The sequence below is a fragment of the Elephas maximus genome, chromosome 3 (assembly GCF_024166365.1).
Source record: "Elephas maximus indicus isolate mEleMax1 chromosome 3, mEleMax1 primary haplotype, whole genome shotgun sequence".
NCBI lineage: Eukaryota > Metazoa > Chordata > Mammalia > Proboscidea > Elephantidae > Elephas > Elephas maximus.
In genome coordinates, this window is record NC_064821.1 from 71,794,579 (window position 1) to 72,082,936 (window position 288,358).

Sequence of the window (288,358 nt, forward strand, 5' to 3'; positions counted from 1 at the left end):
ACAACACTGCCTCAAAGAGCATTGGCTCACTCCAAGCTCATGGTGGTTCTGGGTGCTTATTATCCCCATTGCACTAATGAGGACACTGGCTCAGAGAGGTGACACCACTTGCCCAGGAACACACAGCTAGGACTTGAGGCCCATGAGCTGTTTGACTTCAGAGCCTGCCATACCACTCCCCTAGGATGGAAGCAGGGAGGCCAATAGTACTCCTCTCTTAAAGATAAAAACACTGAGACCCAGGGAGATTAAATGACTCGACCAAGGTCACACAGGGATTGATGGAAAGGGCTAGCACTAGCTCACATGCCTGAAGTCCTCCACGCCCTCTTCCCTGCCTCCCACCTTCACCGCCAACAGCAAGCCTGCTGCTCAGAGTCCTTAATACCAGACACAGAGCCAACTGGCTCAGCCACAGGGGGAACTCAGCATCAGAGGGCCTCGCTCACTTGGGGCTCCCTTTTCCTAGCTGTGCATGCCTGGGCTTGAGCTTCCTCAAAATGGGAACGGCAGCTGACACTAGGGGAATGTTTGCAATAATCCAGGGCTCTTCTATGCACTGTTCCATGTAACATTTCATTTTATCCTCATCACAATCCAAGGAGGAAGCTATTAAAGGAGTCTATGATGTATAAGATTCTGTTATACTACAGGATCCTATGAATCCCATAGGGTCCATTCTGAAAGATTGCATGATCCTAAAAAGATTCCATTATCCTGGAATTCTCAGGGGCTGGAAGGTGCCATCGGTCTATGAACCATAGGATTAATGGATTTAATGAATTGGTGATTTATTGAGCCTTGAGAGCAAGAGGCAGTATCTCAGCCCTTAGCCAGTCTTGAAGGCCACCAGTGTCCGCCCCCTGTTCGTGCCCCTCCCTCAACTATGACATCAGGGCCAGCGAGGCAGAACAACCTGTCTCTATGACATGGCCTTGAGTCCAAGGCCAGCAGGACTGTGGAGGCCGCTGGAGTGTTTGGTGGGTGACTCGGCAGACAAAGGGCTCCATGGAGCCGCCTCTGCTGCCCTGGCCTGGCCTCACACACAATGGAAGGGCCTTTGGAAGCTACACTCAGCCTACCCCCACCATCAGCCAGAGACACCCAGAAACGCAGCTGAGTTCAGTCTCAGACCAGCCCCTTCCCTGCTCAGAGCTCCAGAAAGGGGGAGGAAGAAGAGGGAGCAGAGGCAGGGAGTCTCTTGATTCTTTCTTAACCATCCTTCAGCCTGAGGTCTCTACCTTTGCTCATGCTGTTACCCCTGGCTGGCATTGCCCCCTCCCTCTATGAATCCTTCAAGGGCCATCTCCAGTCCCACCTCCTCTAGTCTCAAGCATGGCCTTCAAAGCTGCTCCCAGCTCTTGTGCCATCTTTTCTGTCTGGCTTCATTTCCTGCCTCAAATCCATGCACTAAGCTTGGCCAGATGAAGTGGGGATCTGCCTTCCAGCCACACACCTGGGCAGCCCTTCTGAGGCTGGAGCCCCTGCTTTGATCCCAAGAGACAGACACTGAGGGCCCCCTCCCTCATCTCACTCTCTCACTGTATACACACGTACACACACAACAGAGTATGCACGTGTGTGCACGCGTGTACCCCGAGCTGCCACGGGGAATCCCGTGGGATTGCAGCATTACAGTGGGCACTAGTACCATGGACAGGGGCAGGCTCTGGGTGCTACTAAAACCCACCCATCTTCAGGCATGTCCTGGGGCATGCATGCATTTCATACAGCAGGCAATTCTTGAACACCTGCTGCATGCCTAGGCCCTGTTGGTGTTACAGGAAATGTCGGAGGAGAAGACATTGATTGCCACTGCCCCCAAGGAACTTACAGTCTGATTGGAGAGCTGATCAGTTGGCCACCAACCACTTAGCACCATTGAATTCACCTGTGTGAAGGTTAAGGTTGTGTGTCTACTTGGCTAGGCCATGATTCTCGGTGGTTTGGCAGTTGTATGATTTGGCGATCACTTCCATGAGATTTAATATAATGTGATCACCTCCATGATGGGATCTGCTGTGAGTAGCCAATCAGCTGAAAGGAAGTTTCACTGGGCTTGCAGCCTGCATCAAATATAATTGGACATTCTGGCAAGGCTCCTGGGCTTTCACTCACACGGGATCCTGCAGCTGGTTCCTATTTATTTGACCTCTAGTTCTTGGGACTTGAGCTGGTAGCTTACCTGTGGTCTTGGGATTCGACGATCTCTGCAGCCTGAGAACAAGAGCCCTGCTCTCTGATCTGCCAATCTTGGGTTCACCAGCCCGTGTGGTTATGTGGACCAGGAGAAGCTTCTGTCCTGACCCACAGACTTGGGACATTCCAGCCTCTACAACCGCATGAGCCATTTCCTTGACATAAATCTCTCTCTCTCTCTCTCTATTTACATTTTACTTCTCTAGAGAATCCAGCCTAGGACAACCTGCCTCCCTGCAGCTGCCATCTTTACAAACCACAAATCTGACCATCTGACCATATCACCCCCTAAAACGTTCCATGACATGCCCCCACCCCACTGCTTATAAGGTAAATTCCAAACTGCTTACATGATATTCAGGGCCCTCACCAACCCAGCCCCAGCCACTCTCCCTCCCCCACAAGCCCTCATGAGCCCAGCACTCCAGCCCTGCTTGGGTTCTATCCTTCCCCAAACATGCTTTTCTCACACTGATCCCTCATCCAGGGAGTACCGTCCCCTCTTGTTTCCATGGAGACTTCCTACATAGCCTGCAAAATCAAAGCTTTCCTCCTCCAGGAAGCCCCAAAGTTCCCTCCTCTATACTCCGAGAGTGCTTTGTACATGCCTCTGTATCACTTTGTACCACTGAAATCTGAATTACCATTCTGTCTGTATTACCACCCCCCTCAGCCCCCATGCCCCTGCCCCGTGTCAATCAGAATTTAGCTAAATTTGGCTGGACTGGTTACCAGGCTTTCTAAGAAGTACAGCTGATTAGCCACAATGTCAATAATACCGGTATTTGACAACCTCAGGCTTACTTGGAAGTCTAAAAATAAAGTCAAAGCTGCGCTTTTTATGTCATGTTTTCACTCTAGAAATCTGTCCGCCTTGTCTCTGAGATGAGAGAGCATTATTGCACAGCCCATCTGCCCAGTAATTGTTAGAACATGACTAAATAAAACACAGTCTGTAACAGAGCTAACTCAAACACATGGCACAGTCCCGTTCCTCCAATGTCATCCTGCACTGTCAGGTATCTGATTCCACATTGTAGTCATTGTCTGTGGCTGCTGTAACCAAATGCCATGAACTGGGTGCCTTACAACAGACATTTATCCACTCTGGAGGCCAGCAGTCCAAAATCAAGGTGTCGGCAGAGCCATGATCTCTCTGAAGGCTCTAGAGGAGACATCCTCCTTGCCTCTTCCAGCTCCTGGTGGTCCCAGGTGGTCCTTGGCTTGTAGACGCATCTCTCCAATCTCTGCCACCATTTTCACATGGCCGTCTTCCCTCTGCATCTGTGTGTCTGTCTGTGTCTCTTGTCTTCTTTGTATAAGGACACCACTCACTGAATTGGGGTCCAGCCTGCTCCAGTATGACCTCCTATTAACTAATGACATCTGCAAAGATTCTGTTTCCAAGTAAGGTCACATTCACAAGTACTGGGGGTTAGGACTTGAACGTATCTTTTGGGGGGACACAGTTCAACCCATAACACATGTCTATCTTCCCCACCCGAGGCTGTGTGTTCTATGGGGGCCAGGATGACGTGTCTTTTATTTCCATATCCTGGTACCTAGCACAGTGCCTGGCATGCAGTAGACACTCATCCATGTCAGGTGAATGACTATCAAACCAGAATGAAGCACATGGGCCCCAGGTCAGATTGCCTGGGTTCAAATCTTCATTCAGCCATGTGCCAGCCGTGTAATTTTATACACATTTTTAACTTCTTAAAGAGGTCTCAGCTTTCTCTATAGAATGGACAGTACCTACCTCATGGGGTTATTGAAAGGTGGACAGTTCAAACCCACCCCAGCGGCTCTGTAGGAGAATGTCCTGGTTATCTGCTTCTGTAAAAATTACAGCCTAGAAAACCCTATAGGGCACTACTCACAGCAACGTGGAATTGCGATGAGTTGGAATCGACTCAACGGCACCCAACATGTTTGTTATTATCTCTCGTTTCTAGTTGTTAGTCATGAAGTCGGCCCCCAACTCACAGCAACCTCATGCACAACAGAACGAAATGCTGCCCGGTCCCATGCCATCCCCGTGATCAGTTGTGCATGGGACCATTGTGATTCATAGAGTTTTCATTGGCTGATTTGCAGAAGTAGATCACCAGGCCTTTCTCCCTAGTCTATCTTAATCTGGAAGCTCCATTTAAACCTGTTCAACATCACAGTGCCAGGCAAACCTCCACTGACAGATGGGTGGTGGCTGTGCTTAAGGAGCATTGGCTGGGAATCGAACCTGGGTCTCCCACATGGAAGGCAAGAATTCTACCACAAATCACCACTGCTCTCCTATCTCTACCAAAAACCAAAACCAAAGCCATTGCCATCCACTCAATTCCTATCTCTAGTAAAAGGCAAAAACACCCCTGGAGGAGGCCAGTAGCTGAAGCCATCTGTCATTACACATTCCCAAGAGTGGGTTTTAGTGAAAGGGGAGGGAATGGGACCCATGAAAGTGCTGACCATCTGGAAGTGGACGACATGATGCCAGAGAAAACATGACACTGTGGAGTCCATGACAGGAGCAGGGCAGAGGAGTGGTAAGAGCTCTGGACTTGAGTCATATGACACAGACCTAGACTTACTGGTGGTAGGATCTCAGGGGAGTCCCCATCCCCCTCTGGAAATCTTTTTTTTTTCTTTTTAATGTTTAATTATGAAGTATTTAAAACACATACCTAGAGTAGATAGAATAGTGTAATGAACCCCCTATGTGCCCATTATTCAGCTTCTACAATCATCAACTCAGCTCCCATCTTAGTTTCCCTGTTCTCCTACTGTGCTTCCTTAAGTTATCTTGAAGCCAATTCCAGACACCCTGTCATTCATCTGCAAATATTCCAGTGTGTGTCTCTAAACCACGAGGAGTCATTTTGTTGTTGTTGTTTGCTTGTTTAATATAATCATAGAGCAAGAACATTGACATTGATTCCTTAATAGTGAGTACTCATTCAATGTTCAAATTTCTAGTTGTCTTATAACCGGTATATTTTTTCGTTTTTTTGAATCAGGATGCAAGTCAGGTTCCCACATAGTGATTAGTTAACATGTCTTTTAAGTTTCTTTTAATTTATAAATTCCTTCTCCATCTCTCTTTCTCTTTTTCTTCCTTAAATTTTCTTTATAGAAGAAAATAGACTGTGTCCCATCGAGTGTCCCACAACGTTGGTTTTGCTTGTAGGGGCGATGTCTTTACCTGTAAAATGTTAGGTGTCGTCGAGTTGATTTTCATCTCACAGCAACCCCATGTGAAGGGTTTCTAGGCTGGAATCTTCGCAGAGCAAATTGCCAAGTCTTTCTGTCTTACAGCCACAGTGTCACGTGTTAAGATTATCTTTTGAGCTTTTCAATATTCTGTTGCTTCTGTTTTTCTGATGATATAATTGAGGTCCAGAGACGCTTAGTAGCCTGCCCACGCTCACACAGCTAGCTAACGGGAAGGGAGGAGACAGCTGGCAAAGAGAACTCTAACTTCAGGCAGAGACCCATCTGCAAATCTCTCTGCGCTTTCACCAGCCCTCTGGCCCCTCTGAGCCTCACTTTCTTCGTTTGCACAAATACGCCGGGAGACCCAACAGCCCATGAGCCTAAATGTAATCATGTGAGAAGAGCCTGCCTGGCACCTGGCACAGTCAGGACCTCGCCCTCACCCCTTCTGCTGTCTGTTCTCTATCCCTAATTCCTTCCCTGAGTGGAGAGAAGGCTTGCAGCTCTGGGCCCTGAGTCTGCCCCAAGCCCACCCTCAGGCCAGCAGAGACAGGGTAGGCGGCCCTCGGAAGCTGAGCATGCCCCGTTCTCGGGGCGGCCCAGGCAGGCGGTGTGACCTCTTGGGCTGTGGAAGACAATCAGCTATTCTGGCTCCTTGCCTCTTGTCTGGTTCTGTCACTCATCCCTTGGGCCCAGAGGGAAAGGCTCCAACTCTGGCAGTGCCCAGCCCACCCTACCCGTGTATGATTTCTGGGTGCCAGCCTTGGCTCTGACAAGCCCAGGTTATAGTGCACACCACGGCTGACACTGATATTTTGGTTTCTACCTAGGCTCACTGTCATTCATACATTCAGCAAGCAGCAGGCTGGCCCTGCAAATAATAACAGTAATAATACTAATGACAGCAGCAGCAGCAATAACCATAGCACACACCAGCCAGGAAAATTTCTGAGCACATTGCGTAAGAGGCACAGACTGTTACTGGCCCTATTTTACAGGTGAGGAAACTGACTACCGAGAGGTTGAGTAACTCACCCAAGGTCACACAGCCAGCCGGTGATAGAGCGGGATTTGAATAAGGGTTTGCCTGGTAAAAGGCTGACACTGAGAGGGTTGTAAGTCCAGCTACTGGCAGCCAAGGAGTGAGCCCAAAGGCTTTGAACACCGATGTGCCAAGCTTCATGCTAGTTGCTTTCAATGTATTATCGCATTTAGCCCTCACGACAGCCTCCAAAAATCAGCCTTATCGTCACCATTTTGCATGTGAGGAAATTGAGGCTCAGAGAGGTAGAACAATGTGCCTAAGCAAACACAGCTTCACCCACTTGAGTCCAAGACCACGCTGTTTCTACTCTTCCAAGCTGAGAATAAAGTATGAACGGACGTCACTAGCATTCAAGAGAGAAGGTGATGGGGCGGGGGGAGGCCTGCAGGAGGGAGACAACAGGCTATAGGAACTCAGAGGGGGGGATTTACCTCCTGAAAGCTTCCTGGAGGACAGGCCACATGAGCTGGGCCTTGAATGGTGATAAACCAACCCCTCACACCACAGGAGGCTTCTAACTCATCCAGGGCTTTGTTAGAACCTCACAGTGGCAGGTCTGGTTCCTTTACCCCATTTTATAGCTATGCGGACTGAGGCTCCCAAAGGACAAGTGGTGAGGTCCCAGACCTCAGAGCTCTGTCCCTACACTGCCTGGCAGTGAAGGGAGTGCCCAGGGTTGGTGGGACTGGCATGCAGCAGCTGAGGAGGAAAGGCCCTTCCCCGACAGTGTCATTACAGTCATACCTGACAGTGTGTCATTACAGTCATACGAGACACTGTGATGGTGCGTCTCCCCAGAAGACTGTGAGCACCCCAGGAGCAGGCATGTGTCTGCCTGGTTACCCCTCTGCTCCCAGTTCCAAGCACAGAGTCTGGCATACAGTGGGCACCCATAAACTTTATTGGAAGGAGGGTGGGATGGGTAAGAGAGAGAAAGGGAGAGAAAGAGGGAAGGATAAGTAGGTGGGATGGGATCCTATACCAAACCCAGAGGCCTTAGGCTCTAAGCCATCCCAGGACCATCAGGGCCCTCTGTGAGCAACACATTTTAAGATGAAGAAATTCCTAGAAGAAATATTTGCAGGACATGGAGAGGTTTCCCTTGGAGGAGGCAAGTTTTTGACCCTGACGCCACGTATCTAGAGGGCTGCCCTGTGGCCTTGAGAGAAGAATGAGGAACAGAGAAGGGAAACACTGGAGAGACAGAAAGGAAGGACTTCTCAACAGGCAGAGTGACCCACTGAGCCTCAGGCTGCCCAAGCTCCCTGTCACAAGAGGTGTGCAAGCGGGGTTGGGAAATTGCCCATCGGAGATCTGAAGAAGGGAGTTCGTCCCCGGGGTGGGGGGCCCAGGGCTAACTCTAAGGCCTCTCAACTCCTTGACCTTTAATCCTGGGAATGATTCTACCCAATGGCTCTTTTCTGTCCCAGTGCCACCACTGAAGACCCTGTGAGCTGAGACTGACTGCACCAGGCACTGTGCTGAGTGTTCTTCCCCCACTTATTCCTCACCGCACTCCATTTAGGGGGAAGTGTCAGCCCATTTAGGAGCATTGGTTGTGCAGTGGTTAAGCGCTCATCTGATAGCTGAAAGATTGGTGGTTCGAACCCACCAGTTGCTCCTTGGGAGAAAGATGTGGCGGTCTGCTTCCATAAAGATTAAACCCAAAAACCAAAACCAGTGCCGTCGAGTCAATTCCGACTCATAGCGTCCCTATAGGATAGAATAGAACTGCCCCATAGAGTTTCCATGGAGCACCTGGTAGATTCAAGCTGCCAACCCTTTGGTTAGCAGCTGTAGCACTTAACCACTATGCCACCAGAGTTTCCCCATAGAGATTACAACCTTGAAAACCCTATGGGGCAGTTCTACTCTGTCCTGCAGGGTTGCTATAAGTCGGAATCGACTTGACAACATTGGGTTTGGTTTTTCGGTTAGCCCGTTTCACAGATGAGGAGACAGGCTCAGAGAGGCCAAGTGGCTTATCCAGAGTAGAGCTAGGAAATGTCACCATTTGGGCTTAAAACCAGGCCTGTCAGACCCCAAAGCCATCCTGCCTCAGCTGGTCTTACTCTGATATCCTGTGGTCCCAAGATTCTCTATTTGTGGCCTGAAACCAGAGTTCTTCCCCTGGGGGCAAACCACAGCCTGGCCCCAACCAACCACAGTCCCCACCCAGCCTCACCACAGTCAGCTTTTTTTTCCCACTCTCAACCACCAGCAGCTTTTACCATAATGGCTCCCATGAGGGGCTGCTGGTCAATTTTCCCTGCTTAGTTCTTAAATGCTTTTAAAGGGGAAGGTGGCTGAGGCCCAGGTGGGGCTGTGGGTGCCCCTCCTCAAATGGCCCACACGTTGACTCACATTCTGGCCACAGTACATCATTTCAGCTTAATTTTATTTCCTCTTATAAATGGGCACAGCACAGGAAGTGTTAAAAAAAAAAAAAAAATTCCTTCACAAGGCAGGGACAGGTGAGTGGCCGCGCTGGGGTGGTGCCTTGGTCTTTTCCACTGTCTTTCCTTCTCTTTTCCTTATTTAAAGTTTTGGCCATGAACTTGGGATAGGTATGGTTAATAAACAGGTTATGGGGGAAACCAAGGTCAGGGAAGGCCCAGGGAAGGGAAGGACAAACTCCCACCCACCCCGGACCAGGTTCTCAAGGGCTCTGTACAGAAGGGACACGCCAGGGGGAGGGACACTCTCCAGAGGGGCTCTCCGGAGCCTCGCTGTCTACGAAAAGTATTTACATGCATTCACCACGCTGGGGCCGGTGCACCAAGGAGCCAGGCGGGCACCCAGGGGTGCTGTGGCCATCAGCCCTCAGAGGGCAGCTCTGGGCTCAGTCTCGGTGTCTCTGTAAATCTGTACACAGTTTGTGGACTCCTATTTACAGGCAGGAGGCCTGGGAGGCAAGTCCAGGGCTGCGGCTGGCAGGACTGGAAATCCAGCTGAGCCCCGGGGAGACAGCCACTCCTGCCCCAGAAGTCTGCTCCCTGTGCCCGAGAGCCCCCGCCTGGAGGCCTGGACAGTCGGGCTTGTCAGCCCCAGAGGGTCTGGTCGGAGCACCCAAGCCCCTGCCCACAGGCTGCCCCACCCAGCCCTTGTTGCCACCAGATGCCCCCAGTGCTCAAGGGGACCAGCCTTTCAGGACTCCAGAGACCTCACACCTCCAGCACCCAGTCCTCTGGGCTCTAGAAGTCACAGCCAAGGGATGGGGTAATCAACCCACCCTCTGCCCCAGTCCTAGAATGGTCGACTCCGTGCCCTCTAGGCTGCAGCCTGCCTAGTACTCTCAGGCCGTCAAGTCCCCGAGAGGCTCTCAAGCCACAGCTCCCTCTCACTCTGAATCCTTCACGTTCCCAGGAAATGCCAGGGCCCCACAGGCACCTTCCCTGCGGCACCAGGGTCTGGGATTTACTTGGGCAGACCCTGCCCACCTCACACCATGGGCCAGCGAGTGAGGGCCCTGCACTCACTCACTGCACCTTGGAGAGCGCAGCTCGTCCTCTTGACTCTTGGATGCCTTCCTCAAATTGGGCTGGCCAGAGTGGATTTGGGCTGGTCAGACTACACTAAACTTCACAGGGAAAAAGCCTGGACATTTGTTTTGGGCCCAGGGCTCCGTGAACAAGGCCCTCAGCCTATTTTCTTGAATGCTAAGGACACAGAGAAGAGAGGCCAGTGCCAGGAAGCAAAGCCTCAAACCCTACATTGGAACCCAGCCCTCAGAATGGGAGGCGGTAGGCCCACTGGGGCCTTGCTACACTGACCAGGTCCCTCCACACCCACTTGGGCCAGCCTAAAGTGACCCCAGGTCATCTCTCCTGTGCTGGACTCCGCCCCCACCAGGGGCTCCCGGCTCTGTGCTGGGTGCTCCCAGTCCCAGCCTCCTCTGGGCTTCTTCTGCTGGGTGTCTAGGTCCTCCTTCCTCCATGCTCTCCGGTTTCTCAGCCTCGGCCTGCCTAGGCCTTCTCACCAGAGCTGCTGCCCCCCAGACAGCAGCCCACCCAGGAAGCAGGGCAGAGGGAGGCTGGGACTTGGGGTCTCCTCCACTTCCCATCCCCCAGCCCTCCTGCTCCAGGGGTGACAGACGCCAAGTCACCTCCTACAGATGTCCTGGGCCCCAGGATGCCTTCCCCCATGCCCCTCCTCAAAGGCTGGCTTCCTCACAAGCCTCCAGGCCCTGCCAAGAGGAACTTCAGGTCTTCAAGAGGGAGCCCAGGCTGGGAGTAGGACCCTGGAGAAGGCAGGCTGGGGGAGACCTCCCTGGAGCCTTGCCCTCCCTGCCTCAGGCACCTCCCACCCTCACCCTGCAGAAATCTGCTGCCAGGGAGTCCTGAAAAGGAAACAGAAATAAAACTTGGGATCCTGTCTGGGGTCTGGTTGGGAGTGGGGGTGGGTGTGAGCACCAGCCAATCACAACTCATACCACATGCCTCTGGCTCCAAGTGCCCCGCCGAGCACACACTCCCCAAATGAGGATGTGACCCCACATTTAACAGCACAGAAGGGGAAGCAGGCTGGGGGCTAAGACACCCCTACCAACACCTGCTCAGATGTCTCAAACCTCTGTCCTTGGGGCCTGGGGCAGCTCATCTGGGACAGGCTGCTTCTAGCTGTGGGCCCATCCTGTTGTAGCCAGAATGGCTGGGTTGTATGGCCCAATGGGTGGGCGCATGTCCATGAAGAGGGCAGAGGTTGGCCTGGCGAGGCCAAGGGCGGAGGATGCAGAGAGGCTGGGCGGCAGGGCCGGCCCGCACAGGCACTTTGGAGACTTGGTGTTCTGGGAGGGAGGGTAGGCCCCTAGCTCAGAGCAGGAGGGAGGCAGGGAGACCAGAAACCAGACCACATGCCCCCCCCTCCCCCCAGCCCAAGGCCTTTGGTCCTAGGAGGCCCAGGCACCCTCCACAGCCTGGGGCTGAGTCCAAGAGCCAAGCTTATCCTGCCTCAGCCTGGGAGAAGCCCCAGGGCTCCCAACAAGTTGGGGGTTGGCCCCAAATGTCCCCGCTTTGAGGGCTATAGTGGGGAGGGATGCAGGAAGGGGTGAGGCCAGGCCCAGTCCGGTGTGCAATGCCCTGAGGAGGCTTCTGGCAACTCCCCCTCCTCCCACAGCAGGCTTTATACACCAGGAAGGGCAAGTGCCATCATCTTCCTCCAGTGTGAGTGGGTTGTGGAGGGTAAAAGCATGCATCCATGTGGGATTGTGTCCAACACAGGCAGGGGTGATGCCAAGGTGGTTGGTATGGGTGCTGTGGTGTGGGACTGAGCATGACAGGGCAACGTGGGGTGACCCAATATGGGCTGATTTTCCCGCCCTGATTCCACCCTCCTTGGGAGCCTGAAAGCCAGAGACAAGGTGTACGGAGCCACAGTGTGTGTGTTTGAGACGGAGAGGGACGGAGAGGGACAGAGAGGGACTGGGCAGCCACACCGTCACTCTGACTGGTGACTTGCATTGTCATAATTGTTTGGGACTGCGTAAGGGATGCATGAGAGTCTTTGGGATAATGTGTGTGTGAGAGAGAGAGAGAGGGAGGGAGAGAGAAGGAGTGGCTGAGTGCTCAGGATTGTGGTTTTGTCATTGGGTGCTTTCGTCGGGTCGTGGTCGTGAGACAGTACGTGTCTGTGGGAAATGACTGTACAGAGCCCTCTAGCAAGAGGGATGTCTGGGCAGCCCCACCTTACCAGTGGCTGCCCGGGCACCCTTAGAAAGCCATATCTTCAGGGGAAGACTCAGAAGGAGGTGAGCCTGTGGATGCATGTGTATAGGGGGGATCCCATGGCCCCAGCAAGGCCAAGATAGATCAGCCTGGGGACAAGGGGCACCCTCTCACCCAGGCGGTGAGGTGCACGGGGACAGAAGCAAGGGGCTGCCAAGTCCAGGTGATTTCAGAGGCTGAGTTTGCCAAACACTTGTTCCAGAAACCAGCCTGAAAGAGCTCTGCTCCAACAAGGAGCCGCAGCCAGTCCCCGTGGGGGCCAGCTAGGGCACAGGCCTATCTCAAGCCCCACCCCTTCTTCCACCAGCCAATCAGGAACTTCCTTCCTCCTGTCCGGCTGACGAGAGGTCCTGGGCCCAGGGCTGGTAGGGGACAGGAGATGAGCTTGTGAGGGCACAGTCTGGAGCAGATGGCAGTGCCCTCCCCCCACCCCCGACCCTTTGGGGCAGATCTATGTGAGGCTGGTAACCTGGGCAGGCCTCGGGAAGAGGGCAGACAAGAGCTGGGGCCAGGTCCCCTCCTGGGCCCGGTCCCAGGCCTGGCCTGGAGGGGCCAGATGGGGACAGGACAGAGGGCGGGGCTGAGACTGCGGGCAGGCACTGCAGCTCAGGCTCCGCTAGGCGTAGAACTCTTCCTGCTTGTCAGGCTTCTGGTACGTGACGCTCGCCTGCTTGGGCTCCTCCAGGGTATAGCTGCCCTCGTCCTTCTTCTTCATGCGGTAGATGAGCAGCGTGACCAAGAAGGCGGCGAAGAGGGCGCCCACGACCCCGCCCACAATCACGGCTGCAGAGGGAGAGGGCAGAGGTCAAGGCCCAGAGGCAGGTGGGACAGGGTAGATAGAGCCTGGGGAGTGGTGAGGGGCCCTGGGGACGCGGTAAGGCTGGTGGAGGGCTGGGAGCCCCATACCCAAGTAAGTCTTGGAGTGAAGATGGGACAATACTAACAGTGCCAGCACTGGCTCCCACTGACACGCCCTCACTGTGTGCCTGGCTCCCTTCTAGACACCTGACACACCTTGAATCCTCCCAACAGCCCTAGGAGGTTGCTGTGCTCTCCACCCAATGTAAGATCCCCTCAATCTGTAAGACGCACCATTATTTTATATACCGCTAGCAGAAGAAAAAATGCTGCGAATTCATTTTTTTGGTGCTGCCAAGTAGATTTTGACTCATTTTAACCCTATATGACAGAGTAGAACTGCCCCATAGGGTTTTCTTGGCTGTAATCTCTACATAAGCAGATCACCAGGTCTTCCTCCTGCGGAGCTGCTAGGTGGGTTCAAACATCCAGCCTTTTGGTGAGCAGTCAAATGCTTAACCACTGCTCCACCAGGGCTCCTTTCATTAAATGATGACGCATCCCAATTACAGAAGAGTTTATATATGAACAGGCATGCACCTTAGAACTAAGTGCAAAATGATTGTGCCCATTCTACAGATGCGGAAAAGGACACCTAGACAGGCGAAGTACCTTGCCCGAGGTCACACTGTTCATCAGTGGGGAGCCAGGATTTGGACCAAGAGTTTGGAGTTTAGGAGATGTGGCCAGGGGCTGAGGGCAAGTCGAGCCACAGGATGGGGTCAGAGATTAGAATCCAAGGGGTGAGATCCAAGGGGAGTCAACTAGCATGGCACAGGGAAGCAGGGGCTAGAGGGCACTGAAGAAAGTGATGGAGGTAGAGATGAAGTCAAGGTCAGACCCCAGGTTAGGGGAAGGTCACGGGAGAAGCAGCGGTCAGGTCTGGGGACCGAATCCCCAGCTTTCCCTTCCTGTCTGGCTACTAGGAAACTCATGCCCTGACCTCCCTCCTGGGTTCCTAGAAGATAAACTGAGGCCCAACTAGCTGCCTCTCTCTGGGCTCCTCTTTAGTCCAAACCCCAAGCCTCACCTACGAGCACCTCCTTCCTCTCCAGGATGCTCTTCTGAGGCAGCTGTGCAGCCGAGCTGCCTGAGTCGATGGCATTGTCCAGGAGGCCGGGGCCTGGGCGGGCACCTTTGGGCAGCACCCCAGGTGGAGGTGAGGGCTTGGCTGCTGGCCCTCCCACAGCCACCACCTCATTGGCTGTGTCTGGCTGCATGGTCTCTTCCTCCGGCAGCTCAAAGTCCCCGCTGGGCCCCCCGCTCACAGGTACCTCTGGCTCATCCCGGATCGTGGTCAGGAAGGACTCTGGAGTGGGGGTCTGCAGGGAAGGTGGCATGAGCCCAGAAGCTAGGCCCCAGTATCCCCTGCCACAGGCAGCCCCTTCCCACCCCCGCCCCCAACACACACACACAGACACACAAGCCTGTGACTTCCACGCTGCCCCCTTATTATGTGCCAGGCACTGTACTAAGTACTTTCAATGCATTTTACCCTCATAACATCCCTATGAAGGAGGTATTATTACTCCCAATTGACAGAGCAGGACATAGGCTCAGAGAGGTTAAGTGACTTGCTCAAGGTCACACAGCCAGTAAATGGTAGAAGCAGAACTATGACCCAGTTGTATCCAACTCTGGGGTCTGAGTTTGTAACCTACATGTAATGCTTTGCTGCCTTTGTTCTCACCCTGGCCACATCCTGTCCCCATCCCATCCCCGTCACTTCCTCCTCTAGTTGCCTTAGTAACAATCCTTGGGGAACTCCTGTCGAGGAACTGTCTGAGGACAGCTGGGTGCAGCTGCTATGCGCTTGGATCTGGTCCCTGGTCCGTGTGCCGAGGGTAGAGGTGATTCCTTTAGCCTGGAGGTCAGTCCAATAGCACTACTCGCACAGTATGATGCCCTTTGGGACAGGTGTCCAGGGAACCAGGCCAGTGATCACGACTCCTGATGGCTCCCTCCCCGTGGAGTAAGGGCCAGAGCTGGGAATCATGAGACCAAAACAGGGGCAGTGGGAACCATTGGGGCTGGGTGTGGCCACTTCCCAGGTGGGCGTGGAGAGGGTGAGCCTGGTGTCTGGACAGTGCTCAGTGGCTAGACCAGCAGCCTGGACTCTGGGCCGGCCTACTCGGGCTCTGTGCCCTGTCATTGTTTCCCGTTCCTGCTTGGTTAAGTCTCTGTGAAAACACCAGGCTGCCCCAGCTGCTCAGAGGAGCCATGGGATGGGGTTCACGTCCTGCTGGGGTCCGAGAGTTAAGGGACTGGCTGAGGAGCTGGAGGAGTTTGACACTAACCCTGAGAGCAGCTCCACGGCCTGAGCCCCTCCCTCGGTGAGACCAGCTGCAAGGGCTTTCGTGCCGCCATCAATCTTCACCACCTCCTCCTTGCACAGCACACCCAGCAGGATCAGACTCAGTTTCCCATTTCCTTGATACTCACCCATCCCTGGCTTTCCTAACCATCTTCATCCTCTTCTCTTCGGTCCCTAACTCATATATAAACCTGCCAACACACACACACACACACACTCGCATACACACTCCCCAGCCCTAGATGGAGCTCTGAGCCGACTGCTATGGAGTCACAACTGGCCGCGAAACCTTGGGAACATGGCCTCACCATCCTGCGCCCCAACTGCCTCACCTGTAAAATGAGTCCTATGTTTAGCACTGAGCCGAGCACACAAGGCATGCCACAAAGGTGAGCTCAAATCCTTCTTCCCGTATAGCCCTGCTGTCTAACCACCCTCAGACTAATGATGGTGACGATAATAGCAACAACTGCTAAGACTTTTAGCTTAGGATCACCAGGCAGCATTCTGAGCACTTTGGATATACCCACAAATTTAATTCTTACACTATGATTTACGTTGTGTTACTTTCTCCTCTTCACAGATAAGGAAACAGAGGTCTAGAAAGCATCTGTGAGTTGCTGGAGTTCACATGGTTAAAAAGTGGCAGTGGGAGAATTCCAATCCAGGCTGCCTGGCTCCTGAGTTTACTCTTAACCAGGACACACAGGCCCACCCTGTCGCCACCACCAACACACATGCACGCATCCAATTCCTCCCCCCTCCCCCCCATTCTTGCCCCAAAATCCTAAAACTCAACCACCCCACCCCCAGCATTCTGTCTCCTTAGCCCCCGTCCAGGTCTCTTTTCCATCCCCACCCTCATCCTCTGGCCACATCCCCCTCTTGCCCTCCCCACTCCAGTCTGGCTCCTCTCCAGACCCTCCTGGTCCTCACCCTGCTAGCTCCACCCTTCCTCCCCAGGCCCTGACCCATCCTCCTCTGCTCTCACCCCTGTCCTCTCCCAACACCCTCACCTGAGCTACCTCCGTGGGTTCAGGGGCAATGGTCCCCAGGGGCAGGGTACTCCTCTCGAGGACATCAGGTTCCTGGGTGGTCATCGGCCTGGGAAGGGCTCTTGGCCTGGAGGTAGCTGTACTGACCAGCCTGGGTGTTGGGGCCTCTGTGTCCAAGACAGCTACAGTAGTGGGAGGCGAGGGTGCCGCTGGGGTGGTGGCCTGGGCTGTGGCTGCTGTGGTCAGTGGAAGTGGCAGAAGCTTCCGTATGCCAGTGGTCCTTATGACAGTAGTGGTGGCCGTGGAAGGAGGTGCTGCGGGGGTGCTGGGGGCAGCAGTAGCCACTGTGGCGGGCACGGTGGCTACAGTGGTGGCCCCTGTGGTCGTGGCAGCAGTGGTAGCCGTGGTAGTAGCAATGGTGGTGGCTCTCTGGCTGGGCTCTCCCGGGACCTCTGTCACCACCAGGGTGCTGGTGGCCGTCTCTGGTGTGGGGCGCTCAGAGGGGAGTTCTTCAAACGGGGTGCCCATAGGCTGGATGTCAGTGGTAGGCAGCACAGCGGGGGTTGTGGACAACGCCAGGGCCACGTCTGGGCTGAACCGCATGGCTGTCTCAATGCCCGACTCCTGCTCAAAGTCTGAGGGGGTGGGGAAGAGGGAGAGAGCTGGGGAGCTGGGGGATTGTGAGGGGCACGAGGATCCCATGTAAGCAATGGCCATCGATGTTGGGGGCTCCCAATCCCGTCTCTTTGCCCAAATTCCCCCAGAGCAAGATGAGAGAAAGGAGGAAGGCACAGCTTGGCCAAAGGTTACCATTTGGCTAATGGATGTTCCCCAACTCCTCTCTGCCTAGTCAAAAGTTCCTCCAGGGGCCCCCTCTTCCAGGAAGTCTTCCATGACTATCCCAGCCCATTCAGCCTGGAGCTTCTATTAAGTCAGTCCAGCCTGCAGCGCCTGAGGCCTACTGGGTGCAAAGCTCGCTGAGGGCTGAAGGGGGCAGGGGAGCAGAACTCTGCGAAAAGAGTCAGAACCAGGTACACCCCTACCACAAACACAAGATAGTGGGTTCACTAAAGGCTACCCCAGAGGCACAGGCAGAGGGCAGTGGGAGGACAAGTGAGGGAAGGAGCCCTTCCTACAAAGGAGTGTCTGAGCAATCTGACTCAAAGCCAGGAGTGGTGAAGGGGCTTGAGAGGAAAGGAGGGAGACCGAGGGAGATCACAGCCAACTCCTGGGGCCCTGAACCTGGCAGAGGAGAGGTGAGGGAGGAGCCAGGGGCCACCTCCTCAGACACCATCCTAGTCCCTCAATGGGCCTGATCTCAGCCCTCTCCTTTTTTTGCTACCATTTTTAGAGCTCTTTTTTTTATGCCAGATGCTCATCTTATCTCAAACCCTCACAGGGGCTGAGACTTTGATACTTATCTTCAGTTACAGATAAGCATACAGAGACTCAAAGAGGGCAAGTGGCTTGTTAAAGGGCACAGAGCTGTTAAGTAACATGGCTGGGATTCGAACTCCTGCCTCTCTCTGCCTGCTCTAGGCCCGGCCCTTGGCTACAACTGATTGGACCAGAAGAGGGCACCTGACCCAGTCAAATTGCCTCTGCTGAGGATTTGCCATTACTACTGAAAACCAAACCAACCCGCCGCCCTCCAGTTGACTCTGACTTACAGAGATCCTGTAGGACAGAGTAGAATTGCCCTATAAGGTTTGCAAAGCGGAAATCTTCAGGAAGCAGACTGTCACATCCTTCTCCCGCAGAAAAACCCACTGTGCCACCAGGGCTCCCGAGAAGTGCTAAACTTCCCCGGGTAGTTGAGTAGTAATTTGAAAACTGGGTTGCAGAGGTGTGGCTCTGTGTCGCTACCGAGACCAGAGGGCAAAGACAGCAGGGCTGCAGAGAGGCCAGGAGGCCATGCAGAGCGGGGGGTCCTCCAGGCCCTGGTTCTGGTACTTAGGAGGATCATCCATCCTTCTTGCTTTTGGGGTCCGTGAAGACCCCTGCCTGCCCTCCCTATGATAAAGCTTCCCAACACTGCGTAAGTGAGCTGAGTGGGTTTCTGTTCCTTGCAAGCAAAACTGTGGGTGGGGCGCTAGGTGCAGGCTGCTCACTGCCCCCAGACAGGAAAAGAAGGAGCGTACTTACAGCCCGAGCCTGACCCCGAGTAGAGGTCATCCAGTTCGTCATCGGGGAAGGAGTCGTCGTCCCCGGAGCCCTCAAGGTCCACGGGCCTCTCGAAGTTCTCACTGCGCCAGCGCTGGGCCTGGGGAGGAAAGAGAGACCGGCGGGCTCAGCACCTGAGGGCGGACCCGCAGCCTGGACCTGCCCAGAGGGGCGGAGACACATGGGCTGAGGGCCTCCACATGGGTAGCAGAGAGCTGGGGGCCAGCCTGATACCCCTCCCCACCCACTGGAGGGTGGCGGCCCCCATTGCCCTCTTGACGGCCACCACTGGAGACCCTTGGTTATTCACCCACCCCTGACTGGAACCACTGAGTGACAGAACAGTGTTCAGGGCTCAGATTCTGGGGGCAGAATGCCTGGATTTGAAGCCATCACATAAATATGTGACCTGCAGCAAATTACTTCATGTCTCCCTGCCTCTGTTTACTCACTAATATTAGCTGTGAGCTAATAGGTTTGTGAACATTCAGCGTGCTAGCACAGGTGCAGCCCTGGCTCACATAGGTGCTTGGTCCAGGCTGCCAGTTGCTCTTTGTGGTCAGTGTCACCACTCCACTCACAAAGCGTATTTCACAGATGAGATTCCATGGATGGGAGTCCTCAAGACAAGTGGGGGAGAGATGAAGGTCATCAGTCCCATTTGACAGATAAGAGAACTGAGGCCCAGCTGCACAAGGTCACCAGAGAGCACATGGTATCCATGAGACCCAGACTGTTCAGTACCCACCATCCCCCACCTCAAAATCCTAATTAGCACCATCAGATGGACATGGGTGTTGGGGAAATTTGGGTACCCTTGGGTGAGGGGGGAGGGAAGAAGGGGTACAGGCTGAGTCCTCCCTAAAACAAGAAGTCAGCTCCCTCCCCGGCCCACTCCCAAAACATTTCAACACCCCAGAGTCAGCTCACGGCCTGACTGCTACTTCCATGCCTGCCAGGAGGGTCTTTAGGGGATCAGCAGAGGTGACAGGGGCTTCTCCCAGGGTCCAGCTCTCCAGCCCCAAGGGGGAAAAAAATGTTACTGTCCGGTCTATTCTGATTCATAGTGACCCTACCTACAGGACAGAGTAGAACTGCCCCATAGGATTTCCAAGGAGCAGCTGGTGGATTTGAACTACCAAACTTTTGGTCAGCATCCAAGCTCTTAACCACCATGCAACCAGGGCTCCCAGGCCCAAGTCCTCCCAAAGTTAGAACCTGCGAAGGCTGGGAGCTGGGACTCTTGCATCCCCACTCCAACCCCATCCCTACCTCAACCCTAGGGTTGGAGCCAGTCCCCCATGACCTCAAAGGCACAACTGCTAACCCCCGAAGAGGGGCAGGCTTGGCCCTGCTGCTGGCCCTTCCCCTGCCACATCTTTACCCTGGTTCCAGACTGAGCCCAGCCAGGTCCCTGCCCCCTGAACTTAATTCCTGATGCTTGGATAGGAAGGACATGGCATTTGGATCTTAAATAATTCAAATAAAGAGAGAAAGGCATCTCAGGCAGTGGGAACAGAATTAGCAAAGGCTCCGAGGCAGGGAAGTGTAGCCTGTGCCTGTGGAGCTGGCCCTCCCCAACCCTTTGCACACTCAATTCCAGCCACCTAGGTCCCTTCCCTTCTGGAATATGCCTGGTCTTTCCTGCCTCCTTCACTCATGCTGTTCCCTCTGCCTAGAACACCCTTCCTGCCCATCCCCTACCCCCCAACTTTTTTGCCAGCTAACTCTGGCTCCCACATCACTTCTTGTGAGAAGCTCTCCTACTCTGGCCTTTCAGAGCATCCTGGGCTTCTGAACCCACACATTTTATCACTACTTGTGAGATGTGGCTTGTTGTGAGTATTTTTGTTCCATGGCTGTGCCCACCCCCACTAAACTATACACTCAGTGATGGCAAGGACAGCTGGAGACCAGCAAGGTGCCTGGCATATACATAGTAGGCATTCAAGAACTACTTGTTAAGGGATGACTGTTGGGGTAGGAAGATGTGAATGGTTCACGGGGCAGGGTGGGGCAGGGGTGGCTGGAGTGGAGGTTGGGGAAGTCAGCTGGGCCCGATCACAAAACACTTGGTCTGGGAACTCGGTCATTTTTAACGCCGGCTGCACAGCAGAATTTCATGAAAGCTGATCTCAGTGAGTCAGTAGGTCTGAGGGTAGAGCCTAGGCATCTGCACTGTGTGGCTTCTCAGAGAGGAGTCTGAGCTGCCAACAGCAGGGAGCCACAGAAGGTGTGTGAGCAGGAGAGGGACTGGACTGGCGCTCTATTCTGTGTTCCAACCAACACGCACTCGCCACTGTCGGCCCCCTTCTAGAGTTTGTACAGAGCCGGAGACAGGTCACTGCAGAATTTCCGTCTTGGCTTCCGGCCCCCAGCCTGGACCACCTGCTCCAAAGCCCTACACCATTCAGCCAGGGCAGGAGGCCAGGGCAGGAGGCCAGGAGATATCCCACCCCCACCCCCACCCCCCCCACACACAGTCTCCAAGTAATGAATTAATCAGTATTTACTTGCTACCAGTGAGTCATGGAGTGGAACAATTAGCGTAATTGCTCCTGTGACTAATTGCTGGGTCTTCCTCCTTTTTAGACATTCCAGGAGCTCCAGGCAGCTATCGTCCAACTTTCTCCAGCTCCCATGTCTGTCCTCATTGTCTAGAACAAATCCCCAGGACCCAGAGCTGGGGGACCAGATGGCTCCCCGCACTACCAGCCTCCACAACCTGGGCTAGCTAGCCACACTAGAGTCCCTTGGAGACTCTGTGCTTCTGTCCCTCTAGTTCTTAGACAAGCAGCCTGAAGCCCGAGACCTGCAGCTCCTGCTCAGGGCCACAGCAGGGTGGGACAGTGCAGGGAACAGGGCTCAGGCTCCTCTCCTAGGTGGGGCTGTCTTCACAGCCCTGTCATCCTTCCAGGCAGAGCAGGGCAGGGGAGTAGCTCAGAGGCTGTTAGCTCAGAGGAAGTGTTCTAGGAGATCTGTGATCCCTGAGAGCCCCCCAAACAGGGGTAAATGTGGGGGCCAAATTAGGGAGTCCTTGTGATTCCTCAGTGACCAACAGCCACACACCACCTGCACAAATCCAAAGATACCCAAACCATTGAAATGACACATCCAGAGACACAGGGAGAACATACCCACCTGACACACACTCCCCTAAAGACAGCCACAGAGAAACACAGTGTGTCAGCATGCCCCTTGTTGCAAACAGGCACATGCATGGGGGCTGAAGAGCTGGGAGGGGGGGCACATACTGTGCAGCTCTGAGGCTCAGAGACAAGCGTGGAGCCTCCCGTGAATCCATCAGCCTTCACTCAGGTAGCTCTCACCTAGATACTATTCAACCCTAGCTCAGTAGCCATCGACATGACAACCGTTACCATGACGACCATCTCCTCCATGCTAAGGACCAGGAGCTCCAGCTCCCCACAGAGATGGGGGGGAAGCAGGAGAGGGAAAGATCATGGAGGAAGAGACAGACAGGACAATGACAACAGGGAGGGGGGAGGCGGAGACAGGGGACAGAGGCAGAGGACAGGGAGGAGCCAGGGGGTAGAGGGACAGAGCGGGGAGACAGGAGGGGAGAGGTGAAGAAGGGACTCTGTGAGAGAGAGAGAGAGAGAGAGAAGGCGTGAGTGGGAGGCAGAGGGAGAGAATTCTCTCACATCTTAATTTAGCCTCTCACTGATCAGACAAAGCTGGGGAAGGGGCCACCTCAGTAATTTTCCAAACCTGCATCCAAGGCAACATTCTTTCCGAATAATAAACATTCCCAGACAGGAGGAAGGGGGCTGGCCAGTAACCAATCACCCCTGAGCTGGCCCTGGGAAGCTCGGTGGGGACTTAATGCTGGGGGGCACCTGGGACCTGCTGAGCCCCAGGGTGCCATCTCACCAAGCCCCTCAAGCTCTGCCTCTCCTTGGGCCTGCTGGGAGTCCCGGGCTGGTGGGGCCCCTGCAGGACCATTACAGAGGTGCTGGCAGCTGTAGCTCCCAGGGGGGCGGAGAGGAGAGGGGAGAGAAATGGAGGTGTGAAACAGAGCCTGGGAGGCGGCAGTGAAGGCTCAGAAGTCACAAAGTGCCTGCACAGGAAGGTGACAAACAGCCTTTGACCCCCAAATGACCTCTTCAATTTGCATAATTCCATGCATAATTTGCATAATTATCCATGCAATCCTCTTAAAGGAGAACTGAATCCAAATGCCCCAGAACTCTGACAGCCCCTTCCTGGCCCTCCCTGTGCCCCCCTCCAGGTCAGCTCACACCCTCATATGTCTGAGACTCACATACACACCGCAAGTAATAGACAATATAGCCCAATATCCTCATGTACACACAATACAACCCAGCACACACACACAGCCACACCCTACAAAAACACACACCTACCCTCACCCCTGCACATGTACACGCCCAGCATAGACACACACACACATACAATTAAAAGCAACACTTACCAACCACAACATGCACACTCACTAAGCTTACACACAACATGACCCAGCATACACCATCACTCACCTACTTACCACACCCCAGCCACATACACGCACCTAGGGTCCTCAGGGCCACATAGCTGCACCCCTCCTGTCGCCTAACACACCCCACACAAACCTCAGGAAAACTCACAATCACATGCTTAACACACATACGTCACCCGAGGCACACACAGGCCCACCCCCGTCCGAGTATGTTCCCTAAATCACAGGTCACTTGTATATACTGCCCGCCTACAGGCACACTCTCTGACTCGGCCACAAACTCTCAAGTTGGATACAACCCTTTCTCAGCTCGAATCCCCACACCCTCCACCGACAGACGGACAGACAGACAGCAAGGCACAGGTGAGTGTCCCCAGTGCGGAAGCACCTGAACTTCTGCTTCCTGCCACTGCAATCTCAGGGGGCAGACGCCCAATTCAGAGTTCCCCCAAGCAGCCGGTGAGGTCTGAGTCCGGTGCCCCAGCGGGACTGCTGAGGGCCCTCAGAGGGTTCTTGAGACCAGCTGCTGAGGGCCCGCCCGGGGAGGCTCTGGAAGGACTTCGCTGTCACTGCTTCCTTTCATCCCCACAACCCCCAGGGTTCTCATGATTCCCATTTCACAGGTGCGGACTCCACAGCTGCGGTTTAAGGCAGAATCGGGACGAGAGCACGGGTCCTCGGGCTCACAGGCCCTGACCCTGACCACTGCAGGACCACTCCCGGATCTGCTCCTCACCTAGGGTCCCCACCCCCGCCCCTCACCCCCTGCACAACCTCAATTTGGAAATACCCACAGCCACACACACACCCAATGTCGTGCACAACACCCGCACACTCAGCACATTGCAAACACACCGCGTGCTCCCAAATGCCCACTCACATTCCTCCACGTGCTCCCGCCTACATGGCCCTAAACAGACCCCCCTACTGTGCCACACATACATCCCGCTCTCAGATGCCCACCACCAGGTCCTAACACCTGCTTCCCCAGCTCCCTCCATGCACACACACCATGCACACACACATGCACACACATGGACCACCCTCTGACACTTTCCCTCCCAGATACATACAAGTGCACACACAATACCTGGTACCCTTCCCAGTGGACTGATACCACACTGCCATTTTTCCTCACTGTCCCCCTCACCACCACGCCGATCTGAGCAGACCCACAGCCTCACCGCACAGTAGCACCTCAAGCTCCCAGCCCAGATGGGACCAGAACCAGCAGTATCCAGAGGGGCCTCCTCACTCGCCACCCACCCCCACCCCACCCCCTCCATAAAGATTTAGAGCAAGCAGGCATTGCCTCCCAGGCTGCCCCCTTCCTTCCCTAGCCCCCCTCCCTGAATCAGCTAGGTGCCAGGGGAGTCTCCTCAGACAGCCCTTCCATCACTATTCTCATCACTCACTCTGAGATTCGTGGGGCGGGGGCGGGGGTGGATTTCAGGGAGAAAACCAGGGCACCTGCCTCCTGCCCTCAGCCTACTTCTGAGTCCACTGGAGAAGTCTGGGGTCTCTCATGCACAGCCCCCACCCACCTACCCCTCCCCATCATGAGCCTTCCCAAGTAAACAGGATAGCACAAAGGTTCAGCCAGACTCAGTCTGCTCCTGCTCCGTCGACTGGTACCCACAGGATGCTAGGCAAGCCACTCAGTCTCTCACACCTGTTTTCTCATCTGTAAAATGGGGCTAATAATAGTATGCAGCTCAGAGTTGCTGTGAGAATGACATCAGATCATGCGGGTGACGAGAAGGGCACAGGACCCAATGCCGAGTGGGAGCTGAATAAAGAAATGTACCCGTGGTTACTGTTAGTTACATATTCACTTTTCTGTTGTTCTGAGGACTTGGTCTCATTTAAGCCTCAACATCCTCATGAGGGAAGTGGCCAGAGAGATTAAGTAGGACCACCAAGGCCACACAGCAAGACAGAGTGCAGAGAGATTGGATGAGGGGGAGAAAGGGCAAGTTACAGAAAGAGACAGACACACAAATTAGGTCAGATGGCAGGGGGCCAGGAGACCAGCGAGGGCTGGCCCCCGAGCCCAGCACCCCTGCACGGTGCTAACCATGCTGCAAAAGCTAAGAATAAAATCAAGTGTAATTAGTCCTGCCCGAGCTTCCTTCCCCTAATTAGCCAGGCTCTGGCTCTACTCTCCTGGTGCCCAGAGGTGAGGTAAGCAGGGCTTAGGAGCCCAGGTTTAGATTCAGACAGTTTTGAGTTCAAATTCCAGCTCTACTATTTACTTGCTGGGTGACTTTGGGCAAGGTACTCCTAATCTCTCTTCTGGTTTTGGTGAAGTGGAGACAATAATGACACATATTTCATGGAGCTGTTGTAAGAATCAAGTGAGGTAATGCCGCGAAAGTACTCGTGCTGCCAGCACCGAGTTGGTGCTCAGTAATCATTGGCTGTATCATCCTGGCTCATGTTTCTCACCCCAGGCCTCACCTCTAAGGCTAAACTAGACCGGGGAGACGACTGAGCTCAGCTCCCTCTCTTACCAATGTGAAAACTGCAGCCTGGAGAGGGGAGAGACTGGCATTATCCCACCAAGGAGCACTCAGAGAGGCGAACTGAGTGTTCCAAAGACACACAGTGACTTGATGACCAGCTCCAAGAAGTGGAGTTAGGGAAGGAGAGGTCTCAGCAGAGCCCTCTGTGTCCTTGCAGGCTCCAGCCCCGCCAGCGCCATCCCTAAAAGGCCCTCCGTCCTGTGAGAACTCAGTGCCCCTCACGCTCACCAGCTCCACCCCGGAGACCCGGAGCGGCACTGCAGGAATGTGGGCCAGGGCCAGATCTGGGCAGCAGGACAGAGAGAAGGCTGCACAACACAAAGCCTGGCCTGAAGGGGACACCTGCCCCCCCATCCACAGCTGCCTGGCTGGGAGCCCAGCCCCCCAACACACACTGTGGAGGAGGTGAGGGGTATGCAGGCTGCACCTGCACAGAAAGGGCCACAGAGCAAAGTCCCAGAAAGGAGAGGGACCCTGGGGAGGAGTAGGGCAAGGATGGGCAGGGAAGGCCCTAGCTGTACTGGACAAATCCCCACCCTGTTGTTGTTGTTGTTGTTGTTGTCAATTCCAACTCATGGAGACCCCATGTGTGCAGAGCAGAGCTGCTCCATAGGGTTTTCAAGGCTGTGTGACCTTTTGGATGGAAACCCTGGTGATGTAGTGGTTAAGTGCTACAGCTACTAACCAAAGGGTCGGCAGTTGGAATCCGCCAGGAGCTCCTTGGAAACTCTATGGGGCAGTTCTACTCTGTCCAATAGGGTTGCTATGAGTCAGAACCGACTCGACGGCAGTGGGTTTGGTTTTTTTTTTTTGTTTTGACCTTTTGGCAGCAGATCACCAGGCCTGTCTTCCAAGGCACCTCTGGATGGGTTCTAATTGCCAACCTTTCAGGTAGTAGTTGAGAGCTTAACCATCTGCGCCACTGAGCAACTCTTATCCCCCCCAAAATTAGCAAGCCCAGACACATACTTGTCCCTAACACCCCCTCCCACTTGTTCATACTCAATACACTCACATACGCAAGCCCTCCCACAACCCTTATCTCCCCACCCCCACCTTCCCCAAGGGCAGCTCAGAGGACTGGACCCCCATATGGGCCCAGCCCAGCCCAGCCAACTGCTCTACAATGGACATCCTCACACCTGAGCCCTCCCCACCCCATGCCCCTATTTCCACCATCAGCTCCAGCCATGCCACTCCACTGCCACTCCCACTACCCACCCTGTGCTTCTCTACCCTCCCCAGAATCCCCTTCACCCACTGTCCCCACCTGCCCCCATCCATAGGCTCCCCGGGGCCCAGTGGAAAAGCAGGCAGCATCCCCAGCTCAGGAGACTACAGCCTTGGAGACCAGGGATGAGTCTCCTCCGTCACCCTTGTCTGCATTCCCATCTTTCCATTTGTAGAACCAAAGTTGAAAGAAAAGTCAGGGCAGGATGATCTAAGGGCCTCTCTGACTCGGACCCTCAGGCATTCCAAGAATCCAGCCCTGGGATGAAAGAGAGCCAAAACCAAAAAAAAAAAAAATCCAAACTCACTGCCTTCCAGTCGATTCCGACTCACACTGACTGTATAGGACAAAGCAGAACTGCCCCATAGAGTTTCCAAGGAGTGCCTGGTGGATTCGAACCGTAGACCTTTTGGTTAGCAGCCATAGCTCTTAACCACTACGCCAGCAGGGTTTCCCAGTGAGATTCAGGACAGTGTAATTTACAACAGGGTACTAGTGGAAATAACCTACATACCCAACAACAGGGGACGAGTTAAATACATTAGAGCACGATCACAACGTGGAATATCACGCAGCTACTGACAACTGTGCGTACACCAAGCCACGCTATCTAATAGGGTCATTACAAGGCATCGAGGCATCCTGGAAGGCTTTTGAGGATGTGAACGCATCCTTAAGGATGTGGGAAAGGTAAATGCTGTCATCAGGAGGCAGCACAGTGTGGGCCGTAGATAGGACCTTACACAAAGTTCTGCCTCTCAGTACCTGCGTGCCCTGGGGCCAAGTGCTTAACTCTCTCAGCCTGGTTTTCCTGGTAAAACAAAGTTAACAACTTGTACCTCATGGGCTTCACTGGAGGCATCTCAGCAAGCCCACACATTAACGAAATGCTCAATAAATGTTGGCTATTAATACTATTATCATCGTTATGTTTAAAAAATAGGTCACGAAATAGATGTAGAGCTTGATCCCGTTTTAATGAACTTACTTCCAAAGTGAATTTCTAAGCACTGAATTATACTAAGGGCTCCCAGGGGCTCTCTCTGGGTGGTGGGATTGTGGGCAGCTTTGATTTTTCTCAGGGCCCTTCTGTATTTTCCAAATTTTCTATGTCAAACTCAGAGCACTTTCATTATTAGGTGTTAAAAGGTCCTTTCAGAGCCCCTGTCTCTGCCGTTCTCTGGTCTGTGAGACTCCCTGGCCTCTTGGTTCAGCCGAGACCCCCATGGGGACTGTTCATGAGGACAGTTATGAGGAAGCAGAAGGGCGAGTAGAAAGAACACAAGTCCAAAAGCCGCTGAGGGAGCTGGCAGGCCTGCAGCCAGTGCCGACGTAACCACGTCTCACCGCAGACGGGCTGGCTTGACAGGGCCCGGTTCCCTCCCCAGGCATTGGCCGTCTGGCAGCCACGCTGGCTGGCAGTGCCCAGACGCTCCGCCTACCCGCCTTCTCCCACCAGCTCAGTCCCCGCCTGTCCCAGTTGGGGTGTAGGCTGGCTGCCCTGCCACTGCCCACCCTGCCTCCTGTGCCTGGGCGAGGAAGACATCCCCCTCCACCCAGCCACTTCATCAACCCCAGCCACTTGCTCACTCCCGTCACCCTCACATGGCCCATTTATTCCTGTCCCCAAGTGCAGGACCACCCGCTGAGATCCTGTTTCCAGACCCAGCAGCCTCCACGCTTTTGCCCACATTAACTTTATGGCTCCGGAGCAGCAGGACTCTCTTGGGCCTTGCACATGCTGCTTCCTGGAACACCCTTCCCCACCACCCCTGCCTGGCCTGCACCTACTGGACCTGCGAGATGCAGTTTTGAGAATCCACACCATCGCATTTATTAAGCACCTGCTGTGTGCCAGGCACTATTCTAGGCACTCAGGGTCCTGCAATTGGCAAGAGAGGCATGTCCTCATGAAGCTCAGTCACCTCAAACAATGCCTCCACAGTGAAGCCCTCCTGGATATCACACCCATGCCAACTACTTCCCTGGATCAAGTTAGGAAGTCCCTTCTAGGGGACTCTGTACCTCCACTGTGTTGTCATTTACCAGAAGAGAGTGAGGGGCCACCAACCACATTCCCCCCACTCTACCAGGTGCCCCCCATCAGATATCATTTAATCCTCTTGGCCATCCTGGGAAGCAAATATTACTGTATCTGTTTACAGACGAAGAGGCTGAGGTTGCTAAGCTGCCCACGGGGCCACAGCAGGATTTGAACCTGGCCTCGGTGACTCCAAATCCAGTGCTCGGTCCACAGTGGCAACGTTTCTCATGAGCCCCTGAGAGTGTATGCGGGAATCGCAGTGTGAGACAGATACCACACTCATTCCACTGGGCATCTTTCCGGAGGAGGCCTGGGGCCATTCTGTCTCCCACCATGAACAACAGTGCAGCTTACAGAGGACCTCTCTGGCCACCAATCCACCAGACTCTTTATATGCACATTATCTAGTTTCGGAAAAGGGCTATTGTCCTCATTGAATGGATGGGCAAACTGAAGTTCAGAGAGGTGAACAGCTGGCCCAAAGTCACAGAGCAGTGGAGTCAGGATCTGAACCCAGGTCCGGCTGACCCCCAAGGACCATGCTCTTTGTACTGTAGCACATGCCTACTCCCACCCTTCACCAATTTCGCCCTCCAGGAGGCTTCTCAAGGGGAGGCAAGTGTCAGAGTTCACACACACACACACACACACACACACACACCACAATACCATGCACTGAGACAGACAGACTGGATAGCTGAATGTCTGGGAATGAATAGAAATAGAGGAGAGATCGTACTTGGATCACAGGTGGCTGGCCCAGGTAAGCAGCCCCACCGGGGCCACCCCAGTGACTCACCATCAGGCAACCCTGGGGCCCAGGAATCTCCATGGAGCAGCCTAGCGTGGAGGAGTCAGGGGCTCCAGTATTGGCTTCCCCCTTCCACACTGAGGGCCCGGTCAAGTTCCTTCACCTCTCTGGGCCTGTCTGCCCTCCAATGGAAGGAGCTAATGAGTTCCAGCATATTGAGATACCAGCTATAAGAGCCCTAGCAGTTAGCAGGTGCTGGCACATGACACTGTCACTATCAGGGCTCAATTCAAATGCCACCTCCTCAGAGAGGACCTCTCTGGCCACCAATCCACCCAAATGACCTCCCCACCTCATCACTGTCACCACCAGGGTTACTCTTCAGAGCTCAGCACGACCTGAAATTAGCATGTTGATTTACTTGTTTTCTTATTTCACGTCTGCCTTCCCCTCCAATAGCAGCTCCTGAGGGCAGTGACTGAGATGGCCATGGTCACGCCTATATCCCCAGGCCCCAGGACACGTCTGGAACACAGTCCAACTCCATCAGTTTTTGTTCAAAGGATGGTGTGAATGGAATCACCCCCTACAGGCCCACATCACTGACCTCTCCCGCCCTCCAGTAACCGCATGATCTTGGGCCAGGTCCTGCCCTCTCTGGGCTTCTGTCTCCCCATCTGTAAAACCAGGGGGTTGAACAAGGCTTCTGTCCAGTCCCACCAGAACCCATCCAGGAGCACCCCAAGTGCGCTGGGCGGAGGGAAGAGAATCTGAGATTCATTCCAGCATGTTTTGTCATAAAATGCCTATGTAAATCATATGCAAAAACATGCAGATCAGCAGGCTTCCAGTGATGCCTACAATCCTGGCCACTTGACAGCCAGGCCTGGGCTAGACGGAAAGTAGTGTTTACTGAGCACCCACTAAGCGCCAAGTCCCTAACTGATGGTCCTTCATCTCATCCTCTCAGGAGCCAAATGAAATGGGCCTCGTTACCCCTAGAGGCTCAGAAAGGCCAGGAGAATTGCCAGAGTCACAGAGTACTTGGTCTAAGAGTCAGGATGGAGTTGAGGGCGGCAAGGCAGGTGGGGATTTCGGAGGTGGGAGAGGGGCTGAGAGAGTGGATAAAGGCCCAATGTGGTGTGTCCAGTTCTCAAACCCACAGAATCCCAGGGAGGGCAGCCCAAAGGGCAGAGGTATCTTCTGCCTAACCTTCAAGGCTACCTGAAGCCAGGCAAGGGGGCTCCAAGGACCTCACCAGCCCTGGGCTTTTGCTGGGCTGACCACCCCCCAGCTCTCCTATAGACCCTGCCAGAGTTGGCCTGAGCCAGGCCGAGCCCTTCCAGCTATTCTGGGAGACCACAGCTCTGCAACCTCCCCAACACCCTCCCCAGACAGACACCAAGCAAACACCAACAGCATACAACACTCACACACCCAGAATGCCCCCATCTGTGCGTGTGTGTGTGCACGAGCACCCAGGCCTAGCCTCCTGAGGAGTCAGCCTGTGGTTTTCCTCACCCTCCTGTTTGCTGGACTATTTATAACCAGCAACAACTCACGCACCATGGAGATGTAACTCTCCCCCCGCCAGCCCACAGCCAACCCACTGGCTTCTGAGTCCGGCTTCAAGAGACAGAAGGAGCCAGACTCAGATGCGCTCATCACCATCTCCCAGATGGGAAATTGAGGCACAGAGCAAGATGTCAGCCAAAAAGACTGGGGGAAGGGCTGGCAGAGCCCCCAGGGGCCCACTTAGGGTGACACTTGCTCCCGAAGGCTGCCGCTAGCCCAAGGTTAGAATTGCTGACTCACCCTCTGAGTCCTGGGAGGCTGGCTGGGACTTTGCAACAAGCAAAGACTCTGATGCTAGAATGCTTCAGTCCAAACCCCAACACTGGCCCTCAGTAGCCGTGTGACCCTAAGTAACCAAGTCAACCTCTCTAAGCCTGTTTCCTCTCCTACAAAATGGCTATAACAGTACCAATCTCAAACACTGGGAGGATTAAATGAGACTCCCAGCCCAGAGCCTGGCTACTTTTCAGCTGGACAGCCCTGCGGCAAGCTGTCTAACCTGAGCCTCAGTTCCCCCATCTGCAAATGGGACAATACCACCCAAAGAGTCATGAGAACCAAAGCACGCAGGAGGTGGTCAGCACTCATAGATTCCCTTCCTCTCTTCCTCTGTTCTCAGTGGGCCCCATTATTTCTGATACCCTCTAGCTTTTCTCTTTGAGAATCTTCATCTCCTGTCACTGAGCACCTACTACATGCCAGGCTCCACCGGTGGGCCATAGATGTTATGTCACTGAACCTCCTGAACAGCTCCTCAAGGTACAAATTCTCTTCCCAGTTTGGCAGTGAGCACTCTGCCTTGTACGATGTTGTTGTTCTATAATTACCCGAAGAATGAATGGGTGCAAGAATGAATGTGATTTAAAAAAAAAAAAAAAGACAGATAATAACGAGTGTTGGTGAGAATGTGGAGAGATTGGGGCCCTCATGCACTGCTGGTGGCAATGTAAAATGGTCCAGCTGCTTTGGAGAAAACAGTCTGGCAGTTCCTCAAAAGGTTAAACAGAGTTACCGTGTGACCTAGCAATTCTGCTCCTAGGCATACACCCAAGAGACAAGAAAACATACATCCACACAAAAACTTGTACACAAATGTTCAGAGCAGCATTTTTTATAACAGCCCAAAGTGGAAACAATCCAAGTGTCCATCGACTGATGAATGGATGAACAAAATGTGGTATGTTCATACAACAGAACGACGTAATAAGGAATGAAGTAGGATACGTGCTGTGACATGGATGAATCTGGAAAACACTAAGCTAAATGAAAAAAAGCCAGTCCAAAAGACCACACATTCTACGATTCCATTTATATAAAATATCCAGAATAGACAAATTCATAGAAAAATCAGATTAGTAGTCGCTAGGGCTGTAGAGGAGCCCTGGTGGCCCAGTGGTTAAAAGCTTGGCTACTAACCAAAAGGTTTGGCAGTTCAAATCCACCAGCCACTCATTGGAAAGCCCATGGGGGAGTTCTATTGTGTCCTATAGGGTTGCTGTGAGTCAGAATTGACTCAACAGCCATGGGTTTGGTTCTTTTATTTTTTTTAAGGCTGCAGAGAGACTGTAAATGGAGACAGGGTTTCTTTTGGGGGTGATAAAAGTGTTCTAAAATTGATTGTAGTGATGGTTGCACAACTCTGAATCTACTAGAAACAACTGAATTATATACTTTAAGCGGGCGAATTGAATATATGTTAATTATATCTCAATAACGCTGCTGTTTTATAAAATGAATGAATGTGAGACTGAGGCTTAGAGAGGGTGAGCAACTTGCCAAAGTCACACAGCAGAGGCTGGACTTGAACTCAGGCCTTCCAGAGAAGCCCAATGTTCTTTCTCTTGACAGCACCCTTGTCCCATCCCAGCTCACTTCCTTTCCTATCCTGAGTGTCCTCAGCCAAGCTCCAGTCCCCACCTTTGGATGGGCAAACATTTACTCTGCTTACAAGCCAGGAGGGGTCCAGCCCAGCAACTGCCTCCTCCAGGCTTGTCAAAGACCACTTTGTCAGGTGGGACCACTGGAAGATGGGAATGGCTCAGCTCAGAGTGACCCCAAGGGAGGGAGGCAATTGCAGACTCAGGCTGGCTGTGGTCTCCCTCCATACCCGTTTCCCAAGCTCCAGCCCTCAGTGGTTCTGGGATGCCCATACCGCAGCCCTCTGTGTGGCTGCCCCTGGCTGCCCTCAGGGAGGGCCATGAGGCTGTGTCCCTGCCAGGGGAGGGGGCAGGACCGTGTCAGGACCCCAGCAGTGAATACATCTGAATTTGAATGCGGCTCTGCCTGTTCCCTGCCTTCTGTGGCTGTCTAAGGCAGCATGGACGGTGGAGCTCTGCACTGTCTCTGGGCTCGCGCCTCACCCCCTCTGCCACCTCCACTTGTTTCTGGGCACCAGCTTCCACCTGGCCCAGCTGGCAGCCGCCAAGCCCCCAGGTGGCTCCTACTCCTTGTTCTCTTCCAAAAGCCTTTCTGTCCTGAGGGCCGGGCCGAGGTGCAGCCTGCCTGCCAGGCCTTGGTCTGGCAGGTGCTCAGTGCCCCTCCACCGCCTAAGACTCCCCCCCACACACGCTCCTACAGGGCTGACTCAGGTATGACAACACAGCAGGGCCAAGGAGGTGACCTCACAGAGTCTTATAGCTCAGGCTGCGGGGGTAGGGGCTGGGGAAGGGACTGCAAAATATGCCAAGCAGGGGGTAGCCAAGAGCCCAACAAAGACCCCCATCCCTTGGCCCTGGCTATGAGGTGGAGGGAACCAGAGAAAACCTCGCTGCCCCGTCCCTCTCACCTGACATCCCCCACCGGCCTCCTGCAGGTCCTGCTATGCCCCTCTTGTCCTCTCCAGCCTATCCTCATACGCCTTCTAGGGCCTCAGCCTACGCATCACCTCCACCAGAAAGCCCTCCCTGATCTTCCTCAGGCAAGGCCAGTAGCCCAGCCCTGGGTTCCTGCCATCAGAGCCCAAATCATACCAGCTGAGCCCCCTGCCCTACAGGCTGCTCCACCAGGACAGGGTTGGCCCAGAGACCCAGGTGCCTACCAGCCCCAGGTGCGTACCAGCCCCAGCATTGAGCCAGAGGAGACCCCCAGGGAGGTCTGGATGAATGAGTCCCACATGGTCCAGCCCTGGAGTAGACAGTGTCTGCAGGGGGGAAACCTGTGCTGGAAAAAAAGGGGCTCAGAGGTTAGACACCAGATAAGAGGCTATTACGTGAACCCACTATTGTTCTTGAAACTCCAGTGCAAGAATGGAGCTAGAGCACTGTTTAGCACCACTGTGGTGATGGAGGGCCTCTCATTACTCCTCTCCCTACCACTATCATGACTAGTCACCAGCTCGTTTGGGTACTGCAGTAGCCCTAATCCTCACAACCACCCTGCAGTGCAATGGTTACCAGGCCAGCTTTATAGGAGAGGACACAGGATTAGAGGACACAGGTACAGTGCCCTGCCCGAGGCCACCCAGCTGAGAAGTGGAAGTCACAGTCAGAGCCCAAGAAGGCCTGCTACCCAGACCACCCTCTTTCCACCATGTATCACTGCTGCCCCTTATAGAGCCATCCATCCATCCAAACACACGAGGGAGGGGGAGAGAGAGGCAAGGAGGGGTTTGTATCATTTACTGAGATAGAGTGGGCTCCACACTCTTCCCCCCACCCAGTCCACCCCGGCCACTCCTGGTGACCTAACAGCAGGAGCACTACTGACATTGTGCAGGATAACTTCCCACTCTGTGGGATTGTTCTGGGTACTGCAGGCATTTAGCAGCCCTGATCCCTGCCTGGTAAATGCCAAGAACACCTCGTTATTCTGATGACCAAAGATGGCACACACATTTCTAAATTTTCCTGGGGTTGACTCTCCTTCAATGCCCAGCTCAGGCCTCATCCCTTCCTAGAAGCTTCCGCAACCAGTGACTTCTTTTCTCCATGCTCAAGGCCCCAAATTCAGTGCTTCCTGTTTGAACCTCATTTTCCCACTTAGTCCAGAAATGCTCTAGCCACAAACATGGCTCCCTGGGGTGCCTCATGCTGATGATTCTGACTCAGGGGTTCACATCAGGCAGGTGGTTATAAAGGGACCCATCTCCCTTGGCCTGTCACTTTCCTCCGGGACTCACAGCCACAGTTCTCCCTCCTCCCGTCCCCGCTACCTCTGCCCCAGCAAGGTTGCAACCAGCATTTGGTAAATTACATATAACAGTCTCTGAAGGAGCCCGAATTTGGGGGCAGGAGCACATCCCTGGAGGTCAGGCAGAATACAAAGCTCTGAGTCCCTCAGCCCTGCCCTGGCCTTAATCACCTCTAAGGAGGCCAGATGACTGGCTGCCCTTATGGCCTGGGCTCCCCAGACCCTGGAATTATAAGCTAGGATTAAGGACGGCCACGTTTCCTGGCAGCTCAGCATCCCAGCAATGTGCATGCACACACCCGTGCATAGACAAGCACATTTGGGTGTTTCTGGGCTTACTGTCAGCATGTCTAGGTGTCTCTGTGTGTGCATACCTGGGGGTCTTAGGTAGGCTTAGACGCCTGTGTGGGCCCGGGTGTGTTCATGTGTGAATACCCAGGGCTGTCTCTCTGTGTGTCGTAAGGATGCACATGGCATGAGTGTGTGTGTGCATGTCCTCAGTGTGCCTGGATATACCTGTTGGTCTGCGGCCCTGGTTCTATGCACAGGACAAATATGTGCTTCTCTGTGTACATAAGCAGGTCTGAGTGTGCACATTTCTATGTGTGTGCCTGGTCCTCTGGAGGCAGAGTATTTCCCTCAGTTTCAGGCCCTCCCAATTTCCTCAATCATTCTCCCAGGAGCTGCTAGTACCCTGGCCATCCACAACGTTGGGGTTGGCCCCCTAGAGCTGAGAAAGGGGGAAGGCAGCAGTTTGGGGGGCCCTGATTCCGCCCCACTCTGGACTCATACTTGAGTCACCAAAAGAGCTGGAGATGGAGCAGGCCACAAGCAGCCTTCCCCACCCAGACACCCAGGCTCCCCCCACCCCAGTGCACCAGCACAGATACACAGCAATACTCCCGTCACACAAGGGTGCACACACACTAGCCCAGCCCCTTGCCCAAGCCAATGTCCTCAACAGAAACGTGGCCTCGGCCCCGTGGAAAGAGGAGGACCCTGGACTCGACCACAGCCTGCACACCATCCCGTGAACACAGGGCTGAAGGCCCTTCTCCTCAGTCTGACTTTGTCCCCCATAAGCCTCCCAGCTCCCCCACCTCCCAGGAGAGCAGGGTGCCAACAGGCTAGGGCTCCGCTCCGGAGGCTACACAGCAGCCCCTGCCCTGGGGGAGCTGCTCTACCCTCAGCACTGTGTGACCCTAAATGCCAAGCCTCATCTCTGGCCTCAGTCTCCTCATCTGACCCACAAGGTGGGAGGCTGCTTTCCTGAGGCTCTTCGCCCTCAAACTCCACTGCTGGAGGGGCAGGTGGAATGGTGGACTCCAGTGCCAGGAGGGCAAGAAGCCGAAGCAGAGCCCCTCTCGCCCTGACCCTAACAACCACTCCCTGTGGCCTTGGCCTTGATCCCAGGAGAATCCTCAGGTCCCAGCCCCACTGAGACACAGCCGGGGAAATGAGAGATTCCAACCAGCTAGGGAAGAGGTGAGATGGAAGCCTCCGGGGAGTTGAGGCAGGAGGAGAGAGAGAGAGAAGGTAGGGGCAGGGAGGAAAGGAGAGGAGCTTCACACAAAGAGGATGCAGAGGTGGGCAGGTGGACAGGAGGGCAGATGGGGAGGGGATGGGGGCGTGGAGAGAGATCTCTTGGTAACCAAGCCTGAGCCTCCGAATGCCCACAGTTGTCCACCCTCCAGAAAGATAGAGTCCAAAATGATCCAGGACAGCTCTCCCCACCCTGAACCTCCTCTGCTGGGGCTGGAAGGCTACATCTGGCAAGCCCACCACTTCCTGATGCCAGGGTCCCCTTCCCTTCCCTCTCTCAAGCTTGGGGGTGACATGAGCAGCCCCCTCCCTCTTCCAAACTTGGAGGTCACATGAAGGGGGGTGGTACCAAAGGGACACGGTGTGACAACCTAGGAGAACTAGAAGTGAAACAGCCTGAGGATGTACAAAAAGGCAATGTAGCAATGTCAGAATTTGGGGAAATGAAACAAAGTAAAGTGTTAGGGTTGAATAGGGAGATGATGTAATGGGGGAGTTCTTGCTGTAACAATGTATCCAAGTGAGGACTCTAAGGAGGTGACAATGTAATCCTGTGGGAAGCTAGATATTATGAAGCAATGTAACAGAATTGGGGCTTGGCAAGAATCCTGACACAGAAGACTAGGAAGGAGTAGTACCTGGGAATCCAGAAGAGGGAGGCAGGAGAGAACGGGCTAAGGAGGACTCACTGTGTTTGGGAGGCTGGGAGGAAGAGTTGGTAAAGGATTCCCAGAGAAGGGGACATACATGCTAGCTTTTGGAGGATGAATAGGAGTTCAGTAGCAAAGAAGGGAATAGTCCATGCAGAGGGAACAGCACGCGGCTAACATGAAGGGTAGAGAGGCAATGGTATGTTCCACACCCAGGGAACTGCTAAGAGTCTTGGGTGGTAGAAGTGTGGGGTATACAGGAATGAGGCTGGAGAAGTGCATTGAATGCCATGATCAAAACTGCTCTGGCATAGAACTTTGGGCATGAGGGCAGTTGGAGTGATCAGGAAAGGCTTCCTGGAAGAGGGGATAGGATCTGGGCCGACAGGTGCGGCAGACCACAGACAGGTAAAGAGAAGAAACACGTATAGAGAATGGGGCCCCGCTCAGGAGTCAGGAGACACAGCTCCTATTCCCAGCTCAGCCACTGACCTACTTGTTACTTTGGGCCAGTCACTGGTACCCCTCTGAGCCTCAATTTTACATCTGTAAAATGAGAAGGCTGAACTAAATGATCTCAGAAGATCCTCACTCTGACTAGAGATCACTCCTCTGGCCTTCAGGACAATGAACAAGTTGGACAAGTGTTTCAAAGGGCCCTTCCAACTAGAATCATCTCCAGTCTTTGAACCTTTCCCCAGTCTGGCTGGCATCTGCCCATGGCCCAACATGGACAGGAAACAGTGCAGCAAAGGGCAGGACCATGTGGAAGCCAAGAGTCCCCATGCCTGGGCCAGGGCCTCCCCCAGTGCAGCCACAGAGGTTCAGTTACCTAGCAAGGACTAATTGGCCTTAAATTCATCATCTCAGAAGCAACCCCACTTTACAGTTTGCAATGCATGAGGCAGCAGGGAGCAATGCTTGTGTACTGAGTGGGACCCTGGGGCCAGACTGTTTGGGTTCTGTTATGGATAGAATTGTGTACCCCCCCCCCAAAACGTGTTATAAACCCTAAGCTCTGGTGGCACAGTGGTTAAGGGCTCAGCTGCTAACGGAAAGGTCCACAGTTCAAGCCCACCAGCCACTCCAAGGGAGAAAGATGTGGCGGTCTGATTCTGTAAGGATTATAGCCTTGGAAAGCATATGGGCAGTTCTGCTCTGTCCTATAGGGTCCCTATGGGTCAGAATCGACTTGATGGCAAGAGGTTTGGTGTTTTTATTTTTTTTCAATACCTGTGGTTATGATCACATTTGGAAATGGGCTTTCTTGGTTATGTTAATGAGACAGACTAGTGTGGGGTGTGTTGTAAATCAATCTCTTTTGAGATATAAAAGAGATTAAACAAGAAATCCAGGGAACAGAGATGGGGGAAGATAGACGCCACATCACACGAAGATAGCCAAGGAACCAAGAAACAAGGACCTTCCCCCCAGAGCTGACAGGGACAGGAAAGCCTTGCCCTAGAGCCAGCACCCAGAGTTCAGACTTGTAGCCTCCTAAACTGTGAGAAAATAAACTTCCATTTGTTAAAGCCACCCACTTGCGGTATTTCTGTTATAGCAGCACTCAATAACTAAGACAGGTTCAAATCCCAACAATGCCATGCACTAGTTCTGTGACCTTGGACAAGTTACCTAGTTGCTGTACCTCAACTGCCTCTTTTGTAAAATGGAGGCAATAATGGTACCTCCCTCATAAGGTTGTTGTAAGGAATAAATCAGTTTTTATATATAAGACTCTTTTGGGAGAGCGTCTCGCACATGGTAGGCACTCAACAGGCATAATTCAATATTCACATTCTCTGCACCCACGCTCTTGTTGGCATCACACACCAGTCCCTCGAGCAGCAGGGCTGCACCCATTTTACAGACCAGCATCCTCAACCTGCAGAACAGAACCCAAGGACTTTGGTTTAGACTCAAAGCCCACCTTGTGAGCCACTGGCCCTGTCCAGCAGGGTCTTCGTGTGGAAGCCTGTGAGGTTCAACTGTTCAAGCCCAGAAGAACTCAAGGCACAGTGCCAGGCACTAAGGAGGTGCCCAGTGATTGTCCACTGAATGCATGGGTTAACACGCTCTCATCGGAAACAGCAGCTCCGACAGCAGTGAGGCTCCCACTCTCCACGTACTGCCTTCCTCCAGACTGGGAACTGCTGTTCCCTAATAGACTGTGACCTTTCCCACTCTTGGGCCTTTGTCCACCCTGGTCCCTCTGCCATCTCTCCCTATCTATGTGCTGCCATCCTTCAAGGCCTGGTACAAAGGACACCTCCTCCATGGAGGTCTCCCTGATTCTCCAGAGTCAAAACCAACCGCTCATCCCCCGACTCACTCCTGCCCCAGCTGGGTGTGGACATCTGGATATGTGGCTGACTCCCTCACATAACTGGGAGCTCCCTGAGGTCAGGGACCAAGCTGAGCCCAGGCCAGACAGACACAAGCCAGCACAGACCAGACACAGAGAGGGCATCAGTAAACCTGGACCAAGATGACTGGCAAGTGGGCAGCAGACAGGGTACAAGGACTCAGATGCTGGCCTCCCCACTCAGCGCTCCTCCTATGCCTAGGAAATCAGAATCACTGCCCAGCCCCCATAATCAGGATTTGCCTGCTTATGTCCCAAGGGCTGGGGAGAGGGGTGGTGCTCAGCATGGTGGTGAGGAAAGGGGCACCTGCCACCCTGGCTCAAAGAGGAACTGCAGACAGGCCATGTGAAGTCAGCAGGCTTCCCATCCTTCCCCCCAGCCCAGCAGACCTGCTCTCTCTCCCGGCTGGGTCACCCTAGGTCAGGCCCTGACTCTCTGGCCTCAGGTCTTTCTGATGGCTCATCAAATGTGAAGACTGGAAGGGCCCCTGGCCACCCAGTCTAGTTTCCCTATTTTACGGGTGTGTAAATGAAGCCCCTGAGAGGATAAAGCTGGCCATGGTCACTCAAGAAGCCAGCGGCAGACTCACCTCTGAAATAAAACAACCTTGACGGAAGTATAATAATTAAAATAAAAGTAACCATCCAGCAGCAGCTTCCTTTTAACCAGCTACCCAAAACTGTGTAAGACACCATCCCTGACCCTCCTCCTCACAAGAGCCTGGCAAGTAGGAATTACTGGCCCCATTTTACAAAAGAGAAGGCTAAGGCTGATGAAGGAGTCACTTGTGCAGGTTCACTCTGCTGCCACTGGCAAAGCTGGGATTCGAACCTGTGTCAAAGTGGTGAGGGAAAGAGGAAGGGCAGAGGCATAGTCCCTGTTTCTTTCTAATGTCTCCCCCTGAAACTTCACATAGGTATAACACTCTCCCCAAACACACCCCACCCAAGCAAGGCACGGCCAGGCCAGATGAGACTCAGGGGACACACACGTAATCTACACACACACCAATAGCTCCCAGCACAGGGCTCTGCATACAGCAGGTGCTCAGTAAACGCTTGGTGAATAAAGAAACTAATCCCTCAGTCAAAAGACAGGCCCCAGGCTCACACACAGCACCGTGCTCTCCTCGCCTGCCTAGATGCCCCTAAACAACACAGCAACTGGATGAGCCCAGATCCAGGCTCAGCCTCTGGGTTTGAATCCCAGCTACTTACTGTCCCAGCCTGGGCATGTCGCTCAACCTCCCAGGGCCTAGGTGTCCCCACCTGCAAAATGCAGATACCACCACCAACCTCACAGGGTCACGGGGGGAATGAACTGAGACAAAGGCTGAAAAGCACTTAGAACTGTGTGTGGTGTGTACACTGAAGCAGTGGCCATGATCACTGTCACCATCGCCATCATCATCACCTGTGCCTGTCTGCCTCCTCCCCCCGGGGAGCATCTGGAAGGCAGGAACCAGGTAGGATTTAATGGTAGAGCCCCCGCCCCCGACTGCAGCCTGGTTCCAAGGAGGGGGCAGTGAGCGTATGGTGGGTGGGTGAAGGGTAGAGCTGACATAGGCACCTACACCCGGCCACGGGCCCTGGAGAGGGCAACAACGTGTGGGTTCCGCCAGACACCCCGGAAGTAAATATACCCTTCCTCTGCTCCGAGTACAACAGACTCACCCCAGCCTCTGGGAGTCCTGTCTGCCCAGCCCCTACAAGCCCAGATGCCCTCTCCCAAGCCCCAGCCCAGGGAGGGGGACATGCCTAATGAGCCAACAGTGCCCCCCTCCCCCTCCATGCCCGCAATAGAATTGGCAATCAGTTTGCTGCAATTAGATTTCCCAGATTCCGCTGGTGATTGATTCTAAATTACCCTCATTAAAGTCTGGGCCTGTGAGCTGGGGGGGGGGGGGAGGCTAGGGGAAGGGGAGGGGGAGGGGGGAGGGGTGGGCTGGCAGGATTGATGGGAGTCGTGGCTGGCAGTGCAGGGGGTGCAAGAAGCTCTAGGGAAGCCTCGACAGAGGCTGACCCCAGAGTGAGGCGACAGCTGGACTGGCAGGCCAGAAGCTCCTGGCCTATCCCAGAATGGGGATGGAGGCCCTGATCAGTGTTTTCCCCACCCCCATCCCATTCTGGGGGTCCAGACATTGGACTCACCCCTGCCCCCAACTGAGGAAACTGGTCCTGGATAGGGTGTGATGACAATGTCAGCAACCGGACAGAATTCCGGAGGAGTTTTCTTTGGTTAGGGGAGGGAGCAACTGAAAATTTGGCTCCACTAATTCCTGGCTGTGTGAGCTTTATCAGGTGACTTAACCTCTCTGAGCCTTCTTCTGAATGAGGGGAATGCCACCACCTCCAAGAGTGGTCAGAAGGCTCAATGCAATCACTGAAGGCTGGAGAGGGAGCCCCCTCCTTGGGCAGGGCCAGGACACCTCTAGGCTTCAGGGTCCCCATAAGGTGGTAGCAGCCGTGAGGCTGGTCATATCTTTAGGGCTCTCTCACCTCTGAGGTTCAGTGCTGCAACCTGTAAACAACAGTCACCTACTCCAGGTCTGAGCCTGTGCAATGGAGGGAACACAGCTTGGGAGCTCCCTGCAGGGAGGGAATGTGAAGAACTCCACATCACCACATCCTGGGCACCATGCTGCAAACAGCAAGGTCTCTCTGAGGTTCCAGGACCAGGAGGGCCTGAAGAGCAGTTGAGTTCAATCCACTGCCTCCAGACTCAACTGCAGGCTCCCTGATGGCTCCAAAAAAACAACCAAACCCATTGCCTTCGAGTCCATTCTGACTTAAAGCAACCCTGTAGGACAGAGTAGAATTGCCCCAGAGAGTTCTGATGGCTCCAGGGAATGAAATTCCCTGTGAGCTCCTCTAGTCTGGCCTAAATCCTGCCTGCTCCCATTGGCAGTCCTGGCCCATGTCCTTCCTCTTACAGAAGCCCCCACACCCAGGGATCTGCTTTGGGTCATCCACGGTCCTTCAAATGTGGTTCGCACACTCCACCAGGTCTGAAGGAAAACCCTACCCCTAATCCCCCTTCCCCCCCCAAAAAAAGCAATTTCTCAGTGAGGACAAGAGAGGGACAGAGAAAGAGCTAACCCCAGCACCTTACCAGGCATTTTATTACTTCTTATCATCAATCCTCCAACAACCCTGAGGCAGAGGTATTCTTAGCCCCATTTCAAAGAGGAGAAGATTGAGGCTCAAAAGAGGGTAAGTGAACTTGCCAAGGTCACACACAAGAAATGGCAGAGCCAGGATTATAATCCTGCTTTGGAGGATTCCAGGGCCCCTGCTCCTTCTGCCACCGAGCTGAATCCTCAGGCTTGGAGACCCCAAAACAGGCAGAGCACCCAGGCCTAGGTGGGCCCAGTAGTGGGGAGGAGGCAGGCAAGGCCAGCTGGGGTAGCAGGAGTTGTGGAACCCTCTGCACCTGGTAAAACAGGCCAGCGCAGGTGCTCCTTGCCCTCCACCCTCAGTGGCCAGGTAGGGAAGGGGCCAGGTCATTTGTCAAGGACCACCCTCACTCCACCCGACTGCTGGGCTCTCAGCCATTGCTGCTCCGACTCCCCCTGTAATCACAGCTTCCTGTTTGGCACTGAGACTGGGCCTGGTCAGTGGGGGAGGGGAGCGGCCGCCCCTCTAGCCTGGCCTACTCTGGAGGCAGAGGGCCGGAAGTGAAGGCTACCCAGCCTCATGGAATCTTGGGAGGCTGGGAACCATGGAAAGGAGGGGGTCAGTCAGTCAACAAATATTTACCGGGCGCTGGCCTGGTGTTCCCAGGATGTGGGAGGATGTTATGGGGACAGAGGCCTGGGGGGTCAGAGGGGCAAGCCAGGTGGTCCGGAGCCAGCCCAGACCCTGCTCCCTGCTGGGGCAGGGGGTGGGGAGCAAAGGGCAGCTCCAGGCTCTGGCCACCCTCCCCCTCCCCACCACCAACACAAAATCACAGGCTCCAAGCAGCTGGGCTGGAGCCTAGAGCCACAACCCCTCTATCCCACTCAGACGTGGTGGTGGCAGAGCCCTGAGATCCAGACCGCAGGCCCGCCCCACACGGCCCCCTGGCGCCTCCCAGCCCACGGGCACACGCCTTGGGCCCTTCCAGGACCCTGCCAGCCTCAACGTGCCCCAATCCCCTACACAGGAGAAGAACCGGATTCCCCAGCCTGGGATCCAAAGCTCACAGTCCTGGCCTCCTTCCTTCACTAATTCATTCACTCATTCATTTGAGCCATTCAATTCTGCACCAGGCACCAAGTTGGCCCTGGAGGTTCAGTGAAGAGCAAGCAGCCACAGACCTGCCCCAAGGAGCTCATGGCCTGTCAGGAAAGCATTCTGGCTCCATTCTGGACTGCTGTGTAACCTCCAGCAAGTCACGTCACCTCTCAGAGCTTTAATCGCTGTTGGACCAGGGAGCTTTGGGTACAATGGGATGGGTGATTGGGACATAGACTTGGGCTTCACACAATGACTTTCTAAGGGCCAGCAGGAGTTAAAGGCAGGCCTGGTTGCCTCTACAGAGAGTGAGCCCCCATCACTGGGGACATCCGGCATCCACCCAGGGGGATGGTAGCTTCTCAGACCTCACTTATTTTAGAGTCCTAAGGTTCCAAAAGTTTCTTCTCTGCTGTGTTCTCACCACATGACATAGACACAGTCCTACTCTCACATACACACACACACACTCACATACACACACACAAATTCACACAACACACATTCACACACACTCACACGTGTATATGCACACATTCTTACACATATACATACACACTAATGCACAACACACATTCACACTCACACATGTATACACACGTACACTCACGCATGTACACTCACACACACGCTCTTATACACATGCACATACACACATTCTCACACATGTGCACGCTCTCACATACACACACACAAAGACTCGCGCACATACACACTCACGTACACACACATACACACACTCTCTCATACACACACATTCTCTTGTTGACAGCCCCTCAGTGTACAAAGCTCTCCCCACATCCATCCCTGATGGCTCTCAGAGCAGCCCATTTCACAGATGAGAGAAGTCCTGTGAGGAAGTAAAGCTGTGAGGGTTCCAAGCAAGCCCTTTCCCCCATCTGAAACACACGACAGTGCCACGCAAACTGCTTTTTTCTTCAGCAGAGCCCACCCCCCATCAACTCCCAACACAACAAAACACGAAGAAAAGGGCACTGTGCTGTTCCCCAGACTGCAAGAGGGACCGGTTTGAATCCCGGCTCTGCCATGAGGATGTCACCCTATCATGGTACTGCAAGTCAAGTATTTGTCCCCAGTTGACAGGTGAGAAAGCTGAGGGTCAGGGCAGGCTACAGATTGCTCAAAGTCATATAACTTAGCTCAAAACTCAGGTGAAACTCCCCCTCCCTCCAGGAATCCCTCCCTACCCCTCTCCAGGCTCCCTCCTGGGGAGGCCCCATCTCCTGAGAGCCTATGTGTGGCAGGCTGTGCTCATTCTACCCAAGGAGCTCATTTCCTCACCTCAGCATCCCTGGAAGTGGATCCTTTTACTGCCCTCACTTTACAGACGAAGAAGTCGAGACACAGAGAGGCATCCCTTACCAGCAGTCATACAGCAGGTGCCTTGCCCCAGAATCTAGGGCTAACAGGCAGTAGACACCTGATGTGTCCTTGTGTCTGTCCCCCAACTGCTGGAAGGGGAGATGGTTCATTCAGAGCCTAGCCCAGAACAGCTCAGGGGTCCCCAGCTTATTTTGCCAATCTCACCCTGGCAACCCAAGGCCCACAGTTGACCAGTGTGGCCTGGGGGGGAGAGGGATGGGGGTTCCTAAATACTTGATGTGGCAGGAGGGGGGGGCCTATAACTTGCAGCCTGACTCCACCAGACCCTAGAAGTGGGGCTTCGAAAGAACTCCCTGACTGAAAAATAATGTAGTCATAGAGCTTTCATATGGAGAGGAAGTCAAGGCGATACAAAGAAGTAAAAGTTTGGTTTAAACTTAGAAAACCCGGGGTAAATATTAAGATAACCACAAAGGAAACTAACAATCCTACACATCAAAATAAAAAACAAAGACTCAGCAAATACAAAAGCAACAGCAATGAAAAAGAGGAAAAGACAATATATAAAGAAAAACCAGTCAGCACAGAAAATTCAGCGGGAAAAAGAAACTGTCAACAACACACACACAAAAAGACATCAAATGACAGCACTAAACTCACACCTAGCCGTAATTACGCCGAATGTAAATGGACTAAATGCACCAATAAAGAGACAGTGGCAGAATGGATTTAAAAAAACCACGATCCATCTATATGCTGCCTATGAGAGACACACCTTAGACTTAAAGGCATAAACTAAAACTCAAAGGATGGAAAAAATATATCAAGCAAACAGCAATTTAAAAAAAGAGCAGCAGTGGCAATATTAATTTCTGACAAAATAGACTTAAAGTAAAATCCACCACAAAGGATAAGGAAGGACACTATATAAATCCAAAAAACACAAAATAATAAACGTTGGAGAGTTTGTAGAAAGACTAGAACACTTCTACACTGCTGGTGGGAATGTAAAATGGTACAACCACTTTGGAAATTGATTTGGCGCTTCCTTAAAAAGCTAGAAATAGAACTACCATACGATCCAGCAACCCTACTCCTTGGAATATATCCTAGAGAAATAAGAGCCTTTACATGAACAGATATATGCACACCCATGTTCACTGCAGCACTGTTTACAATAGCAAAAAGATGAAACAACCAAGGTGCCCATCAACGGATGAATGGGTAAATAAATTATGGTATATTCACACAATGGAATACTACGCATCGATAAAGAACAGTGAGGAATCTGTGAAACATTTCATAACATGGAGGATACCTGGAAGGCATTATGCTGAGTAAAATTAGTCAGTTGCAAAAGGACAAATATCAGATGATACCACTATTATAAGAACTCAAGAAAAGGTTAAACACAGGAGAAAACATTCTTTGACGGTTACGAAGGTAGGGAGGGAGGGAGAGAGGTATTCACTAACTGGATAGTAGACAAGAATTACATTAGGTGAAAGGAAAGACAACACACAATACAGAGAAAGTCACCACAACCAGACTAAACCAAAAGCTAAGAAGTTTCCTGAACACAACCAAACACTTCAAGGGGCAGAGTAGCAGGGGCGGGAGTCTGCGGACCATGGTTTCAGGGGACATCTAGGTCAACTGGCATAACAAAGTATATTAAGAAAACTTTCTGCATCCCACTTTGGTGAGCGGCATCTTGGGTCTTAAAAGCTAGCAAGCTGCCATCTAAGATGCATCAATTGGTCCCAACCCACTTGGCGCAAAGAAGAACCCCAAAGACACAAAGAAAACATGAGCCCAAGAGACAGAAAGAGCCACATAAACAAGAGACTCCATCAGCCTGAGACCGGAAGAACTAAATGGTGCCCAGCTACCACCAATGACCGCCCTGACAGAGAACACAATGGAGAATCCCTGGTGGAGCAGGAGAAAAGTGGGATGCAGACCTCAAATTCTAGTAAAAAGACCAGACTTAATGGTCTGACTGAGACTGGAGTGACCCCAGAGGCCCCTGGACTCTCTGTTAGCCCAAAACTAAAACCGTTCTTGAAGCCAACTCTTCAAAGATTAGATTGGACTATAAGACATAAAATGATACTGATGAGGAATGTGCAGCATAGCTCTAGTAGACGCATGAGACTACATGGGCAGCTCCTGTCTGGAGGTGAAATGAGAAGGCAGAGGGGGACAGGAGCTGGTGAACGGACACATGAAATACGGGATGGAGAGGAGTGTGCTGTCACATTGTAGGGACAGCAACTAGGGTCACGTAGCAATGTGTAAGTTTTTGTATAAGAAATTGACGTGAATTGTAAACTTTCACTTAAAGCACAATTAAAAAAAAAGAATTCCCTGATTGAAAAAAAAAAAGCACCCCCCACAGTCCCCCCCACCCTAGCCATCTTCCCATCCACAGAACCACAACCTTGTGAAAGAACAAGAAATCAACATTTGTTGAGCACTAACTATGTTAGGCACTGTGCTAAGCCCTTTTCATGTTAACTCTTTCATTCTCATATCTCCCCCCCATTCTACAGAGGTGGAAATTAAGGCACAGAGAAGTCAAGTAATTTTCACAAGGTCACACAGCCATCCCTGGGAGTGTTCAAGCAAGACGAAATCTAATGTTCCTTCCAGCCCTGGGCTTCTAAAAGAACATGTTCAAGAACTAAAATTTCCAGGATCCCCACATTCCAAGCCTTTCTGGGTGGTGACTTCAGTACATGAACTCGGGTGGCCCTGAAGACAGAGGCTCCTCAGTCTTGATCATCTGCTTGCTCAGGAAGGGGACTCCCAAAGGAGATGCCAGATACAGACACCCACCCAACTCATCTGTATCATAAATGAGACCTGCTACCCCTACTGAAGCTACCAGGAGCTCCCCTCCCTCCCATACACACCTTCTCAGGCTGGCAGATCCAGTGATCATTTTGTCCCTTCCACGCCCGGAGCCAGCCACTGTTCATCCTAGTAATGTCCTTAGAGAACCGCATCACAGTGGCCACTCCTGGAGCCACCCTGGTCGGGGCTCTTCTGGTCTAACCTCAGTCCCTCCTGCTGTAGGCATCACCCTCTTCCTCTGGCATGGCACTCCTGGCAACTGGGTACCACCCATCCACCCTTTGCATCCCTGGCCAGATGAGGCTCAAGAGCAGTGATGCCCCTTCTTGAACGCCTGACTCCTGAGAAAGTGCAAGCCCCCGACCCCCCACCTGGAGCCCAAGCTCTTCCTCTCCCCCAAGCCAAGCCCACCATCTTGGTCTCTCAGCCCAGACCCTGGAAACCTGCTTTACCTGACACCCCAGTCTTAGGCCTGAGCCACACCCACCTCCACCCCATCCTCAGATGCAGGAGCACCCTGCCCTACTGAGGTCCTACTGTGCACCAGGCCCTTTCACCTCACATGCTCCCATTTCATTCCTTCCAATTTGGGAAGCAAATTAACCTTGTTTATGGGTAGAGAACAGTTACTCCACAAGGAAAGTGATTTGCGCAAGGACACACAGCCCAGAAGCCCCACCTGGCCTCCAAGTCTAGCGCACTTTGTCCTGAGTCCCTTTTCCATTCATCTATACACCAAACATTTATTGAGCTCCTTTTGTGATGAGTACACACATCTTCTCATTGAGGAGCGTGTTATCAGTCCTATTTTGCAGAGGAGAAAACAGAGGGTCAGAGAGATGAGACCACTTGTCCAAGGTCACACCACGAGCAAGCTGTGGTGGCAGGATTTGAACCAGGGACTGTGTGATTTTCAAGTCTTTGATTTCAAGAATGGTCTTCCAGAAATGTAGCTGAGAAAGTGACCTCAGCTGCTGAGATGGGCTGGGGCTCTGTCCTTTCTGGGGGTCTCTTTCCCTCACTCCGCCTGGGACAGAGCTGGGGATGAGGTATCTTGGCCACCAAGCGCCTTACTAGCTCCCCTTCCCACTAGCTCACAGCCCCTAGATGGGGAGGACTGACAGGTAGACTCTCAGCCCAAGAAGCTTATCCTCCCATTTTACAGACCCACAGACTGAGGCACAAAGAGAGACAGACCTTCCAGAGGCAACAGGGGCACCCATGGATTACCTGAGAGGCCTGGGCCCTTTTCATCCTGAGGAATGGAAGACAGGCTTAGCTCCTGGAATCAACGAAGGAGGTTGCACCTAGAAAGCCCCAGCCTACCCCAGACCAGGAGCTAGACATGTGCATGGGGGAGCTCACTTAGGACTTTACCCAGTAAAGTGGGGAAGTGGCCCTTTCTCCCTCTATTGTTCTCCTGCTTCCCCTGATGGAGCTGGGACCCAGCTCAGTGCGACCGCTGCTGTGGTCACTCAAAGGGGTCACCTCACACATACCTCCACCTGCACACACTCAGTCCCCCTCAAGTGTATACGGTCCATGCACAGGGTCACCCATGCACCTGTGCACCCGTGCACACACACAGACACACTCCCCTGGGTCCAAGCACACGCCCACTGCAGGGCTCTCTCCAACACCCACACCCCTTGCATGTACACACAGCCACGGCCAACAGCTGCCCAGCCTGTCCTCTAGGACACACCATGCACAACGGGTCACCCTCACCCAACCACACACCCATCACCAGCACTCACACACAGAGGGCAGGTGGCAGCCACCCATCCCTGGTGGCCACATGCTCACCCTCCATCGTCAAACGTACACACCCTACAGGTCCCCCACAGGTCCCGTGCCCTTCACTGAGGTGGACACACACATACACTGGGTCACACTCACTCACCCCCTCAGGTCACCTTCACACAAGTCACCCTCCCCCTTTTCCCCTCTCCGGGCCTCCACTGCCCCCACCGTCGTAGGGGGGACCGCCAAGGGACCAAATACACGCCCTCCCCCAGTAGGGGAATGAACCCGATTCCCTAAAAGTGGCCGCGGTCTGGGCACACCCACGAGGCAAAAAAGACCCTCACTCCGAGACCCAAGACACACCCAGCCCAGGCCCGGGCTCGGTGCCCCCCAGCCCGCCGTCGGGCCCTCCCCGCGCCTCTTGGACCCGGGCAGCGGACCCTGCTCCGCCTCTGGAGAGGAGGGTTCGTGGAGCCACTGGGGGGGTGGGGTGCTGATGACTCGCGCTCTGGTTCCCGCCCGAGCTTCCTTCTGACGGGGTCCCCAAAGGAAGGGTAGATGACCCCCAAAAGACGACCAGCGGAGGGGTGGCCTTCCCCCGCGAATGCCAGAAAGGGGGCGCCCACCGGGGCAGGGAGTGCAGAAGGGGAGCCCGGGGGAGGGGCGCGGATGGCCGTCGTGAGGGGCGGGGGTCCCAGGGCTGGAGCGGGGTGCGGGGGGGGGGGGGGTGGGCGCCCCGCGCGGAGAGGTGCAGGGCGCGGGCGCAGGGCTTTGGCCGGGGGTCGGGCGCCGTCACTTACCCCCGCGGCGCGCCCCGCCAGCAGCAGTAGCAGCAGCGGCGGCAGGAGCAGCCCGCGGGCCCCGGGCCCGGTGGCGGTCCCGGCCCCGGCGCCGGCCCCGTTCGTGGCCCCTGCGCGGTGCGGCGGCCCCGGCTTCATGGCGGCGCGGGCGGGCTGCGGGCGGCGGCGGCGGCGGGCGCCTTTGTTCCCAAGCGCGGCGCGCGGAGGCTGCTCGGCGCGGGGCCGGCACTGGACCGACGCGGCTCTCGGCTCGGGCTCCGGCTCGGCGGCCCGGCTCCGCCTCGCAGCCTCCGCGCCCCCAGCAGCCGCGCCCGCAGGAAGCGTGCGCCGCCGCCGGGCCGCCCCCAGCGCGGGCGGGGCGGGAGGAGGGGCCGGGGCGGGGCGGCCGGAGCGCCCCCGCCGCTGCCGCCCCCTCCCCGGCCTGGCCGCCGCCCCCCGCAGGGGCCCGCGCACCGCCCACCCCGGGGCCCCGGGCGCGCACCGAGTGTTCCCTGCGCTCTGGCGCCCGGGCCCACGCCGGCCCTGCCGCAGTGTGGGCAGCCGGACCCCGGGGCCAGGCTGCAGGGTGAGCCCCCCGCCACCCCGGGCTGGCGACAGGGACTAGGAGCCTGCCTCGCTGAACCGTGGTCAGAGGATGAGGGATCTCAGGCTGTCGCGAGGATTAGAAGGGAAGGATCCCGCGTGGAAATGCCCTGGGACAGACCTTGCTCATAGAGGGTCTGAGGAAACAGGTCGCATTTGTGTTCTCATTAGTAGCCTCCCCTTTTAGGGTCGAGTCAAAAGTCTCTTCCAGGACTTGCCATTACCACTGCCACCACCCCACCCCAGACCAGTCTATAGGGTGGACTGGGAGGTCACCCAAGACTACAGCCTTTGATGTCCCCTGGCACAGATGGACTGTGTGACCTCAGACCAGACCTGGCCCTCTCTGTGCCTCAGTCTTCCAGCTGCACCATGGGGCTATTGACTTCTGGGCCCTGTCACTGTATATATGTAGAGGAAAACCCCAAGGGGGACCTGGAGCCACCTGTTCCCCCACCGACCATGTGGCCCCAGGCAAGTGGTCCCATGGCATAAGCTTGGTCAGACTCCGTTTCATTGATTGCCTCAGCATCCATGTTAGTTCAGTCAACTGAGAGGCCTAGCGAATGGCATTTGAGTGTTTCCTACTAGGCACCCCCAACACCTCCTAACCCACTCTGAGGGTAATCTAGATAGCCACCTGTGGGTGGCCAGGCCATAGGATGGGCCTTCACTTTGCCTCAACCAAAACACGAGTGTACTATGCTGATAAGACCCCTACACAGACGACCCCACTGCCACCCAGCTTTTGACTATTCCCACCCCCCTCCTTTAAATGACCCACAAAAACTGTGTGTATTTCAGCCTCAGGCCCTGATAAAGGCTATGCCCCAGAGCTGCCATCTCTCTCTCTCTCTACCCGTGTACTCCCTGTGTGGTCCTTGGGCACGCTGTGTTCCTCCAGGACCTGCGAGTATAATAAAGTTCTTTCCAATTCTGTTCGTGGTTGGTTGTAAAAGCCTGACTTACCAGAAGTGATTCAAGTCAGTCCTTCAACACAGGCTGTTGCAGAGGCAAGATCACCCCCCTAGCTGGGGAGGTTTGGGAAGCTCACTTTGCTTCATTTCCACTAGCCGACCAGGCTAACAGGCATCTGTAGTATGGTGCCCAAGCAACTAGCCCCACTCAATAAACCAAACCCATCGCGGTCGAGTTGATTCTGACTCACAGCAACCCTATAGAACTGTCCCATAGATTTTCCAAGGAGCGGCTGGTAGATTCTCCAACTGCTGACCTTTTGGTTTGCAGCTGTAGCTCTTAACCATTGTACTACCAGGGCTCCTAGCCCTAAGCTCAGAGCAAATAGATAAGTTAGCCTAGGTAGGAGGTGGGCACCTCCTTGCGCCTGCTAAGGTGGGGAAGGTGGCAGGTCAGCACAGTGGCATACTCCTCCTAGTTCTCTGAGACAGACCTCCCCTGGTACCCTTCCCATGTAGGGTGGTGGGAGAGGTGTGTCTCTGAATGGCCTGGCCTCTTTTTGACCCTGTGTGGTCTTTTTGACCCTGTGTGGCCATTTATGCACTTTTTTCCATGACCTTTTCCCCATCTGACTTGCTGGCACTTCACTGACTTACTAGTGTCTCCTCCCACCAGCATGGGAGCTGGGTGTGGGTCTGCCTTAGTCACTACTATGTCCCCGACATTAGAACAAGGCCTGGCACGTAGTAGGTGCTCAAAAGAAATCTGTTGAATGAATGAATGTGTCTCCCATTCACCTAAGCTCACTCCCACACAGGTACTTTTGGGAGGTGAGGAGGGGATAAACATTTATTATGCCCTGACCACATGCCAGGTGTGGTGCCAAGCACTGTACATGAGTTGTCTCATTTCACCTTCTTAACAAACCCATGAGGTCCAAAACCAAAAAACTCATGGTCATGGCATAGATTCCAACTCATAGTGATCCTATAGGACAGAGTAGAACTGCCCCGCAGGGTTTCCAAGGCTGTAAGTCTTTACAGAAGCCAACTGCCACAGCTTTCTCCCATGGGAGTAGCTGGTGGGTTTGAGCCACCGACCTTTTGGTTAGCAGCCAAACACTTCAACCGCTACGCCACCAGGGCTCCTTCTCCTTTGAGGTAGGCACTGTCGATACGTACCTCATAGAAGGGGAAACTGAGGCCTGGAGAGGGGAGGGCATCTGCTAATGGTGACAGGCTGGAAGTCTCTGCCATCAACCACCTTCCTCTCTGGCCCTATGTGCAGTCGTCCAGAGCAGGGCCTGCCATCAGGAAATAAGAATTGAAGTGAAACTGGGACAATTCCCCCAAGGAAAGGGGAACCACAACCAGGGTGACCAAAAGCGAATGAGAGAGGGTGCCTGGGAAGGGGTGTGCGGGCCTGGAAGAGCAGACTCTGGGGGGACTAGCCATGGTCTTCAGGTGTCGGGGGGCACCCTAGACCTGTCCTTCAGGGCCCACGGGAGGAGGTCCAGGGGACAGAGGACAGTGCAACATAAGCTAAATTAAAAGGGGCTGCTAAGAGGGAATGAGAGCCCTGTCCCTGAAGGGTATGTAAGGCCGGGCTAGCTACCCCCTAGGCCACTAGGACAGTCTCCCTAGACGAGATGCTCGACAGGGAGAGAAAATTTCCAACTCTGAGATTCCAAAAAATCCCTAGGAACCCTAAGGTCTCAGCCTCTAGAAATCACATCCCAAATCTTTTGAAATTCTGACCCATGAGCATGTTGGGAAGATGGGTGAGAAGGGGCTGATGGAGCTGGTAGATGAAGGGGTTGATTCTAGAGAAGCCAGCATGGCTTGGAGTTGAAGAGCTCAGGCTCTGGGCAAGTACCTGGGTTCATATCCTACTTCCACCAGTTACGGGCTGTGTGACCTTGAAAGAGTAACTTCACCTCTCTGAACTCCAGGTTCCCAAACATAATATGGAGATATTGACCACACATGGTTCATTCATTCATTCACTCAGCAAGTATAAATTGAATGCCTACTGTGTGCCAGGCCCAAGGGGCCAGGTGCCAGATTGTGTAGGCTCTTCCCTGCCATTGTACTGAGAGTTCAACAAAGATGGCTGAGGTGTTGCTTATAAAGGAAGCAACTGGATGTGGGGATAGAGCCACCTCCCAGGGGGCCTGCCACAAGCCCATGGAACAGGCTTGTTCTGAGGGGCTCCAAAAGGGCAGAGTTAAGGTGACAGGGTCGGGTGGGGTGTTACAGGGAGCCAGATTTCAGCTCCATGTAAGGAAGGACTTTTGAACAGTTGGAGCTGGCCACAGATGGCAGGGGCTGCTCTGAGAGGCAGTGAGTCCCTTGTCTTGGGAGATAATCAAGGCTCAGAGAACTAGCTAGCAGGCAGGCCACTAAGACGGTCTCCAGACACAAGGTGGGTTATGGACATGACCCATCTCCAGAGGTTCCTGCCAGCTCTGAGACTCAGCTTCTGAAAGCCGCAACACCCCTTGCCTGACATTCTGACATCCTGGTGGAGGAGGATATTTGAGCTGGACAGACCAGGAGCGCCATCTGCTGCCCCTTGCAGACACTGGTTCCCTGCCTGGATTGGGGCAAGTCTGGGTCTGGGGGTATCTCATCCTCCTCCCCACCCACCTATTCCGGCTCCTGTGGAGCCCACGGATGCACATGGTCACCCACCCCATGCCCACCAGTGCATGTGAGCCCACCCACTTGCTACACAGCCGGAACGCACAAGGGCTCCCTTTCTTTACCCGCCCATCACCACCCACACAGGCAGAAATGTTCTCATTTGCTCCTGCCCACGGCCCTGTGCCTGGGGCAGGCATGCGTGCGCGCGCGCACACACACACACACACACACACTCGAGGAGGAGTAGTACTTGCTGCCCAGGTTGGTGCTGCCCTTCCAGTGAAGCCTGGCACACTACAAGGGCTATCCCCGAGTTTCCTCTTTACTTTGTCTCATTGTACAGCTGGGGAAACTGGGGCTCAGAAAAGTTAGGTAACTTGCCCCAGGTCACACAGCCAGAAAGTGTAGGAACCAAGATTCCATCCAGGCAGCATGACGGCAGAGCCCTGGCTTTTGCCACTGTGCTGTGACTCCTCCACCCACCCCTTACCCCATGGGCCCAGGGGGACTTTGTGTCCTAACCAGGCCTCCCAAACTCAAGAGCCCTCCCAGCTCTCTTCTTTTGCTGGAGCAGTTGCAGGGTTGAAAAGCAAGTCCTGTTTCCCCTCTGCTGCCCCCACCTCCATCCTTCAAGTATGAGGGAGTCCCCACCCTTCCTGTTCCCTCTCCAACTTCTGGTCTTCCCCCAGAGCGAGGAAGGAGGCCAGAGCTCGGATATGCTCCTGAGAAGGCCTGAGTGATGGCAGACCTGGAGGCCAGTGACCCCCAAACTCAAGAACTGAAACAAGATCCTGGTAAGAGGGCAAAGGCCAGCCAAGCAAGGACCCAGGAAGTTCTGACCTGGAGGACACAGGCAAGAGGCTGGGGGAAGGAAGGGGACTCCAGGAGACTGGAGGCTGCCTGCCACCCACCATGAGCAGAAGCCCACTGGCTGCGGGGAGGGTGGTAGGGCCTATGGAGGGAGGGGCTGGGTGAGCAGTGGGAAGGCTCGTCCTCTGTGGTGGCGGAGTCTCCTTCCAGCTGAGGACTGGGCCTATGTGAGGGCCTCAAAGGGCAGTGCCTCTGCCCGGTGTTGGGCAGAGCAGGGAGAGCATACCCTGAGCCCTCCATGTGCTAGACAAGTCCACACACCTGCCTCAAAATCCTTCCCAGCTGAGGACATGGAAGCTCAGATGGGTGGGTGACACCCCCGGTCACACAGCTGCCAGCCATGGGGCCAATATATAAACCTAGGCCTAGCCTAGATCTGTTAGCTGTGGGGCCAGAAACTGGAAGCTGGAGACCCCTCAGGGCTGGTGTTGAGCAGTTGGAAAGAGTAAGTCAGATTCTGTTTGAGCTGAGTGACCACAGAGCAAGATGGGGCTGGCCTTGCAGTGGGGTCAAGTTGAGGCTGGGAGTCCCACAACAGAGACCCTCTGCTGCCTGGGTCGGTTTTGGGCCCAGGCCAGGGAGGGCTGCCTGAGGAGAAAGGAGGGCTCTGGGACCTCAAGCTGGGTATAGGTACCAACAGAGGCAGGTCCAGACTCTTTGGGGCCTGAAGCTTAGACAATTTGAAAGGATCACAAATACAAAATTAGGAACAGGGCCTTGGAGGGGGACTGTGCAAGCGAGGGACCTTGAAGTTTAAGCTTCATTAAGTTCACAGGAAACTGGACTCTGAACAGAAACCCATGGCCCAGCCAGACACCATAGGGCAAGGCCAGCGAACTCTGCAGGAGGACTGGGCAGGCAGAGGTTAATGCTACTGTGAGGGTTAGGGTATTGAGAAGGGAATCTAGGGAGGCTTCGTGGTGGTGGTGACATCTCTCCTGAGACATGGAGGGCAGATTGGGTGCCATGAGGTGGCCACACTGAGGCTGAGCCCTGCCCGAGAGGAAGGCCTCCAAGGTCTTCAGCTCGGGCCTGAGGTTTTGGACATCAGGCCTACGGATAGGGCAGAGAACATCCTGGGGAGCTTGTCCACTAAAACCTAAGATAGAGAGAACATGCAGGGCATTTCCCTACTCTCCCCAGCCTACCTTACCTCATGTGCCCATTTTATATTTGAGAAAATCAAGGCCATAGGGTTCCTATGAGTCAGAACTGACTTGAGGGCAATGGGTTTAAAACGGGAAGTGACAAGCCCAAAGTCACAATCTGCGGCAGAGCTGGGACTAGAACCCAGGTCACTTCACTCCCTGCCCTGGAAGTTTTCTTTCACCTACTCCCTTCTCCAGGACTAGATGCCATGTTGTTGGCAAAAATTTAAAATCTCTTGGGGTAGGACCATTCTCCCAAACCAAGATCCTCATTCAGCCCCAAGACATCCCCTTTCCTGGGTGGTCCCACTGAGGCCAGTCCTCGGCCCTTCCACAGGCTCCTGCTCCACTCCCTACCCCCTGAAGCACTGGTTCTCAGGGCCCGGCATACCCGCAGGCCTCGGACCCCTCTACTTGGCCCCAGGAAGACCTCCTCTTGCCCTCACCTCCCGACCCAGCTTTGACTCCAAGGGTCCTCATGTGAGTTCCTCTTGGGCCAATATCCTCCACCCTGGGCCCTCTGCCCTCTGGGCTCAGGCCCACTGCCACCTGCTCAGGCCGCACCTCACCGTTGAGGCTGCCAGGCACCTGGCGCGGTCACAGCGGTACAAACCCCTCTGAAGTCACTGTCTGTCCCTCAGAGGGATCTTCCAGTTTTCCGGCCACCTTCTCCTATGTCCTGGTCAATTCTCAGGTCCCAGTCCCTCTCTCCCCATCCGGGATTCCACCCACCACACCCACCACACACACACACACACACACACCCACACACACACACCAGTTCTCTTTCAATGTGGAGGGTAGGCACCCCTCTCTCACCCTGAGGCCAGCAGACACCGCCCCCCCTTTCCTGACACACCCTCTTTCTGGCCTGATGGCCTCCTGCCTCTGGGTTTCCTCTCTGGCCTTTGCTGCTCCTCGTCCATCTTCACTGGGGACTATGTCCTCCATCCACCCCACCATTCAAGTTCCCACCTGCAGTGCCCTTCTCCTCCCTCTCTGCAGTCTCCTGGGCGCTGTCCTCAAGGCCTCCTCCCTGAGCTGTATCCACAGCTAGGCCTTCTCCAGGCCCAGATGTCTCTAGAACCTGCCCCTTCTCTGCATCCCCGACGCCACAGTCCTGCCCAGGCCACCAGGCCTCACTCAACAACAGACCGTTGCTGGCCTCCAGCTTCCTCCTCCCAACTCACCATGCATCTGCCCAGTCACGTGAGTACAAGCCAGTTAAATCACCCGTCCCCTGTTTAAATCCTCCAGTGGCTTCTCTCAAGTTGAAGTTCAAACCACTGGCCCTGGCTGCAGAGGTCCCTTGAGCCCCCTGTCCCTGTCCCTCTGTCTAGACCACTCTCTTTCTTGTCACTCCCCCTTCCGAACCTGGGCTTGCTTCAAAGTCGCCCTCTGGGGCTTCGCTCAGAGGCCCCTTTCTCCCAAACCCTCCCAGATGCCCCAGCTCAAGGATAAGTAGCCCTCTGAGCACACACAGAGAGCTGCCGTGCCCTGTCCCTGCCTCCTGCCTGTGGCACAGCATCTGGCACATAGTAGGGCTCCATATCTTGTAACAGTGACAGTTGTCAGCCTTTGAAGACTTCCTCTCTCTGTTATACTTTAAAAGCCCCTCATACATGCATATACACTCTCTCCCCATTTTATAGACAAGAAAACTGAGCCTCAGAAGAGTAAAGCAACTTAGCCAAGGTCACAAGGGTAGGAAATGTTGGGAGGGGGAGCAGGAGGAGCCCCAGCCTGTGAGCACGTGTCACACGCCTGCCTTCTCTGGGTGAAGGGGAGAGAGGCAAGGGGAAAGTGGGGCGGGGGGTGGGGGAAGAAAAGAGCGGGAGGAGGGGAGGAGAGCACTGCCCCAGAAGCCATCCCACTAACACACCCACGTTCCTCAGAATAAATTGCACATTTGGAATCACTTTCCTGGAAGAAAAAAAAAAAAGTATCCCTAAAAATATGTTTTCTTTCTCACCTCCTCCTGGGGCTAGAGCAGGCCCATTGGGTGTCAACCAACAAAGGGGGGGGGGTGGGGGCCGGTGGCCCAGGTCTGGGGGATGAGCGGATGAGGAGAGAGACTGAGAGGTGGGTTGATCCCTCTGTCCCCAAAGCCACAGAGTCTGAGCACCGGGTTCATCACCCTGGGAGCACTGCTGCCTCTCAGGCATTCAACAGGTCTTGTCTTGGTTTGGTTTTCAAGATTCTTGTAGACTCTCATTCAAACCCTCAGCCTACATTTACTGAGCGCCTAAGATGTGCCATGAGAGTCCCGGGGTAGCACCAACAGTTAAGTGCTCGACTACTAACCAAAGACTGGTAGTTCAAATCCACCCCGAGGCACCTTAGAAGGAAGAAAGGCCTGGTTGGTGGTCTGCCTCCAACACATCACAGCCTTGAAAACCCCAAGGAACACAGTTCTTCTCTGCAACATACGGGGTCATCATGAGTCGGAATCAACTCTCCGGCAGCTGGCAACTGCTATGTGCCAAGCACAGATCTAGCTACTGTCATTTAAGGGCAGGTGGCAGGGGATAACAAATAACTGGATTCAGGGGACAGGCCCCTGCTCTGTCCTTCACCACCTCGCTGGGGATCTTAGTCTCCTCATCTGTAAATGGATCAGATCTGGGGAGTCAAACTCAGTTCCCAGCACCCCGCAGGCAGCCCTGTGACTCCTGAGGGCATGGCAAAGGGAAGAACAGAGAGAGAGGCCTGGGGGGACTCTGGAGGCAAGTCCTGGGTCTGCCACTTCCTGGCTGGGTGACCTTGGGACAGTTTCCTCCCCTGAAATTCGAGTGAATGACCATCCCCTCCTCGAAGGGTCGTGAGAGTGCTGAACACCAGCTCAGGGTGTCACTCACAATTGCAACTCCACTGGCCACTGTTTTTTTGTTTATTTTTGTCGTTGTAAAAATATAGATACCACGGCATTTGCCAATTCAATATTTTTCACGTGTACAATTCAGTGAGACCAATTACATCAATCCTGTTGTATGACCATCACCAACATCCGTGGACAAATTTCCCATCACCAGAAACAAAACTCAATGCTTCCCCCCATCCCCTCTCCCCACCCCCAGGACCACTATTAAACTCTGATTTCTATGCATTGGCCTGCTCTAGATCTTTCATGTTAGTGAGATCATAGAGTATTTGTCCTTTTACGATTGACTCATTTCCCTCAGCATAATGTTGTGGCATGCATCAGGATTCATTTCTATGGCTGCGTGATATTCAATTGTAGGTATATGCCACGTGTTGTTTATCCGTCCTTCTGTTGACGGACATTTGGGTTGTTTCTACGTTTTGGCTGTTGGGCTACAATGCACGTTGGTGTACCTCTGTTTGTTTGCATAGCTGCTTTCAAGACGCTTGGGCATATGCCTAGGAGCGGAATTGCTGGGTCTGTGGTTCGCTTTCTGAGGAGCTGCTGGACAGTTTTCCAGAGTGGCCGTCCCATCTTAACATTTGCGTCAGCACTGAGCGAGGATTCCAATTTCTCTAAATCCTCACCAACGGTTGTGGTTTTCCTTTTTTTTTAATCTTAGCCATCCTGATGGGAGTGAAGTGCTATCTCATTCTGGTATTTCCCTAAGGCTAATGACGGAGCCCTGGTGGCGCAGTGGTTAAGAGCTCGGCTGTTAACCAAAAGGTTGGCAGTTAGAATCCACCAGCCGCTCCTTAGAAACCCTATGGGGCTGTTCCACTCTGTCCCATAGGGCCTCTGTGAGTCAGAAACAGCTAGACAGCAATGGGTTTGGTTTGGGTTTTTAAGGCTAATGATGCTGAGCACCTTTTCATGTGCTTGTTGGCCACTGGAATATCCTCTCTGGTGAAACGTCTATTTAGGTCCTTTGCATCCACCACCCTTTTTAAGTCACTCCCTGCCTGGTACAACCAAGTCCTGAGATGGGTGGGCCAGGGTGCCTCCACTGGGACTGGGGAGACAGAGGCTGAGGAACTCTGTGGGGCCGCCAGGCCCCTGGAGCAGAGTGGCTATGGCCTCCTGGGGTCTTCGGTCCAGTCCTGCTAAGGACATGCTTCCACCCTGGGTTCTGAGGAGCACTAGGGTTCTAGCGATGGGTAGCTGGCAGTCGTGGGGTGATTAGGGGCAGGAACAGGCTCTCAAGGGCCCTCACAGACTGGAGGGTAGGCTCTGCCTCACAGGGCCAGGTGGGAGGTTAGAAATGGGCATTCTGACTTGCCTGGGACAATCCCAGTCTACACCAGGTTTTGCACTGTGTATTAGTTTTCTATTGCAATTTAACAATTTGCCCCAAAACACAGCGGCTTCGGCTTAAAACAACAATAAACATTGTCTCACACAGTTTCTGTGAGTCACAAATTCGAGAGCAGCTTAGGTGAGTGGTTCTAGTTTGAGGGTTCTTATGGACTGCAGTCATGGAGGCTTGAAGGGGGCTAGAGGTTCTGCTTCCAAGATGGCAGAGATGACTGGCAAGCTGATGGTGGCCAACAGCACACCTTAGCTCCTCTCCATGTGGGCCTCTATCAGGTTGCTTGAGTGTCCTCCAGGCATGGCGGATGGCTTCCCCCAGGCGAGTGACCCGGAGAGAGCTCGCTGGGAGCTACAGTGTCTGTGACCTCAGCTTGGAGGTCACGCTCCACATTTCCATGTATCCTACTGTTGCTACAGATCAGCCCTACTCGATGTGGGAGGGGACTACACGAGGTCAAGAATACCAGGAAGTGAGGCGCATTGGGGACCCACACGCAATAATAATTCAGAGCACCCGCTTTCATGACTAAAAGTTCCCCGCTTGGAGGATAAGTCAAATGTGAAGATGGCACAGGACCCGGCAATGTTTCATTCTATTATACATAAGGTCGCCAAAGGTAGGAGCCAACTCGATGGCAACTAACAACGACAGTGAAAATTCCAAGGCTCCAACATAGAAGGGAAAAGTTGAGAGCAATATTAGTAATACTATTAACAAGCCCTATTTATGGCTTAAGGAGCCTGGTGGCACAATAGGTAAGCACTTGGCTGCCAACCAAAAGGTTGGTGGCTCGAATCCACTTAGTGACTCCATAAGAGAAAGACCTAGTGATCTGCTTCTAGAAAGATTACAGCGGTGGCTTTGGTGAAGGGTAAGACAGTACCCAGTCCTGGGGGAGTCAGCACAATGTGACCAGGGCAAAGTTATAGGAGCTTCACAGACACATCCAAACACCCTGAGAGACCAAGCTACTGGGCTGAGGGCTGGAGGCCGTGGTCTCGGGGGACATCTAGCTCAACGGGCACACATAGTCTATAAAGAAAATGTTTTACATCTGACTGTTTTTTGTAGTGAGTAGCCACTGGGGTCTTAAAAGCCCATGACCAGATACATCTACTCTTCCCATGCCAGCTGGAACAAAGGAGAATGAAGAAGACCAAAGACACAAGGAAAAGATGAGTCCAAAAAACTAATGGACCACAACTACCACAACCTCTGTCAGTCTGAGCCCAGAACAACTAGATGGTGCCCAGCTACCACCACCTACGGCTCTGGCAGGGATCACAATAGAGGGTACCAGACAGAGTGGGAGAAAAATGTAGAGCAAAATCCAAATTCACACACACACACACATACACACACACACACACACACACACACACACACACACACAAATGCTAGGCTTGCTGGTCTGACAGAGACTGGAGAAACCCCAAGAGTATGGCCCCTGAGCACCCTTGTAACTCAGTACTGAAGTCACTCCTGAGGCTCACCCTTCAGTCAAAGATTAGACGGCTCTAGACATGGGGCTGACACTAACACAAATGAGAAACGTGCTTCGTAGTTCAATCATGTATTTAAAAAAAAAAAAAAAAAGATTAGAGCCAAGAAAACCCTCTGGGGTAGTTCTACTCTGTCGCACAAGGTTGCTATGAGCTGGATTCCACCCAATAGCACCCAATAACAACATTTTTGGCTTATTGTGTGTCCAGCTCTGTGTCAAGTGCTCCCAACATATTCTCTCAATTAGTCCTTGCATCAACCCTGTGAAGTGGGTCTATTCTCACGCCCATTTTACAGATGAGGAAATGAGGGATAGAAACGCAAATGACCCACGAAGGTCACACAGGGCTGGGAGCTATGGATTTGAAACCAGGTGGCTAGTTATCTGAAAGTGTGTTGTAGAGGCCAGGGATGTGGCCTGAGAAAGAGGCACCAGGGTCTCCGGTTACATTAACAGAGGCATGGGGCTGCCCTGCTCAGCCCCAAACCTCTGGCCTCATACCAGCCCTGTGTGGGTGGCAGGGCTGGGGTTACCACTCCAGGTGACAGTTGGGGAAACCAGGGCCCACGAAGTCAAAGATTTGCCAAAGGTCACACAGTGAGTCGAAGGCCAAGCTGAGGCCTGTGAGCCAGGTCAGTGACCTGCTCTTCACCACCCCTCTAAGTCAGGGTGAGGGACCAGCCCTATCTATGCGCAGAGGAATCTGGGGGGAGGACAAGAGGGGGCAGCTTAGTCTGAGGGCAGCTGCCAGGCCTCGGTCCCTAGGTGAGACTTCTAACTCCACTCCTGGGCCCCTCTGCAGGGAAAACCATCCCAGACCTGACCTTGGAGCCCTGGAGACCTTCCAAACAACCACCCAGTTGCCGATGAGTCTCTTCTGACTCATGGCAACCCCATGTGTGTCAGAGTAGAACTGTGCTCTACCAGGTGTTCAATGGCTGATTTTTCATAAGTAGATTGCCAGGCCGTTCTTCCGATGCACCACTGGATGGACCTAAACTGCTAACCTTTGTGCCAACTAGCAGCCTAGTGTGTTAACCATTTGCACCACTCAGGTGTACCACCTTGGAAAACTTGTTGCTGCTGTTGAGTCAATTTCGACTCATAAGGACCCTGTAGGACAGAGTAGGACTGCTCCATAGTTTCTTCGGCTGTAATCTGTATGGGAACAAATCGCCAGGTCTTCTTTTCCATGGAGTCACCAGTGGGTTCAAACCACCCGACTCACTTAGCAGCCAAGTGCTTAACCATTGTACAACCAGGGCGCCTCTGTGGAAACCATGCTTTCTTTAGGCGGCAGCACCCTCGTGTGGCTATAGCTGGTAACTACACGAAGTCAAAAAAAAATTTTTTTCCCCCAAAAAGGTATTTCACTTCCCAGTATCTTGTCTCCTGCAACCCCACCCTGGGCCTCAAAGACAGAAGACAGTTACAACTGGGGCTGAAGGGAGATGGCAATACCAAGATAGCATAGACAGCTCAGGCCCGGGAGTCAGGAAAACTCGTGTGACCCTTATGTGGTTACCGGCTCACTGTGCAGCTTGGGAAACTCCACATCTATATGAGTTGATACCTACTCCCTACCTCACTAAGGAGCCCTGGTGGTGCAGTGGTAAAGTGCTCAGCTGCTAACCGAAAGGTCAGTAGTTGGAGCTCGCCAGCCGCTCCGTGAGAGAAAGATACAGCCTTGAAAACCCTGTGGGGGCAGTTCTACTCTGTTCTACAGGGTCGCTATGAGTCATAATCAACTCGATGGCAACAGGTACCTCATCCTCTGAGGTTTTCATGAGGATCAAAGGAATCATAAATGTGAGTGTTCTATAAGCTGTAAAGCACCGTGCCCAGGTGGAGGGTCAGTACATATAGCAGCATGTAAGGAATCCCCATGGGCGAGACTCTGGAATAGACCAGGAAAGCAGGTATCTGGCTGGTGGCAGCCCGGGACCCTGGATCCTTGGGGAAGTCTAGGAAGCAGTGGGGAATCGAGGCCATTCAGAGGAGGGGTGGACAGTGAGCTGAGTCCTGCAGTCGGAGGGGTCTCCCAGCCCCACCTCCTCTCCTAATGCACCAGGGAAAAAGGTCTCAGGCCACATAAGTCTGATCCAAAGACTTGCATCAGAACCCAGAACCTCAGTTTCCGTGTCTGTAAGATGGGAATAATAGCATGTTCTTCACAGGGCTGGTGTGAGAGATGAGAGGATGCAAAACCATCTCCTGGGTGCCCGGCACAGAGCCGGTTCACAATAAACACTACATAAACTCGAGGACAAAGACTTTTGTTCAGCAAAACATTAAGAGTCACCGGATGGGTAATGTGAAAGGGAAAATAGGATACCATGCGCCAGGGACTGTGCTAAATTACTACATAATTTCATTCAATCCTCACAACCAACCTTTGACACTTAGTTGCCATCGAGTTGATTCGGACTTATGGCGACCCCATGTGTGTGGAAGAGTAGAACTGCACCATAGGATTTTCAAGGCTATGACCTTTCAGAAGCAGACCGCCAGGCCTGTCTTCTTAGGTGCCTCTGGGTGGGTTCAAATGAACCTTTTGGCCAGTTGAACACTTAACCGTTTGCCTCAACCAGGGTCTCCATACCTTTGACATAGGTACTGTTATTTTGCCCACTTGATGAAGAAACTGGGTCTCAGAGAGATCACCAGGTAATAAAAAACAGTGGGATTAAATCCAGGTTTGTCTGATTCAAAAGCCTGCATCCACTCCAGGCCTCAAAGACATTCAGGATTGAAATAAACACAAAAGGGAAGATCTTCACTAAATACTAAGAGAACAAAAAAAAAAAAGAAAAGAAAAAACCCCCAGAGTATAAAGTGCCATATAATCCAGAAAGGAAAAGAAGAAAACCAGCATTGAGTGCCTAATACGTGCCAGGCACTTGACACACAGTGTTGTATTTTCCTACAGCACTACAAGGTATTATCCCCATCTTACAGAAGAAACTGGGGCTCAAACAGGCTAAATTACTTCCCCAAGTCACAAAGAGGCAAACCCAAGTCTCCAAGCTCTTACTTTGCACTTTAGCACGCTGCCTCTGGAAGGGTCCAGTAAAATGCTAAGAACTTAACAGCCATAGCTCCCCCTGACATGGGAGATGGGAGAACCACTTGACTTGTAACTTGGTTAAGATGAGGTAAAGTAACTTGCCCACAGGCACAAAGCAAGTGGTGATATTCAGAGTTCCACACACAGCACAGGTCACAATGCCCCGAGTATGCCCCTACAGCCCTGGGTGCTGACTGGCCCTGCTAGCTCCGGTAAGCCGAGGTTGGCTGCTGCACGTGAGACAATGCTGGCTAAGGACCTAATTACAGCTGCTGAACCAGACTGCCCCTTACCCTTGAGATGGGACTGTGTCAAGTTCCTTCTGCAACCACCCTGAGGCTCCACCTTCAGATGTTGGGCTGGTGTGGGCTCGGTCTGCCCTCCCCACACTGAGGCCTCCCTGGTGCAGCCCATCCTATAGTTGCTGACATTGACCAGTTTTTGTCAAAACTGCTTCTGGAGCAAAGGCGTTAGAGAAGGGAAAGTGGACCTCAGGCATAGGTAACCTACATCTTATTGACTAGTAAAACGCCGGAGGAGGTTCCCCACCTGAGGGTAAGATAAACAAGCTAGGAGGTTGGGCAGCCTCTGTGTAAGGACAGGAGCAGCCCAAACAGGGGGAAAGGAAAAGGGGAGGAGGGGAGGCCCAGGAATCCGGGACACTTTATCTCTTGCCTCACTTGGAAAACTGGACGCCCGTGAGCACTAACTCACTGGGCTGCAATCTAAACCCTCGGGGTCACAAACGCTGCAGAGGCCAGAGCGAGAAAAGCCAGTGAACCCAGAGCACCGGTAAAGAAGGGTCTGGCTGGAGAGCACAGGCTTTCTGGGGACAGCAGGGGGCCTACGGGGCAAAAATTCTGATTTTTCAAGAAAAGATGGAAGGGTGGATTTTTGTGTGGAATTTCGTGATTTTGAAAGCACTAGGCAGGCTAAACCAAACACCTTAAAAACAAAAACAATTAGAAAAAAAAAAAGAAAAGAAAGAAGCACAAGCAAGGAAAAGGCTGTCCTGGGGCCACCACACTGGGAGGGGGGGTGTTACGATGAAGCGCAAACCCAGATTCCAAAGTTCTGTATTTTTTAAAATAAAGGTCACACATTGTTTAGAGACAATCTACACAAGAGTTACAAAAAATAGTTGCCCAGGCATAAGCATACACAGGTTTGTTAATTATACACATATGGTTACAAGTGTGCTTGCAAAAAAGTTCATTGGAAATATACACAAGGCTCTGGAAATGTACACCGTGTAGTGTTACAAGTCTATATTCAAACAAGGAAATTTGACAGTATGTTACATTCACTTACAAGTAGACAAAATGCAAAATACAGTTCATTTTCTGTACAAAAAGGGCAATTCACACTTTACAAGGGGAGAGGGAGGGGCTCCGACTGTAAGGAAAGCTAGGGCAGGGCTGAACTTTTGCACATCCTTTTGACTGTCACAAAATAAGCAAAACATTGCTTTTTTTTAAGGATAAAAAAAAACACAAGCGTGAACTGAATCATCTTGAATTACATTTAGAAAGAATCTCACTACTGTACGACTAGATGACAAATAAAAACCAACCTAATTTTTTTCTTTTTAAACATTAACTAGGCTGTATAAAGAACATTTATTCCTTCAAAAGAAAAAAAAAATTTACTTCTGGTTGAAATTACAATTTACAATATACAACACTATATGCTACGACCATAAAAGGTGTGAATATACACTGAATGCACAGGGCTGGCTAATCTTTTCTTACCAAAAAACGTTTATGTTGATTCAAACTTCTCCACATTTACATTACAGGTATACAAATGTACAATTGTACAATCAAAAGTATGTTCGACTACTAGGGTACATTATAGATACAGATTAGACATCAAAACAAGAAAATACTACAAATTTGTATATATGCAAAGTCTACACCAAGTATACACTATATATTTATAGAAGCAAGACCAGAAGCAGAGTTGGATTTTTTTTCTCATGCTAAATAATCAGATTTTGCCTTTCCATGTTAACAGAAAAAAATCCAGTAGGCAGTAAACAATTACACCCGCCAAGCCTTGACAGACAGTCTGGGTGCTCACGTTTCCTCCTCAAAAGATAGACTACACTATCTTTGTTAGCATAATAGAGTCTCCAAAAAAAGCAATTTTTAGAAGTTTCATAAACTTAATGTCATAAACCAGAGCTTTAGCAACTCTGAAATGTTTTCCATTGTATATATATATATTTTTATAAACAGTGTTAAATGCCGATTTGGGGTCATTTAACTAATATTCAAACTTCTAGGTTTTTTTATTTTGTTTTTGTTTTTTACTAAAATGAGGAGGGGGGAAGAGCTATTTGCAAAACTTGCCAGCAAGGCAAATGAGTTAAAAACCTTTTTTTCTTTTTTTTTTTTTTTTAAACTTTTTTTGTTAAACCAACCACCCCGAAAGTTTCCACACGTGGAATATAGATACAACAATGAATAAAATATGTGGCCTCCCATGTACATTGGTTACCTATGTACAAGTATCCTATACACCAGTAAAACAGCAGGGCAATTAGTCAATTAAAAAAAATAATTAGTACATGTTATGCGTAGTAAAATTCAACAAATTTACAAAGGCTTTTCCACTTGTGAATTTGATTCCTTTTTTTGGAGGGGGTCATCCCGGAGCAATCACTACCCACTTCAGACTCGGTACTAGAACATTTCTGGTTGCTGGTTGGCTTCACCAGTGGGCCATTGAGGTCAGTAGGAATAGGGGCATGGGGGACACTGCCTCAGATAATACCATTAGGGGGGCCACAGATGGGCCCTAAGTCAACGCCATTCTTCATGTAGTATTTCTCCAGCTTGGCCAGAATGTGCTTGCCATAGGTGTACTTGCGAAGAGTCGCGATGTGGGGTCGGATCTGAGAAGGAAGGACAGTTTGTTACACTGGCCGGAAAACAGACGTGGTAGGCTTCCAGACCCAGCATGCACACCCACCCACCCACCCACCCACGCACGCACACACACACACACACATCCTGAAGCAATACCTTCTACTGATACAGCAAGTCAGCTGAACTCTGAACTTCTGTGACCTATCAGATGGAGATAGCAGCTCCTATCCTGAGAGCTGATGCAGGATGGGAGGGCTCTGGAGACTGGATGGCCACGGACCACTCCCAGGACAGTCTGTGAATCCTGACTAACAAATCACACCACGTGCAGCACAGTACTTCCCTGGAGGCACCCATGCATGTCCCTCTGGGCCCATCAGAGGAAGAATCCTAGGCTCTCCTGACCTGTGGTGGTTTATTCCAGGACACCATGAATCCTGAGCTCACACCTGACCCTGTGTGTCCAGTTCACAGTGGAACATACAGCTAATGACAACAATAAAAAAGGCTAACATCACGAGCCAGGCACTGTTCATGTACTCTCATAATTACCCTTATGAAGATGGTGTGAATATTACCCCCATTTTACTGATGAGAAAACAAAGGCACTGTGTTGGTTAAATTACTTATCCAAGTCAAGTGGCTAATAAGAGGTAGCACAGGTATCTGATCCCAAGTCGTCTGGCTGTTTTAGCAAGTATTCCTACCCCGACTGTGCACTCGTGGCTCCGCCTACCGTGCCGGTCTCATATCTCATCCTCTGCAACCCCAGCTCTCGCTCACCTCGGCAAGCCTTCTCGCCTGCCACCCCGCCTCCTGGCTGATCTACTCTGAGAAGTCCTGTGCATCCCTGATGGCTCAAAGGGAGCCGCCTCTCCTCTTCTGTGAGCTCACGGACCTTCTACATGGCTCAGCGACAGAACAGAGCACCAGGTTTGCAATCATTTGCTCTACACAGACAGTGAAGGGCGTGTCTTATTAACCTGTTTCCACATCCTAATTTGTACTTGTACATGCAAACACAGTGGACAAATGAATCAGGGAGCAGGTGGGTAGATGGATGCTCTCTGGAGTGAGAGCGCCATGAGGGCAGCAATTTGTCTGTTTAACTGTGTCCCCAAAGCAAGGAAGGGTCAAGTAGATCGAGAAACCACTGACCCATCCCACACAGGTCACAGACCCGTATCAGACAGTACATCCCACCTAAGAGCCTGTATGGGAAACTGACTATTGACAAATTGTTCTTCGTTCTAATTCTGAGCTGTGTGACCCAGCCAGCTTGCCTAACCTCCCTAAACACTTCTGTAAAAAAGACGAGTCTTGCTTTTGTTATTTAACCCCCATTTCATATGGGTTGTAGCAAGAACTAATGTACCTGGATAATGTTTTTGTCATTAGACCTTGAGGTTCAAGATGCCCATCTTTGATTTTAGTAAATCTCCTTCTAGAAACTAGTGAAATTCAATTCATTCACCTCTTTATAACTTGGGATTGGCTACTGATGAGTCCAGACACTTAAATCTTTTTATCTTTCCTCTTCCAGACCAAACAACAACAAAACAAAAGTAGCAAGTCAAACATACACACAAGTGGCTGGTGAAAAGTAATCACCCTGCTATTCTTTCAATATTCCCTCTCTCTGAAAAGGACACCACCTAGTGGTCAGAGAGATGAAAACTTACTTAAGAGGAATTCTTAGGACTCTCCCCCCCTCAACCAACCAAGTACTAAGCCCTATCTAGTTTGATGGTAGATAGTACTTTGTACATACACCAAATCCGTTGCCATCCAGTTAATTCTGACTTATAGCAACCCTGCAGGACAGGGCAGAACTGTCTCAAAGGATTTCCAAGGAGCGCCTGGTGGATTCCAACTGCCCACCTTTTGGTTAGCAGCTGAGCTCTTAGCCACTACGCCACTAAGTCTCCATACATGGTAGTAGATAATAGTAAATAGATTCTAGCTCTCAATTCTTTTCACTTCTCTTTAATCCCAAAGCCATCACCATTTCCTGGCTTAACTATTTTAACAGCCTCCCCTCTACTCTCTTCACTGCCTCCTCTCTTCTCTCAGTCACTCATCAGCTAGAACAATTTTTTTTCAATCTGATTTTCTCACCACAGCCCTGCCCCACTGAACTTCCTTTAGTTCTTCAAATATAATGTCTTGCCTCCTCCTGCTTCCCAGCCTTTACACACCATGTTCCCTCTGCCTGGAAAGGTTCAGAATTCTAGTCAGATGGGAGCCTCATTTGTATACCCTCATTAGCAGAGGCCCCCTGCCACATTCTCCCATGGCCCCCCTATTTCCCCAGCATCACTGTAACTATCTGCACATAATACTGCCGTGTTTAGCAATACAGTCCTGTTGAGAGCAGGGCCTAGTATAGAGTGTGTGTTTAATGAGTATCTGTTGGATAGATGAATGGATGGACATACTCTAAACTGCTGGACTTCACAGCATTCCTTCTGCCTCCAACAGACACTCACGTCTATGAGCCTCACAACCTTATGAACTCTGGGCTCGCCCAGCCTTTGACTGCCATCATCAACACCAATGCAGTGTCTGTTCGTTTGTGTGAACTGCAGGTGGGTGCCTTGTCTGGCTCAGAACCTGAGTCCATAACTAAGATTCTCATTACCGAACTTTGTTCTCAGTGAGGGCAAGTGGGTCATCACTGCCAGACAACGGCCACCTCTTCAAATAAGAAGGGCTGAGTGAGCTCAGAGCCCAAAGGCTGAGGGTTCAGACCAGAAGCACCCCAAGGCTTGTGGCACTGCCTGGCACAAACACAGCTGCAGCATACCCTGCCTGTAGGTTTCTTTTGCTTTCTTGGCCCTGTGGTCTGTGTGGGGCCGGTGGGATCTGCTCTGTGACTATTCCTGAAGCCGTGGGCCACTTCAGGTGCTTTGTATGTCAGTTCCCGACTCCCAGCACCTGACAGTTCAGATTTCTGTTCATTCTTCTCCTGCCTAGCTCCTCTTTAGCCTTGATTTCTCCTGCAAAACCTTTCCTCAAAGATTCCGGGCAGGGTTAGGGGCCCCACTCATGTGCCCATCACTACCTTTGCACTGTTCTTCCCACCAAACCATGCTCTCTGTGGGTGAGGATCAAGTCTCAGTCCTCTCTGTGCCTGTGTCTGGCACACACTGGGCATCAGGTCAGTGTGCCAGCCAGTCACTGCACTAAGCAGGCACTTATTCAGTAAATGTTGGCAGAATTAATCAACAAGAGAAAGGAGGGGGCAAAAAGGAAATAGGCGGGTCGATTTGTTGGACTGATAAGCTGGTCTCCCAGAGCACAGGACCAGAGCAGTAGAAACAGGCTTGAAGATCAATGAAACACCTGACAATGGCAGAGTTTGAGACTCTTTCCCACTAACAGGTTATTGACAGAGCAAAGGAACAATGGATAGAGCAAGGGAAAAATGGTCGCACCGGATAAAGGAAAAAAGGGACAAAGCATGAGAAGGCCAGTAATAAACACCTCAAATTGAAGCAAGATGGCTATCCTCCTTTGTGTTTTAGAAATGTGAAGAACCCAAGGCCTTGCACCGTTCTCTCTGACTGAGGCCCTGCCCACCCTGGCCTACCTTATGCATGACAATTTTTCGCTGGGCTGGCTCTGCCACATCGATCATCTTCTGGACCACGTAATTGGCATACTGGTCCTTCATCATGGTGTATAAGGCACTGTGGGGACCGTCGTTCATGGTGCACACCTCATCAATGAGCACAGCACGCTCCGTACGTGAGGCATGAGTGACACACTTCTCCACGACATTGCTGTAATGAGACAAATCCAGAGGCAACACTTAGGAGAGGGCACCCTCTTAGGCTGTGGCTTGTCCAGCTTCTGCCCTAATGACAGTATCAGCAGTGAGAGAGAATTAACATTTTTAGAGGATTAATTCAACTATCTGGCTCTACGAGACTCTCTACCTTTGCCATCTGTGGCTTTCACTTTGAATCATGGCTGAGACCAGATCTTGGAGAATACCTGATCCAGCCCTCTATTTAACCAGGTGAGTGAAAGGAGCCAAGGTAAGTTAAGGGACTTACACAACTTAAAAAATCTACAGATTCTTTCCTTACCTCTGTGAGCTTACTGAGACCAGGGACAAATACTGCTTATGTCTATATCCCTAGTGCCAAGCACAGAACTTCGTACTTAATAAACGCTCTACGGTCTTACTGAGTGAAGGAATACTCTCACCAAATCCATAGCATTCATTTAACTACCTCATGTTCCTCTCAAGAGCCAAAGTATAGGAAGACCTCTAAAGGGCTATCAGCATTTCACAACACTTTCACATACAATGATGTGAGAAAACTTTTTTCCCACCTTCCTACCATAGTGCTACACTAATTTCCTAGGAGCTGCTGGTCTCTCCCTTAGGAGAACAAGGAGTTAAGATTATTTCTAAATTGGTCAGAGAGCATGAAGCCAGTGAATCTCTAAATGTTCAGGCAAAGAACTCTTCACTTTTGAGGACTTTTTAGGACTGTTAATCAGGATGGTTAATCAAGCACTCCAAAGTGGTCAGGATTAAAACAGGGCTGTCTGCTAAACCATGTTGGGGATAGGACACTCAATCTTATGGGTGAAGGACTCTATGTTCAGAACTAACCTGACTTTTAAGAATGCAAACAGGTAGATCAGCTACCACCACCCAACCCCACTAGGTCAAAGGATTCCACCTTAATACACAATCAGTATAGTCTTTAAAGTTTATTTCTTGTGTTTTTGCAATGGGAGTTCCCAGCCACTTGTGGGTAGAGAAACCAACCTAACGATTTGTGACCAGCTTTTTTTTTTTTTTTTTTTTTAATGAAACACAAAATAGTAAACATCTAAGTGAATTATAATTAATTATAGGCAATATTATTTCAGTTATGTATATGTGCATGTGTCTATACATAGAAACTCAATGATGTAAAATTTATTTTGTACTCTGGGTCACCATCAAAAATGTCTGAAATACCCTTTCAGCTCAGTAATGAAGGTACCCCCGAGGTTCACCCTTCAGCCAAAATTAAACCGGCCTATAAAACAGACTAAAGGGGCACAACAGCCCAGGGGCAAGGACTAGAAGGCAGCAGGGGACAGGAAAGGTGGTAATAGGGAACCCACAACTGAGAAGGGAAAGTGTTGACATGTCGTGGGGTTGTTAACCAACGTCATAAAACAGTATGTATACTAACTGTTTAATGAGAAACTACTTTGTTCTGTAAACCTTCATCTAAAGTTCAATTAAGGAAAAAAATGTCTGAAAAAACACTAATTCACTGTATAGTTTAGTTCTATCAAGTTCTGGCTGTTCTGTCATCTCTAATCTGCTATTAAGCCCATAAAATGAATTTTACTCCCAATTTTGTATTCTTCAATTCCAGGATTTACATTTTGTAACTGCTACAGTTTCTAATTCTCTACTGACATTTCCTACCTTTTCATTCATTACAACCATATTTTCCTTTACATCCTTGAGTATAATTAAAATAGCTGTTTTACAATACTCTGCTAATCCCAATATCTGGTCATCTTGGAACTGGGCTTCATTTTCTTTTTTCTTGCATATAAGTCACATTTGCCTGTTACCTAGACATTGTGAATGATACATTGTAGAAACTCAAGAGTTCTGTTATGTTCTTCCCAAAGAGTACTAATTTGTCCCCCTTTTTTTATTGCAGTTAACTTGGTTGAACTCAAATCATAAACATCTCCTTTGCGTGGGCAGCAGCCGAAATCTTAGTTCAACTCTTTTAGGCTTAGATTGCTCCAAGTTTACCACATGAGGTCAGCCAGATATTTAAAGTTTGGGGCTTCTCCTCTTGGCTCTCTTCCAAGATATCTCCCCTTCATTTTCCCATTGCTGTGGTTGTCCCAAACTCTGTCCTCTGCTTCTATAAGCCAGTTACACTGGAATTTTCCATCCTAGTTTTACCACCCAGCAGGAAGCTGACTGGGGCCTACTCTTAGGATAAAAGCCATTAAAAACGGGAAATTTCCCCAGTGCAGTTTCCTTCTTCTAAGTATCAACCTCCCTCTAGTATCCACCTGCTTCTGGTCACTCTCTAGGGTCTTCGGGTAGATTTTTTTTATATTTTGTCTACAGTTTATAATTGTTATTTGTGAGAGGGTCATTCCCACAGGAACTACCTGGTCATTATGAGAACGACAAATCTATTGTAATATTAGTTAATACTCACATTGAACCCAAGGGAGAGAAATTAAATACAACTGGACAAGAGAGTAAACAGGAGACTGAATTGAGGAAGAGACCCAAAAGATTCTGACCCCTGTTTGCCTGGTCCTGACAACCGCCCAAAAGAAGCAATGCTAGGTCTTAAGAGATGACTCTGAATTAGCTACTGAGACACTGGGTGCATACGTGCTTTATTTCTTTTTTCCATTTATAAGATTTCACAAATTAAAAATGAACAATTTGAGAATATCAAGTCTTTGAGTCATACTTACCTTGCAATTTATCCCAAAAACCAGAGAAAGAAATACTCCAAAATTAGAAAGTACTATGTTATGTGGGCAGCAGGACATCCAAAATCTACTTAGAAGACCATCAGTGACATGGTAGGGCCATGCGCACGCTCGCCACGAGTTTCTTTTCTAACCTCTGCTGCTCATAAATTACTAAACCACCTTTCACAACCTGTGAATAATTAGTGCATTTCGTTCCTGTCCTTATACAATATGAAGACTAGAAAAGAGATTCTAAGAATCGGTCCTGTGCATAGATATGGTAAACTCTCTCTTAACTCGGGCACCAAAAAAGCACACTGAGTAAAGAACAATTCACCAAAACAAGTAAGGTAGTGAAATACCCAGTTTACCAAAGTGCAAAACTTACACTCATTAGAAACATACTTCCCAGATTTCAAAGTGGCTGCCCCTGGGGAAGTGGGGAGCCCACTAAGAGAATTCTACTGTTGGAAGCTTTGTAGTAACTATTTGATGTTTTAAGCTTCCTGTGCTTTGAAAAAGGGAACATCATTCCTTTTCCCTATACCCGAAATACTATTTAATCCTCTCTACTGGAAAAGAATTTGTGCAATTCAAAACTCATACCTTGCAAATTTGTGCTGACTCAACACAAGTACATTGCCTCGGATTTCTGCTACAATTTTGCTTTTATCTTCTGGACGACCATGCTCCAATACATGCTGGATTACATAATTTCCATATTGATCCTATCAGAGATGCAACAACAGAAATAAAATTTATGTAAAACCAGTTCTGCGGGTGACCTAAGTTCTCCTCATATTTAATCAATACCTATCCTCCTTGTAGCATCATGATGATTTATGTGAACACTAATGACCGTATAAGAAATTAAAAAAAAATGAATAGGTAGCAACAATTTTTCCCTATCATTACAAAACAGGAACACATCATTAGTGGGCAGAAGAATACTTCTACATATTCAGTTAAGCCCAAAAGTCCTAGTTGGGCACTTCATCAAGTACTATATATAAAAAGTAGGCCTCCACTCAATCAAAAAAAAAAGGGGGGGGGGTGGGGGGGAGGACAATAAAGAGCTATTTTTCTCTCAAACAGATATGTACAAATGATTCACTGTACCTCTCTACTACACAGAAAAACTAGAAACAACCTATCTGCACAGCAAAACAGATATACCTGGTTAAATAATACAACAAGCATACAAAGGATGTACTTACTTATCTACAGTGGAAGGTACTTTAGGAAAGAATAAGTGTGTGTGACTAACAGGGAAAAAGGATTGTAAGATGCAAAAATTTTTACTTTAAGAAAAAAATGCCAACGCCAAATGTTTTTGCCTCTGGATGGTAGAATTACGGGTAATTTGTTCCTACTTTCTATACTTCCACATTTTTCAAGAGAATAGTTAATAATTTGTATTTTATATCTCCCATCAAAACAAACCAACAACAAAAATGCTTCAGTACAATATATTACATGTAGGAAATGCTCAAATGGTTAGTATGATTTGGGGTAAGATTTTTAGTGGTAGAAGCAAAAAAACCATCAAAGCTGCAAAGAAGAAATCATTTACAGTTAGTTAATTTGACAATGATGAAGTTGAGACCCAAGGAGATTAAAATGGCCTGCCTAAGACACACACAGTCCAATACGGAGGTCTGGAACCCAAATCTCTGACTCCAACACCAATGCTCTATTCATTACCCATATTCATTAAACATAAACTAAGCTGCTGTACCCCCATGTGTCTGTCGGTTTGTCATACTGTGGGTGTTTGTATGCTGCTGTGATGCTGGAAACTATGCCACCGGTATTCAAACACCAGCAGGGTCACCCGTGGCAGACAGGTTTCAGCTGAGCTTCCAGACTAAGACAGACTAGCAAGAAGGACCCAGTGGTCTACTTCTGAAAAAGAGGAAGACCCTCGATGAGATGGACTGACACAGTGGCTGCAACAATGGGCTCAAGCATACCAACAACTGTGAGTATGGCGCAGGACCAGGTAGTGTTTCATTCTGTTGTGCACGGGGGTCCTTACGAGTTGAAACTGACTCAATGGCACCTAACAACAATAACAAGATGCTGCTATAAGGGAAAGCTTCGCCCAAAAGATTCAATGGGTAAATCTTTAAAGACATTAACATTGACCACTTCTAGAATGGATATCTGTGCTAACAAAACACGCAAGCTCTGGGCCCACACGAGACTATCGGCATTTGCGGTTACTCTACCGGCACCTCTCACTACCTGTACGAGTTGCTCTGTATGCTGGTGAAGCTCCTCTAAAATAGGAAGTGTCTGGTCAGGGAGACAGTGTTCCAGGATCCTCTGAATTACTCGGCAACCATAGGGATGCGTAGACAAAGCAAATACCTAGGGTAGACAAATAGAACAAAGAAAGCCAAAATGACAGCTGCTACTCTCGATGCTTCAGTGTTAAATGTTTATACACAATATTCCACTGATCTTCACAATGACCCTTAGAGATAGTCATGATAATTCTTAGCATGTAGCGGAGAAAACTGAAGCTCCTCAAGGTTTCAATAACATGCCTACAGTCATACTGCTAGTAAGTAATACAGTTAGGATTCTATTTCCTAGTCTGACTCAAAACCTAAATTCAAATTATGGCATTTAAATTCTCTCTACAAATAATAAGGTAGGTACCAAAAAAACCAAACCCACTGCCATCGAAATCGATTCTGACTCACAGCAACCCTAGAGGACAGAGCAGAACCGCCCTGTAGTTTCCAAGCAGCACCTGGCAGATTCGAACTGCGAACCTTTTGGTTAGCAGCCATAGCACTTAACCACTACGCCACCAGGGTTTCCAATAAGGTAGATAGGGGTGTGGATATGGATGTGGGTATGCGTGCACCATACCCATTTCTTGACTATTTGGGACTTCATAAATAAACTAAACCGAGTGCCGCTGAGTCGATTCCAACTCATAGCGACCCTGTAGGAAAGAGTAGAACTGCCCCATGCAGTTTCCGAGGAGTGCCTGGCGGATTCGAACTAACAATCCTTTGGTTAGCAGCCACAGCACCTAAGCAGTACGCCACCAGGGTTTCCTAGATGTGCATAAATTCAGAACTGAAAAGGACTTTCCCAAGAAGCCTACAGAAGAATACAGAATTAGTAAAGGTCAACAAAGATGCAGTTAAGAACCCAGAGTGCCAACTGACAGCTTCTCCAGAAGACAGGACTATAAACAGAAAATGGAAGGGCTAGGACAAATCCTGAATGCTTCCACATAACCATTGTCAATCACACTGCAGCGTTCTGAACTTCAGGTGCTTTTCAGCAAAAAGGAGCCCTGGTGGCACAGTGGTTAGGTGATCGACTGTTAATCGAAAGGCCAGTGGTCCAAAACCACCAGCTGCTCCTCAAGAGAAAGATTTGACAGTCTGCTTCCTTAGAGACTTACAGCCTTGGAAACCGTATGGGGTCTGTCGGAATCGGACTCCACGGCAGTGGGTTTTGTTTGTATTTTGTTTTTTTCAGCAGTAAGTCAGAAAATAAATGTATATGTATTGCGTATAAGTAATCTTTATAAATGCATAAATGCACGGTAGTATTAAAAGATATGACTGTACAAACAGTACACTGATTAACTGGTTCTGCTAGATCTTAGCTTTATAAAAATGCTACACACAGTGTAAAACAACTTGTTTTATTTCACTCAAAATTGTTTCAAAGGTTGTTTCTGTAGTTTATTCTGCATAGCATATAGTTTATTCTGCTGTAACTACGAGGTTTTTACAAAAATCTAATCCCCTGTTGGTGTACCTCTAGATAGCTCATCTCTTCCTATTACAGGAATAATACTATTGTACACACGCTTGTGTGTGTCCCATGATGTACATATATATATAAACATTTCTATAGATACACACCTAGACCAGAGTGCTGAATCATAGGAAATGTTAAGTGCTAAACTTTGAAAGATACAACATTAGTCCCAAAATGGTTTGTCAATATATATATACCCACATTCCTAACACTTAGCAACTAATAGGTAGAAAATGGTCTATCATTTGTGGTTTTATTTTGTATTTTCCTGATTACTAATGGAACTGAGTATCTATTCATATGGTCTACTGGCAATTTTCGTTTCTTCTGTGAAATGTCTGTGTTTTGGGTGCATTTTTGCATTAGTCTGTATTGTTCTTTTTGATTATCGGAGTTCTTTATATATTCTGGCTATCAATCCTTTGGCAATTTCATGTTGTAAATATTCTCACTCATTTGGTGGCTTAATTATTTCACTTTCTTTGTTATGTATTTCAATAAATGCAAGATCTTAATTTTCAAGTAAACCAATCTACTCTCCCCCACCCCCGCTAATTCAGGAACTCCCAGTAACTCCCTGGACTACTGTGTATAATCTACTTTACTGCCATAACTAAGCAAACTCCGGAACCTAAAGAACTCGAAAATCCCATTTTGATCTAGACTTTGAGGTATACAACTACACCTCAAAATCTATTTCATTGTTCCTATTCTTTTTTCTCTTTTCTAATAAGAGACCAATTTCACACCCCTAAAAAGGAGATAAGTTTTACTATCCTGCCCCATCCAGCTTGGGAGAATGTGCTTAGCAAAATAAAGTAATTCAAAGGCAATTCTGGCTACCATGATAATAGAAAATATCAACTCTACTTGAGCGTTGGTGCCAGGAGTACCACAGTTCACACCAACCTGACCCATCACCCACCCACCCACCCACCCCCCCAAAAAAAAATCAAGCAAGAAGTACTTTGTTACTTTAAAGATATATTCATTCACATATGACCTATAATATTAGTCTGTAAATTATATAATTCTTCTAAAGTGATTTAAAAATTTTTAAATATCAACTATTCTGAGATGACTAGTACTCAAAAGAAAAAAACGTATTCTTCAATGTAAGATTTAATCTTAAAATGCTGAAAGTAGTAACTTAAAAACAGGTCTGGTGACAGTGTCTCATGCTCGCTGGAGCACACACCTTGATGAAGAGAAGACCCACAGGCAGTTAAGGGAAGAGATTTGGGGAGACTGGCTAGGTACTTGCCATCACTGACAGGGCTGCCGTTTAGTGCTGTCTAAAATACATCAAAAGCATCACAAATCCTATCCTGTTCTGTGCTCACAATGGAAACCCTTACAAATCTGCTTCCCTTCCTTCTTTCCTAAGTCACTTACCTGTCCTTTGAACGCATCGATGATAAACTGCAGAGACTGGGGCTGCACACATTCAATGCATTTCTGAACCACGTGATTGCCATTCTGGTCTTTCACACACTTCAGGACATGGCCATCTAGTTCCCGAACCATCTCATTCTATTGGAGACAAAGAAAGAAAGCACCACCAGAATCACAGCAAGCAAAGACCTGGACAATCGATGTTCTCCTTACCAAACACATAACCATTGAACAAGGGATCCAGTGATAATAAATGGGAGACAACTCAGCGGTAGCAAAACCTGGCAAAAAATGGTAACTTGAGTTTTTTCATATTAGCAAGTTTCCTTTAACAGTGACCAGCTCCCAAAAAAAGTTCTCTAATTTGCAAAAGACCAGCAGACATCTTAAAACAGAAAGGAACCTACATGAAGTACATTGTAGAGAATTTCACCTACAATTTACCACATTTGTATTATGAAGACACTGAAAGGTATGTATAATCAGTAGTAATATTTTTCTACTGCTTGCTCTAGGTTAGGCATACCTCTAAGTGCCTGACATGTTTTAACTCCCTGAATTACTGTAATTTCATGCACTGGGTGTTGCTGTTTGCTCTGAGTCAGACTCAACTCCACGTCAACAGGTTTGTTTTTTTTCTTTTTTTGTTTGGGCACTGATGTACGTAGAGAAGTCGTGGCACAGATACACTAAATGACTTGTTAAATCACAGGCCTAGATTGCCAAGATTCAAACTCAAGCAATCTGGCCCTAGTGTCTGAAATCATGGTCAGTAAATCAAACCATCAATTATATGTTATCCCCTACCCTTCCTTCTCCCCTGTATGTATGAAGAAATTGAGACTGAGAAAGGTTAAGTAGCTTATTTTAAAACTACAGGTAGAAAGTGAGTCAAAATTCTAGCTGAGGTCTGTGACTCCACCATTTATATCTTTCCACCAGGCCGTATCTGCAAAAACAGCAGGAACAGTTCTCTTAATTATTAATAAAAAAGAAACCCCAAATCATGGAGTACACGGTGAAGACCACACACTGAGAGAGGAGAAACAGAGAGACAGAGAGAAGGATGGGTGGAGGTGATGAAGGTACAGAAAGAGACATACTGGGATTTTGACTGGAGCTCTTCCTAAAACTCCCTGCTTGCCCCTAGTCTCTCACATATCTTGAGGCTGAATGCCTGAACCATGACTAGGCCCTGGTACCTGCAGCCAATTTTCTCGCTGCCTCCAATCTCTGCCTATTAGTTCCACGGTGCTAATTCTGTATTTACAGTAGAAGAATACAAGCCGATTTAGAATGGTGATGGTCATGAATGCGATGCCTTAAATCCTGAACATACTGAGTATGTCAAAGCAACTAAGAGATCATCTAATTAAAGAAACTCAAGATTACAATGCCAGTGACTAAACAAGCAAATGGTAAAAGACTTGGGAAAGTTTCCTAAAGCAAGTAATCAAATGTCAGAAGAGAATAACATATTCTAGAAATACAGTTATGGCGGTAAGTGGAGAAAGGTGTTTCTATGAAGATAAAGGGAAGAAATGCTTATAATTAAAAAATGAAGGGGAGGTGGCTTCCCTGGATATTTTCTTGAGCCAGAAGAGATGAGTTAATTTCACCTGAAATAATGAGCTTCTATTTAGAAAACTGGGAATTATCCTTAGCAGAAACAGTAGTTCAGGCCTAGAACAAGATGCAACAGAGAAACCAGACGAGAAGATACATGGAAATATCAGACAAGAACAACAGTGGGTACATAGGGTAGAAAAGAACAACAGATTAGGGGAAACAAAAGGGAGATGAAAAACTGCGACCTGTACTGGATGGATGTAGCCATCCAATTAGAAAACAGTGTAACATTTGAAAAGTGGGAAACAAATCAGTAAGTTATCACGTTTGTGGGAGAAGGCAAAAGATTAAAAAAATACCTGGAAAAATGGCATACTTCTGCTTTCTTTCACCAAGTGGACATTAAAGTCCAGAAAGATAAGAAAACTTCCATGTTCAAAAGATATTAAGAAAATTTAACAAGATTCAACCACCCATGAAAGACGTCAGGGATAATTAAAGCTGATAACTACCTGAATATTAGATGAAAACTAAAAATACTTTTGCACCTGAAGAATTACTTGACACAACACTATCTTATCCCTGCGGTAATCTCCAGTAATAACCACTGAATGATGGAACTCTAAACTGCTGCACATCACAGCATTCCTTCTGCCTCCAACAGACACTCACGTCTATGTGCCTCACAACCTTATGAACTCTGGGCTCGCCCAGCCTTCAACTCCCATCACCCACTCCAATGCAATGTCTGTTCGTTTGTGTGAACTGCAGGTGGGTGCCTTGTCTGGCTCAGAACCTGAGTCCATAACTAAGATTCTCATTACCGAACTTTGTTCTCAGTGAGGGCAAGTGGGTCATCACTGCCAGACAATGGCCACCTCTTCAAATAAGAAGGGCTGAGTGAGCTCAGAGCCCAAAGGCTGAGGGTTCAGACCAGAAGCACCCCAAGGCTTGTGGCACTGCCTGGCACAAACACAGCTGCAGCATACCCTGCCTGTAGGTTTCTTTTGCTTTCTTGGCCCTGTGGTCTGTGTGGGGCCGGTGGGATCTGCTCTGTGACTATTCCTGAAGCCGTGGGCCACTTCAGGTGCTTTGTATGTCAGTTCCCGACTCCCAGCACCTGACATTTCAGATTTCTGTTCATTCTTCTCCTGCCTAGCTCCTCTTTAGCCTTGACTTCTCCTGCAAAGCCTTTCCTCAAAGACCTTGAACAGTGTGAGGAGCAACTCTCAGGTGCTTCCACAGCACACCACGCGCTCACCACTGTCTCTGGTTGCCGCCTGTTAAAAAAAAAAAAAAAAGGCATGGTAGAGGCATCTAACCTCTAACTTCACGAGTGGGAGAGAGAAGCATGATCAACAGCCCAAGGCTGATTCCTACGAGGCAGAGGTCAGACATACCTCCTCTCTCCCACGGCACTCTATTGCTCTGCTTGTTTTGATAATTCGTTGCAACAGCCACACAGAACTCACAGACCGCACCCACAGTTATGGGGTTTACTAGGGACGTAACAGGTTACATTTCAGGATCAGGAAGGACTCGGATACAGTTCTTCGAGGAGGACAGCCTCTTCTCAGCCATGCCCACAGACAGGCCTCTCTGGCCCTCAGCCTGGCTTCTGCCCTGCACAGGCAAGTGTTACAAAGCTCTTTAGCTCTGCCAGTAAGTACCCAGAGGCACCCCAGTCTGCCAATAATCCTCGTGCCTAAAGGTGCTCAACGCTCTCGCTCCGTGGGTCAGCACACCCACTGTAACCGCCTCACTCCATGGGCCAGGAAGCCCACTGCGCTGTCGTACGCTGGTCTCCTGGGTCTGCCGCCGCCGCTTCTCTACCACTGCTTCTCATCTTCTTGTGCCATTTCTGGTATTACGGCTCTGTCTCCTGGGCCTAGGAGGTTCTCCAAAGGATGTGCTCCACTCCCATCTCTTCTTTCTTGGTGGTACTGAGGTGCTCCCTTTCCACCTTTGGGATGGCCCATTTTAAGCCTAGCAGGATGGCAAAACTGACTAATTCCCTTGTTAGGGTTTCATACACCTTATTTGCATGGCCCCACAACCACAGGGGTACCAAGCACCTTATCTGTATTATTAGTAAGCTGTCCAGTTCTCTTGGTGGGCCACAAGTACCTTATTTGCACAGTCCCACGCAATCATTTGGCAGGAATTACAAGCCCATGATGGGCAAGGCCATATAAAAGCAATCCACTGCATTGCATTGCCCCTACCAAACTGTACTCTTTGTGGATAGGGACTGGGTCTCAGTCATCTCTGTGAGTCCATGTCTGGGTATTAGGTCAATGTGCTAGGCCAGGTGCTGCATGACACACATTGGTGGAATGAATAAAGAAGAAGGAGTGAAGAAAAATGGCAGGTGGCTTGGATCAAAATTGGAATGCAGTGCACGTTAAAAAAAAAAAAAAAACGACAACTTACTAGCATTTGACTTGCTTTAATTGATGGGAAACAAAAAACCTACCTATAAAATTCTACCTACTAATGACTAAGTTCTGGTCAAAGAGAAGGTTATTGGAAGCTACTGGTTTTAACACAGGAGACTTCATCCACTGTAAATTTACAAATGCATAGTTCATGCTTGCCATGCACAAGGCAGCCACACGCTCCAAAGAAAAACTATAAAAGAAAACTCAAGACTGACAGATTTACATGGTTTACTACATGTACCGTGGAGAAATATCAAACACCAAGAGAAAATTAAAGGGGAAACTTACAATTACCTGCTGGTCTGCGGGAATAAATTCAAGAGCTTTCTGGATAACACGGCAGCCATACATCTGCAGCGCCAATGACAGGACATGGCCTCGAATCCGTTCTGCCAAAGCCAGCTTCTGTTCAAGGCTGCCAAACTAGATATAATGTGTGGGTGAACACCATTACTTAGGTAGAAGGAAAGAAACCAGAAAAAGCACTCATTATTCTGTATCAGTTACTGGTATAAACTCTTTTTGCCCTGTAACCTATGATTAACTAAACCTTTTGTTTAAAGAGCTTGTACTTTCTGGAACCAGTAGCTCTTAATCTCTGATTGTAAGGAACCCTTTTGAACGTTAAAAAAAAAAAATTTTTTTCTCAGATACACCACAGCAGCAGGCTCACTACTAGTATCTGCTGACTAAGCAAATATGTAATTACCCAAAAAAGCTGCCCACTAATTCACTATACTATTAAATTAATCTACACTCCATTAATCACTAGAGACTTTATATTTATTCTTGTTAGTACGTGTGGGAGACACTGTTTATTAGGTCTTTAGGCAAGGACTACAAGGACTTCTTGCAGTAAATCCACAGCACTTTGGGTGTCTGAGGCCCACAGGCTGAAATGCTTTTCTTTCATCGACAGTAAGTTTAAGCCAAAGCACATATGGACCCTGTTTTGAATTAGCATTCCGTATCATTTCAAGAATTGATATTGTCTATTTATATAAGACTAGGGAAAGAAACAGTAGAATCAAGAGAGAAGGCTGTACAACGTTAAAACCTTAGAATGATTTTCCATCTTTGGCTTTTTATTTTAGTTTGAATAGCATAATCACAACACTGGAGGAGACTTTAATGATCTGCTTGTCCAACCACCTTTTTTTTCCCATACAGCTAAGGTCCAGGGAATTTCTCTAACCAACCCAAAACCAAACCCGTTGCCATCGAGTTGGGTCTGATTCATAGGACAGAGCAGAACTGCCCTACAGAGTTTCCAAGGAGCGTCTGGTGGATTTGAACTGCCATCCTTTTGGCTCGCAGCTGTAGCACTTAACCACTATGCCACCAGGGTCTCTGGAAGTTCTCTAGCTTGCCCCAAATCACATGGCTATAATCCACTGTTCACTGTACCACTCCAAGCTGCATCAGGCTCCAGAGCTAAAGATCTCTGCATTTTTAGATTTGTGACAAAACGGCACTAAAAAGACATTCTAAAATAAAAGAGCCTTGTTTAACTTGGTTTCTTAGTCCATAGCTGGAGAATTCATGGTCAAAGTATTTAACTCTTCATGAGAAAATTTAGGAGGACAAAGGTCATGAGTTAATCAAAATTCTATAAGGACTTTTCTAAATTTTTATCTTCACATAAATCAAAGAAAATCTCATTATCTCTTAATGAAGATAATAATAAAATTGGCCATTACTCAAATAAACAGAGGTGAAATAAGGAACCCAAGAAAGGTCAAAGGATCACTTGACAAGAAGCATTTAACAATCTTCATAATCCTAGTTTATGATGGAAAAAACAGAAGTGGATGTTTAAAGGCAATTCTCTAGGAATCTTAAAAGCAAAATAAAATTTCATTTCTCAGAACACTTTATTGTGATCTTGGTGAAAGTATCTCAAATAATTACTTCCAGCAAAAATGACATGTTCAGTGAAACTACTATCAGAAATAATGCTGGGTCCTAAATGGGGACACTGGTTTTCAAAGCACATTTCAGAAGTAGACTGGCATCACCTGCTTGGGTATTTAAACCATACAGAATAGACGGACTGCTACCAATGAACTGAAGAAACATTATACAGCTCTTCAAAAAGACCACACACAATTCATTTTGAGAAACAGAAACGAGATTGCGATTCTAAAAACACTAAAGAAAATCAAAATTCTCTGGAGACTCTCTAAAGTCAAAGGACAGAAAGAACAAAGGCTTACTTCAAAGAACTTCTGAATGACATAATTTCCAAACACATCTACCATTAGCTGGTAAGCAGCCTGGAGGATTTCATTGAAGACAAGCTGGCGCTCAGCTGGTGTGGCACGCTCTAGTTTCAGCTGAATGAATCTGGAAGTGCAAAATAAAAAGGACAATCACAGCATTTGAGGAGGACTTGGAAATAAATAAGGGTAACTCAATTCATACATCAGTTCTAACAATTCTGTGTGTGTGTGTGTGTGTGTGTGTATGTACACATGTATGTCTACATATATACAGAAAGTTAGTGTTGTTTAAATTGATCCCTTGAGCTCACTTAAAGGAATACTTTCTGTAAAGAAAAAAAAAAAAAAAAAGGTACAAAGTGTGATGCACCTTCAAACTTAGCTGGGCTTTCAAAAGTATACTTAAATTTTAGTAAATTTCATTACAGTATGGCACAGGTACAAAATTGTATTTTATTTGTGGAACAGAGGGAAAGATGAAAATGGGAGCAGAAAAAGAGACAAGGGGAGGTAAAGGTGGAAATAACACAGGGAAAATTCTATTTCTCTTATTCCTTTAAAAACCAGTCCCACATCAGTGTCTTTTTCCTTTAAAAACCATCCACATATATTAACTCGTTCATATGAAGCAGTATTCATAAATGATAGGGTACAGAATTCCTTGTTATTTCTATCTGCAGGGTTTTCTGAAGTGGCCACTACTCAGTCTACCTTTTCCAGCTGAGGTGACTACATCAGGGAAATCATATCATCTCTGAACCGATCCTACAGAACCCAAATGTGAGAAATCCTTGCCCCATAGTAAGCAAACAACTTAAACAAGAGATAGGATCTTTAGAAGCTGTTTCACTGGGAATAATCAGAGGGAATGAAGCAGAAAGGGAAACTGAGACAAATAGGTAAAGGAGGATGGATGAGGTCACCCTAATTAAGCTTCCTCCCACCCCCCCACCCCCGCCCCGGACCAAAGGTCTCTTTCTCTGAAGCACACTGGAACATCCAAACAAGGAATGGTAACCCAAGCCAAATTCTATCTTTTATAATAACTATTTCTCTCTCCCCTCTACACAGACTCTCATGTCTATAGAGTGAAATAACAAAGAAAAGTGAAGGCGTTGTCTTACTTCTAAGCACCACAGATCCAAACTTTTATTTGAATAATGCCTCTTTGAGATCAAAAGATTCTTTATAATGCTTAAATTAGCAAAAGTGTATGTATGTCTTTGTGTTGACGCTTCTGTTTCTTAGAGACACTTTGTGAGTTTTCTCATGAACTAGGCGCACCATGCTTCTCTTTCAGAAAGGTAGATGGTTAGCTTTAAGCATGTGATCCAGACTACGAAAAGAACCCTTTTCAACCACTGCGTATCTGGTGACCTTCATATCCACGTCCCTCTGAAATAAATAATGGGAAGGATACTAAGAGGTACACTTTGTTCAAATGATTTTAGGATAATTTACTTTAATGTATACCTATCTAAAGCATGGAATTTAATGCATTTAGACTTCAGTTACCTTAAGCGCCAAAGCCAAGTCCTCACCTGGACCCATGCTGATCTTGGGAAAATTCCATTATATGCCCAGCAATTTCCCGTAGTTGCAAATTGGGATACCGATTATTTCGAAAATCTTCCAAAAGTCTGCTCCTGCCTGAGGGCATGACATCAGACATTCCATATCGCAAACGGGAGGAAGAAAAAAGGGTGCTGCTGGGGCTGAAGAGGCTGGAGGCACTGTTCGCTCGGTACTTGGCTTCAGCGCCTGGAGCAGCAGAGATGTATCTTCCACTGCCGTTTGTGAGTCCTCCTGTTGGTTACAGAACAAGAGAACTCAAGACTCATTCTTAAGAAACCTTGTTCAAGAGAAGAAAAAGTATCCCGTACATGAAAGCCTACATCATCTCCGATTTCTTTTCAATTGTTACTTTCGTGTTAAAACTTAATTATATTAGTGTCATAAAGCTTCTTAGCTGGAAGGAAACTCTTGCACAAAGGTTGAGAAGGCAAGGCTTTTTACCGCTGATAGTAGACTGTCAGCAATAATGGAGCACTAGTTAATGTAGCCCTTAGTAAGTATTAAGGAAGAAGAAGTGTGCCTGCTGTATGACCCAGCGCCGAACACCAGCTAAGGAATTAGACAACGAATAGAAAATGTAATGAGACTTCAGTGGTTTCCACTCTAAGTTCTATGAAGTCCCTCCATTCTCGAACAAGCCCAACTCGCATTTGAAACCCTCCCAAAATACCAAAGCATCCAAGTTGGTCTCTTTTATATAGTTATTATTGCTGTTGTGTGCCATCAAGTTGATTTCAACACACAACAACGCCATATAACAGAGTAGAACTGCCCCCACAGGGTTTCCTAGGCTGTAATCTTTATAGAAGCAGATCACAGGTCTTTCTCCTGTGGAGCTGCTGGGTAGGTTTGAACCGCCAACTTTTCAGTTAGCAGCCAAGCACTTAACTGTTGTGCCACCAGGGTTCCTTGTTTTATACAGGGAACCAGCGAAACCAAACCCATTGCCGTGGAGTCAATTCTGACTCGTAGTGACCCTATAGGACAGAGTAGAACTGCCCCATAGAGTTTCCAAGAACGCCTGGTGGATTCGACCTGCCAACCTTTTGGTTACTGGCCGCAGCATTTAACTACTAAGCCACCAGGGTTTCCTTTATATAGGGAGCTCCCCTCAAAAGAACTGTCTTTGAAGGAATGGTTTTGCTGCTAAACTGGAGTGTGAAAATCATTAAGGCACCCCAGGTCAAGGATTAGAGACAAGGGGTAAAAAAAAGGAAATACACTTAAATGCAAAGTTTTCAAGTTCTTCATCAGGAATGGGCAGCTCTTAACAAGTTCTATTGGGACAGAGCCTGAAATGATTGCAGCAGCAACAACTTTGATGACACTGATATTGCTCTTTTGACTGGTGACAAGGGAATAATCATTGTGAATCCCTAGGGAGACAGAACAGAGATATGACCAAAAGGTTTTATCAAAATGGGAAGTATAATAAATTATAATAAGTACATAATTTTAATAAACTTAACTTTTTTTTAAACGTTAGATTACACTATAAAAATGATGTGACTCCTCGGCCCCTCCCAACACTCATTTTTAACAAAAAAGCAGAGTACATAAGGAACACCACATAAATCACAAACAGCTCTGATGAATCATTCAGGATCCATGAGAAAAGTCACTTCAACGTCAACTGTCAGCTAACCTCGTGAGTCTTAATGAACGTCCAATTTGGAGTTTAATGGTAGCTACAAAAAGACACCTGGCTTGGATTTCTCCACAGAATTCTAGCGCCCAGCTTCAAAGGTCTCGGTCACAGTGAAAGTGATGGAGCCAAAAAGAAATGGCTCAAGGTTAAAATCTGAAAACATTTACTGAGAATTTGTTTTAGGCCAGAACCTGCACCCAAAATTTTTCATATATACTTTCTGATGAATTCTCACTGGCAGTGTGGAAGAGGAGTTTTTAATTCCTGTTTACAGAATAGGCACTTAAGACCCAGCGAGATGCAATGCTTGTCCAAAAATACAAAATCATCATGGTCAGAATTCATCAAAGGGCTCCTGACTCCAGGGTCAGGGTCTTTGCTACTACACCAAAGTCACACCAAAGTCATTTTTGGACTCGGTTACGTCAAGTTTTGTTATAAAGGACGCTCCTATTCCCGTCAAACTCCACCACAATTTTTAACCCAAATGAAGAACATTTTAAGGAAAGGAAAAGAGAAGGTTCATATGAAAAGAGAACAGCAGCCAGCCATATGACTGCTCTTTGTTCCATTTCAAAAACAATTCTGCTTTCTTCCATGCATTGAGGGTTATTTACCAGAGCTTGGGGAGAAATGGGCAAAGAGGTAGAAATCAGGTAGGTCAGCAGGTACTGTTAACTGTGGTAACAGCAAGGCATGTGCTTAAGAAGAAAGAATGGCACGAACACACAAAGTTTTGAAAATTAAAATATCTTAAGAAACCAGCACCGACAGTGGGACTTAAGGGGGAAGTAGCAAATTAACAGAGAAACAGAACTAAACTCCTAACAAACATATTGATATGGAAGGTAGCCAGGTTTTTGGTAACAGTGTTGAATGATGGAGCCAACCAACCCTGAAGCTGCCCTACCCTCTATACTTCTAGTTACATGAGCCAATAAGCGTAATAAAAAGAAAAAAGACACTATTGTATGAGTCACTATTAGTCGGACTGTTACTGCAACCAAAAGCATCCTGCCTAATCTACCAGAAGGGGCTGGAGTGAACAGTGGCTAATACGGTTGCAATAAAGGTTTACCCATTTGCTCTGAATTTTTATCTCTGGTCTTCTTGGATGCCAACACTGGTGTACACACAAATGTGCGGGCACACACACACACACACACACACACACACCAGCTGCCACTGAGCCAACTCTGACTCATGGCAACCCCATGTGCGTCAGAATTGAACTGTGCTCCACAGGGCTTTCAATGGCTGATCTTTGTTTTTTTTTAAAACGTAGATCACCAAACCTTTCTTCTGAGCCACCTCTGGGTGGACTTGAACTGCCAACATCTCAGTTGGCAACAGAGTGCTTAACTATTTGCGCCACCCAGGGATGCCCACACGTATATACACACAGCTTTTGCTGTCAAGAAAGGAAGACATATAGCAATGTCTCAAAGGTGAGTAGGGGAACTTCCAGTTACAAAATTATAAGTGGTAAAGTGACGGCTCACAGTCATATTTTGAGTCTTACAGTACTGCTTTTAAAATTACACCAATTTTAAAAGCAATTTTTTGCTTAAAATTCTAGTTTTCTATTTCCAGTTTTTGTTTTGTTTCGGGTGCTGGCAAATAATAGACCAACAGTAAGTATTTACTGCTTGATTCTCCCATAGATGTGGAATATGCAGCAATATGTTCTCCAGTTTATTACAGGGCTTTAAATCTGACATGTACTCCAGCAATTTTCCTCTGGAGAGGCTCTGGAGGTGTTTGAAATGATCATTTCTCATACGGCTTCAAAGAGGGCCCTTTAGTAATTTCATAAAATTTTCTACAGTATTTTTATGGTGGTTGTCCTATGACAACTTTCCACAGAAATTAAGGGCTTAAATGTCTTTATTATTAAGTTAATATACACTTCAGTTATTTAATAAAATTCTACAAAAGGGTTTTCTGCCAGTAGCTATCTAGAATTCCATCCCCTTTGCATTTATTTGCTTTTTGGACTCACAGATCTAATGGCCTGTTTCTTACCTTTAAAGACAAACTTCCAAGGTCCCCCAACACACACCTGAATCTGTATTTAATACTGGCAGATGTAAACTGCTTTTAAAATAAGTTCTCCCTAATTCACTTACTAACACGACACCAAGGTCCTAATTAAAATAAGCCCAAGACCGATTGTCTTTAGTGCATGATCCACTTGACAGCAACTAACAACAGTGCATAATACTAAGGAGTCCAAAATAAGTTAATTTTCACATGGTTAGTTTTACAGATAAGTCTCTTTCAGAGAATCAGATGAACAAGCATAAAATGCTGCCTTTCCGTGTAGAACAGGGAAGTACTCAAAGGCACCTACCTGACAAACAAAAAACCTACAATTAGTACAAGTTATTGACCAGAACATGAGAGACATCTACTTCAGGACAAGACAAAGAAGAGTATTTTGTGTTTAAGCTTTGCTTTTCTTAAAAGACTAAAGGCATATACAATCCTGAATTTAAAGGACACAAAGAATCAATTTGAAGAAGACAGGAATTCTACCATGATGAAACCTGTTGCTGTCAAGTCAATTCTGACTCAGAGTAACCCTACAGGGCAGAGGCGAACTGCCCCAGAGGGTTTCTAAGGAGCGCCTGGTGGGTCTGAACTGCCGACCTTTTGGTTGGCAGCTATAGCACTCAACCACTATGCCACCAGGGTTTCCTCTACCATGATAATAAAACTAAATGCTTACACATTTTTTTGCCGAGGACGGAAAATGAATTATTTAACTCATTTTTACTGTGTTCCAACCCTGTGGGAATGCACAAGCACACCCTTTTCTCCCAGGGCACATTTAAAGTCTTGGGGGTTTCAGTCATGCAAATATCTTCTGTTACCTCTTAAATACTAAGAGATTAAAATGGCACAACCAGGGGATTGTACAGAAAAGTAAGCATGTAGAGGCATTCTAGGAAATGGGGAGGGCCTGGGAGTAGGACACAGTGATGGGTAGGCAGGACATGAGACCATTAAGGTAGGAAGCAGCCTTTTGGGATGCTCACATCCATATTCTATAGTTTTTCTTTTTAAGACAGGAAGTGGCATTTACTAGAGATAAATGCTTTAGGCATTGGTAAGAGCTGTCATGGGTTGAACTGTATCCCCAAAAAATATGTGTATCAATTTGGCTCAGCCATGATTCCCAGTACTGTGTGATTGTCCACCATTTTGTCATCTGATGTGATTTTCCTATGTGCTGTGAATCCTATCTCTATGATGTTGATGAGATGGGATTAGCAGGAGTTATGTTAATGAGGGAGAACTCAATCTACAAGATTACATTGTATCTTAATCCAATCTCTTTTGCGAGATATAAAACAAGAGAATCGCGCTGAGACACCTGGGGACCTCATACCACCAAGAAAGTAGTGCCAGGAGAAGGGTACGTCCTTTGGACCCAGGGTCCCTGTGCTGAGAAGCTCCTAGTCCAGAGGAAGGCTGATGATAAGGACCTTCCTCCAGAGCAGAGAGAGAGAGAGAGAGAAAGCCCTTCCCTGGAGCTGACACCCTGAATTTGGACTTCTAGCCTACTAGACTGTGAGAGAATGAACTTCTGTTTGTTGAAGCCATCTACTTGTGGTAATTTTGTCATAGCAGCACTAGACAACTAAGACAGAGCCCAAGGGCTTCATCTAGGCCCAAATATAAGCCACAAATGGGGGTTATAGACTAGTTGTTAATTATATTAATAATAATGAAATAATTATAACTTCAGAAATACAATACATACTTAAACCAAACAAAATAAATACTTGTAACACCTGCCTCTCTCAGGGTTATAAAATTTTTTGTTTTTATTACCAAGGACAGACGTGCATGTGTGTGTATGTTATGTTTGGGGAGGTGGAAGAGGAGGAGATTGAGAGAGGGAAAGACAGAGGAAGAGTTTAAAATTTGTTTTTAATTAACAACTTTACGCCAACAAATTTGACAACTCAGATGAAATGTACAAATTCCTTAAAAGTCACAAATTACCAACACTTACTCAAGAAAATGAAAATCTGAACTGACCTATATAACAAGTAAAAAAATTGAATTAGTAATTAAAATTTTTTCTGCAAAGAAAAGTCCAGGCCAAGATGGCTTCACTGGTGAATTTTTTCAAATACTTAAAGAAGAATTAATAACAACACTCTACAACCCCTTCCAGAAAATAAAGAAAGATGGTATACTTCCCAACTTTTTCTATGAGGCCAGTATCACTCTGCTACCAAAGCTAGGCAAAGACATCACAACAAAGGAGAACTACAGACTAACATCCTTAATAAACACATATACAAAAATCCTCAACAAGAATATTAACAAACCAGCAATATATAAAAAAAATTACAGATCATAAACAAGTGGGATTTATCTCTGAAATGTAAGGTTGGGTTAACATCTGAAAATGAACTAATACAATATACCACAGTCATAAAGTAAAGGACAAAAACCACACGATCATCTCAATAGACACAGAAAAAGCATTTGAGAAAATCCAAAACCCATTCATGACAAAAACATGCTTGGACTAGAGGAAAATTTCCTTAACTTGCTAAAAGGCATCTACAAAAAGCCTACAATGATCATACTTAAAGGAGCCCTGGTGGTCCAATGGCTGCTAACCAAAAGGTCAGTGGTTTAAACCCACTAGTCACTCTGCAGAAGACCTGGCAATCTGCTCTCATAAAGGTTACACCTTAAGAAACCCTATGAGGCAGTTCTATGCTGTCCTATAGGGTCTCTGTTAGTCAGAATCGACTTGACAGCACACAACAATAACCATACTTAATGGTAAAGGAATAAGCACTTCACCCTTAACATCAGAAACAGGGTAAGAATGACCACTCTCATATATTCTATTTAAATATAATACTAGTGCAAGGTTTTAGCCAGTGCAATCAGGTAAGAAAAATAAAAAGCATCCAGATTGGAAAGGAAGAAGAGTTTAAACTGCTTTTATTCACAGACAACATTAAAAAAAAAAAAAAAAACCCTTAGAAAATCCTAAGCAATTCACTCATAACTATCAGAACTGATACATAAGCACACGATCGCAGGATATAAGATCAATACACAAAAATTGATTAAATTTCTGTATGCAAGCAACAATCTGAAAATGAAAATCAATTCCATTTCATTTACAATAGCATCCCCCCAAAAAGTACTTAGGAATAAACTTAAGAAAAGAAGTGCAAGGATTATATGGTGAAAATTACAAAACCTTGCTGAGGAAAATGGTGCTAGGACAGGTAGCTATTCACAGGCAAAAAGGTAAACTCTCGCCTCACTCTGTAAACAAAATTTAACTCAAAATATACTTAACTCTAAGAGCTAAAAGAATAAACTTTTAGAAAACACAGGATAAAATCTTCCAGATCTTGGGTAAAGATTTTTCAGATACTATGCCAAAAGCATGATTCCTAAAAGAAAAAAATTGATAAACTGAATTTCATCAAAATTTAAAACTTCTGAACTTCAAAAGACATCATTTAAAAAATGAAAACATAAGCTGAAGACTGGAATAAATGCAAAACATTCAATAAAAACCTTCTATCTAGTATATGACCTTTTTAAAGTGTTGAAAAGCAAAGATGTCACCATCAAGAGCAAGGTGCGCCTGACCCAAGCCACGGTGTTTTCAATTGCCGTATATGCATGCGAAAGCTGGACAGTGAATAAGGAGGACCAAAAGAATTACTGACGCCTTTGAATTGTGGTGTTGGCAAAGAATACTGAATATACCAACGACTGCCAAAAGAACAAACAAATCTGTCTTGGAAGAAGTATAAGAGAATGCTCCTTAGAAGCAAGGATTACGAGGCTGCATCTTTCACACTTTGGACATGTTGTCAGGAGGGATCAGTCCCTGGAGAAGGACGCCACGCTTGGTAAAGTAGAGGGTCAGTGAAAAAGAGGAAGACCCTCAACGAGATGGAGTGACACAGTGGCTGCAACAATGGACTCAAGCATAACAACAACTGTGACCGTGGCACAAGACCCAGCAGCGTTTCATTCTGTGCCACACAGGGTCACTATGAGTAGGAACCGACTCGACAGCACCTAACAACAACATCTGAAATATACAAAGAACAAAGAACTCAACTTAAGAGGAACATCCCAACCCAAAAAATGGGCAGAAGATATATACAGGCATTTCACCAAAGAAGATCTCGAATGGCTCGTAAGCACATAAAAACATGCTCAACATCATTATTATTCATTAAACAAAAAAAACAAAACCCAAACCCACTGCCGTCAAGTCAATTCCAACTCATAGCGACCCTATAAAACAGAGTAGAACTGCCCCATAGAGTTTCCAAGGAGCACCTGGAGGATTCGAACTGCTGACCTCTTGGTTAGCAGCTGTAGTACTCAACCACTACGCCACCAGGGTTTCCCATTAGTCATTAGGGATATGGAAATTAAAATCACATTCAGATGCCATTTCACAACAACAAGAAAAGTTAAAAAAGATAATAACAAATGATGGTGGGGATGTGGAAAAACTAGAACCTCCTACACTGCTGATGGGAACATAAAGTCATACAGCCAGTTTGGAAAAGTTTGGTAGTTTCTCAAAAAATTAAACATAAAACTAACATATGACCCAGCAATTCCATTCCTAGGTATCTAACTCAAGAGAAATAAAAACATATATCCACAGAAAGACACGTATGCAAACGTTCATAGCAGCATTATTTATAATAGCCCAAAACAAGAAATAACAAATGTCTATGACGTGGTGAGTAGATAATAAAACACGGTATATCCATACAATGTGGTATACCCATACAATCAATCCAGCAATAAAAAGAACAAGCTACAGACACATACTACATCACGGATGAGCCCTCAAAAACATGAAAAGTGAAAAAAGCCACATACAAAAGACCACATATTGTATGGCTCCATTTATGTAAAATGTCCAGAAAAGACAAATTCATAGAGACAGAAAATAGATTAGTGGCTAATCTGAGGGTAGGAATGGGGATTAACTGTAAATGGGCATTAGGGATCTTCCCGGGGAGTTAAAAATACTCTAAAACTCAAAGTTACTAAAAAATCAATGAATTGTACACTAGAAATGGATGAACTTCATGATATGTAAAATATAACTCAAAGTTTTTTAAAAACAGAAGTTCGGACTTTAAACAAAAAGTAATGGAAAACATTCAAGGGTCTTAAGCAGGTACTCAGTAAGTGATAAATCATGGGGGAAAGAAATTACTAAGCAGATCACTAACATTTTTTGCAAATATCCTAACACATGCCTGCCTACTTAGACGGAGTGTGAAAATGACGTGATGGAGAGAAGATCCACACCGGGGTAAGAGAGATATAGTCTAGTGGGTGTACTCACTAGCTGTGCAGCATTAGTTTCCACGTGTACAACAGTTATTCTGAGTAAATACAATAAATATAAAATGCTTAGCATGGTTGCTGATGACTTAGTAACTGGTGGCATCAATAAGGTAATGTAAGTAGTAGAAGCTATATTAGGTTGGCCCAATATATACGTGGTGAAGAAATGTTAAGTTTCTTGCACCAAGATGTCTTTTAGGGCCTTTTCTCACGGACCTGTCAGAAACCAAGTACCACACCTGTTTTCTCTAGGTTAAGACTACCGCATAGAAGAACGCTTTCCCAAGTTCACAGACCTAGGTGAGGCAAAGCTTTATATATCAAGACAGAAAGGTTCTCAGGAATGGCATGTTATTTACGTATTACATGCAACAATAGGAAGTCCACTGCAAATAACACAACTAAACTACTTAAACAAGGTGATTTTTTAAAGGAGAAGATATATTAAATATAAAACAAGTCAGACAGCAAAAATCATCAAAACAAGAAATAACTCACACCAAGTTATTTCCTACATCACAGGAAAAACATGAATTAAGAAGAGAACGTATTTCGTTAAATTGCTGATATATTGGAAAGATGAAAGGCACTGTGCAGGCAAGCAATGTTTCCAGCTCCATTTTCATACACCAACAGCCACAGCTTTTAGTTCTGGGGTGGACAAACTACAGCCCATAAATCTGGCCTGCCACCTATTTACTTAAATAAAAAATTTTTGGAAGATGGCCATAATTATTCATTTACATTTTTATCTGGCTGTTAACCAAAAAAAAAAAAGCTTACAGATTTTAACGAGTATTCAGAATGAACTGACACAGTTTAAATGTTTAGACAAGGAAATAAAAAAGGGAGATTTCTGGATCTAATAATGACTGGCTCAGAAGACATCCTGGGCACATCACGTGACAGGATATACACTGAAACTGCACGTTCTGGAGTCAAAAGGGCTTAATTCTCAATCTGTTCAAATCTGAGAAGATCTAGGCAAGGTATTCAAGTTTTCAGACTCAGTTTGCTCACTTCCGTAACTCTCCCGGAGCTGTTATGTATAGGACCCAACACCATTAAACCCTACAAGGTAATAACTGCTCCGTAAATGTTTAGTTCCTTCCTTCTACCCACATTATCAAACTGGGACTTTCACCTCCCCCTACAGATTTCACATTGACCCCAGGGTCTTTAAAGCCAGGCATTCTGTCACCAGGAAACATTGTGCAATGTACTCTATTCCTTTAACCAGGCCTGATGAACCTAACAATCAGGAATGTCCCTACAACTTTTCTAAGGTAATATCCAAGTATAGTTCTTACCGTGTGAACTCTACAACTATCGTTCTTACTGTGTGAAATTTCTGGATACACACACATACACATACGATATGTATGTGCCATACATATACACATAGTTTTACCTTAAAACTCACCTCTTTCACACTCAGATATCACTCTTAGTCCTAGAATAATGTGAGTTGTTGGAGCAAGCTCTATCACCCTACCCCCTGCAGATTTTTCTTGATTTCTATAGATCATTTCCCAGTCTTTGTCTTTCCAAAAGAAAGCATCCTATCCATTTTTACTCAGTTCCTATTTGTGAGTCCATGAAGGCACTTTTAATCTTGCTGGTTAAACGCAGAATCTTTTAGATAAGACAGCCATATAGGTTGATTAGCCCAGACACTCCTGATTTAGACCTGTCATCACAGAGTAATTATTAAATAGCACCCCCTTCTTATTCTGGAAAGTGTCCTGGTCTGCATAATAAATTATATGGTCACTCTATTTCTAAGTCAAACCTCCCCATCGATGAAGTGAATCAGTACATCACAATCCAAACTAAAAAGGTAATGAGAATTGGGGAGGAGGGGAAGGTTTGCACACCATGTAGCTCATGACTGGTTTCTGAGATAAGAAAACATCTGAAAGATTTAAGACATTTGCCGCCAAAAAAGTTAATGTAATTTTTTCTCCATTCTTAGAGCCTGCTGCTTAGGATCCTCTTTTTCTTCTTCATTTTCTAGGATCTAGATGTTAACATTTTAAAATCCCATACATAAAATAACTTAAATATATAATAGGGAAATACACATCTACTCGTTAGTATAATGTGTAGTTTAAGAGTGTATTTGCAAAGATTTTTTTTAAAGAATCTAGCAAAAAATTTTTAATAAAATGCTAAATGTGGAAAAAAATAAAGATATTAAACATACACATAGAGGATAAAGTCTGAAAAGAAATAAGGCAAAATAGTAATTGTAGTGGTATTTCAGGTGGTGATCCTAGGTGAATAAATTATTTTTCCCTGTGTTTTCCAGCTTTAGTAAATGAACCTGTACTATCATTATAATGAAAGACATCTGACAGGTAGCCAAAGAACAAGATGTTTATACTAACGCTGAAGTGAATATACAGGGAATGCACCCACACTTTCCTAAATGCAAAACCACTATCTGTCTAGGTTCAGCCTGATAACGTGAGGTATTTAAGGAAGGCACAGGACACTTCTAGGATAAAGGGGACTGCCCTTTGCTTATGCAAAGTACTTCTAATGTCATTGGTGGCAAGAGATTTCTAGAGTTCAAGGTGGTGTTAGAGTAATGGTTCTTACCCAGGTTTAAGCTTGAAGAGGATCCATGTGAAGAGAGGGAAGGAGGTGGTGTCTGTGAATGTCCTGGTCCCTGACTAGGGAGAGGCATGCCCACGGGTCCAGGAGAGGAGGAAAAGCTAAGGCCGTTATAAAAACTGTGTCCAATGGGGGTCAAGCTGCTCGATGTCCTCTTATAAAGCTCACTGCTGCCAGTCAGGGAGTCACGGCGGGAGCCACTGCCAGTGTTGGAGTTTGCAACTAAAATGGAATTAAAACAATGCAGATAAGAACAGGCCTGTTCTTTGAAGAACAAGCCCAGTGACCTGTTCCTAACACTTTGATCCAGACTCCTTACCACCGCAAATGTTTGTCAGCAGACAAAGCCTAACTGCTAATGTAGCAGTTCTAGGGACAGATAAAGTAATAAAGAGGACATGGCTCAGATTAACAGGAAACTTCTGTTCAAACCATCACACATATGCCAAATTTAACTTCCTTTTGTGTCAGATATTACGGAATAGGGCAGGGTTAAAAAGCTCTGACGGCCACAGCTATGGAAAAGGTGAAAGAAAATGGGCTAGAAAGAATGCCTTTCATCAACCCAAAAGGTTCTAGTAGAAAAATGGAGTATAGAAAAAAGATTCATAAATGGGGTATTGCCCCACTACACAAGATTTATATACGAAAGTTTCCTCAATGGGTTCACTGAAGTGTTGTTCCTAGGCCCCCAATTCCAAATAGGATACTTTATCTCAAACATGCCCTTCTGTTTTCAGATTACATTGTTTTACAGCCACTGCAATTATCCCATTGTTCACCTTCCTGCTTTTCTGCTTTTTTCTCCCATCAAAACACATTAAAAATACCTTGGTCTAAGATCCTTCCTCCCAGTTTCCCATAATGTCCACCTTAATTCTTCTCAAAAGACTGGAGAAAACTCATGTCTCTTTAAGGCCATCAGGCCAAGAACTCTGCTCAGTCTTGATTATGGGGTACTCTACCCTGTGATCTTTGGCAAGTCCTCCTCCCTCAATTTTTAAGATCCACATTTCTATATTCTCCTCCACATTCTTCCCAATGCCTGGGAAAAATCTCTCCTGGTATTCTAATCCCTGAAATAAATTGACTATGTGAGTATAAATAAGTAGCAACATGAGCGTAAACCTGAAGTAGGCCCCAACTACATAACTTGATTTCAATAGTCCATCATCTCAAAGACTTGCAGGATGGCTGGGTTCCCACGGGGCTCTGTCCAAATCTGCCTGTGATATCTGTCCTGGGCTCCATGCACTGTCAATGATCCATCATGATTGTAAAAATAATTAAAATTCAGTTTTAACAGCACATCAGTCTGATTTCTACCTGCTGTTCCAAACCCTCCGAGAGCTGATCCCAGGGTGGCGCCGAGAGAACTGCTACTTCCAAATCCCAAGGATGTGTTGGCAGGCTGGGCAGAGCCCTGGGAGAAGAGGGAGCTGCTCTGTGAATTGCTGCTCAGAGAGTTGTTGCCATAGAAAGAGCTGGATGCAAGGTTGTTATTAGGCTGCTGCTGGGGCTGTGGCTGAGGCTGCTGGGTTCCTAAAGGGCGAAACGGTCCATTTGTTGTTCCAGCAAGACCAGTAGCTGCTCCATTTGCTGAAGCTGCAGCCGCTGCGACAGCTATGAAGAAGAAAAGGAAATCGTTTGTGTATGAAAAGGACTGGCCACATTTCTAAACTACACTTTTATCTTTTTTTTGGAAAAATCTTTTACTGCTACTCTATCTCTTCAAGGCAGACACAGACCTTTATAAAGAGCTATACAAAACTGTCTTTGATCCTTTCACCTGAAGCTTTTATTTCTATTTTCAATTTGAATCCGAAATACTACTGGAGCAAGTTCACTATGATGGTAGCTTTAAACTGTCTGTAGAGTGCTTCCCCAGACGCAAACATCAAGTGTGCCTGTTTTAAATATAACTATTTCCTAAAATTCCACAATTCCACAAATAGCTACATCAAGGTTTCTTTTCTAGAAACATGATATCCGTATACTAAAGTTCCTCAAATTCCTACTAAAACGTTTTAGTATGCTGCTTCTCTTTTAGATGTTCCCTCTGTGGCTCCTAAAACCAAAAAAGCATATGACGTAAAAACCCACCTCCCCCAAAGACTTATTACTCTCACTTCTTACTAATCTCTCCCACTTTCCCTATCCTGTTACCCTACCTGCCCCACCCCACCCCCCCCCAAAAAAAGAAAGAAAAAGAAAAACATTATCTTAAAATAAAACTTGGGTTTTTGTGAAATTAGCCTTGGACGTCTGCCAACAATGCCATTTTGTGTGAGTAATCCAACTTCCTATGTTTTTAGTAGATCCAGTCCCTGCTGCTACTGGCACATGACCTCAAGAGAATCAGAATCTACTGAGGTCATTTGCTCCTTCTGATTCTCTCCTTGAAATACTACAGGGCAGGGATACTACACTGACAATTGTCCAATAAAGGGTATTTCCAAATATTTCAAGAATGCCATCGTTAGTCTCCCTTTGTAAGATCTCTGACATAAGTTTATTAAGAGGAAAGCTCACCTGCTTGAGCAGCTGAGGAACTAATGATGACTGGAGCAGGAGCTACAAGTCGAACAGGAGCTCCAAGACCATTTCTCGCCCCTGCATTTACCACGAGGGCACCGGTTTGGTCATAGTAAGCAGCAGGAGCCAAGACAGGATAACCTGGGAATATTAAGCCAACATATAAATATGTATTAAGCAAACAAATGTCTCCTAGGCACCACCATATTATAAACAGTTACAAACTCAGCTTTGGGATCACACAGACCGGCATTTATAGCCTGGCCCTACCACTTAATACCTGTATGACTCTGAATCTCTGGATGGCCATTTCCTCACTTATAAAATAAGGATGACAGTACATATCTCATAAAGTTCTTGTGGAGATTAAGTTAGAAGATGAATGTGAAGCATCTAGCACGATGTGTGGCAATTATTAAGTGCTCAGTAATGGGATAATATTGTTATTATCATCTCCTAAGTGTTAGAAAGGTAATTTGGCAGGACAGGGAATATTTGCTCTCTTCAAAGTGTTACACACAGCAAGCAACTTTAGCAATGTCAAAGGGTGTGAGAGCTAACCAAGGTTATCATCATCAAGGTATACTGACAATTTTTTAATGTTTTCTTGACTACACAAATAACAGGGGCTAGAAACTGTTACAATAATCATGGTGCTTTCATGCCACATAATAATCCAAGCACAAATACTCTGGAAGTTAGCGGGGAAAAAACCTAGACAGACCTCAATTAACAGGCCCTTTTCAATACCATATGAGATGTAATCTCCAAATCCTATGTTGAACCATTTAAGAAACTGCAGGTGCGGAAGGCAGGGCCAAGATGGTACAGTAGTCAGATGCTTCTGGTGAATCCTCTTACAACAAAGACCCGAAAAAACAAGTGAAGCAATTACATTTATGACAAGCTAGAAGCCCTGAACATCAAAGGCAAAGTTAGAAAATGGACTAAGGGGCAGAAGGAAAGAGAGATGGTTCAGAAGCAAGAGGAGCTGCTGGACCTGAATCGCCGGGAACCCTCAGGTACCATTCCCAGGAGTAGCTGTGGTGGGCTAAACAGCCAACCACACAGCCTACTCACACCTCCAGAATCAGAGAGAAGAGCGACACTCTTGGCAAAGGTTAAGTACCTGTGTATATTTTACTGCACCCCCAGCCCCCAAGCCAACTTCAGGGGCTGTTGATTGCCCTAGGTCTGAGACAGGGCCTGCTGAGCACCCTGAGCCATTCTCCTGGCCTTGGAGAAAGAATAAATTCACAACTGGGGAAAAGATAATCTGCTAGCTCCACTAACCTGGGGAGCTCAGGACAGAAGCAGCTCCTGTCCAGTCAAAAACGGTCCGTGGACTTTGAATACCTTTCCCCCCTGCATGGACCTGTGTAGGCCTATTTCAGAATAAGCCCTTGTTGGCAGACTGCAACTGTTTCAGCTGTGCTGTGGGGAGGTGGGTGATTGATGTTTGACACCACCTTGCCTATTAAACAGGGTTCTCACCTACCTGCATCAGTGGCCTAAGGACTGGTGGCTCCTCTCACATGACCCAGCCACCCATGACAGGGGTCCAAGGATAACTGGCACCTCCCAGTCCTTACAACCAAAAGCACTGGGTGCCCAAGCTCCACCTGCAGAACCCACCCACCTGTGCACTCTAGGGAACAGGGACACACTTTCCTCACAGACACTCGGGGGACGGCTGTCAGCCCCCTGCCTTGTTCAGTGTGTGACCCCCGCTGAAACCAGATACAAGTACCTACACCAATCACCTCTGCCCTTCTAAGACTGTAGGACACAGCTTGTACCACACACTTGATGACCGACTACCTGGACACCTGAGCTGAATTCATATAAGAAAAGTGGATGGACTCCTAGGATCATATACCAGATAACAGCTCTAGCCAGATGGTGACAGAATTTTACAGCTTCAAAGGTGAAAAATAATCAAGGTAGCTCACTCAAGCAACCTATTTGGACATATCAAAACAAAACAGAGCAAGAAGCTAGGATATAGTAAGCAAAAATAAACTAATACAATAACTTATAGATGGCACAGAGACAACAGCCAATATCGAATCACATAAAGGAACAGATTATGATCGCTTCAACAAGCTCTCAAATCAAAGAATCAAGGGAACTTCTGGAAGAAGGTGCCTTTGTGGAATTACCAGATACAGAATATATAATATTAATATACAGAACTCTTCAAGACATCAGGAAGGAGATCAGGTGATACGCAGAACAAGCCAAGGAACACAAAGATAAAACAGCTGAAGAAATTAAAAAAGTTATTCAAGAACATAATGAAAAATTTAATAAGCTCCAAGAATCTATAAGAGACAGCAATCAGAAATTCAGAAGATTAACAATAAAATTACAGAACTAGACAACTCAATAGAAAGTCAGAGGAACAGAACTGAGCAAGTGGAAGGCAGAACTGGTAAGACTGAAGATAAAGCACTTGGCACCAATATATCTGAAGAGAAATCAGACAAAAGAATTAAAAAAAATGAAAAAATCCTAAGAATCATGTGGGACTCTATAAAGAGAAATAACCAACGAGTGCCTGGAGTACCAGAATGGGGAGGGGTGGGGGGGGGTAACAGAAAATACAGAGAGAATTGTTGAAGATTTGTTGGCAGGAAACTTCTCTGATATCATGAAAATGAGAAGGTATCTATTCAAGATGCTCACCCAACTCCACATAAGGTAGATCTTAAAACAAAGTCACCAAGACATATTATAATCAAACTTGCCAAAACCAAAGATAAGGAGAGAATTTTAAGAGCAGTGAGGGATAAACGAAAAGTCACCTACAAAGGAGAGCCAATAAGAGTAAGCTCGGACTACTTGGCAGAAACCATGAAGGCAAGAAGGTAATGGGATGATTTATATAAAAAAATTAAAGGAAAAAAACTGCCAGCCAAGAATCATATATCCAGAAAAACTGTCTCTCAAATATGAAGGTGAAATTAGGACATTTCCAGATAAAAGGCAGTTTAGGGAATTTGTCAAAACCAAACCAAAACTACAAGAAATACTAACAGGAGTTCTTTGGTTAGAAAATCAATAATATTAGATATGGACCCAAGAGTAGAACACTGGACAGAGCAATCAGATGTCAACCCAGATAGGGAAATCACACACAAAAAAATCAAGATTAAAAAAAATGCTCAAAATAGGGAAACAGCAATGTCACTATGTAAAAGAAGACAATATTAAAACAATAAAGAGGGACTAAAAATGTAGTCATAGATCTTTCATATGGAGAGGAAGACAAGGCGATATAAAGAAATAAAAGTTAGGTTTAAACTTAGAAAAATAGGGGTAAATATCAAGGTAACCACAAAGGAGACTAACAATCCTGCTCATCAAAATAAAAGAAAAAAACAGAGACTCAGCAGAAACAAAATCAACTACAACGAATAAGAGGAAAAGACGATATATCAACTACACAGCACAAACAATTAAGTGGGAAAAAGAAACTGTCAACAACACACCAAAAAAGACATCAAAATGAGAGCACTAAACTATGCCTATCCATAATTATGCTCAGCGTAAACGAACTAAATGCACCAATAAAGAGAGTGGCAGAATGGATACAAAAACACCATCCGTCTATATGCTGCCTACAAGAGACACAAACTAAAACCCAAAAGATGGAAAAAAAATATATCAAGCAAACAACAAGCAAAAAACAGCAAGAGTGGCAATATTAATTTCTGACAAAACAGAATTTAAAGTTAAATCCACCACAAAGAATAAGGAAGCACACTTATATAATGATTGAAGGGACAATATACCAGGAGGACATAACCATATTAAATATTTACGAACCCAATGACAGGGTTGCAAGATACATAAAACAAACCCTAACAGCAATGTAAAGTTAGACAGTTCCACATACTAGATTTCAACACACCACTGTCTGTGAAGGACAGAACATTCAGAAAGGAGCTCAATAAAGATACGGAAGATCTAAATGCCACAATTAACCAACTTGACCTCATAGACATATACAGAACACTCCACCAAACAGCAGCCAAGTATACCTTCTTTTCCAACGTAGATGGAAGGAGTGTGCTGTCTCATTAGAGTGAGAGCAATTAGGAGTATATAGCAAGGTGTATATATAAGTTTTTATATGAGAGACTGACTTGGTTTGTAAACGTTCACTTAAAGCACGATAAAAATTAAAAAAAAAATTGCAGGTGCTTTGTAACTAACAAAGCAAATGATGCAAGTTATATCACTGAATTGATAAATGAATAATTAATCTGGCTATGCTCCACAGCCAAAAAAGGATCCATAGGCCTTTATGCTGATGTCTCACAAGGACTTGTTTCAAAGGAAGAACTTCCAACTACATTCAATCTAAAGCAAAGCACAAAAACAGTTGACAGTGAGACAAAAGCTATATAGTTATTACATTTTGCTGATATATGTATGTGTCTCAGAAGTAGGCAGGTAAAAACCATATACACTATTAGTTCGGGTGAAACTCTAAAATATAAGGGCTGACCCCAACAAGAGCCATGAGGAACTTCTACTTAATAATGCTGTTCAAAACCATCAGGGTAAGCACCAAAGCCTTACAGTGGCACTGAAGTAGTCTAACCACTCCTTCTATTCCTAACCTTGAGCTAGAAAACAGATTATCGCCTACGCATATTGGAAGCATACACCCAACATACAAGACTTAAGGCTGGCTCAGAACAATTAGATGCTCTCATCAGTGAGCTAAGGTCTAAGTGAGGGCAAGTGTATGTCATCCTTGCCAGTCCCCAAATCACAAGCCTATGTGAGCTGAAAGCTCAGCCCATTCTCCTCTGAATCTCCTTCAACAGGCAAACTGTTTTTTACAAAGCACTAGGAACAATAATGCAGTCTTACCTGGCATGCCTGCAGCCAGTCCTTGTCCAAATGCAAGGGCAGAATTCACTGCTGCAGCTGCCACCAGTGGATCTGTTTGCTGTCCCTGCTGATTCTGATTTGGGGTCAAAGGACGCTGACTGGCTCCTCCACGGAGAACCTGGGAATGGGAAACAGAAGTATATCAATTAGTTATTTCTTCAGTTAAGTATCTATGGCCCAGCGTGTATTCAATTTGGGTCAACTTTTAAAAATCAGTGGTGTAACATTTTCCCTGAATGGTTTAATATAGCATGGCTGTTAAGACACAAATTCAATTAATAACATTTCATATAGAGAAATCTCATTCTACCATTCTTAAACTTGTTACCTTTATAAGCAACCAAAAGCGTATGAAAGTGATGATTCGTTTATTACCCAAATATTTAATGCCTACATGTGGCAGGTACCAGAGCAATGAACAAGACAGACAAAGTCCCTGCCCTCATGGAACCTTTCTGTGAAAGAGATACAGAATAAAACTACATAATGTCAGTGCTCTGACAAAAAGTGGGATAAGAAGGAAGAGTGTGAAGGAGTGGGGGCGGGGGGGGTTTAGACAGGGTGAACAGGGATAATTTACTCATATATTTAAAACATCTGTCTAAAAAACACAAAAGGCTCTAACTTCTCTCTGTAGGAGAAAGAGATTATTTTCTCTACCCTTTAACTCTATTCCCATTCATCAAGGCCCAAATGGCCCCAAATGAGCTCACCAGATTTGATTTAGGAGGCGTCTGACCTGACTTTCTATTTCTCCTCTCATAAATTCCACAAACACGCAGCAATCTAAACGGAGATGAGTATTAGTCAAGAACACTGACATTTCAGTGCAGAATACCAGTTCTGCCTCTGTGATAAAGGATCTACTTTATATTAACGAAACACAGGTATCAAGATGCTGGTAATCAATCTCATTCTGAATGCTCTGAAAAATTTACTTCACAAGATCTATACACTCCAGCATGTAAAAAGGCAAAACCCACAGACCAAGGCTAACATTATCAAAGTTTGTAACAATGTGTTTTGCAATGTTTTCAAAGGCAAAGTTCTTATCAGATCACTTTCAATTGTACTGTGTTATTCAGAAAAGTTAGACTGTGGTCAAGAACCCTGGGCACAGATTATTCTTGGTACCATTGAGTGAAAATTGTAAAGGGGTACCAACACTGGTAATCAATTAAATATTTATTAAAAGACCATAAGATGAACAACACTGTCCACAATGGCAAGAAGAGATGTGTGAACACTTAATTTACCCAAAGTCTCTTACTTCCTTATCTGTAAGCAGTGAGAGCAAACAGCTGACCTTGTAGATTTGCTAGGAGGGTTAGAAACATTGTATCTGAAACACAATGCCTGGCTCCCTGCAGCTAATCAATAACCGATAGCTAATTACTATTATTGTCAAGTATTATGCAATTTACTTCTGTGTGTAACCTAAGGTGCCTAACCAAATTCACAGGGTAAGGAGTGCTTCAGTCGACACAGAAGAGTCCAGGGAGCACAGGGAAGCATGTGAATCAAGACTTAGGAGGTGCCTACCCAATAACCCAGAAGAAATCTCAGTCTAGGAAGAGCAAACACCATGTATGGAAATATGGTAATCACTATTAGTTCAAAACTGCTGGACAGCAAAAAAAAAAAAAAAAAAAAAAAATCAGGGCAATGAAATCACTGTTTTCATTGGGCAGCATGAACTAGGCTTATGTAAGAGCAAGGGGAGAAGGTTCCTGAATAAAGAGGTAGTCAAGACTATTGACAAGTACTATTTGAATGAGCAAAGAAACATGTTTTCTTTTAAACTCTAGAAATCTGTGTAGCACTGCTGTGTATAAATCAAAGTTCTTACATAAACAGCCAACTTTATATTTTAATTTCGTCAACAGCTATCAAGTCTTAAGAATTTTACAGAACCAACTATACAAGGTTTGAGAAGTAACATTTTAAAGTCTAACAAAAATGACTGAATATGTATTTGCAAAAAACACTGTCCTGGGAGTTAGTTTACTACCTATCTTGACAATGCAGAAGCTATAAAATTTAAATGTTTTCAAAAGTACAGGTTCAAACACAATGTCTGAAAGTTACCAACAAATGATAAGCAATCTCATCCTCACTGGGGATATTCTGATTAACAGTCATTCTTCCCTTGATAGTTTCCCATCATGCTTTATAGAACCCAGGCTCAATCTAAAAAGTTCAAGTCATTTTAAACTCCTCTCTTAAAATGTAGTATTTAATATAAAATCCCTACCAAATTTACATGTGCATACCTTTCAACCCAATGCCCAGATTTATTTATTTTTTTTTTTAAACAATAAAATTTTTATTAAGTGTCAAAGGGACCTTGAAGAAACAGGAATCAAAGTAAGATGAAGTTTTAGCTAGAATGTCACCAACTCCCCTGAAAGTTCCAACAATTAGATCTGGAATAGTTTGTGTGCCTGGAACAGAAACGCTTTCTGCTAAAACGTAAAGGTCAAAAAGAATAAGAGCAAAGTTAAAAAGAGTCCCTCATTTAAGTTAATATGACAAAGGAGTTACCCAGGGAAGTCACACTTTCCTCAAAAAGTTGATATTAAAAACTTGTAAAAACATTGCAGCTAAAATAATGGCTGCTTATTAAAAATTAATGCTAACTTCTGCATCCTGGGGTTTGTAATTGTAGATGACAGAAAATCCTAAAATGTGAATGATTATCATGCCCATTTCATAGCTGAGAAATCTACATTTAGAGAAGTTATGCCATTTGTCTGCCCTTTTGGTGAAGTCTTTTGATGAGCCTAAGTGTTTAATTTTTAGAAGATCCCAGTTATCTAGCTTATCTTCTGGTATTTGTGTATCATTAGTTATGGCTTATATCCTGTTAATGCCATTTATCAGGGCCTCTAGCGTTGACACTATTTTTTATTCTATGATCTTTATAGTTTTTGATTTTATATTTAGGTCTTTGATCCATTTTGAATTAGTTTTTATGTATGGTGTGAGGTATGGGTCCTGTTTCATTTTTCCGCAGATGGACATCCAGTTTTACCAGCACCATTTTTTTTAAATAATTTTTATTGAGCTTTAAGTGAACGTTTACAAATCAAGTCAGTCTGTCACATATAAGCTTATATACACCTTACTCCATACTCCCACTTACTCTTCCCCTAAATGAGTCAGCCCTTCCAGTCTCTCCTTTCGTGACAATTATGCTCTCTTTTTTTACCCTCCTATCTCCCCTCCAGACAGGAGATGCCAACACAGTCTCAAGTGTCCACCTGATACAAGTACTCACTCTTCATCAGCATCTCTCTCCAACCCATTGTCCAGTCCCTTCCATGCCTGATGAGTTGTCTTTGGGAATGGTTCCTGTCCTGGGCCAACAGAAGGTTTGGGGACCATGACCACCGGGATTCCTCTAGTCTCAGTCAGACCATTAAGTATGGTCTTTTTATGAGAATTTGGGGTCTGCATCCCACTTATCTCCTGCTCCCTCAGGGGTTCTCTGTTGTGCTCCCTGTCAGGGCAGTCATCAATTGTGGCCGGGCACCATCTAGTTCTTCTGGTCTCAGGATGATGTAAGACTCTGGTTCACGTGGCCCTTTCTGTCTCTTGGGCTCATAGTTGTCGTGTGACCTTGGTGTTCTTGTTCTTCATTCTCCTTTGATACAGGTGGGTTGAGACCCATTGATGCATCTAGATGGCCGCTTGTTAGCATTTAAGACCCCAGACGCCACATTTCAAAGTGGGATGCAGAATGTTTTCATAATAGTATTATTTTGCCAATTGACTTAGAAGTCCCCTTAAGCCATAGTCCCCAAACCCCTGCCCTTGCTCCGCTGACCTTTGAAGCATTCAGTTTATCCCGGAAACTTCTTTGCTTTTGGTCCAGTCCAGTTGAGCTGACCTTCCGTGTATTGAGTATTGTCCTTCCCTTCACCTAAAATAGTTCTTATCTACTAACTAATCAGTAAATAACCCTCTCCCGCCCTCCCTCCCTCGTAACCACAAAAGTACGTATTCTTCTCAGTTTATACTATTTCTCAAGATCTTATAATAGTGGTCTTATACAATATTTGTCCTTTTGCATCTGACTAATTTCACTCAGCATAATGCCTTCCAGGTTCCTCCATGTTATGAAATGTTTCACAGATTTGCCACTGTTCTTTATGATGCGTAGTATTCCACTGTGTGAATATACCACAATTTATTTAACCATTCATCCGTTGATGGACACCTTGGTTGCTTCCAGCTTTTTGCTATTGTAAACAGAGCTGCAATAAACATGGGTGTGCATGTATCTGTTTGTGTGAGGGCTCTTATTTCTCTAGGGCATATTCCAAGGAGTGGGATTTCTGGGTTGTATGGTAGTTCTATTTCTAACTTTTTAAGATAACGCCAGATAGATTTCCAAAGTGGTTGTACCATTTTACATTCCCACCAGCAGTGCATAAGAGTTCCAATCTCTCCGCAGCCTCTCCAACATTTATTCTTTTGTGTTTTTTGGATTAATGCCAGCCTTGTTGGAGTGAGATGGGATCTCATCATAGTTTTAATTTGCATTTCTCTAATGGCTAATGATCGAGAGCATTTTCTCATGTAACTGTTAGCTGCCTGAATATCTTCTTTAGTGAAGTGTGTGTTCATATCCTTTGCCCACTTCTTGATTGGGTTGTTTGTCTTTTTGTGGTTGAGTTTTAACAGAATCATATATAGATTTTAGAGATCAGGTGACCAGCACCATTTTTTATAAAGACTGTCTTTTCCCCATTTGATCAACTTTGGGCCTTTGTTGAAGATCAGGTGACTACAGGTGGATGGATTTACATCTGGGTTCTCAATTCTGTTCCACTGGTCAATGTGTCTGTTGCTGTACCAGTACCAGGCTGTTTTGACTACTGTAGCAGTATAGTAGGTTCTGAGGTCAGGGAGTGCAAGTCTGCCTACTTTATTCTTCTTCTTCCATAGTGCTTTTACTTATCTGAAGCCTCTTCCCTTACCACATAAAGTTAATGATTAGGTTTTTCATTTCTTTAAAGAATGCTGTTAGTATTTGGATCAGGATTGCACTCTATCTGTTGATTGCTTTGGACAGAATTGACATTTTCACAATGTTAAGTCTACCTATACATTAGCATGGTATATTTTTCCATTTATATAGTCTCATGGTTTCTTGCAGTAGTGTTTTGTGGTTTTCTTTGTATAGGTCTTTTACATCCCTGGTTACGTTTACTCCTAAGAATTTTATTTTTTTAAGGGCTATTATAAGTGGTGGAAACACCAGTGGCGTAGCAGTTAAGTGCTACGGCTGCTAACCAAGGGGTTGGCAGTTCGAATCCGCCAGGGGCTCCTTGGAAACTCTTGGGGCAATTCTACTCTGTCCTATAGGGTTGCTATGAGTCGGAATTGACTCGGTGGCACTGGGCTTGGTTTTTTGGTATACGTGGTACTGTTATCCTCATTTCCTTTTCATAGTTATCTTTATTGGTGTATAAGAATCCAATGATAAAGAGCAATGATGAATCTGTGAAGTATCTCATAATATGGATGAATCTGGAGGGCACTATGCTGAGTGAAATAAATCAGTCACAAAAGGACAAATATTTTATGAAACCACTACTATAAAAACTCATGAAAAGGTTTACACACAAAAAGAAACAATCTTTGATGGTTACGGAGGGCGGAAGGAGAGAATACTAAATAGACAATAGGTAAGTGGTAACTTTGGTGAAGGGTAAGACAGTACACAATATTAGGGAAGCCAGCACGAGGCAAAGTCATGGAAGCTCCACAGACACATCCAAACGCCCTGAGGGACTAAAGTACTGGGCTGGGGGTTGTGAGGACCATGGTCTCGGGGAACATCTAGCTCAACTGGCATAAAATAGTCTATAAAGGAAAAGTTCTACATTCTACTTTGGCGAGCAGCATCTGGGGTCTTAAAAGGTTGTGAGCGGCCATTTAAGATGCTCCACTGGTCTCACCCCATCTGTAGCAAAGGAGAATGAAGAAAACCAAAGACAATGGAAAGATCAGTCCAAAGGACTTACGGTCCACAATTACAACAGCTTCCTCAAGGCTGAGTCCAGCACAACTAGATGGTGCCTGGCTACCATCACCAACTCCCCTTACAGGGATCACAATAGACCATCCTGCACAGAGCTGGAGAAAAATGTAGAACATAATTCTAACTCACAAACAAAAGAAAAGACCAGACTTACTGGTCTGACAGAGACTGGAGAAACCCCAAGAGCATGGCCCTTGGACACTCTTATAGCTCAGTAATGAAGTCACTCCTGAGGTTCACCCTTCAGCCAAAGATTAGACAGGCTCATAAAATGAGACTAAATGGGCACACCAGTCCAAAGGCAAGGACAAGCAAGCAGGAGGAGGACAGGAAAGCTGGTAATGGGGAACCCAAGGTGGAGAAAGGGAGAATGTTGACATGTCGCGGAGCTGGCAACCAATGTCACAAAACAATGTGTACTGTTTAATGAAAAACTAGTTTGCTCTGTAAACCTTCATCTCAAGTACAATAAAAAAATTTTAATTTCCACAATAGTAAAGCAGTAAGTCATCGATTCATCAGAAAACGAAGAACAGAACTAATATGCAGAGCACTTAACTTTACACAGAGAATTTTCAGTAAATAGTAATTATAATTATTTGTCCATTGTACTGGAGCTATTTTAAAACATGGCTATTACTTCCATCTGATTTAGTAGTCATTTAAATACAAAGACCATCACATAAAGAAAAACAGACTATCACAAAGAGCAGCTATCAGGAAATTTATTTAATAGGGATCACTCTATTGACAAATTATATGCTGAAGTCCCTTACATATCTGGTACTTGAACTGTACCTAATGCTAAACTACTTATTAGACTGCAAAGAATTCCTTACTATATAAATACTGACCCAGGATAAAGTACCTAGAAATTCAAGGCCTGTGTTTTTCCAATAACTTTGTGGGATCTAAAAAATTAAACATACCCTCTCTTAGGTTTGTTGAAAAGCAAGGAATTATTGTTTGTATCATATGTACATATATGAGCATGGTGCTTTGGCTTAAAAAACAGCTTTAAATTATCAAAAACCTAAGTGCTCATTTCATTTGTCCCCCAAAATCCCAGTCACATATATATGGAAAGGATATTAACCAGAGTCTCATTTATAAAATCAAAACATTGCTAAGTTAAATATCACGTAACAACAGGCTGAATGGAATAAGATTTGGTATACACCTATGATGGACTTAAATGTAGCTTGTAAAGATATCATTAAAAAAAAAAATTAATTAACTCACAGAAAATTGTGAAAACAGGATACAAAACCATGTGGACAGAATAATCCCAATTTTGTGAGAAATCAATTAAATAACAAGGCTGGATGAGAGATACCAAACGTATCAATATTAGTTTTCTCTGAAAACAAAAAAGCAAGACCCACTGCTGTGGAGTCAATCCTGACTCAGAGAGACCCTGTAGGACAGAGTAGAACTGCCCCAAAGGGTTTCCAAGACTGTTATCTTTACAGAAGCAGACTGCCACATCTTTCTCCCACAAAGCAACTGGTGGGTTTAAACCATCAACTTTTCGGTTAGCACCCAAGCACTTTTTAACCACTGTGCCACCAGGGCTCTTCGTGGTTTTCTCTGAATTGAGGACTCAGGTGATTTTTTGTTGTTGTTTCAGTTTTTCCAATTTACCACAATTTTCAGCAGTAAAAAGGTGTTACTCTAGTAATCAGGAAAAAATAGACTATTAAAAAAAGATACTTAGTTTTGCAGTTAACTATCCTTTCCCAACGCAAATAAAAAGTCATTATTACTGTAAGTTAAAACAGACATGATGAGTTTAGGATTTATATGCAATCAATACGTGCTGTAAACGAGCAGTCTGAAGAACAAGTACCTCCCCTTTGGTGGCAAGCCACTTGCAAGAGCCTGAAGTGATCTGAGAATGGTGCTTAGCAGGCAGCTGTGGTATGGTAGAAAGAAAATTTTACTATCAGTTTCAATACTCACTTTGCCACTTGCTAGCTATGTAAACCTTAATTCAACAACCCTCTAAGCAGTTTCTTCATCTGTAAATGAGTAATATCATTACGCCTCCTAGTTACACAGAAAATACCTGATACGTAGTAGGCATTCAGTAAGCAGATTTAAGTTTGAGCCTGAACTCGGATACAGGCATAGAACAGAGAACTCACCTATTCACAATATTTCTCTGTTAGAAGCAACATTACTTTTTAATTATATACAATAACTAAGTCAGACTTAGAGGTATATTTTGTTCGCATTTACCTGTTGCTGCCCTTGCTGAGCCTGTGGGGTAGTCTGCTGATTAGCAGAGCTAGATGCTGCAGCGGCAGCAGCGGCTTGCTGCTGGAAAAGACTGGCAGGGTAGACTCCCCAGGGAGTAACTCCATAATACTGGTGAGGGACCACAGCCGGGCCTAAAAATAGCAAGAGTAAGGTAAGGAAAGTTTATACTAGGAAGAATCATCTCTGGGTTTCCAAACACTACATCTGACTCAGCAGGTCCTACTATAAAATACTAACTCGAGTACACATATTCATTCTAGCTGATCATGAACTCTCCTGTTTAAAAACAGAAAATATTATACAAATGCCCCACACCTAACTCTTCTAATGTTGGTAACATTGCCCAAAGGAAGAAGCCAGTGAAGGACAGAGAAGTCTAAAGGAAAAATAACTGACAGAAGAAGTTGAAAGGGATAGGTTTAAGAGCAGATCAAAGAATTGCCTTGGTCAGGAAGAAGGCATTTTTTTTTTCCTGAGAAAGAAAAGACATAGTATAGCTACAGACAAAGTTTTCTGGAAGGGAGAGAAACAGAGAGAGTTCATGTGTTTAAAGTAAAGGAACAGAACAAAAGATTAAGTTCCATAACTCTTTCAATGGTAAGAATGGCAGCTACAGGCTCCAGAAGCATGAAAATCTATCAGTCTTCTTAACTGATAAAACCCAGAAACTCCACTGACCCTCCACTCTTCAATCTCCAAGAGGTTTGATTTTTCTATTTCTATTTTAAAAGTAGGGCTACCATCACAAAAGTCGTCACACACAACCACATTCAGGCATTACTACACAAAATTTTAAATCGATGAACTCAAAATTGAACACAGCTACACACAAAAATACAACATCTCAACTGGTTGTCACAGACCTGCTGCCTAGTATCGGCAACAAAACTAAGCATCCTGCTTTAATCCAATTATCTATTCACTCTTTGGCAGCATGCAACAGCTGCAGTCCCTGCCACATAAGAGTACGCAACAGAGAGGTAACAGAGCTATGCAGATAGCAACCCGGGCATCAAAGAAATCTAAATCATAGAAATTCTCTGATGAAGTTGATGGCAAGAAACATTTGCCAACCAGGACAAGGGCTCAAAGGCAGCCCTTCAGTTTTGCTAAAACACACCTTTAATTTAAACCTTCTCAGTTAAAGGCCAGAGTTAAATACGTGTAATTTTGATTCACTGATAATAATAATCATGCCGTACACTGCAGTTCCAAGGAGTTGTTTCAAATATTATTGCTACTCTGACGTAATTCTGGAGAAACATATTTTTCAACACGTCAAAATAAATTGGTACATGTTTTTTGTTTCTCCATTTTAAGCTTCTTAAACACAAATAAGGCAGACTGAATCACTGTCCAATAATACGCTCTGACATTTTTAACTTGGTATTTTCTGCACCTGTGGGTTTGAGCCAAAATCAAGAAGCTGTTCATAAGCAAGGGTGCCTACTGTGAAACACAAAACTGTATCTCTGTGCAGAATGAGGGCGTTACTTAAAAAAGCTATGTTAGAATATGTACTATTTTAATAAGTAAATGAGTTAAAAATTTTAGACTTGTCAGAACCTGAAGCATCTAAAAACCACACCTCCAAATTGAAACAAAGAGCAGTTGCAACCCAGGTTCCCCAAAAGCCAACAAAGTGAACCTCATCTGGGCATAGGCTGCACTTACCATAGACATTTACATTACCCTTTTAAGTTTTCTCAATTGGCATTGCTACTACTTTACCCTGATCAAGTGGCCTGTGGTTGAGTTTAGGAAAATACTCCAGGGCGCACTTGCCTCACCAAGATGCCTGGTTCAGTTCTCTGACTGACACTATGTAAACCCAAAACCAAACCCATTGCCATCGAGTTGATTCCGTCTCACAGCAACCCTATAGAGTAGAACTGTCCCATAGGTTTTCCAAGGCTATAAATCTTTACCGAAGCAGACTGCCACATCATTCTCTCATGAAGCAGCTGGTGGGTTAGGATCACCAACCTTTTGGTTAGAAGCCAAGTGCTTTAACCACTGTGCCACCAGAGAATACACAATTCCATAGTTTGAGTAGTTAACATTTCTGTGTCAAGTCATTTTCAGTGTGGCTCAACTGATGAGTATAAAGAGCGAGATTCTCATCACCAAACTATCATGTCAGTGAGGGCAAGTATGTCATCCCTATAACCAGTTCTTTATTTCAAGTAACATATATGAAGTTAGGAGAGAAAGGGACGTCTAAAGAAAGTAGAGACTATTCTAGATAGTTAAGGTATTATATAATGCATGGACATTAGAGTTAGACCCTGTTCAAACCCTAACTCTACAACATTTAAAATGTGTGACCTCAAACAAGACAACTCTGAAACCCCACTTTCCTAATCCGTAAAATGATCCTCTAACAACTCATATGGAAAAAAAGCACTCAGCAAAACGTCTGACAAAAAAGTGCTCAATCAGTATTAACGATGGTTAACAAAGATCATTCCACTAACAACAGCTTTCTGTTCCTCCAAAGGCTGGGGAAGGAGAGGGAGCACATTAAATGTGTTCCCATTACAACTCATGCCAAAATGTGAATTACTTCTACAGAAAATCATAAGAAAGGACACTATACTGCTTGAGTTCATAATAGCAAATTGTATGGTATATAATAAAAAATGAAATCTTAATAATACTTAGTCTTGATTCCCGTGACTTGGAGGGTTCTGTCCCCAAAGAATATTTACTCTGGAAGACATTTTAGTTTGTTCTAAAGTTGAATTCAATCCATCATACATTTATGAACCCACTACGGAGACAGCAACTATGCCAACAGCAACTGGGCCACAAAGAGTCAAATAACGAAGGTGCCTGCTTTTCAAAGAGTTCTGCCTCAATGGAAAGGGAGGAATGGACACTCAAGTATACATCCACAAGCACATAAATACAATGCAGTAATTCGTAAAAGAGACAGACTAGAGAAGGGTCAGCGAGAAAGTCTTTCTAGGGGTGACTAGGGCAGCTAAGGAGCAACCCAGGCAAAGAATGGGAAAAATTTACTATCAAAGGCTAGAGACCACAGAAGCAAAGACACAGAGGCCTAAAGCTATATGGTACCTGCAGCAAACTAAAATCAGAATATATGATGTGAACCAATGGTAGCCAACTTGAGGGGAAGAGAGTGGTCCATGTGCAGAAACTTCCACGCACAAGTCATGGAGAAAGCTATGTACGTAGTGGGTCTCAACCCTAGCTATTCCCTCAGGATTACCTGTTAACTCCTCAAAAACACCGATTCTGAGGGAAAGCATCCTACTTATCCACCAAAGTAGGTTCTGGTGATCAGCCATGTTTGATAATAACTGTAGTATATCATATTAAGGTAGGTAAGAGATAATAAAGGGTTTTAAGCAGAAAGGTGAAACGGTTAGATGTGTGTTTGAGACTGTTCCTTTGAACAATATGGGGGGATGGGGTGGGAGGCTGAGATAAAGAAATTAGGAATACCTAAGAGACCAGCTGCAAAAGTCCATATAGACAGTATAAGAACCTGAATGAACTGTGATAGACTGGAAGTAGTAGGAATATCTGGGCAAGGGGGTAAACTCCAGAAATCTATATAAGCAACTGGTAGCTCCATGGACTAAACATACCTTCCAGGGGGTAGGCACTTAATCCACCTTTAGACAAGTCTGAGGTACCCATGTTACAGCTAAGTAAAGATCTCAGCTAGTGGGTGGATGGCAGTGGGTATCAGGAGAGGAATCTCCACTGGAGACATGGATTTGAGAAACAGTATATAATGAATGCATGCCCATCTCAAACAACTTTTTAGCAGATGAGAAAGTCCCTCATGCAGCAGAATGTCTCACCTAGTGTCGCTGCTGCAGCCAGTCCAGCTGTGTATGGGTCTGTCCCTGGGGGAGCAGCACTGATGATGTATGGGTTGGGGACAAATGCAGCGGGCGCTAAACCTGCTGAAAACATACCTGTCAGTAAAAACAAAGTTGACTAAAACTACAGCCCTACCAAATACCTACATGGTTTGGCTATTCATCCCAGGCTGGGGGGCGGGGGGGCGGCGGCAGTGGATACACCAGGCTAACAGTAAAGAGAAGTTTTAAAAATAAGTGAATAAAATAACCCCTATACTACAGGTTATACTGACATTTATCTAGTCATTTTTTAACCTTTGCTAGAGAAATACAATTAAAACTTTATGCAGTTTTAAATTCAGTATAATTTCTAGAAGATTGTTAAGATTATAAGACTAAAATAGAGCAATTCAAGAGACTTTTGTAATAAGATGGAGGGAAGGGTTTCTTTCCATTTAAAACAATTTGGGGGGGGCGGGGGGCGTGGGAGCTATGGGTAGTTAAAGGCTACATCTATAACTTTTTTTTTTTATAACTATAAAATACCAGACCCAGGCCAAGGCTTTTATGTCTGGCCTTAATTTATCTAGGTTGGAAGCAAATCTTCTCTTCCACAGAGTAACACAATCCTTAATTGGTGATCGCCCTTCTATCCAATTATGCCATTTTGGCACATTAAAAACTTTTTCTTCAACGACTCATTTACAGCTATAATACTCTATGTCGAAGAGACCGTTACAGAGTACAGCCGCCCCCCCCAAAAAAATCTAAGTAATAAGACAAAAGTTTATGTAAAAACTGAATTTATAACAATTGCTACAGGAAAAGAGCAGAGTTACTTAAAAAAAACAGTAATGATAGGAGACTACTTTTTTAAATGGTCAACGCATGCTACTTGGAAAACGGGTTTCCAGGTGCTACCTGCTACTTCACAAGATAAGCAGTTGATGTATTTACAGTCTACACAACCCCCAAAAGGACAAAACTGTTATTTAATCCATTTCACCCAATTTTACCAAAAAAGCTGATGCCAGTCACTATCGTAATAAATACTTTAAATCCTGAAACAGGTGATGTGGGGCAATAGCTGGGTATTCAAAGAAGTCTTAGGAGCCGAGGCCTAGAAGGTATACCAAAAATAGAGAATGTGCCTAGAGAAGACTGGACAAGAGGAAGAGGCCATCTACTCTGTTTGAGAAATCTGTCTGGGCTTTCATAACCAGTTTAAGCTGCTGACCTAAGATGGTGGCAACACCTACAGTGAGACAGTGACAGGCTTAAGGACTTACCAATGTGAGGCTGATGAGCAGCTGCTAGTGCGTACTGCTGCTGCTGAGCAGCTGTCAACTGCTGGACAGCAAGCGCGTTAGGTCTTTGGAACAGCTGAGGTAAAAGAAAGACATGGTGTGGTTAAAGAAACTGTCTCATTAAGTAATTGTAAAACCTCTCAGTAAAAATTTCGATGAACTCTTAAGCAGGATACTTTAAACAAAAAACAGATATTCTCACACTCTACTCCATTCCCATGGTATTGCGATGCTTTCACAGTTCTTCTGTTTTCCCTCTCACTTTACCTCCATTTCTATGAACCTAGTTCCCATAGGCTGACTGCTTCACAGATCACCTGCCCCCTGAACCACAAACATACATATATAAATTCTAATGGTTGTCAACAGGTCAGCAGGTTCTCTCTAAACGAAGGCACACTTAAAAATTAAGACAAGTGTACTACAGAACCTACCACATTATCCCTATTGCTGCAATCTCCCTTCACTTCTTTCTAGACCCTCACCTATTCATATTTTGGAAAAGAATACAAAAAATGTTAATTTCATCCTCTGGGGTACATCTGGAAACCCTGGTGGCGTACTGGTTAAGTGCTATGGCTGCTAACCAAGAGGTTGGCAGTTCGAATCTGCCAGGCGCTCCTTGGAAACTCTATGGGGCAGTTCTACTCTGTCCTATGGGGTCGCTATGAGTCGGAATTGACTCAACGGCAGTGGGCTGGGTTTGGGCTACATCTTCTCAGGAAAATGGTATTGGACACCTTTTTCATCTAGTAGTTCCATCCTAAAATTTTAATTTGGTAAAAGGCTGAAACTGAAGCTAATGAGTAAATTAGACAGCTGCCTGAGTTTGGGGGCTCCCATATCTCTTAGGATACCTTTATATGTAGGGAACAACTCAGCAGAAGTACAGTTGCTGCTAGCAAAAATTAGATATAAGCTCAGACCTAGCACTTTTTAGTTTCCAAGAAAAGGAGTTCACACAAGGCTTCGACACTAAAATACCCCAAGATTCTATCTTAATACAAAGTGAATCACTCATTCATTCAACAAACATTTACGAAACAAATAATACCTACTAGGCACTGTGCAAGGAGCTAGGGATACAACAGTGACTAAAACAACACACAGTCCCTGTGCTCATGAGAGTACATTTTAGTATAGACAGTACTGCTACAAAGGGAGGGGAAGCCAGTAACCTGATCCGGGATCACACTATGTGCCTCCTTTCAAGAAGTCATACTGGAGACTTCATTATTTGCTGAAATTAGACTGACAGCACTTACTGAAGGGACCTCCCTGGATAGGACCTTCAACCTACCTGCTCTTTCTACAGGATTTTTCAACAGCTCAGCTGACATCACTGGATGATGTATAACAGACACCATGGATCTTGAATTATAGATGTCCTCATAAAGAGACCTGATTGTTTCAGACATTAGGAGATAATGTCATTCCACCAACTCAGCTGAATTATCGAGAGGACTGAACTTACTGTTATCCTAGGTGGTGGACAGACTTTAGCCTGTGATTTGGCTACCTATATGCCTCAAACATAAAAGTAGGATGTTTTTAAGTGAAAATGAAACAATTTATACACTGATGAATATTTCAAACATACTAGCCCATTTCACCTGTTAGCTCCCTTTCTATACATTTATCTTTCTAAAAACCAGAGTCAACTGAGTCTTTCCTTTTACAGTATTAATGTCAAAAGTAACCATGGGCAGATTGCAAAAATACTTCAGAGTCTCTTATTTTCAAAGGTTAATGTAAAGAAAAAATTCATTACAATGGTAGTAAAAAGGAAAAATACTACCTCAGAGGCATTCATTAAATACCAAATCTTAAGAAGAAACACTGGAATCATATCAAACATATCAAAACACTGTTCATTCCAGGCAGGGAGCCAGCCACTGCTATTGGGTAACTGTGATCTCATGAGTCTTCCAAGTTGGTTTCATGACATTTCTGTTTTACCTAAAGGAAAGCGTCTCATAATATTCCTACTAACAGGGGGCAAGTCCATATAAGACAGGAGCAGCCAGGAGGCAAAAAAACAAGTAAAATAGTGAAAAGTTGATTTTCAATTCCAAGGTTGTAAAAACACCTCATAGTTTCACCAAATAACTACTGTCTCTCCGGTGGGTCTCTGGAATTTGCCTACCCTAAAACCTTTTGAAACATTTAACATCTCGGACATTGCTCATGCCAGCCTCCTTCCCTCTGCCCTTCTTTGTTTACCCTGCTGCAAACAAATAAACTAATTTCATTCAACAAACATTTCTGAGCACCTATTATTAGCTAGGCACTATGACATGGAGCTGGAGAAATAAAGGTGTGTGTTCAGAATATAACTCCTGGGAACATCTTCACTTATTAACCAAACAGTAGTCCAATGCCATTCCATCTGATTTATCCTTATTTCTTACATATTTTAACATTACATATAATTCATTATATGCATGTGTACTATATCTGTAAATATACACAGAAATACATACTATTATAAAAGTAACCATTCTAAATAGCATTAGTCTGTGGTTCTCACCACTATGTTACCATACTTTGAAGACAGGAATTAATTACTTTTAACTAAAAACATACAAGTCCAACAAAAGACCCCCTGTATACCGTGTATGAGAAATTGATTAATATTTTAGTGATTATGCTGACAGAGAAGGAATTCTTTTCTTGAGAGGATTTTGCAGTAAACAATTTAACAAAAGTAATTTATGCATCTACAGCAGGCAGATTTGATTACAGATTACAGCAATTCTGGCACACTCTTTGTGTAAATGGTCCAACATTAACTGGAAGCACAGGCTATTCAAAACAAAATTGGGTAATTGGCAAGTGACAGAGTCCAAAGGATCCTGAAAAACTCATACAAATACCATCTGCTGGGCAAAGCACTGAGCTTTGTTAACATGTTCGTGAGTCTCACAAAGCAAGCCAGTAACTCCATAACTAAGAAACAATACTAAGAGATTTCGGAGAAAATGTTTAGTTTCACGATGATATAAATGGTAAATGTGCCACTACTGACCACAAGTCACTTGTGCAAAATTCATAAATGGTTCAAGGGTCGGACTGTAGGGGAAAATACATCAACTACTTCAAGCATTATCAGGTTTCTAAAAACAAGTAACCAAAGACATAATTTGGGAACGAGACAAGGAAGCTGGTTTGACTCCCTTCTGTGTCATTTACTGTATGACTTTACAAAATTCTGCAAGGTTCTTATTCCAGAAAGAAATTTGGGCAGCCAAAATAAAGCACTGTAAAACACCCAAGACCTTAAAGACTGACATCAGCTGACATTTTATAGATGGTAACTATTATTGTTATTACTGTTACTGTTATCAATACTAATTGTTGTTGGCATAAACGTTGTTCAGTTTTCTAAATCTGGAAAGTAACGTCTAAACATAGTTAACAAATGTGAAAGACTAGCCTTCCCGCAAAACATAAAATGTACTGCCAAATCTGGCTTTTCACCAATTTAAGGCAATGTGCATAGTGGATAACAGTTAAGAGTGCAGATTCCAGTGCCAGACAGCCCAGGTTCATATCAAAGGGTTCATACTACAGCTCTACTACTTACTTTTTGGCAAGTGACTTAAACCTCTCTGCACCTCACTCTCTTCCTCTCTTTATTAGAGACATTAGACGTATGTCTTATGTGCATTAAAACTAATTAATACATGTAAAGCGCTTAGAACAATCCATTACATGTAATGATCTTTCTGATGAAAGGGGAGGTCACCCACAGCAGACACGCCCCTTCTGTGAGTCAGTCCTTGCAACGCCTCCCTGTAGCAGGTGGTGCAGCATACCAAAAGCGGAGGGCTCTTCTAAGTCAGTGCTGGGAGTTAAAACCCCACTGTGCTCACGAGCACCACCTGTTGTCAGCAGCAGGTCACCACAAAGATAACAAGGAAAGAAGAAACACTGTTTTTGTTTCTGTTATTGAGTACTTTTGATATTATAATAGCCTTTTCAGAAAAAGCTATGAAGTTGAAGGAGCGACAACTCAAAAAATTCAAGAACACACCAAAAGGCTCGGTGTTTCTAGTACAAGGTGCAAAGGAAATAGCTTGGAACTAGAAACCAAGGCACAGATATGTGCATGGCTTGTACTAGGTGGGAGCCCTGGTGGCATACTGGTTAAGCATTCAGCTGCTAACCAAAAGGTCAGCAGTCTGAATCCACCAGCTGGTCCGTGGAAATCCTATGGGGCAATTCTAGTCTGTCCTACATGGTCACTATGAGTCGGAGTTGACCCCACAGCAACAAGTTTGGGTTTTTTTTTTGGTTTGTACTAGGTGACCCTCAACATGCCCCTTAACTTCAATGCCTTAATTTTCCAAAATCTGTAAAAATGAAACAACTGTCTTGCCTTATGGGGTTGTTGTAAGAATTCACAGAGAAAACCACCAAGGGTGGAAATTATAAATATTTTAAGCATAATTTTGAAAAGAATATGTATTTTGGAGCCAGTCCTTAGTGCATGAAATTTCTCAATGCTTAAAACTGTTTGAAGCTTAAAGATCAAAGACCACTTTTGATCAGGTTATTGAACAATTTTACGATCTACTACAGGTTACAATGATTTTTGGTTTAATAGGTAAATGCAAACCATGCTGCCAATTTCTAAAGGTAAAAAAAAATCTCCTGACATTTCTTTAGCAGGTAAAAGGTCTGACTCCAAAATAAATGATTTTTAACTAAGGTGGGAAAATTATACGCAATAAAACATGTCATTATACTAAGTATACTAAGTACCTTTTGAGGAAAATCATATCATAAATAAAATCACCACAAAGTCAAATAACAATAAAGGTAGGCTTCAACTGACCAAACTGTTACCAAAGTGAACTCTTTATCAGGAACTATACACTTCTGTCAGTTTGTCATACTATAGGGGCTTGTGTGTTGCTGTGATGCTGGAAGCTATGTCACCAGTATTCAGATACCAGCAGGGTCACCCATGGAGGACAGGTTTCAGCTGAGCTTCCAGACTAAGACAGACTAGGAAGAAGGACCCGGCAGTCTACTTCTGAAAAGCATTAGCCAGTAAAAACCTTATGAATAGCAGCAGAACACTGTCTGATATAGTGCTGGAAGATGAGTCCCCCAGGTTGGAAGGCACTCAAAAGATGACTGGGATAGAGCTGCCTCCTCAAAGTAGAGTTGACCTTAATGACGTGGATGGAGTAAACCTTTCAGGACCTTCATTTGCTGATGTGGTGCGACTCAAAATAAGAAGAAACAGCTGCAGACATCCATTAATAATCGGAACCTGGAATGTACGAAGTATGAATCTAGGAAAATTGGAAATCCTCAAAAATGAAATGGAACGCATAAACATCGATTTCCTAGGCTAGTGAGCTGAAATGGACTGGTATTGGCCATTTTGAATCAGACAATCATATAGCCTACTATGCTGGGAATGACAACTTGAAGAGGAACGGTGTTGCATTCATGGTCAAAAAGAACATCTCAAGATCTATCCTGAAGTACAACGCTGTCAGTGATAGGATAATATCCATACGCCTACAAGGAAGACCAGTTAATACAACTATTATTCAAATTTATGCACCAACCACTAGGGCCAAAGATGAAGAAATAGAAGATTTTTATCAGCTGCTGCAGTCTGCAATTGATCAAATATGCAATCAAGATGCATTGATAACTACTGGTGATTGGAATGTGAAAGTTGGAAACAAAGAAGAAGGATCAGTAGTTGGAAAATATGGCCTTGGTGATAGAAACAAGGCCGGAGATCGAATGGTAGAATTTTGCAAGACCAACAACTTCATTGCAAATACCTTCTTCTTTCACCAACATGAACGGCAACTATACACATGGACCTCGCCAGATGGAACAGACAGAAATCAAACTGACTACATCTGTGGAAAGAGATGATGGGAAGCTCAATATCATCAGTCAGAACAAGGCTAGGGGCCGACTGTGGAACAGACCATCAATTACTCATATGCAAGTTCAAGCTGAAACTGAAGAAAATCAGAGCAAGTCCACGAGAGCCAAGATATGACCTTAAGTATAATCCACCTGAATTTAGAGACTATCTCAAGAATAGATTTGACGCATTGAACACTAGTGACTGAAGACCGAAAGAGTTGTGGGATGATATCAAGGACATCACCCATGAAGAAAGCAGGAGGTCACTGAAAAGACAGGAAAGAAAGAAAAGACCAAGACGAATGTCAGAGGAGACTCTGAAATTTGCTCTTGAGCGTCAAGCAGCTAAAGCAAAGGGAAGAATTGATGAAGTAAAAGAACTGAAGATTTCAAAGGGCCACTCAAGAAGACAAAGAAAAGTATTATAATGACATGTGCAAAGAGCTGGAGATGGAAAACCAAAAGGGAAGAACACGCTCGGCGTTTCTCAAGCTGAAAGAACTGAAGAAAAAATTCAAGCCTCGAGTTGGAATAGTGAAGGATTCCATGGGGAAAATATTAAACAACGCAGGAAGCATCAAAAGAAGATGGAAGGAATACACAGAGTCATTATACCAAAAAGAATTAGTCGATATTCAACCATTTCAAGAGGTGGCATATGATCAGGAACTGATGGTACTGAAGGAAGAAGTCCAAGCTGCTCTGAAGGCACTGGTGAAAAACAAGGCTCCGGGAATTGATGGAATATCAATTGAGATGTTTCAACAAATGGATGCAGCACTGGAGGTGCTCATTCGTCTATGCCAAGAAATATGGAAGACAGCTTCCTGGCCAACTGACTGCAAGAGATCCATATTAATGCCTATTCCCAAGAAAGGTGATCCAACCGAATGTGGAAATTAGAGAACAATATCATTAATATCACACACAAGCAAAATTTTGCTGAAGATCATTCAAAAACGGATGCAGCAGTACATCAACCGGGAACTGCCAGAAATTCAGGCCGGTTTTAGAAAAGGACTTGGAATCAGGGATATCATTGCTGATGTCAGGTGGATCCTGGCTGAAAGCAGAGAATACCAGAAGGACGTTTACCTGTGTTTTATTGACTACGCAAAGGCATTCGACTGTGTGGATCATAATAAACTATGGATAACCTTGTGAAGAATGGGAATTCCAGAACACTTAACTGTGCTCATGAGGAACCTTTACATAGATTAAGAGGCAGTTGTTTGGACAGAACAAGGGGATACTGATTGGTTTAAAGTCAGGAACGGTATGCGTCAGGGTTGTATTCTTTCACCATACCTATTTAATCTGTATGCTGAACAAATAATAAGATAAGCTGGACTATACGAAGAACGGGGCATCAGGATTGGAGGAAGACTCATTAACAACCTACATTATGCTGATGACACAACCTTGCTTGCTGAAAGTGAAGAGGACTTGAAGCACTTACTAATGAAGATCAAAGACCACAGCCTTCAGTATGGATTACACCTCAACATAAAGAAAACAAAAATCCTCACAATTGGACCAATGAGCAACATCATGATAAACAGAGAAAAGACTAAAGTTGTCAAGAATTTCATCTTACTTGGATCCACAGTCAACAGCCATGGAAGCAGCAGTCAAGAAATCAAAAGATGTGTTGCATTGGGTAAATATGCTGCAAAGGACCTCTTCAAAGTGTTGAAGGGCAAAGATGTCACCCTAAAGACTAATGTGCACCTGACCCAAGCCATGGCATTATCAATCACGTTACATGCATGTGAAAGCTGGACTATGAATAAGGAAGACCAAAAAAGAGTTGGCGCCTTTGAATTGTGGTGTTGGCGAAGAATACTGAATATACCTTGGACTGCCAAAAGAATGAACAAGTCTGTCTTAGAAGAAGTGCGGCCAGAATGCTCCTTAGAGGCTAGGATGGCGAGACTGCGTACTTTGGACATGTTGTCAGGAGGGATCAGTCCCTGGAGAAGGACATCATGCTTGGCAGAGTACAGGGTCAGTGGAAAGAGGAAGACCCTCAAGGAAGTGAATTGACACAGTGGCTGCAACAATGAGCTCAAGCATAACAACGATTGCAAGGATGGCACAGGACTGGGCAGTGTTTCGTTCTGTTATGCATAGGGTCGCTATGAGTGGGACCTGACTCGATGGCACCTAACAACAACAACAACATACACTACACTGATAGAATAATTTTCTCCTCACTTGTAAATAATAAAAAAAAAACAAGAATATTTAATACCTACATTAAAACTATGCACACACTTGACCTTTACAAAAATAACAATGACTACCACACCTTTAAAACCAATTCATGTCAACTACCTCTCCTATCTGACTAAGCTGTGAAGTAAACTATGATTTTCAGTGTATTTGTTAAAACTCATGCTAATAGATGAGAATTTTAGAACAACAACATACAATTATTTTTAAAACATGCTACTGTGGAATATTTTTAAATGAACTGAATTCAAAATAAAAAACAAAAAAAGCCCGTTGCTGCTGAGTCGATTCTGACTCATAACAACCCTATAGGACAGAGTAAACTACACCATAGAGTTTCCAAGGAACAGCTGATGGATTCAAACTGCTAAACTTCTGGTTAGCAGCCAAGCTCTTAATCACTATGCCATGAACATTAACAATTAATCTGATTAAATGTATATTGATATAATCCTTCTGCTGGTTTCTGCTACATACAAATGAAATATAAAGAAACCTAGCGATAATTTTCTAAAATATATTTAGGCAAATGTAAACAGACAATTGTATACCCCTTTGTAAAAATAAGAAATATTGCTCAAGTATCATAACACAAAATAGTATGAACACATTATGCATGAACTTTATGCTGTGGCTTTCCAAAATCAAGAAGACAATGAGGAAAAAGCAAGAAGGGGAGAACACTTTACAGAGGCATCCATTAGTATTCCAAGCTGTCAAAATGCCCTAAATTAGAGATTCTTAACCTAAGATCTTTGTCCTTGGACAAGGAAAACTGCATCTTTATTTTCACTAATATCTCTAGCTGAAGTTTAACCCGTTCTTCAATTCTGACTGTAGGCAAGAAACCACATTAACAATATACCTGAGACTTTTTCACCAGCAGAAATCATATATTTTCGTTGTCACTTTACAATTGTTATAGACATCTCAAAATCTTGTTATGCTCATTATAATAGCTAGTATTAAAAAAAAAAGACCCAAAATCATTGCTGTCAAGTCGATTACGACTCATAGCGACCCCTACTGCTATTTCATGCATCATACAAGGAAGCAAATACATAATAAAGCTTGTGTTTTAATATTTTGATAACTTTTTTTATATAATTAGTTCCCTTTATAATCCTACTTTATACTATGCTTTTTAAAATATTAATCTGAGAAGCAGTCTAAAGGGTTCACCTATCTGCTGAAGTTGTTCATAGCACAAAAACTCTTAAGAATCCCTGCTATAAACCAACTTAAAAGGGTCAAGTTCAGAATGATGAACAGCAACTAGACAGTAATTAACTATCCCAAACCCAAAGTATCCCAACTACCATTAAATCTGCAATGAACTAATGAAAATTCTCTTTCCTATTTTCATGCTGCTCCATATTGACTATCTCACTATAAGCTGATATTGACAGTTTTATGAAACCAGCTTATGACACCAAATCAAAGTCCTGATTGAAGGGAAATAGGACACAAAAAGGAATTTTTTGCACAGCAGGTTGCCTCAAAATAAATAAATAAATAAAGCTACCCTACCAGTTGCAACAAAAAAACTGAAAATTAAGAAAAACAATAGCCACAATTAGATCTCTGGTTCAACCATCACAATACTTAGATCTGTCTGAGACACATACCTGGCTCTCAAGGCCTTCACTGACCTGGACTCAATTACCAAATGCACCTATTTCCTTGTCATCCTCTATACTCAGCCTCTATTCTAGTCAGCCTATGACCATACCAGCCTGTTCTCTTGCCTGCAGCAATACACAGTCCATCTGTCCTTGCAACCTTGGGTCCTCATTGAGCCATCCCCTTCTCTGACAGCATTCCTGACAATCCAATTTAGCATATAATTTCTCAGCTGTTTTACAATTGTTTCATGTATGACAGTCTTACCTTGAGCACTAGCTCTGATCAGTATGGGCAGAACCCATAGCTCCTGGAAAGGCACAATAAATAGTCAACAGTTAACTAATTAATATGGGTTTAAAAAAAAAAACAAACCCCAATTACCGCTGAGTCAATTCCGACTCATGGCAACAACCCCATGTGTTACAAAGTAGAACTGCTCCATGAGGTTTTCTTGGCTGTAATCTTTATGGAAGCAGATCGTCAAGGCTTTCTTCTGTAGTACTGCGGGGGAGATCTGGGCCACCAACCTTTAGGTTAGTAGTCCAGCACAAACTGTGTGCATAACCTAGTGATTGGGAAATGTTTAAAACTGCTACAAAACTAACACTCAGCGCAAAAAAATTAAACCATGATAATTAAGTCATTTCTCCTTAAAAATGTCTTGTCATTGCCTATAAGACATCACACATGCTTAGTAAGACAGACAACACTGTCTATTCACCCTTGCTAGTCCCTTTCTTCAATCTAAATTATCACCCAAGCTGACCGTTTCTAGACTATCTATTGAACACATACCTGTTAATTTCCAGTTTCAGGCTTATAGTTTTAACTATTTCTTCCACTAGAATTTTCATTCTTTTCCTGGTATAAACAAGCCTTTCAAAGCACTGTTCAAGACCCATATCCCTCCATAAGTCATTCCTTCCCCAGAGAACGCTTCTCTAAGTTCCTACAACATGGACACAAATGGTCTCGTTACTTGTCATTGGTTGCTTCCTCTACACTACTTAAATGACCAAATGAGTCACGGTGACTGACTGAGAGTCACTCAAGAAAGAAAGCCTGTTCTATTCATGAAAGACAGGTTTGGCTATAGATGAAAACAAAAAGATGTGAACAGAAGGTTGTAATTTACAGTCCACATATATACAAAATTGGGCATCAAAAGTAATATGTTTGCTTTTCTGATTAAGAGGGGCCCATGGCTTTTTATTAGATGGCAAGAGAGGGCTATGACTCTAAAAAGGTTAAGTATTGATCCAGGAGGTAAACTTCCCTGATAATTTACAGGCAGAGTTATTTGTATATGAGGCATAAGCTAGTGCATTATTTCTAAATGATCAGCATATTAAAATACATGCTAGGCCTCAAAAAGTGGCCTCAAGATCTCTGAGAAGGCTAGTTTCAAATTGTAATTTGGGGAAGTATGTTAAATACAAGGAATAATTTGAGGTATTATAATTAAGAAAGGGGAAAACTTGGTCTCCTAAAGCAATGCAGAGGACACAGTGGGGATAAGGGTCAGTCTTTGTTCTCAAGAAGCTTACGATCTAGCAACAGCTATTGGACAAGCTATCATAACATAGGGAGATCATGGTAATTCAAAGGAGTTCAAAGGAGACAGACATTGTAACTTCTTAGTTTGGAGATAAAGAAAGTTATGGCACTGGACTTTGAAGAATAAGGAAGATTTAAATTAGTAGAAATGGGAAAGGAAAATGAAATATGACCACAATCCAAAGGATAAGAAAAATTGGAGGGATAAAATATAAGAACAGAGCACCCATTACCAGTAGAAAAGGGCTCCTACCTACTTCATAACTACTGGCTTCTATGCAAGAGTCTCTGAGAGGTTAAGAGTCTTGTAGAAACTTAAGAGTCTTGGGCGAATGGTTCCCAGACATGCTATTAGGGACCCCAGCACAAGAATGTACACAACAATCTACTTAGAAAAGCAAGACTTATGGGTCCACAGGACAAAATTAAAATGATCACATAATAAAACATTAGTATATCTGGGTAACAATGCCCCTATATTGCTGCAACTAAGGCACATATGGGAAGCCAGGACCCAACAATAGTTTAACAAACACATTCAACGACTGCTGAAATGGGATATGGGGTAAAGGCATGTCTATCTTTGGGTGATACCTTTGATGTAATCATACTAACTACTTTTGGGTATACAAAAGTACATCTCTGTTCAAGCCCTAATTATTCAGCCTCTAAAAAATCATAAAATTATTTTGAAACCAGAGATCAGTGTGCCGATCCCAGCTCCAATTATGAAGTAAAGAACAATTAAACAAAAGAGAATCAGAATTCTGTTCAGAAAAGGTTGCTGACTTCTAAAGTAACATAGTAAGACGAGCAGGTTAGATTGGGAATGGAAATTAAGAACCAAAAATGGCCAGAGCTCTAAGAGTTGCCAGACACTGTCAGACCAAAAGAAACCATAAAAGAGAATTTAAATAAAACTTGAGATAACTAGGTTAGAGGGTCCTGATTAGGAATAGCCTAAACTCAGACATCTGAGTTTATATTAGTATCCTAAGCTGGACAAGTTGAAATCTATACAGTAGTCATGTGTCCCTATACTGACTGACATAGTGCAAAAATCATGAAGCCTAATATATCTTCAGCACCTGAAGTAATTTCTGGCTTCACTTTAAAACTGTTGTCTTGAGGGTTCACTGTGAAAAGGGTTATAACAGTGGAAGAAGACTATGTTTCTGACAGGGAAGGGGGAAAAAAAGGTCAATTCTTATGAGGAGGGGGGACGAGTCCACTGGAAACTACAGAGCGAATAGCGCATACTTTTACTTTACTCTCTTTGGAAAAAGAATTAAACCTGAGCAATGTATCTATCTGAGACTCATCTGCTATGAGCACATTCACACCATCCGTTAAAAGTTTCTTTTTGTAGACTTCAAATCTTAACTTTGTTATCCAGCTGTCCATCAATCAAAATTCATTTAATATCAGCTATTTATGACAAAAACCAAAAAGGTACAACTCATCTCCAAAGACCATAAACTAATTTCCCCATAGAGAATTTTCCTTCAAAATGAAATGCTTTCAAATCTTCTAAATTTCAAAATGAGTTTCTAACCTTTCAAACCTAGAAGTTTATATTTATCTTCTAGTCCAATACTAAGGATTATCAGAAATTCATGGCCCATGAAACTGCTTCTAATGCCAAGGCAAAACTTATGATACTGAACAAGCTCTGGAAACTATCTGTCCCTTTTACATAATCCAGACAGATGATTTTCCTTTCAAATATATTAAACAGAAGGATCCATAAACCCCAGAGTTAAGTGTCCTATGCTTTCATAAATAGAAGGCACACATACAAAACATTCCAGGAACTTCTGAATAAAAGAAGTAATTTGTGTTTTTTTCCCCCCATCACATTCTAGCCCTTTTGAAGGGGGCACATCTGTTATCCACAGTAACTCATTTAATGAAGTCACGATCAATAGGATGGCCTTAAACTGCACTCCTGACAGTGATAATTAACAGAGAGTTCACTATTTTTTAAAACAAACAAAAAGGCATCACAATCACATTATCTTCAGAGAGGTTAATTTAGCATCCAAGAGGGCTGTGTTACAACAGGTAACACCATCTCCTTCGTTCCCAAGGCCCTGAGGAGAGAGACGAGCCAAAGGAAGTGCATGGAGAGCAGGGGAGTCTCTTGCCAGTAACCCCAGCACAGGAACCAATTTCTTGAAGGGAAAGACACAGAGGTCTCGTGAATCCATATCAAAGTTGGGCTACTGATAGTCTAAAATAATGCCGCCCCCTTCCCCCCATTTTTAGGTACTTGAATAATGTGCTGGTTGGAGGGAGAGTAAAGAAGGTGACAGAGACACACACAGTACCTGTTGTTGAGAATTGTAGTCAAAAAGTCCCACAGTTGCTGCTGCTGAGTCCACAGGTACCTGCGTGCCTGAATAATCAAACTGAAGAGGCTCCATGCCCACATGTTCCATGGGGTCCAAGGGGACACTCTGGGACTCCATGTTGGAGAAATCCTCCACAGGCTTGGCACCATTGGTGCTGGTCAGCTGGGCTAAGCCCTCAGAACCATTCTGGTTTGGACCCAGAAGATCCACTTCATTAGCAGAGTTCTGGCAATTACCAGGGGTACGGCTAAACAGAGAAAGTAAAGGGCATTAAACCTTATTTTGAGTGGGGAGGGACACTACAGCAACCCAAGTTAAGGACAATGTTCTTGATATAGCTCATTATCAATAGTACTTAAAAGTATTTCTACAAAATAACCAGAGACCCTCTGGGTGCTTACAGTGTGAAATCCTCTAAAATGATCCTTCTATTGCTTGCCTTCCCATCACAATCCACCCCTTAAATATATCTTAACTGCTATTAATTATAATCCCTTTAACCAAAGCGTCTAGGTTTAGATGGACTGAAAAAAAAAAAAAAAAACACTGCCCGTGCCATCCATGAAAACAGAGATCCCAAAATTTAGGCAGCAAAATATGCTCCCCAAAAGCAACATCTACCCTTTAAAAATAGAGCCAATGGAAAAAGTAGTTTTCTACGGGAAAATTCCACATCTGAGAATGATTCAAATAAATTTCTTATGTATTATCTTGGTACTATTGACCGGTGATAGAACTGTCTCCCCTTCCAAGAAACTAGAAGAAGCAGACAATTTCAAAATCTTCCGAAGTAAATTCATTATCAAGGATATGCCCCTGCTTAGGAAACCATTCTAAAATGTAAAAGTAATATAAGACTATAATTTATCATCCAAACAAGGACCCTCCTAAAAGTGAAAAGGGGCACAAATAATAATCATGCAGGGACAAAGGCCCAAACAAGGACTATCTTGAGTAACCTAGGGCATATGGCACCCAGCATAAAAGGATCCCAAGGCTATATGATCTCAAGTCAGACTAATGTTATGTTCTAGTAAGGGGTGTACCCTGTGACTATATTCCATGCCCTTAAAGAAATCCTGTAGCTGGTACAATTTAGAAGTATTCTTGTATTTTTACACACACGCGTGCGCGCATGTGCGCGTGTGAACACACACACAAAAACAACCTGCCCCAGTAAAGTCCAATACCGCCAGACATTGCTACAGACTGATTGAGATTCAGGGTGAATGAAGAGGCAACCTGTAGGTAATTACACCTGAGGTAATTGTTTATTACTCTATTCCTCAAATTTTCTTCCATTACACTTACAAAATATAAAAATTAGATTAAGAATACTGAACAACTAAAAGTTGTTCTGCAAACAATGGTTCAAAATACATTTTAATTTTGGCTTTGGTAGATACTAAGACAAGGTATACATGCTTATGTGCGTACATACGTGCACATCAGCTATAGACTAACCCTTAAATTATTCAAAAATAAATTCCCTACCTGTAAACCATTAATCAAGGATTTTTATAGATTTTTTAAAATTATATACCATAACTAAAAATTGTTTATATAACTGAATATTTGCCAACTGTGGAAGACAAATATACAGTATTATTTTAATACACTGTATATTATAACGTAAAATCCACAAACCAATCATAACCAGAGGTGGGATGGAGGGCATCCATAGAAGGGATATGATTAGGAACAAGTCAATTAACCTGCATCTCTGGTTAGTTAAAATGAGGAAAATGATACCTGATCCACCAACGACAAAAGGAGCTTACGAGACTCAAATGCACAAGTTTTCAACGTTTCTCCCTCTACTCTAACACTCTAGAGGGATAGGACACACTTCTATTAATAACCATGGCTCTCTAATATAGTGATTTGGAAGGCACTCATGCCCAGGTGATTCTGATATTTGAGAATCAATGAAATGATTTTTCTGGAATCTGCAAATTCTAGAGCTCTATACAAATGCAAAAGCTACTGTTTTAGCAAAGTGTGAGGCATTGACAACTCTTAAAAAAATTCAAGCCTACCAGTTAATTTACAATCTTTGTGGTATGGACGACGCTAAACCCAATTCTTAAAAAGAAGTATGGGGGAGGAGGGCAGGAGAGCTAAAAACAAAACTAAGTCAAAACAAACAAACACCCATAGCCCCAATTCAAAAATCAAAGTGTAAAACATACAAACCTAAAATCTTTGACGTCTGCGTCAATCCCATTCTGCACTGGTAAACCATTGGTCTTGTCCATCACATCACCCTCCTCCTTCAAATCTCCTAGCTTATCTCCATCAAACGTACCCTTGTTCTTCTTTTCACCTTTGTCGTTTTCATCACTGTCTGCATCCCTTGGGCCCTGTTTAAAAAATAGCTTCAGCTTCACTAATCATCATCAACTAATTAACAGTGGGCAACCACTGTGGACACCAGACTACACTAGCTGCTAATGAGAACAGGATAGGGTTTCTGTTCTTTCAGACATTACAATCTAATTAACAGACAACACAGAGGCAGGAACACTGCAGAAAATCTTGCCAAATGGGGAAGACAAAGACATACATTTATGTTACAAGCATTTAGGACAGTCTTATCATACCCAATGTTCCACCGCCCCATTTTTTTCTTTTCTACCCAAAGCCTAGACACAACTTTATACCTCTTAGTCTCATTTCTCTACCCTCAAATCTAACTTTGTGTAATAGCAAGAATCCTAGTAAGCCTCAGGTATGGCAGCTATTAGTACAGAGAGAAACTGTTAAACGTGCAAAAATAATTTCCTGCTTTTCTACTGTCCTATGTAAAGCCCTCCCTTACTTCCAAATATTGAGCAAAGTGGAGTCTAAATCATTTCAACTCAATTATTCTGTTCTTTACCTTGGGATATATGCCCTGCCAGTTGGCAGTACTACCACCACCCCAACTGGATCCTGTCTCACTGATAACTGTATTAACAATTCAGTAACTCCTTAATTCTAATTGTTTTTAATCCTTCAAAACAAATAAAATCCAACTGTGAAATTCTTGCACCAAGATGGTCAATTTATCCGCTGCCTTCTACTACCTGCCTATCCCATGCCACATTATTCTTGACACTTATGTGGGAGTATGTTAAGTGAAATATTGGTGCGACAATTTATTTTTGAAGTGTTAAAGCTTAAAACCATAGTTTAAAACACTGGGCCTAAATGAACTGATGCACTGCCGGACACGTTTATGTCCTGTCTTCTAAGGAAATGAAGCCTGTCTCCTCTTACAATGTCCTAGGTTAATCCCTGACATATAAAGCAAATGTGTCTACACTTCCCAAAAGAAAAAAGATTTAGTTTGGTGACTTGACATGATACAAAATCCTTGCAGAAACTTATCAAAGGGTAAGTAACCTTTGCTTTTATAAAGCTTGCTTGTCCCCACCACTAACTCCTGGTATAAGGAAGAAACGAAAACACGTGGACTAAATTAGAACTGCTAATGCAAGATGCAATCAGTAAATGGTGAGAGCTGCTCCACAGCATTCCAGTCACCACAACCCAACTTCAGTGGGAGGAAAGCAATAATGAAGGCCAGAGCAGCAGCCTCGCTGTGAACAGACTGACTGTGGGCAGGCCTGAGGATGCAAAAGCAACAGATGCTCTCAGAGTAGCTCTTGGAGATTACTGGCCCAGAAAAGGTGACTCATGAACCTCGCCATTCTTAAACCTCTTCCACTGATAGTTCAGTGCCAGTTTTACTTTTCAAGTCATTCTCTGTTCAAATGTGGGACAGAAGAAAGAGATCATAGCTAATATGAAAAAGGAACTCATATGAGAAGGAACTTAGGAAGGATATACAACTCAGCTTCATATGGCATCAAGATGGTAAATCACAGCCTTGGAAGACATCAAAATGTGATATTCCTTAAAGTATGAGATTGTTACTGGCTCAAAAGGAGTGAATGATAGCCAATTAAGCACCACACTGAGATCCAAAAGTGGATGTGGAAATACAACAGCGTTCTAAAGTCAAAATATCCAGAGGCAACAGCTCCCCCCATCCTGCAAAGGTAAAAAAAAGACAGAAGTTACGTATTCATTTTCAAGAATAATAAAAAAAAAAATACACAGCACTAAATACAGTGCCTGACAGTCATGACCAAAAAATTCTGCCAAACTGAACTACTAAAATAAGACGGACCCTCCCCTTCTCATTATGTTACGATAAGCGTTCAGAAGGGAGTAATATGCTCTAGATGACAAAACTTCTACCTGAATTATAAAACCACTACTTTCTGTTCCAAAAGGGTATTACACGAATCATCCCACCACCAAGCCTAAGTAATCTTGCCCAGAAGCCAACAAATCAAATCACTGGCTCAGGAGGAACAGCTCGCCTCTAATTTCGCACTAGGAGCTCAAAAGGACTGCAGACAATAAGGGGAAAAAATAGGATAAAGAAGTATTAAGTTTCACCAACAAGCAAGAAGACTGGTGGCAAAGAAAACTCACAAGCCAATCCTCACTCTAAATTATCTTTCCCTAGTGACCCTTTAAAAGGACTTAACTGAGAACTTGCTCGGCTCATCTACAAGCCAACTGCTTTGGACTGAAAAGTTAGTCACCGTTAGCTTCACTCCCAATTATACTGCTATGGGCTGATTTTAAAATATTTCTCTGGGATTGGGATAAGATCCAATACTTGTACAGTTCATTCATAGCAAATATTCCTATCTGGTTTTCCCCTCAGAATAAGCTACTTAGTACCTTAGCAGAATAGTAGGCACATTCTACTGAGGGTGAGGGACCCAAAGGAGACTTCTATTCATGAAGTCGTACATTTATGATCTGTGCACTTAGGCTGAGTTCTCTAGATAAGCAAAACCAGTGAAGTGCATGTATAAACATGTACATACATATGGATGTGTGTATATATATATGTGTGTGTACACATATATACATACATATATACAGGTGTGTGTATATATATTGACGGCAGTGGTGTATATATGTGTATATATATATATATATATATATATATATACATACACACACATTTATGAGAAATGCTGGTGGCACACTGGTTGAGAGCTATGGCTGCTAACCAAAAGGTCAGCAGTTCAAATCCACCACGCACCCCTTGGAAACCCTATGGGGCAGTTCTACTCTGTCCTGTAGTGTCACTATGAGTCGGAATCAGCTTGACGGCAATGTGTTTGGTTTTTACATATATATACACACACACACTCACACACGTTATTGCTGTCATTAGGTGCCATCGAGTCAGTACTGACTCATAGTGACCCTATGTACAACAGAACAAAACACTGCCCAGTCCTGCACCATGTTCACAATCGTTGTTATGCTTGAGCTTGTTGTTGCAGCCATTGTGTCAATCCATCTCACTGAGGGTCTTCCTCTTTTTCCCTAACCCTGTACTTTACCAAGCATGATGTCCTTCTCCATGGACTGATCCCTCTTGACAATATGTCCAAAGTATGTGAGATGCAGTCTCACCATTCTTGCTTCTAAGGACCATTCTGGCTATATTTTTTTCCAGACAGATTTGTTTATTATTGTGGCAATCCATGGTATATTCAATATTCTTTGCCAACACCATAATTTAAAGGTGTCAAATCTTTTTCGGTCTTCCTTACTCATTGTCCGGCTTTCACATGCATATGAGGCGACTGAAAACATCATAGGTTAGGTCAGGCACACCTTAGTCTTCAGGGTGCTTTGAAGACATCTTTGCTTTTTCAAACTTTAAAGAGGTCTTTTGCAGCAGATTTGCCCAATACAATGCATCAATTGATTTCTTGACTGCTGCTTCCATGGGTGTTAATTGTGGATCAAAGTAAACTGAAATGCTTTAAAACTTCAATCTTTCCCCAATTAACATGATGTTGCTTACTGGTCTGGTTGTGTGAATTTTTGTTTTCTTTATGTTAAGGTGTAGCCCACACTGAAGGCTGTAGTCTTCGATCTTTATCAATAAGTGCTTCAAGTCCTCTTCACTTTCAGCAAGCAAGGTTGTATTATCTACATGACGGAGGTTGTTAATGAGTCTTCCTTCAATCCTGATGCCCTGGACTTCTTCATATAGTCCAGCTTCTCAGATTATTTGCTCAGCATACAGAATGAATAAGTATGGTGAAAGGATACAACCCTGATGCACACCTTTCCTGACTTTAAGCCACACAATGTCTCCTGCTCTGTTCGAACTGCCCTTGATCTATGCACAGGGTCCTCATGAGCACAATTAAGTGTTCTGGAATTCCCATTATTTAAAATGTTATCCATAATTTGTTATGATCCACACAGTTAAATGCCCTTGCATAGTCAATAAAACACAGGTAAATATTTTCCTGGTATTTTCTGCTTTCATCCAGGATCCATCTGACATCAGCAATGATATCCCTCAATTCATGTCTTCTTCTGAATCCAGCCTGAATTTCTGGCAGTTCCCTGTTGATGTACTGCTGTGGCTGCTTTTGAATGATCTTTAGCAAAATTTTACTTGCATGTGATATTAATGATATAAATGATTAAAAAAAAGATATTAATGATACTGGGCAATAATTTCTGCATTTGGTTGGATTACCTTTCTTGGGAATAGGCATAAATATGGACCTCTTCCAGTTGGTTGGCCAGGCAGCCGTCTTCCAAGTTTCTTGGCATAGCCGAGCAGGCACTTCCAGCACCGCATCCAATTGATGAAACATCTCCATTGGTACTCCACTGATTCCTGGAGCATTGTTTTTCACCAATGCCTTCAGTGCAGCTTGAACCTAACCCTTCAGTACCATCAGTTCCTGATCATATGCTACCTCCTGAAATGGTTGAACATCAACCGATTCTTCTTGGTATAGTGGCTCTATACGTATGCACACACAGAGATTTGTCTCAAGGAAATGGCTCACACAGTTGTAGAGGCTGGCAAATCCCAAGTCCGTGGGTCAGGCCATACTTGCCCTAACACGATGCAACTATCACATGTACAACCAAAAACACAGTAGCCCCATTTACATCTTATGTATTATAATAAGTAATGGAATAAGGGAGGGAAAAAAACAATGATATTTGCTGTGTGTGTGTGTGTGTATACATGTACATGTGTACACACACACATATATGCTGATAACAATTATAGTCTTCATCTCTGCCACTGTTCATGCAGTTCTGACTGATATTTAGAACTACCTTCTTCCACCACCCATTGTATATTCCCTTTACCCTCAGCAAGCACCTCAGCTAGTCATGGTTCTTTGCCTGGTGGGCCAAACTTTCATTCCTGAAGGGTCTGGGCCATTAGTAGTCATGTCGGAATTGCGTTGCGATACTTTTCCATCGACTTTAATCACAGGGCATGGTAGTACCAAAAGATGCCTTAAGGGAGCTCCCGTATTACAGATATACTCTTTTTTACCTGCATTATGCAACATCAATCCAATTTCCCCTTGGTAGTCAGGGTCAATCACACCAGCCAATACGGTAACTCCCTTCTTTGCCTGTTGATCCAGAGGTATGAGGAGCCCAAAGCAGCCAAGTGGCATTCTTAACTTCCAGTCCAATGGAAGCAGTGTGTGTCGCCAGATGGTAGCATTCCTCCCTTTGGAACTAAGATCTCTAGACCCGCAGAGCACAGGGTCATCGGGACAGGAAGCAGAAATTTTGTGCGTGAGTCACTAGGGGTAATACTAAGTGGTGCCACTTGCATTTCCACCCCTCAATTCCAGGAATCGTGAATCCTGGCTATGGGAGAAATAGCACCATATACTGGACACTGGTTTAAACCATATACAGCCTCCTGGAGAACACTGACCCAACCCTGCAAAGTGCTGCCACCTAGTATCAAATGTGTGATCACCCAGAGCCTCGCGTCTCACCAGTAGTTGATCTACTGGAAGTGATATTTTGCATATTTCTATTGCCACCCTATGCCATGGATTAGCAGCGCCCTCTTTACTACTGGAGGAAGAGTCATCAATTTTCTTTAAAACTAGTCAGACTTAAGAACCAATTTAGAAAATTGATCCTTACGATTTGGTTTCTCCAGAACCACTCCCAGTACCAAATGCCTTAGGCTGGTTTCTCTAAAGACACAAAACCAGTGGAATGAGTGAGTGACTGAGAGCGTGTGTGCGTGTGTGTGTGTGTGTGTGTGTGTGTGTATACGGAAGGAGACAGAGATTTATCTCAAGGAAAATGGCTCGTGGTTGTAGAGGCTGGCAAGTCCTAAGTCCATGGGTCAGGCATCGGGCTCGAGGCTTTTCCTGACTCATGTAGCTGTAGGGGATGACAAACCTAAGATTGGTAGGTCAGATGGTAGGCTGCTGGCTCACAGGTTGTGGAGGCCAACAGATCCCAAGATCTGCAGGCAAGATGACAGGCCACTGGCTCACAGGCTGCAGAGGCTGATGAATCCCAAGATCAGCAGGTAGCTGGCTCAAGTCCCAAGAACCAACTGATGATGGCAACCAGTCAAATAATTATAAGGCAGATGCCGGATCCAGAGCAAGCAAGCAAGCTTTGTCAGAACATCCATATATATTGGATGCAGGTCACACCTGAGGAAACTCCCCTTACAACTGACTGGATGATCACATCAGATCACATCATGGAGGATGACTACATTATTACATAACTGCCAAACTACATCATTATGTAACTGCGAACCACTGAGAATCATGGCCTCGTCAAGTTGACACACAACCTTAACCATCACAGGTACTTTTCTGTATATAGGTCATATTTCGATAGAAACTATTTAAAAGAAAAAAGCTCAGTAAATCAACAATGGCCCTTATTAAAAATTATTAACATGAAGTCTGGTTTCTGAATGACGACAAATGCATACATGGGAACCCATCCTATCAAAAGTGTTTCTGACTAAGAAACATTATAGTGTTATACGAAACAGGCAAATGTACACAGACCAAAGCTTATTAGTGATTACCAGGGATGGAAGGGAGAGGAAAAAGAGGATTCATTGCTTAGGGGGCACTGAGTTTCTGCTAATGGTGACAGAATAATTTCGAAAAGGATAGTGGTAGAAGTTGCACAACATGATGAATGTAAATCAATGTCACTGAATTATACACGGTCACTGAATTAATGTAAAAATTATTGAAATGGCAAAAGTTTTGTTATACTCTTACTACAATAAAAAAAATTGTTTTAAATAAAAGCTGAGTACTAAGTACACAAAGGTTCATTATACTACCCTTCTGTAAGTTTTAAATTCTGCATAATAAAAAAATTTTAATAAAATTTAAAAAAGAGACAACACATGGCTCAGGATCATAAAAATGGTCTCTTAGAGAAGTGAAGACCCTACAGAAAGAATAGGGGAATAAACAGGCTAAGCTTTATGGGTTTTAAAATGTTTTCAATATTTAAAATAAGGTATTATACCTATATGGTCTTTAAGAAAGTACTGACCAAGGAAGCACAGAACCTGCCTTCTACCTCCCTAGTCACAGGACCTTGAACAGGTCATTTAACCACTGAGTCTTAGTTTTCTCACCCATACAACAGGGGTGACTTCGGATAAAACAAGGCAGATATGAGTATTAATGAAATAATGCACGCACAAAAGTTAGGTAGAGTATAAAACATTTTATATAAATGTAATATTAGTAAAAGCTATGCACTGGGATATTTTTATTTAATACTATCTATGGTATCAGACTTAAAATATTAAATGCCTTAATCAAGCGGTATAACTCTCAAATACAAGTATAAAACCAATCTGGCCCTGTTAGAAGCACTGTCATTTTTACAATGCAGTGGCTGAGGTTGAGCATCACAATCTTTTTAAAATTTACAAGTGTCCGGACCCACCCCCAGTGATTCTCATCTAATTGGTTTACAGAGGCTCCTGCAAATGTTATAAAAAGCTTCTCCTCCAGTAACTCAGTTAAGCATCCACAGCTGAGTACTACTATAATTAAGTCCAATATAAGCACCACAAAGGCAGGAACAAAGTTTTGCTTTGTTTTTTATATATTACCTAGCACATAATAGTACTCAAAAAACATACTAACTGAATGAAAAAACAAAGAAATATTAATGGCATCTTTTTATTGTAGGCTTCCTTTAGATTAATGCTGGCTGTAGTTCTCAAATACAGGCTTCGGCAGTGAGTGCTCAAAATGCAGGTGGCCAAGAAAGTTCTCCAAAGGTTCTGGAGGTTCCAAATCTATACAAAGGTAGAGGAATGTGTTCTACTGCTAGATATCAACGAACTGGGAGAAGAGGAGACACAGGCAGAGAACCATGTATGACCGAGATCAGAGCCTATGCACTTATGACTCAGTCTCCTCCAAAGACTCACATAAAGGGAAGAATATTTCAGAGTAAATCTGTTACTTCTGAATGAAGTCAGAAGACTTAGAATTTCATTGCTCCTCTTATTGCAGTGGCCTTTACCACAAAGTTTCACGTGGCACAAATTACATTCAATGAGATTAGCAATTTTCCTCCCTTCCTTCTAAAAAGGAATAATTTTCGTCAGAAACCCTGGTGATGTATTGGTTAAGTGCTACAGCTGTTAACCAAGAGGTTGGCAGTTCAAATCCACCAGGCACTCCTTGGAAACTCTATGGGGCAGTTCTGCTCTGTCCTATAGGGTCACTATGAGTCGGAATCGACTTGACGGCAGTGGGTTGGGTTTGGTTTGGTTTTGGCTTGACACACTGAGTCCAGAAGCTGTAACACTGTTAAGTAAAACATTGGTTTCTCCTGCCCACACTTCTGTTTTTCACAACTGCCAAAAAACTGAAATGTCAAATTTCTTTAAATTTCAGCAGCTTCCATAATAAAAATTTTCAAATATTAAAAAATTAGTAAATGTGAAATTATTATTAGCTAGGTGAACTATTTTTATATTTGATATATTAAATAGGAACTTAACTCATAAATAAACCAGTAGCTGATAGTAGAAAGCAATATAGTTAAGCATTGAAATTAGACCAGAGTTTGCATTCAGGCCCCACCACTTCCCTCTAAGGCTCATTCTTCTCATCTATAAATTTATAGGGACAACAGTATTTACCTTAAAGGGTTGTTCCAAGGGTTAAATAAGGGAATTATGAAAATACAGTTCTTTAAAGACAAAAAAAGTTCTTAAAGGTACTTTATCTATTTTCGTATGTTTTCCCGTTGTCTTTTTCACAGAAACATCCACCATCACCTCTCCACCTCTCCAAGGCTTCAAAATTACTAGACATTTAATGTTTTTCTCCCAGGAATGAAATTTTTAAGGCTCCAACCATTAGATCTTTTGTTCCACTGATTTTTATGAGATAAGTGTACAGAAGCAAGTCACCAACAACTACTACATTTCATCCAATCTGAGACACCATTACAAGACATACCATTATTTTATATGCCACTAAAAGGAAAGTACCCGGTCCTGCACAGTTTTTGTTCTGTTGTGCACAGGGTCACTATGAGTTGGAACCGACTCGATGCCACCTAACAACAAAAAGAAAATACTGCCAACTAAACCATGACATACTATATCATTTAAAAGATGCATCCCAATTTCAAAATGCACAAAAGTGGTGGAAATGTACATTTTCGAAACAGTGTAAGATACCAGGCACTATGCATATGATAGGAGCCCTGGTGGCACAGTAGTTAAGAGCTTGACTGCTAACCAAAAGGTTGGCAGTTCGAATTCACCAGCCACTCCTTGGAAACCCTCTGGGCAGTTCTGCTCTGTCCTATAGGGTGGCTATGGGTCAGAATCAACTCATCGCAAGGAGGCAGTTCCACTCTACCCTACAGGTCGCTATAAGTCGGAATAGACTCAATGGCAACAGGTTTGGTTTTTGGTTATGTATATGACCATCGCCCAATTCCTTATATAGAAAAAGGTGAGAAGATTATTTCATTCCGCTGTGATAACTACCAGATCCAGGAGGAAGAGGAATGGTTGTTGTTACAGACATTAAGACAAAAAGAATGACTTCCCAAAAGTTTTTTTATTTTGTTTCCTTTTTTTAAAGTTTTTATCTAGTCAGTGTCTAAAGGCACTGAAAAGTAGAGCATCCAGACTTCTTGCTCAAGGGAAGCCTAATTTGAAGGGGCTCTGCCCTACAGACAAAATTTCTGAATTTGCTCTACAAGCTCTTGATAAATTAGTCTTCCAAAAAGATTATATCTTATAGCAGTGCTTACGAAACTTTAATGTGCATACAAATCACCTGGTAGTCATGTCAAAATTCAGACTGAGATTCAGTATTTATTACTCTGCATTTATTATAAGCTCCCGGGTGATATTGATTCCATTGGTCCGTTGACTTTGAGGAGCTTTTTCAAATATATTACATAGCCACACTAATTAGACTATTGCTGGGTTTTAATTATCTCCATTTTGCAGATGAGGAATTAATTCCAGTTGAGACTCAACTCCCTGACTTCTATCTGCATTACATTGTACAAAGTCTTTAAACAGAGTTAATTAAAGTATCACTGGTTACCTAAAAGAAACCCAGTGAAGGCTCGGGAAACATGTCATCAAGCTTTGTGACTCGAATGAATCGCTATGAGTTTGCATGCACCCTCCAGGTCAGAGAACGAGCCGTCTCTACAGAACAAGTAGAAAGGCCTTCCCAAGTTATTTTTTCTGAAAGATCTTTCTTCTGCAAGGTTAGAGTAGTTTTCACTTTAATTCAAGGATAGGGTGGTCTTCTCATTTTCCTAGGCACCATAAGCCAGCAAGGTGGAAGTTATGATCCATGTTTCTGACTGGCTAGGCTTCAACCTATTTGAAAAATACCAGCTGGTGTCCTGAAGACCAGTCACAGGCCCTCAGATGAGCACTTTCATGCAATCGCCTCAAAAACTACAGTTGTTACACCTGATTTTATCACCATCCTGAACCATGCTTGCTTAAAAAGCAACTGTTGGATTCTAGGAATAAATAAAATAAAGGATATAAAAAGCAAATACCAAAAAAAGCTTGACTCTGATTTGACTAGTATTCAGAGTCTTCTTACTATCCTGAAAACTGCTACCCTGAGGTTTATGATTCATATGAGGAATACTACCAAAAATTTGCAGAAAGTTCTAGGAATACAATGTTGTTGTTAGATTCTTCTTGTCAGCCTGAAAGAATTCTTATCATAGACCTCAAAACATTAAGCTGAGACCAGTTGTACAATCAAATAAACTCAAAAAAGTTAGACAGTTAAATGCCCTCATTCAAGCTATAATCAGGAAACAACCTCACTGAAAAGGGAAAACCGCTATAGATGAGTAAAGTACTTTAGTTCTGAAGAGCCTATAATCAGAGGCTGGATTATCTGTTCTCAGTATCTGAGAAAGGCCCCTTATACTTTCTTCAAGGGCTATACTCACTTTTCCATCAGAGTGATGTCTTCAGCTCTCAGGAATAAAATGGGGCTCCTCTGTGTCTTCCTGGAGACAATGTTGGTACAGCCCCTCAAAATGTAAAAACAACTGGGTGCTCTGACCCACAAACTACCAAGTACTATTCTTTAGAAGAATTATCTACAAGAAGCAAACATTCTGTCTTACTTTGCCTCTGAATTCAACCCTTTGATCGACAGGTCAGATTTAAAGGGGAAAAAAATCACCTTTTTCATGAAGATGAATACCCTGACAACCATAAATTGATTAATGTTTCCATAATGAGAGCTTTTGTCAGTTTCCATCCTAACCAACAGGCAGAGCAAAGCTAGAAGGATAAACAGGAGATCAGCGGAATATAACCATAAGGTTGATAAAGCAGTTCTCTGATCCTCAGCCCTGCGTCCACCAGATAACTGGATATGCCAACATGGTGGCCTGATGTCACTGATCAACTCTCCTGTATCACCCTATAGATACAATGTAAGTCAAAATATGGGATAATATTTCATTAACCACAACTTTCCTTCTCAGAAGAAGCTGGAACACGGATTTGGGAATTTTTAATTTATCTTTACACAAACCTGAGAAGTTCAGTAAATTATCTGACTGGTAACAAACCAGTTGCCATCAAGTCAATTCCGACTCATGGCGATCCCGTGTGTGTGTCAGAGTAGAATTGTGCTCCATAGGGTTTTCAATGGCTGATTTTTCAGAGGTCTATTACCATGCCTTTCTTCCAAGGCGTACTGCTGGGTGGACTCAAACCTCCTACCTTTCGGTTAGCAGCCAAGTGCATTAATCATTTACACCTTTCTGACTCATCTATCCTGAGGTCTCAACCTTCTCTGGTCACAATACCGTAAAAGAGCTAAAAATCACCAGTCTCCCAAAATAACTAAGGCCGGTACCCACCTTTATGAAAACAAATATAAGACACTGAACCCAAAAGATACAGATTTCGTCATAAAAATATTCTTCTAATCATGTTTAAAAAAAAAAAAGACGGGGAAAGACGTCAATGCCAGGGTTTTATCTTTTTCCTAATTCCAATTATTTTCCTGCCTCCTACCAAATTCATAGTAACCCAGGCACATGCCATCTAGCTAATGTCCAAGAATTAGAAACTGGTCACACACGATAGAGAATTCATAGCCAGAGTCATGCAGGCTCCAGTTCACCACAGTAGCAGCTTATTAATGTGTGGCACTGATTTCGATCCTACAGCTATGAGCAGCAATTAGAAGGTAGCACTTCCTCAGAGAACTGTACATTCATGAGATAAGGAAAGTGTGGAGACAGAAAAACAGGTAAGCTGGGGGTAAGATTTTAAAAAAGAGAGAAGTAACTCCGTTCTTTCCATGAGACAATAGGCAAATGATAATTTGGCCTGATCCTGTTCCTCATATCCAAGGAGTAGATCTTGTTCTTTCCAAGTAGCCTCTTGGGAAGGGTCAAATAAATGAAGCATTTTCCTATCTGATCCACAGGCTACTAAACCTGACCTAAGTCTCTGCATGGTCAAAAGACCCAGAAGCAATCAGGTCAGTTTTAGAAAGGCCAGAACTCAAGACGAAAGCCTCAGTTTAGTCCCTTCATCTTCCTAAGGGTTATTATAAAAATAGAAGATTCTAATTAGGTTAAATTCCTCACACCAAACTTCTAGACATAGGGCTGAAAGAAATCCATGCTGGCCTCCTGAATTAAAGTTCTTCACTTAATTTTTTCTAGCCATAGTCCATGTCAGTCGAAGCATCATCTATCCATAGTAAAGCTAATTCCATACAGATTTTGGTTACCTCAGATACAGCCCATTCTTTCATGCCAGCCAAGTAAGCAACCATTCATTTAATGCCTGCTAACGTGTTAAAGAGTTATACTGGACACTTGTGGAAACCGCACCAAAAATGAACTACTATTACTCTAGAGAAACTTAAAGTGGAAATGGGGAAAACAGGACAAAGTCTCTGAAACCTAACAACAGATGTATGACATAAAAACACTGGGCAACAAATGCTATAAAATAGAGGAGGAAAGAGTTACAGAAACAAAATCATTAATATGATTTTGACTAAAGATTCCTTAAATGACTGCCAACAGGTAATATCAGCCAAAAAGACTTCAGGGAGAATGGTCCTCAAAAGGGTAGAAAACAAGCTGAGTCAGGAGAAAAGGTGGGTAAGCAGATTCAGGGTACCTCTCATGGCCTTCCTAGCTGTGACCTGGAAGATGAAACCAGTCATAGAACACAAAACGTGGAAGACTCAAATGGAAATGCATCTTCTCGATCTAGAAATTTAAGAAAGATGATGTAAGAAAGAACTAATGTTGAGAAAAGTTATCAAAGATGCTTGAGGAAGACTAAGATTTGAAATGGGAAAGCCTATAGACAGAGAAACTGCTTTGGCTATAATTTAGCATCAGACAGGTCAATGAATCAAAAAAAATTAATCAGGAAAAAACTGCAGATAAAGAATTCACAGAACTTCTAACTTCCTGACAGGCTGAGTGTGAAAAGCAAAGCTGTTCAAGGAGGACCAAAGATAACTCTATAATTAAAGCCTAGCTGCCAAGTAAGAATGATCCCACACATCTGATCCATTTTAAGGGTCCTTGGAGCTTGACAAATAACTGCTTTCAGATCCGGAATTCCCTACTGACATCCCAGCCTGCTTTCCTTTCCTTTTTCTTCCATTTCTTTTTTATTTTTGCTTTAAACCAAAAATGGTATTTTCTAGTAAACCAATGAACTGAGATCTAGATTTCAGGTCTTGCCTAGTATTACTATCTATGTGTCATGAAAAATATCATTTCTCTATTTTTAAAAAATTTACATCTTCTACTATGTTTGCTGAGCTCTAATTACAATAAAAATGTTTTAAAATATCCTGTAATATGTGCTATGAATATCTAAGGAAACTAAACAGGCATATTTTGCTTTAGGAGAAAAAAAAGAGAGAGAGAGAGATAGGAACAAGTTCCTCAAGCCAACTTACAAATCCTCCTTTTCTTAGACAGGAATCGCCCGGGGATGAGCTCAACACATACTCCACCATGCTAACGCCTAGTCCCCCACTCTCCGATCGTGGGGACAGTACAGAATTGACCTCACTGTTCACATGGAAACTCTGACCAGGTCTTCTCTGCACCATGATTGGCTGGGAAACTGAATGATCTACAAAAAAGATACACAAACATGATACAGTGCAGCCAGAGGCTCAAACAAATTATGAGTGATGTCTCATGGATAAACCACAATGACTGGGAATCAGGAAACCTGCCGTGGTCAGTAGAGCCACACATCCTGTTGCTTTTTTCCATAAGTATGATATTCTACATAAGCTAAGGAAACGGAATACATCTCACTTCTCCAGGATAGCAGAGGAATACAGCAGTTCACATAGCTAGTTTACCTAGCTAAATGGATAAATAAATGGTTCCCTTCAAGCAGCAGAACTTCCTTTTAATATATCTTATTGGTAATGTTACTAAAATAAATGTGATTTTACTGCCCTTTAAAAACATATATACACAACATAATCTGATCTTTTTCTTATCAGTCACTGTCATCATGAGGACCCATTCTTACATTGTGCTGTAACAGCACAGGACCACATCAGCTTTTGAGTGTTCTGTCTTCTCCCTCCCTATCATCTGTCACCTTTGCTGCTCTTAGTGTATCTGCCTCTACAAGTTCTCCCCATCCCTCTTCAGGGGTAGTCTGTCAGAAGAACGCCTATGCTCAACAACTTGATTTGGCCCCAACCACATTTAAAGAGATCACCCATACAACGTACACAGGGGCAAGGGGGAAAAAAAAAAATACAAACTTCAAATGGCAGGCATGGGTTTTCTAATTCCATGTATGCTGACAGCAGTACAGAATAAGAAGGTTATAGCTGAAATTATGGTCATTTCAAACAAGACTATTCCCCTGTGGCTAAAATTTCAATAAAATATTGAAGATTTGATTTTACATTAATTATGTTTTAATAAATTACATCATATAAGCTCCTTAATGGCAATTATACCACAGGACAGGACATTGCTTGACATGTTTGTGTCACTGATATAAAATTCATGACTTGCCAACTGCTAGGAAAGGAGCTCTAAGACAGGCATAAATCACAGTACAGATGCTAGATCTAGATTACCTGATGTTCCCCAGGCACTGTCTCGCCATTGATCACCCAGGAATATTCCTTTTGGTCCATCTTTGCTGGATTCATCTGTTTCCCAAAACTTTTTACCTGGCAAGAGCTGCTGCAAATTAAAAATAATAGATGCTTTTAAAGAATTCATAAAGGATGAAAGTACAGCAGTCAACACTTTCTTTTAGACAAGGGTACTGAAGATGCTCATGTGCCCTGAAGGTGTTCTAACTATTGTGGTTGGAACAATACTACATATTTGGTAAAAGTCATAGAGAGGCCTAAGGCAAACAAGGGGGACGCAGATCATACCATCGCAATGGAGGCTCAGCTTCAATATCTAGAATTATTCACTTTAAAACCTATGCCAAGATTTTTAAAGAAGATTAATATTGGATCTATAAGCTAACTGCTTCCTAAGAGGACTCATTGAAAAAGGAAGTGCTCACAGCTATTAAAACATTTCTGCCTATATATGTATTAATTGATCAAAGTTACTCAAGCTGGGGTCTGAACACAGATTTATTTATGCTAGAGGTAAAATTCACCTCCTTTATACACAGAGATTCTAATGGTCAACAAATCACTTTTAATACCAGAAAGGATAAAAAAAAAAAAAAAAAACTTTCCAACCACATTAACCTGTTCCAAGATTTTGGAAGACAGGAAAAGCTATTCCCCCATTACTGGAAGAGAAATAAAATCTCTCACCCTCAGTTACTTTTAACAATGCTTGGTAATGACATTAAAGTGGCTTCACAAAACATTCTATGCTTCATAAAAATGCAGGTATCACATCACTGGCCCTGAGCCAGCAGGAGAACTTTAAACTGGCTTCAACCAAAGAAATGGAAAGTACTTTTCAAGCAAAACACAATACAGTTTTGCACACCATCAAAGCATTAGTGACCCAAGTTACAAAGTAAAATTCCACCAGATCTTCTTTCTGGTCACCAGCTTTACTCACTAAAATGCACCCTCTTATTTCTTCTGATTATGTTTTCATTTCAACTGCTGTTACTCAGAAAACTCAGAAGTTTGAGGTAATACTTAACCACTGGTTTTGAGCTAAGAAAGGCACATCTGAAGACTTGAATTTCTCAGAGGAACAGCCTAAAAAACCAGAAAGCACAAAATATTTGCTTTCCTCTTTGACACTTTCCAATTTATAACCCAATGATAATAGAGGTGCCCTCACTGAAATGAAACTCAGTTTTTCAAACCTAGTTTCTGGGTTTCTCAGCATAATTTATCCTTAAATATTTTTCCATAGATCTATATTATGGACCTGAGTTACTACCTAAACCAAAGTAGTTCTCCGGGCTCTAATTTATTTTCTAGTCAAACAAAATCATGAGAAAATACACATTCTGGTCTGACACTTAATAGCACAGTCATATAGCTTTAGTTGCTTAAAGATAAGCAGTTATAAGCAGTCAACTCCTTAGTATGTCTCTTGGGTTCATTCCCTAAAGAAGACACAGGCATAGATGGTCCCTTAACTTGAGGAGGTAACTTGAAGGTAATAAATAGAAGGGAGAGCCTAGACTAAAGACAAGTTGTGGAGTCAGGAAGCCCCGAACTAGACAACTTTGATGTGCCCTAGGACAAATTAATGAACTCTCCTGAGCGTCACTCTCTATTTTACTGATGAAAATATTTTTCAAATTGTTGTGATAATTAAAGATACTGTTGGTGAGTGCCTGGCACAATGTCTGCCACAGTAGGTTCTCAATAAATGGTAGCAGATATTAATTACACGGACTCAGTGGCATTACACCTAGACAAAATAGCTGTCATATCGCAGAACGGACACTGAGAACTAACATAAACTATGCAAGGGACAATTCAAGAATTCTCGTTTTTCTCCTTTGATCTCAAAAATGTCCTCTCGGAAGATTACAAGTAGAATTTCTTTCCCCATTAGTTGTATCCTTTCCAACTAATATCCTGATTTTTCTCCTATATTTTATAGGGAATGTGAGCAAAAAGGAGTTGCTCATTTGTAAATGCCAGCACAAGGGGCACCCCATTTTTTAATTAATTTTATATTGCAAATAATAGCGGAAAGAGGGCGAAGGTGATCAAAAATATTCATTATTGTCCTTAAATTTTCAAAGTGCTCATCCCTCTCCACAGAAACTCAGAAATCTTTATTCAAAACTCAGGGAACAGCATCTAAAAGTATCAGCCACCACTTTGAAATATGGTCTGCCTTGTCCATAATTTATCAAATTGCTTACTGAAAGCAGCAGCCCCTGAGCTCAAGGCTTCAAAAAAGACTTTAGGGATTCTATCATTTTTCACTGTAGCTTTCCACATTGTCATAACGTGCAAAGCCAGCAGAAGCAGGTGAACATAAAGCAAGGGTGTTTCCAGGCCAAATTCTCTCAAAAGGGGAACAACAATACAGAAAATATGTAGCCAGGTGCTTTACAAAAAAAAAAAAGAGAGAGAGAGATTCTACTTCAACGTAATAATTGCAACAAGGAATACCAAAACCTACTACCAATGAGTCAATTCCAACTCGTAGTGACCCCATGTGTGACCCCCATATGTGTCAAGAGTAGAACTATACTCTATAGGATTTTCAATGGCTAAAATCTTACGGAAATGGATCAGCAGACCCTTCTTCCACAGTGCTACTGGGTGGGTCTGAAATGTCAACTGTTCTGTTAGTAGCTGAACGCGAACCGTTTGCACTACCCTGCGACTTTCTTAACAAGTCCCTAGCTCAGACACCAAGATGCAACTATTGTTCCCACTATCAACAACCAATAAAAATATAAATCCCAGACAGATGCTAGGAGCATCCAAAAAAGTACTAGAACTCCATGTGGTTGGCAAAGTAGCAGTGAGAAAATCAATCAAGTATTATCAATGAAAACAGCAATGACTGAAAACTCAATTTGAAAGAAATAAAGACAAAGGAGGTGGGAGAAGAGGGTGGCAGCGTGCTAATTTGAGAAGAAAAAAATGTGTAAAGTATGAGTTACAGATACCAGGGTGCTCTTCAAAATGGGAAGAAAATACTGGACCAATGTACCCAGAAAAACGCAGAATCAAGCTTAGCAAAGCTCTTCAGAGTCTGCGGATACTACACGCTAGTTGCCGTCAAGCTGACTCTAACACACGGCAATCCCATACGGAGAACTGGGCTCCACAGAGTTTTCAACAGCTGATTTTTCAGAAGTAGATCACAAGATCTTTCTTCCGATGCACTCTGGATGGACTTCAACCACCAACCTTTTGGTCAGCAGACAAGCACGCTGACCATACGCACCACCCAGGGGCTCTACAGAATGTTTGTTGCTATTAGGTACCGTTGATTCCGACCCAGAGCCGCCCCAGGCACAACAGAACGAAACACTGCCTGGTCCCTACTCCATTCTCACCATCATTGCTATGTTTGAGCCCACTGTTACAGCTACTATGTCAGTCCAGTTCGTTGAGGGTCTTCCTCTTTTTCGCTGATCCTCTACTTTACCAAGCATGATGTCTTTCTCCAGGGACTCGTCCCTCCTGATAATATGTCCAAAGTACATGAGAACATGGAACCTAACATTTCTCTTTCCTCCAGAACATATCCAACTATATCCCTCAGCTGTTATGCTAAGCAGCTTCTGTAAATGAGTTCCAATGATTTTTGCCTTCTGGTACTCAATACCTTATGTAACCTAGTGACTTGCTTTTAAAGAACAGAATAAAGCAAAAGTGATGATTACCACTTTCAAGATTAAGATACAAAGGACTTCCATCCTCCTGTTTGTACTCTCTTTATCTTGCCCTCTTGCTTGCTCGCTTTGATGAAGCCAGCTGCTATGCTGGGAGCTCTCCTATGGAGAGGCCAGCATGGCAAGGAAAAAGAAAAACCTCTGGCCAACGGTTCGTTAGGAGCTGAGGTTCTCCATCCAAGAACCTAAGAAGAACTGAACCCTGGCAACATGAGCTTAGAGGCAAAGTCTTCCCTAATTGAGCCCTGAGATGACACAGCCCCGCTGACACCTTGTTTGCAGCCCGCGAGGGACCCTGAAATCGAGGCCCAGCAAAGCTGTGTCTGGGTTCCTGACCTACACAAACTATGAGGCTTAAACAATCATGTTGTTTTAAGCTACTAAATTTTGGGGTAATACATCAACAGTTAAACATACAGTTGTAAATATGCAGAGGGTGTTTTCTTACATTCAAAACATTTCTTTAGGAATTTGCTTTCAAGGAACACTCCTTGTCCCATTTCTAATATATAAATCCAAGTACTGGAAAAATCCTTTTGAATTTGTAACAAAGTGATTACCTCCATTCCATTTTATGTTCTCCTGTACCTTGTCATAGGGTCCCTTTTTGTATTAAAAATGACTGCCTTTTTAAATTCTGCATAATCAAACAGACTTAAACCTATTAAGCTTACTGAGAATTAGTAGCAATCATTTATACTAGAGTCAACTAAAATAAAGACATCTAACTGTTCGAGTATGATCATATTAAAAAGAGCTAGAATCTACTGAATTATAAAACAAAGTGATGATGTGTTATCCAACTGTTATTGCAAATCCAAGAGAAACCTCTCTGGAGGTAATGCCATCCACAGCATTGGCTAGAACATCCTGGCTCAGCAACCCACCCACATAAACACCAAGAGTTGCCAAACGTTCACTTAAGCCATACCTAAATTCAATTTTAAAAAATTTAAATATAACTAGCGTACGAAAGCTGGAGCTCTATTGGCGCAGCAGTCAAAGTGCTTGGATTCCAACTGAAAGGCGGACAGTTTGAATGCACCAGCCGCTCCCCAGAAGAAGTGGCAGTCTGCTTCTGTAAAGACAGCCTTGGAAAACCCTATGGGGGCAGTTCTACTCTGTCCTATAGGGTTGCTATGAGTTGGAATCAACTCAACAGCAGTGAGTTTGATTTCTGGAGTGTATAAAAATATAGTTCCTGCTTACCCCACCAAAAACTTGGAAATAAAGACTGCCCTTTGACAAGACAAAAAGCCACAGATCACAGCAGAGGTTTATGAAGTTCACTTTAAAGGAAGATTAGGCAATAAAAACATTAAAAGACTTGACAATTCTAAAGGAAAATAATGGGAAACAGGAATTGGTCCAACAAAAGCAAAGAAAATGTAAGTGAGTCTGCTGTAAGCAGTATTATCCAGCTAACACATTTAGGGAGAAGGCACATGACACCCAAACAGTTCTATTCCTATAAAACCAATTCGTGCATCAGGCTGGATAGGACCTTGATTACAGTAGACACTAAAAACATCCAAGTAACTTCCTTGGCTCAGAGTGCTTACCAAGCAACCTTCTTAGGAGAACTTGGCTTCCTCCTATAGCCAAGTTTGCTGAGCACTGAACACAATTATCCTGCCCACTTGAGTTATTATTTCTCTTTACAAATTCAAAAACAGCATTTTGTTTTTTACACATTAGTCTCTTGTGGTTCTGGTTAGTGTAGGTCAATCCCCAAATCCAATTACCTCTAGAATTTAGTAATAAAGTCTATTTCAAGACCTACAAACTGAGAGCCCAGGCTGCGGAGTTCCTACTCTCCCCTGCAATGTAACTAGACCTTGTACACTTCCTTGTAATGTCCCATTCCTAATACTCCCCCAACAGACTGTTCTCAAATCTTTAGGAGAAAAACACAGCTTGAACCACAGGTTTGTAAAAGAAGACTTTAAAAGGTAAAGAAATCCATCGGCTTATTCATGAGGTTCCTGGGGAACGAAACTGCAATCAAGCACTGGCTCATAAGCAAGGCTAGCCACTTATTCAAAGACAGTGTTCTCTTTTTACATCTAACAAAGACGATGAGACACAAAGCCACACTGGCACCATCAGTCACCAATAAACCCCAAGGAACAACTTCTTAAACAATAAAGGGCTGAGAGCATCAAGAACCTCTAGGCTTCTTATTTTAGGAAGTAATGTATTGATAAAGCACACATGAGCATTTTGAAATAAAAAATAAGTTTTAAAAAAAAACCGATTTTAAATTCCAGCTGTGCAAATTTAACTCCACTAAGCCTCCATTTTTCATCTATAAAATGGGCTGTTATGAAGATTAAATGAAATAAAGTGTGTAAAAGACTGAAACAATGCTGAACTCACAGTAACCACACACAGAGTTAGCCGCTACTATTAAAGAACAAAGTACCAGCCGATAGATTTCACACTATTAATGTTTTGCCAATGAAACGCTCCTACGTTCTCAGCTAGCAGATGTGGTAAGCACAGCATCACGCAGCCCACTTCAGGACAAATTCCATAAAACTGAGAACCCCTACAAAATACCAGGAGCCCTGGTGGCCCAGCGATTAAGCACTTAGCTTCTAACAGAACGGTCAGCAGTTCAAGCTCACCAGCACCTCTGCAGGAGAAAGACGTGGCATTCTGCTTCCCTAAAGATTACCGCCTTGGAAACCCTATGGGGCGGCCCTACTCCCAGGGTTGCTGTGAGTCAGAATCCACTCATAGGCAATGAGTAACAAAACACTGCAAGAAAAAAAGGATTACAGCCTTGCAGAAATTAAGGAGAGACAAGACAATTATTAAGGGCTGGTCTTGTTTGATTATACCACCATTAATATTTGCATAGGGAAGCATCAGTGAGGTTTGCAGATAGGCACCAGATGGGCATTCCAACAACTACTCTGTGCTCAAGAGGAATAAAATATTAGGCAACTATGTACACACTCAATACAGGTTTCAGAGAGCTGCCTCTCAGAGTGGAGATCTGGCTCCTCAAGGAGTACTACTCAAGGGATGCAACAAACCCTACAGGCATGATCTGGTTTGATCCTGTTGTTACTTGACAACTCAAACATAAGCTTAGATTCACTGGAATGTAGCCAATGCAAGAGTCAAATACCTGATACTTATCCACTTGGTAAGAAATATCCAAAAAAAAAAAACCTTTTTTAAAATCTCTTTGTAAATACTCTCATTACATTAATTGAGAGACTTTGACATGAACTCAGAGAATGCGCCTTTTAAGAACTGACTGAAATGAAGTATTATTAATAACCACTGATAGTCACATGTCATAGGGCTCTGACTGACGAAAGCTGTGTATAAATTTTCAGAAGTCCCTACTCAGAACCTTAATTCCCTGGGGAGTTATCTGGCCCTCCCTACCATGTCATAGGGCTCTGACTGACGAAAGCTGTATATAAATTTTCAGAAGTCCCTACTCAGAACCTTAATTCCCTGGGGAGTTATCTGGCCCTCCCTACCACAGAGGGCTGTTGAGGAATCAAGGTGAGATAAGATAGAAAGTACTTTCATAAATACTATGAATTATACAGACAAAAGTTACTACCAAAGTTTTAACAAGAAATCATTTTACCCCTATTAAAAATATATAAAAGTATAAATCAATATCCTTTACAAGGCTTTAAAAAAAGAAAGTATACCCTGGTGGCGTAGTGGTTAAGTGCTACGGCTGCTAACCAAAGGGTGGGCAGTTCGAATCCACCAGGCGCTCCTTGGAAACTCTATGGGGCATTCTACTCTGTCCTATAGGGTCGCTATAAGTCAGAATCGACTTGACAGCACTGGGTTTGGTTTGGTTTGGTTTTTACCCATTCACATAGCTGCTTGTTAGTGTGGTGGGATGTTGGATGACATTTTTTATAAAATATACTTTTATTAAGATTTAGAATTTTGCACTAAATAAAAATTGAAATTATATTAATATGCAATTCCCTGCAAATAAGGCATTTTCTTTTAAGCAGACACAGTTCACTTCAGCATAATTTCAAAATAAATACCAAAGGCTAGGGGCAACTTTATGGAGAATGCTCATACAGTATGTTTAAGGTAATTTTAACCAAGCAGATATAACCAAACTTAACTCATTTTGAAAACTGCAGCTTAAATAAGGAATGGTGAACACAGTCAACGATTTCATCAAAACCAGTTATTTTTTAAATTAAAAATAACTAAGTACATAAATAAAGAAGCTGATTTTAACTTTTCTCTCTTCCAGTTAAGGAATATGATCTTTCAAGTTCATCTTTCAAGTATGTACTCCCTAAGGTAAGTGTCCTGCATTCTTTTTAATCAGTTACTCAATACTTACAGGTAAATATCATTTTAGAATATTTTTGCCCTGTTTTATTTAATTCAAATCACGAAACGAAGAACCAACACCTACTACAGTTTCTTCACATTTCTCCACTAAACATCATCACGGCCTGAACTTCTGCATCTGGTGATTACTGCTTTTCACCCTAGATGATGGCAAGATGCTTACTGCTGAAAAAAGCCTGCCGTATTAATGGTCTCTTCACAAAATATCTTTTGATGAAATATAATACATTCCTTTTAAGAAAATTTTAATTTTTTACATGACTATAATTATGCAGCACATAAAATTAACAAATGTTTTTTAAAGTATTTTCCCAGGCTGGTATTAAACATTCTTCATAAGCACTATTAATAGCTGAATCTAATACCTTTGAAAAATGCTTCTATCACTAACGATGAAGTCAGAAAAATCACTGAGGCCTGGTCAACGTGGAGGTAAACCAATCTCTTCCACATTGGAAAAATTGACATTGCTTTTCTAGCTACTGAAAAATTTTAGAGTTACAGCATCTGAAGTACTTGCTGTTGTCAGATGCCATCTAGTCGGTTCTGACTCACAGCAACCTATGTACCACAGAAGGAAACATTGGCCAGCCTTGCCACATTCTTAAAATCCTTGTTATGCTTGAGCCCATTGTTGCAGCCACTGTGTCAATCCATCTCGTTGAAGGTCTTCCTCTTTTTCACTTACCCTCTACTTTACTAAGCATGATGTCCTTCTCCAGGGGCTGATCCCTCCTGACCACATGTCCAAAGTATGTAAGCTGCAGTCTCACCATCCTTGCTTCCAAGGACCATTCTGGTTGTACGTCTTCCAAGACAGATTTGTTCGTTCTTTTGGCAGTCCGTGGTGCATTCAGTATTCTTCACCAACACCACAATTCAAAGGCATCAATTTTTCGGTGTTCCTTATTCATTGTCCAGTTTTCACATGCATATGATGTGACTGAAAATACATTGGATTGGGTCAGGCACACCTTAGTCTTCAAGGTGACATCTTTGCCTTCAACACTTTAAAAGAGGTCCTTTGCAGCAGAACTGTCCAATGCAATGCGTCTTTTGATTTCTTGACTGCTGCTTCCATGGGTGTTGATTGTGGATCCAAGTAAAATGAAATCCTTGAAAATTTTAATCTTTTCTCCATTTATCATGATGTGGTCCAGTTGTGAGGATTTTTGTTTTTTTTTATGTTGAGGTGTAATCCATACTAAAAGCTATGGTCTTTGATCTCCATTAGTAACTGCTTCAAGTCCTCTTCACTTTCAGCAAACAAGGTTGTGTCGTCTGTGTAGCACAGGTTGTTAATGAGTCTTCCCTGTTCTTCTTCATACAGTCCAGCTTCTTAGGCTATTTGTTCAGCATACAGATTGAATAGGTATGGTAAAAGGACACAACCCTGACACACACCTTTCCTTGTCCTGTCTGAACAACCACCTCTTGATCTGTGTACAGGCTCCTCATGAGCACAATTAAGTGTTCTGGAATTCCCATTCTTCGCAATGTTATCCATAACTTGCTATGATTCATTCACACAGTTGAATGCCTCTGCACAGTCAATAAAACACAGGTAAACATTCTTCTGGTATTCTCTGCTTTCAGCCAGGATGCATCTGACATCAGCAGCGATATCCCTGGTTCCACGTCCTCTTCTGAATCTGGCCTGAATTTCTGGCAGTTCCCTGTCGATATACTGTTGCAGCCGCTTTTGAACGATCTTCAGCAAAATTTTCCTTGCATGTGATACTAACGATATTGTTGGATAATTTCCGCATTCAGTTGGATGGCCTCTCTTTGGAATAGGAATAAATATGGATCTCTTCCAGTCAGTTGGCCAGGTAGCTGTCTTCCAAATTTCTTTGCATAGATGAGTGAGCACTTCCAGCGCTGCAGCTGTTTGTTGAAACGTCTTAACTGATATTCCGTCAATTCCTGAAGCCTTGTTTTTCGCCAATGCCTTCGGTGCAGCCTGGACTTCTCCCTTCAATACCATCAGTTCCTGATCATATGCTACCTGTTGAAGTGGCTGAATCCTGACTGTTTTTTATATAATAACTCTATGTATTCCTTCCATCTTCTTTTGGTGCTTCCTGCGTCATTTAATATTTTACCCATAGAATCCTTCACTATTTCAACTCGAGGCTTGAATTTTTTCTCCAACTCTGCATATGTCATTATAATACTCCACTTAGTCTTCCTGAGCCACTCTTTGAAATCTTCAGTTCTTTTACTTCATCATTTCTTCCTTTTGCTTTAGCTGCTTGACATTCAAAAGCAAGTTTCAGAGTCTCCTCTGACATCCATCTTGGTTTTTTCTTGTTCCTTTCTGTTTCTTTCAGTAACCTCTTTCTTCATGGATGATGTCCTTGACATCATTCCACAGCTCATCTGGTCTTTGGTCATTAGCGTTCAATGTGTCAAATCTATTGCTGAGATGGTCTCTAAATTCATGTGGTGTATACTGGAGGTCGTATTTTGGATCTCGTAAACTTGCTCTGATTTTCTTCGGTTTCAACTTGACCTTGTATATCAGCAATTGATAGTCTGTTCCAGTTGGCCGCTGGCCTTGTTCTGACTGATGATGATATTGAGCTTTTCCATCATCTGTTTCCACAGATATAGTCGATTCGATTCCTGTGTATTCCATCTGGCGAGGTCCATGTGTATAGTCGCTGCTTATGCTGGTGAAAAAAAAGTATTTGCAATGAAGAAGTCATTGGGTTTGCAAAGGTCAATCATGCGATCTCCGGCATCATTTCTATCACCAAGGCCTTATTTCCCAACTACCAATCCTTCTTCTTTGTTTCCAACTTTCCCGTTCCAATCACCAGCAATTATCTTGATCGAACATGCATCTTGATTGCATGTTCGATCAATTTCAGACTGCAGAAGCTGATAAAAATCTTTAATTTCTTCATCTTTGGCCCTAGTGGTTGGTGTGTAAATTTGAATAATAGCCATATTAACTGGTCTTCCTTGTAGCCGTATGGATATTATCCCATCATTTACAGGGCTGTACTTCAGGATAGATCTTGAAATGTTCTTTTTGACGATGACTCCAACACCATTCCTCTTCAAGCCGTCATTCCCAGCATAGTAGACTATATGATTGCCCAATTCAAAATGGCCAGTATCAGTGCATTTCAGCTCACTAATGCCTAGGGTTATCGATGTTTATGCATTCCATTTCATTTTTGACAATTTCCAATTTTCCTAGATTCATACTTCGTATATTCCACGTTCCAGTTATTAATGGATGTTCGCAGCTGTTTCTTCTCATTTTGAGTAGTGCCACATCAGCATATTAGGGTCCCAAAAGCTTTACTCCATCCATGTCATTAAAGTCGTCTCTACTTTGAGGAGGCAGCTCTTCCCCAGTGGTCTTTTGAGTGCCTTCCAAACTGGGGGCTCATCTTCCGGCAGTATATCAGTGTTCCGCTGCTATTCATAAGGTTTTCACTGGCTAATTTTCAAAATTAAGACTGCCAGGTTCTTCTTCCTATTCTGTCTTAGTCTGGAAGCTCAGGTGAAACCTGTCCTCCATGGGTGACCCTGCTGGTATCTGAATACCTGTGGCATAGCTTCCAGCATCACAGCAACACACAAGCCCCCACAGTACAACAAACTAACAGACACATGGGGGCTGAAGTAATTACTGGTATCAAAATGTATTACTTGAACATGCCCTGAAATGCACAGCCTGCATTAGTCTCTAGTGGGAAATAACAAAAAAGTAGTAGAAAATATTATTTGCATTATGTTCTGAAAGAATATAAAAGATTTAAAACAGAAAAAAGAAAAAACAAAATAAAACAAAAGACCCTACCGGGAATCAAACAGATACAAATCCAAGGCAACTTAAGATAAGCACATTACCTAATAGTTTGGTACAGACTGCTAAACTTCTCAACCTATTACAAATGATAAAAGAACAGTATCCAAGCAAGTAAGAAATAAACCTGGGACGGGACTGTTCAAGGAATGTCTTAAAGGAGGAAGGATTTAAAGTGAACAAGAGAATGCAAAGAACTTTTCACAAAGAGCAAAGACAGAAGTAAAAACAAGCAGGACAGCCACGGACATGGGGAAACAGTAAGGAGAGGGTGAAAAAGTACAGCTACTGCCACTTGTCAGTGAGGCTTTATGGAGCACCAAGGAGTTGAGCTCTAATCGAACCCACCCCAAACCAAACCCACTGCCATCGAGTTGATTTCACCTCATAGTGACCATGTAGGACTGGGTAGAACTGCCCCATAGGCTTCCCAAGGCTGTAAAACTTTACAGAAGCAGATTACCACATCTTTCTCCCATAGAGCAGCTGGTGGGTTCAAAACTCAAACCTTTCATTCAGCAGCTAAGCGCTTTAACCACAACGTGCCAGGGCTCCTTCCTAATCCAACAGGGAGCTAACATAATACAAGTTCTTTTAAAAAGGTAAATCTGTTTTTCACAGTTGCAAAGCACTGTTAGTCCTTTAACTTCCTTTCTATGTTGATATTTAACCAACTTGTTGTTTTTGTTAGTTGCCATCAAGTCAATTCCAACTCAAGGAGACCCCACGTGTGCAAAGTAGAACTTCTCTGTAGGGTTTGCAAGGCTGTGACCTTTCAGAAGCAGATTGCCAGGCCTGTGTTCCGAGATGCCTCTGGGGGGTTTGAACCACCAACCTTTCGGCTAATAGTCAACTACTTTACCATTTACACCACCAAGGGAACCAAAAAGATAAATCTGATAATCCTCCATGAAATGAGGTAAATGGAAGGCTGGGAGGCTAAGCAAGAGATCAATGCAGTAATCTAGGCAAGAAATGGGAAGAGAAGGGATCTATGGAAATGAGGGTAAGGAAGGAACAAACTGCTGCTTAGATGCCTCTCTCAGCTTTCAGAGCATAAAAAAAAGTTATATAAATTTCAGAAGTGAAGAGTCATAGATTCATATCATTCTGTTACGATGATCAAGAATGAAGCCACTACTAATCTTTAAAATCTACATGTTACCGCAAAAACTCAACAACAAAAAGACAACCCAATTAAAAAATGTGCAAAGGGTATGAACAGGCACTTCACTAAAGAAGACATTCAGGTAGCTAACAGATACATGAGGAAATGCTCACGTTCACTGGCCATTAGAGAAATGCAAAACGAAACTACAATGAGATTTCATCTTACTCCAACAAGGCTGGCACTAATCCAAAAAAAACACAGAATAATAAATGTTGGAGAGGTTGTGGAGAGACTGGAGCACTTATACACTGCTGGTGGGAATGTAAAATGGTATAACCACTTTGGAAATCGATTTGGCACTTCCTCAAAAAGCTAAAAATAGAACTACCATACGATCCAGCAACCCCACTCCTTGGAATATATCCTAGAGAAGTAAGGGCCATCACACGAACAGAAAGATACACACCCATGTTTACTGCAGCACTGTTTACAATAGCAAAAAGCTGGACGCAACCAAGGTGCCCATCAACGGATGAATGGAAAAATAAATTATGGTATATTCACACAATGGAATACTATGCATCGATAAAGAACAACAATGAATCTGTGAAGCATTTCATAAAATGGAGGAATCTGGAAGGCATTATGCTAAGTGCAATTAGTCATACGCAAAAGGACAAATATTGTATGAGACCAATATTATAAGAAAACTCAAATAGTCTAAACAGAGAAGAAAATATTCTTTGATGGTTACGAGAGCCGGGAGGGAGAGGGGGACTCACTAATTAACTAGTAGACAAGAACTAGTTTAGGTGAAGGGATGGCCAACACACAATACAGGAGAGATAAGCACAACTGGACTATGCCAAAAGCAAAGAAGTTTCCTGAATAAGCCCAACGTTTCGAAGGCCAGAGTAGCAGGGGCAGGGGTTTGGGGACCATGGTTTCAAGGGACATCTAGGTCAACTAGCATAATAAAAACTATTAAGAGAACATTCTGCATCCCATTTTGGAGAGTGGCGTCTGGGTTCTTAAATGCTAGCAAGCAGCCATCTAAGATGCAACAATTACAAAGACACAAGGTAAGTATGAGCCCAAGGGTCAGAATGGGCCACATAAATCAAAGACTACATCAGCCTGAGACCAGAAGAACTAGATGGTGCCCAGCTACAACCAATGACTGCCATGACAGGGAGCACAACAGAGAATCCCTGAAGGAGCAGGACAGCATTGGGATGCAGACCCCAAATTCTAGTAAAAAGACCAGGCTTAATGGTCTAAGACCAGAGGAATCCCAGAGGTCATGGTCCCCAGACCTTCCGTTAGGCCAAAACAGGAACCATTCCCAAAGCCAACTCTTCAGACAGGGATTGGACTGGACTACAAGACAGAAAATGTTACTGGTGAGGAGTGGGCTTCTTGGATCAAGTAGACACATGAGACTATCTGGCTAGCTCCTGTCTGGAGGGGAGATATGATGGCTGAGGGGCACAGAAGCTGGCTGAATGGACATAGAAACACAGGGTGGAGAAAAGGAATGTGCTGTCTTATTGGGGGAGAGCAACTACGAGTATATAGCAAGGTGTATACAAGGTTCTGTATGAGAGACTGACTTGATGTGTAAACTTTCACTTAAAGCACAATAAAAATTAAAAAAAGGAAAAAGAATGAGGCCACTAAGCGTACACAAGCCAGTCTACCACTGATACTCTTTTAATCAGGAATCTTCTGTACAGTCAGCTGAGTGCAAAAGGCTAGATGAAAATAGGATCCGAGTATGGTACTGCAAGTTTTATAAGTCCAATGGGTAAAGTTTTGAGGCTGCCCTGAAGATTCAGATGGGTGTTAGTAAGAGCAGAAAGCGCAATCAAGTAGAGATAAGAATAATTTGGTAGCTCTTAAATTTTAGGACAACCACAAATTAGACAGAATTGCAAACAGAAGGCTCCTCAATTGATAACTACTGTTAAACTCCAAAATGCACTCTTTCCACAGAATCACAAGGGTTTCCCAGCGATCGTTTCTTTTTTTATTCAACATTTTATTGTGGTTTGGGTGGAAGTTTACACAGCAAATTAGCTTCCCGTTCATCAATTTATACACAGTTTATTTAGTGACATTAGTTGCAATCCCCCCAATGTGATGGCATTCTACCCACTTCCTCCTTGAGTTCTCCATTTCTATTCACCCAATTTTCCGGCTCCTTCTTGCTTTCTGAACTTTGTTTTTGAGCAGATGCTGCCCTTTTGGTCCTGTGTGGTTGATTGTTCTTTACCACACCAAAGAACAAAATCACTGTCAACAACTTCATCCTTGAAACCAAGCACACAAGAGACATGGTTCATATTTTTACAAAGCACGTTCTTAAAAAAAAAAAAAAATTTTGGATACTGTTGGCTGTCTCAAACGCTTATGTTATTTTATCATAAATTAACCTGGACAAGCTCCACACCAATCTTTTCTCCACTGCACATTTCCTCCTGAGTCCACTGAAAGAATAGCTTTCTTTATTACCACCTCAAGTTACTGGAATAAAATCAAAGAAAGTAGCACTGGAACAGAGTCAAAGAAACATTTTTATTGTCTTCATAAAACTTGTTAGACTGACAGTAGAGTATGTTCAGAAAATCATGAAATGCCCAGGATAAATCAGGCTTTTCTGTATGATGTAGGAATAGCATGTAAGGAAACAGAGGACTATGTTTTAAGTCACCTATAAATAAGGTCATAAGTTTTTATATACATATAAACTATATGTATTGATCTATAGCATAACATTCATGTTACAATACATCTACACCTTAATAATTTAAACATGATTCTTTAATAATTACATTAAATACTTGAGAGCCCACTGTGCTAAAGATAAACTCCCAGATCACTTAGGAAACCTGTAAACCTCAAAAATAAAACCATGAAACATCTAGATTCGTCCATGATCAACCCATCCTCCCTCACATCCCTAAAGCAGGAAGGAAACAGCTTGACTAAGAGAGGAGAAAGAGCCCTTCACCTCAAGATGGGACCAAATAATACTCAAACCCACTCACAGACCTAGTCACAGCCTCAGAATATTTTTAATTATTGAACTGACAAGAATCTCAATACGCCAGAAATGGACAAGTGTCCTTTTTCATTCATTCCAAGAGATGAAAATTCCATGGATATGGTTGCTATATATATGGGGAATATCAATACAGAAAACAAATTACAACTACATGCCTTCACTATAATGAGAACCACAACATAAATTAACTAATCAAAAGACAATGAATTCATATGGAATGTGTGGTTAACTGCCCCAGTGAACTGCCTCCTTTGTCGTGAAATCTGAACTGCATGGAGCCTGGCTACCATTACTAAATATTTTAATCAAAAATTCTATATAAATCCTGATCAAAAGGGGGAAAATGAACACAGAATCTCAAATTCTCATGGACTCCAGATTTCTGGAGTCAAGGAAGTCAGATGAAGCCCTAAAACTATTGCCCTGTTGTTGTCGTGAGGTGCCATCGAGCTGGTTCCAACTGATAACCACTGCATATATAACAAACAAACACACTGGTCCTGCACCATCCTCACAATTGTTGCTGTTTGAGCCTGTTGTTGCAGCCACTATGTCAAACCATCTTGTTGAGGGTCTTCCTCTTTTTCGACGACCCTCTACTTTACCAAGCATGATGTCCTTCTCCCGGGACTGGTCCCTCCTGATAATATGTCCAAAGTACGTGCGACCAAGTCTCACCATCATTGTTTTGCCAAGATAATCTTTAAACCAAAAATATTCTCTGAAGTCTTCTTAAAACCAAACAATAGTTTAGCTTAACTAGTAAAAAAAAAAAAAAAAGCCTGCCTTGGTCAAAGTGACAAGAGCAACTCGAAAGATTAAATAGGAACCTTAGGGTTCAGTGAGTTTATGTTAGTAGGGGAGGAACATCTTAGAAAAGGAGGATGAGAATGCTTGCGCAACTTGAAGAATGTAATCAATGTCACTGAATTGTACACGTACAAATGGTTGAATCTGTGCCTGTTTTGCTGCATATATTCTCAACAACAAAATAAAATTTAAAAACAAAAAAAGACAATGAATTAGCTGGTTCCTTGTTGGCAAAAGAACAGTAAACAAAAAAAGAACTACACACACTATAGTTAATATAAGCTTAAGCAAGAAATATAACAAAACTAATTCTAGTTTTCTAAATACCATTATGTCTGGTTGTATGTATGTAATGAGTATATGTCCCAGCAGATGGTCCAGAGAAAGTATCCTATAGTTACAACTATATTAAACAAAAGAACCTTTATAACGAATGCCTTCATATATCCGATTTGACTTGGAGGATAACAGCATTTCTGATTTAATATTCATCTACGTACTCTATGGAGCCCTGGTGGCTCAGTGGTTAAGAGCTTGGCTGTTAACCAAAAGATCAGCAGTTCAAATCCACCAGCTGCTCCTTAGAAACCCTGTCGCAGTTCTACTCTGTCCTATAGGGTTGCTATGAGTCGGAATCGACTCAACGGAAACAGGTTTTATGCACTGTATGTTTGCAAAAGTATTTACCGAATGGTCTGAAACCATAAAAATTTGGTGAAAGTTGAATAAATGCTTTTCAGTTCTGTCCTTTATCTTCTCCTCCATACCCCCCCACTTTCCCGAGAGGAAAAAGGAAAGAAAAGTAATCTCAACAGAGAATACAGTCGGTAAGTATTTACTGAATTGAACTGAGGTTCCTTAGAAGAGGAATCTGACAATAAAGAGGAACCTGTGCTTAGAAAAAAAACATTTACTAGTATCTGATTCATTCAACACAATGTATTAAGCAGCCACTGTTTACAAGGTACACTAACAGCTAAAGTCTCTGCCCTCAACAAACTTGTGTAGAAGAAAATGGATGACATGAGCACAAATTACTATATATAAAATAAATTAGGGCCATAAGAATGGTACAAATCACCTGTTACTTGAATGTACCTCTATAGCTTTTGGTTGGTATAAGGCAGGTAGTTTTTGTGGAAAAACTCATACTTGAAGTTCAATTTTGAGTAACAGATACACTCTGAATATACAGAAATGAACAACAGAAAACCTCAGGATTTGGAGTGCTAGAGACCTGGATTCAGATGCCAGCTCATGATCACATTAATCTCTCTAACAGTTGTCACTCGTCTATAAAGGGGCGTCGTAATATTGCTGGACCACTGGGAAGCCTGCATAAGGTTAAAGGATGTGAAGTGAGCATCAGAGTGCCTGACAAATCATACACACATGCTAAACAGATAGCAGCCAGTATTTCTTCTGAGCCTAACAAAACAGAACTTGACATCAATCCACATTTGACATTGATGACCTTAGCTTAAGTCACTTGACTTTAGGACTCATTTTCTTCATCTAAAAAATGGGACTAATACCACTCAAAAATCTGCTGGGAGATTCACATAACTAATAAAAATCAAAGCCACAGTGTCTTGAAAAGTGTTAATGTATTATTAAAGTTATTTAGTTGATTTATCCTCCAGAAAAAAAATACTGATGTGGATGAGAAAATGACAACATTTTAGCCAAAGAAGGATGGAGGAAGAGAAATTTAAGGAAAAGACTGATTAAGCCATAGGTGGACCACAACCTGCTGCAAAAGAGTTCAGTTTTACTGCTTTTAAACATTCTAAATCGCTCAACACACATAGTAGCAGTGCAGGATAGCAGGCAGATACTGTAGTAAGTAGGGTTCCATACAAAGTGACAGGACAAAATTGGGAACCAGCTTTCGAAAGTCAGATGCACCCACACCCACATTCTCAGAGTTAGAAGACACCTTCTCCTACCTTGTTCCCCAAAATGCCCATTTCCAATCCCAAAATTATTATGAGATCCCAGGAACTTCTCCAAACAAGACTCATGAAGAGGTCAGTTTAACACATAGTCATTAACCTAATACAAGATTAGGTCAAAAGAAAGTCATTAACTAAAATCTCAATTCTCCAGGTCACTTGGCCTGGCTAGCTATCTTTTATATAAAGTAAACTTTTCATTTTAAGAACAAGATTTCAAAATGTCCAAAACCAAATGGTACTGATACAAGGTTAATGGAATTGGACAGCTTTTACCATCCCTATCTGTACTCAAAGTCACATTTTAGGGAAAGGGTATTAGTTACACTGCTTACTCAGGTATTTTTATATTAATACGCTACAAGACTTTATATCTTTCCTCCCCTCTGCAAGGAAAGTTGCATGATCTTAACGGCAGGCACTACGTGTGCTGTGCTTTCCAAAACTCAATCCATTTTGGAATCAACAGAGCTATTCTTGAAGGACTCAAATTGCAAGGAATGCCAGTGGAAGGTAGCCCTTTCAGGGCTGTGGATCCCAGAAGCCCTTGTAGCTAACCAAATGCTTCTGGTTCTATAATGGAAAGATGGATGAAAGAATTTAAACAGACCTGGCCTCCACATTAGGCTCTCATTTGCCCTGATTCCATATTCCAGAATTACTATTCCAGAGCCCTGATGGGCACTTCAATGCCTTAAGTAGCTGCAGACAGGTGGATGAGTCACCTGGAGAACCCAATGAAGTTGCAGAATCTCTAAATCACAAAGGGGAAGTCACTCTAAAAGGGTGTCTTTTAGATGCCTTCCGGCATATCCTATAAAAAGGGCTTAATCTTTTTTTATTTTCTAAAGACAAAAATCAGGGCAAGTCCCAAAAATCTTAGGCCCGAAAAGGTCCTGGGAAACTATCTAGTCCATCTTTGTCTCACAGATGGAAAAGGGGAAGTCCAAAGAAGAGGACTGCCTGAGCGAAGGCTGAAAGCTGTGACTTCAGGATTCTAGTCCATCCAGTGTTATCTCCATCTCACCAAGTTGTATCTTTCTTAAGGTTAACAGCTCCTCTGAATCACTATCAAATTCCTCCCTCTGCAAACCATTCTGTTATATCACACTCTGGACAGGAATACTATGTAATGTCTAATCAGAACCTGTAGTTATATTTAAATATATCTCACCTTATCCTAATGCCAGTGGACATGGTAGTAATCATTATCACTCCATACATAGGAGCTCTTTTCAGGTTTCCTGCCTTAAGTTTACAAATTTGTCAATTACGGAGGGTACATTTTCTATACTTCAATTTTATAAGACAAAGATGAAGGCATGGGGAGTACGGGGTGGAGAAGAGGAGGGTGCTGTCTCATTAGGGGGAGAGCAGCTGGGAGTACATAGCAAGGTGTTTAAGTTTTTGTATGGGAGACTGGCTTGATTTGTAAACTTTCACTTATAGGACAATAAATAAAATAGTAAAAAAAAAGATGAAGGACCACACATCTAAATACATTGCATTTATTATGAAAATAATCATACTAGCTCCTAATTTCCCTGAAGTTGTCAAGTTTCCTACATGTAAAGCATTAAGGCATATAAAAAAGAAAAGAGTCTCTCATTTTTAAAAGTTAGAAAACCAATTATGTAACAACAGGTGCCTTTCTGCCAAGGCTCTCAAAGTAATTTTCCAATTAGAACCCCTGGGATGGCACAGGACTGAGCAGCGTTTTTTTCCATTGTGCATGGGGCCGCCATGAGTCAAGAGCCAACTCAACAATAGTTAACCACCACCACCTCTTTACAAGTCCATCTGTCTTAGGATGTGGACAGTAATAATGCTGCTCTTCCTATCAGTGGAGCAAAGAAGTCATGCAAGATCATAAACCAAACCAATGCAGAAACAGGGCCCAGATACCCACGTCTGTAAGCCTTCCTCTGAACTAAAAAGATACCCTCTTAAATACTTACCTAATCTTTCATTTGTAAATAAAAGAAGCTGCTCAAGTATGTGTTTTTAAACTTTTCAGGATAAGGACACTAAGCTGAATAAAAGGAACAAGCAAGGTAAGTAGATAAAATATTTGAAATTAATTTGTGCCACTTACCCTAAGACATTTTCCTATCTTCCTTCTTATGCTGACTTTCTAGAATAGGAGGTAAGTAAAGCACTTGTACTCTTGAGTCCTTCAGCTGAGAACAGTTGTACTTAAAGACAACCAGTGAGGCTCAAAGGTTATATTTTAAGTAGCCACTTCTTACCAAGATTTCCACTAAAAAATCCTCCATATCTTTCAAAGTGATACCAAGGAATCTAGTAGTGGCTTTGAAGAAAAAGTGTTAACAAGAGCCAAGCAATACTAACATTAACCACTAGATCTCAATTGCTTTGAATGAAGCCAATTCCCTTTGAATTCTAAAGATTAATGCATTCTTGTACAGGTATTTTTACCCTAATGAGGACTCACACACATAAATGCACACACAAACACACAAAATAACTGCAGCAAAAATACACTATGCCAGGCTTAAAAGTCCATGCAGCTTATTTGAACTTTTAGTGTTTGTTTATATGATAAGCACTATATTTACACACGCAATGTTTTTCCCTGCCTAGAGTCCTTTTATTGCTAAAAGGAAAATTAATGAAGTTAAATTACTCAGAAGCCGTGCTTTTATTATTTTGTTATAAAAACTTATTTTCTACATTTCTCTTTTGTGCTGTTTGGCCCTGTAAGGCTAAAAAAAATATATTCTTCAAACCTCCCCTGATCCAAATGCTAACTATACCAGCAGATTCTCGTCAAGGCCTATACCTTCTCTATTAAAATCATCTCCAGCTATCCTACCAATACTGATCACTCCCTTCTCTAAACTCCAACCACACATTTGAAAAAAGCTGTTTATTCTGTCTGTTTTCATGTGCATTCACTGATCCTCAACTAGCTAAAGAGACTGAGTACAGAAACTTCGTTCCACATTTAATCAGATCGTCCCCTTAGTGCCTGGACGCTGGGTTATGCTTTCGAAAAATAACTTCAGTAAATATCTACATTCTGAGAGTGGGTATATACATGTATTTCTTAAATCCTCCCCAAAATATCAATTTTTATAAAGCTTACTAAAATATTTTTACCTCTCAATTATTTTACAATTATTGGCCTCATCTACTCTAATTAGGGCCAGATGCTTTGGAATGAGAGGAAGCCAGGTCCAAATCCCAGCTCCATCGATACTGCTACCTAGGCAACTTAACTCATCTCTTTGGACCTTTACCTTATGTGGATAATAGAACTGTCTTCACAGACCTAACTGATAATATACGCAAAACCTTTAGCATATGCCTACTAATTGCTCAACCAACAGTAGTTGTTGCTATTGTAACTTTGTGAATAATGAAGAAGGAATGATACGGCATTGCTGTTGGGATGTACTTCATTTCGTTATTTATATATGCCTACATCCACTGCTGAGGAATTACATATGTATAGTAAAAAATGGCATTTCTAGAAAAAAATTATTAAAAGAGAATTTTGTTAACTTGTCATTTAAATAAAATTCAACCTCCATCAAATTGATTGCTTTGCTTCAACTGTTCTTAACAAGCCTTCAGAGATTATGAACTGTTGCTTACAAAAGAGAAACTGAGGATTATATTTGTTCTGCATAATTAATTTTTTAAAAAACTGGAATTGTTTTTTGGGTGGAACAGATCAGGTTAGAATCATGGGGGGGATAAATTTGGTTTCCTCCTCTATACTTAAATATCAGACAAATATGTTAACTTTCCATTAAAAGTTTGCTCCAGAAGTTAGCTGAGAAAGTCTTTTACCCAGTAACGCAGGGTTTACTGACGTGCACTGTTGCAATGATATTAAACCGTCACAGGAAACAAAGATACCTAAGAATCTTTTCTTAAAGCTCCAGAGGAAAAACCAGCACAAGCCAAAACCCCATGAACATGACACTGGACTCTGTAACCAGAACCTGATTCAGAAAAGTTGGACACAAAATCTTATTTAAAAAAAAAAAAAAAAAGAAAGAAAGCAAAAATCTCAGGACCAAAACACCAAAAGAGCTTAACTTTTCAGTGTTTAACCACAAAGGCAGTCAATGAGTATTTGTTATAACTTCAGAAGAGGAATTATCTTATGTAATTTTGAATCCCCAGAACCTAGCACAGTGCCTGGATCAAAGAATATTTGCTAAATCAAAGTACAAATGCACTTAACGAGTGATATAAATGAGAAATCTAGAAAACAGCAGTTCTCCCACCTTTAAAACATTAAAATAAATGTAGGAGTTTATAAACACGAGTTATACAAAAAACAAACTGATGAGAGAGCCAAAGGTTACTCTCCAGAACAACAAAGCCACAAGCAAATGCCCCCATCCTGTGAACTGGTACCATCTTAAGCAATTAACTCAGATGGCATATTCTTTATCATCAAAACATTCTTATCATCAACTACTAGAATAACCAAAGTTGGCTACACTTCAACTATCTCTGCTCCCCTTTCAGATTCACAGCAACCCTCCCAACCGATACAAAGGATGACACAATAAATTTTGTTTTTGTAAATTTTAAATGTTAAAAACTAACCAAAATTCTTGTTTCTGACAAGTTTCTAAGAGGACCTGCTCAGGCCTCTGCCTTCTGGAATTATTTCACCAGAAACTTAACAACCTCTCCTTTACAACGGAGCTCTACGCAACTTCCTCAAAAAAGGCACTATTCTAAAAATAGGTTGTCAACATACTCTGACTAGCAGCATACCAATCTAAAACTCCCTTCCACTGCAAAAGAACCTAGCAGTTGGAAAATGAGGCAAAGATAAAGCCATTAGAGGCATATAAAATTAAATTATTTTGTAAAACTTCTAATGCCTCAATTTACAACTTATTGGTTGATATTCAATAACTTGTGCTCATATTTTAAGTTGACTTCTTTTGTTTTTAAGACACTAGGCTAAGGTTAAGAGTTTTCCTATAATGATACAGTCTTGGTAAAATTCTGCAACATCCCATTCCTATCATGAGGATGGCCACAAGGAAAAGCAAGCACATACTTCTAAAGACTACATTTGGACACATTTGATGAAAGACAATTTCAACCTTCCCTTTAAAACAGGCCCACTTTTCTGACACATCAGTTCACTCACCTCTCCCATCGCTCTTCCCTCCAGAGCAAGTGCTTGAAAATCATGATTCAGTTCATCCATAGAACGTACCTATTGTTCAGAATAGAGGAGGGAAAAAGCTTTAAGTCAGTATCTTAAATTTCACATACACAACAGAAACTATTGATAAGCTTTTCTATGTTTACTTTCAGATACTGACAAAAACAATAACAATAATCAAGCGACTGAGATTAAACATTCACTTACCTTTAACCATCAGGGTACAGGAATGCCCCCTTGCTTTTCTCCCCTCCCATTCCCTTTTGTTTTCAAAACAAAAAGCATACAGAAATCAAGCCATCATTACAAAAGATCCAGAAAAAGAAAAAACAAATTCCATCACATGAAATTTTTGTTAGGTATTTTTCATACATTTTTAACTTAATAAGTAAAGACAAACAAGACTAACATGCTGAAAGACACTGAAATTTGAACACGATTATGTGACCTACACCTAGTTACTAAGTCAAAAGATCAATGTCCCCTCCCCACCTGTGAATGTTGTTGCTGCTGTTAGGTGCCGTCGAGTTGAGTCGATTCCAACTCATAGCAACCCTATGCACAACAGAACGAAACACTGCCCGGTCCTGCGCCATCCTCAAAATTGTTGCTAAGCTTGAGCCCATTGTTGCAGCCACTGTGTCAATCCATGTCATCGAGGGTCTTCCTCTTTGTCACCAACCCTCTACTTTACCAAAAGTATGTCCTTCTCCAGGGACTGATCCCTCCTGACAACATGTCCGAAGTACGTAAGACGTAGTCTCGCCATCCTTGCTTCTAAGGAGTATTCTGATTGTACTTCTTCCAAGACAGATTTGTTTGTTCTTTTGGCAGTCCATGATATATTCAATATTCTTCGCCAACACCACAATTCAAAGGCAGCAATTCTTCTTCTGTCTTCCTTATTTACTGTCCAGCTTCCGCATGCATATGAGGTGACTGAAAACACCATGGCTTGCGTCAGGTGCACCTTAGTCCTCAAGGTGACATCTTTGCTTTTCAACACTTTAAAGGGGTCTTTTGCAGCAGATTTTCCTTTCCAATTGTGAATACCCGATGCCGTTGAGTCGATTCTGACTCATATCGTAAAGATAAATTTGGGGACTCATTTGATCCAACCAACATTTCTTTGGTAAACCTCGGGGGGGGGGGTATGTTGCAAACTAAATAACCAAATGCCCCTACATTTCTCCACACTGAAAGATACCTGAGAGTCCCCAGACCCTCAATACCAGGAAATAATAATAATAGGAGATATCACAAGAATCCCTCCTTACCTATCATTAAATGTACCCCTACTTATAGCATAACAATCTTAGGTCTAGGCTTCAATTTCCTAATCTCCACAATCATTAACTACAAGGTAATAGTAACATCAAGAAGAAGTGTGAAATACATTATTCAAAACAGTAAGCCTTCAAAAAACCTTGCTGTCCACTAATCTTCTGGTCTTCACCAGGCTTTTCTTCTGAGGTGCCTCTGGGTAGAGCTGAACTTCCAAAATTTTGGTTAGCGACATCTGCACCACACCAAAAAAAAAAAAAAAAAAAAAACCCCATTGCTATCGCGTCAATTCCGACTCATAGCAGCCCTACAGGACAGAGTAGAGCTGCTCCATAGGGTTTCCAAGGAGCAGTTGGTGGATTCTAACTGCCAATCTTTTAGTTAGCTGCTGTAGCTCTTAACCACTGTGCCACACAGGGACTCCTAAATGGCACTGTCAGGGCCTAAATATTCAGGTGTTCCAATTTAAAATTCCTTGCACTTTCTACGTCACCAAGCTGCCTCCATGGCAGCCACAGGAAGTTTCCACCCTCAATATTCTATTAGGAATACAGATAAAACTGCCTTCTATTTCTACTGTAGGCTTTGATGAGTACGCTCTCGTTGGTCTTCTTGCCTTTTTGCTTTCCACTGCCTCCTCCCCTAACTTCAAATCTTATCCACCCTGTCCTCATAACATTCCTTTCTGTACTCTACGTCCACTATCTCTCTCACCACTTTTCAATTGTTCTCTTGCATGTTTCTCTTTTATTCTCTCTTCCCCCACTTCAGCCCTCTTCCTTTCAGGGTGTCTCCCTCTGCCTCACCTATGTAATGAACTACTCTTTCCCTTTGTACCGCCCTCCTGCCACCTGTAGACAACTGAGAAAGGAACCTCATTTTCTGAAGTTTTCTTTGCTATGCCAGAAACTCCATTCACCCACGGTTAAAAAGACCAAATAAACCACATCGTTCTCACAACTGTTTTATTTAATCAGGAACTTATTTGTTTATAATGGGACCTGGTATTGTCATTAACACTAGGCAGACTCTCTAGAAAAAATTCTTCCTAGAAAGCAAACTAATGATCAGAAGGAGATGTTCAGGAATCAAGCAAAGTCAAAGAATAAAGACATATAGACAATTTTAAGAATATTTTAGGCAGGTTACCAAAAAGCCTTTTCTACCATAAAGATGGAAGGCTGGCTTCCAATTATAATCAAAGTAAATGCTACCAACATGACAGAATAATCCTTTCAAGTTCTTGTGCTCTATACCTCCCCTTCACTAAAATTCCATTTGAGTGGCCTGTCAGTGTTAATTTCTAGTATTATTACTAATGCCTTCCTCACTCTTGCTAAAAGTCTCTAAGACTCCCTTCCTTCAACTAACTGACCCTATCTATCTCGTTTGTTTTCACAATATTATTTTCTATTTTTCACTTTGGGCCTCTACCTGCCCGACCACTTGCCAGGTATGTATAACTTTCTTATGCCCATCCAGGGATTTTTTTTTTTTTTTTTAAACTGTTGCCCCTGCCCATGAAGGCATTTTCCACTCCCCTTAACAAAAGGGATAAAGCGAGTTGACTGCTTTAGCACTTGATCTACCTCTATATTCTTCCTCTTCATTCCATCCAATGATACCATCCATATACATGACCTATGCTTCTCAGTTTCCTTTCTATTTCCCAGGTCCCAGAACTTTCTTCTGTGAGCCTCAACACCTGCGTTGTTGTCCTAACAGAGGTCCTATTCTAACTAGAACCATAATTTAGCACAGTAAGTGTCTGCCCTACCCATCATCCCTTGAGAAGCACTACTTACTATACCCAAGCACCTTTATACTTATCATAATCAACAAGATGCCATATACTTCACTGTTACCTCATTTATAAAACTGAGCTAACATCAGCTACAAGTCTGTTGTAATAAGTAAATGAGATAAAATGTCCAATATGTAGTAGGTACTTATTCAACCTTATTTACGTCACACATTATTCTAAGTTACTGAAATGTCTCCTTCACACATTCATCCCTTCTTCCTCTGCCCTCAGTGAGATAGTAGAGGGCAACTTTTGGTCATTCTTCCTTGAGGGAAGAAAAGGCTCAGAGGCTCTCTCTAGTTCTGCATTTCATTTCCATAATCAGTGTACCAGAAGTAGCTAGATCACCTGAATGTCTAAATTATCTTTTCAAAACCTAGCTTTTCAAAGAACGTCCATTTTCTCTCTTCTCAATTCCTAGGCAAATTATCAATTCAGAGAAAACTTCCATTCTGCATTCTTATCCATCCCCCAAAATCACTTGCTGAAGCCCATGATCTTTTGGTTCCTGTTTTAAAAAAATAAATAAGGTAAAAACCCACTGCCATCAAGTCAATTCCAACTCATAGTAACCCTATAGGACAGAGGAGAACTGCCCAATAGGGTTTCCAAGGCTGTAAATCCTTATGGGCACAGACTGCCTGCCACATTTTCCTCCCAAAAAGCAGCTGGTGGGTTTGAACCTCCGACCTTTCTGCACACCAGGGCACCTGTCACTCTGTAAGCCATCCTTCTAAAATTCTCTCATTTCCCAGCTTCCATACTACTACAGTCTCTTGATTCTCCTACCTCTTTATTCAAATTTCTTTCTTTTTGCCAGCTACATTGCATGTTTTTAATTGAAACACAGACTTAGGCACAAAGGTATTCCAAAATGTAAAAGATGATGATCCAAATGAAAAGACAGATTATTTTACGAACTATAATCTATCAATTTTTCAAGCAAATATTACTGAGCAAAGCGCAGGGTAAAGCAGACACCACAGTGGATCACGCGTCCAGAATTTTAAAGAACTATGGACAAAGCAGGTCTTGATAGCATTCTGGTCCAGCTCTTGGCCTTGCTTCGGCAGCATTACTGTCCCTGGATCACGGGCCGTAACTGCTCAGTGTGTCTATAACCAATGCCCCTTTACCTGAGCCGGTTTAAGCAGTTCTCAGTTACTTGTACAGTAGAGCCTGAGACATGAGGGTATCTCTGAACTGGTATTTACTACATCACACTAAAGCTTCTATCTTAAAAGAGATGAACTCAGAGCTATATTGTGTACTTTGAAAATTATATATTCAACAAATCAATACTTCTTAAATATTCTCCGTTACAGATATATCTCAAGACATCTCCCCAGAAAGGACAACTTCATGATTCCCACCACGTCTGGCCACAAAAAACTGTACCAACAGTATTCCCTCTGAACAGCCAAACCCCTAGACTCTGGTGAGAAATGATTAACTGAGGCTGAGGTAGTCAGATTTCTCTCTTGGCATCTGGGCCAGACAGCCATGGAGAGATTCACTGAAATTTCCTAAAGACTTGGCAGCTGTGGTTATTATTTCCGGTCAAGTATAACCTGATGAAGAAGCCCTGGTGGCTTCATGGTTAAGCACTCAGCACCAGCCACTCAATGGGAGAAAAGACCTGGTGATCTGCTCCAGTAAAGATTACAGCCTAGGAAACCCTATGGGGCAGTCCTACTTTGTCACATGGAGTCACTAGGAGTCAAAGCCAAGTTGACAGCACAAAACAACAACATAATCTGATGAATAAGCAGAATAAGGCCATCAACACACAGAAGAGAACTAATGTGACAAAAGGAGGAGGGCGGGGAGACTCTGGAGCTCCTGAGAAACAGAAAGTCTCCCAGCATCCGGGAGGCAGGCGCAGGTATCTAGTTCTTGCTCTTCAGTTCAGAGAGTCCCTGGTGTTCTTTCATTAAATGCCCTAAATTTTTTCTAGCTAGAGTAGATTTTACTCCTTGAGACTAAAAATGCCTTTATTAGAATATTGATTTCCTCATCCACTGAATCTAAATAGTCAGGGGCCTTTCTCCTCCACACCTAACCCTGTTCTCCAGGAAGATTTTTACAAGCCTAGATCATAATAGCTCCATTTCACTAACACAGATCCAGAACAATATGAACAGAAGAGTTGGTGCCAAGAACCATTACAGAAAGAAGATACCACAGAGGAAAAGCAGGAAAAACTTGAAGAAGAGGAAATGGAATATGAGAATTAACCTAATTAAGAAGGGAAAAGCCTAATACGTCTATTTTGCAGAATCTCCTTCTCCACCATATACTGTACTATTTAACAATAGCAACTAATGTTTACTGACACTTTGTACCAAACCCTGTTCTATAAGTACTTCATATGTTTTACCTCTTAATAATCATAATCCAAAAACGTGAGTATTATCTCCATTTTTTAAGAAAAGAAAGAAGTTATTACATTCCTCAAAAATATATACAGATAAGACAGCATTCTCTCCTGGTTACTGAAAAAAAGGGAAATAAAACTACTCTTTATTTTTGATAATGTGGCTGCAAACTCCATTACAAGTTCTTATTTATGAGTGTTCCCGTTCTTATTCATTCACTGTCAGTAATAACAATGAACACCACCATTTGTTGAGTTTCTAGCCAATGTACTCCAGAGGAGACATTATCTCACTTTATGTATGAGGAAACTGAGGTTCTGGGAAATAATTTGTCCAAAGTCATGCAGCTGATGAAGATCATAAATGGAATTCACCCTCAAGTCTCTATATATCCTTTTAATTACTACTCCCTGTCTCATCAACGACAAGCACAACAAATCCAGCACACCTGGGTTAAGCAGTTGTTGTGCCATCAACTGCTTATGAAGCTATTTTTAGTTTCTCTTCCAAAATACACAAGGGGAAAACCGAAGTCATCATAGCAGCTAGGATTGGATATAACTTCCCTTTTTCTTTCATTTATCATTAAAAATTGCTACCACTTTTAACAATTAAAACAAATGCTAATAAAATTACATATTATGTAATGCTTTGACAGGCATTCTGCTAAGTAGTGAAGAGATCCGAGTGATGAAAGTAAACTATATTTATCTCAACTATTTGTGCTACCAGACTACTAGAATACATACCGCCACCACCAGTTGCCGTCAACCCCATGTGTTTCAGAACAGAACTACACTCTAAAGGGTTTTCAAGAGCTGTGATCTTTCGGAAGTAGATCACCAGGTCTTTTTACCAAGGAGCCTCTGAGTACAAAAAGAATGGATATATTTTCAAAATCAATGTATCCTATGATACTGTCGTTATGCGCCGCTGAGTCAATGCCAACGCACAGCAACCCAACTGGACAGAGTAGCCCCATGTGGTTTCCTAGGCTTTAGATCTTTACAGGAGCATATCACCAGGTCCCTTCTCCTGTGGAGCCACTGGTGGGTTCGAACCATCAACCTTTTGGTCAACCGTCCAGCACTTATTCATTGTGCCACCAGGGCTCCTATGTTACTCCCATTTGCATCGAGACAGAAAACTCCCGTAGGGTTTCCAAGGCTGAAATCTTTAACAAAAGCATCTTTTTCCTGCAGAGCAGCTGGTGGGTTCAAACAGCTGGCCCTTCGGTTAGCAGTCCAATGCTTTTTAACCACTGCACCACCAGGGCTCCTTCCTATGATACTCCCATACTTTTAAATATAAAGGTCTCACAAGTGCTGCTTCTGCCAGTCTCTTCCTTTGTAATGTCACCAAATATGATGAATTTGAAATCAATAATGGGAACAAGGTTATTTTAATTGGAGAGAGATACTGTTTAATTAATGTGCAAGACTCTAATAAAAATCTGAAACTTTAAGATAACAATAAATCTATCTTTGCCTATCTGGAAAAGGTATGGGTTAATACTGTTGAAGTACCATCGATAGCCATCTACATTGTTAGGTGCCATCAAGTAGGTTCTGACTCATAGCGACCCTGAGTACCACAGAACAAAACACTGCCCAGTCCTGCGCCATCCTCACAATCATTTTTATGCTTGAGCTCATTGTTGCAGCCACTGTGTCAATCCATCTCATTGAGGGTCTTCCTCTTTTTCGCTGACCCTCTACTTTACCAAGCATGATGTCCTTCTCCAGGGACTGATCCCTCCTGATAATATGTCCAAAGTATGCAAGACAAAGTCTTGTCATTTTTGCTTCTAAGGAGCATTCTGGCTGTACTTCTTTCAAGACAGGTTTGTTTGTGCTTTTGGCAGTCCAGGATATATTAATACTCTTCACCAACACGGTAACTCAAAGGCATCCATTCTTCTTCAGTCCTCCTCATTCGTTGTCCAGCTTTCACATGCACATGAGGCAACTGAAAATGCCATGGCTTGGGTCAGGCGCATTATAGTCTTCAAAGTACATTTTTACGACATCTATATGAGTGACCTATTCTTGACTTTCAAAAGAACAGATGACAATGGCAAAAAATACAACACCTAATGGAATTATTGTTTCTCAAGAAACCTTTACAAACAACTATACAGAAAATTTACATAAAAAATTATTTGCAAAAGGAGAAAACATCAAAGGGTCTTTGAGGGCAGTAAAGTTTCATTCAGAAATACTAATATAAATATTATATTTATATGCTAAAAGCAAAAAAGATAAATCAAGAACATTCATCCAAAAGTTCTCAAATCAGATTGCGATAATCTAAAAGTATCAAGCTCTTTGCAAAAAAACTAAATTAAATTTGACATATTTATTGCCACCACTGGAATGAGGAAAAATCTTACTGGCAAAGTATAACAATCTATGTAAGTAATATGAAAGTTATAAATACTTGTCTACAAAAAGAGGCACAGAATTGGCTTTTCCAAGTTTTGTTAATATTAATATATTTAAGATTGATTTTGTCATCCCCTGTGCTCCCTAACAGAAATGTGGTAATAGGAATAAAAGGTTTAGAAGAATTTCTTCCATAAAAAGTTTGTGAAAGAAAACAAATTGCAGGCCTTCCATAGCCACTGCAAATTATAAGGCAGCAAATACAGTTTTAAAAGATGTATAGCTTAGACCACCAGTGAACACTATCAGTTATGAAAAATAAGTCCAGAGAAGAAAAATATCAGCTACCAGGCATACCTATAGTGTTAGTCTCTGTAGATTGGGGATTGAGGGTTACTTAAACAAGGGAAAAAAGAACTTTAACCTGTGGCTACTTCTCTAGCTGATTTGTCCTCTGTGATGGTTGAGGTTATGTGTCAACTTGGCTAGGCCATTATTCTCAGTGGTTTGGCAGATATGGTGTGATCATCCTCTATTCTGTTATCTGATGTGAACAGCCAATCAGTTGAAAGGGGAGTTTCCTTCGAAGTGTGGCTGCTACCCAATATATATGCATGTTCTGGCAAAGCTCGCTCTCGACCCTGCATTCACCTTGTCATACCCTGACCTCTGATTTCTGGACATGAGCCAACCGCCTGCCATCTGACCTGCAGATTTTGGATTTGCCAACTCCTGCAACCCTGTGAACCAGCAGCCTACCGACTGACCTATAAATTTTGAGTTCATCAGCCCTTGTTACCACGTAAGTCAGGAGAAGCTACCAGCCTGCCAGTGACCCACAGATTTGGAACTGGCCAGCCTCCACAACTGCATGAGACATTCCCTTGAAATAAATCTCTCTACATATCTTTATATATACATTTCATTAGTTTTGCTCCTCTAGAGAACCCAGCCTAAGACATTTCGTACCAGGAATGGGGTGCTGCTCTAAGAGATACCTAAATTGTGGAAGCAGTTTTGGAACCGGGTAATGGGTAGAGGCTGGAAGAGTTTTAAGGTGCCTAAAAGTAAAAGCCTAGACTGCCTTGAAAAGATTGTTGGTAGTATCATGAACTTCAAAGACAATTCTGGTGAGGGCTCAGAAAGAAGTGAGGAGAGCTACAGAGTAAGCCTCTATAGTCTTAGAGACACATGTGGCACCAGCAACTGAATGTGGCCAGAAACACGGACGTTAAATGTGCTTCTGGTGAGGCTTCAAATAATGCACATGTGATTGGACAACGGAGGAGAGGTGATGCTTTTTACACAGTGGCAAAGAGCTTGTCTGAATTATGTTAAAATGTTGGGTGGAGGGCAGAACTTGTAAATGATGAGCTTGGCTATCTGGCTGAGGAGATTTCTAACCAAGATCTTAAAGGGGCCAAGTGGTTTCTCCTTGCCGCTTATGGTAAAATGCAAGAAGAAAGAGATGGACTTAAAAATGAAATGTGCAAAATGAAAACAAAACTTAAAGATCTGGAAAATTCTGGTGTACAAACTAAGGACACGTGTCCTAGAATTTTCACCAAGGACATGGTTATACAACCTTTTGTTAAAGAGATAAGCCTGTATCTGATGGATCTAACTAACCAAAAAAACTAACTACCACAGCAGAAAACCCATGAGCTTAGACTGAAGGGGACAGAGAAAGAACAAAACAAGAGAACACTGTCTGCCTCTTGGAATGCCACAGGCAGGAAACAGGCCAAAGGGACTGCATCTGTCATCTTTCAAGAAAAGAACCATCCCTGGAGCAACTCGGAGATCAGCCCAGGAGACAGAGCTGCCTCAGTATCAAAGGGTGGGGCCACAGCCTCTAAGATCTCAAAGGGTAGAGCCAAGACCTCCTAGGTTGCAAGGAGTCACATCTTCACCAACTCGGTTCTGGAGTGTGCGGTGGCCATTAGAGCTAACGTAAATTGTTCTGCTGAGTTTTGAACTTGTTTGGTGCCTGTTATCCCTTCTTTCCCTCCAGTTTCTCCCATTTGAAATGCAAATGTCTACCTTGTTCCTGTTCCACCACTGTACTTTGGAAATAAAGAACTTGCGATCTAGATTTCACAGGTTCACAGATGAAGAGACATTTTGCTCCAGGATGTAACACACCTAAAGGTCTCACCCATATGTATTTATTTGATTTAAATGATTCAGAAGATGAGATTTTGGACTTGGCTTTCATTTAAGACTTTTGGGATTATGTGATGGATTAAGTGCTCTGCTGCTAACCGAAAGGTTGGTGCTTTGAACTCACCAGCCACTCCGCAGGAAGAAGTTGTGGCAGTCTGCTTCCATAAAGATTTACAGCCTTGGAAACCCTATTGGTCAGTTCTACTCTGTCCTATAGGATCGCTATGAGTTGGAAAGGACTTAACAGCATCGGGTTTCCTTTTTGGATGAGGTAAATGTGTTCTGCATGGGGGATGGACAGGAATTCCAGAAGGCAAAAGGTGAATGGATTGAATTGTGTCCCCCTAAAATATGTATTGTAATTACTATCCTCAATGCCTGTGGTTGCAATTCCATTTGGGAATGGATTGTCTTTGTTACGTTAATGAAGGATTAGTGTAGGTGTGTCTGGAGTCAATTTCTTCTGATACATAAAAGAGAGTAAACAGCTGAGCAGGGCAGAGATGGAGGAAGAGAGATGCCAAGCTACATAAAGACTGCCCAGGGGCAGACGCTCAGAAGAGACAAGGACCTTCCTCCAGAGTGACAGAGAGAAAGCCTTCCCCCAGAGCTGGCACCCTCAATTTGGACCTTTAGCCTCCTAAACTGTGAGAAAATAAACGTTTGTTAAAACCACCCACTTGTGGTATTTGTTATAGTAGCACTAAGTAACTAAGACACTCTCCCTTTCTGACAGACTAGGAGTCGGAGAAAGGTAGACTAATGTTCAAATACCACAGTATACATGTCTTTCTGCTCTCCTCTTAACCCCTGAAACAACATTCACTAAGCAGCAAAATGGCACCGTATCAAAAATGTCATGACGGTTTATCTTATCGCCCTAAAAATAATCCCCATACCATCTAGCACAATATTAAAACCATGACTGACATTACAAATATTTGTAATGTGAGAAATCGTATTTAGTAATTTCTTAGTCTTAAGAAGAGCACAGCAGAAATGGGACTTCTAAAAACAGTTTTTAAATGGTTCTTATCCAGTTTAAAAGATTACTTAATAATGCTTTATCTGGCTTTTCTGGAAAGAAATTTCACAATATGAATCAAGTTTTACAAATAAGTAATTTCCACTTTCAGGAATTTAACCTAAGCAAATAATCAGAAATATGGGCAAAGATTTGGTAACAAAGATCTTCTCCATGGTATTGTAATATGAAAAGTGTTAAAGACACAAAATACAACAAAAATTATTAAATACAGCATATATTCATCTATAAAATATTATGCAATCATTTTAAAACACTTTTCAATTTTTTAAACAGAAGAATGTTTACAAGAATGCTAAAGTAGACTAAAATGTGTATATATAAAAGATACGTGTATATAACTCCGTATAAAGAGAAGTAACACAGAAGTAAGACTGAAAGGTAATATACTCAAAAGGTAAACAACTTAAAACTCTTCAGTAGCTTCTACATCTTCTATACCCAAATCTGTTACCGTCAAGTTGATTCTGATTCATAGTGGCCCTATATAATGCCTATGGAACATGAGAAAGTGATCTCCTGAAAATAAGTTTGGCAAAATGTATGAAGTCCTTGGAATAAATCTAAAACCAAATCAAAAAACCAAACCCACTGCCGTAGAGTCGATTCCAATTCATAGCAACCATACAGGAAAGAGGAGAACTGCCCCATACAATTTCCAAGGAGCTCCTGGTGGATTTGAACCGCCAGCCGTTTGGTTAGCAGCTGTAACTCTTAACCACTACACCACCAGGAAAAAATCTAACTACAGATGTAAAAGACCTATACAGAGAAAACTACAAAACTCTACTGCAAGTAAGCAAAACAGACCTATATAAATGGAAAAACATACCATGCTTATAGATAGGAAGACTCAACATTATGAATATGTCAATACTACCCAAAGCAATCTACAAATATAACTCAATCCTGACCGAAATTCCAAGAGCATTCTTTAATGAGATGGAAAAGCTAATCACCAACTTGATAATGGAAAGGAAAGAGGCCCCAGATAAGTAAAGCATTATTGAATAAGAACAACAACAAAGTAGGAAGTCTCACGCTACCAGATCTTAGAACCTACTATACAGCCACGGTAGTTAAAACAGCCTGGTACTGTTACAACAGACATATAGATCAATGGAACGGAATTGAGAACCCAGACAAAAATCCATCCACCTACAGGCAGTTGATCTTTCACAAAGGGCCAAATTTCATTAGATGGGAAAAAGACAGTCTCTTTAACAAATAAATAGTGCTGAAAAAACTGGAAGTCCATCTGTAAAAAAATTAAATAGGACCCATATCTCATATCATATACAAAAACTAACTCAAAGTGGATCAAAGACCTAAATATAAAACCTAAAACTATAAAGATCATGAAAGAAAAAAAACAGGGACAACCACAGCCCATTGCCAGCAAGTCGATTCTGACTCATAGTGACCCTTACAGGACAGATTAGAACTGCCCTTTAGGGTTTCCAAGGAACAGCTGGTGGATTCAAACTGCTGACCTTTTGATTAGCAGCCAAGCTCTTAATCACTGTGCCACGAGGGCTCCAGGGGACAGCTATAGGGGCCCTACTATATGGTATAATAGAATACCAAGCATAACTAAAAATGCAAAAACAGCACAAGACAAACTAGATGGGACTTCCTAAAACTTAAACACTTAAGCTCATCAAGACTTCTCTAAAAGAGTAAAAAGAGAACCTATCCACTGGTTTTTTTGTTTTTGTTTTTGTTTTTGGCTACAACATCCGACAGGGGTCTAATCTCTAAAATCTATAGAAAACTTCAGCACCTCAACAACAAAAAGATGAACAATCCTGTTACAAATAGGCAAAAGATAAGAACAGACACTTCATCAAAGAAGACATTCAGACAGCTAACAAACACATGAAGAAATGTATGTGATCATTAGCCATTAGAGAGATGCAATGAGATACCATTTCACCCCAGCATTACTGGCACTAATCAAAAACAGAAAATAACAAATGTTGGAGAGGTTGTGGAGAGACTAGAACTCTTATACACTGCTGGTGGAAACAAAGTGGTAGAACCACTTTAGAAAATCGTACGATGCTCCCTCAAAAAGCTAGAAACAGAAATTCCATATGACTCAGCAATCCCACTCCTGGGTATATACCCTAAAGAAATAAGAGCCACTGAAAGGAATAGAAATGTACGCCCATAGTCACTGCAGCATTATTCACAACAGCAGTAAGATGGAAACGACCTACGTGACCAACGACGATGAATGGATCAACAAACTGTGGTACATACAGACAATGGAAAACTACTCAATGATAAAGAATAATGACAAATCCATGAAACATGTCACAACACCAATGAATTTAGAGGACATTACGTTGAGTGAAATAAGTCAATCGCAAAACGACAAATACTGTATGAGAACACTGTCATAAAGAAACAGGAAAAGGTTTACACTCGGGGGGAGGCTTTCTCTGATGCGATGGGGAAGGATTACCAAATAGAAGACACATGTTAATTTTGGTAAAGGGAAAGGCAATACACAATATAGTGAAAGTCAGAAAAACATAGCCAAGGTGTGGAGGACAAGGGGACAGTGAGAGGAACGCAAGACCAAAAGGCAACATTTCTATGTCTATGAAACAGAAAATCCTACAACAATAGTATTAACAAACACTAATTTACAAATGATACATAGCTAGATAGATATGACAAGAGGTACGGGAGGGTATAAAGGAACACACTCATCTGCAAATAGAGGTTTGGTGGTGAATATTTCTACGTACCTAACTGTAGGTGATGGTTATATATCAATATAGACAATAGAGCATAAAAGGACTGCAGTCAGGGCAACATCTTAAATGTAATCAAATATCTTACAGGACAAAGTTCTTAGGCTCAAAGGATCATAGCGTCAGGGCACATCTACATCAACTGGCACAACATAGTACATAAAGACAAAGTTCTGCATCCTACTTTGGTGAGTAGCTTCTGGGATCTTAAATGCTTACAAGCAACCATCTAAGATACAAATATCAGTCTCTTACTATCCAGAGGAAAACAGAATTAAGAAAACCAAAGACCTAAGGGAGCGATTAGTAAAAAAGAAGTATTAGACCACATGAAGCACGGCCTACACGACCCCGAGACCAGCAGAACTAGATGGTGCCTGGCTACCACTACCAACTGCTCTAACTGGGATCACAACAGAGGATCCTGGACAAAGTGGGAAAAAAACTGCAGAATGGAAAAATCGAATTCACAAAAAAGACCAGACTTACTGGTCTAATAGAGACTGGAGGAGCCCCGAAGACTATGGCCCTAAGATACCTTTCTGAACTGGACCTGAAGCCATTACTGGAGACCATCTTTCAGCCAAACCACAGACCAGACCAAACCCACTGCTGCGGAGTCAATTCTGACTCATAACAACCCTACAGGACAGAGCAGAACAGCCCATAGGGTTTCCAAGGCTGTAAATCTTTTCAGATGCAGATTGCCACATCCTTCTCCTGCGGAGCAGCTAGTGGGTTTGATCCACCAACCTCTTGGTTAGCAGTGAGTGCTTTAACCACTGCACCACCAGGGCCTCAAATCACAGACAGGGCCATAAAATAATTAGTACCACCCGAGAGGAATGTGTTCCTTAGAACAACCTATTATACAAGACTAATAGGGCAACATTTGCCCAAAAATACAGATGAGAAGGCAGGGAGGGGCAGCAATTCAGGACGAAGGGAAACAGAGAACCCAGGACAGAATGAGGGGAGAGCAGGCACATTGTGGGGAATGAAATCAATGTCATAAAACACTCTGTGTACAAACTATTGAACGTGAAACTAATTTGCTCTGTAAACTTTCACAATAAAAATTTTTAAATTTTATGAAGTCTTGAAAATATTAATACCATTGAATCCAGTAATCCCTTTCTAGGAACAGATCTTAAGAAATAACCAAAATACAGAATAAGCTTTTTAAGCAAAGATATCCATTGTAGTTATTTTTAACAATAAGAAATGGGAAGAGAGGTAGGATATCCAATAGTAGATAAAAAGGTTAAGTTAGTTATGGCATATCCGAAGACGTTCTCATGGGGAAAGCACTGTGAAGGGGAAGAGACAGAATGAGTCTTCTATACCACGAATAATAACTGTTATAATATATAAAAAAAAAAAAAAAAACCTAGCATTTATTGACTACTTCCTAGGTACTGTTGTGTATTATTTAATTCTCAGCTTATGAGATTCTTTCTTATCATCCTCTCTCCAGCCCCTATTTTTTAAACAGAATAGGAAACAGGCAGACAAAGATTAAAAGGTTAAATAACTCGTCCAAAGTTACATGGGCTGGCTTAGTCCACAATCTGACTCTTTAACCAGTGTTCTATATTTGAGATCAAAATATATTCAGGTAATCCAACTGTTCAGGCAATAAAGGCAAAACAAAGTCTCATCCAGATCCAACAAAGCTGCACTAGATGAAAGCCTGGTAGATCCCAGACCTGGGGAGGGAGCTGTGCAACATTACCCCTCCACCCAGCTGTCTATCTGAAGAGATAACAACAGGCAAGCTGTGGGCAAAACACTAGGATTCCTCTCTGTTAACTGAAGGATGATCAAAAGGAAGTAAACCATCATGAGACTACAGGGAGAAACTGCTTAATTAAAGAAAGGGAATCTCACCCTGAAGATTTAAAAGAGAAGACTTCTGAAAATTATTCTTTACTGGAGGAGAGCATAAACAGATATACAGACAAACATATTTAGGGAATTATTTGAAATTCTCAATAGAAATGTAAGCAGAGAGCTTCTATGGGGCAGAAAATTTTTAAAAAGATTAGCAAAAATAGGTTGAGACAAGCAAAACTGATTTAAAAAATACAGAGGTGAGTTAAGATTAGGAAAGACACAGAAATTTAAAAATTCACAGTAAAATTAAAACCCACAAGGCAGTAAAGAGCAGTAAACAAAGTAATGATAACAAAAACAACCTGAGAAGAACTCAATCCAGATGAAGAGAACAAAAACTAATAACGGATAACTGCAAAAAATGGAAACCCAAATGCCCATCCACTGACAATGAAAAAACAGATTTGGCTCACAGTCCATATTTTCCAACCCCTAGTTTAAAAACAAGCTTTTCCAAAAATTTTTCTAAGTGAATATGTACTAAGTTAATGTTAACCCATAAACTAAACAAAAATCTTTTTCAAATTTATCAGGAGAACTTCCAAGGATACTCTTAATATAAAGGAACAGGAAAAACCTATCAAACAGAATTTACTGATACGACTAATAATTAAGGTCATGTGAAATTAAGACAATAAAACCATGTATTTTAGAAAAAATAACTGCTCACATCAGAGAAATTCAAAATAAAACCACAATGATCTATCACTACACACCTAGTAGTATAAAATATATATATATTTTTTTTTAGTATAGCTAAAATAAAAAATAGTCACAACACCAAATGCCCATGAGGATGCAGAAAAACGGAACCACTCAAACACTGCTGCTGGGGACGTAAAACAGTACGCACCACTCTGGAAAATGGTTTAGCAGTTTCTTTAAAACACTAAAAATGCAACTACTATATTATCCAGCAATTGCATTACTGGGCATTTATGCCAGACAACTAAAAATTTATATTCATACAGAAACCTATTCTGAATATTCATAACAGCTTTATTTGTAATAGTCAAAAACTGGAGTCAGCCCAGATATCCTTCAACATGTTAATGGATAAACAAACTGTAGTATATCCATCCCATGTAATGCTACTCGACAAAAAAAAAAAAAGCTACTGGTACATGCAACAACTCGGCAATTATGCTGAACCGCACTTCCAAAAAAAAAAAAAAAATCCAATCCCAAAAGTTACATACTATATGATTCCATTTATATAACATTTTTGAAATGACAAAGCTATAGAAATGGAAGACAGATTAGTGAGTGGGGGCAGGGCTTCATTGGGAAGAAAGTGAGCATGGTTATAAAAGGGCAACACCAAGCTTGCTTGTGGTTTTGAAACTGTGCAGTACCTTGACTGAGGTAAGGGATACTCAAACCTACACAAATGATAACATTGTATTGGGCTTAACACATACATACTGGGGAAATGTGAATAAGATTGGATGAATTGTATCAATGGCAATATGCTAGTTGGGTTATGATACAGTTTTGCAAAATGTTATTATCATTGGGGAAAACTGGGCAAAGTATTATTTGTTACAATTACATGTGAAACAATTATCTAAATCAAAACTTCAATAAAAAATATGATTGCTGTGAAGAAATACCAAAGGTCTAACTTAAAAATGAGAGTTAATGTGCAAAAAAAACTAAAACAAATAATCAAATATATAGCCAAAGGACCCTTTCTAGAGCTGCAAAAAGACTGCAGTATGCAGATCGAAAGGTCTCACCTACATAGTTAGCAAAAATTACATTCTGACCAAACCTCCCCCCCCCCCCAAAAAAAATCGTTGCCATTGAGTCCATTCCAACTTAGAGGAGAACTTCCCCCATAGAGTTTCCAAGGAGGGCCTAGTGGATTCGACCTACTAACCTTTGGGTTAGCAGCCACAACACTTTAACCACTATGCCACCAGGGTTTCCTAAGGCTAGAGAATTTCCTAAGTATCCCAACAGAGATGGGAAAAAAAACATCCAGCTTATCCTGGTCATAAAATAAGATCTACAGTCCATGGTCCAAAGATTTTATACTGTCACAATGTCTTCCATACATAAAAGCTACAGAAAGACAAGACATAAAAGAAGTAATAATATATGACACCCATATGCCCTCTTTCAAATAATTACTGTACCAAGCACTCTGGCCAACCAAGAAAAGAATTAAAATTAAGCACACAAAATGGATAAACACACTGTAGTACAACCATATAACGAAACACTACTAGCTGCAATTGATTTCAGTGCATGGTGACCCCACACATGTCAGAGTAGAAATGTGCTCCACAGAGTTTTCAACGGCTAATTTTTCTAAAGTAGGTCACCAGGACTTCTCGTTGTTAGGTGCTGCTGAGTGGGTTCCGACTCATAGTGACCGTGTATGTACAAAAGAACAAAACATTGCCTGGTTCTGTACCATCTTCACAATTGTTGCTATGTTTGAGCCCACTGTTGCAGCCACTTTGTCAATCCATCTCGCTGAAGGTCTTCCTCTTTTTCGCTGACCCTCTACTTTACCAAGCATGATGTCTTTCTCCAGGGATTGGTCCCTCCTGATATACTTCTCCCAATATTTCTTTCATATATTAATTTAATCATTTCTATTTCTTCAATAAGTAGTTATTGAAACCATGGGATACAGTACTGAACAAAACAGATAAAACAAATAAATATAATTCCTAGACTAGAAAGAGAGATTGCTTGGCAATCTACTTCTGAAAATGAGCTAATGAAAGCCTTATGGATCACAAGAGAATGTTGCCCAACATCGTGCTGGAAAATAAGCCTTTCAGGTTGGAAGGATGCTTCAACAAATGGATGCAATGCTGGAAGTGCTTACTTGTCTGTATCAAGAAATTCGGAAGACAGCTGTTGGTCAGCCAAATGGAAGAGATCTATATTTGAGACCATTCCAAAGAAAGGTGGTCAAACAGAATGCAAAAATTATCAAACAACATCACACAGTAGTAAAATTCTGTTGACGATAATTCAAAAACAGCTGCAGCCATACACTGAAGAGAACTGCCAGAAGTTCAAGCTGGATTTAAAAGAGAGGACACGGAACAAGGTATATCATTGCTGTTGTCAGATGGATCTTGGCCAAAAGCAGAGAATACCAGAAAGATGTTTACCTGTGCATTATCAACTACACAAAGACATTCAACTGCATGGATCATAACAAATTATGGATAACACTGCAAAAAAATGAGAATTTCAAAACACTTAATTGTGTTTACGCGGAACCTGTACATGGATCAAGAAGCAGTTGTTCAAACAGGAACAAGGAGATACTGTGTAGTTCAAAATTGGAAAAGGCATGCTGCAGGGTTCTAGCCTTTCACCATACTTATTTAATCTATATGCTGAACAAATAATCCAGGAAATGAAGTATATGAAGAAGAATGTGGTATGAGGATTGCAGGGAGACTCATTAACAACTTGCAATATGCAGATGACACAATCTTGCTTGCTGAAATTAAAGATGACTTAAAGTGCTTACCAATGAAGGTCAAAGACTACAGCCTTCAATATGGATTACACCAGAACAAAAATCCTCACAACTGGATCAATAAACATTATGATAAATGGAGAAGAAACTGAAGTTGCCATGGTTTCATGCCACTTGGATCAACAATCAACGTCCATGGATACCGGAGTCAAGAAACCAAATGACATACTGCATTGATCAAATCTGCTGTAAAAGCAAAGATGTCACTTTGATGACTAAGTTGAGCCTAACCCAAGCTATGGTCTTTTCAATTGCGACATATGCATGTAAAAGTTGAATAATAAAAAAAAGAAGACAGAAGGAGAATTCATGCATTTGAACTGTGCTGTTAGCAAAGAATACTGAATATACCATGGGGCTAAGATTCAACTTGCTTACTTTGGACACGTCATCAGAAAAGACCAAATGCTAGGAAAGAATATCATGTTTGGTAAAGCAGAGGGCCAATGAAAATGAGGAAAAAGCTCAATAAGACAGACTGACACAACAGCCAGAGCCTATGTAATGCAGAAACCTGTCAAAGAAGGAAAACTCAAATATTTTCCACTAAAACGAGCAATGGAAAAGTGTTAAGATTGTATCCGGTCAACAGTGGAAAACTTACAAGAAAAACAAGGCAGTCCCATTGAGTTCTGGTTCTCACAGGTTCACTAAATATTATTCAGCCATAAAGAGAAACAAAGCCCTGACATGTGCTACAACATGAATGAACCTTGAAAACATTATGTTCAGTGAAATAAGTCAGTCACAACAAGACAAATATTGAGTGATCCCACTTATATGAAATATCTAGAATGGACAAATATATAGAGATCAAAGTTTATCAGTGGTTACCAGGGGTGGGAGGGTGGGAGAACAGGGGGACTCACTGCTTAGAGGACAGTAAGCTTCTGTAACGGGTGATGAGAAAATGTGGGAACAGATAAAGTAATAGTTGAACAACATGGTAAACATAACTAATTTCACTGAAATGTACATGCAAAAACTGTTGAAATGGCAAATGATTTGTTATATATGTATTTACCACAATTAGAAAATTAATAATTTTTAAAAACATTAAGCAAAGAGTCAGAATATAACCCAGTAATTCCATTTCTAGGTATGTATCTAAAAGGCTTGAAAGCAGGAACTCAAACAGATACTTGTGCGCCAATGTTCACTGCAGCATATTTTAAATAGCCAAGGGGTGGAAACAACCCAAGGGTCCATCAACAGATGAATAAACAAAACATGGAAACATGGTATATACGTACAATGAAATACTATTCAGCCATAAAGGGAAATGATGTTCTGATACATGCCATCACATGGATGAACCCTGAAAACATATGCTGAGCAAAATAAGTCAGACACAAGGGACAAACATTGTACGATCCCATGTATATGAAATATCTAGAACAGGCAAATGCATAGAGATAAGTTTGCTGATGGTTACAGGAGCTGAGAAGCCCTGGTGGCACAGTGGTTAAAGCACTCAGCACTTAGCTATTTACCTGAAGGTCGGCCGCTGGAACTCGCCAACCGCTCCGCAGGAGAAAGATGTAGCAGTCTGCTTCCATAAAGATTTACAGCCTCGGAAACCCTATGAGGCAGTTTTACTCTGCCCTACAGGGTTGTTATGAGTCAGAATCAACTCAATGGCAGCAGATACCAAGGGCTGGGAGGACAAGAATGGAAATTATTGTTTAATTAAGGGATACTGGGTTTCTGTTTGGGGTGATAAAAAAACTTCTACAGATAATGGTGATGGTTGCACAGCATGGTGAATGTAATTAATGTCACTGCACACTTCGCGGTGGTTAAAAAAAGGAAAAGTTACATATATTTTACCACAAAAAATTATTTTTAAAGAATTATCTTACAATGCTCAGGTTTTTCCAAAAATGACTCAATATTTAATACTATATGAAAAATAAGTATTTGAGAGCACTGAACATTTTAGCTACATCTCTAACACTTTTTTTAAAAAAATAAAAATTTAATTGCTTAAAATAATTTTGTTATTTTTCTAAACAAACTGAGTATGAACACACCAGAAGGGTGGGTAGGGGGGCCTTGGAAAAAAGGTGAATGTTGTCATTATCTTGATTGTGGTGATGATTTATTTCATGGGTGTAAACTTTGATAAGTCAAAACTATCAAATTATAAATTTAAAATATGTACATTTTATTGTATCTCAATTATATTTCAATAAAGACTTTTTCTTAAGAAAAAATATTAGCATTAGGGTAAGAATAGATAACATTTCAAAAAAAAAAAACAAATAATGAGTCAAGAAACTGATGCATGTATATGCTGTTGTGGTTAGCTCTGTTGAGTCAGCCCCAGGCTCACGGCAACCCATGTACAGGGAAGGAAATGTTGCTCTGGTTCTGCACCGTCCTCGTTATCCGTTATGGATCAGACCATTGTGAGCCACAGGGTTTTCAGTGGCTGATTTTCAGAAGAATATCACCAGGCCTTTCTACTTAATCTGTCTTAGTCTGGAACCACCAAAATAACCAAACCCACTGCCGTCAAGTCGATTCTGACTCATAGCGACCCTGCAGGACAGAGTAGAACTGCCCCATAGAGTTTCCAAGGAGCGCCTGGCTGATTCGAACCACCAACCTTTTGGTTGGCAGCCATAGCACTTAACCACTATGCCACCAGAGTTTCCACTAAAACCTGTCCAGCATCACAACAACAAGCAAGCCTTTACTGTCGGATGGGTGGTGGCTTTGCATGAGATGCACTGGCTGGGAATAAAACTCAGGTCTCTCACATGGAAGACCAGAATTCTACCACTGAACCACCATTACCCATGATCCACACAGTATATGTTGTTGTTGTTTGTTGTCAAGTCGATTCCAATTTATGGAACTGCTCCCTAGGGTTTTCTTGGCTGTAAAATTTACAGAAGCAGATGGCCAGTTCTTTTCTTTCACATACCACTGGGTGGGTATGAACCCCAATCTTCAGGCTAGCTGTCAAGTGCCAACTGTTTATGACACCTACAGAGCATTTGGTGATCCAAGTATATAAAACCAAAAAACAAACTTATTGTCATCACGTTGATTCCGACTCATAGCGACCCTATAGGACAGAGTAGAACTATCCCGTAGGGTTTTCAAGGATGTAATCTTTATGGAAGCAGACTGCCACATCTTTCTCCCACAAGCAGCTGGTGGGTTCAAACCACCAACCTTTTGGTTAGCAGCTGAGCGATTAACCATAATTTATTATAAAATCAATACATGGTACCAGGATCATCAGTTACTCATTTAAGAAAAGTAGTTACATCCCTATTTCTTACCATACAATACACCGAAATAAATTCCAGATGGATTAAAGATGAAAATATAAAAATAATATAAGAAACACAGGTGTTTGGGTGAGGGATGGCCTAAGGGCATAAAGTAAAAGAAGCCAAAATCATTTTAAAATCCTATGCTTTGCAAAAGAAACAATAAACCAAACCAAAAAACCCAGTGCCGTCAAGTCGATTCCAACTCATAGCAACCCTATAAGACAGAGTAGAACTGCCCCACAGAGTTTCCAAGGAGCACCTGGTGGATTCGAACTGCCGACCCTTTGGTTAGCAGCCGTAGCACTTAACCACTACGCCACCAGGGTGTCCAAAAGAAAACAATAAAGTTAAAAGACTACACAAAAGCAGTCTTATAAATCTAAGAAAATAATATATATGCCAAGAGAAAAAATTAGACAAAAGACCCTAAAAATTTTTAAAAGAAATAGATGGACATCAAACACAGGAAAAGGTATTAACATTACAATAAACATAAATTGTATTTTAGTAAAAGCTTTGTTTTTTTACAGTTTGAGGAAAAAAAATCTTTTTTAAGTGAAAATAACCAGAGTGAGTAAGTCAACCACAAAAAGACAACTATTGCATGATCTCACTTTTATAAGAACAGGTGTATATACAGAGACCAGCGTTCATTGGTGGTTACCAGGGATGGGGCGGGGGGAACACTCTCTATATATTAGACATTTGTTATTTTCGGTGATGGGAAAGGTAGCACTGAATGTGGGGGAAGCACGCACAGCCTGACCAAGGTAAATGATGCCACTAAGAAATACACGAGAGAAAAGGACGTTTTGGGTAAAGGGTAAGACATGCAATTTTGCAACACCGCCAACAATCAAAAAAACGTGGTTACACATGTATGTATACCTGCATACAAGTGTACGGGTGTGTGTGTACTTACGTATGCACATATAGATGCTTCTATATGTATTTCTATATGTACATGTGAACATAGATATTTCTATATGTACATGTGAATGGAGTCCTGGTGGTGCAGTGGTTAAGCACTCAGCTGCTAACTGAAAGGTCACCAGTTCAAACTCACCAGCTGCTCCTTGGGAGAAAGATGCAGCAATCTGCTTCCGTAAAGATTTACAGCCTTGAAAATTCTACGGGGCAGTTCTCGGCCCCAGAGAAGCACTTTGAGTCAGAATCAACTCGACAGCAAGGGGTTCAGGTTTATTTACACATATATGTATATATAGGTATATGTCTGCATGAATGTATATTCATATGCAGTAAACCATACAGGGAGCAAAGTTACAGATACTTCTTAAACATAACCAAACACCTCCCGAGATCAGTTTTCTGCGTTTGAAGGCTTAGAACCATAGTCTTGTAGGACAACTTGGTCAACTGGCATACATAGTTCACAAAGTTTATTTTCTCACCTAGTTTGGTGAGTAGTGTCTGCTGTCTTAAAAGCTTGCGAGTGGCCATGTAAGACACAACTATTGGTCTCTATTCATCCAGTGCAAAAGAGAAAGAAGGAAACAAAAGACTCAGAGAAGGAAGAAACTAGCCTACAGGGCTAATAAATGGTCTACATGAACCACAGCTTCATCTATCCTGAGACCAGAAGAACTAGATGGTACCTGGCTACAGTACAGACTGTTCTGATCAGAGCCACAATTAGATGGATCCTGACAGAATGGGAGAAAAATGTGGAACGGAACTCATATTCTTAAAAAGTCCAGACATACTGGACCAGCTGAAACTGGAGCACTCCCCAAGACTATTGCCACGAGACACTCTTTAAGCCTTCAACAGAAACTACCATCTGAAGTCACCTTTTAGTTAAAAAACAGAGTGGCTCATAAAATAAAGAATATCACCTGTGGGTACTATGCTCTTTTAAAAAATCATGGATGAGACCAAATGGTGAACAATTACCTTAAAGCAAAGATGAGAAGGTAAGAGGGCAAGGAAACTAGGTTACTGGAAACAGAACAACCAGAACGGAATTAATGAGAATGTTGACACATTGTAAAAACTGTAACCAATGTCACTGAATAACGTGCACAGAAATTGTTAAATGGGAACCTAATAGCTGTGTGTAAACTCTCACTGGAAACATAGCTGTTTTTGTTTGTTTGTTTCTTTGTTTGTTTTTGATGAAAATGACCAAAGTTTGGCAAGCACAAAGGACAAAAAACACTCATACAGTGTTGGAAGAACTTTAAATCGGTAAAACCTTTCTGGAGAGCAATCTGGAAATATGTATTAAATTTTAAACACACACTTTGTTTGAGCCACCAATTTCATTTCTATAAATTTATCCTAAAGAAATGACTCCGGAATACAAAGATATAACTACAAATATTTACTACGGCATTGTTCAGAATGTTAAAAACTGAAAACCTAAAAGTCCATCAATCCTAGGTAAAACAGTTAAATAAATTATTGTGTTTCCATGCACTATGGTCTTTAAAAAGAACCCACAGGTATTTGTTATTCACCTGGAAGAATGGCCACAACGTATTAAGGGGGAGAAGACTGCTACCGAGTACCCATATATATACACACAATATACAGTATGTGTGTGTGTGTGTGTGTGTGTGTGTGTGTGTAAATAAGATCCCATTTTTATAAAACTACATACATACACATTGGTGAATCTGTGTCTGAGTTTACATATGCACATAAAGTCTGGAAGGATGTGAATCAAACTGTTAAAAGTGGTTACCTCTGAAGAATAGATTGAATTTTTTTATAACTATTATATATACTATTAAGAAAAATGAATTTTAGACAGAAAGTAGATCAGTGGTTGCCTGGGGCTGGGGGGCACTGGAGAAATTGGGAATGACTTTTAACAGTTACGGGGTTTCTTTTTGGGGTGATGAAAATGTTTTAAAACTGACTGTGGTGATGATGGTTACACAACTCTGTGACTCTACTAAAAACCACTGAATTGTACATTTTAAATGAGTGAATTGTATGGTATATTAATTATATCTCAATAAGGTTGTTTTAAAAAATTCAACTTTAGAACAAAACCTGTAACAATAATACTCACTGCCATCGAGTCAATTCCAACTCATAGCGACCCTATAGGACACAGGAGAACTACCCCATAGGTTTTTCAAGGAGCGGCTGGTGGATTCGAACTGCCGACCTTTTGGTTAGCAGCCTAGCTCTTAACCACTGTGTCACCCAGGCTCCAGAATATAAAACCAAAATTCTGTATTTTAATACTCAATCTGTACATCATACTTGTCCCAAAAGAAATCTTAAACCCAAACAGCATCTCTTAAAAAGCTCAAATGGGAGAAATGAATCACTAGTTTGAAGAACAGTTCAAGAACTGACAATACACAGGAAAATTGTAGTTTTCCTTCTATTTTCACAGGGATACTATAGAAGGAGCCCTGGGGGCACAATGGTTAATCAGCTACAAACTGAAAAGTCAGCAGTTCGAAACTACCAGTCACTCTGCAGGAGAAAGATGTGGCGGTCTGCTTGCATAGAGATTTACAGCCTTGGAAACCCTCTGGGGTCGCTATGAGTTGGAATCAACTCCATGGCAATGGGTTTGGGTGGATCCTAAAAGAGAATAGTTCTGGGAACAGAAATGAACCTTGAAAACGTATTTGGTTAAAAGAGTATGGCACTGTTTACCATGTGATGTGACTGGGAATAGAAACAAAGTTTCAATGTTTTAAAACAAGAAAAGTAAATTTTGTCTTACAGCCCCTTCTACTGCCTATCTCTGGTATGGTTTCAGAGTCCATACCAGAGGCTGCTGACCAAAAGGTTGGAGGTTCAAGTCCACCCAGAGGCATGCTGGAAGAAAGGCCTGGCAACCTACTTCTGAAAAATCAGCCACTGAAAACCCTAAACAGCACAATTCTAGTCTGACACACATGAGGTCATCATAAGTCAGAATCGACTCCATAGCAACTGGAAGGAAAAAAAGACGGTTTCAGAAAATCTCAGTTTAAAAACAAACATAAAACTAGAGCAGATAGGAACCAGAGCTGAAAGATTCTTTAATACAATTCAAGCACAAAAGCATCTCAGTATTGAAGACCCTTACATTCTGTTGCACCTTATCGATTGAAAATGACGTTTTAATACTTTCCGAAATGAAACACTCCACTCAATAATTATCTTCAGTAAGCTCTGATGACATAATTTATGCATTCATCATTTACAAGGTACATATTATTTGCAGGTACTGGAGATACAAAGCAAAAGTTTTAAGAGGAACCATAGCCATGTTTCTTAAACAAGGTGCACCCGAGGATCACCAAGGAATGTTTTTTAAAAAAATACATGAACTGTGGCTCATCACTGAAGATTTTGATTCAGTAGGTCTGGAACTAGGCCCAAGAATGTTTACTGAAAATAGTTTCCTAGCATCCAATGGTGACAGAAAAAGGAAATACTCAACTCCAGTACAGGAAGCTAAATGATCCAATAAGATGTGTACCAAGTATGATGGAGGCACCAAAGGAGGGCACTCATCCTTGGAGAAAAGAGAGAGTAAAAAGTTTCCCAGATATAAAGATACTTTAGCTGAAGCGTCAATGATGAGGAGGAGGCCAGGTGGATGAAAAAGGAAAAAAATTCCACACAAAGCAAACTACATGACTAAAAATAGAACAACTGAGTTGAGGAACTGCGTGAACAAAAATAGCATGCAATTCAGAAAGCTACAAATACTTCAGTATAGCTTAAGTGAAGTGCCAATAAAGACAACTGGAGATGTAAGCAGGGCCAAAACACAAAAGGCCTACTATGCCATGCTGAGGAGCTTGGAAGTTATCCTAAAAGCAACAGGAAAACAGAAAGAAAAGAAAAAGTTTTTTTAGGCAAGGGTGAAACATAAAATCAGATTTGTGTCTCTTCAAATATAATAAAACTTGTGTAAGGCAGAAACTTGTCAGAGAAGGAAAACTCAAATATTTTCCAATAATAGAGAATGACAGAAAGGGTTAAGACTGTACCCTGTCAAAGGTGAAAAACTTGTGAGGCCCAGAAAAACAAGGCAGTCCCACCAAGTTCTGGCTCTAACAAGTTTCACTATATCAATTTGGTAGCAGCATAGAAAATAACCAGAAGGAAGAAAAGGGGAGATGAAAGAAAACCAGATGACTACTGCAAATGTACAGGTAAGAAATATGAGCCTATCAAATAAGGCATTATGGATATAATCTTGCAACTGTTTGAGACAGAAGGCAGGAATATACGATAACTCCTAGGCTGCCTATGATAGGGTGCCTTCCACAGAAATAGGGTATAGAGAAGGAAAGAAACTCATGAGTTCCATTTTGAACAGCATTATGCCATGTACTGAGCACCCCTTATACACCAAGTACTGGGCTCCTACAAATAGATGTGCAAACTAAACTCTTACTGGTGCCCCTCTAATTTACAAATGGATGAGCAGCAAGTAGTGCTTGAAATGTGGGATGTGCCTAAGAGGCCGGTGTGTGTTTTAGGAAAAAGCTGGCTATTCTACAATGAATAGTAGTAGGTTTCCAAACAGATGGGTCTGGTGGAAAGAGCACGAGCTGGTCATCTTCAACATGTATCAGCTGTGAGATCTTAAAACATGGTACATCTAACTTTTCTGACCCCGCATTTCCTGATCCATAAAATGTTAATGACAAAAACTACATAGATTTCTCGGTGGTTCAAACCAAATGCAGAAAGACTAGCCAGTTCCAGCTTATATGAGTACATGTTATGGTTACTTCTAGCTACAGAAAGAAAGCATCCAATACTAAAATTATTTCTAGGTCTCAGTGGATACATTCAACCTATTCCAACAACCTCCATTCAACACATTTACTAAAGATTTTTGCTAAAGAGATACAATTAATGTGGGAGATCACTGCATTGGGGGGGGGGAGTTAACTTATTTCCAAGCTCTCTTCCAACAACAAAATCCCACTGAAGATGTATGTATCAATTACCCTATTCCATTCAATATGGCAGACCAAGCTCCTAATAAAAGCTTTTTTTAGCCTATAAAAATGCTAGGATTTGAAATCTGGAAAATACAAGGAAAAAAATCATCCCATCCACACAAATATAAACAATACCTTGTAGTATTTCCCGCCAGTTCTTCTTCCATGTATATCACTCTTAATGAATACCTATAGCTTAAGTCCCCTTTTTAGATAATAAATTGGCAAATGAAGGAACTGTCCTTAATATACAATTATTCTCATCTGATTTGTTTGAGTCACCCAAACACACTATAGCCCACCTCAGCACCCATTTCAAAGTAGACACTCAATGAAGTTCTCATTTTGAAAAACTTTCTTTATAATTTCCTCTACCCTTCATGAAATTGTAAGTTTCTTCAGAGAAAGAACTATGTATTAATTTAAAGGTTTTACATTTTAGGAACTTCTGACCCATAAAAGTAGTATTCCCTTAATTTGAGCCAACTGGGGTAAAAAAAACAATTTGAATCAATAAACTCTTGAAAAATTAAAGAGCTTTTTATTATTAACAGCAGGTTTGGTGCTTTTCCTCCAGAGAAAGATGTGGCTGTCTGCTCCCATAAAGATTTACAGCCTTGGAAACCCTATGGGGCAGTTCTACTCTGTCCTATAGGGTCACTGTGAGTTGGAATCGACTCAAAGGCAATGGGTTTGGTTTTGGGTTTGGTTGGTGCTTTTAAACACATATAATAACTAGAATTAGACTAATGAAAAGTTGCCTGGTTAAAGTCCTTAGGGAATATTTTTTAATAGAGAAAAATTCTTTGTCATCAGGAGATCAATTAACTGTATCTGAAGAGTCCGCAGCTCTCTGAAAACACTTGTTCTCTACAGTTGAAGCATTCCCCTTCCCAGGGTTATTGTAAACAAGTTTATTTACACTGTTAACCTGCAAATACTTTTTCATAGATAGAAAAGGCTTTTCTATCAATGTCCCAGCAAAACTTGTCACTTGGAAAAATTCCAGATTCACAGTGTAAAGCTGTAGATAACTAACCCTCCCAGCCACCATTTCTCAAGAACACTGGAACCAGTGAAGACATCTCCATTATTTTTGTTACTGTACTTTATAGAGATGAATGCTCCTTTAAAAACCTTTAGGTATCCCAGAGAAATAAACGCATATGTCCATACAAAAACCGGTACACGACTGTTCACGGCAACACTATTCATAAAAGCCAAAAAGTGGGACCAACACAAAGGTCCATCGACTAATGGAGAAATAAAATGTGATATAGCCAAACAGTAGAATATTATCCACCAATAAAAGGAGATGAAGTACTGATACATGCGACAACAGGAATGAACCTTTGATACACTATACTAAATAAAAGCCAGTCACAAACAATCACATATGACGACTCCATTTACAAGAAATATCCCAAATAAGCAAATCCACACAGAAAGAGGTTAGTGGTTGCCAGGGGCTGGGGAAATGTGGGAACAGGCAATGACTGCTAATGGGTACAGGGTTTCTTTTGGGGATGATGAAAATGTTCTGGAGTTAGACAGTAGTGACAGCTGCACAACCTTGTAAAAATACCAAAAACCAGTGACCTGTATACTTTAAATGGACGAATTACACCTTAAAAAGCTGTTATAAAAATATCTCCAGGCCCTCAATCTCTACAAACCTAAAACCATTTTCTTGATGAGATATATAAAAACACTAAGAAAGGTATTTTAACCGTAAAAGAGCACTTACTAAAGGCAATAACTAGACAAATCCATGTCTGTTAAATCTTGTGAAGCCAATAATAAGGCATTTCAAAATCAACAGTTCTCAAAATATATTACACTAAAGAAATATTAAGAACATTTCTCTGGAGGAAGTCCAGTAACTCTTCAACTGCAGGTATAATCACCAATGCCATGTGCACCCTTCAGGCTCAAATTCTTTACTTAAATTCCCAACTATTAAATTCACCCAACCTATTGTCAATCGCTGACCGCCACTTCTCGCAATACTAACAGCAGGAGGCAAAATGCCAAGGCAGTACACAGCCACATACTGAGCAAAAGCTATAGTCCCCTTATGGATCTTCAAAAAAACAGTGAATAAAGATACTAAAGGTAAAAAATAGAAAAGAAGGGGCCAGAAATCCCTTTAAAAATTTTTTTTTATTATTATTCACCAAGATTTGTTATTACTGGAAGCGTATCTAGCAACAGAGAAATACAAACGATCACGAAGATGGCACAGGTCTGGGCAATGTTCTATTCTTTTATACATAAGGTTGCCATAAGTCGGAGCCAGCTGAACAGCAACTAACAACAGCAGAAACAACAGAGGCTTTGGAGTCAAAATATCAAAAACTCAAGTCCTCAACTTTGCCACTTACTATATGTGTTACTATGGGCAAGTCATAGCACCATCCTGAGCCACCCTTTACTCATTTGTAAAGTAGGGGCAGTAATTCCAACACTTTACTAGGTTGTTGAAAATAAATGAGCTAATGTACCCAGAGTAAAGGAACAGATAGAAAATGCTCCCACCCCAACATATACACTCAGGTTGGCACATTTGTGCAAGGTAAATATCTACTCCCTAGAAGCCTGTAAGTTCTTTCAAGCTGAAAGAACTGAAGAAAAAATTCAAGCCTCGAGTTGCAATAGTGAAGGATTCCATGGGGAAAATATTAAACGACGCAGGAAGCATCAAAAGAAGATGGAAGGAATACACAGAGTCATTATACCAAAAAGAATTAGTCAATATTCAACCATTTCAAGAGGTGACATATGATCAGGAACCAACGGTACTGAAGGAAGAAGTCCAAGCTGCTCTGAAGGAATTGGCAAAAAACAAGGCTCTGGGAATTGATGGAATATCTCAATTGAGATGTTTCAACAAACAGATGCAGCGCTGGAGGTGCTCACTGGCCAACTGACTGGAAGAGATCCATATTTATGCCTACTCCCAAGAAAGGTGATCCAACCGAATGTGGAAATTATAGAACAATATCGTTAATATCACATGCAAGCAAAATTGTGCTGAAGATCATTCAAAAATGGATGCAGCAGTATATCGACAGGGCACTGACAGAAATTCAGGCTGGTTTCAGAAGAGGACGTGGAACCAGGGATATCACTGCTGATGTCAGATGGATCCTGGTTGAAAGCAGAGAATACCAGAAGGATGTTTACCTGTGTTTTATTGATTATGCAAAGGCATTCGACTGTGTGGATCATAACAAACTATGCATAACACTGCAAAGAATGGGAATTACAGAACACTTAATTGTGCTCTTGAGGAACCTTTACATACATCAAGAGGCAGTCGTTCGGACAGAACAAGGGGATACTGACTGATTTCAAGTCAGGAAAGGTGTGTGTCAGGGTTGTATTCTTTCACCATACCTATTCAATCTGTATGCTGAACAAATAATCCGAGAAGCTGAACTATATGAAGCAGAATGGGGCATCAAGATTGGAGGAAGACTCAGTAACAACCTGTGTTATGCAGATGACACAACCTTGCTTGCTCAAAGTGAAGAGGACTTAAAGCACTTACTAATGAAGATCAAAGACCGCAGCCTTCAGTATGGATTACACTCAACATAAAGAAAACAAAAATCCTCACAACTGGACCAATGAGCAACATCATGATAAAAGGAGAAAAGATTGAAGTTGTCAAGGATTTCATTTTACTTGGATCCACAATCAACAGCCATGGAAGCAGCAGTCAAGAAATCAAAAGATGTGTTGCACTGGGTAAATCTACTGCAAAGGACCTCTTTAAAGTGTTGAAGAACAAAGATGTCACCCTGAAGAATGAGGTGCGCCTGACCCAAGCCATGGTATTTTCAGTTGCATCATATGCGTGTGAAAGCTGGACAATGAATAAGGAAGACCGAAGAAGAGTTGACGCCTTTCAATTGTAGTGTTGGCGAAGAATATTGAATATACCATGGACTGCCAAAAGAACGAACAAATCCGTCTTGGAAGAAGTGCAGCCAGAATGCTCCTTAGAGGCAAGGATGGCAAGACTGCGTATTACATACTTTGGACATGTTGTCAGGAGGGATCAGTCCCTGGAGAAGGACATCATGCTTGGCAGAGTACATGGTCAGCGGAAAAGAGGAAGACCCTCAACGAGGTGGACTGACACAGTGGCTGCAACAATGAGCTCAAGCATAACAACAATTCTAAGGATGGCGCAGGACCGGGCAGTGTTTCGTTCTGTTGTGCACAGGGTCACTATGAGTCGGAACCGACTCGGCAGCACCTAACAACAACAACAGAAGCCTATAATCTAAATGACAACTGTGACACAGACAAAATTAATGAGATCAATCCTTATCCCATCCTCAGCACTTACAACTCTCTTGGCAGTCCTATGTTTTTCTATGAGTGTTTAAGTCATTTCACAAGAATGAGTATCCAGATACACCCTAAACGAGGATTGGAACTTTTCTTTTTTAAGTATTCTTTCTACAACACACTTAACTGGGTCCTAGCCTGTAGAAAGTATTCAGTAAATGCTTTTGTCTGAGAGAAAACGGGACACGTGCATCAAAAACTGCATGTGTCTTCTGCAAGTACAAAGAGGTGCAATGAAAAATAAAGGAGTAGTAACCTTACAGTTCACAAAGCACTCCAACCACATACATAACTGAAATTTGAAACACAACCATTCCTTCTTTTCTTTGGTCACAAGGATGCTAAGGGAAAATTCTATAACACATCATTCTGGTGCATATTTCTAAATTCTAAATTTACCCCATTTTATTCTCCTATCATATCCTTATCCTCCCATTGTCCCATCTCATGAACACTTATCACATGATCTTTTTTTCCTAATTCCACACCAAAAACATTTTGAAACGAAACAAGATACACCATAAATCTGCAAGTTGCCAGGTGGGAGGCACATATACTCAAGTCCCATACAGCACTGGAGAAGATCATCTGACTGAATAAATTTTTTTTTGTTTTAAACGATGGAATAACTTTCAAAGTTATAATCAATGACATAGCCGACAAGGGTCTAACCTCTAAAATCTACACAATAGTTCGACACCTCAAAAACAAAAAGAGCATCCAATTTAAAGATGGGCAAATATATGAACAGACGCTTCACAAAAGAAGACATTCAGGTGGCTAACAGACACTTTAGGAAATGCTCCCAATCATTAGCCATTAGAGAAATGCAAATCAAAAGTACAATGAGATACCATCTCACTCTGACAATACTGGCACTAATCCAAAAAAACAGCAAATAATAAATCTTGGAGACGTTGAGAGGACACTGGAACTCTTACGCACTGCTGGTGGGAATGCAAAATAGTACAATCACTTTTGAAAACAATATGGCGCTTCTTTAAAAAGCTAGAAATAGAAATATCATACGTTCCAGCAATCCCACTCCCAGGGATATGCCCTAGAGAAATAAGAGAAGTCACATGAATAGACATACGCATACCCATGTTCACTGCAGTACTATTCACAACAGCAAAAAGATAGAAACAACATAAGTGCCCACCAACAGATGAATGGATGAATGGATAAACAAATTATAGTACATACACAATGGAATACTACAAAACGATAAAGAACAGTTAATCAGAGAAACATCTCACAACATGGATGAATCTGAAGGGCATTATACTGAGTAAAAGCAGTCAATCACAAAAGGACAAATACTGTTATGAGACCACTCTTACAAGAACTCAAGAAAAGGTTTACACACAGCAAAAAAAAACTCTTCAACGGTTACAAGGGTCAGGGGGTGGGGGAGGAAAAACCACTAACCAGATAGCAGACAAGTGTCAACCTTGGTGAAGGTAAGGACAACGCACAATATAGAGGAAGTCTGCAGGACTTGACGAAAGTCATTGACACACCCAAACACCCTGAAGGACCAAGTTGCTAGAGCTGGGGACCATAGTCTGGGGCAGGGGGCATCTAGGTCAACTGGCATTAACAGTTCATAAAAAAAATGTTCTACACCCTCCTTTGGTGAGTAGCACCTGGGGTCTTAAAAGCTTGCGAGTGGACATCTAAGATCCATCTATTGGTCTCATCCCGTCCACAGCAAAGGAGAATGAAGAAAGCCAAAGATATAAGGAAAATATTAGCCCAAAGGACTAAAGGACCACATGAACCACAGCCTCTACCAACCTGAGCACAGAAGAACTAGATGGTGCCTGGCTACCACTGACAGCTCTGACAGGGATTACAACAGAGTCCCAGACAGAGCAGACGAAAAATGTAGAACAGAATTCAAATTCACGAAAAAAGACAGGACTTACTGGTCTATCTAACACAGACTGGAGGAACCCCAGAGACTATGGCTCCTGGACACACTCTGCTAACTCAGAACTGAAACCACTCCCAAAGCCCACTTTTCAGACAAAGATTGTTATTCCCTATAAAACAAACAATAACACAAGTGAGGAATGTGCTTCTTAATGCAATCAAATATACAAAACCAAATGGGCAACTCTGCTCAAAAGTAAGACACAAAGGCAGGAAAGGACAGGAAAAGGACAAATGGACACAGAGAGCCCAGGGTGGAAAGTGGGAGAGTGCTGTCACATTGTGGGGATTGTAACCAATGTCGCAAAACAATATGTATATACATTTTTGAATGAGAAACTACTTGAGCTGTAAACTTACACCTAAAGCACAATTAAGAAAAAAAGTTATCATCAAAGAAGGCCTGCTAATGACCCTTTTGACCAAGTGCATAACATCAAGTCTTTGTGAACTCAAAATATTACGATACCATCTAAGATACAAGTATTAGTCTCTACTTGTCTGGAGCAAAAGAGAAAGAAGGAAACCAAAGACTCAAAGAAGAAATCAGTCTACAGGACTAATTAATAGCCTACAGGAACCACGGCCTCATCTCCCCTGAGACCAGAAGAAGGAGATGGTGCCCCACCGTTCTGACTAGGGACACAATAGATGATCATGGATAGAATGGGAGAAAAATGTAGGATAAAACTTAAATTCTTAAAAAAGGCCAGACTTCCTGAACTGGTAGAAACTAAAGAAACCCCAGAGACTATCGCCCTAAAATACCCTTTAAGCTTTGTACTGAAACCACACCTAGAGGTCACCTTTCTGCGAAACAAAAGACTGGCTCATAAAATAAAGAATAACACCCACGACTGCCGGAAGAACACGCAAATCTGTCTTGGAAGATTTACAGCAGAATGCTCCTTAGAAGCGAGGATGGTAGAATTTCGTCACAAATACTTTGGACATGTTATCAGGCGGGACCAGTCCCTGGAGAAAGACATCATGCTTGGTAAAGCAGAGGGTCAGTAAAAGAGAGGGAAGACCTCAACGACATGGACTGACACAGTGGCTGTAACAGCAGGCTCAAGCACTGCGATGACTATGAGGATGGCACAGGACCAGGCAGAGTTTTGTTCTGTCATACATAGTGTCACTATGAGTTAGAACCAATTGGACGGCACCTAACAACAACAACCCATGAGTACTGTGCTCCTTTAAAAACTCATCTGTATGAAACCAAACAGTCAACATTTGCCCTAAAGTAAAAATGAGACGGGGGGCGGGGAGGGGGGGAACGACAGGGAAGCCAGATTAACAGAAACAGAACAGCCAGAACTGAAATGAGAATGTTGACAACATTATGAAAAATGTAGCCAATATAACCCAACAGCATGTATAAAAACTGTTAAATGCAAACTTAATTTGCTGTGTAAAGTTTCACCTTTTAAAAAGCACAGTAAATGGTGAGAAAGAAGCTTCTTGGCTCAAGTGGACACATGAGACTATGTGGGCAGCTCCTGTCTGGAGAGGAGATGAGAAGGCAGAGGGGGACAGAAGCTGGCCGAATGGACATGGGAATACACGGTGGAGAGAAGGAGTGTGTTGCCTCATTAGGGGGAGAGCAACTAGGAGTATATAGCAAGGTGTACATAAGGTTTTGTATGAGAGACTGACTTGATTTGTAAACTTTCACTTAAAGCATAATTTAAAAAAAAAAAAAAAGCACAGTAAACGGTGAGGAGTGAGCTTCTTGGCTCAGGTAGACACGAGACGGTGGGCAGCTCCTGCCTGGAGGGGAGATGAGAAGGCAGACGGGGACAGAAGCTGGCCAAATGGACACAGGAATACAGGGTTGAGAGAAGGACTATGCTGTCTCATTAGGGGGACAGCAACGAGGAGTATATAGCAAGGTGTATACAAATCTTTGTATGAAAGACTGACTTGATTTGTAAACTTTCACTTAAAGCACAAAAAAATTTTTTTAATTATTTTTTTAAAAAGCACAGTAAATTACCATAAAAATTAAAGATATTATGATAAAGATTCTAAGAGCCATCTAGGATATTCCACTAGTCTCACCCCTTCAGGAACAAGTAAGAATGAAGAAAACTAAAGATACAAGGGAAAGATTATTCCAAAGGACTAATGGGCCACAACTACCACAGCCTCCACCAGACTGAGTCCAGAACAACGAGATGGTGCCCGGCTACCACCACTGACTGCTCTGGCAGGGATCATAACAGAGGGTCCCAGATAGAGCTGGAGAAAAATGTAGAACAAAATCCTAACTCAAAAAGAAAGACCAGGCTTGCTGGCCTGACAGAGACTGAAGAAACCCTCAGAGTATGGCCCCCGGACACCCTTTCAGCTCAGTAATGAGGTCACTCCTGAGGTTCACCCTTCGGCCAAAGACTGAACAGGCCCATGGAACAAAACAAAACTAAAGGGGCACACCAGCCCTGGGGCAGGGACTAGAAGGCAGGAGGGAACAGGAAAGCTGGTAATGGGGAACCCAGGGTTGAGAAGGGACAGTGTTGACATGTAGTGGGGTTGTTAACCAGTGTCACAGAACAATGTGTGTACTGACTGACGAGAAACAGTTTGTTCTGTAAACCTTCACCTAAAGTTCAAGGAAAAAAAAAAGGTTCTAAGAGTACAGGTATAAGAGGAAAAAATATATATATATATGAAAGCATGCATTATTCAACCTCAACTCATGATGTTAACTAAATGCCAGTGACCCAAATCCTGAGCTAAGCAATCTACCCAGGAATACAGGACAGTCATGGTCTAAAAGAGTTCATCAGCTGGGATAAAAGAAAAGGATCTCTAGGGAATAATACACTCCCTAGTTTGGGGAAGGAGTCCCTGAGTGATGCCATGGTTAACAGGCTCAGCTGCTAACCAAAAAGTTGGTGGTTTAAGTTTACCCAGAGGCACCTCTGAAAAAAGGCCTGGCAATCTACTTCTGGAAAATCAGCCACTGAAAGCCCTATGGTGCACAGTTCTACTCTGACACACCTGGGGTCATCTCCTCAGAAACTGGTAACAGCTTGGGAAAGTTAAAACCTTTTAACTGCAATGTAGGGATTAACTCACAGCCACTGCAGATTAAGAATGGTAGACATGTCAGAGGTGGGTGTCAGTATACCAGTGGAAGATGATGACACCAAATTAAAAAAAAAAAAGACAGTACAAGACAGTACAAGTAGCGTTAAAGAGAAGATTCATCCACTGAATTTTGCCTGGCTACCTAGAATTATCTCTCACAGGTGCTATCAATCTATGATATATTGTGCAGCTAAAGACTGCTAGCAAAAGTGAGAAAGTTATGTAGAATTGTCCTCTAAATTTCCTTTCCCCAGAGTAAAGCTTCTACCGATCTCTGCCCCTTACAGTTCAGTAAGAGGCCACAGCTCAACCAATTAGACCTTAACGTTTTTTTTCCATTTCATCACCCACTTTATCTCAGAGCAGCTTACAGAGAAAACAGATTTCACAATAAGAGAATAAAATAATCACAAGTCAAAAGACTTGACCTTGGGCTTTGCATGATAAAACCTGTAATGCTACTCACAGGAAAAAAAAAAAAGGAGGTAATAAAAATTACTGTTAAAATAAGTACACAGCATTTTAAAATAAATACTACTCGGATGAGAAAACCTCTAGTGTTCAAGTGATATTTTACTGTACCTTGATCCACATTCTTCATCTTAATTGTTATTAAGAATATAATTGCTCAGGCCAAAAGAAAAATTCCCAAAACTTCTTTCCTTCATTTACCTCCAAAGACCTCAGTTTGGCCAAAAAATTGGGGCTTTGAGGTTTTTAACTACATTAAATGTAATTTTAAGTATTAAACTAAGTGATACCTAATAGATTCATATTCTTAAAGTAGGAAAAATAGGATACATAAAGACCAAAAGGAATCTGCATTTAATTTTTTTTTAAATAAACATACAAACAAATATGAACACCTTTCCTTACCCCAAAATATTTTATGGTCTCTAAATTTCACCTAATTTTAGAGATCTTATCTTGCAGGATTTTTAAAGTATTGCACATTACCTCAACACATGTTCTCAAGCTTTGATGTTTTAAACTGTTATTTAAAGGGCCTCATGCTAAAAACCTGTCAAGTTTCATACTTAGAAAATAAAAAAATATAATTGGTTCCTTGGTTTGGAGGTTTAGGGTCATGGTACGGACATTCCAGTTAATTTACTGTTTCTCGTCTACCACCTAGTTCATTGTGTAGTTCCGAGGGTCTTAAAAGCTTGCAAGCGGCCAGCCAAGGCACACCAATTGGTCTCTATTCACCCAGAGCAACAGAGGAAGGAGAGTCAGGGACAGGAGGAGAATATGGAATGTGTGGCTAACTGCCTCCATCAACAACTGCCTCCTTTGCCATGAGGCCAGAAGAACTGGTGGTGCTCAGCTACTAGTACTGAACGTTTTGATCAAAGATTCCGTAGAAGACTCACGATCAAAAGGGGGAAATGCGGAACAGAATGTCAAATTCTCACGGACTTTCTAGAGCAACGGAGGCTGGGTGAACCCTTGAAGCTAGTGTCCTGAGATATTCTATACACCTTAAACCAAAAATACCCCTTCTAGTCTTCTTAAAACCAAACAACAGGTTAGCTTACCTAGAAAAGAATCTCTGCCTCAAGCATTATGCTCTCTTAAGAACAATCTATATGGGATCAAAGTGACAACGGCAACTGTGTTAACCGGAGTGGCACAACAGAAAAGGAAGGTGAGAATGGTTGTACAACTCAAAGAATGTAATCAATGTCACTGAATTGTACATGTAGAAATGGTTGAATTGGCATATGTCTTGCTGTGTATATTCTCAACAACAAAAATTAATTTAAAAAAGAAAAAACAACAGTTTGGCTTAACTAGTAAAGAACGCCTACCTTGAGCATTAGGCTCTTCTAAGAACTATCTCTATGGCATCAAATTGACAACTGCAACTGGAAAGATTAGACGGGAACCTTAGGGGCAGTTAACTTCATGTTAATGGGGGAGGAACAACTCAAGAGGTGGGTGGGAATGGTTGCAAAACTGTAAGAATGTAATCAATGTCACTGAATTGTACATGTAGAAACTGTTAAATTAGTGTATGTTTTTGCTATGTATATCCTCAATGACAAAGCAAAATTTTCAAAAATTCAGTCATATATTTCAAGCACAACTTAAAAAGTTCATTATTAAAAGAGGGGAAAACTGAGCCATTAAGAGGATTTGCTAGGAAAATTCTAAACTTCCCTAGGCAGGGAAATCCTAACTTTAAAAGGTAAAAATTTAAAACAAAAAGAGTATAAAAAAGTAAATGCTCATAAAGTTATTAAGAACAATAACTTTAAAATTCAGGCAAGAAAATAAATAAATCCCATGTTTGTTTTCTTAAAAGGAAAACAGTATGCCAAGAACTTTGAAAGCAGCCAGGCCTGGGATGAATTTCTAAATCTCCTTCCCACAGCCTCAGTTTCTTCAGCAGTAAAATGGGAGTAATAATGACAGAAATGGATGTAATGTACCTGACAAAATAGTTTCCTTCCCTCCAACACTGTTGGCTGGCATCACAGCCTATGATGTTCTTTTTACCTGTTCACTAATGATCTTAAATTTTACTCCATTATACCAAATGGCCTTTAAAAAAAAAAAATCTCCAGGGCCAAGTACTAGAAGGCAGGAGGGAACAGGAACGCTGGTAATAGGGAACCCAAGGTTGAGAAGGGAGAGTGCTGACATGTCATGGGGTTGTTAACCAATGTCATAAAACAATATGTGCACTAACTGCTTAATGAGAAACTAGTTTGTTCTATAAACCTTCATCTAAAGTTACAAATTAAAAAAAAAAAAAAATCTGAGGAAGTAGGCCCCCCACCTTCAGCTCAGCAGTATGGTAGAATATGCTGGCAACAGGATCACTTTATATTGAGTCATTCTGTCTCTACGGTGATAAGTTGCCCACAATTACTACTTAGAACATACATGTAATAAAAGTAAAACTCGAAGAAAAAAATGGACTTTAGCATTACTGCTCTTATGAAAAGAGACTTCTGCAATTATAAAAGTCAACATTTTTTGTATTCATCTCTTTATTATCAAGTTCATAATCTCTAAATTTCAAGCCAAATTCTGGCAAAACAAATCTTCAACCTTGGAAGGTACTTTGTTGTAATAGTTTTGTTTTTAAGGCTAAGGAGGCAGAATTACATACACAGCATGGGCTCTGGGATCAAAAAGACCTGATTATGAAAACAGGTTCTACCTGGTAACTAAGCTTCACTTCCCTCATCTCTCAAAAAAGGATACTATCTCCCTCACAGGATTGTTGTGAGGATTAAATACAGGTAAGACACAGTCCTATTACATAGTCAAAACCAAATCTGTTGCCATCAAGTCATTTCTAACTCATAGCAACCCTACAGGACACAGTAGAACTGCCCCATAGAGTTTCCACGCAACAGTTGGTAGATTTAAACTGCCCTGCTTACTGTGATAATAAACACTTATTAATAAGCGCTTAGTACGTACTGGAGCCATGGAGGCGCAGTGGTTAAGAGCTCAGGCTGCTAACCAAAAGGTCGGCCATTCAAATCCACCAGCTGCTCTGGAAACCCTATGGGGCAGTTCTACTCTGTCCTATAGATAGGGTGCCTATGAGTCAGAATCAACTTGATGGCAATAAGTTTTTGGTTCTATTATCATCATCAGTGGTTCTCAACCTCTTTTCCTAGACCTATCTGACAGATCTGACATACTCCTATCAATAACAGAAGCTGATGAGAGCAATGATTCTCCATCTAGAGATATGCCCCTTCCTCTTCACTTGAACCACTCACTGTTCACTGTTGCTAGTCCTCTACCTGTTGTGGCCATCTGTCCCCCAGCAAGGCAGTTGAACTATAAGACCCACTGCTTTACCTTAGTGTGAATCTGAAGCACTTCTGCTCTTCCCTCATTCAATCAACATAAAGATTTCAGAACACCTCCCGGGAAAGGTGCATGGAAAACACAATACTTCCTGCCCTAGAACAGTTCAGCCCAGGAAGTGATATAAACACCTAAACTAGTAAATTATAATACATTATAATGACTACAGGATGTAGCCCACATAATGCCTACATATGTGGCCCACACCTGCCACACAGCCAACTACCCCCCGAGTTCCCCAGTACTGCTCATTATCTCATGTGTCCCGCCCAGCAGAACTGTGCTGCAGTGCATGTCAATTCTAAGCTGGCTCACTTGTTTTGGCTCTTTAGATGGCCAATCGACTCAACGGCAAGGGGTTTGTTTTTTTGTTTGTTTGTTTAAATGGAAACTAGGTTAACTCTCATTTGCTAACTGACCTGTGTAAAACTGTCCAGTAAGTCAAATGTGATTCCCTATGATAGGGCTCAGAGTAAGACAGGGCCCAGAGTCAGCCTTCAATAAACATTTGTTCGCCTCCACATCACAAGCAGTTCCTAGATTTTAGAGCTCTGACAAAGACTGACCTAGAGTTTGATTTGCCCATTCATTTTCCCTGGGACCTAAAATTTCGAATTCAGTCACCAAATTCTCTGCATACCTCAGTCCCATACTTTCTTTTCCATTGCTCACACGAGGGCTGTTGAAGAAGTTATTCAATCAGTTTCAGCCCTTATTCATTCCAATCTTATTGTGAATCCAGTCTCCCAAGAGCACCACTAAATAAAAACCACTCCACACATAAAACATACTCAAAAACACTGCTGCCTGCTGAATTAAATCTTAGCCTGGCATTCAAGGTCCTTACTTTTGTGACCATGTCCTTTTTTCCCAGTTGTATTTAAAGGCCAAAGGGTGAGGGACTTATGTATTCCACAAATTTCTACTGAAGCTCTATTATTATATGCCAAACTGTAGGGACTGGGTTATCAAAATAAATAATATTTGATCCCTGCCTTCAAGACTCCAAGTAAGTAGTAAACAACTAAATACAGTGCCAAAGTAACAGATACATGACAAAGAAATAAAAAAAAGGCCATTGGTGCCCAGAAATAAGCTCCCTATGCTTTACACTGCTTAGTATTCTTCATCTCTACACAGTAACTGTTTATAAAACAGCACTGATACTGGTAATTGTGCCAGTAACCCAAAGACCTATGATTAGTGTGCTCAATAAATATCTGTTGAAAAAGAGGACGAATTCTGCCTCTTCATTTCTACTATGGCAAAGAACTACGGTACACAGGCTGCCTTTTTTGGAGGGGTTGGGGAATAGCACAACTGACAATTCAGATTTGCAAATGTGCTTGTGCCTGACTGTTTAAGTAGAACAGAAACACTTGAGAGCTAGTGAAATATATCAGTTCTTTTTGCTAGTCATTCTCCAAGATTGGCAATGTAAATCAATCAGAAAAATTCAATCTATACTTCAGATAGTCTGATTAAAACATTCTAATCCTTTTGTCACTATCAGGAAGTTAAAAAAAAGAGCAGGCTAAATGCTAAGTAAATACTACGATGGGATTCCAGCTATGGTTTTGAATTAATAAGATTAAACATGTTTAAATTAACCATAACCAAACATGAGCTTAGAACAAGAGGACAAAGCTGAGTAAAACCTAAAAGCCACAACCACTCTTCTCTGACACAAAACTAGAACTGTCAGTTCTATTTCAAATAAATTTCACTTGAGCAGCTCCTTTATCAACCTCATATTTTCAACTATAATATCTTAAAAGCAAAAGTTACCAGCACCCAACAGAAAAGACTCTGAAATATATGTATTTGGCCTATAAACAGCCCAAGCAGTCCTTAAATGCATATATTTCAAGGGGAAAAAGAGTATTCTTTGTTAAACAGTATTCCCAGAAATACATTGCGCACATAAAAACAATCTTAAGTCTTTTTTAAAAATGAATTGGTCATTTACGGTTTAGCACTAGAACAATAAATGACCCAGTGACAACATTACGAAAATCATTCTTCAAAACAAGTGACTGTTTAGACCAAGCTAAATGAGCAGTTTAAGCTTTAAAGGCATTCAGTGAAAGCAAAAACCCTAAGCAGTCAGGGATTTCATGAAAGAGTTTCAAAGCTGAAATAGTGAACTTATTTTTACCTGATGCTCTGCATGAATGTTATCCCCAGTAGGCCATCGATGTTTGCTATTATTATAGCCGCCTCCACCACTTCCTCCTCCCCCAAGCTGCTCACCATGCTGCCTCTGAAAGAAGTAGTCCACCATAGCGTCGTCCTGGGAACGGCCTGCAACTCCTATGGATCCTGGGACAGGGCTGGAGTGTGTCCCAGCTGCAAGAGCCTGATTTGCAGCTGGTTGTGGCTGCGCTTGCGACCCTGTTCCAGATGTCAAAACAACAGGCATGTTGGGATTAGCTGGTTCTTGAGGGTGATGTTTCAGGTGGGGGCTGAAAGAGTCCTGCCAAAGCACTGCTTTTCTCTTCAAGACACATGCAACGCTCATTCCACCAACACCTGAGAAAAAACAAGTTACAAATATTTAATATTTGTATTTTTTAAACGTTAAGTAATGTAACATACATCAAGATAAAAGTATGAGCCCCATGCCTTTTACAGTACAATCATCTACAGTTTCTACCAAGTACCTAATTGTTTTATAGTATACACACAATTTCCTAAACTAAAACCACCATTTTTAAGTTCTGAGTATATATTTATGGAAGTAAGTAGTTAGTGGCAGCACTCTGCCAAGGTACTCAGATCAGGACTCAACAATGCAGCTTCAGGGAAACTTATGTGTATACCTCCAAAAGGTAATGATACAGAACTAGATGTCAATCACCGGCTTCTTTACCCAACTTATTTGCACCTTAAGCCAACTGAGGTAGATACTTTTTAATGAACAGGAGCTTCTTAAAATGTCACAACTTTACCGCTGGAGCAGATATATGCCAACAAGCCAAACAAAAATGTAAAACCCATATATAATGAGCAATGACTCCGACTGTCTAAATTTGAAAGGACCCTTTAAAAAATGTCCAACATATTCACAGGACATTCCTTGAAGAAACAACACGATCTTCTGACCAAGAACAGCAATAGAATGTTCTTGGCCTGAACTCTCTCCTCAACTGTAATTTTAATTACATCATTACTCCATTAGCACTCCAAATCCTATAAATAGGATGAGACCAAACCAAACACCTTAGTACTACACAAAGTCTCACTGCAAAAACCAAAGGCCTCAAAACATAAAAATGTGGCAAGTATATCGCAGACATTACTTAATCATCACGAAAACAATGAAAGGTAAGGATTATGGTCCATATTTTACAGATGAAAACATTTTGTTTGATTTTTAAGTTGTTGAGTATTTTTCTGTACCTTTAAGGTAAAGAATGGGTGGGGAAGGTAAAGAAAGGTTATGTGATGTGCCTAAGGCCATTCAGAGAGTGAGCGCAGAGCAGCAATTCAAACTTAAATCTGTTTTGCACCTAAACCTAGTTCTTTCTTTCAAACCCCTTGCCATTCCCCAGTAATTCAATAGAGTACTATTTCTCTCACATGCATCTGCTACTCCACTCTAAGGATCAACAAAGAATCCTAAAATGTTACTATGAAACATTACTATGTTTCTTAAAACCAAAAACTACATTTGTGTGTAAGACAGAACAGTTGTGGGTGGGGAGGCCGTACTTAAAAAATGCTACAAAGTAATAAATCAGTTACCAATTAAAACATGCCTGTTCTACAGCCACTACAGTCTAATTTCCATGACTATCAAACAGCAGTGGGCTGCTACAAATGTCATTTTTCTCTCTAGCCCTACTGTGACATTTCAAAAACAACCTAACAAATTTATAAGAAATCAATTAAGTTACTTCTTTTCATGAAGACACAATGGAATTTGTAATTTGTGCAAAACCTAATTTGGAAATGTCTAGTCTCAGCTAATTTCAACCCATTAAAACTTTACTAGAGTACTGGGGTAGTCTAGCCATGTATACTTCTGCTTCTGCTTCCGTGAATGATAAAATGTTGCCCATGTTCAAGCACCAAGCCAGAAAGTCATAGCTGTGTTTCACCATCAGTCTTTGCAAACTGCAAATCAGCCGAATGCCTTCTCATTTGATTTGCAAAAGAACTCGTAACTCTCTTATTACCACCACTAGCCAGTCCCATTTTATTCAACAAGGGAACCTCAATCTAACAGTATTTGTTCTAGAGCAGGCCAGAAGTCCCAAAATCCAAGTTTTGCCACTTAAACGAGCAACCTCTCCGACCGAGCCTGTCTCCTCATCTAGAAAGAGTAAGTAGTCTTTCCTCTAGTCTTTATAAGTCAGTTGTTTGTTTGTTTGTTTAACCAAAATAAGGTAACAGACATAAAATGTGATAAATTTAAAGTCACCATGACGAGGACCCCAGTTAAGGCAATGGAGCTCCAGTCCCGAAATAAATTCCTAAACTAGCAAAATGCAATCTTTTCTAAGATTTGCCATAATAGCTATTTAACTAGAAATTGTCCTATGAAAAAGATGTTTACCACTGAAACACACTGAAGGCAACTTCATTCCAGCAAGGGATGGGGGTGGCGGGGGGACTCCTATAAAAATGTTCAAAGGAAACAATTGGCTTTTGTAAAGGGATCGTACGCCCTGAAACTTCCTGCTTTACCTAATGAGGCAAGGCAGTTTCTCAAACAAGAAAAAACCTGGCAGACGGAGTTTGAAAGTGAGCAAATACCTAACCAATTAATACGGGTCTTTGGGTGGTTTTGTAATATCTTGGCAACTACAACACAAAAATTAAGAAATCGGTAACCTAAATATTAGAAAACATTTAAATTGCTACAGCCGTTCAGGGAACTCTCAGAGCCCACAAAAAAGTTATGTGTATCGTTTGAATGTGATTTTTACAATGGATACATTATACAAATGAGCATTTTAAGTAACTAGAGTTAAGTGTTGATTTTATCTACTCTTCCAGTTTTCAAACTGTTTGTGCCAAGTTGGTTTTTTTTTTTTTTTGAATATCACATAGATTTACCTTAAAAGAGCACGGTTCCATCTATCTACATGGCTCACCTTTTACTAAAATGCTTAGCGGTTTAAAAGGTGTTTATTTTTACCACGGTGAACAAACATTCTGTGGCCATAAATTTATTTTAAAGCAGTTCAACCCAAACTAAACAAATTCCAACTTCAAAAAGTTGTGGCCTTGGACAAAATGAATTCAATTGCGGCTAAGGCAAAACACTAACTCAAAGTTCAGAATCCAGTATTTCCCAAAGATCCAGATAAACAATCGACAGCTCCCAAGAGTGTAAAGTTAAAATTAGCAATAGGTCAAAATGTTTGTTTCACTTAAAGCTGCATCGGGAGCCTCATATCCTTGTCTTGGTGATTTTTTTTTTAATATTTTTATTAAAAAAAAAAAACTAAAGCTACAAGCCTATTGTTTCAGGAGTTAATGACTTTAAAACAGAACAACACCCCCCCCAAAAAAGCCAGCCTCATGAACTCTCATTCTTAATAATCTCAGTATGAGTAGGAAGTGAGTGAAGAGACTTGATAACGAGAGCTTAAGAACAGTTTTCTTAAACAATGGAGGATAACAACTTATGGGGAGAATAAAGCCTCCCGTAATGTTGTGGGTGGGGGGAAACTATAAGGAAGAAAAAAGTTACGGGAGCGTATTCCTCACTTGACGTGGGAGTGGTACTGAGAAATGTAACAAATGACCTACGTCTACCAAGTACGTTTGTGAGAGCTGAAACTATCTAGTTATTATGTATCTCTTTTTGCTACTACTGAGAGATGAACCCCTCTTTTGAGTTAGAGAGCAACATACAACAACAGAGGGAGGCTAAAAGAGGAAGAAACCACCAAAAACACCAGCTCTCACGGAAACAAAAGGCCACAAGCACCCAGGAGCCTAAAAAGCGATCTGAAACTTCTGATCGCCACTTCTCCACGTTTCAAGCTCGCAAAGTTCCCCCACGGTGGGTCTCCCCTGTGGACAAGGGCCATGGCTGCTTCCGAAGCGATTTATTGTTCCTCCTCCTCCTCCGGCGCTGCCACGGAAGCTCAAGAAGTCGAAGAAATCCAGGGTGGCACAGAATAACACTTCATGGCCACAGAGAAGACTCCAGGCTTCGCAAACCCATCAAAAAAGAAACCCGAAATAGCTACCTCAATCTTCGGTGGGCTCCCAACAGGGCTGGACAGAAATGTAGAGGCACGTCCATGCCCTGGGCCTGGGCCTAAACCTCCGGCATTTTCCTCGCTTCCACCCTGCTCCCCACCCCCTCCCTCCTTTGATAACAATAGGGGCCTTGCTGCTGACTCCAAAACATGTACGAGAAACAGCAAGTGAGAAGCCTCAGCCAGGGCCTCGGCGGCTTTTCTAAAGCCCTTCTCGCCCCCCCAACCGCTCTCAAACCCCAATACGATGGGACAATCAGCTCGCTAGGGGTCCGGAGCAGCGTTTGGGACCGGCGGGGTGCGGATACTCACGGGCGGAGCGGTAGGATGAAGATGGATTTCAGCCCCCCGATCTTCTGTCTCCGGCGCTCTCGCTCCCCCTTACCTTTCACTCCGACAACATGGCGGCCCACTGGGGACTGGGCTGGCGCGGTGCATCATGGGATAGACTCAGGCCCCGGCTCCGCGGCGGTGGCAGCGGCATGTGCGGAGAAGGCGGGCGGCTCTGGAACAGGTTGCCTGGTTGCCATGCCAACCTGGGGCCTGTGTGAACTTGAGAAACTCGCAGGCTGCACAACCGCTGCGCGCGTGAGTGCCCGCCCGCTAGGCAAGTGCGCGCCGCCGAGGGCAGCAGGGGGGTTCCCGCCCGCCCTCCCGCACCTGAGCGCCCATGGTGCACACCGCGCCAGGCCTCCTGCTCCCGCACTGCACAGAGCTGGGCACCCTGGTCCGGCCAGTGACGCTCAACAGAGTTAACAAGGGGTCTTAGACGCGGCACCTCCTCACCTTCCGCGGCCTCGCAAGCTCACCCCAAAATTTCAACACTCCTGACAATCTGGAGTTAAAGGTGCTGGGTTCAAACCCTTTTGCTGCAGCTTTCTAACTCAGTGTCCTTATTTAATCCTCCTGCTTCCATTTCCCCGTTTGTAAAATGGTTTTATACATATTTTTATGTTTGTTTATTTAACAGCTGCCAAGGAGCCCTGGCGCTACAGTGGTTAAGCCCTGGGTTGTTAACCTAAAGGTTGGTAGCTCAAACTCAGCAGCCTCTCTGTGGTACAAAGATGTGACAGTTTGCTTCCCTAAAAATTATAGCCTTGGAAACCTTATGGGGCAGTTCTACTCTGTCCTATAGGGTTGCTATAAGTCAGAATTTACTTGTGGGCAAATGGTCGTGATGATTAAGTACAATAATATATGTCAATTGCTTAGTACAGTGCCTGGGACTTGTAAGCAGGCCAGCTGCTAATTTGTGGGGCCCAGTGCAAAAATTAATATGGGACCCCTTGTTCAAAAATTTAAAATTTCAAGACAGCCACAGCAGAGCATTAAACCAAGCAAGGCCCTGTACAACTGCACAAGTCCAATGCCCATGAATCAGCATAGTTATTCTATCTCAAACTAACCTCTTGATGGATTGAAACTTACGCAAACAACAAAACTCTAAAAGGCCAGAAGAAAATATAGGAAAAAAGACATTTGTAATTGAAGGAGGAAAGCCGTTTATAATCATGAATCGAAATCCATAAATCATAAGGGAAAAAACTGACCAACTGAAAGAAATTTCAACATCTGTACAGTAAGAGATGGCAGGAACAAGTAGAACAGATGAGAAAATAGCCAAAAATATTTGCAATGTATGTGGTAGACAAATGGTTACTACTTATCATAAATGAGGAACTTCTCTAATCAATTAAAAAAATAAAGCAAACCAAAATAGACAATTACATGAACAGAAAATCACAGCCAATAAACACGTAAAAGATGATAATTAGCCTGGGGCTAGGGAGTGGGGGAGCAGGAATGGGCATGAGATTTCTTTTTGGGGTGTTGAAAAAGTTCTAAAATTAGATCGTAGTGACGGTTGCACAACTCTGGATAGCCTAAAAACCACAGAACTATGTATTTTAAAAGGGTGAATGTTATGGTATGTGAAACTATCTCAATAAAGCTGTAAAAAAAATTTTTTTAAGAGAAAAAGATGACTAATAAAAGAAACGCAACTTTAAAATATAATAAATACACTGTCAAAAAACAATTAACATCCTATTTTGATGAGTGTGTGAGATAATCATGTATTATTTTCATCTAAAAAAGTTAATGAGATTTTCATATCTGAAAAAGAAGACAAAATTTGGAAGTTAGACATTCTCAGTCTAACTACGTGACCTTGGGTCTCAGTTCTCTGAGTAGCTCCCTGATCTGTAAAAGAAGGTTGTCACTGCTCTTCTTAAAAAGGGTAGTTATTAGGGTTAAATGAACTTCCTAACACAGAATTAACCAAGCCCATTGCTGTCGCTGTCCAGTGGATTCTGACTCATAGAGACCCTATAGGACAGAGTAGAAGTGCCCCATAGGGTTTCCAAGGAGCAGCTGGTGGATTCGAACTGCCAACCTTTTGGTTAGCGGCCAAGCTCTTAACCACTGTGCCACCAGGGCTCCTGACATAGAATTAGCATTCGATAAGTGAAGCTGTTTAATTGTTATGATCTTATATTCAGTTCTGAATCTCCAGAGACCAACATAGAGTAAGTGCTCATTAACTGTTAAACGAATTAATTGAACAGCCAACTCTCAGATTCAGTAATTCTAAAAATAATATGTTGTTAAATGAACTCAGGATCCAGCTCTGGAGCCGGAATGATCTCTGTTGGGAAATGACCCCTTTGCATACTTAAGCTCTCTGAGCCTCTGTTTTCTTGTCTGAAACATAGAGTAAATAACAGCATCAAATTAAATAAAGCAGGTAAAGCATTTAGCACCGTGGGGCCAGTACACTTCGAAGTGCCAGGTAGGCATAACAGGAGAACTGACAGAAGGAGGAAACAGCAGACATAAGAAAGTTACGTTTCCACAACCTTATCAGGCCTTATGTTCCATAATTTTCCTTCTGAGATCCATGACTAAACTCCTTAGTTTTAATCTTTAGTTTTTATTACACAGGCATAGAGATTCTAATGTCAGTTTAGTCACCACCATGTGTCACTTCACCCCAGTCAGGCCTCCTCAGTCAAATGATGCATTTTTAGAATATTTATCACCCATCTCTGGCCTCCTTTAAGGGATTGCTCTCAAAGTACCTGAGGCCCCTGTCTAGGCCAAAAATGACTCAATCTGAACACTACCTCCAACAGTCATGAGGCTCTCTTGTTATCAAATCTTACTGTGTGCTAGGCACTGTACTAAGACTTTTTGTTCATTATTTCATTAAAACTTCTCAAATACTTTTGATATGGACTCATATTATCCCTATTTAAGCTTAAGAAAACTGAGGCTTAAAGGCACTAATGAACCAGATTAGCATATATCCAGACATATTGTCTAAGGCTATTTGCCAGGAGTTGTCTGGGCAGGAAGATGTCAAAGTTATCCCTAAAACTTGCTTGTAGTTGTTGTTAGGTGCCATCCAGTTGATCCTGACTCCTAACAACTCATGCGCCATCCTCGTAACAGTAGATATGTTTGAGCCCATTGTTGCAGCCACTGTGTCAGTCCACCTTGTTGAGGGTCTTCCTTTTTTTGCCACTGAGCCTCTACTTTATCAAGCATGCTGTTCTTCTACAGAGATTGGGACCTCCTGATAAAGTCCAAAGTAAGCGAGACAAAGCCATTCAATCCACAGACTTTCATTCTCTCTTACATAAAACTGATATTGGCTAGTAAAGGTTACTATAATGTGACATTCATAAGCTGAATGTAAGGCATTCTCAAGCAGAGAATTGGGGTTCCCTCAATTTTCTGGAAGGTCATTTTGTCATCAATGTTGTGTTGAGTTGATTTTTGTGTTTTTATGTTTGTAGATTCTCCCTTCCACTAGTCTGTCAGTTTGTTATGCTGTGGTAGCTTGAGTGTTGCTATGAGCTGGAAACTATGCATCCAGTAGGGTCACCCAGCAGGGTCACCCATGGTGGGGCAGGTTTCAGCAGAGCATAGACAGACCAGGAAAAAAGGCCAGGTGATCTACTTCCAAAAATTAGCCAATGAAAACCCTGTGGAGCACAATATTGTCTAATATAGTGCTGCAAGATGAGGGCCCCTAGGTTAGGAAAAAAAAAAAAAAACTTTTTTTTTTTTTTTTAAGAAAAAAAGGTTAGAAGGCACTTAAAAATACCCAGTGGCCACGATAATGGACTGGAACATGCCAGCAATGACGAGGATGGTGCAGGACTGGGCAAAGTTTAGTTCTGTTGTGCATGGGGTGACCACGAATAGGAGCTAACTAGACAGCAACTAACAACAGTAACAACATAATCTCCCTTGGGTGGCACTTCTGTTCATTGTTTTGGTGCTTGGGTAACCGTCACACTGTTAATATTTCCATTGTCATTTTGTTTCCTAACAAATCTTGGTTATCAGAGTGCTTTTCCCATTGGAAGCAGAAGCGAGGGGTGGTTTGGGCTTCTAGTAATGGCAGACTGTTTAATTCTGACCTGCCTCCCACTGAGGAAAACCGGAAAAACCAGGGGGGAAAAATTAAAACCTTTGCTTGAAATTATTGGAAAGCTGACAAGTTAATGAAGAATTACTGAGCCAGGACCTGAACCAGGAGAGAGACTAAAGGGCATGAACCCCACATTTAGGACTACTTTTCCAGGTGGGGGAACCCTGGTGGCATAGTGGTTAAGAGCCACAGCTGCTAACCAAAAGGTCAGTAGTTCAAATCCACCAGGCGCTCCTCGGAAACTGCATGGGGCAGTTCTACTCTGTCCTATAGGGTTGCTATGAGTCGGAATCGACTCAACAGCAACAGGTAACAGGTTTTTCCAGGTGGAGCATTTTCTGAGAGGTAGCTAAGAAGCTGAGTAGTACTTTAAATAGCCTTAAGTAGTTAGGGGTACAGAGACCGAAGTCCAGAGCCTACCAAGGGTGAGGAGGCGCCTAGTGAACAACACTTACTTTGGGTTGGAATCCCAAAGGACTGCATCCTCAGAATAAAGATGAACAGAGTAGACAAGGCTTTACAGGGATTGCAATTCAGCTTAAAATTATCTCAAATCTGAAATTATATTAAGGTGGTCCCAGAGCCAGTGTCTCCAGGTGCCTAGCAGAAAACAAAGTGAATCCTCTCTGGAGAAAGATAACGTTATCCTAGGTCTCAAATTATTTCTATAGACAATTGTGCAAATACAATATCCAACCCACAAGGAAAATAATCACGCATACTAGAAGACAAGATAACACGAACACAACCAAGCAGAAACAACTGACAATTAAAAAGAACCCACAAGAACCCCAGATACTGGAGCCATCAGATTGTTTATTACATTCAAGAAGATAAAGTAGAAGACTGAGAATTTTGACAGAAACTGTGAAGTATATAAAACAACCAAATGGAATTTCTATAACTGAAAAATGCAATAACAGAAATCAGTAATTCAACGGATTGGTACTAACAACAAATTATACACAGCTGAAGAGAGAAATAGTAAACTTGGAGATTGGTCAGAAGAAAATATCCTGAACGAAAAGTAAAGAGAAAAAAAGATAGTAAAAAGAGAAAGAAGAGTCATAGAGAAGGGTCATGGAGAGAATGACACCAATTAACATATACATAACTGGAAACCCAGACAGGAAGAAAGAATGGGGGAGAAGAAATATCTGACATGAAAGCATTTACTTTCCAAAACTAATGAAAAACATAAAGCCACAGATTCAAGAAGCTTTATGAATTCCTAATAAGACACCTGAGGAAAATTAAGGCTAGTATGCTGGTGAGGGTTGAGGGGGAGAGTCATGAATCAAATCAGAGCAGTGCAAAAATCCTGTTGAAAACAAAATTGAAGCAAATCCAACTAATGCAAGAGATAGAGGTAGCAAAATGCATTGCTGGCAAAAGAAAGGTGGCAAGAAAGAAAGAAAAACTGATATCAAAAGAAAGAGAAAATGGAAAGTTTATTAATAAAATCCAAGGACTAAAATTGTAGAGAATATTACCATAATGGGGTATGGAATTCAATAGCTCATGAGAAGATGCAAAAGTACTTCCTTATTACTGGAAAGTAAAGATACGGATAAATTTCAGAAACTGATAGGAGTTAAATAAACATACATGCGGGTTTTAAAGTAAGAGCAATCACCGCACAAATATAAATAGTATTTATAACCTTTAACTGCTAGAAGAAAATTTGATCAGGAAATGTAAAAAGAAAAACAAAAAGAAAGTATATAAATGGGAAATATAAAATAAGAGGAAAAAAGTCTTAAGGGTAATTCCTGTAGATACAAAAGTGTTAAAATTACCAATAAAAGACAACGACCCTATGATTGGATGAAATTATAAAAACCAGTTGCCATCCAGTTGATTCCAACTCATACAGACCCCATCTGTTTCAGAGTAGAACTGTGCTCCATCGGGTTTTCAATGGCTGATTTTTCGGAAGTAGTTCATGGGGCTTTTCTTTCAAAGGTGCCTCTGAGTGAACTCTAACCTCCAACCTTTTGGTTAGGAGCAAAGGGCATTAACTATTTGCACCACTCAGTGACTCCAAAATTACAAAAGACACACTTAAAACAAAAATAAATACCATCTAAATATGAAACTAAAGAAAGCTAGTGTAGAAATCCTAATATTTGATTATATTTGTTAATATTTTAATAATGTTTTTATTTGACATAAAAATATTAAGGGTAAAAATATAATAAGGATAACCAAGTATTTTACATATTGGTAAAAGGTTCAATAAATATGACTATATAGCCATCATCGATCTATGCACCAAAAACAGAATCTCCAAATACAGTAGTGTAACTGACAGAACTACAGGCAAAAAATAGACAAATTAACCATTAGAGCAGATACTTTAACATACTTCTTTTAAAACAGATCAAGTAATGATAAAGTAAGAAACATAAAAAAAAATCTGAGCAACACAATTGATAAACTCAGCCTATTGGTTATGTATAGAACATTATTTCTAACCAACAGGTAATCATTGCCTTTTTAAACATACATAGAACATGTTCAAAAATAAAACATACATTATACTAATAAGGAAGCCTCAAAACATTCCAAAAATCAATAGCATACATACCATGTTCTCTAACCACAAAGTGAAAAATTAAAAACAGATGGCAACTAAAAATCCTGTATACATGGAAGCTAAATAACATATTGTGAGGTACAGAAGGTAATTTTACCTTTGTTCTGGATTTCTGAGAGCCTGACTACACCTGAGGCTAATGAGTGACGGCTGACCAAACCAAGAGTGACCAACTGGCAGTCTGAGGTTGAATAGCTTCAAGAGGCATGAGGTAACCTATCATGGCCAGGTGGGGAGGCTAATAACAGCCTGGGTTTCCTGGTTGGTGAAAACATCTGCTCTGGAGAAGGTATGTGTGTCCCTTGGAACATGGAAATTCCACATTGGGGACACTCGTAAACCCTCACCCTATGCATCTCTTCATTCCTTTTTGGTTGTGATAAATCTGTAGTCCTATGTATGGTATATTCTCTGTGAGATTCTGTGAGTCATTCCAGCAAATTATTAAACCTAAAAGAGCAATAGAAGCCAGCACGTCAGAAAGTAACGGTGTTATATGGACTCCTGAGCTTGGCGTTGGTGTCTGCTTATTTGGCAGTCTGAAGGATGGTGTCCTTTTAACTGTGAGCTCTGACCCAGCTCCAGGCAGTTAGAGTCAGAGAAGCGCTGTGTGGGCGGTTGGTTGGAAGGTCAGTGTCCTTCTAACCTGTGAGCTCTGATCTACCTCTGGATGGCTAGAGTTGGAGAGACTGTGTTGCATGGGTGATGGTGACAAAGATGGAGAAGTGGGAAAGTGAGGACTGGATCAAAATCTGCCTTTTGGGGAATGAGTTCATGCTGATCCTTAGCACAGAGTTAGCAAAAAAGGTGGGATTTTCCCCTTAGTGCAGTTGGCAATGAGGATAGGACTTCCCACTTTGCCGCTTACCCCTTAGTGCACATATTATTAAATAACTATTGAGGTTAAAAAAAAAAAACTTGTAAAGGAAATTACTAAGAAGTAAATAATAATGAAGACACTACATATCAAAATTTGTGGGGCAAAGCAAAAGCAGTACTTGTTGGGAAGTATGTAACTTTAAATGTATTTTTTTAGAATAAGAATTTTTCAAAATGATCATTGTTAAAAGTCATATGATGACTACATGGGAATCATTATGCTACACTAAGAGTAAAAGGCCAAGAAGTTAGAAATAGTTATAGAACAAGCCCCAAGTAAAAAGAAAGGAGAACCGTGTGGAAATAATAACACAGGAATAAAAACAGCAAAAGATTTCTTGGCCATTACTGTTTGTGGAGATGCCCATGGTCAATTCTATAGTTTTACAGAACTTTTTTAAATTGTAAAAAATCATCAGACACATTCAGAATTAACAGCATTGTTCAGCAGGGACTGTGATTGTGCTTGCTGCATTAAAAGTATATTACCCAGAACGCACTGCAATATAGTGAAGCAATAATGAAAACTGAAAAAAATTACTTTCAATTTGACCCGGCATCCAGCATCATTTTACCATGCATATCCCTGACTACTTCGTATAGGTAGCTCCTAAGAAAACCTCACTTTGGATACAAAATTATATCTGGGAGGTATGTGTGTGTGTAGTGTTTTGTTTTGCTTTGTTTTGCTTTACATACAAAGATGTAAAACTTTATTTTTAGAACCGATTTAGGCTTACAGAAAAATTGAAAGTTCCCATAGAGCCCCTCCCCCTGCACAGTTTCTCCTGTTATTAACATCTTATATTCCTGTGGTACGTTTGTTACAATTAATGAACCAAATTCATATATCATGATTAACTAAAATCCATAGTTTAAGGCTCACTCTTCGCATTGTACAGTCCTATGGGTTTTGACAAATACATAATGTCACATGTCCACCATTACATCATCATACGGAATAGTCACACTGCCCTAAAAATGCTCTGTTCTCCACCTCTTCATCCTTCTCCCTGACCCCTTGGCAACTACTGGTCTTTTCACTGTCTCTATAGTTTTGCCTTTTCCATAAGGTCCAGTAGTTGGACTTGTACAGTATATAGTTTTTCAGACTGGCTTCTTTCACTTAGCAGTATGCATTTAAGTTTCCTCCATGTCTTTTTGTGGTTTTATAATGCTGAATAAAAATCCATTGTATGGATGTACACAGTTTATCCAATCACCTATTGAAAGATACTTTGGTTGTTTCCAATTTTGAGTATTTATGAATAAAACTATTACAAACTTTTGGGTACAGGTAGTGTGTGTGTGTGTGTGTGTGTGTGTGCTGTAAGTGAAAGTTTATAAATCAAGTCAGCCTCTCATACAAAAAGTTATATACACCTTGCTGCGTACTCCTAGTTGCTCTCCCACCAATGAGACAGCACACTCCTTCCCTCCACTCTATATTCCTCATTCTCCCAGTCCATTCAGCCAGCTTCTGTTCACCTCTGCCTTCTCATCTTGTCTTCAGACAGGAGCTGCCGAAATAGTTTCATGTAGTTTTTTTTTTTTTTTTTTAACATTAACAATCTACATGTAGTTTGAACATGTCTGGGAGTTAAAAATTCATTGTGGAGCAAAGTTTTTCTTAATTTTCATAAGCATTTAGCTTATGAATGATAAATCAATCCCACAGCTCATTTGCCTGATGTATTTGGGTTAACCATTTTCTTCTAGGTTGTTTAAAAAGACTAGCTAACTCTTTCATCTTTTTTCACATTTATTTGTAAATTTTAGTTTTGTTATTAAACTGGCAAGATTAAAAAGAAATTTGAAAATATATTTAAGGAAAACACAATCTCACTTCCACGTCTATTTTATGGGAATGTATGAGTAACAACTGGAAAACAAAAAGACTCTTCTTGCAACTACATTGTCAAAACATTTAAAGTGATTTCCCTATTTACAATGAAATGACGTAATGTCTGGGATCTGCTTCAAAATAATCTGGGCTGGGGGAGTAATAGAGGGTATAAATGCAACAAGGATGGCCCGAAATTGGTCATTGTTAAAGCCGTGTGATGACTACACGGGAATCATTACGCTATGCTAAAAGTAAAAGGCCAAGAACAGCTGAGATTTTTAAAATCTTTTTTTATAGAAAATGTCAAACATACATAATAATAAGTTTAAAAGAAAAAATAAAGTCTTAACTATTCTTGGCCTTCTATTGTTACATATACATTTTAGAAGCAGTTTGTCAATCTAATCTTGTTAGATTTTAATTAGAAATGTATCTATAGATCAATTTGTGGAGAATTGACATTTTTCTGAGATATCTTCCTACTATAAATATAGGGTAGCTCTTTTTAAGGTCTTCTGTAATGTCTTTTAGTAAAGTTTTATCATTTTCTGTGTATAGGTATTACACCTCTTGATCAATTTATTCTTGAGGATGTCATAGTTTTGTTGATATTTTAGTGGTTTCTTTATATAATTACATCATGAAGTTATTACTGGTATATAGAATCACAAATGACTTTTGTATATTATTGACCTTATAACCAGCCATCTTGCTATATTCTTCTATTATTCTAATAACTTATCAGTAGATTCTTTTGCCTTCTTTTATGAAAATAATCATATCATCTGAGTATAAGGACAGTTTTATTTCTTCCTTTTAATATTTATACCTTGAACGAGCAGACCAATGGAGTAAAATGGAAACCCACATATGTATGAGAACTTAATATGCAAGAAAGACAGCCCACAACCAGTGGGGAAGGGGTGGTTTACGTAGCAGCTGGTGTTGGGAAAAGTAGATCACAATAAACGTGATGACTGCCTAACACTAAGTACATACAAAGGTAGACTCCGAATAGAATAAAGACCTAAATGTGAAAGACCGAAGTCTGTAGTTAATCAAAGAAAACATAGAATATATTTGTAGCCTAGGAGTGGGTATTTCTTAAATAAAATTTAAATCAAAAACATCATTTTGATTATATTAAAATTAAGGATTTCTATTCAGAACATGATACTATGGAGAAAGTTAGAAGACAGAAGACAGAGTGGAAGAAGATATTTGTAGTAATTAAAAGTGACAATGGGCTGAAAAACAAGAAATTCCTGCAAATCATTGGCAAAGGATGTGAACAGGCAATTTACAGAGAAGGAAAAGCAAAAGGCTAATAAGCATATGAAGAGATGTTCAGGCTTATTAGTCATCAGAAAAATGCAAATTAGAACCATGATGAGATACTACTTCACACGATGAGACTAGCAAAAAGAAAGCCAGAAAATCTGCTTGTTGGCAGGGAGGGGCACACAGGATCTCTCAGGCCCTGCTGGTGGAAGTGCAGGCCGGTGCAGCTTTTCTGGGGATCCATGTATCTAAACGTGATCACGTTAAAGAAAAGCACATCTATGACCCAGCAAGTGGTCGATGATGGTTCAGTGGTAGAATTCTGGCCTTTCATGCCGGTAACCTGGGTTTGATTCCTGCCAGAGCATCTCCTGTGCAGCTACCACCCACCTGTCCATGAAGGTTTGTGTGTTGCTATGATGCTGAGCAGGTCTCAGCAGAGCTTCAGTTCTATTGTGCAGGGGTCATTAAGAGTCAGGGGCTGACTCAATGGCAGCTAACAACAGCAACATAATCCAACAATTTGCCTCCTGTCATATATCCCAAATAAGTGTTTACAAGAATCCCAACAGTGACTTGCATAAGGATGTTCACCATTGCCTTGTTTGTGCCTACAGAGACCATGAGGTATCAGGTATCTATCACTCAGGGAGTATATGGAAAATATGGGGTGGATGCATACCACGGAGTATCATACATCAGTTAGAAGGAATTGACTAGATACACACATACGATTATGGAAAAAAAAATTTAAGAAACATATTTCCATTCTTATTAAGTTAAACTTGAACACACAAAAACATTACAGTAAAACCTGTGAAAGCCGGGACTTGTATAAGGCAGAAACCTGTCAGAGAAGGAAAAAACTCAAATATTTTCCACTAATAGAGAGCAATTGAAAAGTGTTAAGAATGCTCCTTGTCAAAAACAGAAAACTTGGAAGACCCAGAAAAATAAGGCAGGCCCGTTGAGTTCTGGCTCTCACAGGTTTCACTGTGTTATTAACATATTATTGTAACTTACAGTAATACTTCATTACAATTCCAACAATGTACACTGAATGGTTGTCTTTGAGGGGAAGGGAGGAGATGGGGGTGGGAATGGCAGGAAGAGAGATGTTATTCTGGCAGCCGTGGGGAGAAAGTATTATTAAAAGAGTCAGAATGAAAACAAAGAGGTCAGACGTGTGATGGAAAAGCTGGATGGGTAGATTTGCTGTTAATTATGTATTTGGATCACATAGGAGTTTTCCAGATAGGCAAATAAAGGATTTGGCACTGTCAGGGATCCCTGGGTGAAACAAACAGTTAAACACTCAGCTACTAACTGAAAGGATGGTGGTTCAAATCCAGTTAGAGGCACCTTGGAAGAAAGTCCTAACAATCCACTTCTGAAAGATCACAGCCATTGAAAAACCTACGGAGCACAGCTCTACTTTCAAACACATGGGGTCACCATGAGTCAGAATTGACTCGACAGAAACTGGCCTTTGGGTAGAATGACCATATGCCCAGTTTGCTGGGGAAAGTCTTGGTTTACATCAGTTATCTCCAAAAATAGCACCTCCATTCACTCCTGGTTGGGTTGATAAATGTTACGGTCACTAGCTTCAGGATACATTGGGGAATAAAGCAAAGATCCTTGCCTTCATTGAGCTTAAATTCTAGGTTGGAGAGAAAGACAGTAAACAATAAACATAATAAATTAGGAAATCGTGTACTATGTTGGAGATGGATAAGTGTTAAGGAAAAAGGAAAAAAATACATGGATTAGGGTAAGAGGACAAAAGGACCCCAGCATGCTGGGATTGGGGAGAGTATCACAGGTTGTAGTATTTAAACAGGGTGGTCAAGGTAGAAGGACTTCACTGAGAAGGTGAGATTTGAACAAAGACTTGAGGGAAGTGGCCAAGGTTTTTTCTGGTGGAAGAGCAGTTCGGGCAATGGGAACAGCTCTTCCAAAGGCCCTGAGTTGGGAACAAAAAGAACAAAGGAAAAGGGTGAGAGGAGGTAAGGTTTAAAGGACTGAGCCTGACCCAATAGGGTATCAGGGGCCACTGTGAAGACTAAGACGAGGAGCCGTTACAGGACTGACATGACCTGACTTATGTTTCTAAAAGAATCACTTTGGCTGTTGTGTTGGGAATAGACTGAGGGGGTAAGCACAGAGGTCCCTTAGGAGGCTATTCATAGTAAACCAGTAAAAGAGATGATAGTGGCTTGGACAAAAGCGGCTCCAGTGGAGGTGAAGAGAAGCTGTTGGATTCTGGATTTTTTTTTTTTTTTTTTTTTTTGGTGAAAGCATACACAGCCAACTTTAAAGTGTTAAAAAGCAAAGATGTCACTTTGATGACTAAGGTGTGCCTGACCCAAGCCATGGTATTTTCAATTGACTCATATGCATGCAAAAGCTGAACAATGAATGAGGAAGACCAGAGAAGAATTTATGCATTTGAATTATGGCATTGGCTAAGGATATTGAATATACCATGGATTGCCAGAAGAACAAACAAATCTGTCTTGGAAGAAGTTCAACCAGAATGTTCCTTAGAAGGGAAGATGGTGAGACTTCATCTCACTTACTTTAGATGTTATCAGGAGGGTCCAATCCCTGTAGAAGGACATCATGCTTGGTAAAGTAAAGAGTCATTGAAAAAGAGAAAGACCTTCAATGAGGTGGGTTGACATAGCGACTGCAGCAGTGGGCTCAAGCATACCTACTATTGTGAGAATGGTGCAGGACTGGGCAGTGTTTCATTCTGTTATACTTGGGGTTGCTATGAGTGGGAACCAACTGGACGTCACCTAATAACAAATACACAGCCAAACATAAACCATCTCAAGAATTTCTATATGTACAATTCAGAGATGCCAATTATATTCTTCATGTTGTGCTACTATTCTTGCTATCCTTTTCCAAATTATTCCACCACTGTGGTGTTAAACTCACTGCTCTCTGAGCTTCCCATACAACCTTTCAAGTTGCCAATTTGATCTCAAATAGAAAATTCTCTAAAAGAGCACAATGCTCAAAGCAGATGTACTTCACTAATTAAAATAAGCTTTTTTGTTTCTTCATTCGTTTAAAGAAGGCTTCACAGAATAGTTTTGGTTTAAGGTTTAAGCTTAAAGATTATCTCAGAGTAATAGTTTCGGAGGTTGATCCAGCTTCAATGACTCCAGAAAGTCTGGATTCCACTGCAATTCTGAATATTTTTGAATGTAGAGTTAATACAATTCCTAAATGAAGAAATGGTTGGGGAAGGCAGAGAGAAAAGAAAGAAATCAAAGACAGTAGCATACCAAGGTGGGCAGGGTGATGAGCTGGTCCTCCATGGGTACAGGCAATAGGAATAAAGATATGCATTGTCCGTAGAGAATTTAAACATGACTAAATGTTGGTCTGCTGCTTATTATCATCTTGTACCGGCAATTCTAAACAACATCCAGAAAATTATAAAATACTTCTCCCCACCACGGCAGGCCTCCCACCTGCACCCCTCATATTAGTATGATACTAGGATGACTTGAGGGGTTCTGGGCCCAACTACTGGAAAATTGTCCTTAATTTTGTTGAGGAAGATTATGCGAGGAGCAAATTGTTAGGGAGGGAGAGATTAGGAGTTCAGTTCTGAACATTTAAAATCTGAGATGTGTGTTCAACCTTCAAGCAGTACTGTTGAGTAGACAGATAAGTAAATCTGGAGTTCAGAAAAGAGACCCGGATTTGGGAGTTGCTGGCATGTAAATGGCATTTAAACCATGAGACTGGATAAGATTAGCAAGAGAGGGAATGTGGGTAGAGAAGAGAATGGGACAGAGGTTGAACCCTAGGACACTCCTACTTTTTTTTTTTCCATTTCAAACATTTTTTACATGTACACTAAAGTGACGTTGATTACATTCGCCATGTTGAGCAACCATCACTGATATACATTTTCAAGTGTTTATCATCACCCCAGATAGAAACTCAGCGCCCCTTGAGCAATAGCTTCCATTCCCTCCTCTTACCAGTCCCTGGTAACCATGAATGAGCTTTGGTCTCTGTGTGTGCCTTCTTTCAGTATTTCCTGTAAGGAGGATGATACAAGATTTGTCTATTTGTATCTGACATTTCACTCAGTGTAATGTTTTTAAGGTTCCTCCATGTTGCAGCATGTATCAGAACTTGGTTTTTCCTTATGACTAATATTCCATTGTTTGGATGTAGCACATTTTGTTTATAGATTTGTGGATACTTGGGTTGTTTCCACAATTTGGCTACTGTGAATAATGCTACAATGAACATTTACGTACAGTATCTACTTGAGTTCCTACTTTCAGTTGTTTTGGGTGTATATATGTGTACCCGGGCGTGGAATTATTGGGTCATATGTTTAACCTTTTGAGGAACCACCACACTGTTTCCACAGCAGCTGTACCATTTTACAACCCCACCAGCTATGGGTGAGGGCTCCAATTTCTTCGTATCTTAAAGGGTGCTTCTTTGCAGGGAGGGGGAAGAGGTGTGCAAAGGAAGAAGGAAAAAAAAGCCCACTGTCATTCAGTCAATTCCAACTCATAGTGACCCCATAGGGTTTCCAAGGCTGTAAATCTTTGTGGAAGCAGACTGCCACATCTTTCTCCAGGGGAGTCTCTGGTGGTTTCAAACGACCGAGCTTTCAGTTAGCAATCAATTGCTTAAACCACTGCGCCACCATGGCTCCCTTAAAGGGAGAAGAGTACACTCCTGCTTTAAGAGGTCTGGCAGAAACGGAAGCAAAACCAGTTGCCGCTGAGTCAATTCCATTCATAAAGACCTCATGTGTGCAGAGTAGATCTGCACTCCATAGGGTTTTCAAGAGCTAGGACTTTCTTCCGAGGTCCCTCGGGGTGGGTTAAAACCGACAACCTTTTGGTTAGTAGTCAGCACTTAATTGTTTATGCCACCCAGGAACCCCAGGCAGAAGGGAAGGGATCTGCAAAGAGACAAAGGTGATGCGGTGAACTGGAAGCCAAGAGAAGAAAGTGTATCAAGAAGGAAGAGTGGTCCAATGTATCAAACAAGTGGAAGATCCAGAACTAACCACTGAATTTAACAAAGTAGAGGTCACTAGTGACTTTACCAAGAGCAGAGCCAGTGGAACACTGGAGGCAAAACCAGATTGAAGCAGGATTAAAATAGAATGGGAGGAGAGAAATTAGAGATAGGGAGTAGAAACTACTCTTTGGAGATTAGCTTTAAAGGGTCAGTAAGTGGGGAGAGGGATGCGGGTGGGGTAGTAGGGGGTGGAGCAAAGTAAAATTTCTTTTAAAATGAGAGAAATGGAATGTGAACTGATGGGAATGACTCAGCAGAGAGCAAAAGTTGATGTAGGGGAGAGAGAGGAAGAATTGCTGGAGAGATGTCCTTGAGAAGGTGGGAAGATGGGATCTAGTGGCTCAGAGGAGAGATCGACTTAAATGGAAACGAAGAAAGTTCATCTATGGTAGCTAGTGGGAAGACTTGTAAGAAAGTGCAGATTTTGAAATTCTTGTTTGCTATATCCTTTCTTTGACTAAATCTCCACTCTGAAGTCCAACACACATGAGCCCAACTTTTATAATGTTAGAGTTTAGTGAAGTGTTTGGTGCATTGTAAGCACTCAGTAAATGATAGATAAAATCATATTACTATTTTTACCTCTTTATTTTGAACAGGTTCAAGTCCCTCTCCATTGGCTACTGCCCTCTCTCTTCCTCTTCATAGCCAAAGTACCTGAAAGAGTTGTCCATAGGTATTGTTTCAACTTCCTTGCCTCTTTAACTACTTAAATCTTGCTCCCACTCTCACCACATCACTAAATCTCTTATTGCCGAATCCAGTAAACATGGCTCTGTCCTCATTCTCCTTGGTTTCTCACTTGACCTTGCTAAGTGTCCCATACTTGAAACTTTTTCTTGCTTCCAATAATACCGCCCCCTTGATCCACTCCTTTTTTGCCTCCTTCCTGGACTTATCTCCTTCATGTAATGGGCATTGGTTGCTTTTGCATATCCAACCTCCACTCCTCTTTCAACTGCTAAGAACATCTCCATTTTCCTGTGGGAGTCATCCTTCCACCATGCTCAGTCTTCTTGTTTCAGAGGGTACTGATTCCACCCCCAACACAAGCATAAATTTATGACCCAGGCCTGGCCAATCAGAGCCATCATTCAGAAAACAAACAGTCACTCAATATGGACCGTTGAAAGTCATCCCTTGGAACTATTAGGAAAGAACTGTGTGCTTCATGTGGACAATAGCAAGCTGGCAGGATATAAGCCTGGAGCTGCGGTGGCCATCTTTGCCCCTTCATGGGAAGAGCCTGCCTGACAAGAAAGCTAGCCTAGAAGGAAGCAAAGCCAAGACATGGGTGACTGATGGTGACCTAATGACATTAAGGTAGTCCGGTTATACCTGAAAGCCAGTTCTCCTAAGTCAATGAATTCTTTCTTTCTTTTTGTTCAAGTCATTTTCATTTGTGCTTCTATCACTTGAAACTGGAAGAAACTTGTACAATATAGCCAGCACCTTCCACATTGCTGTTACACAGGTTTTTACCCTGTATTCTCTTTTCTTTATCAGTCTTTCCTTGAGTGATTTCATCCATCCAGTTACTAATTATATATACTAATAAAGCTCAAATTTAACTCTCCAGTATGAACTTCTCTCCCCTGCTCCAGGCTTTCATGGCCACCAATTGATTATTGAAGACTCCTACATGGATATCTCATAGATACTGAAAACTCAGTGTGTCTACACCTTCATTAACCATCTTCCTCCTCCTCCCCAAACCAGCTGTTTATCGCCAGGCCTGTGAGTGGCATCACCACTGACCAAGTAACCAAGAAAACCATACTAGACTTCCGTCTGTTTCATCCAGTCAGCCCAGAAACCTCAGATAATTGACACTTCCCTTACCCACAATCCTTCCTCCAACCTACTTCTGAGTGTGAGGCAAAGATTAAATGAGGTAACCAGTGTAAAATGTTTAGAACAAGGTCTGAAACATAGTAGTAAGTCTACCTTTCTGTGTCTGTTGTTAAGTCCAGACCGGGGGAGGGGGGGCGGGGGGGAGGAGGGGTGTGATGGGTGCATCTTCAAATCTCTAGAGTGTAGCTCAGGTTCTGGTATGCTCACTGAATGAATGAATGATTAAGGAGGTGGCAGAGGGAGACAGACTATGTTGTAGTTCTGAGGAAGACAGGAATATGAACTAACAAAGAAGCTTCCAGAGAGGGAATAGATGAACCACGATGGTGCCATATTTCAGGAGGCAAGGCACAATAATCTTGGGTAAGGACAAAGTAGCCAATGGGCCCAGTGCTTCAGGACGTCAAAGAAAATGAAGATGGGTGAGGCCAATGACTGTGGGTAATCTTTGCAGAGTCTTTCAGGCTCTACCCACAGCCTTCTTCTCATCTGCCTTTCCGCCCCCTCCTGGTTTTACGTCCTCACAGGGTTTAAACCAACCAGTAAACCAGTTGACTCATACCAACTTCATATGTGTCAGAATAGAACTGTGCTCTGTAGTCTTTTTTGGAAGTAGATTTCCAGCCCTTTCTTTCATGGCATCTCTGGGTAGACTTGAACTTCCAAACTTTTGGTTAGCAGCTGATAGCATTAGCCATTTGTATCACCCAGGAAGGATGAAATAATGTCTCTCACTTGGGAATGGTGTCCCCTCCCATGTCACCGATTATCCTCCATCTGATAGTTCCCATAGCAAAACCTCTGTTAAGGTTGTATACTGCACAACATCTAAGGGGATGCCATTCACACAGTAGATATCTTTACTACTTTTATTATATTACTGACTCCAAAGATGAGTGATTTACATAACTATTGTGACAATTTTCAAACATATATTAATAATGTCTTTTCCTAACAGATTCAGCATATATCATTCCATTCTGACAAAATTTTTTTAAAATGTTACTCTAATATTATCTAAAACAATGTAATAAATAAGAACTGCTTCTTAGACTAAAGTAAACAAGAACTGCTTTTTAGGCTAAAGTATTGATCAGTGATTATCGTTTAAAAAAAAGTGCCAATTGTGGTGTCTGTGTCTTGGCCAAATTTTATCTCACTGTTCGTATCATCTGCTGCTTGTTTTCTGTACCAGAGAGTTACCATTAAGTTTCCAAATACACCCACAAGTACTTTCATTATGACACAAATTACTATGTAATAATTAACACAAATCTACCATTAAGAATCTACAAAGAATTACACAGACATAGCTTAAAGACTATTATATAAACCCCCATAACCCATTGCCGTCGAGTCAATTCCGACTCATAGTGACCCTACAGGACAGAGTAGAACTGCCCCATAGAGTTTCCAAGGAGCACCTGGCAGATTTGAACTGCTGACCCTTTGGTTAGCAGCCATAGCATTTAACCACTACGCCACCAGGGTTTCCCACCCTATAGGACAGAGACTATTATATAGTGACCATCTAATTGTTATTTTAGACCAACTAATTGTTATGTTAGAGCAACAAGTTTTTTTTATTATTGTCAAGTGTTTATGAGTTGTTATGCAAATTTCATTGCTACAAACATTACCTATTGTTAAAGTTTATTAGTATATAATATATGCATTATTTTAGTGTTACAATATAATAAAATACTAAATCATGAATTTTTTTCTGTCCAGATATCAGAAAAACTTTTTTTAATCAGAAAAGGAAATTGAAAAGCTGTTAAAGAAGCTTTATTTATCATTTTATACTTATATATAAATATATATCTGTATATGGTTGCTTACATGAATTGTGTTAAACATTTTATACACATTAACACATTTAATCCTGATTCCATAAGGTAGCTACGATTATCTTCATTTTAAAGATGAAGAAATTAAGACATGGTAGGTTATGTAATCTACCAAATCTCACACAGCTAGTAAGGATTTTAATTTATACATCTGCTTCTACTGACAATATCCTGGAAGACTCTTCAGAGTCACTGGATCTCTAGAGAAATTAAATGGAATGGCAGAGCAAAGGAAATGCTTAAGAGATGCTAGTTTTAGCAAAACTCTTAGAACGGGAGGTGAGTTTACCTTTGACTTCCATGCTCCATACCTGATAGATTTCAAGAAAAGCTAGAAGAGGAGAAAAAAAAAGAATTCATTAAACTGAAACACTTTCTGCCTATTCAGGTGCCTGACACATACTTTGCGTAATAAACACCAACTCAGGTTGAAATTATCCACCTCAGGAAGGAAATTTTAAGTTTCCCAATACAAAACAGATCAAAACTTTTTGAAAACTTAATATTCATAGCTCTAGAAAAAAAAAATCACTATGTCTTGGTTACTTGATTCTACCTCAAGGAATTCGTATTGTGTCTACATTACAGAACCTTTGGAGATGGCAAAAAAAATCAAGTCAACGCTAGATTGAGAATGACTACAAAGATTGGCAAAGTCTATTGCATATTTCTAATAAACATGAAGAAAGTGAAACATACACCAACCGAACTGAAACCTAGTTTCGAAAATATATATAACCATGTGAAAATGAGAAAAAAAAATTAAATGCTGTTATTGAACAGATGATACTCATGATTCAGTTTTTGGCACGGAAATATATAAAGTTTAGAAGCTCATCCAAGAAAGTTAATGAGTGTGAAAATGGGAATTTTCTTTATTTGGCAGAAACCATAGCAAAATTTGATATAATTATGGGAGAACCTTTATGCAGAATATAAACATTGACACAAAATAATATTACACATTGTTTAGGGGTTGAAAGACAAAGCTAGATAATTAAAATTATAGACGCAGTGAATAAGATCAGGTTGAATAAAGTAAGAAATGTTAGACATTACTCCATTATTTCAAAAGCAATTCCAGAAACAAGCTATGTAGAACACATAACAATTATTTTAGATTTGTCGATTTCCACAATTCAAATATATCTGCATATGAATAGTTGGGGATTTCTTTAGTAGATGACCTGACTAGACAAGGATTTTACCATTTTCAGCAGACTACTTAAAAGACTTAATCTAGACAAAAATAACCCAAGGGACCAGGAATGTGACAATGCAAAAAAAATGCATGGAAAACCACAGTTAAATTCAACAGCTCTGGGAAAATCTGCTTTATGTATTCTTTAAACTTTGTAGCAAACATTGTGGTAAAAAATTCTGTTGATGTCAGTGAACTTTTTTATATTATCTAGGAATTACCCAGCAAAATTTCAGTTTTGATGAAATGTTAGAGTGTTTCAAACATAAATTTGAAGTCAATGTTGAATCCACAATGGGAGAGTCAAGTAGATGCCATCATGTCACTAAAAACTCAAGAGGCAGGATACAAAGCTTTTTTTAAGGTATTATTAAGTATATTAAAGAAATAGATTCTAGAATGTGAAAGATATACTAGCAAATTTCAACTTTCAAATGTACTTGCTTAGGGCTAATTTGACATGTTTAGGTAAAATCTTATGAATAAACCATGTTGTTGTTAGATGCCCTCAAGTTGGTTCCAATTCATAGCAACACCGTGTATAACAGAGCAAAACGCTGCCTGGTCCTGCGCCATCCTCAAATCATTGCTATGTTTGAGCCCATTGTTGCGGCCACTGTATCAATCCATTTCGTTGAGGGTTTTCCTCTTTTTCACTGAACCCCTACTTTACCAGGCACGATGTCCTACTCCAGGGGCTGGTCCCTCCAGATAACATACCCAAAGTACCCAAGAAGAAGTCTCGCTACCCTTGCTTCCAAGGAGCACTCTGGCTGTACTTCTTCTAAGACAGACTTGTACTTTCTTCTGGCAGTCCGTGGTATATTCAGTATTCTTCACCAACACCGTAATTCAAAGGCATCAGTTCTTCTTCAGTCTTCCTTATTCATTGTCTAGCTTTCGAGTGCATATGAAAATATGAGGCAATTGAAAATACCATGGCTTGGGTCAGGAGCACGATAGTCCTCAAAGTGATGTCTTTGCTTTTCAACACTTTAAAGAGGTCTTTTACAGCACATAATGCCTTTGAAAACATTGAAAAAATTAAGGCATTCTTTGTAAAAAAAAAAAAAAAAAGGCGCAAGATTTATAAAAAAAATAGGTTATCAGTGGTAAATTACAGTTTCAGCATTGGCAACATTACCCATGTAGAAAATGCTAGAAAAGTGAGGAACATTCATTTCATTGTGATTTCCAAGATCCAATATTAAATTTCTAAATATATTTCAGATATACATATATATATAAACCCTGGTGGCAGAGCACTGCAGCTGCTAACTAAACAGTCGGCAGTTTGAATCCTCCAGGGGCTGCTTGGAAACTCTATGGGGCGGTTTTACTCTGTCCTATAGGGTCGCTATGAGTCAGAGTTGACTTGACAGCAATGGGTTTGGTTTTGGTTTTTTAAATATATATATATATATGTATATATATATGTATACTGGATCCAATAATAACATTCTTAAAAGAAAGCTTTGTAATTCTGAAAGACTGCCATGGCTTCTGCAGTATTCTAATCCAGGTAACATGCGTAATTTGAATTATGATAAATATGGACTATTGCAACTCTCCAGAAATTCACAACTAAAATCATCTGTACACATAGAAAGAAGAGATTTTGATGAGACACCCACGTTTGTTTTCTAAAAATCTAGTATGACTGCCATCGAACGATTGAAATATATTTGCACCAGTGATAATTTCTTACTAACATTAAGTTCAATATCTGACTTGTATAATTTATACAGGATGAATTAATGCTGGTCGTAATTGTTATTATTTAGAAACAATAAACTAACTTATAAACTGTCTTACCTGTGAATGGGGTGACTTTCTGATTCTCCAAAATAAACCAAACTCACGGCCATCAAGTCGAATCTGACTCATAGTGACCCAGTAAAGTTTCCAAAGCTGTAAATCTCTACGGAAGCAGACTGCCACATCTTTCTCCCACAGCGCTGCTGGTGGTTTCAAATGTCCAGCCTTTCAGTTAGCAGTCAAGCACTTTAACGAACAGGGCTCCTTTAATTCTCTAAAATAGGCATCAGCAAACTATGGCCCAAGGGTCAAATTCAACCCTCATCACCATCACCACTCGACTAGTTTTTATAAAACCTCAAGCTAAGAATACCTTTGACATTTTTAAATGGTTGAAAAACAAATCAAAAGAAGAATAGTATTTCTCAAAATGTGAAAATTATATGAAATTCAAATTTCAGTGTCCCTAAGTAATTCCAGAACACTTAATTGTGCACATGTGGAACCTGTACATAGAACAAGAGGCAGTTGTTCAAACAGAACAAGGGGATACTGAGTGGTTTAAGTCAGAAAAGCTTTGCGTCAGGGTTGTATCCTTTCACCATTTTTGTTCAATCTGTATGCTGAGCAAATAATCCTGGGAGCCGGACTGGATGAAGAAGAAACTCAGCATCAGGATTGGAGGAAGAATCACTGTCAACCAGCAGTATGCAGATGACACAACCTTGCTTGCTGAAAGTGAAGGGAACTTGAAGCACTTACTAATGGAGATCAAAGACCACAGCCCTCAGTATGGATTACACCTCAACATAAAGAAAACAAAAATCCTCACAACTGGACCAATAAGCAGCATCATGATAAACGGAGAAAATGTTGAAGTTGTCAAGGATCTCATTTTACTTGGATCCGTAATCAGTGCCTATGGAAGCAGCAGTCAAGAAATCAAACGATGTACTGCATTGGGCAAATCTGCTGCAAAAGACCTCTTGAAAGTCTTTAATTAAAAAGCAGAGATATCGCTTTGAGAATTAAAGTGCACCTGACCCAAGCACCTCATATGCATGTGAAATCACGTCCTATTCATGAGAAAACTGGATAATGAATAAAGAAGAAGAAAGAAGCGTTGATGCCTTTGAATTATGGTTGTGGTGAAAAATACTGACTATACCATGGACCGCCAGAAGAAAGAACAAATCTGTCTTTGAGGAAGTACAGCCAGAATGCTCATTAGAAGCAAGGAGGGTGAGACTTCATTTCATGTACTTTGGACTTGCTATGAGGAGGGACCAGTCCCCGGAGAAAGATATGCTTAGCAAAGTAGAGGGTCAGTGAAAAAGAAGAAGGCCCTCAATGAGATGGATTGACACAGTGGCTGCAACAATGGGCTCAAACGTGTGAGGATGGTGCAGGACCAGGCAATGTTTCGTCCTGTTGACCGTAGGGTCGCTATGAGTCGGGACCGACTCCAGGGCACCTAACAACACAACAACAAGTCCTGTTTTGTTGGAACACAGCCATGCCCATTCGTTTAAATATCATTTGTGAATGCTTTTGTGCTTCAACAGCAGGGTTGAGCGGTTGCTACAGAGACCATATGGCCCGCAAAGCCTAAAGTGTGTACTATCCGGCCTTTACAGATAAAATTTTGCCAACTCTTGCTCTAAAAGGCACCCCACAGGCAGGACTGTAAGACTTGAATCCAGACAAACTTCCCTCCTAATCTCAAGACCAAACAGCCAGCAGTCACTGGAGCATCTCACCTTGATGGCCCACCAAAACCCAATAAATCCAAACCAGTGCCATCAAGTTGATTCCAACTCATGGCAACCCCATGTGTTTCAGAGTAGAACTATGCTCCACAAGGTTTTCAGTGGCTGTGAATTTCAGAAGTAGATTGTCAGGCCTTTCTTTCAAGGGCCTCTGAGTGGATTCAAATCTTCAACTTTCCAATTAGTAGCTAAGCGCTTAACAGTTTTCATCATCCAGGAACTCCTGGATGGCTCACAAACACCTTGAATTCAGCACAGCTCATCACCTCCCCTAGAAACCCTGGTGGTGTAGAGGTTAAGAGCTATGGCTGCTAGCCAGAAGGTCAGCCATTCGAATCCAGCAGGAGCTCCTTGGGAACTCTATGGGGCCATTCTACTCTGTCCTATAGGGTCGCTATGTGTCGAAATCGACTCAACAGCAACGGGTTTGGTTTTTTGGGTTTTCGTCACCTTCCCCAGACCTGCTCCTGCTGGCACCACCATCAACCCAGTTGGTAAAGCCAGAGTTTGGTGAATTAGTCTTGATTCCTCACCTTGAACCTCCTCCTCTTCCCGTCCGTTCCATTAATCATCTCTCTGTATTGCCCAAATCCATCCCCTTTTCCATGCATCTACTGCTACCACCCTGGCTGAAGTAATAAGCATTTCCTGCAGGATGACTAGAACAATGTCCTCAACTGGGACATTGGCCTTTACTTTTGGATCCTCTAGTCCATCCTCCACCATGTAGCCAGAGTGATTCTTCTAGAATATGAATCTGAACCCAAACTTTCCCTCCTTAAATCCCCTTTGTGATACATAACTAGACCTTTTGTCTATCCAATCCCTTTAGGTCATAGCCTTCTCTTTCCTCTGTGGCTCTAAAGGGTTGACAATGCCAGCATTTGACCCCACAGACCACCCCAGTGGGCACATGTCCTTACTGGGACAATCAGATTCTCTCTCGGGAATTTGAATCTGAGTGAAGATGTACAGGGTTTAAAAACGCTGAATCGATTGATGTGAGAGGCAGTGCCATATGGTAGGTTTTGAGTGTAGGCTATACAGCCATACCACCTAGGTTCAAATTTTGGGTCCATCATTCCCTAAGCTGTATGACTTTGGGCAAGCCAATAAAGTTCCCCGTACATTAGCTTCCTCACCTGTGCCATGGAAATAATAACTGGCCCCACTGAGACCTCACCATTTGAGGATTAAATATGCTTATACATGTAAAGTGTTGAGAGCAATTCTTAGCACATGGTGGGAGCCCAGGGAAGAAATCTGTCCTTCTCTAATGAGAGTCAGCACACACAGTCCTGCACTGGGATCCCCAGAGCGGTTCCCACTCTTCCCCTTCCCAGGATCTAGTTGTTGTTCTGCTTAGATTTCGTCAGCTCTCTTTGAGACATCCGTCTTATTTCTTAAAATAGTTAGAATGGGATTGTGTTGCTTTTAACCAAAGAGCTCTAGCTCATACTCCCTCTGCGGCTCCCCTTTGCCCCCCCACCCAGGACAGAAACCTTCCGTCCTCTGTGCCCTGGCCCTGCCAATCTCCAGCCTCATCTCTTATCACTTCCCTGTCTCGCCTGAGCTCCTAGCAGGTCCCTGAACTTGCCAAGCTTTCTCTCTCTGACCTCCAGGCCCCAGCGTCTCTGCTTCCTACTTTCAGGAATACCTCTTCCCACTTCCTGAACACCTGCTCTCCCCCACCCTTTAGTATCATTTTTTAAAACCCCTTCCCAATCTTGTGAAGATAAACAGGTCATACCTACCCATTCCTGATAGGCCTCTTGAGAGGGGCACAGCCCTTCCCCACTCCCAGCCCTACTTGGCTTCACTGATGAGCAGAAGAGACTTGTGATAACCCCATAGGTCAAAGTAACCTCACATTTTACTTTCCATAGTTTGCATTAAGAAAAAAAATAGACCACTGCTTCCTCTATGTTGAAACCAAAAGAGCTAGATGGTGCCTGGCTTCCACTACGAAATGTTCTAATCAGGAACACAGTAGAAAAACCCTGGTAGAAAGGGAGGAAAATGTGGAACAGAAATTCTTAAAGAATCCAGACCTATTGAGGCTGGAGGAGTCCCTGAGAGTATTGCCTTGAGTTACAAATTTTGAACCGAAACTGTCCCTTGAAGTAACCTTTAAACTAAGTAACAGTTTAGCTCAAAAAGTAAAGATTGTCACCCTCAAAAAAAAAAAAAAAAAATTAAGCTTTGTTTTGCATTTTCAAAATGAAAGTGCTATTATATATCATTCTTTTTTGAATGGCACCTACACATCTAGAGATTATGCTACATGCTTATCCTTCTCTTCCCCTCTCCCACCACTGTCATTGTTAGCTAGGTCTAGTTGGCCCCAGACTCATGATGCCATACATGCCAGAATAAAATGTTGCCTGGTCCTACGCCATCCCCATAATGATTTGCAAATCAGTCCATCGTGAACCATAGGGTTTCCACTGACTGATTTTCAGAAGTAGGTCTCAGGCTTTTCTTCCAAGTTCATCTTAGTCTGGAAGCTCTCCTGAAACACGTTCAGCATCATAGTAACACACAAACCTCTACTGACAGATGGGTAGTGGCTATATATGAGGTACATCAGCCAGGAAGCAAACCTGGTTCTCCCTCATGGAAGGTGAGAATTCTACCACTGCACCACCAGTGCCCCTCCCCCCACCCCTACCCACTACATTTCTTAGGCTGATGCTTCTTCTTTCTCTTTTTCCTTCTCCTGAGCAGGCTGAAAGCTCTTAAAGGGCCAGGACAGAAGCTTCCCTGCCTTGGAGGCCCCCGGATCTGCCAGAGCGGGCCTCAGTTAATGTTTAATAAGTGAGTGAAATAGACATTTTAAAAGGGAATGAAGAAAGAGGGGGACCGTGTTCTGTCTTCTGTGGGCCCTTCTGCTGAGACAAGGAGACCCTTCTGGGAGGTAGGATAAAGCCCAGATGGAATCTCTGGTCAACTTATTGTTCACAAAACCTTTTCCCACAAGAGCAGAGGAATAAACTGATGTCCGCCCCTGCCCAATTCTCCTGGTTAACCTGTCCCAGAGCACCGCAATTGACTCAACCCCTTTCCTGGTGAGGCGGGGGCATGTGGGAGAGGAGGAGGGGGAAGGGTGGAGCTTCAGCATCACAAAGGTGAGCAGTGACCTGTGAGGTCCCTTTCCCAGACCAAGCTATAAATAAAGGCCAAACATTACAGGTGCTCTAGAACCTAAAAAGAAGAAATAAACTGGTAACAATGGTTAGCTACCTCCTGGTGTCAGAGTAACTGTATTTTCATTTTGTGTTTTCCAAATTTGCTATCTAGAACATGTATTACCTTTGAAAGCAAAAGTAAAATCACAGTAAATACTGCTTTCAAAATTGTCTTTTTTGTGTGTTTTGGTTTATTATCTTTTTATTTTCAGTTGTGTAGAAGCTAGGCTCCATTCCTGCAGTACACTCACACACAGCACCCACATACAAATCTCAGGATTTAAATCATTATAAGAAAGACCAAAGAAGAATTGACACCTTTGAATTACGGTGTTAACAAAGAATATTGAATATACCATGGACTGCCAGAGAATGAACAAATCTGTCTTGGAAGAAGTACAGCCAGAATGCTCCCTGGAAGTAAGGATGGGGAGATTCTGTCTCACGTACTTTGGACATGTTATCAGGAAGGATAAGTCCCTGGAGAAGGACATCATACTTGATAAAATAGAGGGTCAGAGAAAAAGAGGAAGACCCTCAACAAGATAGATTGACACAGTGGCTGCAACAATGGGCTCAAGCATAACAACAATTGTAAGGATGGTGCAGGACTGGGCAGTGTTTCATTCTGTTGTACATAGGGTCGCTATGAGTTGGAAATGAGTCAACAGCACCCAACAACAACAACAACAAAACTATAAGTAGGAAGAAGGGGCAGGGTCAGGAGTCTTGGACAGGGAGAGAGGAGGGTTTCTTCCTCCAACCTGGGGAAGAGCCCGGGTCCTGGAAAAGTCTGAGTATGCAAAGGCCTCTGGGTAAGAATAAGAGCAGATCCATTCACAAATCCTCCATTGGGCTGTTGTCATCCCCACTGCAGGCTTTACCCCCACACACAGGAATTGGTCACAGTGACTAAGTGTCGGGGGGGGGCGGTGGTGAGTGAAGAAAGGGGCAGTATATATGGGGGGAAACACAGACAGAGGAAGCCTTCAATTTTGCTGCATTCCCTCTGAGACCTCATGACAAAACTCAAACCAAACCCATTGCCGTCGAGTCAGTTCTGACTCACAGTGACCTATATGGCAGAGTAGAACTGCCCCATAGTGTTTCCGAGGAGCAGCTGGTAGATTTTGCTGACCTTTTGGATGGCAGCCAAGCTTTTAACCACTGCGTCACCAGGGCATCCATCATGACAAAAGGAGACTTAAAAAGAAATTGTTACACATCTGATCTTTTTCTATGAGCATCTCTTAAGACTTTTTTTATTGTGGTAAAATATATATATAACAAAACAGTTGTTAAAACTCTTTTTGACCCCGACATTACAGGCACAAATAAAAAAAACAGAAAATAACAAATGTCGGAGAGGCTTGCGGAAAGATTGAAAATGTTATGCACTGCTGGTAGGAATGCAAAATGGTACAACCATTTTGGAAAATGATATGATTCTTCCTAAAAAAGCTAGAAATAGAAATACCATACGATCCAGCAATCCCACTCCTAGGAATATATCCTAGAGAAATAAGAGATGTCACACAAATGGATACATGCACACCCATGTTCACTGCAGCACTGTTCACAATAGCAAAAAGATGGAAACAATCTAAGTACCTATCAACAGATAAATGGATAAACAAACTACGGTTCATACACACAATGGAATACTACCCAACGAGAAAGAACAATGATGAATCTTTGAAACAGCCCACAACATGGATGAGTCTGGAAGGCATTATGTTGAGTGAAATAAGTCAATCACAAAAGGACAAATATTATATGAGACATTATTATAAAAACTCATGAAAAGGTTTACACACAAAAAGAAACAATCTTTGATGGTTATGAAGGAGGGGAGGCGTGGGGAGAAAAAAACACTAAATAGACAATAGATAAGTGGTAACTTTGGTGAAGGGTAAGACTGTATACAATCCTGGGGAAACCAGCACAACTTGACCAAGGTAAACGGAAGCTCCATAGACACGTCCAAACTCCCTGAGAGACCAAATTACTAGGCTGAGGGCTAGTGATCATGGTCTTGGGGAACATCTAGCTCAATTGGTATAATACAGTTTATAAAGAAAATGTTCTACATCCTACTTGGTGAGTAGCATCTGGGGTCTTAAAAGTTTGCAAGCGGCCACCTAAGATGCTCCACTGGTCCCACCCCATCTGGAGCAAGGGAGAATGAAGAAAACCAAAGACACAAAGGAAAGATTAGTCCAAAGGACTGATGGACCACAACTGTCACAGCCTCCACCAGACTAAGTCCAGCACAACAGATGGTGCCTGGCTACCACCACCAACTACTCTGACAGGGATCACAATAGAGGGTCCTGGACAGAGCTAGAGAAAAATGTAGAACAAAATTCTAACTCACACACACACAAAAACAACCAGACTTACTGGTCTGACAGAGACTGAAGAAATCCCAGGAGTATGGACCCCGGACACCCTTTTAACTCAGTACTGAAGTCACTCCTGAGGTTCCCCTTCAGCCAAAGATTATAGACAGCCCCATAAAACAAAATGAGACTAAATGGGAACACCAGCCCAGGGACAGGGACGAGAAGGCAGGAAAGGACAGGAAAGCTGGTAATGGGGAACCTAAGGTTGAGAAGGGGAGAGTGTTGACATGTCGTGGGGGTGGCAACCAATGTCACAAAACAATATGTGAATTGTTTAATGAGAAACTAATCTGCTCTGTAAGCCTTCATCTAAAATACAATCTAAATAAAAAATCTCTTTCTGAAGAAAACAGTTCAAGTATTTTCAAAGCAACTTTCTGAGGGAATGTTATCATTAAGTTTGCATGTCAACTTGGCTGGGCCATGATACTCAGTGATTTGGCAGTTACAATGTATTTTGGCAGTTGTATAATGACGTAAGTATCTCCATGATGGGATCTGCTATGAGCAGCCAGTCAGTTGAAAGGGAGTTTCTTTGGGAGTGTGGCCTGCATCCAATATAGGTGGACTTTTTGGCAAGGCTGTGGGCTTTTGCTTGAGCTGGCTCCTGTTCATCCGACCTCCGGTTCTTGAGGCATGAGCTAGCAGCTTACCTACCAATCTTAGAATTCATCAGCCAGTGGCCTGCCAATTTACCTGCCGATCTCGGGATTTGTCAGCCTCTACAGCCTGTGAGCTGGAGGCCTGTTGTCCAACCTGCTGATCTTGGCTGGGTTCACCAGCCCCTGCAGCTACGTGAGTCAGGAGAAGCCTCCAGCCTGACCCATGGGCTTGGGACTTTCCAGCCTCTACAACCATATGAGCCATTTCCTTGATATAAATCTCTCTCATTCTCTCTTTCTATGACTCACTGTTTTGCTTCTCTGAAGAACCCGGCCTAAGACAGTAGAATAACAAAAGGCCTTGGCACTTTCTTTCACTGCCTGACCACCATTGACAGTGGTCACTGGTGGGAGGTCAGGGCTTAACCTGTAACACTCAGTCCAGGCTTGACTGGAATTGAAACAGGAAGAACAGCTCTTCCCTCAGGCTAAGAAGGAAATGGCACTCCCACAAAATGCAGGACCCTGGACCCTCCTGGGGAATTGCACGAATTCACAGTATGACCAGCAGAAAATTCTGAGGATTTTGGAGTATGAAGGACTTGCTCTTGGTTTTCCTAAGGCAGTCTGCTGCTTTATTAGGAACACCACTGCTGTGCTCAACAACTGAAGAAACACAGGCAGGATCAAGAAGGGAACCTCTCCCAACTCCACCTCCCCATTCTGCCTCAGAGTCTGAGGGGAAGTTTGGCTTCTAAAACAGGGCTGACTGGAAGGACTGAGGAGGAAATGAGTGCTTAGGCTCTGGAGCCAGGCCAATGGATATGATTTAAATCTCTGCTGGATTACCTCAATTTCCTCATCTGTAAAATGGCAATGGTGTTCACCATACTACATGCCTGATCTACATGCTTAATAACGTATTAACTAATCAGCTCTGATAACCTGACTAAACTAGGCCCAAAATGGAGTCACTTGTGCTGAGCCTCACGTCAGCGAACTGAAACCTAAGTTTCCACTTCACGTAAGTGCCAAACCAGTGGACTGTCCAGGAAACAGAAACCTAACCAAGGCAATCAAGACTGCCTGTGGATACAAGTTTCTCTGCCTGTACTACACTGCAGAACTCTGGTCTGATTTTCAGACCAGTTCTCCTTTCGTGGACTGTAAAATAAAGCTTATGAGTTCATACATAAATTTCATATTGTGGAAATTTTGTTTTTAACAACCTTGACTACAACCTCAGGAGGGAAGAGCTATCATCGTCTTTATTTTACAGAGAATCCTGAGGCACAGAGAGGTTAAGAAAGTCACTGAGTTTACACAGCTAGTAAATGGCAGAGCTGAGCTCTGAACCCAAGCAGCTTGGCTCTACTGGCCCTGTGAGGAAGACACGATTATCAGAGAATCTCTCTTAGGGTTAAACAAAATAATGAATGTAAAGTGCCTTGTGCAGAGCCTGGAATTTAGTAAGTTCTCAGTAAACATAAGCCCTTTATCATCAATCGTCTCATTCCTTCGGAATTCTGAAGTAGCCATAGCCTTGGCCCTGGTTGCACAAACATGGTAGAGCCATATGCGCTAAAATAATAGAATCATGCTATAAGGGAAAAAAAAAGGAAAACCAGGAAAGACAGAGGGGAAGGGAAAAAAGAAAAAAGCCGACTCTCTGGTGATTCAGGTAGACTTTGTTAAATTTTTCTCTTCGCTGCTTTTGTTTTTTTTTAATAACATTAATATTTCATTAATTTGCCTTTATTTTTTTTGTTGTTGTTAAGTTACAATTCTATCATGTGCTAATTATAAACATTTCAAGCAAAACCAAAAAACCAAACAAAACAAAAGCGCAGAAGTCCCCTCTCACCCCACATCTGTTGTCACACAGCTTGTTTTTTCTCACCCAGTAAAACATCACAGGCTGCACGTTCAGATCTACCTCATTCCTTTTAACAGTTGCATAGTATTCCAGAACATACTCGATTCCTTACCCTTATTTGGTGGACATTTACTTTGTTTCTAGTTTTCTTTTCGCGATACGTTTACCTTGTTTCCTATATTCTTTTCGCTATGACAAAAAAAAAAAAAAAACCCACTGCTGTCAAGTTGATTCAGATAAAGCCTCAATAGATTTTTCTGTTGAAATATCTTTATCCTTATGAAAGTGTTTTTCAGTGATAGATTCCTGCAAATGTGAATACAAAATTCATGCTTTCATTGCGTGAGTTAAATATTGACTCTGGTCCTGTTATGTCAGGCACTGTTCCAGGTGCTGGGAATATAACAGTGGACGTGCCAGAGATGGTCCTTGCCTCATGGATCTGATGTTCTTGAGGGATGAGAAGGAGAGAGAGCAAATAATTCTAGCGTAAAAAATGTAGTAAAATTGCCCTTTAAAATAATCACCCATTTTCAAATCCATTAGCAAAGTATGAGTGCCTGTGTATGCACATACCGCTATCCATATGTCAGTTTGTCGTACTGTGGTGGCTTGTGTGTTGCTATGATGCTGGAAGCTACGCCACTGGTATTCCAAATACCAGAAGGATTATCCATGGTGGACAAGTTTCAGTGGAGCTTTCAGATTAAGACAGACTAGGAAGAAAGACCTGGCAATCTACTTCCAAAAGTTAACCGGTGAAAACCCTAGGGATCACAACAGAATATTGTCCAAAATAGTGCTGGAAGATGAGCCACTAGGTTGGAAGGCACTCAAAATACACAGTGGCCACAACAGTGAACTCAAGCCTACCAAGGATTGTGAAGATGGCACAGAATCAGGTAATATTTTGTTTTGTTGTACATGGGGTCGCCATGAGTCTGAGTCAACTCAACAACTAACAACAATAACAACACATACACACACACGCCCCTACCAGCATAGACTGTCGTTAACTGTTTTTAGTTTTGTTAATCTGATCAAAGAAAAAATTGTATTTCTTAGATTTTGCGTATCTTTGAGTAGTAGGGATGTTGAACATCTTATGTTTCTCAACCATTTCTTCTGTGAATTGCCTGTTTATATTCTTTACTTCTTTTCGTACTAAGCTATTTACTTATAGGTGCTCTGTGCTTATATTGTATATACCAGTTATCTGTATTATAGTATTTACTCCCATCTGCCATTTGTCTTTTAACTTGGTTTTGGACCCTTCTGCCATACAGAAGTTTAAATTTTTCTTCTCATCAATCAAATTCATTGATCCTTTAAATTGTGACTTCTGACTTTTTGTCCAAGTTAGGAATGCCTTCCTCATCTCCACATTATAAAGTTGTTCATATATTTTTTTTCCTAATTTTGAGGGTTTTAGCTTTAATATTGAAATCCATTGCAGTGGCATCTGCCCTGTCTCTCTTTTATCTAGCCTCTCTCTGAAAACTGTCCCTTCCCAACCATGGTGACTTTTGGGGGCCTTAAATTTTGACTTTCCTGCCACTAAGGTTGACACATACTGTCTTAGTAATCTAGTGCTGATATAACGGAAACACTACAAATGGATGGCTTTAATAAACAGAAATTTATCTTCTCATAGGTTAGGAGGCTAGAAGTCCAAATTCAGGGTGCCAGCTCTAGGGAAAGGCTTTCCTCTTTGTTGCTTCTGGAGGAAGTTCCTTGTTTCTTCTGAGCTTCTGCTCCTGGGCAATCTTCATGTGGTTTGGCATCTCTCTTCCCCCATCTCTGCTTGTTAGCTTGTGTTAAATCTCTTTTATATCTCAAAAGAGATTGACTCAGGATACACCCTACATTAATCATGCTTTTTTTTTTTTTAACATAACAGAGACAACCCATTCCCAAATGAGATTGTAACTACAGACATAGAGGTTAGGATTTACAACACGCATTTTGGGAGGACACAGTTCAATCCATAACACTGAGCAAAACTCATACAAAGAACAATTGTCCTTATAATCTTGCAAAAAATCACTGCTAGTGGCACAGTCAAGCGCTCGACTACTAGCTGAAAGGTTGGTGGTTCAAACCAACCCAGAGGTGCCTTGGAAGACAGGCCTGGCATTCTACTTCCAAAACATCACAGCATTGAAAACCTACAGAGCAATTCTACTCTGCACACATGGGGTTGTCATGAGACAGGATCAATTTGATAGCAACCAACAACAACAGCTGTGGGAAAGTACCACATCAGTCTGGCCTCAGACAAGTTTCTGCTAATCCATAAAACTTACCCTTTGTTCTGGGTGCCTGCTTCTCCCAGTGCCTCTCATACTTCACTGGAAATTAGAGGTTTGCAGCCCCTGCCAGCCTGGTCACCTGCACAAGGCACTCCATTCCCACCATAGCAGGTGCCTCCCACCCTCAACCTGGGAACTCCTTCAGGACTCAGATCTGACACATTAATTCCTATAGCCGGGGCCTGGTAGACAGGAGGCACTCCATAAATGTTTGTTGAATGAATATATACACAAACAAGTGAATTGAGTACCTACTGCATGCACTTGGCTTTTACATATGCTGTCTTCATTTATACATATTTTTCTAATCACAAAATAATACATCGTTATTACAAAATATTTACGATTATAGACATGAAACAATGAGAGTCCCCCATAATCCTACTCCTTAGTGATAACCCCTGAGAACAGTTGATGTTACAAATATTTCGATTCTTATGACAGCTGTGCAAGGCAAGGGTTTTGTTTTGTTTGCAAAATAGGTTTTATTATCCCTATTTTCCAGCTGAGGAAACTGAAGCTCAGAGGCAAAGCAACTTGAAGGGAGGTCACAGAACTGGTAAATGGTTGAGTCAGAACTGGCAGTGCCAGCAGTGCACTTCCAGAGTCTTTGCTCCGTTCACTGAGCCCTCCTGCACATACACAGATTACCAAATGAAAGAACCTAGAGCCTTTTGTGGGAGTAAATGGAATAACGGGTGCCAAGCAGCCAGCAGAGCTTGAAGCACAGAAGGCTATTAGAAGTAGGAGGGTCTTCCATTGGTCTAGCACAGACTTGCCACTTTCTATCTTCCAGAGACCCTAACATCCTGGGATTTGATGTATAACCCAGGATCTCCCTTGGTCTTCTGGAAGGGCCAGATTCTGGATAATGCACTGACTAGTGGAGGAGGTTGTAGACTTGGACAGGGCCTGAGAGACTGTGGTGGTGGGAAAAGCCCCAAAAGGAGTTCCAGAGATGAGGGCCCTGGTCCTGGTTCTGCCACACACTTGCTGTGTGACCTCAGGGAAGTCACTTCACCTCTCTGAGTTTCCACACATTTGTGAAATGGGGCTGATAACATCTGCCCTCCCTGAGTCACAGGGCTATCCAGAGGTGATCGGCACAAAACTGGAAGTGTGGGGGACCTCCTGCTCCTAAAGGCCCTATGCTTCCCTCACTCTTTGCACTTCTTATTCTGTCCTGGAAATATCTTCTTCTAAGTCTGTCATCTCTGAGAGGAGAAGGGGAAGGAATCTGACATATAAATACTAAGTCCCACATGTGCTTCAGGTTTGTTTCATGACAAGGTGAGTAAGCTTGCAAGCTCCACAAACAGACTACCTCAGTTCAAATTCCAGTTCTGCCACTTAATAATTGTGTGATTTGAGGCAAGTTACTTAATCTTTCTGGGTCTCTTTCAGTTTCCTCACCTGTAAAATGAGAATAATGACAGCACATATCTTATACCAAGTGAAGATTTATTGAGCCATTACATGTAATGGATTTAGAGCAGGGGTCAGCAGACTATGGCCTTTGGGCCAAAGTGGCCTGCTGCCTGTTTTTATACAGCCCAAGAACTAAGAATTTGTTTAGCTCTTGTTATAAAAATATATATAACACAACATTTGCCAGTTGAACTTTTTCACGTGTACAATTTAGTGACAACTATTAATCATTCTGTGCAACCATCATCAATATCTGTTGCCAAATTTTCCATCCCCATAAACAAAAACTCAATGCTTCCTAAACAGTGACTCCTCCTTTTCCCTTCCCTCCGCCCCTAGTAAACGCTAATAAGCTTTGGTCTCTATACATGTGCCTGTTCTTGTTATTTTATGTAAGTGAGATCATACGATATTTGCCCTTTTGTGATTTACTTATTTCACTAGGCATGTTTTCAGGGTTCGTCCATGTTGTAGCATGTATCAGGACTTCACCTCTCTTTATGGCTGAGTAATATTCCATTGTATGTATATACGGTCTTTTGTTTATCCATTTATCGATTGATGGACATTGAAGTTGTTTCCATCTTCTGGCAATTGTAAATAATGCTACAACAAACATTGGCGTACGTGTGTCTCTTTGCTTTCATGTCTCTTGGGTAAATATCTAGGAGTAGAATTGCTGGATCACATGATAATTCTATGTTTAACTGTCTGAGGAGCTGCCGAACTGTTTTTCACAGTGGCTGTACCATCTCGCATTCCCACCAGCAATGGGTGAGGGTTCTAGTTTCTTATATCCTCGCCAGTATTTGTTGTTGTTTTTTAATTTAGCCATCCTGATGGGAATGAAGTGGTATCTCAGTAGGATTTTGATTTGCATCTCCCTAATAGTTAATGATGTTGAGCATGATTTTTTAGATTTTAATTTCATTAAAATATTAGTGGAAATTTGTTTCCTTTCTTGTTATGCAAGTACTTACATAATAGCCTCAATTTTGCCTCTTAGGCTGCAAATCTTAAAATATTTACTATCTGACTCTTTACAGAAAGAGTTTGCTGATCTCTGTCTAGAATAATGTCTGACTCTTAGGAACAGCTAAGTAAATGCTAACTGTTATTACAATGATAAGAGATATGTATTTTTAACTCCATTTTTACAGACAGTGAAGTTGAAAGTTAGAGATGGGAGAAACATGCAGCAGCCTGTTTCTACAAAGATTATAGCCTTGGAAACTCTGTAGGGTGGCTCTACTCTGTCCTGTAGGGTCACTATGAGTCGGAATAGACTCCACAGCAATGGGTTAGAGAGACAAGACCATTAAATGCAGTGCACGATCCTCGATTAGATCCTGGACCTGGAAAGAAATAGCTCTAAAAGACATTTTTGGGGCAATTGATAAAATTTGAACATGGACTCACAGATTAGGAAGTAGTATTACATTAATGTTAAATTTCCTGACTAATAATTTTTCTGTGGTTATATAAGAGAATGTCCTTGTTATATATGCATATATACAGAGAGAGAATGGGAAAGGATGAGAAAATTATTCAGGGAAATATAAACAACTGCTGAATCTGAAATCCCTGGTACTGTTCTTACAACTTTTCTCTAAGTCTGAAGTTACATTAAAATAAATAAAAAGTCATTTTAGAAAAAGATACCAGATCAGATGGTTTCATTGCTGAATTCTGTCTAATCATTCAAGATCAAACAAATCTAACGCTATTTTAGATCACAAGATTGAAAGCCTCACAATTTATTTTATGAAACTGACATAGCCTTAATATGTAAACTTGATAAAGAAGTACATAAAGTTATAGATCAAGTTCAAATTATATGTATGTAAAAATTCTTAATAAAAATCCTAGCAATTCAGATCCAGCAACGAGGATATTGCACCATGGCCTAGGAGGCTTAATTGTGAGAATGTTCAATATCGGGAAATATATTACTATAATTTAAGGTAGAACATCCGTAAGATCATATTAGTTGACTGAAAGACCATTTGGTAACATTTATCAGTTGTTTCTAATAAAAATTCATAAGGGTAAATGAAATGACATGTTCACAGTAGCTTTACTTATAATTTATAATAGCCTCAAAATGGAAAATGGAAACTACCCAAATGTTCACCAGAAAAACTGAGAAATGTATGTGCTACATTTATACTTTTATATATATAAAAGTATATACATACATATATATTTACATATAGTTGAGGGCAGTGGTAGTTCAGTGGTAGAATACTTGCCTTCCATGTAGGTTCAATTCCTGAACAATGCGTCTCACTCACACAGTGCCCCACCTTTCTTTTAGTGGAGGCTTGTGTGTTGCTATGATGCTGAACGGGTTTCAGTGGAGCTTCCAGACCACGACGGACTAAGAAGAAAGGTTTGGGATCTACTTTCAAAAACCAGCCAATGAAAACCCTGTGGATCACAATGGTCCAGTCCCCAATAGGTAGCATTTTGGTTTTTTGTGCATAGGGCCACCATGAGTCAAGGGCCGTAAGAACGGCGTGACAGGGGTATCTGACCTCCTCTAACTTTGCAAGGGGAGAGGAGAATCAAGATCAACGGTCCAAGGCTGCTTTTCGTGATGCAGGAGTCAGACGTGTCTCCTCTGTCCAACTCTTACCAATTCTGACACCAACCATCCTGCCCACAGCTCTCTCTACTCTTCTGCTGGGTTTGAAAATTTGTTGCAATGGCCACATAGAACTCACAGGTCATACTCATGATAGCGGGGTTTCTTAGGGAAGTAACAGGTTACTATTCAGGATCAGAAATCACTCAGGATACAGTTCTTCCACGAGGACAGCCTCTTCTCAGCCATGCCCGCAGACAGGTCTCTCTCTGGCCCTCGGCCTCTCAGGCCCTTGGTCCCACGACCCGGCCTCTGTCCTGCTCAGGCAAGTGTTAACAAAGCTCTTTAGCTCCACCAATGAGTGCCCAGGGTCACCCCACTCTGCCAGGAAGTGTTGGCCAAGGTGCTCAGCTCACTTGCTCCATGGGCTGGCTGGAAAGGCCAACGTGCCATCTCCTGTTGGTCTCCTAGTTCTGCTGCTGCTGTTTCTCTGCCACAGCTTCTCGCTGTCTCTCACTGTCTCTAGTGTTACAGCTCTCTCTCTCTTTCTCCTGTGTCTAGGAGGTTCTCAGCACAGGGAGCCTGGGTCCAAAAGACATGCTCCACTCCTAGCTCTTCTTTCTTGATGGTAGTGAGGTCCCCTCTTTCTGCCTCTGGATTGGTTCATTTTAAGCCACTCCCCTCACTAGGGTTCTATACGTCTTATTTGCATGGTTCTACCCCACAAGGTGCCATGCACCTTATTTGCATTATTAGCAGACTGTCCAATCCCCTTGGTGGGCTACAAGCACCTTACTTGCATAGTCCCACTCAATCATTTGGTGGGAGTTACAAGACCATGGTGAGAAAGGCCATATAAAAGCAATTCATTGTACTGCAGGTGCCAACACAACAGGAACAACACATTTGTATAACGGCATACCGTAGAGCAATGAAGAGTAATCAATTATTTCTACACACATGGAGTCCCTAGGTGATGGAAACAGTTAAGTACTCGGCTACTAGCTGAAAGTTTGGCAATTTGAACCCACCCAAAGGTGCTTGGGAAGACAGGCCTAGCAATCTACTTCTGTAAAGTTCACAGCCTTGAGACCCCCATGGAGCAGTTCTACTCTGCACACATGGGGTTCCCATGAGTCAGGATTGACTCGGAGGCAAATAAGGACATTCTATATGCATAGCATAGATGAATCTCACTGACACAAAGTTGAATGAAAGATGCTAGACACCAAAGAGTACATACTGTACAGTTACACTTACATAAAATTTTAAAATAGGCAAAATTGCTCTATGGTAATAAATGTAAGAATAGTGGTTACTTTCGGAGGAGTAATGCTGGCGGGGGGGAAGGGAGGCTTCTGGTGTGCTGAAAATGTTTTATATCTTGATCTGAGAGATGGTTACATTGGTATGTTCATTTGCAAGAATTGAGATATACATTTAAGATTTGTGCATGTTACTGTATCTAGGTTATATCCCCATTAATTTCTTTAAATCTGAATAAATAAAAACTACTTAAATATGATTTTTAAAAGGCCCAACAAACTGTTTACCAAAAGTCAACAGCAAACATCATCCTAAATGGTTCATCCCTAGAACCATTTCCATCAAAATTGTCATAAGAAAACAATATCTGCTATACATGTTATTACTCAACATTGTTTTCAGAGGTTTTAACAAATTCGATTAGAGAAGAAAATGATATAACTAATGCAAGTATTAGAAAAGAAAGTATAAAATCGCTATTTGCACATCCCTTGAGGTTTCCATCCCAACACTCCCCTCTACAGTAAAATGCTCAAAAGAATTGTCTGGTCTTATTGTCTCCACTTTTTCTTTTCTCCTTATGTTCTCTCTTGAATGCACTTGAATGAGGCTTCTTCCCACCCTTCCCCTGAGACAAGGTCACCAATGACCTTCAGGATGCCCAGTCCAATGGTCAATCCTCGGGCCCCTTCTACTTGCTGTATCAGCAGCATCTGGGCCAGTTGATCACTTCCTCCTCCAGCAAAAACTTGTCATATCTCTGCTCAGGTCTTTATTCCTAAAACACAGCAAGCACATGCTCACCTCAGGAGCTTCATCCTTCCTGTTACCTCTGCCAAGAATATTCTTCTAGTGATTAACATGATTCAAGTCACTGCTCAAAAGTCACCCAATGAGTGTGGCCTCCCCCACCAAAGTATCTCAAATAGCCCTTCTGGTCACTAAATCTAAGCCTGCTTTACTTTTACTTTATCAACCTCTGATATATTTTATGTTTATTTATTATTATTCTCTATCTCTTCCCACTTATATGGAACATCTAGAATAGAAAAGTGTTTCGAGATCAAAGCTTATTAGTGGCTGGGGGGGGGAGGACTCAACACTTGGGGAACACTGAGCTTCTATTAAGGTTGATGGAAGAATGTGAGAATGGGTAAGTGTTGGGTGGTGGCTGAACAACACGGTGAACAAAACTAATATCACGACACTGTCTACATGTGAAGATTGCTGAAATGGCAAATGTTTCGTTACATACAAATTTACCACAATCAAAAAAAAAAAGAAGAAGAAAGTGAACAGGCAATTTACAAAAGAGGAACTCCAAATGGTCAATAAATGGACTCATCAAATAAATGCAAATTTAAATACCAATAAGAGACCTACATTTTGTCTTTCAGGTTGATAACAGTTGAGAAGAATGAAAACCTCAGTTCCTAACAAGGCTATGAGAATTGGAAACACTATAGCTTTTTTGGCAATATCTGAAATATCTATTACAATTTAAAAAATACGAAGCCTTTCATCCACCTGGGAATGCATCCAATAGAAACAAAGGCACAATAAGAGGACAGAGATGCAAGAATGGTAATTACAATATTGTTTGTAGAGTCAACAAACAAAAACCAAAAACCCTGAAAACAACCTGAATAGTTGAATAAACAGTAGCACATATGCCGTTTGGAATATTTTGCAGCTATTAAAAAAAAAAAAAGAATTAGCGCCGTTCATTGACAAGAAAGAGTCCCATGTTGTACTGCCAGTTAAGAAAAAGAAATTGCATGAAAATGCATACGATCCTATCGTTGATAAAAGTTCTCCGCAAAAGCCCATATAGATGAATATATTGTAGGTATGGCGTGAGCATGGGGAGAGGGAAGGCATGGAAGACGGGTATTATAATGTTCAGAATGTTAAAATGATCACCTTCAGGCAGGAGAAGTTGGAATCGGGGGGAGAAGAAATTAAAAAAACAGAGTTTTTAGTTAGTGAAGTGCCAACAATACTGTAATTGTTCTTGAAGAAGTACAAGTATGTTCACAGCAAAAATGTGGGAACAATCTAATTATTTGCTTTAGGAGTTCGGTGAAATTAAAAATGGAGTAGAGACATCTCCAGAAAAACAAAGGATAGTCATTAGAAAACAGTGCTGGATGTGTGTATTTATAACCTGAAATGTGTCTTAAGATACACATTGTCAAGAGAAAGTAGCCTGCTAGGTACAGCATAGACATAGTATGATCTCATCTATTTATGGAGCCCTGGTGGCACAGTGGTTAAGAGCTCGGTTGCTAACCAAAAGGTCCATAGTTCAAATCCATCAGCCGCTCCTTGGAAACCCTATCAGGCAGTTCTACTCTGCCCTATTAGGTCTCCATAAGTTGGAATTGACTTGATGGCAATGGTTTTTTTTCTTCCATTTATACATTTGTATGTAAATAAAAGGTAGCCAGAATGGATATGGGCAAGAAAGTATCATGGTGGTATCTGTGTTTGTGGCACTCAGGGTGGTCATTTGTTGTAGTTGTTGTGTGCCCTCAAGAGTTTTCCAGTTCACAGCAACCCTATAGGACAACTTGCCCCATACAGTTTCCAAGGCTGTAATCTTTAGAGAAAGAGCCCTACTGGTGCTTTGGTTAAGTGCTTGGCTGGTAACAGAAAGTTCGGGGGTTCAAACCCACCAGCTGCTCCGTGGGAGAAAGATGTCAGTCCGCTTCCATAAAGATTTACAGCCTTGGAAACCCTATGGGGCTGTTTACTCTGTCCTATAGGGTTGCTATGAGCTGGAATCAACTCGATAGCACTAGGTTTTTGGTTTAAATCTTTATGGAAGCAGATTGCCACATTTTTCTCCAGAGGAGCAGCTGATGGATTGGCAGCTGAGCGCTTAACCACTGTGCCAGCAAGACTCCTTAAGATGGCCATTTAGCTCCCCCTTACTTTTGTTTGGAAACCCTGGTAGTATAGTGGTTAAGAGTTACAGCTGCTAACCAAAAGGTTGGCAGTTCAAATCCACCAGGCGCTCCTTGGAAACTCTATGGGGCAGTTCTATTTTGTCCTATAAGGTTCCTATGAGTCGGAAGCGACTCAGTGGCAGTGGTTGTTTTTTTTTTTTTACTTTCGTTTACCAGTATTTTCTAGTTTTTCTAAATTAATTTCAAATCTGAGAGGGAAGATAAGAGACAGAGAGATACATTTGGAACGAAGGCCAACATTTAACTAATAAGAATTCCAAAAAGAGAGAACAGAAAGAGAAAAGATGCTTTAGAGTCCTTCAGAGATGGTCTAATCACACTGACCCTTAAAGGGCAAGGAAAGGGGCCTCAATATGGGCACTTCCAGGATGCAGATTTCCTTCCCTCCTGTGTCTCCATCCAGACTCCAATTTGGGGCGGCAGCCTTTGTCAGGCCAAAAAAAGGGCCACACACACATTACATTTACATAACTAAGAGAAGTCACCCCAGGGATCCTTCCCTGGACAAAGCTGCTCAGTCCCTAGGTGTCCTGCTATGTCCTTCTAGGCTGAGAAACAACCACCCACCCAGTGCCTTTGAGCCTGTAGGACAGAGTAGAACTGCCCCGTAGAGCTTCCAAGGAGTGCCTGGCGGATTTGAACTGCTGACCCTTTGGTTAGCAGCCGCCGTAGCACTTAACCACTATGCCACCAGGGTTTCCGGAGAACCAACCAGCAACTCTTAAACAGCAGCTTCTCTTGCCAAATCAAAAATTAAGGCCTGTCTCACCAGGCAGACTTCCGTATTATTAACTACTAAGAGACCATTAAAACCTGCGTGGTCCTGCTCTTCCCTGTTGCCGCTTCACCACAGCCTGGAAGAATCAGAATGTCTGAGTTTCATGGTATTCATGAAGTAAGTGACACTCAGTCAATATGACTTTCTTCTAGGCATTACCGTGAACAATTTCTTAGGATATAATAGTAACTCAGACCCTAACTTAATATGCCTTGGTCTGCTCCCCCTCTTATTTACCGAGAACCAAACAGAAACTCCAGAGTGGGGAGAGATGTGCTCAAGGTCTCTCATCTAGTGGCTTACCAAACTGAGATCAGAGCCTGGTCTTGCGTGCTTTTTCACTAACTATTTAGGAAGGCATTTTATCCCTAGAAAGGAAACCCTGGTGGTGTAGTGGTTAAGTTCTACAGCTGCTAACCAAGAGTTCAGCAGTTCAAATCTGCCAGGCACTCCTTGGAAACTCTATGCGGCAGTTCAAGTCTGTTCTATAGGGTCGCTATGAGCCAAAATCGACTCGATGGCAGTGGGTTTGTTTGGATCCCTAGAAAGGAAACCCTGGTGGCTTAGTGGTTAGGTGCTATGACTGCTTACCAAAAGGTTGTCAGTTTGAATCCACCAGGCACTCCTTGGAAACTCTATGGGGCAATTCTATCCTGTCCTATAGGGTCACTATGAGTCAGAATCGACTTGACTGCAGTGGGTTTGTTTTTGTTTTGTTTTTGTATCCCTAAAAAGGACACCATGATTGGTAAAGTAGAAGGTCAGTGCAAATGAGGGAAACCCCCAATAAGATGGATTGACACAGTAGCTGAAACAATTGAGCATCATGAAGATGGCAAGAGACTGGACAATGTTTCATTCTGTTATACATACTGTAGTCATGAGTCAGAGCTGACTCAGATGGCAACCAAAAACAACTACGACATTAAGGAAGGCTTAACAGATGGTAGATGATTCTGTGCAGAAAACCGTGGTCAGCGTGATCGCTGTCACCAGTGGTGTGCTGGTGTTTAACAACCAGCTTGCTGGGGTAATAAGGCAGCTCTGGTTTTAGCATTTGCCACTTTCCATGGTCTCAATACTCCTACCAAGTTCAGTTTCAAGCTACCAACTTGATGACAACTGAAAACTTAACAACTGATTCTTACAACCTGAGACAAGTCAACTCCAGGACATCACTGTCATCTCAAGGCCCTGACCCTTTATAGTACCTGGCTTTTTCCCAAGAACACATAAACCCAAGGTTCTGACAACTTCTAGGTCAAATTTTGCCACTGTTCCACCTCAGCAGGACCCTGTTATTTCAAAAAATATTACTCGTAAAGATTTATGTTGAAACAATGTAGGCAGAGTGGGGCAGACACTTGGTTCCTAATAATAGTCCCACCACATATGATCCATGCTACCTAGCTAAGTAGCTTTACCTCTCTAAGCCTCAGTTGCCTCACCTGTAAAATTGGCATAATGATACCTGGCAAAGTTATTGTGAGAAATAAATGAAATAATATTCATGAAGTGTTAGACACTCAACAGTTTGTGCACAACTATTAACCCAAAGGTTGGCAGTTCAAACCCAGTCAGCAGTGCCTTGGAAGAAAGGCCTGGTGATCTGCTTCTGTAAAGATGGCAGCCAAGAAAACCCTATGGAGCAGTTCTACTCTCTAACACATGGGGTCGCCATGAGTCTGAATTGGGTTTGATTATTGGCTGGCATGTATTGGTTGCCTGGGATGGGCGTGGGACAGACTGACAGGGAAGGGGCATGAGGGCACTTCCTGGGGTGATGGAAATATTCTGTATCTTGAGAAGGGTATGGGTTATAGGCGTGTATGCCTTTGTCAAAACTTACCTAATTGTACACTTACTACCTGTCTTAGTTACCTAGTGCAGCCCTAATACAAATACAATAAATTAAAGACCAGAAATTTATTTTCTCACACTCAGGAAGCTAGAAGTCTGAATTCAGAGTGTGGCTTTAGGGGAAGGTCCTTCCTTATCTATTTCAGCTTCTGTAGCTGTGTTTCCTCAGTCCTCTCTGTGTGTCTCTGTGTCCGTCCTGCTGTTTTAGAAGTGATTAGATTTCAAGCCCACCCTGTTCAGGTATGACCCAACTAATATAACAAAGAAAACTCTATTTCCAAACTGTATTATATTTACAGGTATAAAACCAAACCCATTGCCACTGAGTCAATTCCAACTGATAGCAGCCCTATAGGACGGAGTAGAACTGCTCCATAGGGTTTCCAAGGCTGCAAATCTTTATGGGTGCAGGCTGCCACATCTTTCTCCCATGGAGCGGCTGGTAGGTTCAAACGGCAGACCTTTCAGTTAGCAGCTGAGTGCTTTACCCATTGTGCTACCAAGGCTCCTTATTTATAGGTATAGGGGCCAGGATTTCCAATACCTATTTTGAGGGAACATAACTCAATCCATAACAGTAAGTATTTCATTCTTTGGAAATTATATTTCTATTAAAACATGAAAAAAATGTGGGGGGAGGGGAATTAAAAGTGATTGAAAAGGTGTATCGACAACAACAAAAAAGTGGATTGACCACTTAATATGAGAAAGAGCTAAGTGAGCAAGCACCCAGGCCAGGGCAAAATCCTCCTTGAGGCCCTACCAGAAGTGGCCCAAACCTCTCTCTCCAGCATGGAGGTGTCCAGGCAGCTGCGGATTGCAGTGACCACAGGGGCCCTGGGCTTGGTCAAGGACACTGTGTTGTCAGGCATCATTACATACCAGCTAAAGCATCTGTCCAGCAGGCAACTGCTCCAAGAAATCTAGAAGTCAGGGTTTAATGAAGAGTTTCGTTGACCAAGGGCCACTCATCCCAGATGATGCGACTCAGGTGAAAAATCTCACCTACTGGAGCAGGCTGTCAGAATGTTTTCCCAGAACAGCTCTACAAGCTGAAGCTCTGGATGCAGTTGATCCCATACACACAGTAATCAACCCGAACACGCCTTTGAAGACCATTATGCAATGCCTTCCTGCTTCCTGGATTCCCCCAGCCAGTGCCTTAGCGCACTGCGCTGAATTCGACCCTCCCCAGACCGTTGGCATCTGCAGTCTGACCGGAGACGGTTGCCAAGAGACCGAAGGCTTAGGAAGACCAAAGGAAACCTGTCCTGCAATATTAACAGAAAAAAAACATTGGAAACATTTTACCTGAACAGAAACCAATAAGATCTGGCCTCCTTAATGCCCTTTCCTACAAAAAAGATTTTTAAAAAGTAAAAAAATGTAAAAGTGCCGAAAAATGGGCAGACCCTTTTTGTCCTATCATTCAGAAGATACTTGGTCTAAGACTTAGCTTTTGAAATTGTCTAATGTGATTTTCTTCGTTAGCTTCGGTGAGTAAGCAATTAAAGTAGAAAGGTTTAAACAACTAATTATAATGAACCTAAAAAAAGTTTTTATAGCAAAAAAAATAAAAGAGCAATTGGTTGTTATCTCTTTTTATCACCAAGAGTAACATGTTTATAGTGCTTCCCCATTTTTCTGGAAAAATAATTAAAAAATTACACGATACTAATTTGGGGAAAAATATTTCAATAAGGTCATTGTTTGGTAGACTGATGCCAAAAAAATACATTTCTCACTCTAGGACATATTTTGTGATGCTCTGCATCTACAAAACGCAATTCTGAAGAAAAACAACTTAACTGGCTGATAGAATATTGCAGAATATAAATTCTCTAAAACCCTGCCTTTAAAATAAGAAACATGTAAATAAGTTGGTCTTATTTATTTTGTTGGTGAACGCAGCTTTCCTGTTTTCAAAGATAACTCAGAAGTTTCAATAGTCAATATACTATAAAAATCTATCAAGTGACATTTAGGAAAATAAGATTTTTGAATAGCTTGCCTTCATTTTTCTCTTGAAAGTATGTGTGTGTTGAGGGATACGGTTTATGCCAGAAATTGACACCATGATATAAGTTCTTGAATAAGCATCAAAGTTGCTTGCATTTTCTCCAGGGGAAAACTAAATTAGATCTCGTGTTTTCAGATGTTACTTGGTTTAAGAAATGTGTGTGCTTGAATCCACTTTCCAGCTTTTCTTTCTGCCCAAATATGCTTTGATGGGTAACAAACCAAAGTGCAATAAAAGGAACAAAAGGCAACCAGTGGCATTGTGTACAGCAAGCATTCTTTGTCATTAAGAAATAGAAATGCACTGTGTATGAAAAAAAAAGTCCCTTAACACAAAAATAGCAGTCCGAATTAGTCAACAGGAATAGTAATAAAAAGGTCTTATATGGTTAGGGTCACAGGTTAAGGAGGTCTTGGAAAGCAGCTTGTTGCAGAATGGGCATTAAGTTCTTTGTTCCTGGGGAAGGCAGTTGGTACCGGCTAGCTTTCAAGGACCCTGTGTCTCGGGGCTATAGAGTGTAACCTGAGCGGCCATTTTGTTATCATTACGGTACTTACGTTCCTGAATCAGGGCCTGTGTGCTTATGACTGGTCTGCCTGGGATGGGGTGGAGCAGGGGACAGTGACAGCAACAGGGTGGCCATTTGGCTGTGTGTAAAATGTGTAAAAGATTCTACCCTTTCTTTACTTTGGGCTGAATCAAATAAACATTCACAAGCTGAATATTATTAACTGCTTTTGAAAAATTGTTCCACCTCCTAACATTGTACTGGAGGCACTAAAAATATATAAATACTAGCAAATGGTTCTTACGTGATTTGTGTGTAAGTGAAAAAGCTTTTTTTCCCCACACTTTTACAATTTTCATTCACTGTCAGTCTTTCATAATGGACAAGGCTTGTAAAAGGATTACAACTACATTTTATGTTTAACGTTTATTTCTTTATAAAACTTTCTATATTGCTACATTTTAATATTAATAGCATGTGCCTTCCAAAATTCTTGTGAAAGTCTATGTGAACCATCACTAGGCTCTAGAGCATTCTTTATTGTTTTATCATAACACAATTCAATTTCAGGTTAAAAAAAAAGATAATACTAAAACATTGACACAGAATACAGTAAAGAAAGGAAAAGAGAGAAACGAAGAGATATGAAGCCACACTGAGAGCATCTAACAGGCACTCTGGAGCCCCTGGGTGATGCGAATGGTTAATGTGCTCGTCTGCGAACTGAAAGGTTGGAAGTTCGAGTTCACCAAGAGGTGCCATGGAAAACAAGCCTGGCAATCAACTTCTGAAAAATTGGCCGTTTAAAACTCTATGGACAATCTACTGAAAAATCTGCCATTGAAAACCTTATGGAGCGCAGTTCTACTCTGACACGTGTGGGGTCACCATGAGTCGGAATCTGCTGGATAGCACCTGGTACTGGTATATCAGGGAGAGGATTTCCCATAGGGAGGACCCGTTTTGGACCACATTGGCTAAATCTCTGCAGCAGAAGGAGCTGATGAGTTCATCTGAATAAATTCAGCCCCTGCCTCTCCTGGTGCTGCTCCCTCCTGCCTATATTTGTTTGTGGCCTCTGGGTACTTGGCCAGCATTCTTGGGACAGCAGCCTCATGGTTTTCAGCCCATAAGCCCAGGGTCTATTGTTGCCTAAGTGCCTGAGGGATGACACCCCACCCAGGCAAGTAGCAGAGGCACTGTTGATGGGATCTTCATCCACCAGCAAGGCTCACCCTTCAGGGAGCAGGATTTGCTGCCTGAGAATCAGGCCATTATGGTGCTCTCTGACCTGGGGCATAGGGTGGTGGGAGTCTAGCCCATTAGTGACAGGCCTTGTCCATTTACTTATCACATTCTAGAAGGAGCCACCCCCGGGGACATTATTTCCCAAGAAGGAAAAAGTTGCAATAAAGTTAATAAATTATGAGAGAGAGAGAGAAAAAAATAAAAGCTCTATGAAGTCGGAATCTACTCGACAGGAACTGTTTGTTTTTTAAACAGGCACTCCAGGAATTGAGAATGGGGGAAATGACAAAGAGGCAATATTTGACAAAATAAGGACTAAGGATTTTTCCACAACAGAAGACACTAGTCTTCAAATTAAAAATACCTAAGTACCAAGCAGCTTCAATAAAAACAACTCATCAAACCCATCAAACTGATTGCAGTGGAATAACCTCTGAAAGGGTTGGAATTGGCATGATTTTATAAGGAAACTGGATCTATGTATTTCATGTGCACTGAGGAACTGTTTTTAAAAGGACCTAAACCCAGTGCTATTAAGTCAGTTCCAGCTTATAATGACCCTATAGGAAATTACAGTTTCCAAGACTGTAATTTTTACAGAAGCTGACTGCCATATCTTTCTACCTCGGATCGGCTGGTGGGTTCAAACTGCCGACCTTTTGGTTAGTAGCCAAGCACTTAGCCACTGCACCACCGGGGCTCCTTTAAAAGGACCCAACCAGCCTTAAATTTTGAGTTTCTAACTAGGAAGCCTATCACTTGGAAGCCAGGAAGTGAAGTCTTGAGTGAAACACCTGAATCACCACATATGATAGCTGTCTTCAAGGAGCCAAACCTAGAGGAGGAGACAGCCACAGAAAAGTACACTGTGAAAACTCCCAAAATAGACGGAGACATGACTGCTGGCAGCTGCAGCTCCTGCTTACTGTGTGCTGATGATACACCAGGTGCTTAACAAGCAGAAATTGACTTAAACCTGTCATTCTCGACTGTTCTGTGAGCCTGGGCCATCATTACTCCCACTTTATAAAGAATCTATATAAGGAATCTTTCTAAGGATTAGAAAGAGTAAGGTACTTGCTTGAGGATAAGGTCACACATTAGTAATAACAATCCACCACCACCAGCTGGGAAACCCTGGTGGCACAGTGGTTAAGAGCTACAGCTGCTAACCAAAACGTCTGCAGTTCAAATCCACCAGGTGCTCCTTGGAAATCATATGGGGTAGTTCTGCTCTGTTCTATAGGGTCGCTATGAGTTGGAATCAACTTGGCAGCAAGGGGTTTGGTTTTTTCTGGTTTACCACCAGCTGCCATCAAATCGATTTTGACTCCTGATGACACCATGTGTGAGAGTAGAACTGTGCTCCACAGAATTTTCAGTAGCTGATTTTTCAATAGATCGCCAGGCCTTTCTTCCAAGGGGTCTCTGGGTGGACTCGAACCCCTAACTTTTCAATTAGCAGCCTAGTGCTTTAGCCGTTTTCACCACTCAGGGATTCTAGTAATAACAATAGCTAACATTAATGAATACTGGCTACATGATAGGCACTATTCTAAGAACTTGTTACACGCATGTTTTGACTCATTTAAGCCTCACGACAACCTTATAAGGTGGGGCTACTTTTCCCCATTTTACAGATGGGAAACGGAAGCCCACTTATGTTAAGACCTTGTCCAGGCTCACTCAGCAAGTAAGTGGTAGAGCTAGGATTCAAATTCCGTCTTGATTATGCACTGTTTTGCACATATGGCGAGGACACATAGGACCCAAGTGAATAATCTGTACTCGAGGATGAGGGATTCAAGAAGGAGGAAGAGGGCAGGAGACACTTGAGTAGGCCTTGGAGGTTAAATAGGATTTTGCCAGAGCTGGGAGAAAGGGCATTCCGATAGAAGACAAAGCATGAACAAGCAAGGTGGATTGGAGGTGGCCTCCAGGGAGTGCTGGAGGGGAAGTGTGAGCTAGAGGGGAGTGTCCCACTGAGGGGGGTATCTCTGATGGTCTCTTATGTACTTGAGCTTTAATCCTAGACTAGGAACAAACAGGGGGCAGTGGTGGTTCCGGGGCAGAATTCTCTCCTTCCCTGCAGGAGACTATGGCTTGAATCCTGGCCAGTGCACCTCATGCGCAGCTGATACCCTCACGTCAATGGAGGCTTGTGTATTGCTATAATGCTGAACAGGTTTCAGCAGAACTTCCAGACTAAGACAGACTAGGAAGAAAGGCCTGGCAATCTACTTCTGAAAATCAGCCCATGAAAATCACAATGGTCCAATCTATAAGTCACTGTGAGGGTGGCTCAGAATCAGGCAGTGTTTAGCTCTGTTCTGTATAGGGTCAGGGTCAACTCCATGACAACTAACAACAACTTGAACAAGTAAACCATCTGCTCCTGTGCCCAGTTTCTTCATCTGTGCAACGGAGATGATAATAGGACCAACCTCGAGGGGCTTTTGGGAGAATTAAATGAGCTAATACACTGAAAGCACTTGCTTAGTGCTTGGCATAGCATGAATGTTCAGTGTCAGGTATAATTATTAATCATTACACAAGCAAGTGTGTAGTCACCCTCTTTACATTTCTGTATTGGTCACAACTCTTTGTTTTAAGTTATAAAAGCCCAGGTCAGACAAATATTTTTTGTTTTGTTTTGGAAGGCTCCCATCACTGTGGAAAGTGCAAGGATGGAGCTGGGTCTCAGGAACAGCTAGACTGAGGGGCTCAGATACTGCCAAGTTTCTCATCTGCTTCTCCCCGCCTGAATCTTTCATTCCTTCCTACTGTTTCGAACACATGTTGGAGTCATGGTGGGTAGCAGCTACAGAATCTTTACCACCCACCAGGAAGCCAGAGTCATTTGCTCTAGGCCTGGGTGTAAACAATCTGGAGGGAGGCTCTGATGTGACATGGTTAGGGAGGTGAGGGCCTGTAAGACTGAGCAGCATCCATTTGAAATACATGATGTATATACGTGGCGGTAGTAGGCTCAGGAACCTTCCCCAGAAGAGTGAGATGCAATTGTAGACAGTCGAAACAACAGAGTTCACCCTAATGACACCTACTTCCAAAAAAAGTACATCCTTGCATATATATTGCTGTGATGGTTTGAATTGTATCCACCCAAAATATCTGTCTACTTGGCTGGGTCATTATTCTTTTGTATGATTATCTACCATGTTATCTTCTGATGTGATTTCCCTAAAAAAAAAAACCCACTACCCTTGAGTCAATTCTGACTCATAGCAACCCTATAGAACAGAGTAGAACTGCCCCACAGAGTTTCTAAGGAGCACCAGGCAGATTCAAACTGCCGACCCTTTGGTTAGCAGCCATAGCGCTTAAACACTAAGCCACCAGGGTTTCTGTGATTTCCCTACGTGTTGTAAATCCTATCACTATGATGTAATAAGATAGATTCGTGGTGGTTATACTTGATGAGGTCTAAAAGATTAATGTCTTACGCCAATCTCTTTTAAGATATAAAAGAAGCGAGCAGAGAGATATGGGGACCTCATACCACCAAGAAAGTAGTGCTGGGAGCAAAGTGCGTCCTTTGGACCTGAGGTCCCTGCGCTGAGATGCTCCCAGACCAAGGGAAGACTGATGAAGAGGACCTTCCTCCAGAGCCGACAGAGAGAGAAAGCCTTCCCCTGGAAGCAGCGCCCCGAATTTGGACTTGTAGCCCATTTGACTGTGAGAGAATAAACTTCTTTTTGTTAAAGCCATCCACTTGTGCTATTTCTGTTATAGCAGCACTAGATCACTAAGACAGTTGCTTTTTTCCATTGTAAGAGAATCACCATCCTTTGTTTACAAAGATGTAACACCGTGAGGAGACTTTGTGTGTAGGAGCCTGCATGTACATTCATGTGCACATTTCTCCTCTGAACACAGGTTTCGGAAACTTGTTTTTCTCTCTGAAAGCTTGTAAACATCTTCTTTTTGTCCCTGTTGTTCTGGAATTTCATGATGGTGTAACTTGTTGTCAGGTGCTGTGGAGTCCGTTCCTACTCATAGCCACCCGATGTACACTTCCAGCGCTGCATTAGTTTGTTGAAACATCTCAATTGGTATTCAGTCAGTTCCTGGAGCCTTGGATATAACTTGGCATGGACCTATTTTCATCCAATTTTCTGGGCACCTAATGGGCCACACTATCGTAACCAATATTCTCTAGAGTTCTTGAATTGTTTCTTTGATGATTTCCTCCCTTCTCTTTTCTGTGTTTTCTTTCTGGAACTTCTAAAGCTCGGATACCAGGCCTCCTAGACTGGTGCTCTAATTTCCTGATGATTTCTCTCCTGGTTTCCATCTTTTTGTCCTTTTTCTCTGCTTTCTGTGACATTTCCTTATAGTCAAACTTTCTATTCTAATTTTTCATTGTTATTGTCATAATTTTAATTTCAACAGCTGTTTTAAGCATGTGGGCAAAACATCATTTATAAAGAAAAAAGGTTTGAACTTTTTAAAGAGCCTCTACACGTAAAATAAACAACAAAGTTTTTTTTTTTGATTGAGATTGGTTTTTGCCATAACCAGCCTAACTCAGGAAGGTAGTTTCAACTTCACACAATACGCAGCTAAAACCAAGACACCTTTGTGTAATTGCTAAATTGTTGATTTTAGTGACTTGCGTGGAGCTAGTCAGCTAGGAAACATTACATTTCGAAGCAAGGGAAATAAGAAAGGTGTTACTTTAGAATCAAACGATACCATTAGGAGGCGTACTGACAACATGTCGGATAGTTTAGCACTGATCCAGAAAGCTGTCAAATAAAAAAAATGCTTTCACTGCAGGTGGATGGCTCTATAGACTTTTTGTTGTTGTTAGTTGCCATCAAGTTGCTTCCAACTCACGGCGACCCCATGTGTACAGAGTAGAACTGCTCCATAGGATTTTCAAGGCTGTGACCCTACAGAAGCAGATCGCCAGGCTTGTCTTCCTATGTGCCTCTGGGTGGGTTCCAGCTGCCACCCTCTCTGCTAGTAGTCAAGTGCTTAACCATTTGCACCATTCAGGGACGCGTCTACAGACTTTAGTAACTGTAATATTTACGTAGTACCAGTTAGAAGCCCCAAAGGTAAAGGTCTGGAAGAACATCCAAGTTCCAACACAATCTGCTGGAGATGAAATATTCAAAGTGGCAATAAATACTTTGGAAATACATACAATATTTTGGAAATACTGTGTAAGTCTAAGCTCTGTGCAGTTCTACATCATTAATTCCTTCTGGGAAACCTAAGAGCCAGGTAATAATATTGTCTTATTCTTAGAAAAGCTTTCCTATGTATGTAAAAATTTGCCTGTAGAGTTGAATTCTACATCAAATGAGATTCTCAAAAATGGTGGATCTAAGAAATACAAATCTCTACAATCTCCTCTGTTTAGGATCAGAATACCATATTTTCATACCAAAGTGTATGGGCTTGTCTTAGTTATCTAGTGCTGCTATAATAGAAATACCACAAGTGGGCGGCTTTCACAAACAGACGTTTATTTTCTTACAGTTTAGGAGGCTAGAAGTCTGAATTCAGGGTGCTGGCTCTAGGGAAAGGCCTTCTGTCTTTGTTGGCTCTGAGGGAGGGTCCTTGTTCCTTGGCTCCTTGGTGATCTTCGTGTGGCATGGATCTATCTTCCCCCATCTCTTCTTTCTCCTCTGTCTTAAATCTGTTCTTTTTATATCTCAGAGGTGACTGGCTTAAAACATACCCTGCACTGATATAGCCCCTTAAAATAACAAAGAAAACTCCTTCCCAAATGGGATTATAACCACAGGTATAGGATTTACAACACATATCTGTGTTGACAGCCATAACAGGCTGTCAAAGGACAAGTTTATAACTGAAATAAACAATTTTTATTGAAACTTCTTACTTTGCCTATTTGTTGTAAGTTAATCACTGTCTTTTTAAATTTTATTCAACTGACATGTTTTTTGAGACTCTTACAGAGCTTAATCAAAAATCACAAAGTTGCCATGAAAATATTTAAGCAGTACTGACAATATTCATAGAATCAAAGCAAAATTCACCTTTGGAAAACCAAGATAGAACATGATGTATTGGTGGCATAGGAAATAAGAGAGGTATCTACGGGTCTGTGGTTGTTAGGTGCTGCTGAGTCCGTTCTGACTCATAGGGACCCTGTGTACGAAGGAGCAAATGAAACACTGCCCCGTCCTTGAGCCCATTGTTGCGGCCACTGTGTCAATCCATCTCTTGAGGGTCTTCCTCTTTTTCGCTGACCCTCTACTTTACCAAGCATGATGTCTTTCTCCAGGGACTATTCCTTCTTGATAACACGTTCAAAGTATGTGAGATGTAGTCTCGCCATCCTCGCTTCTAACTAGCTCTTCCAAAATAAACTTTCAACAAGTCTCATGTTCCTAGTCCTACCCTCACACCAGTGACAGCCATGTGGCTCCACCATCTCCTGAACTTTAGGGGCATGCTGCAGTGAATTTAGGTGGCTTCTCAGCTTTGCCCTGGCTGGTTTAAGATTCAGCTCAATCACCTTTCTTCTCATTTTAGTGAGACGGCATGAATATTACAGTGTGCTTTTTTTTTAAAATCTGCCATGTTTAACTGAAAATAGGGATTTTTTTTTCTCATTAGTTTTTTTTTTTTAACTTTTATTGAGCTTCAAGTGAACGTTTACAAATGAAATCAGACTGTCACATATAAGTTTATATACACCTTACTCCGTACTCCCACTTGCTCTCCCCCTAATGAGTCAGCCTTTCCAGTCTCTCCTTTCGTGACAATTTTGTCAGCTTCCAACTCTCTCTATCCTCCCATCCCCCCTCCAGACAGAAGATGTCACCTGATATAATTAGCTCACTCTTCATCAGCATCTCTCTCCTACCCACTGTCCAGTCCCTTTCATGTCTGATGAGTTGTCTTCGGGAATGGTTCTTGTCCTGTGCCATCAGAAGGTTTGGGGACCATGACCGCCAGGATTCCTCTAGTCTCAGTCAGACCATTAGGTATGGTTTTTTTATGAGATTTGGGGTCTGCATCCCACTGATCTCCTGCTCCCTCTGGGGTTCTCTGTTGTGCTCCCTGTCAAGGCAGTCATCGATTGTGGCCGGGCACCAACTAGTTCTTCTGGTCTCAGGATGAGGTAGGTTTCTGATTCATGTGGCCCTTTCTGTCTCTTGGGCTCTTAGTTATCGTGTGACCTTGGTGTTCTTCATTCTCCTTTGCTCCAGGTGGGTTGAGACCCATTGATGCATCTTAGATGACCGCTTGTTAGCATTTAAAGACCCCAGACGCCACATTTCAAAGTGGGATGCAGAATGTTTTCATAATAGAATTATTTTGCCAATTGACTTAGAAGTACCCTTAAACCATGGTCCCCAAACCCCTGCCCTTGCTCCGCTGACCTTTGAAGCATTCAGTTTATCCCGGAAACTTCTTAGCTTTTGGTCCAGTCCAGTTGAGCTGACCTTCCATGTATTGAGTATTGTCCTTCCCTTCACCTAAAGCAGTTCTTATCTACTAATTAATCAGTAAAAAACCCTCTCTCACCCTCCCTCCTTCCCCCCCTCGTAACCACAAAAGTATGTGTTCTTCTCAGTTTATACTATTTCTCAAGATCTTATAATAGTGGTCTTATACAATATTTGTCCTTTTGCCTCTGACTAATTTCGCTCAGCATAATGCCTTCCAGGTTCCTGCATGTTATGAAATGTTTCACAGATTCATCACTGTTCTTTATCGATGAGTAGTATTCCATTGCGTGAATATACCACAATTTTGAAAATAGGGATTTTTAAAGCCCTTTAATTTTTTTTTCTTTTGAACCAGAGAACCCTTTCTTCAGATGGAAATCATGAGGAAGTCCAATATATTAAAGAGAAAAAGTAGAGTTGCTTTGGTTGGTGTAGGAATGAGGTATTCTCCACATTGGTTATTTTCTATCTCAGAGTCCATTAGTGGATCTCCAGGCCAAGGTTTCATTTGACTTGATTTGTCCCAATTAGTTGGCAGCAATAATGTCATTTTTCTAAGCCTGCATTCCAGGCCAGGCCCTGTGCTAGTTCCTGAGGATGCAAAGGTGGAAGACTGGTCCTTGCCTTCGGAGAGCTCATGTTTCTATGGTGAAGAGAGACATGGATATAAAGAATTACGAGGTTTCAGGCCAATTCCAGGGGAGAAATGGAGAGGGGAATCAGCAGAGGCCTGTCTTTCAATTGCTAGCGACAGAAGCCCATTCAAACTCATTTAAGCAGAAAGGGTTGGGAAGAGTTTGTTAGAGGGACACAGGTGCACACTGTGGTTTCCCAGGGCAAGACGGGTAGACAGGAGGTCCTGGGCCCAGAAACCGGCAAGGCTGTGGCAAGGAAAAGTGCAATTCTCTGTTTGTATCTGTCCTTTGAGAGTCACGTGGAGCCCTTCTGTTTTCTCTATAAGTCTCCCTTATAGTCATCCTTGACTATTCTTCTCTACACTCATTTACAATCTGTCAGCAAGTTCTATTGGCCCTACCTGCAAAATTCTGTATATCCACAACCTTGCTCTTCTTGCCAACTCCACCACTATCTCTCTGGTCCAAGCTACTATTACTTTGTGCCTGGACTGTTTTAGTAGTCTCCTTGCCCCTTAATGCTTCATTCTGCACACCGCAGCCAGAATGATCATGCTTAAAGAGTAAGTCAGATCATGTCACTTCTGTACTCAAAACTTTCCAACGGCTTTTTTCATTCAGAGCAAAAGTTAGAGTCCCTACAGTGGCTACAAGACCCTACGCGATCCACCAAAACCACAACCCCGTTGCTGTTGAGTCAATTCTGACTCATAGCAACCCTATAGGACTGAGTAGAACTGCCCCATAGGGTTTCCAAGGCTGTAAATCTTCATGTAAGCAAACTGCCACATCTTTCTCCCACAGAACCACTGGTGAGTTTGATCCGCCGACCTTTCAGTTAGCAGATGAGTGCTTAACCACTGTACCACCAGGGCTCCTATTTTCTACACAGTCCAGGCCCTACAATTTCTCTGTCCTTATCTCCTACTGGAAAGCCTGGTGGCATACTGGTTAAGAGCTACGGCTGCTAACCAAAAGGTCGGCAGTTTGAATCCACCAGGCGTTCCTTGGAAACCATATGGGGCAGTCCTACTCTGTCGTGTATGGTCACTCTGAGTTGGAATTGACTTGACGGCAATGGATTTGGTTTGCTTTTTTTTTTTAATCTCCTACTAAGGAGCCTACCCTATGGGGCAGGGCAGTTCTACTCTGTCCTAAAGGATTGCTATGAGTAGAAATGGACTCCATGGCAAAGGGTTTGTTTTTTGTTTTGTCTTCTACTATGCCCCCAGCTCACTTTGTTCCTGTCAGGATGGTCACCAAGCAGCTCCCACCTCAAGACATTTGCTCGTGCTGTTTCTTTTCCCTGGGTTGTTCCTCCCCCAGAATCCACATGACTTTTTTCTTTTTTTCATATCTTTACCCAAACATCACCTTCTTAATGAACACTTCGTTGGATACCCTAACATTTCAATACTTGTTCTCTCCTGCTCCAATGCTTCTTATTACACATAGCCTAGCTTTGTTTTTCGCTCCTTAAGTCTTATCACCATCTAACTTTCACTTTACTCAGTTACCCTGCTTCTTGTCTCTACTCCACTAAAATGTCAGCTCCGTGAAGGCAGAGATTTCTGCTTTCGTGTTTTACCGATACATCCTCGCAGCATAGAATAGAACTTGACAGACAGTAGCAGTTCAGTAAACAATTGTTGAATGAATGAAAGTCTTGTCCCTCTTTTCTCTCTGTAGCCTATTTTTTGTTTTGTTTTTACTTTATTTCTGCTTTTTGAACACTTGGTATGAAGTTGTTAGGCCAGTTTAGGAGCTCTGTGACCAATTCCAAATTCTTAGCACAAAGACTGGTTGGTCTGGTTTGAGTCAGGACCCCTGGACCAATCAGCTACAGTCATGGGGTGGGGTCATATACACACCCTTCTTTGTGGTAGAGGGTCAGTTCTCAGGCCATCAAGGCTTTGGGCTGGGCAAAAAAAAAAAACAACAAACTAAAAAAAAAAAAAAAAGGTTGTTTTCAAGGCAATCTGGACTCACAGCAACCCTATGTGTGTTAGAGTAGAACTGTGCTCTGTAGGGTTTACTGTGGCTGATTTTTTGGAAGTAGATTGCCGGGCTTTTCTTCTGGGGTGCCTCTGCGTGGACTTGAACCTCCAATCTTTCAGTTAGCACCTGAGCACATTAACCATTTTCCTTACCCAGGGACTCCTTGGGCTGAGCAGACACCCCAAAATGGCCCTGTGAATGAGAAGAAGCAACTTAAATGTTACCTAGAAAGTAGTAACTGTAATCTCAATCTTTTAAACCAGAAAAAAAAAAAATTATGTATTGGCTCCTTTGACATTTGTGGCAAAAATGCTAGTCAGGTTTCCTGCTATATTCAACTTTCTCTTTTGGTTTAACCCCCCCAGCTCCATCCTACTGCTGCCCTGGTGGAGAGGAATGGCTGGGATGGATCGTAGCCCAAGGGAAACCAATCCTTCAAAGTGAGCAAAGAGACACAAAGGCTGTAGTGTGTTAGCGGGGGTTCCAGAGCGGAAAGGACCTGATGTGGAGTCAACTGCGGAGATGTCAAAGTGATGGGAGGGCAGCAACCAACAGCAAGTAGTGGAAGCTGGTCTGTGGAGAGAAGAACCCAGGGGGCCCGTATGAGTTTCCTGTTGCTGTTGTTAGCTGCTATGTAGTGACTCTGACTCAGGGCAACCTCACGTACAATAGAAGGAAAGGCTGCCCAGTCCTGCGTCATCCTCACCAATAGCATGTGAGAGTCTATCACTGCAGCCACTGTGCCAATCTATCTCACCAAGGGTCTACCTTGCCCTTGTTGGTCCTCTACTTCACCCAGCATTGTCCTTCTCCGCCAGTTGATCCCTCCTAATGACTTGTCCAAGGCAAATGAGTCAGACAATGTTCCGTTGTAATCTATAAGGTTTTCATCGGCTAACTTTCAGAAGTAGATCACCAGACCTTTCTTCTCTGTCTTAGTCTGGAACCTCTTCTCAAACCTCTGTACCATTCACGTCTCTTCTTTTATTTAGGTGGCATAGTTTCCAGTATCATAGCAACATGCAAGCCACCATATGACAAACTGACAGATGGGAGGTAGAACTTACGGGTACCGTAACAAAGCACCAGAAACTGGGTGGCTTATAAGAACAAGAAATTTATTGTCTCATTGCCCTGTAGGCTAGAAGTCTGAATCCAATGTTGGCAGGGCCATGATCTTTCTAAAGGCTTTGGGGGATGACCCTTGTCTTCTGCATGAAGTCTATGATTGGTCTGGTTTGAATCAGGTGTTCATTCACCCTCCCTGAACCAATCAGATATGGTCGTGGGGGGAGGGGAGTCATATGCACATTCTTCTCTATGGTAGAGGGCCAGCTCTCAGAGAACCGGGAGACTTTGGGCTCAAAACAAAACAAAACCAGTTGCTATCAATTTGATTCCAACTCATGGTGGCCCCATGTGTGCAGAGTAGAAGTGCACTACGTTGAGTTTTCAAGGTGATGATCTCTCAGGAGCAAATCATCAGGCCTGTCTCCTAAGGCGCCTCTGGGTGGGTTTGAAAGGCTTAACTGTCTGCACCACCCAGGGACCCCCAAAAATGGCTCTATCAAGGAAAACCCAGGCATTCCTTGGCTTGCAGCTGCAATGTAACTCTGTTGTCACATGGAGTTTTGCCCTCTGTGTCTCTTCTCCTTTATAAGGAAACCACTCAGATTGGATTAGGACCCACCCTACTCCAGTATAACCCCGAGATAACTGATAACATCTTCGAAGATCCTATCTCCAAACGAGGTTACATTCACAGATACCAAGGGCTAAAACTTCAGTCTATCTTTTTGGGGGATTCAATTCAATCCATAACAAGGACTAAGAGCCAAGCAGAGGCAAGAGACAGTATTGCCTCTGAGAGAGAGAGAGAGAGAGAAATGTCTGACAGCTTTCCAGTTCTTCCTTCCATTCATTTAGCAGCTATTTATTGAGCATCTCTTCCTTGTTTGAAACTGCTAGCCACTCCGGATATAGATGAACAAGACAGAAGGGGCCTTCCCCTTATGAAGTTGGCACTCCAGTGAGGGAGAAAGACATGAAACAGGTAGACATACGGATAACTAATTCATTAATTAGCAGCATGATTACCCATGTGAATTCATGACATGACTAATTAATTATTTATGAGTGCTCCACAGGTGAAATACAGCGTGCTGTGAAGACATGTGACACGGGGGTGTCGCCCAACCCGGGGCCTCACAGAAGGCTTTTCTGCTGGGATTTCAAGGTAAGTGGGAATTAGCCAGGCAAAAAGAGAGAGGGAAGGACATTCTAGAAAGGAGAAATAGGCTGTACAACAGCTCTGAGGTAGTGTAGAATATGGAGCATTGGAGTACCCGAGGGGATCCTGTATGGCTGCAGTGGAGTGGGTGAGAGAAGACTCCTACGGGATGAGACGGAGGAGGGGTGGGGGGGCAGGGCCAGATCAGGCTGCACCTGTAGCAGCAGTAAAGAGTTTGGATTTTATTCCAAGTGCAGTAGAAAGCATTACTCAAGGGCTGTAAACATGGGGGCCATGATGTCATAGGCAATTTAGGAAGGTCACCCTGGAGGTAAATCTAGGTATGCTGACATGGAAAGACATTCAAGACATATTCTTAAAAGAAAAAGGCAGGTTACCATATGAAACACACAGAGCTATCTCAGCTAGGAAAAAACAAGCCGACAAAATTAAAGTCCGAGGGAAAACACACAGCGGAAGGTCTGAAAAACCTCCTTACCTATAACTGATAACACAATTTGCCTTCTCAGGGGACCAGTGACTTGGGATTTGTGAAACTGAACATTGCTTTGTGCCAAATTTTGCTTGAATTTGACAACGATAGTTGTTGGGTTCCGTCAAGTTGATTCTGATTCATAGTGACACCATGTGACAGAGAACTGCCCCATTGGGTTTTCTAGGCCATAATATTTATGAAAGCAGATCACCAGGTCTTTCTCCCATGGAGCCCCTGGGTGAGTTCAAACTGCCAACCTTTCAGTTGGCAGCCAAGTGCTTAACTGTTGTGCCACCAGCACTCCTACAATGATAGTAAATGTCTGTATTACTTGTTAATTAAATCAGTGACCCGTTAAGTAAATAAATAAATAAGTCCTGTTTTAATAAAAGCAAATAAGGAGGTTGGGTTTTCCAGAGGCAGACCCCAAAAAGGGAGACTTTTGTACAAGTGAATTATTCAGGAAAAACTGCTAAGGGAGGGAGGAAAACAGGAGAGGGACAGGAAAGAAGACAAACAAGGACGTGAGTTCAGACAAAGCCCTGAGTAGCTTCACCCTGATCTAACCTGGGAACTCTGTCTTGCCCTGAGGCAAGGGAGTAAGGCTTTCCTTTCCATTCCCATCAGCCATTGGCTAAAGGAGTGGGGGGTGGGGAGAGAACAGGCACTTAAACTCCTAGCTACTTCCAGCTATCTCCCCAGGCAAAGCGGCTCCGGTAGCCAACTACAATCTTCTGAAGAAGAAGGTGTGGTCCAGTGGCAACAAAAGAACCAAAACTTGGGGAAGTACACACAGAAATGGTAAAAGGGATCCAATGAACATCAACAGTGTCCACTGCATATTTGTTTTTAAAAGTAAGATCACCGCTGGGCAGTGTGGTAGTGGATATAGAGAGCTACTGGGTTGTGGGCATATGGGTTAGAAGATGATTGGAATGGTCTAGGCAAGAGAAAATGGTGGTTGGGTCCACTAAGGCAGCAAATGTTTGGAAAGAGGTAGAGCAATTTCCATGAAGACCGGGGCTCCTTCCTGAATGTTCCCTGAATCTTTCCACAAACCCTCTTTGTATTTGATCTAGGTTGAATAGAGCTCAGCTTCTCAAACCAGTAAGAATTCACCAGGTCCTTAGCAAACATCTTAGTATCGCTGGAGTGGACAGGTACTTGGCATTGGCTTTCTTCAGACACATCATTTAAACCTAGCTTCATGCCAGAACGGAAAAGGCAGGGAACTAGTTGTAGTTAAGCACCTATGTTAAGGCCCTTCACATCTATTATATGCCTAAATTAGCCCTGTGGTTTTACGGTTAACTCCCCATCCCCATGTCCATTCCACACCCAGATGGTATATCCAAGCAAATCATGGAAATCCCATCCTCCTTGGCAGTGATGGGTTAATAATGGTCAAGTGGCCCAATTCTATCCAATGGGACCTGAGGGGGCTCTGCTGGAGGGCTACTGGGAAATGTTTTCTCCTGACAGAGCCAGGAGGAGATACGAACTGTCCTCTTCCTCTGAACATTGTTTTTGGATGTGAGTGCTGCAACCACAGCCCTGTCTTTCAACCAGTCTGAGGAGGAAGTCAGCACTCAGATTGGCAGAGCAGAGAGGCGGCCAGAACTTGAGTCCTGGCTCTATTATGGAGCCACTGAATCAGCCAACTCAGAAGCCCTACCTAGGTTTGAATCTTCTGCAATGTGAAATAAGGTCTCTATGGTTTAAACCAGTTTGAGTTAGGCTTTCTGCTCCACACAGCAGAATGCATTGTAACAGATTCATGCAGATATTATCAGCTGTCCCCTTACACACAGTTCATTGATGTCTTGAATTTGGATCAATATGTAAAATGCATTTACTATGCTTTACCTGAGGGTGCATACTGTTATGATGATGTCTGGCAGACAGGAAGCTGAGAGGTGTAGCAATTTCAGCTGGTGCCCAGGAGAGATTGTGTCTTGACTATGACCTATAAGACCTTGGCTTTCTGAGTATATGAGAGAACATGGTGAGGGCAGAACATTGTTCTTCTCAAACCGTAAACACTGCTGAAGCCACCTGACCCAGCATGATACCTGTGAGTATGTTGTAGACATCATGCAATATTAAGGTTCTGTGGTCATGATTGCACTTAATTAGTCCTAATTTGTGCAGTGCGATT

At 43.0% G+C, this 288,358-nt stretch overlaps 2 protein-coding genes and 4 non-coding genes across 25 annotated transcripts; all 6 read right to left on the reverse strand.

Moving 5' to 3' along the window:
- Nucleotides 1-8,813: 8,813 nt before the first annotated feature.
- Nucleotides 8,814-51,883, reverse strand: SDC3 (syndecan 3). The gene is made up of 6 exons (XM_049875524.1): nucleotides 51,809-51,883; nucleotides 50,766-51,323; nucleotides 18,493-18,610; nucleotides 16,369-16,982; nucleotides 14,069-14,360; nucleotides 8,814-12,963 (listed from the first exon to the last, which is right to left on the reverse strand). Exons 1-6 carry the CDS (start codon nucleotides 51,881-51,883, stop codon nucleotides 12,797-12,799), a joined length of 1,824 nt encoding a protein of 607 aa, XP_049731481.1. The 3' UTR covers nucleotides 8,814-12,796.
- Nucleotides 51,884-66,793: 14,910 nt separating this feature from the next.
- PUM1 (pumilio RNA binding family member 1) lies at nucleotides 66,794-224,300 on the reverse strand. Of its 20 annotated transcripts, none has more exons than XM_049878528.1 (23): nucleotides 224,090-224,295; nucleotides 219,715-220,088; nucleotides 175,838-175,906; nucleotides 151,827-151,932; nucleotides 150,669-150,847; nucleotides 136,510-136,676; nucleotides 134,290-134,560; nucleotides 120,617-120,710; nucleotides 119,325-119,441; nucleotides 115,468-115,619; nucleotides 115,076-115,141; nucleotides 107,154-107,292; nucleotides 102,264-102,407; nucleotides 101,058-101,354; nucleotides 99,717-99,953; nucleotides 88,048-88,312; nucleotides 86,501-86,630; nucleotides 84,573-84,707; nucleotides 80,275-80,412; nucleotides 77,332-77,457; nucleotides 75,691-75,812; nucleotides 72,200-72,392; nucleotides 66,794-68,633 (listed from the first exon to the last, which is right to left on the reverse strand). In XM_049878528.1, exons 2-23 carry the CDS (start codon nucleotides 220,075-220,077, stop codon nucleotides 68,502-68,504), a joined length of 3,642 nt encoding a protein of 1,213 aa, XP_049734485.1. In that variant the 5' UTR covers nucleotides 220,078-220,088; nucleotides 224,090-224,295; the 3' UTR covers nucleotides 66,794-68,501. The 20 variants fall into 20 exon arrangements, with proteins under 20 accessions (XP_049734485.1, XP_049734487.1, XP_049734486.1 ...); XM_049878530.1 differs by having other exon boundaries at nucleotides 119,325-119,429; nucleotides 151,827-151,935; nucleotides 224,090-224,294; XM_049878529.1 differs by having other exon boundaries at nucleotides 84,579-84,707; nucleotides 151,827-151,935; nucleotides 224,090-224,294.
- LOC126074147 (small nucleolar RNA SNORD103/SNORD85) lies at nucleotides 71,208-71,292 on the reverse strand. Its single transcript, XR_007516949.1, has one exon. It is a non-coding gene; the product is annotated as a small nucleolar RNA SNORD103/SNORD85 (small nucleolar RNA).
- On the reverse strand, nucleotides 82,627-82,711 carry LOC126074148 (small nucleolar RNA SNORD103/SNORD85). Its single transcript, XR_007516950.1, has one exon. It is a non-coding gene; the product is annotated as a small nucleolar RNA SNORD103/SNORD85 (small nucleolar RNA).
- LOC126074149 (small nucleolar RNA SNORD103/SNORD85) lies at nucleotides 106,965-107,042 on the reverse strand. The gene has a single exon (XR_007516951.1). It is a non-coding gene; the product is annotated as a small nucleolar RNA SNORD103/SNORD85 (small nucleolar RNA).
- Nucleotides 117,583-117,662, reverse strand: LOC126074150 (small nucleolar RNA SNORD103/SNORD85). Its single transcript, XR_007516952.1, has one exon. It is a non-coding gene; the product is annotated as a small nucleolar RNA SNORD103/SNORD85 (small nucleolar RNA).
- Nucleotides 224,301-288,358: the final 64,058 nt, after the last annotated feature.

Excerpts from the sequence above, each read along its gene's own strand:
- SDC3 (XM_049875524.1), bottom strand. The coding sequence starts at position 51,883 with ATGGATGCTGAGGCAATCAATGAAACGGAGTCTGACCAAGCTTATGCC. Across the intron at positions 51,324-51,808 it reads CACTTGCCTGGGGCCACATG|CCTGGCCCCGGGGTCCGGCT; the intron begins GTCGGTGGGGGA and ends CTCACCCTGCAG. Across the intron at positions 12,964-14,068 it reads GAGGAAGGAGGTGCTCGTAG|CCGTGATTGTGGGCGGGGTC; the intron begins GTGAGGCTTGGG and ends CTCCCTCTGCAG.
- PUM1 (XM_049878527.1), bottom strand. The coding sequence starts at position 220,077 with ATGAGCGTTGCATGTGTCTTGAAGAGAAAAGCAGTGCTTTGGCAGGAC. Across the intron at positions 101,355-102,263 it reads TTCCTCAGCTGCTCAAGCAG|CTGTCGCAGCGGCTGCAGCT; the intron begins GTGAGCTTTCCT and ends TCTTCTTCATAG. Across the intron at positions 68,634-72,199 it reads GAAAAATTGTCATGCATAAG|ATCCGACCCCACATCGCGAC; the intron begins GTAGGCCAGGGT and ends CTTCCTTCTCAG.